General features: G+C 41.8%; 15 protein-coding genes and 2 long non-coding RNA genes across 26 annotated transcripts; 11 read left to right on the top strand and 6 right to left on the bottom strand.

The window, feature by feature from the left end:
• Window positions 1–8,140: 8,140 nt before the first annotated feature.
• On the bottom strand, window positions 8,141–31,768 carry LOC115047663 (SH3 and cysteine-rich domain-containing protein 2-like). The gene is made up of 11 exons (XM_029508748.1): window positions 31,188–31,768; window positions 23,195–23,543; window positions 21,564–21,658; window positions 19,301–19,385; window positions 16,031–16,146; window positions 15,381–15,450; window positions 15,074–15,159; window positions 14,871–14,959; window positions 12,258–12,309; window positions 11,075–11,212; window positions 8,141–10,435 (listed from the first exon to the last, which is right to left on the bottom strand). Exons 1-11 carry the CDS (start codon window positions 31,272–31,274, stop codon window positions 10,337–10,339), a joined length of 1,266 nt encoding a protein of 421 aa, XP_029364608.1. The 5' UTR covers window positions 31,275–31,768; the 3' UTR covers window positions 8,141–10,336.
• Window positions 31,769–36,558: 4,790 nt separating this feature from the next.
• fbxl20 (F-box and leucine-rich repeat protein 20) lies at window positions 36,559–46,549 on the bottom strand. Of its 2 annotated transcripts, XM_029509436.1 has the most exons (15): window positions 46,273–46,549; window positions 42,718–42,779; window positions 42,087–42,141; window positions 41,858–41,932; window positions 41,601–41,695; window positions 41,402–41,470; window positions 41,228–41,323; window positions 40,920–41,046; window positions 40,313–40,387; window positions 39,678–39,808; window positions 39,182–39,242; window positions 39,001–39,045; window positions 38,854–38,910; window positions 38,512–38,724; window positions 36,559–37,787 (listed from the first exon to the last, which is right to left on the bottom strand). In XM_029509436.1, exons 1-15 carry the CDS (start codon window positions 46,312–46,314, stop codon window positions 37,680–37,682), a joined length of 1,311 nt encoding a protein of 436 aa, XP_029365296.1. In that variant the 5' UTR covers window positions 46,315–46,549; the 3' UTR covers window positions 36,559–37,679. The 2 variants fall into 2 exon arrangements, with proteins under 2 accessions (XP_029365296.1, XP_029365297.1); XM_029509437.1 differs by lacking the exon at window positions 41,228–41,323.
• Window positions 46,550–48,651: 2,102 nt separating this feature from the next.
• On the top strand, window positions 48,652–61,546 carry cdk12 (cyclin dependent kinase 12). 2 transcript variants are annotated; one of them, XR_003841043.1, is made up of 15 exons: window positions 48,652–50,587; window positions 51,658–52,359; window positions 53,701–53,880; window positions 53,974–54,113; window positions 54,198–54,368; window positions 54,806–54,995; window positions 55,919–55,975; window positions 56,239–56,340; window positions 56,552–56,629; window positions 56,722–56,838; window positions 56,927–57,058; window positions 57,152–57,363; window positions 57,795–58,217; window positions 59,811–60,303; window positions 61,499–61,546. XR_003841043.1 is itself a non-coding variant. In XM_029509435.1 (14 exons), exons 1-14 carry the CDS (start codon window positions 49,407–49,409, stop codon window positions 60,212–60,214), a joined length of 4,089 nt encoding a protein of 1,362 aa, XP_029365295.1. In that variant the 5' UTR covers window positions 48,652–49,406; the 3' UTR covers window positions 60,215–60,765. The 2 variants fall into 2 exon arrangements, 1 of the variants encoding a protein (XP_029365295.1); XM_029509435.1 differs by lacking the exon at window positions 61,499–61,546 and having other exon boundaries at window positions 59,811–60,765.
• Window positions 61,547–74,664: 13,118 nt separating this feature from the next.
• Window positions 74,665–78,028, top strand: LOC115047772 (uncharacterized). Its single transcript, XR_003841025.1, has 3 exons — window positions 74,665–74,795; window positions 77,734–77,850; window positions 77,954–78,028. It is a non-coding gene; the product is annotated as an uncharacterized LOC115047772 (long non-coding RNA).
• A 7,999-nt stretch (window positions 78,029–86,027) lies between these two features.
• Window positions 86,028–99,284, top strand: LOC115047773 (uncharacterized). The gene is made up of 3 exons (XR_003841026.1): window positions 86,028–86,057; window positions 95,478–95,651; window positions 99,004–99,284. It is a non-coding gene; the product is annotated as an uncharacterized LOC115047773 (long non-coding RNA).
• Window positions 88,164–91,972, bottom strand: LOC115047771 (neurogenic differentiation factor 2-like). The gene is made up of 2 exons (XM_029508917.1): window positions 91,960–91,972; window positions 88,164–89,248 (listed from the first exon to the last, which is right to left on the bottom strand). The coding sequence occupies exon 2, from the start codon at window positions 89,232–89,234 to the stop codon at window positions 88,164–88,166; it is 1,071 nt and encodes a 356-aa protein (XP_029364777.1). The 5' UTR covers window positions 89,235–89,248; window positions 91,960–91,972.
• A 2,473-nt stretch (window positions 99,285–101,757) lies between the features above and the next one.
• On the top strand, window positions 101,758–118,204 carry ppp1r1b (protein phosphatase 1, regulatory (inhibitor) subunit 1B). 4 transcript variants are annotated; one of them, XM_029508471.1, is made up of 5 exons: window positions 101,758–102,180; window positions 112,425–112,514; window positions 113,192–113,267; window positions 114,500–114,619; window positions 115,856–118,204. In XM_029508471.1, the coding sequence occupies exons 1-5, from the start codon at window positions 102,067–102,069 to the stop codon at window positions 116,017–116,019; spliced, it is 564 nt and encodes a 187-aa protein (XP_029364331.1). In that variant the 5' UTR covers window positions 101,758–102,066; the 3' UTR covers window positions 116,020–118,204. The 4 variants fall into 4 exon arrangements, with proteins under 4 accessions (XP_029364331.1, XP_029364332.1, XP_029364333.1 ...); XM_029508472.1 differs by having other exon boundaries at window positions 112,425–112,508; XM_029508473.1 differs by lacking the exon at window positions 101,758–102,180 and adding an exon at window positions 102,554–102,932.
• Window positions 118,205–118,937: 733 nt separating this feature from the next.
• stard3 (StAR related lipid transfer domain containing 3) lies at window positions 118,938–127,344 on the top strand. Of its 2 annotated transcripts, none has more exons than XM_029508378.1 (15): window positions 118,938–119,014; window positions 120,424–120,721; window positions 120,827–120,904; window positions 121,195–121,272; window positions 121,369–121,422; window positions 121,722–121,839; window positions 122,275–122,376; window positions 122,499–122,554; window positions 122,666–122,758; window positions 123,312–123,374; window positions 124,563–124,658; window positions 124,763–124,842; window positions 124,955–125,059; window positions 125,198–125,291; window positions 125,515–127,344. In XM_029508378.1, the coding sequence occupies exons 2-15, from the start codon at window positions 120,509–120,511 to the stop codon at window positions 125,638–125,640; spliced, it is 1,356 nt and encodes a 451-aa protein (XP_029364238.1). In that variant the 5' UTR covers window positions 118,938–119,014; window positions 120,424–120,508; the 3' UTR covers window positions 125,641–127,344. The 2 variants fall into 2 exon arrangements, with proteins under 2 accessions (XP_029364238.1, XP_029364239.1); XM_029508379.1 differs by having other exon boundaries at window positions 118,949–119,014; window positions 120,483–120,721.
• Window positions 127,345–128,535: 1,191 nt separating this feature from the next.
• LOC115047217 (melanoregulin) lies at window positions 128,536–130,516 on the top strand. Its single transcript, XM_029508010.1, has 5 exons — window positions 128,536–128,636; window positions 128,792–128,954; window positions 129,274–129,364; window positions 129,467–129,630; window positions 130,310–130,516. Exons 1-5 carry the CDS (start codon window positions 128,536–128,538, stop codon window positions 130,514–130,516), a joined length of 726 nt encoding a protein of 241 aa, XP_029363870.1.
• Window positions 130,517–133,715: 3,199 nt separating this feature from the next.
• tcap (titin-cap (telethonin)) lies at window positions 133,716–135,570 on the top strand. The gene is made up of 2 exons (XM_029508957.1): window positions 133,716–134,020; window positions 134,167–135,570. Exons 1-2 carry the CDS (start codon window positions 133,872–133,874, stop codon window positions 134,555–134,557), a joined length of 540 nt encoding a protein of 179 aa, XP_029364817.1. The 5' UTR covers window positions 133,716–133,871; the 3' UTR covers window positions 134,558–135,570.
• Window positions 135,571–151,688: 16,118 nt separating this feature from the next.
• Window positions 151,689–152,024, bottom strand: rprml (reprimo-like). Its single transcript, XM_029509256.1, has one exon. It carries the CDS (start codon window positions 152,022–152,024, stop codon window positions 151,689–151,691), a length of 336 nt encoding a protein of 111 aa, XP_029365116.1.
• Window positions 152,025–158,162: 6,138 nt separating this feature from the next.
• On the top strand, window positions 158,163–169,019 carry LOC115047140 (integrin beta-3-like). The gene is made up of 15 exons (XM_029507884.1): window positions 158,163–158,311; window positions 159,424–159,509; window positions 159,772–159,973; window positions 160,121–160,373; window positions 160,486–160,648; window positions 160,747–160,908; window positions 160,995–161,090; window positions 161,175–161,264; window positions 161,379–161,513; window positions 161,588–162,017; window positions 165,060–165,282; window positions 166,254–166,354; window positions 166,512–166,631; window positions 166,995–167,161; window positions 167,295–169,019. Exons 1-15 carry the CDS (start codon window positions 158,245–158,247, stop codon window positions 167,358–167,360), a joined length of 2,361 nt encoding a protein of 786 aa, XP_029363744.1. The 5' UTR covers window positions 158,163–158,244; the 3' UTR covers window positions 167,361–169,019.
• Window positions 169,020–171,252: 2,233 nt separating this feature from the next.
• On the top strand, window positions 171,253–174,562 carry mettl2a (methyltransferase 2A, methylcytidine). Its single transcript, XM_029508520.1, has 9 exons — window positions 171,253–171,404; window positions 171,898–171,986; window positions 172,341–172,588; window positions 172,899–172,948; window positions 173,050–173,110; window positions 173,201–173,340; window positions 173,443–173,549; window positions 173,806–173,871; window positions 173,970–174,562. Exons 1-9 carry the CDS (start codon window positions 171,253–171,255, stop codon window positions 174,131–174,133), a joined length of 1,077 nt encoding a protein of 358 aa, XP_029364380.1. The 3' UTR covers window positions 174,134–174,562.
• Window positions 174,563–174,836: 274 nt separating this feature from the next.
• On the top strand, window positions 174,837–184,754 carry tlk2 (tousled-like kinase 2). 2 transcript variants are annotated; one of them, XM_029508625.1, is made up of 21 exons: window positions 174,837–175,504; window positions 176,526–176,608; window positions 178,051–178,128; window positions 178,222–178,291; window positions 178,377–178,420; window positions 178,612–178,710; window positions 179,348–179,449; window positions 179,635–179,727; window positions 179,920–180,030; window positions 180,173–180,309; window positions 180,504–180,656; window positions 180,758–180,824; window positions 180,929–181,026; window positions 181,150–181,231; window positions 181,525–181,616; window positions 181,756–181,845; window positions 181,999–182,168; window positions 182,681–182,819; window positions 183,511–183,622; window positions 183,921–184,028; window positions 184,169–184,754. In XM_029508625.1, exons 2-21 carry the CDS (start codon window positions 176,528–176,530, stop codon window positions 184,340–184,342), a joined length of 2,100 nt encoding a protein of 699 aa, XP_029364485.1. In that variant the 5' UTR covers window positions 174,837–175,504; window positions 176,526–176,527; the 3' UTR covers window positions 184,343–184,754. The 2 variants fall into 2 exon arrangements, with proteins under 2 accessions (XP_029364485.1, XP_029364486.1); XM_029508626.1 differs by lacking the exon at window positions 178,612–178,710.
• Window positions 184,755–187,099: 2,345 nt separating this feature from the next.
• On the bottom strand, window positions 187,100–190,637 carry LOC115047218 (cystine/glutamate transporter-like). The gene is made up of 12 exons (XM_029508011.1): window positions 190,418–190,637; window positions 189,548–189,674; window positions 189,362–189,477; window positions 189,138–189,263; window positions 188,952–189,051; window positions 188,706–188,750; window positions 188,498–188,621; window positions 188,303–188,406; window positions 188,126–188,222; window positions 187,602–187,751; window positions 187,329–187,506; window positions 187,100–187,164 (listed from the first exon to the last, which is right to left on the bottom strand). The coding sequence occupies exons 1-12, from the start codon at window positions 190,635–190,637 to the stop codon at window positions 187,100–187,102; spliced, it is 1,452 nt and encodes a 483-aa protein (XP_029363871.1).
• A 1,346-nt stretch (window positions 190,638–191,983) lies between these two features.
• Window positions 191,984–197,991, bottom strand: LOC115047806 (cell death-inducing p53-target protein 1 homolog). 2 transcript variants are annotated; one of them, XM_029508980.1, is made up of 5 exons: window positions 197,849–197,991; window positions 193,773–193,932; window positions 193,403–193,444; window positions 192,559–192,703; window positions 191,984–192,385 (listed from the first exon to the last, which is right to left on the bottom strand). In XM_029508980.1, exons 2-5 carry the CDS (start codon window positions 193,915–193,917, stop codon window positions 192,280–192,282), a joined length of 438 nt encoding a protein of 145 aa, XP_029364840.1. In that variant the 5' UTR covers window positions 193,918–193,932; window positions 197,849–197,991; the 3' UTR covers window positions 191,984–192,279. The 2 variants fall into 2 exon arrangements, with proteins under 2 accessions (XP_029364840.1, XP_029364839.1); XM_029508979.1 differs by lacking the exon at window positions 197,849–197,991 and adding an exon at window positions 195,124–195,288.
• On the top strand, window positions 197,767–202,636 carry LOC115047805 (myeloid-associated differentiation marker homolog). Of its 2 annotated transcripts, XM_029508978.1 has the most exons (4): window positions 197,767–198,368; window positions 198,732–198,905; window positions 201,205–201,385; window positions 201,716–202,636. In XM_029508978.1, exons 3-4 carry the CDS (start codon window positions 201,254–201,256, stop codon window positions 202,301–202,303), a joined length of 720 nt encoding a protein of 239 aa, XP_029364838.1. In that variant the 5' UTR covers window positions 197,767–198,368; window positions 198,732–198,905; window positions 201,205–201,253; the 3' UTR covers window positions 202,304–202,636. The 2 variants fall into 2 exon arrangements, with proteins under 2 accessions (XP_029364838.1, XP_029364837.1); XM_029508977.1 differs by lacking the exons at window positions 197,767–198,368; window positions 198,732–198,905 and having other exon boundaries at window positions 200,448–201,385.
• The last annotated feature ends 685 nt before the right edge of the window (window positions 202,637–203,321 follow it).

The raw sequence follows: 203,321 nt of genomic DNA on the forward strand, positions 1-203,321 counted from the left end.
CATAATATCGTCATGAAAGCAAAAAGAAGTTTCTGTGACATGACTTATCTTGACTATCAGCCATTTTGATCAGATTAGATGTGATTTTTTTAGCTGCTGATCTGTTTTGCTTGAAATTAGACTTGATTGCCAGAGACGACAATTTCAGGTTGATTACACTTCCTTTTGTTGACGTCCATATCATTGTCCTTGTTTCCTTACGTTTGCTGCCTCATCAATCAGAGCCTGGATTCCCATAAGCACCCTGTGTTCCTGTCAGAATCCACCAATAATTAAAAGTGTTGCAAAGGAGCAACAGCTAGCTTGTTTTACAACATCTTCATATGGCCGACCAAACGTTCTTCCCATTATAATAATTCATAAAAATGTGCAATTAGTGAGAAGCTGATTAAATGGCTCTCAACGTGGTCCTTATCTTTGTTATGGTTGGTTTAATATTTTATGTAATGAAGATTGTGTACTTGCGTTTTTTCCTGTGCAAAGACTCACTGATTGATTTTAACCTGCTGTTCAATCACTGTAAAGGAAAATGCATCCGGAGCCGCAGGTGAGCATACTGTTCAATTAACAGCCACGTAATGCAGAGTGATTAGTTTACATGAGCTCAGCATGAGCACAGAGGAGGAACGGGTTACGATGAAGTGAAGCAGCAGTCTGAGAGATGCCTGTTTTATATGCTGAAAGAAATGGGAAGATGGAGTAATTATAATAGCAAGAGTAATTCAGCAGGGATCAAATGAATTGGAAATCAAGTACAGAGCATGAAACACAACACAAAGACACAAAACACTGGGAAGTAACTCTTGGACTACAAAAACCCTATCTCAGAATCTGCCTTTGGGGCTGATGTGAAGTTCTCAGTACAGGAAGTTTCTCCATTGTTATGTTGAATGTCTGCTTCTGTGTTCAGAAAAATATCATATAATATATATTTATCTTCACATTGATAGGGTCTCGCAGGGTGCATGGCATAAAAAGGCCATAATGTGTGTATATGGAAGAAAGAAATCAAAAAATTTGTTCACAAGAAATTCAAGATCTGAAAAACTAAACAGCTCTTCTTCTTCACCAGGCTCTCACTGTTTCATTTCATCTGAGCAACCAAAAGGTCAGCCGCAACTTGACGTGAATTGTTTACTACAACGCATTCAGTGCACTGCAGTAGCTCCAGCTCAGAAACTGGCACTTCAACACGAGTCATGCCTCTGACTGCAAGCTCTTGGAGAGAGAGAGAAGAGCAGCAAGGAAGTGAGAAAGGACTGAATGGCGAGAAGGAAGCTCATGTTTCATTAATAGAGCATATCGTGCAGTGCTTGTGTGTGCATGGGGGGTATGCAGGGTCACGGTTGAGATTAATTAGAGGGAGTATGTGTTACAAAAATGTAGGGCAATCGCTGATTCAGAGGAGCACGGCATCCATGTTAGCCTCGCTGTAATCAGTGATGAGCAGGGGTGGAGCACACCGGGAAAGCTGACTGCTGCTGATGGCATGAGACACTGAGGAAGACTGATGAGTCAGTAGCCTGTTTGAAGCCCCAGTCATCATTAATGACTGCGTGCTGAATCACAGCCAGACCAGCATCTCACAGTATTATTCTCTGCAGAGGGGCCCCCCGCTTGTCTCCCTCTTTGCCTGTCAGTCACGTCCAATCATCATATCAGTGCTGATATGTCAGATACCTCTGACTTCTAACTGTCCCATCTACCTGCAGGATGTGACAGCACGGCTCAGCAACCAATTTTTTTTTTATCTCAATAGTGCATGGGGGCAGAAAATCACATATTATGCATTTAAGAGAACTTGCATCAAATTACAAATGATGAAATTCATTTGATCGTGCTCATGCGCTTTTTAAATATACTTTAAGCCATTAAGAATTTATCTTTACCTATCTAAGGACTATTCATTTCTAAGCAGCTGGTTATTGTCACATTTTGTATTTTTTTTTTTTTTCAGGTTTTTTTTTCTGAGATGGTGGCTTGTCATGATTTATACTCAACTGTGAGCAATTTGAACACCAGAGCAATCAATTTCACAATTTAACGGACACATGAGCAATGATGTTTATTCTATTGGACCTTTTTAAAAGCCAACCTGACCACTGGTCTATTCTCCTCCAAAACTTAATCCTTGATTAATGTACCCATGCAGCTGCAGAGTGAGAGCTATCATGTCTTCACTAAGCTTTGTTTTGAAGATGATCTTTGGTCTCTGGATTACTTTTAATTCTCCAAATTGGCTCTTTGTGGGCTGTGCACAGTTCAGTCTTAAGCTTGTCTTCCTATTGCCTGAGGTTTGTTTTTATTTAACAGAGATGAAATTTCTGTTTCTTCATCCGTTCAAGTTCAAAGGAAACAGCAGGAAACTCAACTGGGATAGTGAGGGGATGTAAAACAAGAGTGAGATGATAACTTCAACCCCGCCCCTGTGCCATCTGTAAACCACATGCATGTGACAGTGTTATAAATTGCTTTTTGTGTCTGTTTTACTCTGCCTGCCTTTACTGTATATTTATTTTTTGTGTGTGGTAGTTGGCTGTGGAGGATAGATTACTGGCCTGCATTAGCTGCTGTGTGGGTGCAGTAGAAAGGATAATAATATGTTGTGCTTGAAGCAGAAGATATACTTCTTTCTGCTTCTGTCAGCTGGTATCAGTGACAAGTCATTGAATGGCTTTGTGTGTCTGTGTGTTTGTGAGGGTGTGCTTTACCAACAAGTGATTACATGCTATTCTTAGAGTGACTTTTCATTTAATAAAATCTATTTTTGCTATTGGACTCCCCCTGACAGCAGCTTTGGTAATTAATGGTTTTGCTTCAATAATTACCGCTTCCTACGCTTGAAAGTGTGACGATTGCATATTTATAAAAAAACGAAGCACCGATTGGTAGAGAGACACTATATGTGTTGAATGTATTTTGAATTTAAGTGAGCTAACTGATTTATGTTTTTAATAGTTTTGCAAAGGAAGGATTAGATTTGGTTATCATTTAGGTTTTATTGCTTTTGTAAGTGATACCAGGAATTAAAGCAATTCTCATTTTAGCCTATTACGTTATGCGACTGAAAAATGCAGCTAAGCTTTTCAGAAAAATGCTTATTTTCACTTGATTAAAAAAAACTCTTTGCATGTCTTTTTGTGACTGCATATCCAATGTTAAAATGAAGAGTTTAGAACAATGCCAATGTGGAACTGACTGGAGTTAGCATCTAAGCTAACAATTCTGGTCCATCTAACTACTTTCTGAGAGTGAACCACTTTCATCTCTAATTTGCCCTGAAAAAGTCCTTCTAGTTCTGCTCTTTATTATGACTTCTTGTCCTATAAATGCAAAAATTACCAAAGCTCTTGTCAAAAGGCAAAATCAAAACCAGCCACTCTTGGCTGGAAACAAAGTTCAATAGCCTCTTTAAGACTGCCATGAACTCTTGTCTTAGATTGGAGGATTTTGTTGGAACGTTTCTGTAAAAAAAAAAAAAAAAAAAAAAAAAAATCAAAAACCAACAACATCCAGGGGTGAAAAGATTTCACAAGGTAACAATCTACCTGCTCTCTCTTTAAGAACATCCAGCAGTATCAATTTTCCACATTGTTTGAAATCAGGTCTGTAAGTGCAAGCAGAAGATTTTGTAGCCGCTTATAGTAAACATTATTATGACATGTACCTTGACAATAACCAAGCACTCCACGATCACCGGCCTGATCGGTGAGCCAAGGCCCATTAAGTTCCAGCTGAAAGGAGCAGTGGGAGAATCTCAGCGACTGAGTCAGTGTCCTGCCCTGTCTACTCTGAAATCCAACAAGTTAGCTACGACCGAACACATGACAGTTATTCACCTAGTCCCTTGCTCTCTTTTGAGATTACTTCTGTTTTTCAGTTGCACACGTCCTTCCCAAATGCCTGTACTGCAATATCAAACCTACTGTGATGAAAATGAAGAAACCTTCGGTCCAGAGTGCCACTAAAAATCCTGCCAACCGAACTACTGAGGATCATGAGCTGTACTGAGATCACTGTCAAGGGTTTGTTCTTAGCTTGTATTTGTGGTCCACAGGGGAAGCTGCTCCAAAACACAGGACACTTTGATGTTTCCTAAAACCAACCAGGTTGATGAGAGATAAAAGACGTGGAACACAATGTTCAGCACAGTAGCTGATGCTCTCTCTACGCTCCCCTCTTTTTCTCTGTCTCCTCTTCCTTTCTTTCGGTCGGCCCCGATTGATGTTCCAGCTCTCTGTTCACCTGAACCAGGACAGGAGGCGCAGAGGCTGTTAGTCCTGACACTTGCTTGGAGGCACCTCTAAAGGTCATGAAACGTAATAATAACAGCGGGGGATGTTCTGAATAATGATAGTGGACATTTATTATACAGGAGCAGCAGCAAACCCCTGCAGGGTGTGTGCAGGGTCAACTAGATATGATGCTGGGTCAGATTTCAGAAATAACCTCATTTACACCCCCCCCCCCCTGCAATTGAGCTACTACCTGCCAGAGTGGGTATTACAGCCAAGCAGAACCAGAGCAGCTAGGAGAAATGAAGCAACATAAATAGGCTATAGCCCCTGAAGCAGCTTCTCTACTTGCTCAGTTTTGCTTTATTTTTTTCCCCCATAACCCAGTCGGATGAGATCAACGCAGATTGAGCCGATTTACAATAACATAAATGCTAAATAACGTCAGAACAGCGGCTGGAGACAAGACAAAAGGAAATGCACAGCCAGCAATTCCCTGGTTTGCTTCCCTCGAGTTTGACTCAGAACCAAACTGATGCAAGAAAGACATTGGCATGAAGGCAGTGACAGGAGCTGATAAGAAGCAAGAGAGAGAAAGAGACACTAAAAGGATTAAGAGAGACAGCAGAGGACAGAGGAGAGGGTGAGGGTCTGTATCGATATCTGTAAAGTAATATAAGGAGGCGACAGGAGGAGACGGGGAGATTGATCCAGAGAGATGAAATGAGAGGATTAGAGGAAGGAGAGAATGATGGGACCTTCAGCACTGCTCTCCCACACTGGCAAAGTTTCATCAGCTTTAAAGGACTCGCTGTGCTCTGAGTCACAGCAAATGGGCAGCGATGTCAAAAGTTGAGGGACGTATGAAGCAGCCAGCACAGATAGCGACACTCAGCTGCTCCATCACTCACCAAAGATCCTGTACATCACCATACCGGCTGACCCTAACACGCTCGCTCACATATTTAAAGCTATGATGTGTGACTTTTATTCACTATCCAAAATATTTACAGCACTTTCCAGAAGAAGTCGAAATGGACTTTTGGTTGTCAGCATCTTTTTAAGATGCACTATTTAATTATCAACCTTTTTGAAGTGGACATCTGCACTGAAAATAATATTTAGTGGCGTAGTCACATTTATTAGGTTAACTGTCACAATATTTACTTTTTGACTGTAAGTATCAGTGAGAGCTGGAATTATTCAATTAAAACAAAATATGTTATTCATGTAATAAATAATCTGTGTGGGAAGAGTAAGTTTTACTGTGTATTTTCACATAACATTCAAACTTTCATAGTCTTTGCACATGAACGTAGAAATACTAAGTAAGTTTTAGTAGTTGCATAGAGCTTAAAAAATCTGTTTTATTTTTTTCCCATATATATTTTTTTTTATTGTTTTTTTTGGTTTTTCATTTTTGGGAATTAAATTTTTAGCATTTTATGCAAATTTAACCCTGAGACAGTGTTTTAAGTAATGAAATGTAGACAGTTTCTTCAGTTATAACTGAAAACTTTAACGCCTCCACACATTTAAGCAAAAACATAACAATAAAACAATGAAACATACGTCCCGCAACTTTGGTGGAAATATCAAATCCACTGTAAACTTTTTAATTTCTTCTCTTCCCCATGCGCAGTGAAGTACACGATAGTCAACCTCTGTGTTAAGATCAGTGAGTGACTCTAGTCTCAGACAGGTGCTCTGAGTGCTAAGTGCTAAGTCAAACGGTGGGGGGGGCATTATTAGTGACCCCTCCTTTTCCTGACGGATATGTTCCAGTCTAGTCTCTGGAGGGGTCCAGTGTCTGGTCTAGGCTCTAGTCTCTCTAGTCTGGTCTGGTCTGGTCTGGTCTTTCATGAACAGGGTCGGCCAGTTCGACCATGAATGTGCCTTGTGACGCGCATACAGGACGCATGCGCTTCGTTGTCCGCCAAAAGCACAAGAAGGCGACGACGGCAGTCAGGCGTATGGAGGCATGAGCAGCTAAATCATCTTGAAGGTAAGATATTTTGGGGCTTTCTGGCATAGAAGCAGAGAAGGGAGTCCGCTTCTGTCACCTCCTTCATGATGCTGCAGCTACAGAAACTTCAGCGTCTGGTTCGGCTATAGGCTAGAAAGCTAACGTTATAACAGCAAGATTCAGAGTCAATAAAACAGCGTATGGTCAGACAAAAAAAAAAAGTTAGCATCAAGCCCTGACTTACTGCTACAGTCTGCTGACAAGCGAGATGGATTTAATCTTGTTAACTGTTTGGCCAATATCAAATGTAGTTAGGCTTAATACATTTGCATGATCTGTAAATCTATATTCCCTAAATTTTGCGACGCGTGTGCCACAGACATCATTTAAATATAGTCCATAAATAAAAGTTAGGAAAAGTCTTTCCAAATGACCTTGAAAAGCCGTTGGCTTTAGCTGACATTTTTCAGTTTGATGCAGTCAAAGTAAAACGTGCAAAAAAGGAGAGCGTAAAATTCAATGACCGTATTAATAATCATCAGCAGATTACCTGAGGTTTTTGAGTAAAAGAAACTTATGCCTGCAAGTAAAATGTACTTGATTGCCCTCGCAGAATTTACTTACAATTTCTAACCGCAAACGCTTTCCTAAGTTTTCCCAGGTAAATAACACTCCAAATTGTTTTCAGTGTAGTGACATGAAAATGTATCAGGAAGAAAGGCCAAATTGAGTTAGACAGTCTCAGCTCCGCGATGATCAGGACATCATTTTTAGTGTGAAGCTGATTTATCTGGCTTTCAAACTGTTCTTGTCCCCTGGTCCAATTGTTATGGAGAGGGGGACTGTGCAATCAACTAAGATGCCAGTAAAAACCTCTTCTGAATCCTAATTTGTCAGTGAAACCGTTAAAATGAAGTTTAGTGGCAGTCTGAACATCCAGTGGCTGCAGTGCTGTGGTGGCGAAACAATGACCTTTAATATGTAACAACCATATAACCCTAACCCTCCGTTCACAATTACACCCAAAGGTCAAATATCACTGCTGTAACTTGGATGGAACCATTTTACAATGAAGCAGAAGTGTGTTCCAGCTGTGACTAACAATGTAAACCATTTGCAGTTTGCAGGGTTGAACTCATTAAAGGGCAAGAAATCTGCAGTTATCTATGAAGCTTTGGGTTAAAAAACACTTCACCCTTTGATTAGGAAGTTATGTGCAGAGAGAAAAATATGGAGTGAATTACCTGTAAAGGTAAAATATCTCAAATACTTGACCTTGTGATTAGCATGTGGGCAGATGAGCTTGAATATCAATAAGAGAATGAACGGGAGCATTCTCTCAACACATCTTGACTTTTGCTGACAGAATGAATTGTTCAACTTAATTTCTTGTAGAACATGACTCACACTTGGAAGCATTCGGCTTCTCAGTGATCAAGTGCTCTGCCTTAGTGCCACATGTTCATAAGAAATTCAAACCAGGAGTGAAGAAGGGCTAAATTTTCATTTTGGCTCAAATAAAAATTTAAACTAATAGGATTTCATTTGCGGAAGATGTCAACGCTATAGCTCTGGTTGATGTAGCTGTGTGATTTTAAAGAATAAAACAGAGACCTGAATTACTCTCCTTCCAGCACTGCCATGATGGGCTATTTATACTGGGGCTGTTTGGAGCATCAATTTGGCATTCGGTGCACAGCAGTGCATGGTTGTGGATGGAGGCTGGTGCATAATGCATGGACACTACTAAGACCTGCCATCAAAATGCTCCTATCAAGGCACTCCCTGCCATCTTTGGGGCAAATGGGCTGTGAATATGATTAAGGATGCAGAAAAACAACAAAATATGACCAACAACACATGCCTACATGATCAGTTGCTTTCACTCACATTTGCAGATAATGTTTCGTAAAGATCTTTTATTGAGGTATGTGGCCAATCAATGACTCTGGACTCAGGAAACATCCAAACACATACTTTACACGTTGAAATCTCAAAGGGGCGAGCATTTGATGCAACATGAAAGGAAGCAAGATAACAAAGACTTTATGTGGGTGAAATCATAAATCCAGTTCTGCTTAGTTATTTTTCCCCCTTCAACATCCCAAGTATGAGGACAAGTAATTAGTTCTTTAACTGAATACCTGAAGTGAAGTTACGTAGCAGGTAAAGTGTCAACAATTACAATGAAGGAGACAGCTCAACAGCAACAACAAAAAAAACAAACAACCTATTCAGGTGACAGAAAATAAAGTGCTGTTGTCCTTATTACTAGATGAGAGGCTTATTTGCCGTAATCCCTAAAAGCATTCACATATATTGAAATGTACACTAAGGAGTGATAATGTTAACCAGGTGTCTGCGCTCTGAAACATGATGTATGACTTCAATCGTTTCCTCATTTGCAGTCTATTGCTCTGCTGTCATATCCCGTGCTTCTATCCTACATTTTTCTGTTGAGTGTGCGCATCCTCTCTCTGGGAAATGAAATGAGAGCTATTGGATTATCACGAGTGATGAATTCGTGAATCAATAGAAGTCGAAACTATCAAAAAATACACAAGAAAAAAAAAATGACCTGACTAGTCTCATCAACAGCAAGAGGACATGAGAGGAGATGACAGGCTGACATTTGATCAATGATGACTCGGGCACCCATGGGTACAACACTACCTGCATGCACACACTGACTCATAACACTTGTGCTCCCGCAGCACCTCCTCCTCGTTTTCCTGCTTCGTCCTCGTAGCTGTTAGTACATCTTAAGGTTCCTCATCGTGGTCGGAAAGATCACAATTGTGGTGTGTTTTCATGGCAGGCTGTTCAGGATTTGTTTCCTGCTGTTTGAGCTCTTGGCGAACAAGTAAAAATGCTGCTCATGGCTTGCCAACACCCACTGAGGCTCTTCAGCGACTCTCTGCATAAAAACCAAAGCTTTTCATGCTTGATGAGGGTGAAAAGCTCCTGCCTCTTTTTTTTTCTCTTTAGCTCAATGCTTTCAACAACCATCCAAACAAAAGTTTTCAGTGAGAGACTCCCAGTGATTTATCTCCTGTTTTGTTAATTTCCCCTGCATCATTTTTGTTTAAAAGAGTAAGATGATGAAATGTGTACTCCAAAATATCACTGCTGTTTGTGATTTTCCACACAATACAATACAGTTAAATGTACTCCTATATGATTGCATTGGCCAAAGAGATTCCTGAAGTTTCAGTTCTTGTCTCCCTGGGAGTTGAAAAACCAGCAGGTCCGTGTTTTCCCAGAATTAATTAGAAAGTGCTGATGGATTTTTCCTGTACAATATTTTCATTGCACCTTTATACCAAAAAGATCAAGGAAAAGGTTCCAATGAAAAGATCCTCACACAAATATCCCAATGAAAAATCGTTTCATTTTTGGTAAGCACAGCTCTAACTCAGCCTGACGCTGCAGAGGAATTTTGGATTGTGCGTGTGCTCCTGTCATCTGATTCTCCTGTCTGTCTGAACGGCTAAAGCTTTCTCTGGCTGGCAGTGGTTGTCTTTGGCGAGCACCTCGTGCTGTGTACCAGTTTTGCATGAAGCTGAATTTAGTCCCCAGGCTAAAGATCCTGACATGAGCATGTAAGGAGGAGACACACGCAGTAGGTAGAGACAAGAGAAGGACACTGACAGAAGCACCCATGACAGTGTTCCCAAAAGAGGACACAGAATCCTCCCACGTCGGCAGACGTCTTTCTGACAAAGGAAAACGAAACCAGAGACGGCAGATCCAGGACATATATTTAGCATTTTTTGACTTGTGCATCCTGTGTGTGACTAAAAGCTGATTTTATACTTGAAAAGATAAACCTACAGCGACACTGCAGCTAAACAGTATTTTTTGAGAACATGACAATGGAGGTACACTTAATTAAAGACAAAGAGCAAACCGGTGGGGGGGTGGGGGGGGGGGTTGGCTGTGGTTCCAGAGCTTCGCAGAAATGTATGTTTTCTGTCCTGTTTGAGCTGATGTTGGGTTCATGTCTGACTTGCTGGGGGACAGGGGAGTGGCTGTGGTTTTGCTGAGGACAGGGTGGTGGGGACAGTTTGAAGACGGCGGCTTCCCTGGGGGGAGTACAGTGGTCGAAGAAGGATGGAGATGTGCACACAGACGCTCAGATTTCCTCTATTGATTCAGTCGGGACCAGCCCTCTCTTCTTCCCACTGCTCAGCTTCAGAAACATTTCGCCCTCTTCTCGCTTCCCCACACAAATCTGAAGGGGAGGGGGCAAGTATTAGAAATGTTGCCAACAGGCATATCAAATTTGGCAGAAATTGGTGTGACTAATCCTTCTTTTAAATGGGTATGTGAACATTTGCCAACAGAATGAATGAACACGTTGGCAGTTAAAGTCTTCATTTTCATTTTGTTAATTTGTAAGTATTATTTCAGAAATATTGAACCGAAAGAATGTTTTCAAAAACTAAATAATACCAAATCTGTTTTAACTTGAAACATAGCCATTTGAACGTTTTGGAGCGGAATCAGCAGCTAATTGCTTTTTTCCCTGAGTTTTGGGTGTTTCGGGTGTACGGGGGGAATAAAATGTTGCTATGAACTGAACGAAAAGAAATTCGATAAAAGGTGATCATTTCGATATAAATCCTTTGGTCACCCAGCGGGTGAAGGAACGGGCCCCTGTGAACACACTTGATAAAGTGGAAGGGCCAACAACAAATACAATCCTTTTTCACATGCTGAGGAAGAAGGAAGAAGACTAACGGTGTTCCGAAATGATAGTATGCTATAAATTATGGGGATTTATGAAGAAAAAATTAAATGCACATAAGAAAAAAAAAAGAAGAAGAATGAAACCAAACAGGTCGTAAACTTTATGGGGATAATCTTGTACCTGGGATTCCCTGACGGCCATGTGGCCTCTCTCTCGGTTGCCGGAAACGCCCTGAATTACTCGCCACACTCTCTCTCCAGGCCGGACCCTCTGCACAAAGTTGGCCGGAAAGAAGCCGACTTTGTCCCCACTTTTTCCCTGGAAAAGAAAGGATCAAGATTACATACTGCAATATTGACACAAAACCCAGTGGGTTTTGTTTTTTCTGATGTTGCCGGCACATATTTGTTTTGCGTTGCCACGGCTGGTCTGCACTAATAAGCAGACCTTCAAAGAGCTACCTTTGCTTTCATGGTCTGAATCCAGGATGCATTTTTCTTGCCAACCCAAGAATAACAGAAACAAACATTTTCCACCACAATGCATGCAGCCATAAATTGGCGTGGCTGTGGAGACGTGTAAGTACAACTTAATCAGGTAGAACACTACGCAAAGTTAATTCATCAAATTTAAGTCACCATTTTTTTAGAACTCAAACTAAGAATTGCTTCTGCTTAATGCCAATTGTTTTGCTTGCATTTACAGAAAAACTAGAGCAGCAGATTATGCCCCTTTTAGACCCTTTATGCTTGAACCTCATTATGCACCAGCATTCCAACGTTTATCATCCTCTGCCTCAGGTGTTGATGTGTTTATGGAAGTGATTCATGAACTATACATAATGAACAGATGATTCAGAAATTATACATAATTTAGAGGTTGCTTAGGACGGCACTGTTGTTAAATGACTGCTGCTCTCTGTAAATACTTGGTGCCTGTGAGAAGATACACAGACTCTGTGTTTTGGTCAAGTCTGGGTGCATCTTCCCTTTTTTCTGGGATGGAAACACGCACACACCAACACACATTTATATCCATTGGGAGTTAGTGAAGCTCATTAAAGACTCAATGAAGATGTGTTTGAGGCTGCAACACTTGTCAGGCTCATTATGTTAAACTCTTTTGGTAATTTGGAGAGGAAATTGTGTTCTATTTCTGTCTGTGGCTTCCTGTATGTTTATAACAGATAAAATTAGAGCAGGTGTGCATTAAAGGCTTTTTGTAGAGTCATTAATTAACAGGTGCACAATAAACATACACACATAAATATAAATTCAAATGTACATTGTGGAATCTAGAAAACATGTATGAACACACTAGCACGCACACTCAGAGAGATATTTGTGGATGATGTATTACCCACCTTCCACCACTCCTCGTTAGAGTCGTCAGTGACCTGCACCCGATCACCAGGACTAAAAGAGATAAGACAAGAGAGAAGATGAAAAAAAAAAAAAGATGGATGAGTGGGAGGTGAAGAGGAAAAGGGAGACGGGGAGATGAGCGAAGGATACATGATGGGGAGATGAATGGGGTGAGAGAGTGAGAAGAGTGAGCAAGTAAAAAGAAAAAGAGAGAGCTGCTCCTGCACACAGAAGATGACGTTATCAAACCGCCAGAGGAAGTGGCAGTAGCCAGGGGTACAAAGCTGAGGAGGTTAAAATGCTGATGAGCCGGCGTGTCGCTCTGCCGAGGTGACAGAGCAGCTGACACCAAAGTCATGAGGTCTACATGAAATATGACTGTGTGCCACAGACTGCAGTGCTGAAAGCTGGACCTGATCTGTGGCCAACCTGGCCTGAATGCTAATCATGCCACCAGCTTTTTATGAGACATTTCTACACACCCACAGACACACACAGCATATCCTCTGTCCTAGATACACCGGAAGAAACTACTGTCCCAGTTGCACTTCTGTACATTGCGCCTCCTGAGTGCTTGCTCTCACTACTGCCCTATATGATCATCACCCACAAACACAGACGGGGTTTGTACATAGATAGACTTAGCAATGAGGGTGAGGTGATACTGGGACAATTAGTTTTCTTTTTAGGTCTTGGCTGGCTTAGACAAACTCTGTGGCCTTTCTAAATTCTTGGATGCATTTGAAAGGTTTTTGGTGAATGTTGAACAGGAGTTCAACATTTGCAGACACCTTTGTAAAGGTAAATGTAAATGACAGATTTTAATCAGAGTTTATCAGTCACTCTTCTGTGAAACTGCAGCCCTGCCACCAAAAACAACCTCATTGTCTTTTCTTGTGTGCATTAATTAGAAAAAACAGACAAGAGTACTTAACCCCCAGAATCCCTGCTTGTGAAAGGAGATGAAATTTGAATTAATAGAATAAATCTGAGCTAATTTAATTTTACTTGCCCATCAAACTAAGCACAATTTAGAAGATAACACACAGATACGTTGACTTGTTACAGAAACAATATGGTGTATATACAACATGGGAAATGTATTTTTAATATGATAAACTCATATATTTCCTTTTCCTTCTATGACATAAGTATCTTTAGTGGGAAAATGGGTTTGTTGCACATTTACAGCAACTGAAAAAGCAGGTCTTACAGATTATTTTGAGAAATTCAACCTCTACAACATTATTGCTATTGTTGGTACAAAGGCTGTGTCTCCCTAATTCACAACTCAATATATAACAGACACTCATTAGATGATTCTGTTGTGAGCAATAAACTCACTGTTCATTATTTTCAGGTCGTTGCTGACAGTTTCAGTGTCCTCTGGCTGTAAATTTTTCCATCAAGGGACTTTTAACATAAAGAAGTGTGTGTGATGAATGCTACTGCGTAGTGTGTAAATTTCAAGAGTAAAATGTAAGAGCAGAATGTAAATGTCGTGTAGTGTAAAGCAAACAAAGCATGTTTTCAGACACAGCAGAGGAGTTTTGTTGCCCTCAATTATCCCCATGGCTCATTTTCATCCACCAGTGTAACTGAAAACACCTGTGTGGGTGAGCAGAGCTTTTAAATTCAAACAACTGGAGAGCTCACATTCTCTGTAAATCATGGGTTTGAAAATTTAACGCATCCAGAGTTTTACATAAAAAAACGAGGAAATAATGAATTTCACTTTTCCCCTTTAAAGATTCTGTTCTGTCTGTTTTTGAACTCGGGCCACAGGATTTTGCATTTTGCTCTGGTCGGACTATCAGAGCATGTTTAATGAGAAGAATATAGAGACCAAAGACACAATATACTTTGCTTAGTCCACGTATATCATACAGTCTCTCTTTCACACATACACACACACACACACACACACACACACACACACACACACACACACACACAAAACCACAGCACAGATGGCTTTAAACAGTCACATGGATTTACCTTTGTGAGAGCTGCTCCCTAATGGGCCCCACACGCACATGCATGCGAATGCATACACACACACACACACACACACACACACACACACACACACACACACACACACACACACACACACACAGAACCTTCATTTTGCTCTCTGTCCTTTCTGTCCTCTCTTCCCTTCATCATACAAAGCTTTTATTTCTATATTCACACTTTGCTTTCTCCACTCAGTCCCCTCACTGTCTCAGCCGGCGATAATCTTCACTTCTATGCCGTCTCTCCTCACGTCTGTCCGCCCTTTCATCTCTCAGTTGTCTCAGTGTCTTTATCCGCTTCCCCTGCTGGGAACACAGCTCAGTCGCTATTTCTATGTGGGGGCAGTTTTGGGCTCTGGGTTTATAATTAGTTGTCCTTCAGGGTGCCCTGGCACTGTCCTTCACAGATGGTGGGGACATTTTCATCCTACAGGATCAACAGCCGAGGCAAAAACACATGGTGGGGACTAAAGAAACCACAGACAAAGCAAACGCACTCGAGCACACAATGCTAAAAACACAACACGAGACAGACACTACATACACACTTATGAAAATGCTTGCACGTAGGCAGCCTGTCTGGATTTTACTCACTGTAGTTCCAGGTCATTAGGTTCCTGAGGCAGAAACTTGTAGAGTGCTACATAGGTGTGGATGGAGTGAACTTCAATGCGCCTGGGTGCCTGGACACGGGGTGATGCAGCCGAGAGGGGAGCCAGTTAGACAGAAATACACAGTTGAGGAAGAGGAAAAACAATGGGAGACAGCTGACATGGGCAGATTAAACAGAGCGGTACCTTAATGCTCTCCTCTGCAGGAGTCTGAACTTGGCTGCTGCTCTCTTCTTCCTCCTTCTCAATCTCTGTCTCAGGGACAAGAGTGTCTGGAGGTGGTGAAAAATGATTTTAGAATGTGCCGGGCAAGCTCTCACACGTATGAAATCAGGAATGCAATTTTTCTTTCCATGAGCAGACAAAGTAAAATCTCTCACACACAGACAAAAGTGCAAAAGCACGAAAGCATGTGCATGGACACACATTAGCGTCAACATAAAGCACATATGCATATCCACATCCATGGAGAGACAGACACAGCAGTGATTACCCCCTGTCTCCTGAGTTATCTCTTCCTCCATACTGCTCTGTCTCTGCTGCCTCTCCTCACTTCCCTCCCCCTTATCAAAGAAGGAAAAATAAAAAAAGAAATATTAGCAACAGGACGTCAAGAGCAAACGTAATAAAACTCTAACCTGCTCTACCTTCAAATCATGAGCGTATAAACTGTTGGCTAATGTCTGTGGGGCTCAGTTGGATTTGAACACTTGGTTCATCAACATGTTTAATGAGCAGAGTCCAGCAGCATCCATTAGGCTCCCAGTAGATGATACCCTGGTGCTTAATTATATCACTTCATCAAATGTACAGGATGGATTTAAATAGAGATGATTTCAGCAGGGATACTAGCATGACGTCAAAAGAGAGAAAACTTTAAAGTAGCTTTGAACAGCAATTTATAATCCTGCTAACCTGGCTCAACTTTTCATCTTGTTTCAGTGACGCGTTGGTTTATCATCAGGATGCTCTGCCATCACTGATGAGCTCGACGCACATCAACACTGAACCTGATCTATGAACTAGTGAAGATTTTGTCAGATTCAGACTGTCCATCGATATGTCAGCAGTAAAGTGGCCCAGCGTCTTGATAACACAGGGTCAGACTGTCGTACCCCCACCCACAGGGTGAAGATGTCATACCAGGCTGCGTGTTGGTGACTCTGACAAACTGCCAAAACTGGAGCGGCTCATCTGTGCCAAGGATGTCCCGTAGCGTAAGGCAGCATACACGGGGTCGACACGCATTCGTGGGGCCTCTGAAACCACACACACACACACACTCATAAGACTAAAGCGCACACATAAACAGACTTATATTCACTTTATTGACAAACACACATACACATATAAGTCATGTACACAAAGACACACTTTGAAAAACACTGAACAATTGAGCCCACACTTCATTATTATTTCGCCGTTGCAAATTTGGGAGAACCAGTTCTAAAAATAACTGTCGTACATAGAGTCAGTCCTGGACCAAAGTGACCCAGTTTAGATCTGGGTGAGGACTGCAGTCAAACGTTAAGTAGACATCAAGACATCCTAAAAAAGTCTACACACTTCTAATTATTTATGCATTCACTTATTGGCCATAGATAAATGTGTCTTCATCTGAAGCTGAGTAGAAACGGAATAATAGAAGAGACTTAAAATGTCTAAATGCTCAGAAAGCCCATGCTGCTGCTCCAACATGTTGGTGGAGTATTTCTGAAGCCAGGAATGCGATTTTCTGCTCCTTTCTTCATCCAGCACCCAGTACAGATGATTTCTCTGCAGGGCCAGATGTGCTGTGAGTGTGTTTTTGTCTGTGAGGATGATGCGATGATGATGTGCAGTTTCATTTTGAAGTCGATGTCTGTCTGCTCTTGCCAGATACATGAAATATTTAGCAGGAATTCTGCAGCAATGTCTCTTTGTTGTAACTAGTTCAAATTTCGCCTGGTAATGAAGGAAATGTATGCGTATATTGATTTTAGCAGCTTTGGGAAAGGAGGTATTCCTGCAAAAAGCCAATGCTTGCTGGGAAAGAGAGTGAGCCACAACTGAAATTTTACACTGGAATTAGCAGCACAGGCAGGTTTAAGGACCTGAATTAGCCCAGAGGCTAGTCAGACTGTTGGCTGGCCCAAACACAGCACAGACAGTTAAAATCAGCTCAGCGGGCATTAGTAAGGGCAGGATCCTTTGGAGATCAAGCAGAAGACTGGCATGAAGGTGGGTTCCCTCTCGAGGTTAAACTGCAGGCCGAGGTCAAAGTTGAGTTTCCTTAAAGGAAAAGCAGGAGGCTGCTCGCAAAGGAAGGTCCTGTCTGAAGGTCAGGAAAGAGGCCAGTGGTTGAGGCAAGGCTGAAGACCGAGGCAGGTCCCGTCTGGAGGTTGGGCAGGAGGCTAACGCTGAGGGTAAGTCCCTTCAGGTGGAAAAGCAGGAGGCCACAGGCAAAAACGAATTTCATTCCACAGGGATAGCTTGGTACTGGCATCCAGAGCTGAGAACCAGATGGACTGTAGGCTGGACCACTGGGCAGGAAGCCTGATAAACTGGCTGGTTGGCACTAGGAACAAGCCTGGTATGGCAGTAATGACCAACTGAAGAACGGGCTCAGGAACAGGCTTCATATCAGACAGGGATGGCAAAACATCTGCTGAGATCCTGAACAGACAGGACACTGGGGCAAACTACTGACTCAGGCTGGGCAACAGGGGCTCTGTGGCACTGGGCAGTTCAGTGTCCGCTCCGGCAGAGAGCGGCCCATGACACCTCTTGGAAATAGAAAGCTCCCAAGGAAAGCGGGTTGCTCAAGGTTTTCAGTGCCAAGGATCAGGCAGGAGGCAGGCTGGCTTGAGATCAGTAGCAGATAAATGTGGTGCAGGCTGGAGTCTAAACAGCTGTTAGACAGACTGGTGGCTCGAAGACAGGGAGATGGGAATCAGGAGTGTTAACATCTTTAATCCCTTCAGCTAAATAAAATCTGAAACACAGTTCAGACGAAACTTGACTCTAGGCCAAAGTCAAAGCCTCTTTGTGCCTCCAACTAAGAGACCTTTTCTGTCTGCCATAAAACCACACGGGTATAAAATAAATCACAAAGAGAGCAGAGAGGAGAACCCTGTAGATGATTTGGTTTTGATGGTTTTGTAGCTGTCATCGTAGACAGCATAACTTGTTAACCATCGCCTCTTGTGAGCTGAGCTACATTCGACATAGTAAGTATAAAAACCACAGTCTGATTTTTATACTGAATATCTAACTAGACTTTAATGGTTGTAATAATAAGGATGAATAATAATAACAACAACTTCATTTATATAGGACTTAAAGTAAATAAAGTTAGAAAGTTCTTTACAGGACAGAATAAATTCAATATCACAACAAGCTAAAAGGCAAAAAAGACCGACAGTAAGCCAAACTGTCTAAATCCATCACAAAATTTGTGACTTTTAGACTTAACAAGATTAATGCACGTAAACACAAGTTCTGTATTTAGCCAAGACTTTTGTTAGCATAGTTGTGAGGACACTTTGCAATGTGTGATTGTGAGTTTGGCAGGTTGCAGTCAGCCGGGGACTGGCAGCATACCAGGCATCATGGCGCTGAGCTTGGGGTGATGATGGAGCTGTAGGTTAATTGTACCCTGACTCATGAGGCGCTAACCCTGATTCAGCGAGGCATGCAGTATGTGCCATGAGAGACTGTATCACCTACACAGATGTTCATCCAAAGAAAAAACAAGCTACCTCTCAGAGGAAGAACAAATTCAGACACAGGAAGGCAAGTGGATCTTAAGACAGTGAACGTATCACATTGTTATAAGACGAAGACACAATAAAGTGACAAGAAAATGTCAGAATTAAGGTGTCTTGCTACCACAAATGTGCAGTATTAAGTTATTTAGAAGTCAGAATTATTAGTTTTTGACATTTTTTTTTTTTTTAAAGAAAGTCGGATGTCATGATACAGAGAGCTAGTTGTGTCTTAGACCGATCAGAAAATAGGCAGCAATTCAATGTTTATACAGCTTTAAACATGCAAGCTGCAGTGCCAGACAATAAATTAATAACCGCCATCCAGGGATATACAGTACAAATCCTAAACAAAGATATCAAAACATAAACATTAGAACTTATAAATATTATTCACATACTTTCAGGGTGCAGACCGTCCATCACCCTCCCAGAGAAGCTGAATTTGTTCTTCCTCTTTATCTTTTTCCACTTCAGGCTCCTCAGGTGTTGGGTGAGATGAAGACAGTTCTGGTGTTTTTTACAGTACACGCACAAGCACACAAAAAATCAATCAAAATAAACCAAACGGCGAGACGAGAGCAACAAGATGAAACAAAAGCACACGGACACAAACCAAGGCACGTGCACTCACTCACACACACAAATACACTTAAAATGTTCTCACCTTGGCTTGGTTGTACTTCCTTGACGACAGCCAGTTGGTCATTAACAAGCATTGGTGAGCTGAAGTTTCGCTTGAACGCTCCAGACTAATGGAAGAGTGAAACAAAGGAGAATGTTTTTTTTTTTGTTTTTTTTTTCTTTTTTCTATTCTTTCTCAGTTTCCATTGCTTCGTGGTTGTAGTCTGAGTTGATGGGAACTGGTATTTTGTTGTGATTTTAGAGCATTAAGAGAGCAAATTGCTCAATGAAAACCCCATTAAAACATACTCAGACAAACGTGTGATTGCACACAGAATGGTGTAACCAGAGTGCTTATTTCTGCTCTCAGCTCACATATGAACAAAATGTGTTAGCTCTTTTTGCTAATTATGAGCAATGAATTCACTCAGCCACACACGCGTGTGTGCACATGGCTTGCACACAGACGTGGACTTATGGTTGTGTTACGCATCACCCTTGTGTGCGTCCACACGGCTGAAATTTCACACTGAATTAAGCAGAGTAAGTGTTTTGGCTGAGATATAGGTTTATCTTTGCCTCCAGTTGCAAATGATCCTCTCACTTTAGAATATTATGGTGTAGAGACAAAGACTGCGGCTCAAAGGTAAAGGCAAAGTGATACCTTTGTTTCCATATAGATGTCCGTGTTCTGATCCGATGACATTTTACTAGTCACTGCCCTTCTCCCGCTCTCTCTCTGTGCTCTTCTATCTAACCACACTGGGCCATCTTGAACACAGTGCTCTTAGAATTTTCCAAGTGGCTCTCACCCCTTGCATACTAATGTTCTCTGCCCCTGCACCAGAGGATAGCATACACACACACAAAAAAAAAAACAAAATACAAAAACAGGGTCTGAAATCACTCCCAATTATCTGCCTTCTGCTCTCAGCTCACCTTCCACCGATGCCCTGAAACTATTCAGAATGTGCAAATTTGTCAAAAAAACAAAAAAAAAAACCCCCCAAAACATTTATTTAATAAATAAATAATTAATTTTTTTCTGTGTTCTTCTTGTTAGCATTACTCATAAGCAGATATAGGGTCTGTAAATTGAGCCTTCCTCAGTATACTGTAAACAACTTAAAAAAATATATATATTATTATTTTTTTATTATTATTATTTCACTCTGGGAATGGGAAACTTTCTAATTTCCTGGGTCCCAATAACGGTGAAAATCCTCATATCTCTGAATACACATCAGCTAACTATAGCATTATACCCTTCACCGATTTGTTTCTAATAAGTCAGTACTTTACCTTAAATTGCACAAACAGCTAAAACCCTGGTTAGGTGCACCTGAACTCAGGTCAGGAGCGGCTTAAAGCAGCCGGTGGATGTAGGCACTTATTTTATGTATTCATACAACTCTATGATGTGCTGATGCCTCAATTTTTATTTGACTTTTTTTATGGCTGCGTGGAACCGTTCCAGTTTGTTTCTGACCAACATGTATTTTTTTCCCAGTGAAACAGCCTTAAACACACCTTACAACACCTTAACAGTGTGTTCAAGGCCGAAAACACTGAAAGGAGGAAGTCGCATGCTAAAGGTCATTCTGAACTGAGGGGGAGAAACATGTTGTGGGATAAACACTGACACTAAGTACATCATTTACACGGTTTACTCTGTTGTCCGTCGCCTCCTCTTTGGTGATAACCCGCCATTGGTTGCGTGTTACGTTTCCCATTCACTTGACAAAATAGAAGTTATTGCTCATAGCTTTGAAATGCCTGAAAAAAAAACCTTGTCATCATAGCATATGTCTTAAAGGATTAGTTTGTGTTTTTGGGTTATTATTGTACTATTTTTTGGCTGGGTGCTGTTGCCTGGCAACCAAAGCAATCTCCAGAAAGTGACTGCCTCCAGCCAAGAAATATTTCAGCATATGTTGGCCCCTAAGGGTAAAAATATCTTCTTTTACACTTTGAGTTTTGTGTAGACTGAACAAATATAAAAGAACATGTGAATGCCAAGAAGTATGCAGATTTCAAAGCTAGGCTTACTCTTTCCTGCATCTTGCCAAGTTAACCACCTGTTAATGGTTGGACTAATCCTTTAATAGGAAATGTAACTGAAAATAAATATTTAAATGTGTCCAAAAAACATTATTGCCCACTCTGCAGTGCAAAACCACCAACACAGCAAAAAAAAAAAAAAAAGACAACCAATTCACAGGTGTACAATAAAAAGTTAATGACGGGTCTATGATGACAAAAACGAATGGGAAAGACCAAACATGATTTTCTGTGTGTGTTCGCACCTTCCCATGACATGGCTGCTGCGATAGTTCTGAGGTACACCACAGGTGAGCAGCCATCTTGCATGTTTTACACCTCAGGGCTTGTTTGGAGTTTCCTGCATAGAGGGAGGGAGATGAAACGATCAGAGCAATGGGTGCAGACATGAAGCCAGCCACAAAAAGAGAATTAGAGCAGGTCTGTAGCCGGCAGAAAGAAATAGCAAAACAAAGCAGCTTTGATATTGTATGAGCAGGATTCTCTCCTGTCAGGTAGACTCTGTATTCAAGCACTGTCCCAGTTTTAAAGCTCTGGCACTACTCAATAACACAGCTTCATAATCAACAGCTCCTCTTCCAAAACGGCCAGGAGAGATTGGAAACCAGCTGGAGATGCTTCCCTTATAATCAATTTGGCATTGAGTCATCCCTCATTTCTACTACTTGATTCATATTAACCTCAGTATCTGGGATATTTTAATCTTATTTGTCATGTAATTGAAAATCCCCGATTGATCAATGAGTGTTTTTAAAGATTAAAGGGTTGATTCAATTTTCTATAACAGGTTTCTGGATTTGTTGTGGGTGGGGAATTGAAATAACAAGTCTGTTGTGGAGCAAAAGCAACAATCAAACCAATGGCATGGCTGGCTGAAACACTGCTTTTACTTTGAAAAGGTGAAATCGATTTTACTTCATCAGATTAACAAGCAGACAGGCTGAACTGAGCTCTGGGACTGCAGAGGAGCACAGACACAGCGAGGTGATCTTTTACATAATTAAACCCACAATGCATACAAGAAAAATCACATTGGATTGGAGAAGACTGCAGGAGTCTGTAATCAATCACAATAACAGGAAGTGGATTTAGCAGAAAATTTTGGAGGAGCTTGCTGTTCATGCAAGCAGCAAATTAAGCATAAAAGGTCCGCAGCAGCCTTTATTAGAAATCTAAAGTTTCCAGCTGCTGCTTTAAATCCATACAGTCCAGTTCTGAACATCATTTTGAACAAGTGAGGTGACAATTTAGTTCTAAATGAGTAATTCTCTGTTCTCCGTGTTACACTAATTTGACAGAAAACAAACAATAAGGGGTTAGCTCGTTGGATTTAGTGATGCTGGAAGGTGTGTTACAATCTAGACTTAGCTGGTTGTCAGTCTTTGCAGAAGCTAATCGAGGTTCTCCACCACATGGCACCAGGTCAACACCCACATGCACATGAACAATGGAAGCTTTAGAATGAATAACAAAGAGAGAAAAGTCTGCATCTCCTCATTGACCCAGGCATGTTTTTGCAGCGTATTTATGACTTAGTCGCGAAGACGCTCCCTGCTCAGCAACCTGCAGGGATTTCAAATTAACACACTTTTGCCCAAAGGAAAAACGAAAAAGGGTGATTAGGCTGCTGCATGCGGTGTTGGGTTTGATGGATATTTATGAGAGTTTTGTTTTTAACTCAAGCTATATCAAGCTGAGGTCAGAAAACATTGTCACTACTTTGCATTTCAAGTGTCTTTAGCACAATAAGTGTTCTTTCCATTAACTTGTCTCCATCTTACACAAGATGAGAAACCATGTAAACAAAGACATGGTGGCCAGAAAGCTGGCTTGAAAACAAGCAAAGAGAGCCCATGAGGTAAACTGAGCACCTTACCAACGATCATGTGCTTGCAGTGCTGGCAGTTGGTTGGCTTGCGAAACACGTGGTCCTGAAAACAGTGGTTAATCTGAAGACGGGGCGGCTTGGTGGGCAGCGATGGGGAAAGGCTGAGGGAGGGGGAGTGGGAGGAGATGGAGGGGTTGGGGCTGAGAGACGGAGAAATAGATGGTGAGCATTCCCCAACAAGAGGAGAGCCAGGCAGCAGAGGTGGAGACGGAGGCGGTGGGTCAGTGATGAAATCCGGGGGCAGACGAGCGTCGCTGTAGGACCTTTGGAAGAAGTTCTCCACGCTCTTGCTGCGCATCATGGTCTTGAAGGACAGCGAGCGCTTTAGCCTCTGGAGCTGCACACATAAAATTGACAGGGAGAGAAAGAGGGTACACTAAGAATAAACACAGGATAAGCAAGAATGCGGCGCCACATTTAGGAGCAATAACAAATGTCCAATACACCCTGAGGACAGCACAGGCAATATCCCAGCATTCATAAACACAACACTCGGCTCAGATCTGTACACTATGGGGAAAGAGGGTGACTCATGAAATGCAATATCACCTCATAAGGAAAGAACACATTAACAGCTAAGCTACCTGTTTGCTCCAACAGATGGAGCATATCTTTTCCACAGTCATTGGTGTTCTGCCACTGCATTTGGCCTATGGTTAAACAAGATAAGACCTTTCTTTTGTAGGGCGCCTACAGCCAGACTACAGAGAATGGTGTGTGTAGATGGCATTTTTCTTGGAGATAGCAGTGGTATCAGGAGGGCCATTGAGATGAAATGAAACAAGACAGTTTACAAAGCCTTATCATGTATCAACAGCCTACCTTGGGCCCTTAATCTGATGGACATATTGATTGCGCTGCGTGCACAAAGGACAGAGGGCCAGTGGATCCCTCCTCACAGGGCTACAAACTGCTGTCATATCAAATTGCATGTAACCGCACTTCTGTATATTGACTCAACTATCTGTGCAGGGATCTTGCAAGCTCTATTGACCAGACAATCACAAGTGATTGATGGCGGCTGGATTTCAAAATCTCAACCATGAGAATGGCAAAAAGCGGCATCACATCTTTTGACTCTACTTTCTGCAGCCACTTAGCATTGATTGACTAGATAAATGCACGTTTCCTGACATTTCCCTCCAGCTCTGTGTACAGATGATGATGCTAGCTTCCCGGAAGATAGGTGGCCATTTGTTACTCTGACATGCACTGGCAGTGGGAGAGCATTTTGAGGGTGTAGTGGCGTTGCAGTGGGAGAATGGATCAACGCGGACAGATAATCAGTAGGCCACAGACACTCCATGTGCACACATTCTGTCTCTTTTCCTCTCTGTTCTTGTTCTACTTGGCACAGAACATAATCACTTTATAGGGACATGCTGTTTACAGCTCTGCGCGTCAGGGAATAAGACATGTAAACAGTTTGTCTATTAAAGTTTGTGTATGTGTGCTTGTGGAAGAGTAAGAAAAACAAACATGCATAACTGAGTTAAGGTTTGTAAACTCTGTATGCTTCCTGAAAATCTCTATTTGTGAAATTTCCCTCAATTACACAGATGAAGACAAGAAGGCAGAATGATACAGTGCGAGTTGTTGGGTGCACAGGATGGTGTGATTCTCTTTGTGTAGCACCTAGAATATATTGTTTGTCTAGCTTGTGTGCATAGCTGTTATTATCATTTATTTAGTTTCTGGAAGGAGGTTCATAAGTCCTCAGTGAAATTTAACCAACTCCCAGCTTTCGTTAATGCTAATTACATTAAACACGAAATGTTTTGTTACCTTCAGGGGATGTGCAGTATGCTTTGATGCTGCGAGAGTGTGGCACAAGATATGTGGATTGTTTAGTGTGTTGTGTGAACGTGCGTGTGTGTGGTATCAAAACATTTCCTGCAGTATTTATGATGGCTGAATTTGTTTGCTTTGTGTATTTATTAAACAGTTGTCTCAGGTTGGCCACCATGGTTGATAAAAAAAGCTCCAGAAAGTAGCAAACAGACAATGTGATGAGAATGGTTTGTGTGTTTGTGAACATTTAGTAACGCTTCACAAAGTAGTGATAAACCACCAATTAGCCTTCATGACTGACTCACTTGCTAATATTTGATAAAGACAATGCACCAAGATGCTGCTCAGGCAAATGGATTCGTAAAATTCCAGCAAATTAAATTATTGAATAGAGTAACACATGAATAAATGACCTTTTAGTCATTAAAATTCATAAAAGATGCCATTTAAGAAAGTGTGATGCATATTTTAGTCATCTTTAATAGGCAGCAAAAATATGCTTTGACATGTCTCCGGGTTTTCTGTACAGCATCACAGTCTTGAGATGAGCTCTCTTAATCAGAGCAGATGAGTGCTGGCATAACAGCTCTGGCCAGATAAAATTCTCAGTTACAGCTAATCTAATTGTCTGCCACTGTGTGGTCTCAAAAAGCATTCCTGTTAGCTTCCATTTAAGCATTAGCTGAGAGCGTCACACTGAGAGTCAAGGCCGGCTTGACACAATGGTCATTTTGGGTCATAAATCCACACAGGCTTTATTAATGTGCACCAGGCAGTGTGATTTCTTTTTGATCACAGGTATTAGTGAAGCTTAAGCACAGTGACGTTAGGTTTGCCACAGATAAAACAGTGGTTGGGATTACTAAACACTTTTAATTTTCTGACAATGCCTATCACCGGGTTTTTCTCCCAACAAAAAATCTGTGTGATATGCAAATGACTCACAGCACCACGCAAAAAACAAATAACGTTGCCCATGTTTATATAAACTCACTTATATAAACACATTTTAGCCAGTCATCCCTCTGAACTTATGCCATCCCGGATTCTGGTACCAACCCCCAGGCATTCTTAAATATGTCCAGCTTAAATGTTCACAATAATTGCTCCATAGAGGGAAAGTCATTATTCAATGGTAAAGCTTTTATTTCATGTAAATATGCGCTCTTCCCTCCTTTATGAGTATTTAATGGCTCAGGGGCCAGGCTGAGATCTATATATACTGCTCCAGGCAGTCCAGGGGTGAAGACTGAACAACAAAAAGGTCTGGTCCCACTGGGAATGTGACAATAAATAATATTCATTGGTGTTGACTGTTTTAAATGGTTCGCATCGTACAAACAGAAACCAGTAACTCAGGGTGTGTCTTATTAAAGAGGACCTAAAGGTCAAAATAAATAGTCTTTCTGTATTTCTGTTGAAAATGTTTTAGGTGATGGATTATCAGAACAAACTGTCAGGGAATCTGCAGGAGTGTTACAACTGAAACATTTTGTAATTTTTTTGCAAACTTTACACCTATTTTTTCTGCTCACTCTTGAACTGTGCTCGTCAGCTCAGGGTTATGAGCACCATAGGAGAGAGAGAGAGAGAAATTCAGCTTTAATTAGGAAAACTAACACACTCCACAGTCTGACCTTGGTCTAAGGGAGGATATTTAAGAAAGGATAAGTCTGGTGTCACTGTTCAGTGAATGGCACCATTTCCTCACTAAGTCTGATAGAGGAAATTATCATGTATATGAAGTCTTTAGGGATATAATTCTCAGCATCTTCACTGTGATGACTTCAACTGTTTTAGCCAGGTGATGGAAAGCTAAAATTCAGAGAGAAAACTGTTGAACTTGAGATAGAAGAAACAGGGATGTAAAAAAAACAAACAAACAAACAAACAAAACCCCACTTTTACTCTGACGGGACAAAACTGTGTGAATTGCACGATAAAAGAAGGATAAGAAACTATCTCATAAGTTTTTTGAGCAAAGTGTGCAAGCAGAAGCTTTATCATTAGAGGGAGGGTAAGTTAAACAGTTTCACATCCCAACATTAAGTTTGTCACTGTGTACAGCAGACTTGCAAAACCCTGCTTCGAATTTGAGATAAGAGATGCATCATCACAAGCTTTCATCGCTCTGTTCACACAAATATCACACACACAATGCATTTGCAGAGTGTGTGTTTGCTCCCTCACACACATATACATACACACAAAGACATGCACTTCCTTCCGCTCTCTCTTTAATAGGAGGAAAACGATGTTTGATTTAGCAGTTTGGATTGCAACCACTTTCCTCTCAGTGGTGCAACATTCAGCCATGCTGCTTTGCCATGGCAACCCATCCTCCACCCAATAACTGTCCACACACACCACCTCAAGCATAACACAGAGGATGTCAATCTCAGAGAGGGGAGTGAATGAGCAGCAGAGGTGACAAACAAATGTCCTTCTTTGTTTCCGTCCCCTCATCTCTGTATTGTGCAGCAAATTCAGACAGTTATTATTTTAGCTGCTTGTAGCCCTCTAGAGTCCAGTATCGCTCGCGCCTTTCCCTGAAGTGTCACATCAATAAACATCACAGCAGTGGAGGTGTTAGATTAATTATTCAAGACCTTGGCCCACATCAACTTCCCTCTTTGACTTACTCCCCCACTCATGTCACTCAAATCAGTGTGCCATGGCTCAGCTGAAGTAGCGGCAGTGTTTTTCTGTTAGCAGGTTGGTCAGACTGATAATATCTCAAAACTATTGGAAGGAATGCTGTGAAATTTTATAGCAATTAGTGGCCACCAGAGAATGAATGTTAATGAGAAACTTTGCGATTGTGCTGCCATTAATTTCACATTTGTGGTTTTGAGTGAAATGGGTAAACTGGTTTGGTTGCATAGCTGCAAATTTCAGAGAACACTAACTAACTTTGCTGATGTCTTTTCCTTCAGTGCCATCAGGCTGCTGATTTACACCGTTTGAGTACTAATTTGCACGTAGTAACATTCTGATATGCTAATCTATGATGGCTGGTTTTTTTTTTGTTTTTTTTTGCATACAGTAGCATTAAGCTTAAACCGCTGCTGTCCCAAAGTGTAGACTTGCAGAGCTGCTAACATGACTGCAAAATCACTTAGTCTCTCAGTTTTCTTGCATTTAGCCTTGACACACAGACCACAACCACCATTTTTTAACCATCAATTCAGTGTTGCTTGATATAACCAACATAGAATCTACAGCCGGGTTAAAATTTATGGTGAATGTTAGATTTTATTTAATTTTTTTACTTTTAGGCTAATATTGATATATGTCTGCTCTTATCTGTGTTTAATTTTTGCTTGTAATAATTTTCCAGTTTTCACTGACGGTGGTGGAGTGATGCAGTTTGGGCAGGTTATTTTTGGGCAGCTCCGGATCATGTACTACAAATCTGAAATTCATTCTCTGAACTCTGGCTCTCCCTCTCAAACAAATTATGAGCCACAAAAAAATAATGCACAAATAATTATACAAAATTATTGGCCCATGCTGTAATACCACATAATTGTGGCCTCAAGCAGTAGACCGCCCCCCATCCCCTCTATGTCTACTCATGGATATCTAATGAAACTTGCAGACAGACTGGAAACCACCAACACTAAAATAAATAAAGGCACTAGGCTAATATCTCTTCATACTGTGTGTTCGAGTGTTACCATGAACTGAAAGGCTAAAAGATCTCTTCCATAAAAAAAACTTAATGGGCATATACCGCAAGATTTAAGACTCCTCATTTAGATTTGGAGCTGTAAAAAGCTCCCATCTTCGGTGGGAAATGCCAGTCACCTTTTATCACTTAGCTGGCTGTGTATGAGATTACGCGCTCACACCAGGTGAAGTTTAGACAAAGAGATCTAAAAAGGGACACATCGATGAACTATTATGACCTCGCTGCTAAGTGGGAAAGCTGACAAATGGCCCAATCTCTCTGCAACATGTTGCAGATTTTTATTTTAAGCCTATTGCTTTCAGTTCAGAGAGTGTCCAGTGAGCTCCTCTTGGCGAAAAAAGGAGTTTACTTGTGCATTCCCAGCAAAGAGTTTGCTCCTGGAGCATCAACAGCCCCAAGAGGTCAAACAGTTCTCCACAAAAAGCAAAACTAGTGGCTGAGGATCATTTTTCAAGCATCTCATCTGTTCCACCACTCACGTGTCTACCAGCCTTGGCAGCACTGTTGTGAGTCGGGGAGAAAGCACATGCCTCCTTTCCTCATAATCCTCCTGCACTGCTTTCTTAAGTTCTTAATTTCTGATACCCATCTTTGTGGGAAATTTGCTGCTGCTGGTTTTTGGGGAGCATCTGTTATCAGAGGGAGTGACTCTTGTTCCTTCCCTGTCATCCTTATCTAATTAAAAACATCACAGTGCTGGATGCCTGATTAGATTCCTTCAGAAATGATAGCCTGTGGGTGATATATATTTTTATTTTGGGGATGGGCTTGAATAAGCGTTTAAAATAAAAAAAAGGTGGAATTTTAAGGCAGACTAATCTCACAGGACCAGACTTGTGCATTTCAGAGCATGTTACAGGTCCCATATTTTAGCCAATGCTGTGTTTACGGTGTTATATTTAAAATCCAACTCAGTGTAGCTTTACATCTCTTCATTCAGGCTTCTCTGTGGCACTCTGGAAACAGCCAGCCAGTCAGCCAATTAGAAGAGAGGATCTTACTGATTGGCTGCCTGATTTCTGAGTAATTGGATAAAAATATAGCAGATTTCAGGTAAACACTCAGCAAAATCAAATCCCCCAAAGTATCACACTTTGATACTTTCCCAGTATAGAACCTTAAACTGCTTCATAATCAAAATGACTTGGGAATCTCACCCCATGATAGGGGACCTTTAATTTAGGTAATCTCCTGCATAGACACCATAATCGACTGCTAAAGGCTTGCAAATTCCCACTGACCCTTTGGCAGCAGTGAGCGATTGAATTTTAAACACTTAGAGGGGGTTGCAAAGATTTTACAATTAACCTTCCACCTGACTAAACCTGATGAGCCATGCAGGAGTAGAGAGGGTGAAGGTTAAAGTGAAATCTATTTCACACGGAGCCCTGGAATTCCACCACCAGCGACCCCTCGATTGATTGGGAGAGCAGAGGCAGACAAGGAACAGGGCCTGTTAAACTCATCTGAATACCAATAAGATTAGTCCTGCTTGGTAAAGGGTGCGCCCAATTGACTTTGGCGAGCAGGTGCTGCCAAACCGAAGTTGGCTATGCTGGAGTAAGTGCTGATAAAATAGCTAGCAACGATGACAACCTCTGTGCTTCTCTGAGAAGGCACTGAACATTTAGATGTGGCACTGACAAACTCAGCTGGTGAAGCATGTGACCTTGTCCTTTCACTTTCAAGATGTCTTCGTGTGGGCGGAAACAGGAGCCATGAGACAAAGACTCTTCTCAAGGAAAGTTGCATGAAATGGGCTTAATGAATCAAATGTGTCCTCTATTAGAAAGCAGGCATTGAGAAAGCTTTCACAACTCGGGCTCTTTGGAGGCAAGCCTTTGAAATCTTTGTTGATATAATTAAGTCAATAATTTAAATGGCATCATAAGGACACTTGAAACTCTAGCAAGAGAGCACTGAAAAGTCTAGAAAACTAGCTCTACATATCTGACACAAATTGCCATTTGTGCTCATCCCAACATAAACCTGTATGCCTGCAGCATTATTGTTTGACTAGACATGGGTGCATCAATGTGCTGAGAAAGGAATGTGAGTTGGCATTTATCACCCAATTGTTTTATGCTAATAATTTTGGCCCAGTTCTACTTAAAATTCACATGATGACTCGAAACAAACATCTTCTCAGCGTGTGTCTGTGCGAGCAGGAAGTAGATTTGGAGCAAGAGTGGCAGAAAGGGGGGAGACGGTGACATCAGAGCTTACGTAGGTTACACCTGATGACGCAGTCGAGATGAATACAACCGCATTTTTGAGGTATGGGCATTAATATTACATAAACCTAGTGAATAATACAGGAAGATGAAGACAAAAAACACACAGTACAAAAACAAAATCCAGTTTCAGGCTTCAGATATTTCTCTGATGCGTAAACTGCCCTGCAAAGTTCACTGTAGAATCTGGGAGTGCAGGGCAGGTCATCAGAGGTGAGTGAGCTCAGCCTCCACAACAAAGCGCCAAAGTGGCGGTACTTGCCTTGGATGTCATCGGCTGGATGGACATGGTGCTTGGAGAGCGCTGGAGCTGCGAGTCGCTCTCCATCTCGTTGTTCTCGGTCATCATTGGAGCCGTGACAGGGGAGGGAGTCGGTAGAAACGCAAACAGCAACAACTTCACTTAACTCCACAAAGTATGCTCTGTCGGTAGAAAAGCTGCAGCTTCAGCCATATAAACGCGTGTGCCAAAGAGTGACGGATCCACATCAGTGGGGTTTGTGCGCGCTGCGAGAGGGACGCCTTATGGCCATTTGCTCCTCACACACACACCACATGCGAGCCTACCGGTGGATTTATCGATTCCTGAACATGCATAAACACCAGATGGTTAGATTTCACTCATGCCATGCGAGGACAAGCGTCCAGGAGAATACTGTCTCGCGTACGGGGCGCCCAGTCGCGTTGTCCTTTACGCGCGTCAGCAAGCTCCAATGTGGCACAATCCCGTCCGCCAAAGGCAAGAAAAAGGTTTAGCTCAGGAGAACGACGATGTGAAAAGATCACCCTGCCAAGAGCAAATGCAAATATGCATCAGTTTGTGCTGTGGAGGGCAGCGGCTTGGTGTAAATCCAAAGCTAACTGTGTCCTTCACCACTGCTCAGACTTAAATTTCAGCGCAATCCTGGGCACGCCTTCCGATGTGCGTCTGAAGCGCATGATTGGAACATTTTTTACAACTCTGCCAGGATTCAGTTAGAGCGTGTAAGGAGCCACGGCCGTGGGCGGGGGCTTGTTTGAAGCCAAATGTAAAACAAAAAAAAAAAAAGAAAAAAAGAAAAAGACAAGTTCACAGCCCGCAAATACAGAGCGGTTTTTATATTTTGAGTTCACAACAAAATCCCGATGATCTCCTGTGTTATACCGGAAAAAGTAACTACAGCTGTAGCCCCAATAGGACATAATATGACTCCATATTTTAATTTTTTTTAGGGTCAGGGGAAGTTACTTCACAAAAGTCTAGTTAAAATGTTATGGATCTCTCTTGGTCATCGGTGAAACCAAAGCTTTTATCATGGCACCAGAAACACAAAAATGCACAAAGACTTGGGAACAAAATTGTAAAAGGCCGAAATAGGAATCTTATTACTATCAACCAATTTCAGGGGAATATGAAAAAGAAGATGAAGTGGGTGGAAGATGTTGCAGAACTTTCTGCACTTTGCTTGGTGAAGCTGTGACTCAAGAGTCAGTCATCATCTCTTTCAAAAAAATAAAAAAAACAAAACATTGGCTGAGCTACATTACTTTCTCTCTGTCAAGAGTTTAGAAGAAAAAAAACTTATGCTTGCTTATGATTTACCATTTGCCTAGCTCTAACACAGAGTAGAAGCACTGCAGCTGGGGGGGGGTTAACACACAGAATGAAGCAACAAGATTGTGAAGACACTTTCTGGTTTCTGCATGCGTGAAGAAGAATGGGCAACGTTAAGGTGATAAATTCAAGCAAGTCAAGAAGAGATCATATGTGGACTGGTGTGTTTGTATGTTTTACCTCCACAGCAATATTTCACTTAAGCCTGACATCAAAGTTTACTCTAAGCTGTCAGTGGATTTGTGGGTGTGTTAGGGAAAGACGCAGAAGACAAAATGACAGAGTGTATTATAACATTCATTGCTTCACTCAGAACCAGGTCACATCAGATAGGAGACTGACTAGTGAATACTGTGAAACAAACACAAAAACAAAACCCCAGAACAGAAGCTATGAAGTTGTGTGTGTGTGTGCTCGGAAGGGGCTTTGCTCTCAAAAATAAGCAGAAATACAATGTTTCGTTAGGGTGGGGCTGTGAGCTCTTTTCTCTTTTAAAACCCAAAAAACATTAAGGCGCAGAGTTGCTGAAGCAAAGAAACACACTCTCTCCCTCTCCCACACACAAAAATTTCTCCCTCTGAGCTACCTACCTTTCATCCGTGCGATGCCCCAGGTGCCACAACACGGCTGCTAAAAATGAACATTAAATCAGGACTGGAAACACATTGATCTCTCAGAGATTTGAAGGCAGAGAGGTATTGGGGGGAAGCAAGAGGGAGAGATGAACAAAATGAGTCCCATGAGGTGGACATGAGGTGACAGTGGTCGTCATGGTACAGGGCCAGACTTGCTGCTCTTTCTACTGACAGAAATGGATAGCCTGCTGATTGTTCATCTGTACTTCACCTCATGCACACAAATACGTAGACTTGACTCTCCATGCAGCGTGTCATGCGCATCAAACCCCCAAAGAGTCTGATCCTCGGTCACTTAAACCGGTTTGACAGTAGCTGGGCTCTTACGATTTCTGTTGCTTCAGCATCTAAGCTGCAAGCAGGTTTGAGGGACAGGTTCACAAGTGTGTCAGCAAAATTCAAGTTTTAGAAAGCTTTGGAAAATGTTGACTTGAGCTGTATAACTAGTCTTCATTGCATGGAAACAGGCTGTTGATTTCACCTCCATCACTAACTGACAGTATCAGAAACTGATCTTTCATTGGTCCCTATTAACAAGAGGAATGATTAGAGCAAGGAAAACCTGAAAGGTTTCACAGCTTTAGAGTTATGAGATTATTTCACAAATTTTTCAAGGATTCAGAAACACCAGAATACGCCCCAGTCACTTCATCTGAATTCATGTAAATGAGGAAAGGAGTTTTTGATAGTGTACTCTCACTTGATAAGAAAAGAGGGTGGAATTATCCATCATTCAACATATAGTGTCTCGCAAAATGGTACTTCATTTAACTTGTACAAAAGGAATAATAATAAAAAATAATTAAATAAATGGCAGCAGTGATAAAATCGATCAGTAGCAGAAAACCATATTTATCGACCCCCTCCAAAAAATAAGCTTAGTTTAACTTGGTTCATAGGGTTGGTGAGGTTTACTGAAGGAAAATAACACACTCCAGTCAGATAGGTGGTGTTTTATCCCAATTTCAAGTCAAATAAAGCAAAACAAATTGATTAACGTAACTGCTGATATGGTCACGAGCAATGAGTAATCCTGCAAACAGGCCAGAGCTGAAATCAGAGCTGCAGAGGTGGGGATATCTGCACAACTGGCTCATTGCTGCCACCTGCTGTGGCGACAAAATTAGAACAAGTTCAGCAACAGAAAACTTGACAAGTCTTAATAATATAGGTTTATATTTATTCATACGTACATATTCCTTTATATTGGTTAATTGTAAAAAAAGAAAAAAAAAAAGAAAAAAAAAGAAAAAGGAAAATAAGATTTACAGTAATTATATGAACTACAGTCATTGTCAAAATTTGTTTTTGAAATTCCCCTGGTGTCAATCTGCCATGAAAACACACTGCAGAGTCATCTCTTGCCCTCTGTCCTAATCTTAAACCTTTCTCCAGTGTTTGGGACCAAACATGCATGAATAGGACTGATCGAAAGCGTAGTGGCTCGTCTTCCATGTAAACTGGTGGAAGGTGTGACAGAAGGACACAGAGGTGTTTGATATTTTAAGGAAAAATAAGCCTGCGGTTTAGCTTTACAGAGCCAGTAGCATGTTTTTGTTTTTTTTTTTTTTGTACCATGAAAAGGCCGATGACAGACTTTTTTCCCACAAATAAAACCATCAGGCGCGTATTGAGCACTGTTACCTGTAATCCTTTCTAAGTGGTTGTCTTGAAAGCACAGGTTATCAGCTGCACTGATGACTCAGCCTGCACCACATATGGTGCATGAAATTGGTAGGCAGGTGTTACATCCAAGCTCAAAGTCTAAACCCTGTGACTTTTTCCTTTTCCCCTCCAGTTAACTGCCTTAAAGCCTTAGAGTACGTTAGATACTGCCACTGTTTTGACTGTTGGTTGTTCCCTAATCCTTCCATAAAGCCCCGTCCAAACAAAAAAGATCAGGCTGGATTACAATGGATTCATCTCAACTTGTAACATCCTGTCCGTCAAATCAAACTTGAGAAAAATCATCAATCATTCAATCGCCCGTTCAGATGAATTTTAAACCAGAACAGGCATGTTTGAGATTGATCCACATTCAGGACTAGGTTTACCAATGCCTAGCTTGCTTGACATTTTTGCACAGCGTGCATTAAGGGGAGAGGGAGAAGTTCTGGAAAAAGTCACAAAAAGAGGAAAGCACACTTTCAGGAAAAAAACTGTTTCTGCTAAAGCGACACAACACGTGAACAGCCATCCTGAGGACTTCTCCTTGATAGAAACATTCAATAAGTACAAACTCTATAATCATGACCTCCTCGCCAACTCACAGAAAAAATATCCAACTCACATTTAACATTGATAACAATTGCACTGGTGCCAACACTTCCCTGGACAAAGCCTACAGTCTGGACATTTAGTAAGAATAAACTCTTAATAAAAACACAAACTCCCTCAGGTCCAAAATGAGGACTGGAAGAGGTCTCAAAACTCAACTTGGACACTGTACTCGTGACTTGAAAACACAAAGCAGGCGGAATTCAAACCACACCAAAACAGAAAGAGAACAAGATCCAGAGGAGATGAGAAGAAAAAGCACATTTATAAAATGAAATGGGAAAAATAGAGACATAGAATAAAGCAGGTGCAAGTGTAAGAGACGATATTCCATTAGAAAAGGCTTCAATACTTCATGGAGGGGGCTGAAGTCCATCATAGCCCTCTGCTGTGACAAAAAATAATTCCATCATATCTGTCAGCAGGCCAGAATTGTGCGCTCAAGATTCAGTCGACTTCCTCTTGCAGTGCCTCCACCAATCCGGTCTGGTTGTCACTGTGGTCCCAGACAGACGGGGTATAGAGGAGGTCACATGTGGCAGGGTACAACACGCTGTCACTCCGTCCCCCTGCAAGGCCTCATGGGAGTTGAGGAGTTGCCATCACCAGGCACGTCCTTTCACCGCTGAGTGCGGTTCACCAGTTCCTTGTCAACAGGAACCATCGCCGATGCGACAAACAAGAGCAATTAAATGAAACCAAAATGAATGGAAAATATACTTTGATTGATTTTAGTTGGCTTTTTCTTTCCATTGTCTCAGTGCGACAGCATGAGTTCATGTAGTGATGTCTTTTTTTTCTTTTTTTAATGTCAAGAGTGTCTATAACTTTTCTGTTGTTGACATGAGCGACTCACAGGTCGATATTAGTTCTTTTGTCAAATCTCCAGCTTTGAGTACTGTCTCCCTTTTAACTCTTCAAAGCTCCAGCTCATATCCTCACAAACGTCTGTGCTTCAACAAGCATGCGCGAGCTTCACCATAGTTCCCTCTGACAGACCCTCCGACAGCCATGTGAGGCCCGTCTCATACCGTGGTCTGTGGATCAGCTGGCTCTTACTCATTCACTCCCACAGTCCTCATGTATGTACAGTTAGATTTTAAAAAACTAGAGGTGTTACATGCAACATTTGGCATTTTCTCAAGTCCCCACTTATGAGTCTTAATTCGTGTCCATTTTTATAAAAATATGAAACTTTGTTGTTTTTTTTTCCCCTCATTACATTTACGCTGATTGTAACAGAGAGACAGAGAGAGGTGAGGGTACAAGAGTAGCAAGCTCAGTTTATGCATTTAAGTGAAGAGTGGTATGGGTGTGTGTTGTTAGTAAAACGCCAGTATTAAATTTGGAGATGGTTGTCTGTTTTTTTTTTTTTTGTTGTTGTTGGTTTTTTTTTTTTTAAGTGTTTCATCATTCCTATTACTGTAAGTGCAAATAGCTGCAAGTATGCTTTTTAATTTTTTTTTTTTTTAACCACAAAACAAGCTTCCAGTTGCTTCATGAGTATGTTTGTGTGTGTGTGCGTGTGCATTTTGGGGTGGTCACCAATCAACTAGCTGCACTGCGGTTACTGTCTGAAGTAAAAGCCTGCCAAAACAAAACTGACACAGGCCTTAACTCAAGTGCAGTTCCTGTCTAGAGTTAGTGATTAAGTGATTTTCAGCACAGAGGGAAGTGTGTGCTTGAGGTGAAGTGGGATCTCTCGGCTTATGTTAAAAAACATGTTGCTGTAATTTGTCAAGCAAATACAGGAGAGAAGGTTTCAGATATGGAGGTTCTGCCAAGTAATTATTTCAATGATTCTTTGGCACTTCACCTGATGATGAAGTGATAAAGAGTCGGATCCCTTGACAGTGATGATCACATTTGAGTTATATATCAACCTGTCTGTAATACTGGTTTGTCCACCGACAACTGCTTAGAAATGTTCTGACATTCTTCAGAGTTTATCTGTGTGTGTGTGTGTGTGTGTGTGTGTGTGTAAGCGAGCCTGGATATCAGTTTGTGTGTGTGTATGCGTATGTGTGGTGGGGAAGTCGGAGATGTTGTTTGAGAATGTTACCCAAAACCTGATGAGCGTTGTTTGGCTCTCTTCCTCTCTCTGCAGCTCCACAAAAAAGGAACACACCAGCGTGTACTCTGTGACAGGGGCCAGGGAGGGGGACAGCAGGTTGTGGGTCAAGTGACAGGCTGCGGGGAGCATGTACGAAGGACATGAGGACAGGGGAGAGGGGCTGTTGTCTTTACATCATAGCAGGATGCAGCAGCGGCAAAACCTCTGACGGCTGCCTCCAACGGAGGGGGGTGGAGTGACGGGAGCAAAGTACGCATGCACTTTGATGTTAGGCAGATGGGTCTGTGGGAAAACCAAAGGGAAAAAAAAAAAGAAAAGAAGCACAGATGGAAATGTGTTAATGGCTTGTACAAACACCTGAAAAAGCTGCGCTAGGTAGCTTAAGATCAGTGACAGGCAATTGTTCAACTTTCAAATTCATACTGCAAGAAATGCCTGGACTGTGATATCTGCAGTAACAGGCCTCAGGAACAATGTTTATGTTAATGCAGTGGGTGTGCTCCAGATACGAGTTTACAGCAGATACAAATCAGCTGATCATCCATGACAAGTGTCATTTTTCCTGTGAAGGTACACAGTGTACATGTGGGTATACGTACATTAAGGACATGACTTGACTTAAAAACACATATTTTAGTTAGCTTAAAGTTGAATGATGGTATATACATTTGTGGCACTTTTTAGAACTTCTCAAATGAGTCCCACAGCTGATACTTTTTGGTCTCTGCTGTATGAAGTAACACCAAAATATGACATGAAAACATGGTCAGAGAGCATGATCATTGTACAAACACAAACACAAACACACTCGCCATTTTTAAAAGGCATCACCATCATTCCCTTTTTTAAGGTGTTTCTCTTTTTACATTATTGTTTGTCTGTTACATGATGATGCCATAAAACCATTGTGAGGTGACCACAGTACAAGAAGAAGTGCCTGGAGTATGCAGCATACTGTAGAAGAGCAGTAATAGCTTACTCACTGCTGTTAGCCCACACAACTCACCCTTAGTCTCTTGATACCAGCACGGGTGATCTGCTGGCAGTCATAGAGCTCAATTCGATCCAGACTATGGCAGTTCTTCAGGTGCTCCAGTGAGGCATCTGTGATCAGGGGGCAGTTATCCAGCTCGATCACCTCCAGACAGTCGTGAGCGCAGGGACCGCTGCCAAGGTGTCGGATGCCATCATCAGTGATGAGCTCACAGTGTGACAGACTCTACAGGAATATGGCAATGTCATCACAGGAACTCTATTTACTCAAGTGTCTCTTAAGCAAACAGTGATTTGGCACTGGTGAATGCTACAGGAGTCAGGAATCTGTTTTAAGCGGCAGGAACACACTCACCAAGACTTGCAAACGCGGGCAGTGGATAGACAGCTGGATAAGTGTCCCATCTGTGATCTGATGTAAAGGTTAAAAAGAAAGACTGCTGTAATTGTTGATGAGACACAACGACAAATACCATATGCACAGCTCACACATTTTATTTACCTGCACACATTCTTCTAAATCCATCTTCTCAAGCTCATGACAATTCTACAGGAGTAAAAGTGGGAAATTAAAAAGAGTTAAACTGGTACGATGTACTGTGGCTTTGTTTTTTAATGGAATCTGGAATCAAACAGTCCGACCCCATGTGCGTATACAGCCAGGAGAGAAACATCAATCTCACCCTTGCTAATGTAGTGAACCCCACATCTGTAAGCTGAGAGCAGCGAGCCACTTCTAATATTCTGAAAGGAGAAAAAGAGGAGCAGAGAGTTAACCAATGGCTGCATCACTTACAGTCTTTCGCCTTCTGAGTTGTTGCACAGAGAAGTCCGATTGGACTGTAACTAGATATATCTGAGTAAAGCTTAAGATGATATCACCACAGAAAAGGTCATTTATTCATGGTTTCATTTGTAGTTTCAGCTGCAGGATTCAGCTTTAGATTAATCAGTAAGAGATGTTTAAGCATTGATTAATGAATAAACGTCTACATCTGTTACAGCCAGTTTACAGAAACAGTTCATATCAGTAAAATCATTTAAAATCCATGGTGAACAGAAATTCACCTGAGCTACAGATTAAGATAATGAGGCTACTATTCAAACTGCATGGCTTGGTTAATTATTTGCCACGTCTAGAAAGTTCAACAGCCAAAGTTTGGATGTGTCAAAGTTTACCTGAGGCGGGGGCAGTTCTGTCCCAGGGCATGGAGGATGGCGTCTGTGATGTTGGCACAGCCAGACACGCACAGAGACTGCAGACGGTGGCAACCTCTGCAAATTGTGATGAGGCCCTCATCTGTGATCTGCTGCTCACATAAAGAGAATGGATGTATTTGTATATTTTAAGTTTGAAGTATTACTGGAGGAAAAACCAGAGGGACCAAGGGGCAAAAGAAAAGAAGGAGGAACAACTCAAAAACAAGATGAGATTAGATCTTGAAATTGAAGATTTAAAAAAAAAAAAAAAAAGAGAGATGAAGAGGAGGAAAGCTTTTAGATGGTGATAAGGAAAGAGAATGTTAACGAGAATTGCAGTCAGTGAAAAATATCAGGACTGTCTGAGGACGTTTCCCAGATTTTTGGCAGTATGGGCTGGACAAGACCACCAGCTACTTGCAATGAGCTTTGAGCTGAAGAGCACAGTGTGTACTTGGCAATCAGTCCATTTACTGGAAACTACTAAACTGAGAATTGTATCGAAGGGTTTAATCCACTTTTTACTGATTAATTTGAACAAAATAAAATGTTCAATTTCCAGAACATTTTGTACCTAAATCAATTCAACGTCTTGCTGTGTGGCCATTACTTACTGAACATGTCTGTAAGTTGAGTGTGACCAGCTCTGGACAGTGACCCCCAATATGCCTCAGAGCCTCATCTTCTAGCTGTGAGGAACACCAAAGTAAAGACATCAATCATTTGAAGTCATCCCCGAATCTATTAAGGTTTGTTTAAAATAACACAATCCATCAGCAAAAAAATTACAGCTGTTAAAACAACCATTAATTTGAGTTAAACCATTTGGAAAGTGAGTGTGCAAAGTATGTTGTGATTGTAGGGTTCAATTCGGTTAATTATCTGTGACAGTACTGCATGAAAGCTTTCACATTTTCTGTCTACAGTGACTGCTATGCCTTTCCCCATCAACGTCCTCTGCTGCACAGAAAATTACACGCTTTATTATTTAGAAAATAATAGGAACTAAATTGTTAAATCATAACTGGTAGCAATAATGGTGAAACGGTAGAGCTGGAAGAACAGAGCACTGAAGAAGTTGGTGATGGAACCAAATAAGTTATCCAAATCAATTTGCCTACAAATTTGTCCAACTAAGTTTTATATTGAATGATATCATCTATGACTAATTGTGCAATAAGCATCAACATCATTTGTGCTGGGTTGCACCTCCAAGTGTACCTGTGTACAGCCCTTGAGGAAAAGGCCCTTGAGTCCAGGGCAGGAGCGCACCAGGGCCTGGATGCCATCCTTGGTCACCTGATCACACCAGGAGATGTTGAGCTGCTCCAGCAGGGGACAGCCCTCACTGAAAAGGGGAAAGTAGAACGTAAGAACAGGTGAGTAGCTAAAGCGAAAGCACATCTTGCCCCGCCCATGTATCAACAGAATTCAAGGCTCTAAGCCCCACATCTCTTTGTGTACTGCTGTGGTAATGATGGTGCAGAATACATTTCCTTTATGTACATCAGACTGTTGACCATACACACCTGAGAGCTTTGAGTGACAGGTTGGTGATTGAGGTACAGGAAGCAAGGTCCAGGTGCTTTAGCTTTGGGCAGAACTTACTGAGGCTGTTACATGTGCTACAGAGGAGAAGGACAATTATCATTTTTAAGGAGAACTGATATCTTGAATCATTAGCACATGAACTGTACTAATACCTGTCAGTGATCTTTGTGCAGCCATTCAGACTAAGCAGCTCAATGTTCCTGCAGTTCTGTGAGAAAGTCCTGCAGAAAAAGAAAAGCAAACATGAATGTGATTACAGGCAATGTTAAGCATGTCAGTCTTTTTCTCTTGTCAGGGTCTGAACAAGAACTAAGAGGCTTCTCAATCAGGTTAAGTCTTTGCCAAGCTCACCTCAGGGCACTGTCACCCACACCCAGGCAACCCCGCAGGCTCAACTTCCTTAGAAACCCTCCACATCGCTTGGAGATGTTCTCAACCACCCGACCCTGCAACAACAACAAAAAAAAACAAAACAAAACAAAACACGCTCAATCTGTATTTGCTTCTGTACCTCCATTTAAAGGGAAGTCAAAAGTGCACATAAAAGATTTAAACAAAGTTTTAGGTAAAGACAAAGGACAGTGGGTGATGACATGAGACTTGCTCACCTCAATGTCCCTCTGGAAGTCAAAGAGATCAATTCTCTGCCAGTTGCTTCCATCCAAGGCTAGAACGTTCCAGGACTGAGAGAAGGGAGAGGAAACGTGACATTTAGAGTAAATTTTTCTTTTCATGTTTCTCAAACTGTACTACAAACACACTCAGCTTGCACACTGAAAAACACAGACAAACACATACGTGCACTTTCATACACACACCTTGCAATTAGACACTCACCCGTGAGACCTGGGCACAGCGACAGAGTGTCACCACATCCAGAAAGGAGAAGATTCTGGAAGACAGAAAGGGACGGTTTAGAGATCCTGATCCCCGCTGCTTTCTCATTACACTCTATCCTCAACTCAGACCTGTGTCTGCTTCCATTTACAGAAAAGGGGTGTGAGTAAATCAGCTAATATTTTCTTCGACTTTCAGCAGGATAGATGAATCGGGTTCACTGGAGCTTGCCAGCCTCACAAATCAGGGTGCCGCACCTGGCAAAGCAGTATGGAGTCAGCAGCCACAGCACAGACAGCTTGGCTGACAATGCTGGAGAGGTCTTCATTTTCTGTTTGCTAAGGGATTCTTCTTTTTTTTTTTTTTGTCTGAAATCAATTTAAAATTAAATATTACTACAGCCTGAGCATTGAGGGCACAGGGTGAAGAAATTTGTAGCTTAGTAGTTTGAGATTTTTGCTGGTGAGCACAGTAAACGTGTGCTGGCTACACAGGGAGGGTGGGGGTAAAAGGCCAATTGTGTCTTTGTTTATAACGATCAAGAGTGAAATTAAGGGCATGAGTGTGATATTAATGTCATTTTAAAACCCCTGCAGGGAGCCTGATTAAAGTGTTTCAAAATGTCACTCACCGTAGCAACAGCTCTTTGGGCAGCTTCTTATTGATGACCGCCTCATCACTGTTTGTGAACATCTGAAAGGGTGCAGGGGATAATATTAGTGTTGTCAACTTGTTTTACCACGCTGGGGGCCCCGACCACCCACTCAACTTAATCAAAGATTGCCCCAACACATGAGCAAGGATAAATAACAGTAATCTCATCAGCTAAGACAGATTTGATGTCAAGGCTTGGAAGACACTGAGTGTGAGAGAAGATAAAGCAGCACCGCAGACAGAGATTTTGTGATTCCTAAGCAAAAAGGATGGGACTTTGCACTGTCGACTACAGAGCTGTAATGGCCCCTAGTTTCTTGCTATCTTTTCTGTACCTATATTCTGTGCTCTCTTCCTGTGGTGTTTACATTGTTGAATTTGCACCAGTGTCCACAGCATTATGTACTGACAATGTACACTGGAATCAGTTACAGGTTAGTCTTTGCAACTCTCAGACAAATTGCTCCTAATGGATGTTCACACAAATGACTGCATGCTGAGTGAGCACAAACACCAACCTAGAGTCCACAGAAAAGGCTACAGTACACAAAAGAGACAATAAATTAGAATTTATTGAGACCTAGCTATTTTGATATGCACACATCACTTACTGAGGGCTGCAGTGTTCCTATGATTTGGTGGGTGATGATGATAAATCATACCCTGTTAGATTGTAAAATGCAAGCTGTTGAAACAATGACATTTGGGAGCATCTACTCAGGGACATCTGGCCAAATCCTCCATTGATTTACAATGATAAATCTAAACCAGGGACTGGGTAATTGAGGGGTGGAGGCTTTTGCGTTTAAATAAAAAGTGCATGAAGGCATGTTAATCATAGGAGGCGAACATCTGTGACAAGCTCAACAAGGGATTTGCAAGGCTTCCCCTTATATGCACTTCCCTTCAGGTACAAATATGAAGTGCCCATGATCCATGAAAAATTAAAGGTTTGTTTGCGTTTAAACAAAAGTTGGAACAAAAATTGATGGGTCCTAACGGGGTATACTGCATGACATTTCGATTACAGGTGTCTAACTGGAAACCACATTCACAATAGCTCCAGATTTCGAGGAACATGTACACTTAAATCTATTCATCAGCCCGACATAAGCAGTTACACATCTGCTTGTTGAAATGAATGACTAGATTTCTATAAATCCAGTCAGCTCGGGTTTAACGTCTCCATGCCTCTCTAGTAAACACAAACTCCACACACACGCACAGCTGTCTCTGCAGGGGCTGCCTGCCAGCGCAGACATGTACAATTTTGTGGGAGTAAGAAGGGACAGATATTTCCCCATTTACTTTTGGGGTAAATTGACTGACAGTTCGCCTTCCACAGCGCTCGTCTCTGGCCAAATAATCCAGTGCCATTTCCAAAGAACCAGATGTACATGGTTAACAGGCATAGTCTGTCCTCTTTTGCAATCTAACATAAAATGACCTGATGCTGCATGAATGTAAGCATTATGTTTCCTCCACTGGGCAGCTACAGTCGTTGATGCCGGCCTGGCAGGAAGCAAGATAGCTGGCTGAGCAGTAAAATCCAGCAAGAGATTGTTGTATAGGAAAACAGTAACAGTATTTTTTGAAAAAATAATTAATTCATTGAATAAATGATTGTTTCCTGACTCCATCCTCATATTAAATTTAGATTAGTCTGACACTCATTACAGTACCTTAACATATAGTAATTGAAATACTGCCTGCATGTGTCACTGTAAATGTTTTCTTTATGACTGTGTTGCTGCTCTCCGTTTAAACTTCTTCAATAACTTTTAGATCACACACATTCAGTGGCAATGGGGTGAATCACTGTATATTTATTGTTGACTTGTTCCTTTAAAATAGGCAAATCACATGTCTAATGCTAATTGACTTTACAAACTACTGTAGTTTGTTCAGGGCAAATAAGTACCTGCCCTTGAGCAAGACAGAAGAGAAGGGAAAACAATCCAACTCTACCTTTCAAAGTAAAAGTCTAATGCATTCCTACATATGACCACTGTGTTTAATTGGTAACAAGCACCAACAGCTGCATATTTGGTATCAGGCTTCTTTAAATTAGCTTTTAATTAATCAATAAATAATGGTTAATTAAATATCACAATTTAAAACAAATCAGACTTGTGTCTTTATTTAACATTTCTACTATGCAAAATTACATGTATGGGTTGTGTCTGTTTTTATTCACAAACATCAACCAATCAATAACTGGCATCGTTACTGCCAAATCTCATGCCATTAGTAAAATAAAAATAAAAAGGTTTCAATATAAATACAACACAGGCTAACCCAAACTGCATCAAATTTATTGTGGAGCAAATTAGACTACTGTCATGAATGTATCATACAAATTATAAAATGGCTATTTAAGATCATTGTTAGATGCTGCTGGTTATTTTATAAATTGATACTAAATTTAGGCATTAGTAAAATTGTCTTTCCCATCACCAAAGTGGCTGATGCGTTTTCGGTTTTAATTTGAAGTCCACTTCCGGTATCGTCCTCTCCTCTGTCCGGTGGCTTTGCATACAGCGGCTCCTCCGCAGCTGTCGGGCCAGAAGGTAAACGGCCTGAATCTTCTGAGTCGTCAGCTGTTGCAGCGTTAAAAATAAATAAAACCACACGCAAATCCCACGATAGCTGGGGATTAAACAACACCGAGCACTCGGTCCAATGTCACCGGCCGCAAACATTTGCGTTCCGAGTTTTCACCAAAACATCTCCAGTTGCGCTTGCGTGGCTGCTACACGAAGTTAATGGCAAAAGCTCCTTCAAGACAACAACACCGCAACTTGTGAGCGTGTGTGTGTGTGTTTGTGGACAAGTGGCCCTTCTGCTGACTTGTGTGTGTTGTGCTGTGTGATACACTGAGGTAGCTGGGGCCTTGTGTTTTGATCCTTCGGTGCTAATACGGGGGTGCATGTTGCAGTCACTACCCGAGGCCCCCACATCCGCAGCGGCCACGGATGAGCACAACACTCCGGCTCATCCGACAGCCTCACAGAAGTCGTATTTAAAAAAATTAATCACGCCCTGGCAGGTATGAAGGCCATTATAAAGAGCATCTTAGTAAAGTGGAGTCAGTAAATTCACATTTTCTAATAAATATGACGATATGAGTCGGGGCTGTCCTCGGCGTGCTCCGTGTAGCCTCATTGTCTTTGTTTTGACGGCGCACGGGGAAACGGAGACAACATTTTATGGACTCTTTCAAATAAAAACACCGAATACCCTTAATTTAATTACGACTAACACGACAGGCTATGTGGGGGAAAATGCCCACTTGTGTGCGCTACGAAGTGACATGCCAGGCCTCGGCTATATGTTGTTGCAGAACAAAAACAACGGCGTTTGACCTAATCCCAAACATTGACTGCGGAAGCGGCATGAGCAGCCTTTAGCATAACAGCAGTTTTCCAACAAAAACAGCGACAGTCACCGCGTAGGCCCCATTCCCCAACTTTTATTACAGCTATCCGAGTGTGTGTCAGTGACTGTCAGTAAATATTCACGGCCAACTCACCTCAAACCGGCTCCGCGACACACCATTTACCTCCTTCCCCATGTCGGACACTGGTTACCGACTCGGTGTACTCGCAGTGAAATGCAGATATGGGCCCTCTTCCTGCCGTTTCCCCTCCACGACTATCATGCTACCGTCCTCTCGGTAGCTCCCGGAGTGCGGTGTCGTTGTTTTTCGGCCTGCAACGCAAACGGCGAGACTTGTAGTTTCTAATGAAATATGTGCTCTACAGGCAGCAGCCAACCAATGAGCCACTTCTCTTATCTCCTCGGCTCGTCCTCACCTCCTCCTCCTCCCTCCTGTGCGGCTTTCCATCCATCCACACAATAGCCCGACAGGGAGAGGGATCTGGCTGCCTAAAATGGAGCTTGTATAACGCCTACATCGCTTAAAAAATAATAAATATAATGAAGCTAAGACAAGCAGGCTGTTGTCCTAACGCACAAAGGACACTTCGTCACGTACTGGCTGGTCTTTTCACCAAAGTTTATGATGTGAACGCGGTGCAAGCTCATCTACGATAAATATACAAGCGAGGTTTCAACTTGTTGACACCCCATGTAGCAGGAATACGAATGTGAAAGGTAACAGGTTTCAGATGAGTCGTGAGGAGAGCGAAAAAATGTTTACTGGATTTTATGGTTTTATAATGATAGCCGGAGTATATAGAGGGAGTATACAAAGGGCCATTTTAATACTCCGCCCTTTATATCTCACTGGAAAATGATTCTTTCAACTCCAATGGGCCAATTCCCACATGAAAACTCAAATCATTGGAGGCCTAAACCGTCATGATCTCTGACATTGTAAACTTGGTGTAAATAAATTACCCTATAAATACCACGTTTTGTGTTTTATGACACATTAACCGTTTAAATATTTATTAACTCGATTTTGTCACGTTTATTTTGCTCAGGGAAGTTTGTTATGACTGTAGAAGACGCCACTTCCTGGTGTACGGATGGCCACGCCACAATTAGGCAGCGGATCCAATCAGCAAGCAGTCTGGCTCCTCGTCATGCTATGTCGTCACACCGGGAACACATGCTTGACAACGGTTAATTCCGCCCAGATTGTCACATTAATATACAGGTTATCTGAGGAGACTTTCTTTATTATTAACCTATTAACTTGACCCATGTTGGCCCCCCACCCCCACCCCATCTGTGCAAAATCAGATGGTCAGTACATCAAAATACTCTGCAGAGAACAATAGTGATTGTCTGATTATATGTTTGCTAAGATATATATTTAAAAAGGTTAAATGGCCAAATTAAATTTTCTTAATGACATTTATGATGCTTCCTTCATTAAAATGAATCCACCCTGGGTGAATATTTACATATTTGTAATTTCAAAAGTTTAAGTGGTGAATATAAGATGTCTCCATCACTCTACAGTCTAGACTGTTCTCCTGTAGGTGTGATGCAGGTCCTTAAATTTCCACTTCACACTGGTTTGTGCCCATTGGCTTCCAAACCAGTTCACACATCATCCTCACAGATATTTATTTCAAATTTAGATTTTAGATCAACTCGCTAATCTATGAATGTATATAATCTATGGTGAGGGGTAGATGACTTTGACTCCAGTTATTATTGTATTACCTTGAATTTTCTCTTCTAATTTTTTTGTCATATAAAAAGTATAGGTATTTCTTTATGCAATATCAGGCCACCATATATTACTTGATTAATCTACTGTTTGTGCCTCTGTGTAATGTATATAGTTATCCGGTCTTTAAGGTGAGAAAATTGCCTGGCCCACTTGGTTGATTAAAGGCATTATTTTATGACAACGTGATAAAATAATAAAAGTTAAAAAAGATAAAAGATATCTATAAAAGATAAAAGTTTATATGTATTAATCTGAACTGATACAAGGTGCTGAAAATTAGATCGAAACTTGTGAAGGCCCGTATCATATTATTTGATATTGTAAATTAATTTTCAAATTCTCAAGTTGATTTTCACATATAAATTAATTGAAACCAGATGAGAAACGGCTCGTTGGACGACCCAGTAGTTCTAGGACCTTCTGATAGTTGCCTGCTTTGCCTGTTTGTAATCAGGACCGCCTGCAGTTTTGAATGTCACCTTCTTTTGTTTCTGCTTCCTTATTAAAAATGAAATCGCCACTTGCCGTGAGAACAACGCTGTGTGTTTAAATGCAATTACTATTACTTGGTCGTGTAATTTTTATTTATTTATTTATTTATTTTTACTTGCTCGTTTTGATGCATTTTTGCGTCGCTGTCGCGACACTTCGGCTACAGTAGGCGGGCTCTCTGTCCTGATAGGCTGTCGCTATGATACGCCCAAGACTGACAGGGCTCCTGCTTCCGGTTTATTCAGCCGTGCGCAGAAGTTGCTAGTCACAGGAGCCACAATGGCGTTTGTAGTCTTCTTCAGATAGGGCTGTGGATGATACTAAATCCACTAGCATCGCCCTAAATATAGGCCAGGTTGATTCCCAGAGCCATTTATAATAAACTGGAACATCTACTGCACACGAAAATATTATGATTTCTATTCAATATTGAATTTATAGGGGATAAAACTTACATTAAAGGGAACATGTAAACAGTACCAACCAGGTCAAGTTTTCATTTTGTTCGAGCGTCTTTTAATGAAGGCTCTTGCTTGTTTCTGAAAGCAAAGACCGTAATTCTGTGGAATAAAAAACACCTTTACTTAACTTGGCACCGGACAAGGACAGCTTTCACAAAGGGACTTTTTTTTTCCTTTTTACGAGTCAGCTCGCTAGCTGCCGAGCATTAGCTAGCAGTGCTAGCTAAATTGAGACGGAGGCGACACTACAATGCTCCGATGTTTCCTTGGGATCTTTTTCGTTCACTGACTAATTCAGAGTACAAACTTTACAGAGCTGGAAAACAACGGTGGCATTTTTCTGCTTTGACGAACTATGGCGGCGATCTCAACGGAATGAACTGGCGTTGAGGAGGACTGGACGTGAGCGGCCTGGTGTGTTTATTTTGTGTGTTTTCTTTGCCCTGTTTCTGCTTGGTAACACTTTGCTTTCGGCATTTTGGAGTAGCCGTTGATTTCCTGTGAATGAATTGCCTGGACCACCGAGGCCCAGTCGTAGGAGAGGTACCGGTGTCGGCGTGAGGGATGCCTGGGTCGGACCGACACCATGGGACCAAGAGGAAGCCGGAATCGAGCATCAGCGGTGCGGCACACCAGACCCAGGCCCCGACCCATACCTCTGCGGGAGACATGACGAGCAAAGACGGCAAGGTGCAGTTAAAATCTTCGATGTCTTCTTCCTCTTCAAAACGCAAACGGCATAAATCAACCAAACATATTCGGGAACCCTCGGCGGCACCGCGACCCGAAAATTTTACCCTGGGCGATACGGCGCCTCCTGGTGTCAACACGGTGAAGCCTCTGGTGGAGTACGACGATATCAGCTCCGACTCGGACACTTTCTCGGACCCGCCGTCCTCCAGGCCTTCCGACAGGGGGTTAGGGGACCGACTGGAGCCCTCCCCAGACTACGATAGGGACGATATCGGAAGAGAAGGTGGCGGTAGAGAGAACAGGGGCCACAGACACTCCCGGAAAAAGTCAAAAGACCCAAATAAAATTTCAGAGTCTGGGAATGGGGAACGTGGATACAAGAAAAAGAGCAGCAAAGACCGCGAGAAAGGGAATTCCGGGAAGAGCAAGGAGAAGGCTGCCTCATCAGGCTCCTCATCCAAGCGCCAAGTCCAGCCAGAAGCGGACTCGAAACGCGGGGAGCTGATGCTCTCCTCCCAGGTACAGCCTGCCACCAGTGTAGGTAGCACTACTTCCTCCGCATCCTCATCCCGCAGCAAGGAGAGCAGCCGCTCAGGGAAGTCTCGGAAAGAAAGGCAGCAACGGAGAGAGGGCCGAGGGGAGGGCAGCCGCCCCTCTTCCCAGAGGAGCCGGGCAGACAGGAGCCACCGCAAATCCTCCAAGAGCCACAAGTCGAGCCCTAAGGGCAAGTCTTCAAGTAGGGGCAGCCCTCGCAGGAAGGCCACCAGCTCCGCTCTTTCGCCCAGCCCAAGAGGGGGCGCCGACAGCGAGAGTCCACCGGGTCCTGGGTATGGGCAGCAGGGGGATGACAGCTACCCCAGGAGGAGGGTAGCCCAGCAAAGCCCCAGCCCCTATGGGGAATTGTCTCACCGCAGCAGGCAGAGATCTGAGAGCCCCTACGGCAGCAGACACAGGTCTTCCAGCTATGAGAGAGACAGCAGCCCCTATTCAAGAAGACGCTCCATCAGCCCTTATGGTGCCCGCAGGTCCTCCAGCACCAGCCCCATGTCTCGGTGAGTACACTGTGCAGGGTGCTCAGTCCTTTGGATAATGTACTATGAGAAGTTGGTTATCTTACTCCAACACTCAGACACACACCAGGCAACAGGAAGTGTAGGATATGTGAGGCCTTGTTGAGTGTTTCAGAGAACAGAAATCAGAATTTACCTTGTAAACCAAATCTGTTTTTTCATTTTTACATTTTATGAACCTCTGTACAACTTATTGAGCTACTGAAGAGATATTAACAACCACTAGTGAGAGTTTATAGTCAGGCACACCTGTTGAACTTGCAGAGTCTGTCTTTTTCCATCAAACAGCCAGCTGTTTAAAAGAATTTGGCTGCAAGAGTCAGCATGTAGAAAACTGCAAGTTCTCCACAAGGACGTTTTTCTCAGCATATCCCAGACAAAATAGTGTGAAATGGTGAGAAAATGAAACAAAGGATGTAAGATCAAAACATACACGGTCAAGGCTGTTCTGCTTGTAGACCACACGCTCTGATGGTTGGAATTGTGCAACCATTTCTCCTTCATTTGCTCAATTTTTTTGTGTTGATTTCTCTCTAGTTTCACTACAGATGTAAGATATGTTTATACAATAATACAGATCATAAATTGTATAATAATTATTGTTAGAACTCAATGTTTATTTCTTCCCATTATACAACAGTTGTCATTATTGCTCCTTGCTATGTTTCACTATCTCCAAAATTGCATAATAAATCTTTTAGGTTTAACCTTGTATTATTCTCAGGAAAACAAGCATATATCTATGATCAGAACAGAAACTCAGCAAATGTAAATCAGGAAATTCAAAAATGAATAATCACTTCAGTGCACTGTTAAGTTTAGATACAATCTGTCTCTTTGGTTTGTCAGCAATAGTTTTTTCCACTGCCAGCTCATTTATAGCCATCATTTTTCCAAATTAAAAGTCTGACATGTACTGTACCATGTTTTAGAAGAGTTTGTCAGAGTTGACAGTTTCAGTGTCAATGGAAATGTTTTGTTGAATTATTTGATCCCAGGAAGATGCAGAAGAATCTTGTTTTTCATGACTTCTTAAAAATGTTTCTTTTTAGGCGCTCAGGCCGCTCGAGGAGTCGCTCCCCTCTACATTACTCCTCTTCCCGTCGTTCCTCGTCGCGTTCCCGTACTAAGAGGCACACTTCCTCTAGTGGAGCAGGGGCCAGCTCCCATGTCAGCCGGCCAGCTAGCCGCTCCCCTCCCTCCTCCCGCCTGCCACTTAACTCCAGCCTAGGAGCAGAACTGAGTCGTAAGAAGAAGGAACGCCAGGCAGCTGAGGCAGCTGCTCGTGCGAGTGGCGGAGGGTCCCCCCCTCCAACAGTGCGTAAAACTGCAGGCCCGTCCTCCTCACGGCCCTCTAAAGCTGAGGCTCAACAGCCAGAAAGAGACTCCACGGCAGCAGCAGAACCTCAGCCCCCACCACCTCCACCACCACCTGTGCAGTTACCTCAGGATGTTCTGAGTGGTGAAGATCAGGTCACTGCACCTCTCCCCCCTTCTTCCACCTCCTCTCCTGCTCCTCCTCCTCCTCCCCAGCCTTCTCCTCCAGTCCAACCTGGTTCAGCTGCTGAAATTCCACCACCACAGGCAGATTCAAGTATTCACCCTCCAACACCCTCAACTGTATCACAAGCCAAGTCACCAGCCCCACTTACAGTTCCCACACGTAGCCCCGCCCGCCAAACACCACTCCACAAGACGTCGACTCTGCCCCCCCTGCCCTTGCCACCTGTACTGCTGGGAAACACTCAGGACAGGTGAGAACCCCGAACAGTGCACATACACACACACACCCTACAGATGGAGGGAATCACATAAAATCAGGGCAGCAAATTGTAAAATGCATCCCTTATAAATCATTACTAAAGTCTTTGTGTACAATCAATCATTCATGTCAAGAATAAAATGAATATCTCACAGATCACAAGAAGCTATATTAACTTCTCATGAGTGAATGCTGTTATTTTTGGCATTTTAATAAAATTCTGATTGTTGTAGGCAAAACCTAACTTCTGGGTCAGTGATACACTTACATCATGTCATCTTGTTTGTGGTCACCCTGCTTGACTGTTTGACTATGGCACACAAGGTTATATTCACTTTGCACCAACTACCCGCTTTGTAACTACAGTGCAGAGCTGCCATATTTGAGAGTTAAAGTTGTTACACAAAAGGCAAATAACAAATATTGTTAGTTTACTGACATTGTATGATTGTTATAAATTTCCTTTTTGGCTTACTGCACCTGATCTCCTGTAAGAAAAATGCCTGTGGTCAACATTGCTAAAGAGAGTGTAAGACCCCTTTAACTCTGGTTGAATGATAATGTAAAATTGGAGTTTCGTTGGCAATGTGAAAGAGTCAAATCAGCATTCACTCCCAGGTGAAAATGCTGCAGTGGTGACATGTTAAACCAGAGACACTACAGCTACATTTCCAGGAGAGATGAAACAGTGAGGTGCTGCCTCAAGATAAGTCGCACAAACATATAATCACCAATCAAAGTGTCTCACACACAGACCTTAACACTTAAAGGAGAAAAAAATGTGGAGAGGAGATTCAACTGATCCACCAATCTACACTGCAGCTTGCATTTCTTCTTTTCTGCCCTGCATGTGTACATGAATGAGCTTGTGCGCGCTCTGTAACTGAGTGTGCTACTCACCGCAATTAAGTGTGTTTCTTATCAGTCCAGAAGGAAAGGTAAACGTGTTAAAGGAGACCAAAGTATGAAAAACCTGACCATACATGCAGGGTGTCAAAGATAAGACATCTGATAACTTTGGCTCCAGGTTCAAGAAAACTCATATATCAGCAATACAGCTGACTTGGGAAGCTTGTTGATTAAATTAATTGCAAATTATCACAAAGCTCAAAATTTAAGATCTGGTGGCCACAGTGTTAAGTGAAAACCTTGAAAATCTATACATTTGAATGGTTTTCACTTAACAGTTGTACCTAAAATGGTGAGTTGTAAGTGTAATGGGTGTAATGATGGGATATGTTCATTTAGGACAAACAAATCCAACAGCTTTTCCTCATCCTCCTTAAACAATTACACCTTTGTCTAATGCTGTTTTTGTATTTTGCATTGTCAGTCCAAAGAAGTCCACCCCTCCTCAGAGATTATCTCGAAAGGAGAAGGAGGTTCGCAGCAGACCATCGCTGATCGACCTTCCTTTACCACCAACCCTAGCCGGAGGTGAATCCTCACCCCCACAGTCTCCCATCCGTCAGGCCCCTCCACTACCCCAGGCAGTCCTTAAGAAGAGACCAAAGTCAGTTTCTCTTACTAATCATTAACTTTCAATTTTTTTTTTTTTTTAACTCCACATGATATCTAAGCTGTTGTTCTTGTTGATTGTTTCCAGGATTTGCAGCCCGCGATATGGTGAGCGCAAACACACCCAGAGTGACTGGGGCAAACGCTGTGTAGATAAATTCGATATCATTGGCATCATAGGGGAAGGCACCTATGGTCAAGTGTACAAGGCCAAGGACAAAGACACTGGTAAGGAATTATTGGTGATAAGTTGTGAGTGGAACACTTGAAAGATTTTTAAATAATTTATATGGGTCTTCACTGAATGCACAGGGGAGCTGGTGGCTCTGAAGAAAGTGCGTTTAGACAATGAAAAGGAGGGATTCCCAATCACAGCCATCAGAGAGATCAAGATTCTGCGGCAGCTCAAACACCGCAGTGTTGTCAACATGAAGGAGATTGTCACTGACAAGCAGGATGCACTTGACTTTAAAAAGGACAAAGGTAAGAGGGTCAGATGTGATCTGTCAGATGTGGTTTATATGGAAATATAATAGTAAGCAACACCAGCTGTGATAAAAGTGATTATGTTGGAGACATTTTTGAAAGAAAAGTCATCTGTTCTTTTCTGAGAAACGTAGCTAATGTCAATGTTTTGTACTCAGAAGATTTTTATGATGATCGTTATGGCACCCTTAGCTAAGAGACAGGCAGGAACGTTGTGAGGCTTCATATTCATCATCACTTACAGATGAAACAAATAGTTTTAAAGTGTAAACCAAGTACACTAATTATTCTGCTGTTTAATGCTGCACATAAAATCGCTGTGGATGCAGGACTGGTCACATCACAGCTGTGCACAACAGGCAACATAGTGTTGTGTGTGTGTGTGAGTGAGAGATCATGCTTCTGATTCCTCAATGTATGGTCCTTCGTTTTAGGTGCTTTTTACCTGGTGTTTGAGTACATGGACCATGACCTGATGGGCCTGCTGGAGTCAGGCCTGGTCCAGTTCTCCCATGAGCACATTCGCAGCTTCATGCGCCAGCTGATGGAGGGACTAGACTACTGCCATAAGAACAACTTCCTGCACAGAGACATCAAATGTTCCAACATACTGCTCAACAACAGGTAAGAGACACTGGAAACCAGTAGTAAGATGAAGTGTTGGACTTGGACATGGTGTGTTGTGGTGTTTACTCTGGTAAATATTGCTGTTGCGATGCTTGATACATCATTATAATCTACAGGTGGTTTAATTGACTTTGTGTTTACTTTTTTACCTTTAAATCTACTCAACAGCTTTGGATATTAAAACTTCTGTTGACAGTTTAAATGCATTTTCAGTCTGTAAATATGGTATAGTCAAGACTTAAAGCAGACGAATGCCGACTTTAATGATCAGGCTGCAATCGTTATGAGGTGCATCAGCAGCAAAGCTAATTACAGCACTACTAATTTAATTGAGCGCTTCAAATAACAATGAAGGAGTACAGCAGGGTCTCACAGATGGTTGCTTTGTACAATTGTGCATCCAATCTGCAGACAATACTGGTTGCATGAGTGACTGGAGCTGAATGAGCTGCAAAAGCTGAGATGTTAATAAATGCAAAAAAAACAAAATGTGAATTTTGTTATTTAATGGAGCATCTAGACCCACACTGATTGTTTGTTTGCAGTTACTGCCTCAGTATACCACTGCACTATACAGCCTACTGAAAATAGACACATGGAGTTTGGTCATTTGCACTATATAACTGCTGAGTTTGGTTTTTATGGTTTTGGCTGAGATAGTCCTGTATTAGACCCACAGTGGCCAAACGTGCAGTGTTTCAACAACAAAGTGAACAGTACAACTTATAAAGGAATCCCCATGGATATTAAAATATACAACATGCAGCTCATGTTCACTAATTAACTAATTAGGGTTTTCGACATTTCAGTCATAGCCAGTTTCATAACTCCGTCTCAAAAAGTCAAAAGTAAAGTTGTTGACACACCTTGTTGTCTCCTGCTTGGTGATGTTGGTCTGAATTATCTGTTTCTTTTTTCAGAGGTCAGATCAAACTGGCTGACTTCGGTTTGGCCCGACTTTACAATTCAGAGGAAAGGTAAGATCAGCATATGTGTTTGTAAGAATGTTTATAATTTTTGTACATCATTGTGGCCTCACAATATCAGGTTTGATGATAATTGAAGCAGGAATGATCATGACTTTGGATTAAAAAATATATATAGAATAAGGTGTCCACTAGGTGGTGCTGTATGTCTTTGAGACAGCTCCCAATTAGTCAAGAAGGAGATATTTATGGGGTATCAGTGCTCTGTGAAAATGTGCTGAGTCTCACTGGCTTCCTCTTTTCCTTGCACCCAGTCGGCCTTACACTAATAAAGTAATCACACTATGGTACCGCCCCCCTGAACTCCTGCTGGGAGAGGAGAGGTACTCTCCAGCCATTGACGTTTGGAGCTGTGGGTGAGTGACACTGTAGCAGCCGTGTATCCATTCAGATTTATTTGCATTCTATTCAAGAATGATGTCTCCAGTGCTCTCATGTACTGTTGGCTTTTTAGCCAACAATATATATTAATTTTATTTTAAAACATGTGGATGTGGACTGGTGTTTTGTATGTTGTGCACTTTTCAACATTTTTACTCTGTCTACCCATTATCTGTCCTTTACCAGGTGTATTTTGGGAGAGCTCTTTAAAAAGAAGCCCATCTTCCAGGCCAACCAGGAACTTCTCCAACTGGAGCTCATCAGGTAGGTTGTGTGTCACTGAACACGACACTAAAATTGTTGCTACATCCCTTTTTTCTTACCCTCTGACCTTACATCTCTGCCCATTCCTTTAGCCGTCTGTGTGGAAGTCCCTGTCCTGCAGTGTGGCCTGATGTCATCAAACTTCCCCTCTTCAACACCATGAAACCTAAGAAGCAGTACAGACGGCAACTACGGGAGGAGTTTGCCTTGTATGGTTTTACTGTTGTGCTCTTTTTCCCGGTGTACCTGTGACTGTCAGTTTCTGAATTTGAAAACATTTCCGCTCCCTCTTTACAGTTTACCTACTCCTGCTCTGGACCTGCTGGATCGAATGCTGACTCTTGACCCTGCGCGGCGCTGCACTTCAGAGCAGGCTCTTAACAGCGACTTCCTGTGTGACGTGGAGCCGAGCAAAATGCCACCACCAGAGTCAGTAGCTCATGGCTAATGTCCTTGAGTTATGAGTTTGGGAAAACTCTCCACTAGAGCACATAACATAACCTCTGCTCACTTTGTCCTCAGTCTTCCTCACCATCAGGACTGCCATGAGCTGTGGAGTAAGAAGAGAAGGCGTGCACGTCAGAGTGGCCTGCCCGAAGATGTGCCTGTGCCCAAAGTGCCCCGTAAAGATGCGACAGGGACATCAAGTGGAGAGAACAGTCGGCCCCAAACCAGCCCAGCTGGAGCCCCGCCACCTCCACCAGGAAAACCATCCTCCACAGCCAACTTAGAAAGTAAGTTGTCACACAAATCATATCTATCATAAGTACTTAACTAGGAATACATATGGATGTAAGATCTGCTTTCAATGAATGTTTTCTACACAAGGTAAATTTGGATTATTTTGCCGAACTGATCAGCCAAATCAGCCAAGTTCTATTCTTATGGGTGTTGGATACAGAGAGAGATGAGTAATAGTATTCAACAACTGGCTGGATTTGAACAGGGGATGTTGTAGCTCATGGTCAGCATCCTAATTAGAAAATCACGTGGGCACCTTATCATAGCAGCATGTTGGAAATTCAGTGTACTGATAAACAGTTGCGTTGACTCAGAGTGTGACTAAAATAATTTTGAATGTAAAAAAAAATGTTTGTGATGCTCTTTGCACAGTGCTGCATGTTCACAGTTTGAATCCTGGCCATGTGAATGTGTGTGTGTTTAGGCTTGGGAGCTGTTGCAGAGCAGCTGAACCAGACAGAGTTGGCAGTGCTACTAAACCTCCTCCAGGGACAGGCAGATCTCAGCCTGCCCCAGGTAGCCCAGCTCCTCAACCTCTCTAACGCAGAGACTCTCAGCCAGTCTTTGTCGGCCCTCTGCGGGGCCTCTGACCACCAGGGAGCCCCAGATGACCAGGCCCAGTCTGCTGCCAGGCCCCAGCCACCAGAGCCACCTCCTGAACCCCAGGAGCTCTCGCCTACATCTGGGGACCCGCCACTCAACCAGGAAGACCAGGCAAACCTGCTGGCTCTTATTTTAGGTCACATCATTAAACCTCAAACTGAGGAGCAAGGCGACGAGAGTAACGGCGTCCAATCAGAGGAGGCACTAACGCGCGGTTCGTCCGCCTCTACTACTGATCGCAAGGGCAAGTCTGGGTTTAGTCTTTAGTGGGTGGAGGGGAAGAAAAGGGGGGAAACCAGGGTCAAGTGGAAATCACTAGGGACTGCAAGAGTGACAGGGCAGAAAACAAACAAACTGAGGTATGGCACTCAAGATTCCTATATAGTATTTCAAATTAATTTCACATTAGACTTAAAGAAATCAGCAAAATGAAAAGTTCAGCCATTAATTGGGGTACAAATCTCCCTCCCCGCTTCCTTTGTTCGTTCTTCCTTCCTTTTTTCCCCCGACATTCCTTTAAAAAACAAAAAAACAAAAAAAAAAACGAATTCTCACCATTGTCCCTTTGACCACTTGATATATTCAAACAGGCAAGAGAAAATCCTGCGAAATGTCTTTGTGACTTCATGTGACCCTGGTAACCAGTGAGAGGTTTGGTGCACATGGGCGTCTTTTTGTCTACTCAATAAACCAGAGGAAGGTGTAGTTTTATTCTTTTGAGTGAAAAGTTTCACACTGTATTGTTCCCTTCCGCGCTCCTCTTCCTTGTTTCCTCCTCACAATCTTTATTTCTGTATCTGTCCCATTTCCACATGTTTTTTCCTTCCTTACTTCATTTTCATTATAAAGCAGGTGTCATGGATCCTTCACAATGAAAGATGTTGCTTTAAACGGTCTGTAATGTCAGCCTTTTTATGAAGAAAGTCTAATAAATTATCAAGTGAAAAATAAATGTTTTGAATCTTTTAGACTTCACCTGCATGCGTTTCCTTTGGTTTTTGTCACACATTTTTTTTTGTTTGTTTTCAACTGTTCACGCTGACTCCGATATTAGCTCAACAAATGTGATTAGCAAGTCGAATAAAACTGTTCACTCTGCTGCTGATGCTGGAATGGTAACGGTCCTGTTTTCTTCTTATTTATCCTGCCACAGCCTCTGAAATCCTTGAAGCTTTGTTACCCTTTTATAGTTTGGCAGGGAAAAAAATAGACCGAAAAGCTTGATCTTGTCCCTCCCTTCTTAATACTTACATTTCTTATACAAAAGTCACTTTCTGTTTATACAGCTGTACATGCTTTCTCCAATATTTTCCCACATCCCTTTTATTTTTTATAAACTTGAATATATTTAATAAATGCTCAGAATTAGTTAAAACATGATTTGTGTTATTACCACCAACAGCATTTGCTGAACATATTGGACAGGGTCATGCTCCTATATATTTCACAGGCCTGATGTAACTCTGCAGTACTAATATTTTCAAATTTATTGTGCAGCATCTACACATTAACTGGAAGTCCATAAAAGCCAACCGGTAGTGTCTATACTGATATTTTGTGTAAGATGTTAAATGTTACACTAAAATGTTACACTTCCTGCCCTCTGCTCTCCCTCTTGTGGTGAAGGAAAGAAATGTATAACCCCACAGTTCTTTCATCAGGCCCATTTGATAAATACCCATTCTTTATTTTTGTTAATTCTCTGTTATACGACAGAGGCCACAAATAAGTTTAACCATTAATGTAAAGATGGTACATGTATAGATATTAAACGTGATATGCCAATATATGATCTGTTGACTGACGTGTTGTCTTGTGTCCTGTTCGACTCCTTTAGATGGTGCAGTGTCCAAAAAGAAACGGTTTGGTTCGAACCAGGTGCCACCTTCCTCTGATCAGCGTCCACCCTCTCCACCCGGGCCACCTCCACCAGGTCTTCAGCAGGCCGGTCCAGAAACCCAACCAAGCCAGGACATCAGCCCCGCTGTGGCAGCTGCCTTGCTCCAGCTCATCTCTCAGCAGGACTCGGAAGCTGCAGCCTCTAAGAGCGGCAAAGAACCCTCTCCGGCTTTGGATGCCACAGCACGGGGACAGCCCCCCCCACCTTGGGTTGCAGACTCTCCACCTAAACCTTCTGCTGCAGCTGAGGATCCAGCAGGACTGGTGACTGCTGCTCCCACCACTGCAGCCCAGTTCCCTAAGGACCAGGATCTCCGTTTTTCCCACGGAGCTGCCCGCTGACCCTCTCTAGGCCCTATGAGACTGACCCAAGTATTATGGGATGACTGCAGCAACCCTGGCCTGAATGGAAAGGCATTTGGACTGAGCAGGTAGTAAAAGCTGAAATGAAGATTTTGAACATGAATGTCTGAAAGAAAGAAGAAGGGTCTTCCGGTTTGGTCCTGAACATCGCTGCCCTTAGAACAAGCTGTCATGTTGCTGTTTGGACCTGGGCTTGGTTCTGACCTGTTCAGGGCAGTCTTCACTTGCAGTCCCTTTCTCTTTCCACTGAAAGGTCTTGATTGAAGTTTAGCTTCCAAGTTCAGTGCCAGCCTGCTGACACTCAACTTTGAAAGCAGCTGTGGTCTGCTAACCCACCCCTTAAACAAATGATTGTCGTGCCCACTACAGTGCCCACTTTTAATACGGTTGTCAGTGTTTTGGGGAGTCAAGTCTTTGTCCTCTACTCTGTGATGGAGAGGTGTCTGGGACAGTGTCAGTGAATATAAGCTGAGTTGCTGTGTCTTGGTAGATTTGAGGCTGTGAGCAAACTTAAAAAAAAAAAAAAAAAACAACCCTGAAGGACCTTGAGTTTCTCACTGAACCTTACATACAAACTAGCTCCCCTGCTTTCAGCTTGTGCCTCCTTTCTGTGATGCCCCACCCATCCAGCAACCCCTTGAATGATCTCAGCCCAGTTGGGAAGTTTGGACTAAGTTTCTGCTATTTTTACTTTAATTTTACATAAAGGCTGTTCAACTATATGTTTCATCAGCCCAGCTGAAATGCAACAACCTAAGGATTTCCTATTTTCTTCACACAGCAAACCAACATGTTGTAACAAACCTAAACCTAATAGTGCTCATGTTAGTGTCTGAAATAAACCACTCCATTTTGATGGACTGCTCCATAATACACAAGCTATCCTGCTAGTTGACGTATAAAGCTATAAATATACACACGCTCAGAAGCTGATTTCTCAGACTTTTTCCTGGTGGGCTCTGAAAGCTTCATCTGCTCCTTGCTTCCCTGCCAACATGCGCAGCAAAAGTAGTTTTTCTTTTTTTTTTTTCTTTCTTTCTTTTCCTTTTTTTGGGTGCAGTTATTTTCTACATCAAGAAAATGATACACGCTTTAAAAAAGATGGTCCATTGTTCTGTTTCAATTTTTGCTTTTGAAGAGGAGAGAATATGTCTGTAAAAAGGAAAAAAAATATTTTGTAATATGTGTTTTCTTGGTTCAGTTTATTAAAGGAAGTAATGCGACCAGTTGAATCATTTCTCCTGGCCTTTGTGACTATTTCAGCAAAGCCACTAGATGGCAATGACATTCACTCACGCTGTGGCTCAAGCTGCATCAGGTCCACGCTCTGAGGTCTGCAAATGCCTGAGGGGAGTTGAGAACAGCAGTACAAATAGAGCTGCACATTAATTTCTCAAATTTCCTGTTGGTAGTAATCTCGTAACTCATGTTTGTTCTCTGTCATTTTTGCAGGTGACTCGTCTAGGAAAATTACAAGTATGGAAGATCATGATAAAGTTGCTCAGGTAAAAATGATTCAAACTGAACTGAGAGCTAGTAATTTATCAGAAGTTAAGAAAAAAAATGGGAAGGTCTATTCATATCCTGCCATTCACTGAGGTTTTTTTTTTTTTTTTTTTAAACCTCATTTGAGATTAAATTTCTGCATGTGGCCATCACATGTTGTCATTGTTGGTAACAAGCAATCTGTTGTGTGTCAGTTTTCTCCTTTAACAGACTCATAATTTGTCTGCTGTTGTGGTCTGAGGTGAACAGTTGCTACAAATCAAGTTTGGATGATGCCAGGCTGTATTTTAAAAGAAGCTAATTTAAGAACCCTCCTGGTGTGTGTGGCAGTTTAATGTTCACTGTGAAATCCAGTAGGTTTTATAACGAATTGTTTCCTTTTCGTGGCCTGATGTGTGGCGTATATGAGGTTGACCCAGTCAGACAGTAACATGAAGTGCTCTCTATGCATCAATCTTATTGATGTGTCGATTCCTTCGCCACTTGGGTTGATCTCTTTATGAAGATCCTGACAGGCAGACAAGGATCATAAACTGCAGATTGGCAACAACAGAAGCCTGCAAGGTTCATGCAGACTGGCTGTGTGTGTTTGCGTGCGTGCATGTGCATGCACTAGGATTGGCCTCATGCATACCCAGACCAGTTCCTCACTTGGCAGCCTTACAGAGCTGCTTACCCCTCTGGCCCACCAAGCAGCTGAGCCCTCTGGGTGAGAGATCCTTTCAGAGTGAAGGCAGTGGGAGGCTCACCTGCCCTCTAGCACAGGCCCAGTGTGAGTGAGATGAGACGGCACAGCGTGTGTGTGCGCATGTGTGCGTGTATGTTTCTGTCTGATGCTTTCACCCATCGGGACTCCAAATAATAGTGAATGTGCCCGCAGGGAGTTTCCACACGAGAAGAAGTGGGCAATGCCAGTGCCAAGTCACAGAGACTAGACGAATAAATCAGGACAGAGGAGTGAAGAGAGGGAGGTGCATGAGGCGGTGCCATCAATCAGAAAGGCACCTTATGGGGAATGCCCATAAATGTGCCATGCTGCCAGTCTGAAGCACACACTCGCCATGGCAGAGACTGGCGAAAGCGACAGCCTCCATTTTGGATGCCGTTGCTTCACTGTCAGCTGCAGTGATTTTTGGTGGACTTCCAAACAAATAGGGAATTGATTGACGGTGCATTTCAGTCAATTTATGCCAAATTTTTATTCATGAAAGTGTATTTTTGTGTTCCTGCTCAGTCCAATTATCTCAGTCCCTCAGTCAGTGCAAGCTGACTGCTAGAGTGCAAATCTGGAATCTACTGTGTACGACTGTGTAACTATAATCTCAGCAGTTGGATGCCCTTTCTCTACCATGTGAAATCTGGCAACCTTGAACAAATGGCAGCTCTGTCTAAAATGTGTGTAAATGATGAACCCAGTTCTCACATCACACATCTGCCAAGACCCCGACCGACTACAAAGAGCACTTAGGGTTGTATATCCTTCTGCTTAAACACACACCACCACTACACAAAATGCTGATGCATTTAGCGCAAAGGAAACATGTCGATGTCAGCTCATTGTTATCGCTCATTTTATTGGGGTCTGAGCTCAGGCTATGGAAAAGGGGGGCGGTGACCTTTGAGGTGCTGCTCTGAAGCTAAAACTTTCCAAGCCACTGTTTCTTCTCACTGAAGAGAGGCCAAGCTGAGATTAAGACTGATGAGCGAGGCGGGGAAACACCAAGTGTCCATGAGGGGACGGGGACAAAATTAGAGAAATAATGAAAGACTGAGGGATATTTTACTCATTCACACAGTGTTTAGACTCAAACTAGAGATTTATTAACTCAAGACCACGTTAACATTCAGATTTGACTGATGCAGACAAAACATTACTGTGGATTCTGCAGCTGAAGCGCTCCATAAATTCCATCATTCATTTTTATGACTTTTACCAGTTACTGTGATAAATTTCTATCTTCGGTGTGAATGTAGAAAACAGGATCAGCATGAGTCAAAGTCTGTTAGCTTTTTAAAATAGGTTGTATATCTATTGCTTTAAATGCCCAGGTATTTATTGTGTGTGTTTGTGTGCATGTGTGTGCTCCTTTGTGCAGTGTAAATCTGTGCTGTCTCTCTGAGCCATGCTATGGTTTGATGTTGAGTTTGATGACTGAGGCTGTTTGATCAGTGACTATGTGTAAACTCAGTTTGGGGAAACTGGGACACCCACAGTCCCACATGTAAGACACTCACACACACACACACACACACACACACAGCTAATGTGATCAGCTAATGTCAAGCACAAACTGAATACCTAAAAAAAAAAATATATATATATTATTATTTATTATAATTTCAAAAATGTATGTTTCTAGACTGATATTTACAATCTTTTACTCCTATCAATGTAGAAATAACCTACATGATTATAAATGCGTCTTGTGTAGCGCAGCAAAATTTTGCTGTCTTCATCAGATCTATTCTTTGTCTTCTATCAAACAAAATTTAATGTCAGTCATTTCGTTTATGGCTACATCTTTATTTATGAAATATTTGAAAGTTGATTGACTTCACTGCAGCAGTGATATATGCTTTACTGCTGCAACAGCACGGTTTATTGATGCCATAACACCATCTCCATTTCTCCTCAGTTTATAGTTTTGTGAGAAACTGCTGTCACATACACTCGTTATTTCTTCATGGCTCGACAGCAGTGAGACCCAAACCGGAGGCTGCGCTGGATTTGGCCAGATGATACAGATGTGCGTTGATGTGATGCGAAGTCACCGCTGTCAGGTCATGAAATCAGACCAGTTGCTCTCTTGATGCTTTGCCTTTCATCAGCTGCATCAATAATCAATAATTGTGGTGGTAGCGAGGGTGCTGAAAGTGAAGGAGCCACTGACTTTGGTCTGTCTGACCTTTCACAGCTTTCCAGCCAGGGACTCATCGCCATCCCTGCAAGATGCTGCACCTCTGCAAACCAAAAATCTTCTGCCAACTCTGAGCGTTTCATCACTGTCTGGATTCAAAGGGCTTCATGATAAAGGCAAGATCATTGTCTCTCCTCCACGCTCTGTGTGGTGACGCTGCCACTTTAAGGGCAGAAAAGGCTGCTGGGAAAGCAGTCAGTGAGGGTGGTGTTGGGGAAAGGGGTGTGGGTGAGGGTTGGTGGGGAAGGGGGAGTGTGGGGGTTTTGGGGAGGGAAAGGGGGGGTGGACGGGCCCTGCAGGACCATTTGTGCTGAAGCTCATTTGCGCAGCGACACTTAATTGGCTACAACAATTAATTAATGTGTTGGAAAGTTGGCACAAAAAGTTCATTTAAGAGGGTTTTAATAAGCAATTAGAGGAAAAGCAGCGAAGAGGGGGAATTACTGGAGAGGAAAGAGAAAAGCAGGGATAGAGCAAACGTCTGGCCACTAGGAGCGTCCTGCTGTAGCTTTGTCTCTATCCCTGAACCCCCCCACATATCCTTCTGAGGTGCTCACTGCTGTCCGTCCTGAAGTGGACATGAAACCCATCATGCCCTTTATATTGTACACATATCTACCGCGGTTGCCCCCTCCCACCAGCACCACCCCCTCTCCCTTCTCTACCTCTTGTCCCAGCGCCCAGTGTAAAATATCGCATGACTAATGAGTGGAGCAGGTTGGAATCCTGGGGAAGATGTCCTTGGAAGACGAATGCATTTTCAGCAGAATAATTAACTTAATTAACAAATTCACATGCATATTCATCAGCCTATTAATGTCTGCTCCGCGCTGCTTGATGAGCAATGCAATAATAACCGTTTCATTTGCATATTTGCGTTCACACTCACACCCTTCTCCAAATAATTAAAAAAAAAAAAAAAGACAGTGTAGGAAACTCAAAAGACAAGCAAGTCACTCGGCTTCATGCTGAGTCTTGCAGGCGCCTTCCACCTACAGCACACACACAAACACACACACAGTTGCAGAGATTTCTACGTTTGGAGCTTATTCCATCTTTGCAGTTGAGCCAGTTTAACTCAAACCAGGCTAGAAGTGTGTGTGACACACTCTTTCACCGCCTGCACCTCCAGCCTCTTTCCAAGGAAAAAAAAAAATCGTTGCATCTCCCTCTCTGCTTCCTCTCTTACTGTTGCACACAGTGCTTCCTGTCTCCCCCCCCCCCCCCCCCCCCCCAACACACACACACCCTTATGTTATTTATTCATCCCTATCAGACTCGTCCGTAATTAATTTATTTCTTTGCTTTTGAAGTTTGGCTCGTCTGCCTGTCAGCGTGTGTGTATGTTTTGCTGGGGAACTTGTATGCGTGCGGCTGGTTGTGTGACAGTGATGTTATTGTGCAGCTTCCAAACTGAAGGAGGAGCTAGTGGGAACTGAAATAAACAAATAAATGTGAAACGTTCATGTACTTTAGCTTCTTTGATTTCTATTTATGTTTTAAGGGCTCATAGTGTGTGTTTTCTTTCACACCGGATTTGTATTCTGGGTAGCAGCGATGCTGCCTCTCTGTCTCTCAGCTACTGTCAGTGATGAAATGTCTGTGTGCGTGTTTGAAGATGAGTGTGTGTTTCCTGGGAGGCCTTAAGCATCTCAGTCTTTCATTGCTGTGTGTGTATTTCTGTTTATCTCTTTGAATCCGACTTGTACTGTGTCACTGATGTCCCTTGTATGTGTTTGTGAGTTCCTTTCCAATATTTCAGATGACAGTGATGTGAAAAAGAGAAGTGTGTGTTGCGTTTAAACCGGATGAGTGGCGACTGTGTGGGTGTCTTTCATTGCCTATTGAGGAGAGGAGGAGGAGGAGGAGTTGGTGGTTGGATTGGGGGGGGGGGGGCACCACCGTTGCATTTGTGAAACCAAGAGTGTGTGTGAGTGTGTATGTGCTGCCAGCTTGTGCTCAGACAGCAGCAGTTTGCGGAGCGAGAATTAAAAGTAGGGAGAGATGCCAAGTGAGTCCCTGGAGACAGATACAAGGGACAGAGAGAGAAGAAAGAGGAAATAAAAAGGATTTCACGCACACACACACACACACACACACACACACACACACACACACAGAGGGAGTCACTTACACAAAGAAAGCTTGCCTGGTAGTAGCCCTTTACACAGCAACACATTCACACATGTTAAGGGAGGTTTGATGGAATAAAATCAGACATTGTCAGTTTTCTCATCTCCTGAGGTGAATTTTCATCACAGTGACATGATGCATTTCATAGACCAAAATCTCCCAGTGAAGAACACACAGACCAACACACCTGTACTCTCAAGGTCCAGAACTCAGGCAGACTGTGAACACGCACACAATCACATACAGATTTAGATTGATCTCTCACCTTTTCCTCTTGACTCCTTGTCAACTTCCTCCCTCCCTGTCTCTCACTCTCTCTCTCTCTCTCTCTCTCTCACTCTCTCTCTCTCTCTCTCTCTCTCTCAGCCTGGTGGGGAGACACCCAGTGTGTCCAGTGTGACACCGAGCTGTCACCGCCCACTCCCTGCATCACACCTCTGCCCCCTGCTGGGTCAAACCCGCCACGACACCCAGCCACCCCCCCCACCCCCCCTTCCTCCCTCTTCCTCCTCTCCTGGCATCCTGAAAATTGGCATCACTGAAATCTCTTAGCATTTTCTCACTTGATTGCTTCAACTCATCTATATCGTACTATTTCTGTAATTCTTTACTATTATTATAACATAAAAATGGCCACCTACAGGATTTTGGCTCATGCTGTAGATAAAACCCAGAAACGTGAAACTAGGTGAACTGAAGACAAGAACTTCCTTTGCTTATATCTTTGGCTTTTGACCACTTAAAAATAGAAACCAACCGAGAGCATGAATCGACCCTAATTAACTGAAAGATGATAGAAAGACACTCTTGTAGTATATTGTTTCCAGCATGGCTTAAACTCATTTGTCTTTGCACATACTCTGATGCAACCTGAGTTTGACAACTTTTTGGTTTCTTTATTTCAGCTTTGATATAAAAGCTTTTAATTATTCTAATTAAAATCTTTTTTTTTTTTTTTTTTAAAAAGCGAAACAAACTTCAGGGTTTTGTGGTTAATCTTTGCTATTATTATTTGCAATTAAACACCAACATCTTTCATCATAAGAGCACAAAAAAATTCTTTAAAGACAAAAAAAAAAAAAAATTAAATTGCTATCCACAACATGTACACATGTACAACATATTTGATGAGTCTCTCATCTAGGGATGATGGTTACAATCCAAAAAGATTTCCGCTTATTTCAGAAAGGGGAAAAAAAAAAAAAAAAAAATCAGTTTGCACTTGTGTGTGGCACGTCGTTTTACACACAGGGACATTTGCTCCGTTAAGCTGTCATGAAGCAACACACTTGACTCTTCAGGCATGGTTAGCTGTGTTGCAGACTGAGGAGAAGAACAATCCAGTCTGTGTGTGTGTGTCGAGGTGACAACAGATGAGCGTTCTCAATCCTTAACCAGCGTGTGCCAATTATACCTGTGTCTCTCTTCGCCCTCTGAGAAACTAGTGTGTGTGTGTGTGTGTGTGTCCGGTTAGTCAGGCCAGTGGCGAGCAGGGACGGAGCGATTGAGATATAGAGCATTAGTTGGTGTCAGGAGTAAATTAGAGGCCAGATCTGTTTTCTAATCAGAGCACAAGCACCGTGTTAGAGGAATTAGGGCGACAGCTGCTGGGAGCTTTTTATTCCTCTCTCTCTCAGCCAGAGACAGGCAGACCCCAGCTCAGGGACCACCTCTTTACCACAGCCACCTGTCAACACCGGTGTATGTGTGTATGCACGCGTGTGTGTGTGCGCACATGCATGTTTCCCACACAAGCCTCCCTTCAGTGACATGCACACTCACCTACATACATGTGAGCACACATCTCCTGCCATGCGAACCTGCAAACATGCTTGCACACAGACACACAAACACCGTCTGGCAACGCTGACCTCCCTCCATCTTTGAAATTAATGACAGTGCAGGTTCGGCGTGCGTGCAAACCATACGTGGTGTGTTTATGTCTTCCGGCAAGTGTGAAAGGCCCTTATGAGATATCAAATTTAGATAAGGTGGAGCAGTGGGCGGCCCTGCATATGTCTGTTTACTATGAATCCCAGTGAGGGCCTTAACGCAGCATCAACCCATCTGATCCGCACACAGCTTTGTTAGTCCGCAGACTATTTTAACACTTTAACAGAGGCATTGGTGGAAGACAGAATGGATGAAAACTGCACTTATTTGTTCTTAATGTGTAAAAGATCCAAACATTCTCACTCTTTTTGAGTTTCCTATTAAATAATAAAAAATATGTCTGATTCTTTGGACGATCTATGATTTCAGGGATGTATAAATGGATGTGGTGGTGGTTTTTACCCGACAGACATCTCTTTGTGGGCCGGATAGTAGGAGGGTGAGAGATGTGGGAGGTGGCAGTGATATTCGCACTGTGTCACACACTTGCTTCAAAAATTCCCTGTCTCTGTTCTTTCTCTTCTTTTTTCCTGTGGATTCTGGCATGTGCCTCCAGGTGATGTGGGATTTTGGATTTAGGGGAAATAGTTGCTGACATCTGGAGGCATGTGTCAACATGGTGCGTCCTCATTATTGTTTCTTTGTTAAAATAAGAAACATTTTCCACTTCTGGATGTTTTTTTTAGTGAGGCGATGCTGTCAGATGAAACAGGACAAATGTGTTGATAATGTAGGTACTGGATTTTTTTTTTTTTTTTTTGGGGGGGGGGTATTTTTTTTAAATCATCCTAAATAAATTCATTCATTCATTCATTCATTTTCAACCGCTTATCCATTTCCGGGTCACAGAGCCAAGATAAAAAATATTGTAATTGTATTCATCATTTCCCTCTGAAAAAAATAAACCCAAACAAACAAAACCCATTGACACCTATGTCATTTGAATATGAGAATAGAAGATTTTAAGGTTTGCCCACACTATGGGGGAACACAATGATGTTCTCTTCATCTTACTTCAAGAAAATTTTATATTTTCCTTGGAGTGTGAAGAAAGTCTCTCTCAACGCACTTTACACATCATTTTTTTTATTTTACTATTCCTTTAACTAAAATTCTAACCTTAAGGCCTCCACTACAACTTGTAATTTTTTCTCTTTATATCCTTTTTCATTAGTTTTTTTTCCTTGTTATTAACTAACCACTTGGACCTCCCTGTGAATTTAATTTTGTTGTAACAAAATAATAGAAGCTTCGTTCTTCTTTTTTTTTTTTTTTTTTTGTGTGTTTCTGCTGTTTTCATATCTCTTTTTAATTCCAGGAACATCTTTAAAATTGTAGCCAACAATCATTTTACTTTTTCTGCCAGGTTGAGGGGGAGTGCACAGATAAGAGTATAGTTTGTATTGTATTTGAATGCACCACAACCATGACGTCATTGTCAAAAGAACATTTGGATTTAGTTTTAAAGTAATAAATAATTTTCAGCAAAAAACAAAAACGGCATAATATCTGATCCTATTAGATCACACTGAATATAACATGCAAGTCCAGTTAACCGTAACACAGTATTTTTCACTGAGATTGGATAATATCCAAGGGTCCCACTGACCGCACTGACACAGAATCAGGCTTCATAACGCACGTCTCTCTTTCTAACTTCAATTTAGGTGACAGTCTTATGGCTTTGGAGGCTAATTTGCTATTGGCTGTAGTCTAATATGGAAACACATGCACATCCTCACCCACGAACACACACACACACACACACACACACACACACACATGCACTCACTCTCCTCCTCTCACTCTTGCACATCCCACACATGTGCGCCGCCACACAGTGTCATAAATAGACAGACAGTGCCAATCTGAGGCCTGGATGGGAGCCAGCTCTGCAGCAGCTCAGTAGTTAAATTATTAACACCAACTGGGGGAGAGAGAGAGACAAAGAGAGGAGGCAGCCCGGCGGTGAGGAGATCTGGAGAGGAGAAAAGAGGAGGTGAATCGAGACGGGCTAGACATCCGAAGGGTTCGGGGAGTTGGGTTGTTTCGGTGGTGAAGGTGTGCAAAGATGAAGCGAGAGATTAGAGAAACTCAACAGCCATGCAAAATATAAAAATATCTCTTTGATTTGAGAGTGGGAGATTTTGTGATGAATACAGAAAACAACCGGATCGTGCGTGTTTGTGTGTGTGTGTGTGTGTGCGCGCACGCACGCGTGCGTGCTGGAAAGGTAGAGAGGTGGATGTTTAGGGTTTTTCACGGATGGCAGTGGAATACTAATAGTGCAAGTGTGTGTGAGCATGTTGGTGTGTATGTATTTAGCTGAGTGAGGGGAGGGGGAGAGAGATGGAGAGAGATCTGGGGATGTTGGTTCTGATCCAGAGAGTTAATGTTGCGCTCATTGATGGATAGAATGCCAGCCATGAGGCTCCATACCCACACAAGATGGATGGAGCAGTGCTCTCTCTCTCTCTCTCGCTCTTCCTCCCTTGTTCCTGCTTTAGTTTGATGTCCCTCGTCTTATTTCTCTATCTTCTTCAAAGCTAAGTTGTGATCAGAGAACTCGGGCCACAAAGACACAGTCAGATCCCAAACAGCAGCGTGTTTGCATTTATAGACATATTTGAATATTCATTGTCATCTCAGCTGCCCCTTCAGCAAAAATATGGTGACACAATGTATATGTATAAATAATTTATTTATAAAATATCTGTGAATGATATCCAAAAAAGACAGTTTGACCCTTTAAATTGGGCATGGATTTCAGCAAAAAAAGGAAAAAAGAGTCAGATGTGAATGTGCATCAACCACAAGCTTAAGGTTAAAACGTGTGTTTTGCTTCATTTGTGCGTGTGTGTGAAGGGAGGGAAAGAGGAAGAGTTAGAACCAAACTTCTGAATGCAAATTCAGCAAGAAAACGAATGAAGTTGCAGCACCATGTGTTTTTCGTGTATGTGCATGTGCACATGTATATTGTGTGTGTTGTTTTTATTTATACACAGAACTAAGAGCTTGACTACTTTGTCTGTAAGGCCCCCGCCGCCTCCACCATGCACACACCAACACATAAACACGCACACAACCATGAAAACACACACTTTCCCTAGCTTCCTCCTTTCTGGCGGGGGCATCAGGGGGTGAAGTGATCTGTGCGAAAGCCTCCTGTTCTATGTGCTGCGCGGCTGAGGCAGAGGGGGATTGTGGGTAGCTGCTGTCTGCAGGGGTGGGGGTAGAGTTAGCAAGGGGGGGTGGGGGGGTAGTGGATGGGTTGCCGGGGCGGGCGGCAGCAGATGGCATGCCACACTGTGAGGGCCGTCGGCTGGCATCCAGAGGAGGAGGGAGGGGGGAGCATGGGAGGGAGGAAGGGGTAGGGTGCAGCGAGGTGGGGTGGGGTAGAGTTGGAGTTTGAGGGGGGGGCACAGGGATTGGAGGGGCACCGCTCCCAAAGTGCCAGCAGGCATCAGGAGAGAGAGACAGAGGTGAGGGGCTGGTAGACAGGCAGACTGGAGGGAACCCACAGACTCTGAGATTAGAGCTTAAGCAGGCTCTGGAGCAGGATTTCACTGCTAATTGCATCCACTGAAGAAGAACCAAATCGACAGATTTGCCTTTGAACCCTAATTCGCCAGCGACTTTTGACCTTTTCCACTTCCCATACAGTGTCGCCCGGTGCCCGACGTCGTGGGGATTTGCACGCCAGGCCAAGCAGAGGTCCTCAGTTGGCATATTGTTGTCTGAGGATTGCCACCGATGTAGCATGAGGTTGGCATGTGGAGGGCATCGGGTTGGCATATGTACTGTGAGGAGTTGACACAGGGTCTGCTCTGATGTGACATAAGTTTGGCAGGCTTAGCATCAAGGTGGCATAAGACTGGCACCGGGTTAGTGAGGGGTGCTGAGTGGATGGTGTCTGGGAAAGAGGTCGTGTGTGTGTGTGGGGGTCTGTCGGTCTGTCTGCAGTTTATGAAAGTCTTTACATCCTTTACTGAAATGAACTTCCACCGGCTCATGTAAAAAGTTTCACTACTCCTGAAAGTTTTACGTATTTACATAAATCCCGTTTGAAAAATCATAATTTTGTTGCAGTGTGAGCTACATTATCATTTTATCTCATTTGTGCACTGTTTCTGCATTTTATCCATCACACTACGTTTTAAACTTGATCCTATGTGTGATGAAAATCTTTATCTGCAAAGTATTGTATGCCCACAATGTCAGTTTCCCTCCATAAAGTAGAGCAGTGTGAAGTAGAAAATGCAAAAGCACAATATAAGCACCCAAAACATGTAACTACAGTAAGTGAGTGGAACACTGTCTCCGCTGCAGCATGCAGGTCCCAGAGTGGTGTCTGTTTGTGCTTAGAAAACTGTTGTAGCTCTCGCTCAAGAGGTGGCACACAGGACTTAAATATTTCATCTAGAAAAAAACTGCCGTTCCACATTAATTCGTTTGCACATGGCATGCTAATGCTAACCCACATCTCTCACAGTGATTCCTTCGACTGCAAATCTGTGCTAAATGCACTCAGGCGTGCTCACGGACTCTTGGGCCACTCAAGGTTGACCTAGTTGGTGCATGTGCTGAGGCTACAATGCACCCCTTAATTTTGTTGCATCTCCCACGCTGACCTGTAACATTCGTTATGGTTTTGATCAGAGGTATTGGACTCTAGATGTAATTTGGGTCACCGTGCTGGGGGCAGATCAGCCGTCACAGCTTTTAGGGAACCTGAGTGGGGGCCCTCTCTCTTTGTATTCACTCTGAGCTCGTCACATTACCTGCAAGTATTGTTGAAAATGAGTCTCTGTCTCCTTCTAATTAAGGTGCGGGTAACAACCAGCACCTTCAGCAGAGCATGCACGTGTGCAGGGAAACACAAACACACAACGCACACACACACACACACACACACGCACACACACACACGTGTATGCACTTGTACACAATAATATATTTACACATAAACATGCATGCACACACACACACACACACACACACACACACACACACACATCACAACCCACTGCTGCTGCTGCTTCTACAGAGAAGGGGTGAACAGATGTTGAGGAATTTAAGATGCAAAAGGGAACTGGGACTCCCCCCCCCCCCCCCCCCCCCCCCACCTTCACCCAACAGACACACACACACACACACACACCACCCCTCTGTGCCCCACCTCTCTCACATGTACATCACCACAACCAGTTTCGCACTATAACACACAGGAATCTACATATATTATACCTGACACTTAAAGATGCACCTCTCTTACCTCTGCCCCTTTAGATACAATATATATATGGATAAGCTTGTCTATATATAGATATATGTACGCACGCACAAAACCAGGCACAAGCACACACGTGTATATGCATTGTGGCCCACATCCCCCTCCAGGCTGGCCCTGCTCATAAGGGGCACCATGTGGCACTCTATTCCCTCTGGCACAAGGCACCAACTCTGCCAGCTCTGCATTGTCCTCTGCCCGCTGGAGAGCACGCGCCCGAACCACAGCCCCTCTCTTCCTCTGTCTTTATCCCTGTCTCTCTCTCCCCCTCTTTCTCCTTTCTCTTGTTTACCGTACATGAACTGAGATGGATGTCGTTTGCCTGCGTTTGGTCTCCGAAGTGCCCCGAAACTTAAGATGAATGAGTGTGTGTTTGTGATGGAACACTGTTGGGAAATCTTGTTCCCGCACCTCATTGTCTGCCTTTGTTTCCCGCCAACTTTCCAACCTTCATCCAATTGAAGTAGCAAATATTGTTGTAAAGCGCTGGCAAAGATGGTTGATGGCTTGGATCGCACTCAAAATAAAAAAACTAAAACGATACCTCAACCAGGATCTCAACTTCTATGATGGCTAAATGCAGATTAGATGCCTCATTGATTGATTCATTCCTTTTTTTTTTTCTTTTAATATCAATTGTGATTGATTCATTCCTGAGTTCTGTGTGGCCTCTTACAGGATCTGCCTCTAATGTCCAGGGAATATAAACTGAGTGAAAGGGCCGACCCCATCCATCACCAAGACCAGATAGATGCTGCTTTGCCTTGCCTGTATTTGGCTCTTTCTGCAAAACAACCATCAGCAAAGAAGAAGAAAACAGGTAGAAATAACAAGAACACTACACTTGTCTTGCACTGTCATTATAAAAAGGGGCAGAGGGACATTTCATTCTCTAACTGACAGCCAGTCAATTTATGGATGGTTTACACAGACACTGTGGTACTGACCAAATTAAGAAGAGGCCATAACCTCTTCATGATGATGACGTTTACAGATGATGCTGCAGGAACCCTGTTGTGTTTAGCCAGTCAGCATGAACTCCTACAAACACTTGATGGCTCCTAATTACAGTCACTGTACAACATTAATGGTCACAGGTGGCATTTGGCGAGGACAATTCAAGTGTCGACTTCTCTGCAAGCTTTTGCAGTGATTGCATCAAGCTGGAAACCTTTGCTGTTTGTCATCTCGTCTGTCAGATTGTCTTCTTCTGTAAAGTACAATAAAGATATTTACAATACACAAAACACACCATTAAAAACCAAAAATATGTTTAATCGAGAAAATGAACAGGTGGCAGCAGATGCTTTAAATAAATACCAGAAAGCAAATCCTATAAAATAGCAAATGAAGGAATATGTTTGCTTGATATTGCCATTTTGTATTTAATCCCTATAAAGTGTAGGAACTAAAGAATTTATTGCTGATGCTCCAGTTCGCCATAGAGCCCTGAATTGACGACCAGATGGAGGCAGTTCAAACTCAGACTATCACAACTTCCTGTGTACAACAATATCAAATATATCACAGTGTTGTTTTGTGACTTCCCCTCAATGGTACCAATTTAGGTCTTCACACTCAAGTTGCATTCTTGGGTTGTTGTGTTAAATGATAAGATGCTTTTAACTACACACCTGTGTGCCATTTCACCTAAACTCCTCCACTTACTGATTAAGAAACTACAACAAATCCGTTTTCTTAAAAACCAATTAGCAACCCCAACCCTTCCGTGAAAATACGTTGTAATAGTTATCAGAGGCTCCCTAAATCAAATACATAAAGAACAGATAGGGGCAAAAATCACCAAAGCATTATTTACTAAACACTATTTATGATGAAATGGAATTATCCTAAATATACAAAGTCTTAAAATTTAAACCCCTGAAAGAAAGATGAAATGGTCCAAAAACCTCTATCCCATCAGTCCAGACATTAATTCAATACAAGATACATAATCAGCAGCAGATGGTAGATATAAATAATAGGACACTAGTGCGACAAGTTCTGAAGACCAAAGCCTCTCAGGGTTTCTGGTTCCATCATGTTTTGCTTGTGTGCTGTTTTGAGTTTGCTTTAAAAAGGTGGAGGCATTTTTTTTTTATCAAGTCCATTCTGCATCTGTGGAGCTTTACTTTTTAGTTGAGTTTTAGATTTTAGTTTTCCTTCTTAGCCTAGTTAAGCTTTTTTGTCTATTTTTTTTTTTATGTATTTGATGGGAAGGTTGTTTGGAATAAGGCCACATAGACTGATTTAGCTGGAATACGACATCTCACGCAGTGTCAACAATGTGGAACATCCAATAAGCTCAAAAACTCACTGACATGGCTTCTAAAGTTCAATATTTCAGCAATGTGGATCAACAAGAGGCAGACTTCCTTATCATTTAGTTCATTATGATCATATTCAACATTATTCTTGCTTCCATTATTGAAAATAAAAATGTTAGATATAAAAAAATGAAATGAGCTCAACACTGAGAGAAATTAGGGAGAAAAAAGTTTGTATTTGAAGATTGTGGTTTGCAGAAGTTTGTGTGAACTATTAGCGGTCTGTGCTAATTAACAAAAAGTCATCAGTGCCACAGAGAGAAAGCCATATGAGTAATGCTTTGATTTTTATCTGCTTTTCCTCTGGTTCCTCAGAGGGAAGCTGTACCATCCCTCCCTCCACCACACAGCTGCTCTGAGGAGAGAGGGGCTCTGCGGGGCTCTGGGTAGCCTGAGCTCTCTGTGCTTGGGTGAGAATTAGCCAGCTTTAGTGCTCGCCTTGCCTGCTAATCCCTTAATCTGGCGAGGCTGAAGAGGAAGGCTTTGGAGGAGAGATGGTGTGTCAATCCGTGTCTTCACATCTCTCTTGGCACACGGAGGCACTCAGAAAACGTGGAAAAGTTTGCTGTAGAGAGTTGTGCCATGCCTCGATGAATTAGGCACATTATTCTGTATGAGGGGTTTCATCCGCATTTTTAATCATCAGCTGAATGACGCCAAGTCTAATATGACACCTTGGTTCAGCTAAAGAAAAGAAAAAAAACCAAAACAGGCAATGATTTAGAAGATTTGTGGCCTGAATTTCACACCATGGCACTGGTTGAATTTCTCAAATTCAATAAACCCTGTTGCCTCCTGCCAAACAAGGTGTCACTTCTTAAACCCATAATAACTGATTATTTTTGCTATTGCAGTGGAAACACAACATGGTGAACACAACATTTCACCTTAATTAAGCTGAAATTTGTTCATAAAAAATAGCTTATTTACACATCCAGCAGCTAAGAAGTCATGTTTCTGGATTTAGCTGGACCACCCAAGCCCAAGGGAAAGGCCTGTTCTGAAGCCATCCCAGTGCTGTCTTAGCCCTGACCTTTGGGTCATTGTCACTAACAACCATTGTTCCAGTTTCAGGTTGTATTAGTCTGCTCTTGGTGCTGGGAAGTTGGGTTAGGGTCATGATAGTTATCAGGTGCCTGATCTTCACTGAACCAAGTACTTGTTCCTCACAAAAGTTTTAAAAAAATAATAATAATAATAAATTTTTTCTACCTTTTTTTTTGTGCTCTGACAAATTAATAGAAGTCTGTTAGATGTGTTTTACTCAGAGTGGCTTCTGTTTTGATGTTATTCACCCTCTGGGTCACTTTGTTTTGGATATTTGATTCTTTAGCCGCTAAATGCTTCACAGAAGCTGTGTCTGTCTGCTGTTTTATGGTGAACAATAGTTGTTTTTGTTTGTTTGTTTGTTTGTTTTTTTTTTTGCTGCAGCATCCTGCACTTGAAAATAAAGCCCTCGGAGTGATGAGTAAATGGTGAGGACGTCGGCTGACATCTAAACTATGAGATGAAATTTGCACGAGCTGCAGATTCAGATGATAATTCTCTGTAGGTTCATTATCATTACCAGTGTCACGTTTGTTCCCATATCTTTGCCATGACAAAATGATTGATTATATGCTTTTTGGTGGTTTTTGTTTTCCCCCCTCAGTTGCACTGGAGAGGACAACATGAGCGCACATGCATTGTAGAGGAAAGCTGAGTGAGAACAGACATCTACAGCGCTGTGAGTCTTTACACATTAATTTTTCTCTTAAATTTACACAAATTTTTTCTTTGGCTTGCTGTGATTTTCATTGGCAATGGCGCCTTGTTCCATTCCAGCGTTCATGTATATAATGACAAATATTTGCTCAAACAAGTCTTAAACCATATTACATACACAGATTTTTTTCCCATCTGGCTGTAATGTTACATTTCTGTGAAATTTCTTATCGAAGAAAAATAACTTCATGTCCTGGTGCAGCCTGATCGAGGTGAACCCTGTAACCCCCAGACCCAAAAATACCCTGAAAAATGTGTGTTCAGATACGTTTCACACATGTTTGGCATCACAGAGCAATCCCGTGGCTTTCTGACATGTTGGTGGACAGATTTCAGGGCAGTGTAGAGGCCCGCTCTAGCTCACAAGGTTGTCTTGCTGTGATTGTGGGGTTTTTTTTATGTTGTTGTTTTTTTAGCAGTTGAAAATGGTCATTTTTTTATGATTACGCTCGACTGGAAAAATCTCACAGAAACAGTATAAATCAAAATTTTATTTATTGATTTATTGGAAATTTAGAAATAAGACACTCGACAATATCCCAATGATTTGTCATAGTTGAATTATATTCCAGCTAATAGACTATGAATAACAAAGCACCCCAACATGTTAACATTGTCATGAAAGCAATAACACAGAGGCAGTCTGGTACTGATTGTGCAACCACACGGTAATGAATGGCTAATGTGCTGGTGCAGAGGAGACATTAATGCCATCCTAATTCCCTTTCACTCAGAGTGAGGCACTGCGTCCTGAGCCTGTTAATCTGAACCCTTTAAAACCTTTAATCTAGGAATCTGTCACACGCGCGCACACACACACACACACACACACACACAAAGATCGGGACGCAGACAACCTGTCACTGCCTTGTAAAAGCACTGCACCATACCTGCCACACCTCTCTTCTCTCTCTATCTCTCTCCCTCGCTCTCTGAGACACATGCGACATATTGAGCGCCTGCAGCGAGATTCTTCCCCATGAGCGGCATTCCAGAGCAGGCCGTCCCAAGGGAGCATGGGAGTGGGGTCCGGACAGTGGTGGGTCTGCAGGCAGTTGAAGGGGGGTGGAGGGCTGGGTTGAGTGCAGGCGGCTTGTTGATGTGAAGGTCTGGTTTGTTAGAATGATTGAAACCCTGTCACCCTGCAAGAGCAATAGATGCTACATGTTACATGTACCACTGCAGAAAAACAAAAACCAACAGGTCCCAACGAGTCACATAAAAACAAATTCATTCCCCAACTAATTCCCAGACAATACTATAAATGAACAATTGCAAGTGATGCTACTAAGAAATTAAGAATGAAATGAAAACAGTTGCACAAATTAAAAAAAAATAAAAAAAAAATACCCATGTATTAAAAATAAGGACCTTTTATGCTCAAGCCACTTTGAAAATGACCAAACAAGCAGTGACCTTCAGAGAGGAGCATGGTTTCTTTCTTTCTTGTATTATCTGTTGCTCTCCAGCTCAATCAGATAATTCTCTACTTCCAGCTTGCATTAAAGTGTTGCACATTGCACAGTAGGTGAGCGCTCTTATTGCAGGTTTGAAGAGGATGAGAAACACATCCATCACCTGTTCTGGGCCATTTTCACACCTATATTGGCTCTGACAGCGGCTCATATAGAGCACAGTTCTCCGGGCCTATCCTCTGTGAATTGATGGTTGTGTCTCTCTCTCCTTAATTGGATCAGAATAGGGAGTTTGTGTGCATGAGTGAAGACTGTGTGTGCGCATTTTTGTCACATATTATCTTATCATTTTCCTTTCGCTCCCTTTGTCCTCACTCTTCTCCTCATTCTTTCTGTCTGCCAGTTAATATTTCATTTACTTTGCCGTCGTAGCGGGCTGGTACATTAACCAGCGGTGCCAGTCGAGCTCTCTGCTTGTGGCTGGCTGTATAAAAATAAACACACTCTAGTTGTAATGAACAGATGTCACAGAATTTAAACATGCACAACCACCACCCCCTCCTCATCCTCCACACATACACACACACTTCACCCTCCTCTCCTCCTCCTCGTTCTTGCTCATGCATAAAGGTGCACATGCATGCACGCACGCACAGTATACTGTTCGACTCCTGCATTCACACGTATCCAGAAATACTGAAATCAAAGGGGCTGCAGGATCAAAACACTTGTCCACATAAGTGTATATTGAACATACACACAAACTGCTATACATGTATTCCCATGAGAGAGTTCCCTGGCAGGGGGGCAGCCAGGCCTGGCAGACATTGTGCTGCTCTGCCAAGCTCTTCCTTTCTCTCTCCCTCTCTCTCTGTCTGTCTGTCTGCTAGTCTGACAGCAGGCTAACACTGTGGTCATTTTACAGACTATTTTCATGAGGTCCTCCCATCCACTTTGCAGAACCAGCCTGTCATCCCACAATTCCCAGCGGCATCATCAGAACCCATTTTGGTACTGTGAGTAAAGTATGGGCACAAGTGTACATCAGTGTGTGAGTGTGTTTGTGCGTGTGTGTGTGCGCGCATGTCCACCCCCCTTGTCACTCCCGCTCTTTTACCACTGAGCGCGTGCCAGCTCTCTGTGTTTGCTGGCTGACAGGACCGAAGGAGAGACGATTGTTCTCCACGTACCCAGAGACCCTCCCCTGCCAAGTCTGGGATGAAATCCTTTCTATAGCACTAACTCCTCGCAGTCAGGCATCTCGCAGCAAAACACACACCATTACTGCTCCGGGTAGGAGGGTGATACCACGCTAAAAGTCAGTCAGATACACAGAGGTCTCTTTTACACCGTAACACTGCAAAAAAAAAAAAAACAGAAAGAAAGAAAAAACACATGAGGCTTTCCTTCTTCTGCTAGCCCTGTTGCAGGTTTTCCTTTAAATAAGTGGCTCATTGAAGGCATTGGAACTTCTCTGTAATGAACTGACACTTTGTTGATGCTCTGGGATGATCTGTCTATTCTGAGATATCTGTTGAATATAGTTCAGGCCCATCATCATTTTTTATTTTTCCTCTTTATGAATTGTACAAATGTAACCAGGTTTTTTTGCCTATACATTGGTATTTTTTAAACAGTCCTTTGTTTAGTTTTTTTGTCTTTTTACTCAAGATGATCTTATGACTTTGTTTCACCAAATGTAAATGACTTAAGCCGCCCAGATCTCTTTTTTGTCCTTTTTGAAGTCTCAATTTTTAGCAGCAAAAAATGTCCATTGCTCCCTACAAGTCTCAATTAACACATCATCAGGACGTGTTAGGAAGAGCTTGTTTCAAGGACTTTTGACTATAAATACATTATAGTTCAAGGTTCAGCTAGTTTATCAAAAAAAGAAAGAAAGAAAGAAAAGGATTTGAGTATTCTCATTCTTTACCAAACACCTTATTCTGGAAGACATGGAGCTGATGAGTGAGGCTCCCGCTCTAAGGCCTTTGCTTTAAGTGCGGAGGAGCTGTGGGAAGTAGATGGACAGAGCAGGTCATCCAGGTGATGGTAGAGGAGACGGGCAAGGGGAGATTAAAGGTGAAGGAGAGAAGGCGAGATGAAGGGCTGAAGAAGAGGGGAGAGAGGTGCGGAGGTCGTCCGGGGGGTGATCAGTGAGGTGGATGCAATGCCATCTGACAGGTCCAGCTGGGAGACTGCCCGCCCCCCAGCACTGCAAACTGGTCAATATGGAGGCCAATTACTGCTGCCCATGTGACCAGGGCATCATCCAACCCTATCATAACACACGCGCACGCACACACGCACGCGCCCATGCCATCTGTGCAGACCAGCAACGAACGACCCCCCTCCTCTCCAATCTCCATCCCCATCCTCACCACCCCCACATCTGATCCAGTTGTGTCCCAGTGCGTGCTCCTACTTAACCTCCTTAACAGGGGCCAGCCCCACCCCACCGGACCCTCCAGAGTCCAGAGCACAGCTCAGCACAGGGTGAGGGAGAGCTGTCGGACAGGTCAGCGAGACTTTCTGCTCACACTGTGTTGTCAGAACAACCCCCCTCAACCCCCACCAACATCTGGCACCACCCAAACTCAGGCAAAAGCCTATCTGGCCACCTGCCAAAGGCCTGAAACCTACCTGGCGCTGAACCTGATCTCCACCTCTGCCCCCCCCCACACTACCAACACCACCCACTCCCAGCCTCTTTCAGCCCCCAGCTCCCCACTTCCTCCTCCTCCTGGAGCCCTCATTTCTCCCTTGGCAGGACCTCCAGCAGTATAGCACACTCTCAGTTTAGCTTCTGCCTCGTCTTCTGCCCCACTGCCCCTGCCCCATTGTGTGATAACAAACAGATGTTGTGGAATTTCCTCTGAATGGACTTGCCAGTGACAGGCCCGCTTCCCTTGTCTGGCAGTGGAGGGGTAGAGGGGGTGAGGGGGGGGGGGCGCACTGGCAATACAGTGTCTGGCAAAGAGGTTGGCCGAAGTCTGTGCGATTGTTTCCTCTGCGCACATGTGGAACATTTTGGTGCAAGTGCCAGATAACTTCACAATGCACCGAGTGTTGTGTTTATGTCCTTTAGACAGATTATTCAGATGCAGGTGTGATCAGAATGTGTGTGTCTCTGTGTTGTTATATATATATATATTTTTTTTTTTATTTATTTTTTTTTTTGCGCATGCTTTTGTTTTTAATCACTGACAGAATTAATACTCCCCCCGACCTTCTTTGCATTGAATCTTTAATGCTTTTACTTCGCACATATCTTATATCCATATCATCATCTCACATGCATTTTGAAGAAAAAAAAATCGTATTATTTGAGCTAGACGTTAATTGGAGTTCACACCAGAGTACTTGTGACATTTTGATAATCGCACTATTGACTGTTATGTCGGACAAACACTCCTGATTTTTTTTTTTCCTTACCAAGTTGAGTGAGAAAAAGAGTGGGCATGAACATGATAATTTAAACAGCGAGATTCATTCACTCACTTGAGTGCAGCACAAAGTGTCATTGGAAGTTTTCTTTCCTTTTTTTTCTGGCCATAACGAATAGTAAACGCCACTTAATTAATTTTATGCAAAATTAGTGCAAAGTAAATGATTAATTTACTAATAAACTCAGTTAAGTAAAAGTTTCAAAGAAATTAGTAAAATCGTCTTTGTCGTGATTAAGAAAACACCTGTGAATAGATTTTGAGCGATGTGTAATCTCTAACATTAGCATCAAATAGTTACGTCATTTTGGGTGACTTCAATTATTGTCTTGTTTGTGTTTGAATAAGCAGAGATGTGAAACCGCGTTAAAATCAAATTACTGGTTAATTGTAAAGGCATGCCACACACACACACACACACACACTAATCTGTTATGTTTCACTTTGTGATAACAATTCAAACAGTGGTAACTGGATTTGTTCAATTAACCAATTAGTTTTTTATTCCATTAAAACTATTAACTACTATAAAAACTAATTAACAAGTGGATTTTATTTAAACTTCTTTTCTTGTATGTGCTAATTTTGTGTGTGTGTATCTGTGTGAACGCTATTAATTTGTAATGTTACAAGGTTAGCACATCTAAGGACTGTTAACAACCACATGTTTAATTCTGAGGCTGCAGCACAACCTTCTTCCAATGCATGAGCTCATGTACAACATAACGTCAGGGGGAAATATGCATATTCATTGGCCAACTCTTCCCAAAAACGCCTTACTGCTGTATACGTGTGTTTGTGTGTGTGTTTGTGTGTGTGTGTGTGTGTGTGTGTGGGTGTGTGTGTTGCGAAGGGTTACTCAGGATGAGCGCTCTCGTTTTTAAACGTCCTGGATAATGAACAGATGCTGCAAAAATTAGGAAAGAAACATCGACTCCTCCCAGCAGTGCCACTTTGGCCCGGTGAACTGGCACACTGGCGCACACACTGGGTTGTCCTCTCCGGAGCTCCTGGTGCTGCTGCTGGGGAACATTAAGGGACTTGGCACGGCTCTCCTCCGCCAGCCTGCCAGCCTCCCTCTCTTTTGCTCTCTCCGGACTGTGGAGGAAGAGGAGGAGGAGGAGGAGGAGGTGGTGGTGGTGGTGGTGGTGGAAGTGTGAGGGGATCGGGGAGTATTTTGATAGATGCCCTCTCCCATTGCTGGCTGGCTTTACTTTTGGATTGGCTCTTCCAGAAATGCATGCAACTCCCCCCCCCTTTTTTTTTTTTTGCTGATGAGGCCAGAAAGAACGTAGAGGCCTAAAAAAATTTAACACAAAAGTGTAACGTAACACAACACAACAGCAGAGTGGGCCTCGGGGTTTCTTTGGTGGTTTGAAGCCTACAACTTCAGCCAACACTGCAGGGCTGCAGGTTGGACTTTCACCAGGAACTCAGACTAAATGAATGCACTCGCAGGTAGAAGCACCGGCCAAATGGAACATGTTGTATAAAGTGGTGGTTTTAGATTGAACCTGAAGGATTGGACCCCAAAATAAAACAAACACCACAGAAAGAATCACTTCTAATAAACCTGATCAAGAATTACAAAAAAAAAAAAAAAAAAAAGAAATCCACACAGTATCTCTATTTCCTAAATCTATCTAAAATTAAGTTATCCATATATAAATATATATACAATATTTTTACATTACAATCTATTGGTTAACTGTGCAGAACAAAAACGGATGCAGCTGAAGTTTTATACTCTTCAAATTATGCATTTTGTCATTAAAATTAGTTTTCTTTTTCATTCATGTACTAAGTATATATTTATTGTTTTGTGAGATAATTGACAATTTATAACTTTTTTCGTTCCAATAAATTACTTTCATGTTAGATTTTATGTAATTAAATATTCTTTAATAAATTAATTACCGTTTAATAGGTTATTGATCTGTTGGGTAAAATTTGCCTGTTACTTACTTTGACGCTGTGTTGAAAAAAAAAAATTATGACATATATAGATAGGAAATAGATTCTTTCTTTATCATCCAAACTTTCTAAAGGATTTACCTCTTTCAGACAAGATGACGAAATTATTAATGAGTGACAGGAGATTTTTGGCAAATAGTTTGACCGGTTGATCCAGGAATGAAATGGATGTCACTCTTGTGGGTTTTTAATTCCATTCCTGTATCTTTTTTTAATCATTATTTAATTAATAGCCTCAAAAGATCAATATTAAACCTTCCAGAGCCGAAAACCTCAGCTGATGCCCACGCAGTTTTAATTTTAAATTAGATGGAAAATAATCTGAATACAGCTATTTCAGGTAATGATATTGATATTATGGCCCAAATAATGTCGGTCACCCTCACTCGCCACCCAAAGCGCGCGCGCGTGTGTCCGTGCAGCAGCAGAGAGCACCCAGGACATTTTAGGGAACATATGGGTCCCGGGGCATCGCTCCAAACCCAGCCCGGGTGGCAACGGCTGCCCCTTGCTCTGTGTGTGTGTGTCTATATATACATATATATGTGTGTGTGTGTGTGTGCGCGCACAAACTATTTTTAAAAGGTTAATATTTGATATTCCATTATTAAAGAAATATTTTTTTTCCTGTGTGGTGAGCTAATGTTCTTGTGATGTAATAAAATAGATTCACAAAAAGAGATAGTTGAACAGATTTGAGCAGATCTATTAATTTTATAATCCATGAACATGAATCCATTTTCAAATGTGTTAATATGAAATGTGTGTTGAAAGTTACAAGAAGGGAAACTATGAAAATGGGCACGCGATGTCCACTTTATAATTTACGAAGTTTAATGTGTTATGGGCTCATGTAAAGTAATTTAAAGACTTTTTTTAAGCAAATATTTGAATATTGCCCAGGCGGAAAAAAATAGGTGAGTCTAGCGTTACGGGGCATTTTTCAACAAGTTAGCATATCACTGAATGAATAATCACATCACGAACATATAAAAAAAAACTCCGATAAAACTCTGAAGGTGTGTCACTCTTTTATTATTTTGTCTGTCTTATTGTGTTGTTCCGTTCTGTTTTTTAGGCTCGGCCGTTTCTCTTGGTCTGAATTTGGCGTGAAACCAGCAGAGCTGCAGGACGCGTGTCTATTGGAATAAAACCTGTAAGTAACTCCTGAAATGTGTTGTCCAACTCCTGACGCTTTGTGGTGAGAGTGACACTGTGTGTCCACCGTGTGTTGCAGTTGTGTTACAGTGTCAACAGTGTAATCGGATTATTTATTTTTTGCTGATTTTGGAGTCGGGTTGAGCAGCAGCTGCCGGAGCTCTCCGCGGTGCTGAAACCGAACGTCGTGTCTTAAAGGTAGAAAATCTGAAGCAGGCCTTCGTAAATACCCGGATGACCTTGGAAGCAATCCTTGGCGTGGTTACATGCGCTGTCTATTATTTGTATGTGTTCACCAGGATGTACTGACTCTTCTCAGTCTGCCGTGGAAGCCTTTGCACCCAATCTGTTTTCGTTCTGAGGTCTGCAGTTAAAAATGTTGCATCCATTTTTAAAAGGCTTGTTTTGTAACTTTGAGTTGGATGCCAAGCAAAAAATGACGCGTTGGCACCGTTTCACTGTATCGAGAGGAATGGCAGCACTGTCCTCTCCCCGCTGCCCCATTTTATGAGATAAAGGCCCCGAGGCTCTGTGAGGGACTCCTGCAGGTTGTGGCACCAGGCCTGGTCAGCCTCATATCATCCAGTAACACAGTGGTGCAGACTAATGTTCACCTCAGAGCTTTTAAGATGCACCTTATTATATAAGTATACAATCTGAGACATATTAACACTAACTTCAACAAAAAGAGGTGTTATCGAAATTTCACCGAGTGTGAAGGGACACAGATTTTGGAAAGTGAATTAATTAATAATACTCACAGGTTTAGTGGCTCTTCAATCAGTGTAAAAAAAAATCAAGTTGCACAGTCTCATTTATTGTCATTTTATTTTACCACACAGTTGGTTGAATACAAAGTTGAAAGACTTGAATTTTATGGAAAAAAAGATCAGCATCACATGGGACTCCTTCATTTCCATGGACTATTAACATTAATTACAAAAACAACACAATAAATACGTGCAATAATAATAATAATAATAATGATAATAATAATAATAATAATAATAATAATAAATTATTCAACAGTAAATTGCAAAACAAAATCAAAGTATTGAATCCAAATTTACTTTGAAATGAAAATACAGTCCAATGGCTCAAATAGAAGAAAACAATCTTAATATGAATAAATAAGAATAAAAAAAATGAAGATGAGCATTTTTTAAATTTCATTGTATTTAGATTTTTTTTTTTTTTTTAACAAGAAGAAGTTCAAACATTTTGGCCAGCCCAGCCATTGTCAAATTTGTTGAGTGTTAATTCATGTTGAAGTGTGTGTGTGCGTGTGCGTGTGTGCGCGCGTGCGCACCCATGCGTGGAACAACAGTGCTGATGAAACATACAGTGTCATCCTGGGCCTCGCTGCCTCGCTCTGTGGTCTCGTTGGGTTTTGCATAGATGCGAAACGATTGGATTGATTTGCTGGAGAGCTGATTCTTCTTGAAACTACCCAACAATGAGCACATCTCTGTCGGCTCAGCATTCACCCCTGCTCCGAACTTCCTCTTTCGATTTCACCATTTCCCAAAGAGAAAAAAAAAACAAAAAAAAAAAAACACCCATAATATCTGGCACGTACAGGCGAGTAAATGTGATTTGCATTAGCTTGTTCATCGATTTATTTCTAATGATTTGACATTAGAAAATCACCGCCAATGTCAGGGTGTGTAGCTGTAGCCAGTGATGTAGTGGGACATAAATAAGTTGGTAAACTTTGACTTCCAGTCATCAAAATGCAACCAAGCACCAATACGAACACAAATCACGTTTCAAAAGCATTACATAATTTGAAATTCCCTTATCCTCTGTTCTTGATATGACTTGTTTAATATCAAATTTTTTCTTAGAGATTTATATCAGCCTAGAAAAAAAGGAGCTAGTAAAATTCTATTGCGCAAAATATGATTGTGGGTTAGGTGGATCTCCCTCCACTACATCCCTGACTATAGCAAATTCAATACAGAATCAATTAAAGGAAAAACACCAGTGACAACGAGTGAACATCTCTCCAGAATGCCTAAATCCTGGCGGGTAAGCTTGTCATAAAAAGTGTGCCGTGGATAGATTGTTGATTGCAAGGGGACGCACAACAGGCTTTTTCTCTTTAATTGTGAAAAAACGCGTTCAATTCGTCATACACGGGGGCCCGTTCGTGGTGTAAGTGCATGTCGTGGTAAGGCAGGACGTTTTCAGAGTGAATGCCGCTCCGGGCCCCTGAAGAACCAAACACCAGGTTGTGGGCCCCGCTGGATCTGGAGCCAGGCAGGCCGGAGTAATGCATAGAGTAGTGGTACCCCTTCTCGTTGTCGGGGGACGCGGAGCCTTGGTGCTTCAGGGAAAAGTTGCCATTGATGCACAGGGGCGGGCTGAGGGGCCCCTCATACTCGGGGCTGTTGTACTCCGGGGATCCGCTCCCACCGTACAGAGAGTCGTAAGCCGAGCAGTAGCCGTGCGTCCTCAGCGGATGCGAGTTCGAGCCCGGCTGGCAGTGGGGGCTGGATAGACGTGCGCACTGGTAGGGGTATGAGTGCATGGAGAAAGAGCCGGATCCGTACCTGCCCCCGTCCTGACACTGCTGCTCAGTCAGGAAGTTCCGGGAGTTCAGCTGCAGGCACCCCGCCACTAGGTTGGTCGTGGGCTGGGAGAGTCCTTTGCAGAGGGTCTGGACGTAGGACACAAGGTCGGGCCTTTTCCCAGAGCGCAATATCTCCGACAGGGCCCAGATATAGTTTTTGGCCAAACGCAGCGTCTCGATTTTGGACAGTTTTTGCGTTTTGGAGTAGCAGGGCACCACTTTCCGCAGATTGTCCAGCGCAGAGTTCAGGTCGTGCATGCGGGTCCGCTCTCTGGCGTTTGCCTTTATCCGTCGCATTTTGGAGCGCTCGATCCGGGCCTGTGTCATCTTGCGCTTCTTGGGGCCCCTTTTCTTGGGTCTGTCCCCCTCGGTGTCCTCTCCGTCGTCCTCTTCCTCCACCTCGTCGTCCTCATCGTCTTCCCCGGCATGTTCCGAATGCGTCCGGCTGCCTCCTCTCAGCTCGGAGGCGTCCATGTCGTCCTGGGTGTCGTGATCCTCCTCTTTGATCTTGCTGTCGTCGCTGTCGCTGTCCTCGGCCCAGCCGGAGTATTTCTGCACGTCGGGAAGCAGCGAGGGGTCACTGAAAAGCCTCGTCAACATTGTGGCTCTGGAAGGAGGAGGGGAGAAAAAAAAAACCCACATAAATCGAAAATCAGGCCTCACAAGCTCAGAGACGAAAATAAAACGACGATTTTTTTTTTTTTTTATTATAACGAGTTCACAGCAGAAAAAAAAACGTTGGAGGTTGAACTGGCTTTTACTCAGGTCATCATGAAGATAACTATTTAGCTTCACCGAACACGTTTCATCCTTATTAAAGTCATTCACTAGCATTATTACCACAATCATTTTAAATATACGTTTCACTCATCATTTTTGGTTTAAAGAACAGAACGAGTAAAATTGTTGGAAATTATAATAAAGATAAAGATTTAAGGAAAAAAAAAAACCAGAGCAGAGAGAAATGATCCCCTAAAGCTTCACGCTGGGTTACAGCCAGACGGATCCCCATTTAATTCCCTGCTGTCAACCGTGTGCCCTGTCGCGTCCTCTCGCAGCGGGTCCCAGCGGCAGGGGCCACATTACAGGTCCCATGGGGGCCCCCACTTTCACTCCTCCTGATGCCCATATAAGACTCCTGGCTGCATTCCAGCACTATTCATCCACACCGTACACCTCTCTCCTCAGAGGAGACAAAAAGGGATTTTTATTTAATTGATAGGCTGTAGACCCGTTTAAAGTCAGACTAATGATTAAATTAAGGCTTATAGACTCAGCCCAACTCCAGCTGTAAAAGGACTTTCATGGCGATTCTGATATCATGGCCTCTCAGCACCAAGAGGAAATTAAGCATCAGAATTATAATTTACACCTTCAAAAAAATGTCGATTTATATATATATATATATATTTGGAAGAATATTTCAATTATAATATTAATCTGTTTTAAGGTTAAAATAGTTGTAAAATATTTATAAAAAAAAAAACTCCAAAATATCACCGTGAGTTCAGTTATAATGGCCCACAGAGAATCTACTATTAGCCAGTTACCAATCAACAGTTAACCAGTACACAAATATGCTAATTGTTACATCTGAAAAATTGGTCAGCCTACCAATTAATCAGTCAATGCAGAGAGGGAAGGGGAGGCTACAGAGAGACGAGGTGATCTCTGGCAACTTCAATAAGCCTCCACTGGCCTCCTCCGTAGCATCCACTGTTACACTTGCAGCCATGGTTAAGGTAAAGGCTGTGATGGTTGGTTAATTATCTCGGGGGCTGTGCCAGGGGCAAAATCTAGTTTTGAAATCTCAGGCTCAGGAGGTTTGCTCAATTAGTAGAGAGAGATGGGGGGAAAAAAACAACAACGTTTAATTAACAGAGCGTGTAGACTACACAAAACAGATTTCACACGTAATTCAGTATGCACGACTGCATGATTTCTAAGAACCATTTTTTTCTCTTAAGTGAGCAATAATTCCTTACAGATGGAAATCGCTTGTATCCCTCTAGCCCCTCGTTAAATAAAAACCAAAACACACACACACACACACAAAATAAAAACACACACAACTCAAATCTTGCAAATCACCGCATCTACTCCGCTGTCACAGCAAAAGACTGCGCTCTCAACAGTATTAGTGTGGAGGCAGAGAGCTGGAGATGAAACTGGACAAACAGAGATAAATCATTGCTGCACACCGCCTGTCACAGTCAATGGCGTTGTCCCACCCTTTCATTTGCTCCGAGATTGAACATGCAAATCATTCGACAAAATCATCAATAAATCTCCCATTAAGACCGAGGACGTCCTTCGCTGAGGCGACGGTGCCCGGGCGAAAATCTTCAACATAAAATCTTATCTTGCACATTCATCGTCTTTTGTCTCTCTGATTCAAGGTCCAGACGCAGGAATCTCTAAATCAAATTAGTGTCCGATATGATCTATTTACAGCCCGCGCTGCTGCCGCTGCTCCTCCAGTCTTCAGGACTTGCTTCCCGTGAATGTTTCCCGCACAGGAGTGAGATCTGGGGCCGGAGACGCTTGTCTTTTAACTCGAGCCTAGTATTTGATCTTAGCTTTTATAATCCAGGTAGATTTGGATGTCAAAAGTTGAAGGGCAAGCAGAAAGAGAGAAACGGAGAGAGAGAGAGAGAGAGAAGATGATGATGATGAGGGGGAGAGAGAGAGAGAGAGTGAGTGAGGGGGACCGATGAGCTATTTGTCCAAGCGCGCCCATACAGAAATCCCATAAACTGACAATGGCTGGAAACGCTGTTATATCCATTTATGGCTTCATAACGTGCCGTCAGTTGAACAGAAGCTGTGGAGACTCTACGTTGATGATCGATACGAGCGTACCAAAACATTATCATCAGCATATCTATACACTCCACATCGATCCCTATTAATAATAAAAGTATTTGAATTCAGCACACCGTCTCAATAAAGTACATCAGAACCACACAAAGCATGTTGTATTCATATAAATCTGTCCATCTTTATTAAATAATCTTCTCCATTTTGCATAAAATTTGTATTTCTCTTTTCTCCAAAGGAAGTGTTGTTTATGTTCCAACTTACCTCAGCTCGAGCTCTTCACAGGGGGACAGGAAGAGAGAGGGGACAAAAAAAAAAAAAAACCGTGCGTGAGTTTCAGACCATCTTCAAAGGAGACCGCACGAGCGAAGCGACGCTCCTGAACAGCGCACAGGTGTGGGCAGCGCGCGGCTCGTTTCGCGGGTGCTACTCGTCCGGCGCGCGCACACTCGAATAAACGGAGCTGGAGAGAGCGAACGTACGTCTCGGCTTGTCGGTGTGTATGTGTGTGAGGGAGTTAAGTGAGCGTGTGTATGCATGTGTGTGTACATGTATGTGTGAGTGAGTGAGTGAGTGCGCGTGTGGCAACCGTGAGCTACCGGGGACGGGGTTACATACCAGCTAAGGCTGTGATGCCAGCGCCCATATGGCTGGCACGTCACCGGCAAGAGCCATCACATGAGAGCCCGGTGATTGACATGCGCCCGCATTCGGAGAGATTTGGCCTCCCGGGGGGGAAGAGAGACAGAGAGAGAGAGAGAGAGAGAGAGAGAGAGGAGGAGGAGGAGGAGGAGGGCCCCGCCATCTGTCACCGCGCTAGCGTTCGCACAGCCAGAAAAAAAAGGGAGGAAAAACAGAAGAGAGAGGGAGAAAATAAAATGGTGGAACAACAAAACTCATCATCGTTGACCTGAGCTGCTGCCTCAAGACGTGCAGACACATTTTGGTTTTGATTTATTATATATATATATATATATATATATATATATATATATTATCGTCAGACCTGTGACTTCTCTTCATCACCTGCCAAACTCACCAATCGGTGTTTAAAGCCATTTACAGGGCAGCTGTGCAGATATGCCAGCACTCACCGTTATAGTGGCACCATAGGAGGCAAACACGCGATGGAGTGCGGTGAGGTCGACGTATGACTTAGTCAGTCTGACTCTTAGCGCCAACGTTGTGGTGATCACACCTCCGAGTCAGGCTAAGCTGTAAAACACTGTCGTTTTATTAAGTGATACATTCGATAAACTATGACCTTCAGCTACACAAGGGCTGCAAGAAAAGAAAAAAAAAAAACGCATCTACTTTAGCAAGCCATCAATTATCTTCTGTCAAAGACTCAATTCTCATATACACGTTATCACCTCAAGAAGATAATATAATAATATTAAATAAAACCTATTAGGAAATTGCATTAATTAACTTTCTGGCAAATGAAAGGCGGGTAAACTGGTTTTTGTTGTGAGGTTTACCCTCCATCCTGTTTCTGGTTCAGAAGCAGCATGGGGGTAGGGGGATGGGGACGCATTATAAGTGCATTAAGGCCATGGAACAGAAGGCATATTGTTTATTTATTTACCTAATTGGATCAAATTATGCTTCCATGTATTCAGAGCAACGACAAGCAAAACCAATTGTGATCTGTTCTGACTCTTGTGGGCACCACATCGGGTGTAGATGACCCCCTTGCCAACACCACAAATGAGTCACATTATAAGATATAATATTGCACAGCCTTTGCTGCATGCTTGGTGTGTGTGTGTGTGTGTGTTGTTTGTGCATCAAAGCAATGTGGTTAAGTGTGAAGATCAAATGTTTACTGGTTGCTGTGTCTCAACGTGTGAGAAATGCCGAAGCTGATGCTGGTTTCTGCACCGTGCAGTGCTGAGTGAGGGGCGCCTGCTGGTTAAGAGAGAGAGGGTGAGAGGGGGAAAGAGACATACAGAGACACAGAAAATGAGAGAGAGCGAGAGAGAGAGAGAGCAAGTGAGACCCAGGTGTGCAGGCCCACTAGGGATGTATGAAAAATGAGGAGGAAGGAGGGGTATGACTTTAGATGACAGGGAATTGGTGCTGGTACGAGCTGGCAGAGCTGCCTAAGATGCAGGAGAACGCATGTTGACACATCAGTGGCATATATGCAAGAATTCCTTACCACCAGCCGTCTCGCTCACACCCCGTTTCACTGCATTGTGTCCATCCCAGCTCAGAGATCTCTCTATTTAGCAGACATTAGTGGAGTTAATGTGGGAGAAATGAGCTCGATGACCACCAGATCCAACTTGGCACAAAGACATCCATCGGGCTGAGGGAACAGGGACCTGAGAGCTGAGAAATAGCTGATAGAAGCTCATCATGTCCTTGGACGTGAATCACCCCTACGTCTCCTCTGTAGCCACGACTGAGGGAGCTTTTCGGGGGTGGCGGGGTCATCCCTGGGGTCAACAGTAGTGTGGCAGCTGTGGCCAGGGAGCCGTGAGGCTGCACATTCACTAATGTGTCCCATCCCTTATGGGAGGAGGGGATGGTAACCTGGCACTACCCCAAACCGTAGTGAGGTGATTGTAGCGGTGTTTGTTTATGTGCCTGTGCGTGTGTGTTTGTGTGTGTCTGTGTGTGTGTATTTGTGTGGAGGGACAGTAGAGGGGCATTAAGCCTCACTGCTAGCCAAATCAGTGCCCTATCCTACCTCAGCTGCACTGAGAAGGGGGGTGGGGATGTGAGGACTATGGCCATGGGGGGTTGATGCTTCTCAACAAGTCCCAAACAACCTTCAGGTCACCTTGCCAAAACAAATGCTAAATGTCAACAGTATGGCTTTAGCCAGCACTGGGCTCAAGGCAGCTCCAATGAGGGAGGCTTACATCTGATATTGAAGCGCCGAAGGAGAGCTTGTTTGGAATTATGATATTTCAGAATGACTTTACATCCTGTTTGTATGTGGATTAGCCTTAAGTAACGGCCACCTGCTGGGCTTTATCGAAGGCTAAATTCATGTAATCAAAATGCTAAATTGAATCCCTTCCCCTTTAAGATATCAAAATTTTCATCATTCTTTTTCTCTATGGTAAAATGACACCCAATAGCCTTTCAAAGTCATCTAGCCACACCCCCACACCTTTGTCATCTTCCCCCTCCCTTTCTCCTTTCCTCACTGTCAGACATGTGAGGTGATGACCTGCACTATACTTGTCTTTCTGGAAGAAGTGCAAACTTCTGCTGGCACACATATGAAATACAGCGCGCACACACACACACACACACACACACACACACGCACAGACCCACCCACCCCCACCAGACTGCCGGACCCCATCTGCACTCTCCTCTCTCCAGCCCCCTAATTGCATATGCACAAATGCAAATGCCTATTAATTAATTACTTGACTAATTAGTGCAGTGGTATTTTAGAGCGATAAATCAAGTGGAGATGGGGCAGAGGATGGTGGGGCAGGAGGAGGGCTGCATGGAGCATCTACAATGAACCCACACCAGAGGGAGTCCTCCTACTGTACTGAGTCCTGAATGTGACTGGGAGAGTATGTGCTGTGCAGGAGCCCGCACACACTGGAGCCTCTGAAGTAAAGCACCATTTAAAAACACTGAAGGGTCCCAAAGAGGTGACTGACTAAGGTGAGCGCTTTAAATCTGAAGGAGGAAATGAGAAAAGAATACTGAGAGGAGAAAAATGAGGTTGCAGATGAGACATGACCTCTGGTCCACCAGTCGTGTTGTTCCCTGGCATGTGGCGAACCATGGATACTCATTGCACCAATTTTCATAAAAGAGAAACTGAGCTTCCACACATGTCGTACTATGACTGTGCCTGCTGATGCATATTTATACTGATATTGTAAACCTTGTATAATAGTTCAATGAGCATAACAGTTGGCATCGTTTACGCAGTGATACTGATGTGATAATTGTGGCATCTGTGATTGGGAGGTGAATAATTCTGGCAGCCATGATAAACTGTGTATCTTTCTGTGTGTGTGTGTGTGTGTGTGTGTGTAGGTGTGCCAGGCCCCCACCATAGGTACCCATGGAGATCTCCGGACTGAAATATTCATTCTTGTTTGTTCGCCCAGACAGCGAGGTCCTAATTGCAGCATCAGAAAGCTCCACCTCTCCCTCTCGTCTGGCTTGGCTGCAGTGGAGACGAGCCTCATCTGGGAGCAGGATGCCTGCGTAAGTATGTGTGTGTGTGTGTGTGTGCGCGCGCATGCATGCATGTGTACACGTGTGTGCATGTGCACTTGTACACCCATCTTCCTTTTCTGGGGGTCGGTTTACTGGTGTTTGCTTCGTTCTCTTCCCTCACTTTCTCACTCATTCATAAACACGGCACGTGAAAGCATATTTTCAAGAAGCGGTTCTTGTCATCAGTCTGTCAAATTGCCTGCATGTCACATTCTCCCTCCATTATGGCTTGCCTTCATGCCTCATTCGCTCGGCTTGTGTTGGAGTTGGGTTGACTATTGATCTCTCTGTCAACGTGTCTGTCTGTCTGTCTGCCTGTCGATCTGTCAGCCCACAGAGTATGTTTGATGCTCCGGAGTTTTTCATCAGTTCCTGTGCCAACCCAACCCGTGCCTGGCCAAGCTGAACCATCTTGTGGGATTTTTGGCTTTTAATTATAGTGAGAGAGGATTAATTATGGCAGTGGAAACAAGGGGGCATGCATTATTGATGCTATGAGTGAAGGGCTGGAGGGGGTAGAGGGTGCTAATTAAATCACTGCCCTACTGCCACGTCCTCTGTCTCTGCCTCCACCATGTCTTCCACCTGCTACATCTTCAACACCCCACCCCGCATTACTTCTGTCACCCACACGTATATACAGTCACTCAAAGAAACACTCACCCCCTGTTGTCACCCCTGTCTACCTCTTCTTTCTCATCTCCAAATTTCATTTTAAGAATGTCTTTCACTCCATTACATTACCTGGAGTCTCACCTGACTTCAACTTTTCACTCTGTCCTTATGCTATATAAGTTTGCATGCTGCCTTTCTGTTAATAGTAATTTATCTATCTATTCAATGTCACTCAGCAGTGACAGGTTTTAAATTTGCCTTCATCCTAAATGAGCAGCTAAGTCTTCATTTCAACCCCATTAGGTAGGCTCTCACCAGTGGTCATGGGATGAGCCTTTTTTTTTTTTTAAAGAGCCAAATGTAACAAAAGGCTGCCATCTACTGGATTTTATGTAGAACTGTAATGTTTATCACTCACTATAATTCTGGTGAAAATTGTTGTCCAAAATGCTCAAAGAAGAAAAACAGAAACTATATGGCGTTGGCATCCATTTCATATCAGTTTCTCACCAGAGTACTCACAGAAAGACTATATGGCCACAAAAGACTAGAAAAAGATTTGCTTTACACAGAAGTTTCCAGATAGCCTATGTTCACAAGACCACAGTAGCCCATTCATACCTGACAGATTTATTTCAGTCCCACATCTGTGATAGCTTTAGAACAGTTAAATGCACAGTATTCACACTGACTCCAAATGCACAAACTTTTTGTTGAATACTTGGTTTCTTTTGCGACATTTCTTCTCTTGCTTTTTTCTCTCTGTAATTTCTGGGGGATGATCCCATCATCCATGGTGTTGTCCTAACACATTCCAGATGGATATTGGTTCCTGGGTGTGTGATTCTGCAATAATAACGCTACAGCTGTGGAGCAAATCCGCTTTCTGTTCGCCTGTTCTGCTCAGTGCCCCGTTTTGGGGCACGTTGCTTTCCTGTGTGTAACTGTGTAGCAAAGACTAGAGTATTGGTTGAAGAAACCTTCCTCGAGCAATAAGCAGGATCTTACTTAAATAAGCCTAGTTTTAAAAAATATATATAATCAAAATAAAATTACATTCCAAAAACAAATTTTATCCATCAAGTGCATCCATCATATAAAAGAAAATATCAAACACTAGGGATCTATAAAATGCTTCACAACAGAGGTTATCTCAATACACTTTCCAAATAGAGCATGAGACCATCTTTAGAAAAAGTTATTTACAGGGAACCAATCATTTTCCATCAAGAGCAAGCACTTGGCGACAGTAGCAAGAAAAAAGTTTACTTTAGGACACACAAATCTCACACAGCACCAGGCTCAGGATATATCTGGTGTCTGGTCGGAGGAGAAGGGATCAAACGAATCAGTAACGTATCACAATGATTTACAGGGTAGAGCATCTTAAGCTGTAGTGTCAGTAACAGGACAGTAGATGGAGCGGTCGCATCCCTCATCACCGTCACAAAGCAACATAACTGAGGATATATTGACCTGCCAAGCAGTGCGGCATTCTCAGGTGTAGGCTCTATAGCTTTTCATGCGAGCACTATGTCCTAATGGTGTGATGGTATATTACGGAGGGGGGGACAGGGACAGTGAGTGAGGGGTCAAATGCGGTGGTGACTGGTAGGATACCTGCTCTTGATCAATGGAATATTTCACCTTTTACAGTGTTGCTTGTCCCTGAAATCCCCTCTGAAGGTATCAGCTTATTACCGGCAGAGTGCCTGGTAGGTGAAAAGAATTGGGAATATTTATGAGATCAGATGCTTCACTTTGCTTTTTTTTTTTTTTTTTTTTTTTTAAATGTATTGATTTATTTTTCATCCCCTATATTTTTTTCTTTTTCATTTTGCTTTTAAGAGTGCACGCCCCAAATCAGGGGGCCTCTCAGGTTTTGTCAGCTCTTGTTTCATTGTCATGTGAAGATGCTCTGATTGGTGTGTTGATAAGGTTACACACTCTTTTTAATCTGTCTTTGGAGCTGGTTTGAAGAGGCTCCCATGTGTGCGTGCATGTGAGTATGTGTGAGTTTGTACTGTATAACATGTCCCCAACTTGCTCTTGGTGTTCTTGGGCTGCAAGTGTGATCTATCTACAGCAAGTTTTTCCTCTGTGTCTGCCGACACAGTAATTTGATGACAAGGTTGTAAAAAACAAAACAAATATAAACAGCAAAGTCCAATAAAAATAGATGCAGACCTACATGTAGAGGGGCTCAACTAATATCTACAAACAGGCCAACAGAGAGCAGCATCACAAGCAGAGCAAGTGACACATCAGGCTTAATTAGAGGTACAAACAAACAGACATCCCCAGGGATATTCAAACACACAAACACATTGTAGGGAGGCTATTACATAACAACTTACAAATAACAGATCAAATATTAAGCAGTGAATTAAAGTGACGCATCACAGGACATAAAAATGTTGTTTGTAAATACATTTATGTATGAATGGGTCCATGTAGTGAAAATTGTCCGTTTGGTTTCTAATGTGAGCAATTTGTTGGGCTTGTCAGTGTATCAACATTGTGGAGTAATTTTGTTAATATGACAGATGGCCAAGTGATTTTACAATACTTAGCTGTTCTGACACTTCTGTGTTTCTATATTTGAAAGTTTACCTGACAAGTTTTCTCTCTGGCAATCAGGTAGAGGAGGAGGGATGTTTGCAGTTTTGTTTGTTTCACAGTGGTTTTGTTGTTGTTTTTTCTTGTCCCTATTTCTTTCTTTCAGTCTTTGCTGAAAATGTCTTTCGGGTCCGTTATCTTCACACACTGACTCAAACTTGGAAAGGCCAATGCCATTACTGTGCTCCCACATCAGGGTCTGCATCCTTTGGAGGACAGGCAGTACAAAGAGGGTTCCCCTCATAGCCATGTTGACCACAACCACTTCAAGAGGTCCATGAGAGGTTGGATTCCTTTTTTTTTTTTAAATCCACGTTTATCTTTATATTCATGGACAATTACTCTGCTTTCTAAAGCCTTACACCAAGCATGAAAGAGACACTGGATTTTGCCAGAAAGTTGTGATTATTTTTGGAGATTAAATGCTCATCTTACACTGGCTTCTCAGATCACAGCTGATCATCTAGTTTATGTTTACCATGCCAGCCTAGCATTTGCTTGTTCAGCCTGTCTTTGACAAGTCCCATGTTCTCTCCAGTTTTAGCTTGGCTCATCCTTCCAGATTTGTTCATTGGGGTTGTGGACCAAACTCTTTTGATTAATTTCTACAAACAAAGTTGAATGGAATAAAGCAAAAACTTTATTGGACAAATTGGAAATTTAAACAGATAGTACTCATAAGCTGCATATATGCAGGAAATAGCTAAAAATACATGCAAGAAGAATTTTGCAAGAAATGGGCAGATTTATTTAAAGAGAAATGTAACACATGACAGAAAAATAAATATTTAACTCCCCAAAATGCAGCTGCTGTACTGTACAGGCAAACTCCAGGACAATGTGGCATCACTGTTAGGTGTGGTCAGAAATAGAGCTTTAATGAGAGAAAGTGGGGTTGTGAGGATATTCAGGACATTTGCCGCCTCAGAGGAATGGGTGTGAGGGGGGGCAGGTTTGATTTGTCTAGTTTTAGCCTCATACATTATTGTAGAGTGCGATTTTCATTGCTATGTTTCCAACTAACAAAGTAACCGTAGACTGCTGGATGCCGCTAAATCTTTGAAATCTTTTTGCCTGTCCTTGGTGAGTGCAGGTAGAATAAGAGGGAGCTCATCTGACTGATACTAGACCCTTTGTCTTGCTGGTATTAATGACTGTGTGAATCTCAGTTCTGACCAGACACCAGCTCACTTTCATCACAATAATATCTCACCAATTTATGCAGACAACCAACAAACAACGCAATTTAACCACAGAGATCAGGTAGAGTCCTGGTTTAAATGCTTACATGGATAACAAAGGAACTAAAGGGGCATCTGTCTTTATATCTCATTTAGACATTGTACCTTCAAGGCTCTACAAAGTCTCCTTTCTACAGAAGAAAAAAAAAAAGAAAGAGCCATTGAAATGAACAAATATTCTTCTGTTTTCCCATCACTCAGTGACTGGTTTCATTAAATGATGGAATTGGGCAGCTTGCAGTGAGCCGGCCTCTTAGACAGAGCCTATTACACATTCCTAATGAAATATTGCACAACTCCTACCGAACACCACTAAGTTATGCAACCAACCTGGAGCCAAGTCAAATGGCAACAAGTGACTGAAAAGCTTTAATTTCTTCAGAAACATTCAGCAACTCAGTCAGTCTGCATTTTGTTTTGCACGTCATAAACCTATAACCAAAACCTTCATATGTGCGATGAGAAGCAATAATGAGTTTCCACCTGCAGACGTGCGAAGGTGCTGCTTTCCTTTGGACAGAGGTGTCTTTGTAGCAATGCCAGACAAACCCCCACCTCCCCCTGTCCACCCCTGCCTGGAAACGGTGAAAATAAATTACGTGCTGGCGTGTGTGGCTCAGTCTGACTGGCGGGATAAACAATCAGTTGACTCTTTAACGTCTTTTTGATTCTGTAGGCAGCAGTTTGCGCTCCTAGTGTGCCATATACGACCTCAACTTTTCTGTTTTGCCCACCAAGCCCCTCCAGCCACCTGTATACCTCCTCCTCCTCCCCCCACCACTACAGATATCTCCTTCATTCCAGCCTATGCCAAAGCTCAACTCTGCCCCGAGGCCAAATCCACAGCCCTCCACTGTCCAAATCCCTCTGCCATGTGAGTGAAAGAACACTAAGGCCCTGAAAATAGAGCAATGTAGCTGCACTTCTCTTTTACTCCCTTTTATGTTGCTATTATGTATCTTCCTCTTCGGTAGAGAGAGCGTCCCACGTCCCCCTATTTCAACCATTCTCTCTCTGTGTTTTTCATTTAAAGATCTCCATCTTTCAACCCTGTGTTTCCAGTTGCTTTAGCACTTATGTGATTCATTCAAGCTGTATTCAGGTTAAAAAAGTTTTAGTGGGGTTCATCTCTGTTATTGAGGATCTTTGCATGGTGGTAGACAAAGGGACACCTCCAGCATTTCACTGTAACTCTGGAAATCAATAGCCACAGCATCACATATTTAACACAGCCGAGCCTAATAAATCTAGGGATGTCAGCAGCATGGGTTTAGTGGCAGGATGCCCATGTATGTTCCCCCCGCATACTCTACATCTCTTCTTGTTTATCTCTCCTTGCACCCCCTGAAACCTTCCTCTCGCCGCATAAATCTCTCATTCAGAAATGGAGGCCAAAAGAGGCTCAGCTGATGTGATGAGATTATTATTTTTTTCTGATTACAAATCAACCTCAGCTTAGATAGACAGAGAAACACAGCCACCCTGCCAATCGCCTCCACCCCTATTTGCTCTGGCTCCTCCCCTCTGTCCCAATATCTCCACCTTCTTTTAGCTCTCAGTCCCTCCTCTACATCCCCTCCCCACCCACTTCTCTCCCTCACAGCCTGATCTAAGGTCGGATGTGCCTCATTCAACTCACAGGTTTGTGAGGCAGGGAGAGAAGAGAGAGAGACAGAGGGAGACCAGGGGCATATCGTCATATGCCAGGGAGGGATAGAGGACAGGTGGTGACAGAGAGAGTCTGTTCACGTTGGTGTTTTTCTACAAGAAGAAGGAGTCAGAGAGTGAAGGAGTGAGGCAGAAGAGAGAAAACAAGTTCTCAGGTGTGGGACTACATAGCAGTGGGCGGTTCCTCCAACGAAGGTACAGTGATCTTCAGCAGAAATCCCTCCACTTCACTGGGACTCAGAGCCCCAGGATCCAGAGCCATGGAGCCCTCCATGTCGACTGAGGTCGATGGGGAGTCCAAGGAGAGGAAGAAGATCCAGTTCGCCGTGCCAGCATCTGCTCCCACCAACCTGGACCCTCGGCAAGTGGAGATGGTGAGCAGGCAGTGGATAAGTTAGTGTTTGTCCCATGTGGAAACATCAGTTTTGTGTCTCTTAGGATTTAGTTTTAACTTTTCACTCTGGCTCCTTTTCTGTGTGAAATACGAAGGATTTACATCTGAATCTCCTATTGATCAGTTTCCTTCTGACTGACTGCCATTCTGTCACTCTGGGCAAGTGACCCTGTTGTTGTATGAGACTGGCCGGGTTTCTTCACTTGAGAGCACCTTCCTGTATTACCTTCTCTCTGTTTTTTTTTTTTTTTTTTTTTTTTTTCATTTTTGAGTTTCTTATGCACGGCTGCTCCACAGTTGAGAAATTATGATGACATTTCCCTCCCTCCTCCCTCTCATGAGATTACTAACTTACTGTCTCACCCTTGGCCAATTTTTTTATTACATTGACATGAAAATCACAGACGTAACAACAAACTGTTGTTTTTGGACATTTTCTTTGTCATGTAATCATGTAATAGTCACCATAAATAATTACTCTTTTTTGCCTTTTTTGGCTGGTTGTCATTGAGAGACCTTTGTCTTCAGTCCTATCTGATAACCAAACCAATATTGCTCTTATCATTCTCTTGTCTTCTCTGCTCATTTTTGATAGGGCACTTCTCATCTTCCTTTTTGGCTCTAACGCAAATGCCTCTTATTTTAGCACACAGGAAAAAGTGGGCCAAAGTAGGAACTGTTTGGTGCCGAGGTAGATCGAGGCCATTGGCTCATCTCTCCAGAGAACTTGAGGTGAGGTGCAGCAAGGAAGCAAGAGAGAGATGTGGTATATGAAAGAAAGCCAGGAGAGTTAAGATGCACAACCTGATCTCTGGCTTCACGTGTCCGGGGTTAGCTCCCTTAGTGAATGTCCTTGTTTCTCAGCTTTCAAAAAAGGTTTTTAATGATCTCTTACTCCCTGCAATCATGCTCAATCTCACACTTACCTAATCATCTGCTAAATTTCATTGTTTCCTTGGAGATTGCATGGAGAAAATTGTTCCTGCATGAAAAAAGTGGGATAACTGTTGTTTTTTTTTCTTTATCCAAAACAAATCTTCTTGAATTAAGTGTGATTTTTGTTGCATTATTCCTTCAAGTAAAAAAAAAATGTCAGCAAACAAGTTGTCTTATTTCACGGCATCACTTCAGTTTCACCTATTGACTAAATCGCTTGCTAAATTGAAAACATTTTGCAAACCTAAACCAAATTTCCACTCCACATTTCTACATGAATACTTGCTTTCCTCCTCCCCCTCTTATTCTCTCTATCGCTCATGTCCTGTCCACATGCTCCGATCTCTATCTCTCTTCCAAGAAACTACAGGATATCATCTACCATATGTGAGCTTCCCCCTCAACTCAAAAAAAAAAAAAAAAAAAAAATCTCTCACTTCCGTCTGGTTCGGGGACGACCTTATTGCATCATCCCCTTATGGTCATGCAGGGCTCAGCTGGCTCCCATACTGCAAACCTTTGCCTTCATATAGGATGTCTGTGCTTCTGTCGGGATCCATGCGATGAAGATGTTTCAGTGGCATAAAAAGTGTAAAGTTGTTGATTATATTCAACTGTGAGGAGTTCAGCCTTGCAGCAAAGGATTCTGGGTTCGATTCCTGGGCCTAAGGCCCTCCTGTGTGTGAGTTTGCATGTTCATCCTTGCTGCTGCATTTGAGTGTGGGCGGTTGTTTGTAACTTTGTGTCTCTATATGTCGGACCTGTGGTGGACTGGCCACATGTCCTGGATGTATCCTGGCCCAATGTCAGCTGGGATTGGCTCCAACGCTCCCACAACCCTGATGGATGAGCGATGTAGATAATGGATATGCAAGCACGTGTACATGCAGATGAACGCTGGACAGGGGAGTATGGGAAACTGATGTGTTTAAAAAGGAGATAACATCTACCCAAAGCATACTGAAGCCTCAAGGGGACTTGAGAATGGGCAGGGATCATTTTTAAAGGCAGCCATTTCACTCCCTTCCCCTCCCACATCAATTATGGTTGACAGCACGTCTATCTCTGCTAATGAGTTGCTAATGACTATGCTATTCTTCTCAACTTGTTACACAACTGGTAACTCCTTCGTTACTGTCATTTCCGATGGCATTTAAACCCCAAAAACCGCAATCAACTAAACTGCTGGGACCTTGTTACTATGGAGACGAGCTCCACAACTATGCAATGCAAAGCTCCCCCACTGTTGGCATTGAAAAGGTCAACTTTAATGGCCAGCTCTGTCTTACTGGGTAGTTGTTTGTGTTAGTGCTGTTGCATGTTGTAGACATATATATGTGTGTGTGTGTGTGTGTGGACATTCTTCTGGTGTTAATGTAAGAGACATGCCCATACCTCCCACACATTGACATATTATTATCTGTGCGAGAAAAATGCTACAATTTGTGCGTCTTTCGAATATGTTAAACGCTTTTGTTGGATAGGCTTTACCTGTTTGTGAACATTTACTCTGAAGTGATATGTTCTCTTTCAAGTCTGCAGTGTTTTCAGTTTAAATAAGAAAATATCCTTACTTATCCTTATTTATTTTTCCTTGTATATTCTCATTCATCCAGGTCATTCCCTGTAATGTCTTACAGACATTTGTTTTTGTCATTCATGATGATAGGATGAAAATGCCATTTTGACAATTCAAAAGTAACCTCTCTTTCATTAAATAATAATCAATTGATCTCACTGTGGTCCCTGTATTATTCAGGCCAACCAGCAGGTCAATTTTGAAAAAAAAAAAAAAACAAGAAAAGTACATTTTTTCACACTTCAGATTTGAGAGCCTTGCTGTTGCAGACATACTCCCGTTCCAATTAGACAGATTCTCTCTAGACCCAAAGTGCCTTCAATGGGATCATTTACGCTGTGAAAACTCATTTGTCATCTTCTTTTTTTTTTTCACCTCTGGCTTTCAGCTGGCATCTTGAATATCAGTCACGGGAATGATCTTTTTCAAATCTTCTCCTTGAGTAGTCTTCTCATTGAAAGGTCAAGAACAGTGCTTTAGTTCTCTCCAACAATGCAGAGCAAGCACATGGTCATGTTTACCAGCCCAACCCCCCACTCCATACACTCACCAATCCTCCATCCTTTGCAAGTGACGTACGGTAATGTGCATAATGGACGGAGATTAGGGTCGTGGGGCGGGATGCTGCATTTATGATTCCCTCAAAGTATGCCTCCCCGTGGACTCACCAAGCAGACATCACTCTGTGTTGGCTTGAACCTATCAGGGTCATGGAGGGCATCGTTTTGACTTCCCTGCCCCCCATCATCCTCTATCTTTTACACTCCCGCCCACAACCCACTTTTCCCCAACTCCAACCTCCCATGTCGTCCTCCTCCCCAGTCCAGTCTTTGGGTTAAACATCAAACAGCAACCTTTGATACGGCATGTGTTTGTGGATAAACATTAGTGCTCTGAGGGACCGTCAACATGCACTCCCAGAAAAGGACATCTTGTTAGATGGCACAAAGCATGCTGGGACTTGGCAAGAGGGTGCAGTGATCTTTCTTTGCATGTGGACTGATAGGAATGTCACCGTGATGTCCTGACTCCGTTTTTCCCAGCATTGTGACCTGTCAGGTTTCATGAAAATTACTTTTTGGATACCTTTCAAAGTTGCTTGCCAAAGGCAGGTTGTTGGCATTTTTACAAAAAAAAAAAAATAAATAAAAAAAAATCGTAGTGTTTGGAAGGACACTATATCAAAATGATGGCTTGCCTTGCGAGAACTCATAGATGTATTTGCAGTTTGGACACAGTCAATGGGTCTCTGTCTTCTGCAGGTTTGCCAGTGTGTTTGCTCCTCCCTGTTTTTTGACAGTCCTGGCATTTTGGGAAGTTAATGACTCTGGAGCAACATGTTCATGGCCTGTATCTGTCAACAAAGGTTTCGTTCAAAGTTTCTGTTCTGTTCTGTTGTCTTTTAGTCTAAAATCATTTGTCTTGTAATGGTTATATTCACTGAAAACACAACCATCCACTCTTGGCTTGTGTGTGATGTATAAACAGCACAAAAACGCAAATATTGAGCACGGGTAGAATGATTTGTCTCCTGATGACACTGTACACAGTGAGTTGAAAATATGTCATAATGTCCCCTGCACCTCAGGCGTTACCCAAGCAAACATCAAAACTTGACAGGGGCCTGTGATGCAGCAACACGCCCCCTTAGCCTTTAAAGTTATGGTCAATAAATCTTCTGCAGCCGGCTGGTGTCATTAGTCACTGTCATTATTAATCAAACCAATATGGTATGAGGAGTTGCATCAGCCTAATATACATTAATTCACGTATATTAACATTTTTTTCTAAACTTACACCGAGGCACAGCAGTTAATCCTCAACATGTTTCAGAGGGAACAGCTCAAAGAAGATACAAAGTTATGTAAAGCATAGCCGCACAGCCACTTAATAGAAATTGCAATCAAATCATAAATGTAGGTGTTTTTAGGTGATTTTTTTACAGGCCATTGGCTACAAACTGCATAGCAACAATCAACAGTTGCTTTCTTTCTATTTGTCACCTGTTGGTACGTATGATGTTGCAAATGAGTAACGATAGTAACTCTATACTTTGTTTGTACCTGCCTGTTGACCTCTGGAACTGGTTTTTGTCAACAGTACAATGAGGCTACTGGATTCAAGTGCATGAACAAGTAAAGTAAAAAAAAAAAAGAATTATCTCAGTGTTTGCAGGCTGTTAGCTGTGTCTCTGATAAAGCTTTGACTGGCACCTCTCCTGTTGTCACCTTGCCCTGTTTACAGTTCCAGTGTGTGCTGTGGCCTGGCAGGCGGCCTCCTGTCACTCATCATCCACTGGCATTATCACAGTGTGTTGTTATGGTAAAGCTTTCTTCCAACAGTCTCTGGAACAACGGGCCAAACAGCAACCAGCAGCTAATTACATAAATGCTGGGGGCGAGGTGAGGCTGGGTGTTGGGTGGGGGGTGGGGGGGGGTGGGGGGGGCTGTCTGAGTATGATATCATTCTGCCAGTGGGTGCAGCATAATTACATTTCCTATTTGGGGGTCATTGGAGAGCCCCTCCAGATGCTTTCTCCAACCATCTGTTTATTCAGTTAGCCAGTGGTGGGGCCAAAGGTCACCACTAAAGTGTTACATGAATGTTGAAAAGCAGCACGCAGCAGCACGCAGCAGCACGCAACAGCACCTCACACTTATGGGGATATAGCAAAGCTGGCCATTTGAATAGAAATGAGCGACCTTGGACCTCATTGAGCTGCAGTTGGGATTGTAATTTCCAGAGCCACGTCCTTGACCCGCTTTGAAAACAGCTGGAAAATCACAAAAGCGTGTGTTACTCAGTAAGGCCCTGCAGAAGACACCTGGCAGCCATGTCTGTGAGTCACGGCTGAGTATAGTCTGTGTCTGACCGAGCGACTTGTCACGTGATCCAGCCAATCACGGGCCCTTGGCTGTTTGTTTGTCATGCTTATGGAAACATTTTTCCTGGCAGCTTTGTCATGACTGGGCACCTTGGCCTGGTATTTGGGTTTAATCCTGATGACAGACAATTGTGTGCCCAATTTGGGCAAAACACAAAACATAAATTCCTAAAATTGCAGTGTGAATATACTTATGAACAAAATGCTAAGCATATATGGAGAGCTCCATCAACACATATGGTTTGTTAAAATTTAAACCAATAATAAAACTGACTGCGACACAGTGTGACAAAACTTTTATTTTGAAATTGTGCAGTTGCACACCTGTATTTCAAACAAGAAGACATGAATGTGTTAGAGTTGAAATAGAGGTTGAAAATGGTTAAACCTGTTATGTATTCTACCGACAGCATAATACAAAGCAGTAACACTCTTTACAACTGAGCTCACGACAGGAAACATTGGATGCATTGTATGTGATTGCACAAGGAATACATTAACTGAGAAAATATCATTCATCTCATGTTAAGAGGGATCATTTTTCACCTGATTGTGTTATTGAACTCATTGTTAGATTGCACTTAAGGCACCACAAGGATGCCACTTCAGGCAGGAAAAGGAGGAAGGGGTGGGCGGCTTGGTAGACTGAGATTCATAGAAATCACAAATTCACAAATTCACAGAGAGATGAGGAATAAAACTACTGTTTTTAACTGACATTTTAACAAATGTCTTCTAATGTCTTCCAGTTTTTACACTCAGCCCATTTTCATATCATCTTATTTGTATTTGGGGTTGCTGTTACTGTTGGCTGCTTTGTTATCATTAGCACTTTATCTCTTCCATGTGCTGCTCCTCAGTTATTGTTTGTTCCCACCAGTGTACTGCACCGCATGTTCTCTGCACATACACACATGTGCAGCGGTATGTGCCAGTGGGCAGATGCCGCAACAACTGCAGATCAATCTTGTGCAAATCCATATCTATCCATCAAGAGCTGGGTTACAGCTGGTCAATGAGAGAGAGGGAGTGGGTGGGCTTCATATGGGCCGTGATGATGCTCTCACCTCTATCACACAGTTGGCACCCCCTGCTCGATGGGATGGCCTTGTGCCATAGAGTAATATTGTACACCAGGGATGGCAGCTGACAGGGGAGGGAAATCTACCGTGTGTTTCTTTGCTTCAAGGCCACCTGACTCCCCCTGGAGATGCTCAACTGTTAGCCTTGGTGCACGATAGCGTTTTAGAGCCTTTCTCCCTCATCCCCCATCAGAGACTCCTCCGATCTAGTTTATGCTGTCCTACTGCTGCTGCTTTTTATAGACCCCGCCACAGCAGCACCAGCTTAGAGCAGGGGCCTCGGGGGAACAGGCCCATATCAGCCAATCTGCACCCAAGTTGGGCCATGACTGTGATGAGCCAACACACATTCCCGTGCCTGCACACACACACACACACACACACGCACGCACGCAAACAGGTGCAAAGTCAACATTTATCAGTGACCCACATGCAGCACAGAGTGAGGTCTCACACTGAAGTCATTTGTGCCAACTTAACCTCTTTGCCTCCAATTAAATTTGACAGTTATGAAAGTACAATTATTTGCATGATATTAATTTTTATCCGTAATCCTCAAACACACTTTATCCACCTTTTGTCATGAACCCTGTTCTATGTTACAACCCACAAGCCTTTTATTGATACCAAAGCTCTGTGTGGAAGCTAATGAGGTGCTGCAGCCTTTCAGGGAGGCCTGCAGGCGTACACCTGTGGAGCCGCTGAAAGGCCACCTCAGCAACCTGTCTGCTGAGGTGGTCCACAGCGGCGCCACTGATCTTGGCACAAAAACACTGGCTGCCAGCAGAGGAGAAGGTTTTGGAGATTGGGGAGCAGGGAGGGTATAGTCTGTGTGGGTGGTGCAGGGGTTGGTGACACAGCTTAGGAGCAGTAATCTCACACATTCTGATCTAGTGTTAGCGTAAATGAGGAAGTCACACACAATATTATGTAACATAGACAGAATGGGGTGGTTTAAATGCCGGAAAATGACTAGAGTCACTGTGCATGTTTATGTCATTTGGTCTTGCTGATGTCATGCAGCAGTGCACCTCACAACTGCCACCACATCGCCTTCTGTTTCTAAATGTTGATGAGTGACATAAAGAGATACCAGTCTCAGCTGCATGCATTGCATTTAATGTTTTAATGTGCTTTGGTGTAGTTTGCAACCAGTTTTACGGTCTGTTTATCCTTTTCCTGTTCTAGGAAGTCACGTCTTCATATAACCACCATAATGATAATCCAGATTGTGTTGGGATGACAGAAACCTACTGCACACACACACAGACGGTGCTTCTCTGACCTCAATTATCTAGTTATTTTACCTCCCAGTTGTTTCATCACCTCTCGGTTTTTAATCTCCATCTCAGGAAATTAACCATGACTCTGCTCATCAGAGTCTCTCACAGTGCAGCCATCTCTTTCACTGATGCTTCATTGGGGGTGTCTCGGACCACTTTTGGGGCTCGTGAAAACACAGTTAAATAATTAGAAACTTTGTTTGCCCTACTTTTGTTAATAATTTTCACCTCCATAAAAAAAGAAAATAGTCGATAGCGTCACAGACGAAAAGACAGAGGGGGGCATGTAAAACGTGGAAGTGACACACTGCAAGTTACCAGAAAAAAATAATACTGACATTTATAACCACTCATTAATTATGATTGCAATCTATTTTGTCACCTCACCTACTGACTATTACTTAATCATAATCGATTATTTGATTTGATAATCCAAATATAATATGATCTGACCAATGGTCCAAAACAGAATATATTCACTGTTTAGATTCTAAAATTATTTTGTCATACTTGCTTGATAAACAAATTTAAAAATTTTTGCTATCAAATAACTAATTATTCATCTGATAGTCAAAGAATTGAGGTTGAAAAACCATTCAGTGTTATGCTGATACCCTCCAACTGGCCCTTCCATCTCTCACTTTAACTTTATAAATTTCCATGACATGTGAGAGTAGATTACCAATCCAGTGTTTTTTCTCTGTTTGAGGTTTGTCATGCAACAGGACTATGACATAGGTTTAGTCATGGCCACATCTGGTTCCTGCTTGCGCTCGTGGGTCTGCATGAGCCACTTCAGCCTGCCCTGCAACGCTGTTAGCAGGTGGCAGGCCAAGGCAGCAGGGTTCACAGCAGCACAGAGCCCCAGGCCTCCACACCTCGTCAGGGGAGAGAAATAAAGACGACAGAAGGGGAGGGGGAACAGAAGATGCCCTGGGGATGTCCCTTGCTGATAAAGAGACGAGGAGAGATCAATTGATGAGAGGAGAGGACTGATATGTCAGCCTGATTTCTCTTCTGACGCATTCCATGGATGGGAAGGTTGGAGAAAGGGAAGTGGATGGAGGGTAATCCAAGGATGGGCATGGAAGTAAACAGGATTGAGGAAGCAGAGGATCGAGTGAGATGGAAATGAGAGCGACAAATAGTGTGAGAAATCCGGGGGAGGGAGAAGAGCTGGCGATCGCCTGCCAAGATTAAAATGTGTGCCTGGTATCATAAATAAGGGAGAAACCTACACTCAATCAGTCCTGTTGCTGTGTTTGATTGCCACAATGAGGACCAGCAAGCCTCTGCTTTGGCAACACGCACCTCGCTCTGATGACGCACACCTTGCTTCACAAGATGGAGGGGAACTGCACACAAACACCAAAGCTCCATGTGGAGCCACTTTATGCAAAGTACGGTCAGGCTGCTTAGCTCACCTCCTGTGATGTTATGTGGCACAATAAACAGCAGCTTCAAGGTTCATGTCAAGGTCGGCTTCCTCCACAGAGGACACTCTCAATACGCTGTTTGTCTGACCTGCCGGGGTCAACTTAGATGGACACTCTTTTTTTCTTCTGTGTGCTTTTTGTTTTTATCAAACATTTACCCAAGAGGAGATGCCGGCTATTAATCCTTGAGAGTCGCTGGGAAGTCAGTCAAAACACCAAGCTCTGCGTGTAAACCTTTCTTTATGAAGCAAAGGCACCAAACATTCTGCTCAGGGCTTTTCTTCAATCTGATTATTAAAGTGAGTCTCCACCCCTAAAATAATCTACTGCATTTTGCATTTGGTCTGCAATTTGCAATTTTCTTTAGGGTACATTTTCACCCGCAGGGTATTATACAGGTCACAGGGTGTATGAGCACAGCTGGGCATTTATTCCTTAAAGGACAGAGACTTCACTGTGCACACTGACTTATGGAGACCTGCAGTCTGCCGGCCCCGGACTTACCTCTAAGGCCACCAGTCACCTGGCTTTGGCCTCCAGGGAACAGTGCATAGACTGGACCATGGAGGGGAGCGTGTGCGGCCGAATGTCGGCACTCTCTTTCCTTTAAATCTTATTTCCTCTGCCGCTCTGTTTCTACAGGGTGCACATGGTGCTCTCATGGTATCAGACACAATTTATACATTTCACGTTATTTGAAGAAGCCAGTAATTTAAAATCTATCCAGTATCTTAATATCGGACAGGTTAATGGACAAAGGTAGATCAGCTGACTTTAACATCAGAAACTAGCATATTAAGTGTTTCCTGCTGACCTGACCACTACTGAGCGCTGGAGGTAACTCTTGGCTGTTTACCCATCAGCCAACGGGGCAGCAACACTGAGGAAGTCAGCAGTCCTACCATGCCGTTCCGCAGCATGAACTGTCAATACTTTCTATGTGATTGACATGATTTTGAGCTGATCATTATTGATCATACAGATTTGAATGGTTTAATTATTCATCTATACTGATTCTTCCTAGATCCGTCGCAGGAGGCCCACACCCGCCACGCTCTTCAGAGTCGCCGACCAATCATCTCCTGACGATGATCAGTCCAGTCATCAGGTAAAGGTGAAGTCAAAACAATTTTTTATGATAAGCGTCATCTTCATCGTGCATCCTTCTGCCTCCAGCCACCCAAATATTCACCAACAGAACACAGCTGTAATCTTTTTATGTGTCGACTGTCTGCTGGTGTCTTCTCTGTAACATTCACCATTTTCAACCCTCCATCACACACTCATGTTGTGTGAACCCATGTTCAAACTCCCCATAAAATAATCTCTGTCGTCTTGAGCCAGGCTACCTTCACAGAATGATTTTATTTGATGTTAAGGTGCAGCCATGAAGAAATATCACATCTTGAGTTTGAATATATCTCTTCATGTCATAAACTGCATCATCATTTTTTATATTATTTAAGTGTTTAATTTGCCATTGTGTGTGAAATGTGCTGTTTAATTTATTTGTGGTGCAGTGGCTGGCTGTGTATTTAAGGTTGTGTGTCTTTGTTTGTCTGTCTTTAAAATTAGATTTTGATATGTTTTAAATGCATTTTAATTTACACTTTGGGTTGCTTTGTGTCTATATGGTGCTATTTTAATGAATTTTCCTTGTATTATATAGAATTAAGAAAATTTTATGTGAAAATGTCATGTAACACCAGACACAAATACTTCCAGGCATTAACATGTGTTTTTAAGGAGAATTTAAAGTGAATTTGCTGTTTTCCTCTTTTCTATTTGCAGTGGGTCGTCGGAGAGAATGGAGTGCTCAAACCCAAGCGTGTAAATCCAAACGTGTATCAGCCTCCATCACTCAAAGGTCGGTACGAGCCTCTTTGACACTCCAGGAAGCAGCCGTGTGTGTTGTGATTCAACCTTGTGTTTGGGTCCTCTTTGTTTTACCGAGCTTCGCTGCAGTCGAGTGTCCTCCTCGCTTTCCGCGCTAAGAGCAGACACAGAAAGCAGTGCATGTGACAGATGGGTTAGATATGCATTAAAAGCCTTTGTTTCTTTTTTATTCTCTGCATGTGCATGTGTGATGTGCGCAGACGTAGATCTGGTCTTTTTGTGTGCCCAACAGCAGGATCTGTATATTTGTGTGTGACAGGAAGGGAGAAAGAGGGAGATTATCGTGTGACAGCTGTGAGACACTGAGTGTGAGTCTAGGAAAGTCTGGATCATCCAGGATTACAGTCGGTTGTGTATACAGCTGTGGCACACACACACACAAACAAGCATGAACGAAAAAGATTGGCTTGCATGTGTACATGCATGTGGGCAGTCGCTTGTTGCATGTGCTTGTTAAATAGGCAAAAATATTTCCCATCAGAGCTTCATTCACTGGGGGTGTCTGGGTATGCTTTGCGTTTGGAGTGATGATATAATGACACAGAAAGCCTTGTTCCTGCAGCAGCAGAAATCTGTCTTTCATAAACTAATATGAGCGGGAAACAGCAATCATTTCTAATTGCATAACCTACCTTGAGCTAGAAAGAGTGGCCTGCCTCAGTGCGGCACCGTGTATCTGAGAGTGTGAAAGAGGCCAAGGTGACCCAGAGGAAGGGAGAGGGGGAGTTGAGGTAATGTCACAAAAGAGAGGAGAGCGTATCAGGAGGGAGAGGGAGAGTGGTGTGAGTCAGCACTGCCAGGCGAGCGTGCTGAGGAGGGCGGGCAATCGAGGAAAGATGAGGGTACAAACAAACAGATGGAAGAACAGGGTGAGAGAAGGGACAGAAAACAACAGCGAAAGCTCTGCTGTACAAATCAGTGTGGGATACCAAAAGCACTATGCAGTTGCCTGCCTGCCTGCCTGTCTGTCTGTCTGTCTGTCTGTCTGTCTGTCTGTCTGTCAGTGCATGTGTTTAATTGGCGTCCTGCCTGCCTGGCATGTATTCAAAAAAATCCCGTGAGGCTTGATTAAAAACTGACAGTGTTGAAGCGTGGTAAAACCAGAACAACATATCCCTCTATCCTTGTATCCTTGTGTCTGTGTCCATGTGTTTGTGTGGCCGTCTCCCTGTGTGTGTCTGTGGTGTGTTTACTTGTGTGTAGCTGTGCAGAAGATGGCTGAAGCACATATGCAGAACCTAGGTGTCTACGCTCCTTTGGAAGACCCTTGTGAAGGGGATGAGGATGAGGAGGGAGAGGACCCATCTCCCACCAAAGCTGCTGGTGAGAGGGCGGCTCTCTGTGGGCCGGCTGGGACCACCACACACCACTGTTGGTTTTACTATTTCAGGAAAAAAAATACACCCCTAGTGAAAACAGAGCCACTGGCACTGTGTCCTGATTTTCCAGAGGCGGTTCAGTTGTGGAGTGGTGGAGTTAAATGATGATAAGACGTATTCATTTTATTAATGCAGTCCGACCCCATTAAACAAATGCAGGGAAAAACAAAAATCTTGAAAATCAAAGCAAATATTTAAAACTATCTTAAGGTGTAGGGGCGGAAGTTGCCCCTTTTCCTTCTATTCTAAGCATGACAAAAGCTTGAAAAGGCTTGAAATAATACTATATTAACTATAACAAAATCTTAACATTTACGTCCGATTGATATTTCATGATATCAATGTGGCTTTTGTCTCAGCAGACACTTACAGGACTAAGAAACACAGTTAAAGTTCAAGCTTTGTTAAATATTTTTTGATGCAGCAGATTTCAAACTCTGAAAACAATTTGTCATGAAAAATGAAAAACAAATTAGTGGCGAGAAAAATATATAAAATGTGGCTGAAAGACACAGAACACGCATAACAAAATGTGAGGCTGCCGTTCTCGGAGGAAAGGACCTGTCCCCTTTGCACGGTAACATTAGCTCCTCCATGCAGGGACCAGCAGCACTCTAATGTGCTGAGAGACGGCCCCAGCATCGTATTATCTCCTTCCCCAAATCTGTTGGAGGGTGAACTGCGCTGCACTGACCGCAGGGCCCGACACCAACACCTGTAACAGTCAGATAGAGGCCAGGCAGGATTAATAACCAAAGCTGTGATCCTCTTCAAAATGCTGCTCTGTTCTCTTCTACCTCTAGCACAGAAAATAAAACCTTTGGACAATGATTTAAAAAAAAAAAAAGAAAAAGTAAAAAATCTGAACCGCTCTGCCCATAAACTTCATACATTTTGTTTGACGCTGCAAAATTGTATGTCTTTAATCTCCTTGATGTTACATGAGAAACGGCAGCATTTCATTCACCTATTGCTCTGTCGACCCAGATGACAGGCTCTGTCAATAAATCCTTCAGTGAAAGCGGGCTGAAACACAGAGGTCCTTCTGATTGCAGTTCATCTCTGTCTTTTAGTCTCTCTGAACACATTACATATGATCCCTTTGGTGCACTGCCAAAAGCCAGAGATGTTGTCACAACTGCACGGCGGCCTCCTCTGACCTCAGTCTTTGTGCCCTCAGATCAGACAGCAACCACTCAGCAGTCAGACAAGTTTTCCAGCGTGAGAGAGACGGCCAAGCAGATCCAAGCAGCACAAGAGGAAGAGGAGGAGGAGGAAGATGACGACAGGGAGGGAGACAAATCCAAGCCGACAGCAAAGGAAAACAGTCAAGGGAACAACTGAGAGAGAGAGAGAGACAAACGTTTTTGGGGAGAGTGAATGTGTAGTCATCATCAAATGGTTAAAATAGGAAGAACTCAGAAAAACAAATGAAGAAATTGACAGGGTTTTTTTTGTGGACGTGTGAATATGTGGAGTCGGGTGAGGATGAGTGAGGTGTCTGACTGACGAGATGATGGATACTCAAGCATGTGAAGATTTCTATAGTGCTTCTCCCCTGAGGGGCTCAGGTGGCTTAAAGAGAGGACAGAGAGGGAGTTTGTATGAAAGCAGTCGGCCCATATGAGCAGGTGAAGAGTGATCTACTGACAGAGCAGACTACAGATGCCACTTAGGCCCCAATGTCCCTTTGTTTATAATGAGAGTAATGGAGCGGGCCAAAGTCAATGAGACTAAATATCCCTGAAAACCAGTCCTCTCTCTTCCTTAACGTTCCTTTAAAGAGGGAAATAACTACCACGATGTCTTTAACAAAGACCGTCTCTTATAGGGCCCTTTCTAAACTACTTGAAGGTCTTTAAATGACTGTGGGACATATGCCACCTTCATTTCATTCATTGTTTTCCCCTTTGATTAATGTGTGTATACTTCCATCTTGTGGTAGAAAATAGTGATGCTCCAGCCAAGTCCCCCAGCTCAACAAAACAGGTGTACATTTTGATTCTATTTTCTTCTAATTATTGCCCGTTTTTTGATGCTATTACCGGTCTGCATTCAATATGTTCAATCTTAATAACATTATCTGTCTGGGGGAAACCGTGCAGAGCCTAATCCATCTGCACTGTTTTTAAATTCAGACTTACAGGTATCATCCTCACTGTTGACTGCACATGATCCTGTCATCAGCAGCAGAGCTGTGTTAAATTACCACTGGGATTATAAATTTAATCCCCTGAAATGTGGTGCAGGTTGCCGTTTTATTCAAAGAAAACAGCAGCTCCATTTGAATAGAGATATTGACGCTAAAAGAATTTAATTCTCATTATTTCTGCATTATAAGCTGCTTCATTTTGGTCATTTGAAAAAGAAATATACAAAAAAATGTCTGGGGTTGTGAATCATTTTTAAATCTACCAAAAAATGGCCAACAAAATGTTTGTCTATATTTGTGAGCGAGTGTGTGTCGTCATTTCATACCATACTTTTAATTTTTGAGCATTCTTAATTAAATTACAGCTACCTCTAATTTGTTCAAAATAAGGTTCCCTGCTATTTCCTCCCTGCTTCATGTGTGTAAACTCGATTCATGTTGTGAACTGATGTACTCTGTTAAGGAATCAAAAGAATTAATTTGTAATTTGAAATCTCCTTTTTTCCCCCCCACTAGTGTCAAAACAGACTTCTCAGTGCTCACAGATTTCCTTTTGTATGTTAACACTTTTCTATTGTCATCTTTCTAATCGTTTGCTCATGATTTTTATGTCACGGATCTGTTGTTGTTAGAGCTATTTTTCTAATCTAATGCTCGGTGTGTGAGTAGCTCAGCTCTGTCCTGTTCCTACTGACAGTATCCAAATACTCAGAAGACTTTGTGTGTGTGTGTGTGTGTGTGTGTGTGTGTGTGTGTGTGTGTGTGTGTGTGTGTGTGTGTGTGTGTGTGTGTGTGTGTGTGTGTGTGTGTGTGTGTGTGTGTGTGTGTGTGTGTGTGTGTGTGTGTGTGTGTGTGTGGTATGCAGAGCCTAAAGCCAGGCACTGATTTAAAACAGTCGCTGACTTCCTCCACTCTTTTTACCATAAATTCACTTGGTCTCTCTCTTTTCAAGGAGTCAGCAGCAGTTTTAAATGTTTTTCTTCAACATCAATCTAATTTCATTTTCAATTTCTCTTAAGAAGCAGGCTCTGATGATAAAACATTTCCTTTTGTGCCACATGATGAATAGGTTTTACTCTTTGTATGTAAGAAAAAACTGTATGGAACTTTTTTTTTTTTTTTTTTTTTTTTTAACCTCTGACCTCCCTAAACATCTGGCTGGTCAGCTGATGCTGCCCCCCCCTTAGTCCTGCAGCCCCTCCCCTCCTGGGTCAGAAGAAAGAGATCATCGAAAGACATATGAACTCTGAAAGCTTATTCTGTCTTTATTTTCTTTTTCTTTTTTCCCCTTTCTATTGTTTCATGATGTGATGTGGTTGTTTTAAAGTGAGCAACAATATGATATCAGAATAAACAGATTTTCCTTTTCTCCGTCAACCTGATCTGGTTTTATAGTGTGTGTGTGTGTGTGTGTGTGATCTGAGTGAATCAACTGATTGATATTGTCTCACTGTACAGCAGAAGTTTGTGTGGTGTCCAAAAGTTAATAGTTAATAATTTTAAGTTTTTTCATACATCATATTCAATATTAAATATAAAACTGAATGATTGACTTTTTATTCATTCAGAATTTTTTTTTTTTTTTTTCAAAAATGTGCATATTTTAGTTTTAAGGCCATCTCTGCTGACGTGTTTAGGTTTCTGGAGGCATAAATAAAAAAGGACCTCAATAAATGTAGACATATGGAAAAAAAATACAAAAATGTTTTGAAATGCACAAGTAAATGAAAATATTAATAAAAAAGAATTCATTGTTGAAATGCATCGGAAAACAATCAACACCAGACTGGGAGGAAACCCACGCAGGCATTGGGCAGAGAAAGGCCCCAGGCCAGGGAACCGAACCTGTGACCTCCTTGTTGTGGGGCAACAGCGCTAACCACTGTTTTATCAAAATAAAAAAAATATAAATAAACCAATTAAAATGAAGAAAGAGGAAATATTTTAATACATAAAATGATGTTAAACTTGAAATGGCCAGGGATGTAGTTACAGAGAAAGGCCACTGGATGGCAATAGTCACGTAGTTTTCATCGTGTTTGAAGAGAGGCGGGGAATTATCTTGCCACGATGTGTCATCTTGGATTGGTCCGAACCGGAAGACAGTGCGGCGACGATGAGGACGAAGAGGGTGATGATGATGATGATGATGATGATGGTGATAATAAGGAGGATGCGGTAAATCAAGTGAGTTTCATGCTTTTATTATTTATTGGACAATTCATTGAGTGTGTTTTGTTGTCTCTTAGCTCCACTTCCTGTGATTGTTCCTTTGAAACGTGACGTCGCTGTCACAGCCAGAAAACTAACTTACATGGAGACGGAGCTGAGTTAGCCGGCGGAAGCTAAACGGGGTCGCTGAAAAATAAATAGTTCGTTTGCTCCTTCGTGTCATTCGTGTTTGTGTGTTCTGGTGTTGGCCCCGACAGAGGAGCAGCTTTTGTGCTGGTTGTTTCCTGTCTGTGTTGTGTGTTTTTCTTGTGGACAGCGGTTAGTTAGTTAGGAAGTTAGTTAGTTAGCCTGCTAGCAGAGGAACAACCTCCACAGAGTTGTTGTTGTTTCTTAGCAGGACTGAAAACGTCTGCGGTTTGAAACTATTAAAACCAAAATCTACATGAACTCTCGTCATTTAGTTGATCCCCATCTGCAGCCCATCAGGAATCTAGTGTATTTTTTTTGGGGGGGGGGGGTGAATATATAAATCTGAGATGACTCATGATGCGTATTGACATGAAGTGATTCAAGAAGAAATCGAAACTCACTGATTGTCACTGTGTTATCTTCAGTCTTCTTAAGCAGAAGATATTATCGTATGTTTGAAAACATCCAGGAAATCCTCCACCATAAAATAGATTTTACTCAGAGGAGCCATTCCTGTATCATAGGCCAACTTCCTGCAGCCTTTCAGCATATATTTGTTTATTTACACAGAATACAAACTTGAAGGTCCACTTTTGGATTTGGCTGCTTTAGAATAACATTTTAGTTGAGAAATATTTCCACCACTTTATATTTGGCACATTCAAAAACAATGAATGTTGACCACTGAGGTTTTATAGAGCACTAGCACCATGAGATTATTGGACTGATGAAACAAGAAGTCAGAGAATTTAAGGGTATGAGAGGTATGAAAACAAATGCCTAAAGAATGGAGTGACTGATCATTGAAATGCTAAAGACAAAAGCTGAGTGTTTCATCACTCTTTAAGCAGCCAATGGAGGGGAATTTTTAGTGTAACATTGCTGATGTCTGGATGATGTGGCGGTCAGTGAAGATAACGTGCTTAACTCTAAAGTTACCCAAAAATATAACAAAGGGACCATGTTTTGTTTCGGATCCCAATTTTGAGGCCTGTGTGAAGTCATGAGACTGCATGCAGATCAGATGGAGAGGAGTGAAGAATATTTACAAGCCGCTGTATTTTTGTAGCTCTTATCATTGCCTAACTTTGAAAACATTCACCCAAAGAGCAACACTCAGACCAGTGTGAACTTTAGGAGGCCAAAAACATTTTGTATTTTGTGTCTTAAACTAAATTTAATGCCAATGTTTAATTCTTTTGTTTGCATTTTCTGCTCATGTCTGTTTATTGCAGAACAACAGCGAAACAAAATGAAACCATCCTAGACCACAAACCTTGTCCTCTTGCTGCAGGGACAGTCTCCTGTGTCACCGCAGGAATGCCGGGTGGAGACTATGGGGAGATCGGGGGAAGTCTCCCAGCCATTGCCTCTTTAAATGCGTCCTACTCTACATCGCTGTCACTCCCCTCCCCATACCTGTTTGTACCCCCTGCAGAGCGTAGGGCCATTTCCGACGTACGCCGCACCTTCTGTCTCTTCGTGACCTTTGACCTGCTCTTCATATCGCTTCTCTGGATTATTGAGTTGAACGTGAGTCTTGACCTTTTTATTTATTTATTTATTTTATTTTGAGGCTACAGCATTGATAGCTGAGACTCATTTTGACTCTGATGTGCACTCTCTATCCTCCTGTAGATCTCCAGCACAATCTGGAACAGTTTGGAGAATGAGGTGGTCCATTATAAGTTCAGCTCTTCCTTCTTTGACATCTTTGTAAGTTGGTCAATCCTATAATGTAGATTTTGTTTTTTTCCCCCAAAATTAGAGTAATGATGTTAATTCACTCATTTGTTATAATGAACAGGCACTTGTATTGTGCATAGTCAGGTTTATGGTTGCTGAATTAGCTGTTGGTCACATGTCTACATTTATTGGCTCAAGAGGAGGAAGTGTTGACAAAACCAATAAACCTGCAGCATGTGATAAAATTAAATGGCTGAGCTTTTTTTTTTTTTTTAAAAAAAAAAAACAAACTCTTTTTTTCCCCCTCATTCCTGTCTCAGCTCCTTGCCATGTTTCGTTTCTTGTGTCTGCAAGTGGGTTATGCAGCTTTTCGGTTGAGGCATTGGTGGGTCATTGCAGTAAGTGATCTCAGTATTACAAACTCATGAAAGGTAACTATAAAATTTTGTATTTTTAGTGCTTGAAATGATTCAAATTGAAACTTTCCTCCACAGATTACCACTCTAGTGACCAGCGTCTTCCTGGTTGTGAAGGTTATTGTGTCTGATGTGAGTGTGACACTTTTTGTGTGTTTCAGAGAAACCACTTCAGCTTTTTCACTTCTGCTTTATGCCACTATTGTACTATCTGGCAATAAGGGTGTTAATAACTTTTTGCAAACCACAGAGATGTTGTCATCTGGATTTTCCCCAAAGTTCAGTGTCAAGATGTTTCTGTGCAACAAATATACAGCAGCAAACCACCATAAAATGCTGCTGTCACATGCTTTGTGGTTGTTTGGATGATTGTGCCTTATCTTTTTCATGGCTACAGTCTGGAGATGACATAAGTTTCTGTCTCAACACAGCTCCTGTCCCAGAATGCCTTTGGCTACGTTTTGCCTATTGCCTCCTTTGTTGTGGCCTGGTTGGAAACCTGGTTTCTTGACTTCAAAGTGCTAACACAGGAGGCAGACGATGAAAGAGGTGAGAGAAAGACTTTAAATCTGCACCACAGACACTTAATGAAAGTGGACATTGATTTGCTAGATCTGAAAAGGAGCTACTGGTTAAGTCCTTGTTGTACTGACGTCTATGTGAAAATGGTTTGATTTATTACCTTGTTAAAATGAGTTCACTGTCAGTCTCTAATTTCAGGCCTTCTTCAATTTAACATAATGGGTTTTGTTTTGTTTTTTATAATGGTCACATTTAAAGGAAAAGAGAAGATAAAGCACACAGATACAAAGTGGCCTGCCTGACAATCAGGATAGAGTACAGAGCTGTTCAGATTCAAAAAAACCAAGATGGCTAACGGTCAAATTACAGACGGGAACGTTTAAAACAGCAGTTCACAGAACAATGGGTGACATCATGGTTGGCTGACCGCAGCTTGACCAAGTGTCACCTTATTTTCCTCAGCCTACCTAGCAGTGGTGAACGCAGCCTGTGAACGTGCCCCCATGATCTACCCTCGTGCAGTTTCAGATGGACAGTTCTACTCCCCACCTGAATCCGTCGCAGGTGATGTGTGATTGTATTTGAATAAATGTTAAGTCAGCTTTAAGTTGCATTGTTATTTAGCTGGTTCATACTTTCCTCTGGGTTTGAATGTTTGAATTGTGACCCCGATCTTGTATCTGTAGGCTCCGAAGAGGACCTGGATGAGGAGGGTCTTGGACGCAGAGCTGTCACTGCTCAGGTATCTGCATCACTTTCATTATGCTCAGCTGTTAGACCAGCTTTTCTTCACCCGACGATGACGATTATGATGATGGTTGTGAGACTTTGTGGTCTTCTCCCATCATCCCAGGAGAAGGAGTATGTCCGACAGGGACGGGAGGCGCTCTCTGTGGTGGAACAGATCTTAACCCAGGAGGAGAACTGGAAATTTGAAAAGAACAATGTAAGTTTGCGTCTTTGTTTCATATCCCCTCTCCTGCTCTGGTTGATATACAGGTTCAAAGACAGTTCACTGGGTCAACATGAGTCCCATTTACACGTCATATTAATAGGTGATTTGTGTCTGAATAATGACATCTGACCCACAAATATATTCTGATCCCAATATATGCCATCACACATATACAGTATGTGTGTATTTTCACAAAGTTTTGCTGATTTAAAAAAAAAAAAAAAAAAACAGACAGAAATTCCAGATGTGTTGATAATCTGCAACTACTGGAAACGGTTACAGTCTCACTTTATGAGTAGTTCATCTTCAGGTTCTTCTTCTGAAAACCTTATGAGATCAAAAAGCTGGATTTATTTCATGGTCATTATCTGATGGTTTGTCATATCTGAACTTTGAAGCACATTGATTCTTCGCCTCTTGTATTAAAATAAACTACATACCAAAGAGGTCACTGAGTATGTTAAGGAGGTGAAGTATCTTTTATGTTTCCCCTGTAATGAGAGCAAAAGGATTGTGACAATAAAAGTCTTTTATTTCACATCAGGACATAGGAGACTCTGTCTACACCCTGGAGATTCCCTTCCATGGAAAGACTTTCATTCTCAAGGTACAACAGCTCTTTGTGCATTCATTGATTGTTTTCTCCACTCGATGTTTTGGTAGAAAAGACAGAAAGGAGAGATGTTTCAACTTATAACACCAAGCGTACACTATTCATAATTTCTAGACACATCGGTAGGAGTATTTTTATGTGTTCAGACGTCATGACAATTGAACTGTCAGTCTGATTTTGCTTCTTATTGTGCCGCATTGATGAACAGATCAGATTGTGCATTAGTGCAACCCAACTACATTAAATACCATTGTGTGTGTGCTGTATCTGAATGAGCTCTAGAGGGCATAGTGGCTAAATAATTGGGAGTAACAGCTTTTAAATCAGGTACCAAAAATTATTTTGTGGGCTGTCACACCAGCTTTAGAAAAAATAGAGTCACACTACAAAGGAGATCCTTTTAACATCTGTTAATCATTGCCTGTAATATACAGGCTGTTTCATAACTGAAGGCCGTTTGAAGAGCTCTGCTTTCCAAGAGTCAGATCCATCACTTTGTGGAGTTATTACTGCGAATAATAAATAAGGTTACAGTCAGAGCCAGAGAGAAACATCTGCGGTGTTTCAACAGGCCTGTGTATTGATCATTTATTGATCAACATGACCTAAAGCTTTACTTTGCCAATTGTTTACATGTCTTCTAGGGTATCTAGATCTTGATCTACATGATTAAATGCAGCTCTTTGTTCTTTTTCAATAAAGATTAGGATAACCCAACTGCCATGTAGCGCTGACATGGCTTGTCTCTGTGCAAATGACTGGCCTCAAGATTATCTGTATAATCAGTTTTGAGTGAGCCTTGTCTGGTTTTGTTTTGGAACACGGGACTCCTTCATGAGATGTGGCAGAACAAAACCTATTATGAGGCATTTCTCCACCAAGACAATGATCCTAAACAAACTTAAGAAATGGTTTTGAAATGAATAAAATTGGGTGACTGAAATCCATAGTACTGACGTCTGCCACGAGGGGACATGTGAACAACAAAGAAAAGGCATGGCCAAATACCAGGAGCTGTGGACAGGGTTAATTCAGTAAAAAAAAAAAGAAACAAATAAACGATGATGATTGCTTTTGTCATGTTTCCCCTGGTTTCCACACCAGGCAACAGTCTGGTTCCACCTCTGAAATGATGCCGAACAGCTGTTAATAAACTTGGGTTTGATGTGTGTTTTTATTCAGGCCTTTATGCAGTGTCCTGCTGAGCTGGTCTATCAGGAGGTCATTCTGCAACCAGAGAAGATGGTCCAGTGGAACAAAACGGTTTCTGCCTGCCAGGTGATAACTTGAACTTATTTGATTCATCTATTTTTTTTTTTTTTTTTTTTTTTTTTTTTTAGCACTATTTATTTAACTCTTTATCTCTCCTATCTCCTCATCAGATCCTCCAGAGGGTTGACGACAATACTCTAGTATCATATGACGTCTCTGCTGGAGCAGCAGGGGGAGTTGTGTCTGCAAGGTAGATCAGCAGGCTTCAATTTGTGACTTTTATTTCATATCCATCAGACCTTCCTATGTACCTTCTTTCTACTGCATCCATTCATTGATGATGTCTTTGTTTCTTCCTTTAGGGATTTTGTCAATGTTCGACGGGTGGAGCGCAAACGAGACTGCTACCTGTCTGCTGGCATGGCAACCGAACACGAAGCCAAACCTCCAAGCGGTCGCTACGTCAGGTCAGAACAAGCCTCTAGACAGCTCCTTGTCATTTATCTCAGTAATTCTGAAGATTTAGGTTAGATTTAGGCATTTAAGTAAAAGTTAAGTTGTGTTGTTTGATCTCTTACATTTTTCTTCTGTTTCTGTCTCCTTAGGGGAGAAAACGGTCCAGGAGGATTTGTGGTCCTTAAGTCCAGCAGCAACCCGTCCGTCTGCACCTTCATCTGGGTCCTTAACACAGACTTGAAGGTGAAAACATGCATTCTGCAAATTATATGGTTTTCTCTGCTTGAGCCTGTTTAAAATGACTACTTTTCGAAGTATTTGCTTTATAAAAGTCACAAATAGTGACAAGAAACAGAAAAACAGAACGAGGATAAGAATTTTATTTTCAGAAATGTTTAGATAACAATACTGACTCAAAGAATAGAAAATATTATACATTAACGCATGGCTCTCATTGCCTTATCAGGGCCGCCTGCCCCGCTACCTCATCCACCAGAGTCTGGCTGCCACCATGTTTGAATTCATGTCACATTTACGCCAACGTATCGCTGACCTGCGACCCTCTCTCCGCTCCCATCACCACCACACCTGAAACTGGAGAAACATCAAAATGTGCCACAGCTGGTCAGCAGGCATCACTACTGTTCTTGTTTAAGTTATTATTGAACACATTGGTCACCTTGTGATGCATCCAAGCTGAGGGGATGTTCCACAGTCAGACTTCTAGGCCTTGGAGATGTTTGACATATAGGAGGAGTAACGGCCTTGTCAAAGACAACCTTCCTTCTTAAATTCTTTTTTTTTTTTTTTTTTTTTTTTGTGATCACAGGAAAGTGTGATCACAAACATATTTTTGATGTGGAGCTGTAATTATCTTGCCACTTTTTCTGAAGGCACCACATGGAATGGTGGACTTTGCTTAAACAAGTAGACTCAGATGAAGATGAAAGTGATCCTCAGCATGCAGGCATCTGTCTTACTTCTTACAAAAGAACTGATGCAATGGCGAGACTGAGCCTTATCTTACTGTACATGTTGGCAGCCATTGAGTTGATGCTTTCTTTTTTTGTGTGTGTATGTGTTCTTTTTTTTTCACTGAAATAGTACACCAGCCCTAAAACAAGCCTACACTTCACTGTCATATCCACAACATATGTAATCTTACTGGGTTGAGGCTTTTTTCTACACATTTTTATTTTCCTTAACTACACTGTGATCAATCGGTGAAAGAAGCCACTGGCTGTCACTAGAGGGAGATACCACTGATCCTTCCAGTGAAAGCATTTCAGTTTGATCTCATCTGCTGTTTCATGGTGCAAAAATCTGTTAACTTAGTTTACATAACCAGTTTGCAATTATTATTAATTGGACAGAATTCAAACCAGGTGTTAAATCAGGAGTTGCGCTTAGTTTGTGTTCAAAATTGGTTAGCAGAAAAAATAATGAATCTTCTCATAAATTAGGATGCTGTGCACTTACTAAAGTTATCCTTTATGCCAATAACCTCAAGTGTCCTTGTGGTTCAAAAATAAAAAAGTAATCAATTATTGTTAATTTACTGATATGACATTTGTTCTGGACTCCCTTCAGGCTTCAAATGTGGTGCTGAGTGAAGGTTTTCTATCATGTCTTACATATGAAGCATTACGTCTTGTTTAATCATTCAATATTATCATGTCCAGCTTATTACTGTTTTTGTTTTATTTCAAAATGTCCACCTTATCGTTAGAGTGAAACCTCAAAAAGAAAAAAGAAGTCTAAAAGTTTGGTTCAAATTATGTGGAGTTGAACCAAAGAGAGCAAATTACCGTGCTTTTCAATCTTGAGAAATGTTGTGCAGATTTCTCTGGAGCCTATCCATGTCTGTAAACGTGAAGTGGTAAAAGTCCACATCACATTCACAACATGGCTGCAGAGTTCAGGCCTTTTACTCTGTCACTCTGCCGGCTTTACTTTGTGGAAGCTGAGACAAATTGTCCTCATGAAGTCCAGACACATACTTTTTTTTTTTTTTAAAAACTGTACTCTTTCAGGATCATTAATTTTATTTTGTCTGCAAACTATACAAAGGGAATGTCAAAAGAAAAGAATTAACAATATCTGCGATCTGGTGCCTTTGTCACAGTACTCTTAAGTCAATTCTTTGTACCCTCAAAGGTTTACTGTATTCACACAAACCCTATTTATACACAGTGAATTAGTATTTTCCTTTATAATAGTTTTTGAATGTATTTGTCTAAAGATGATCAAACTTAATTTAAAACCATTGCATCTGACCAACAGTTTTTTTTGTTTTGTTTTTTTTTTTTTTATTGCGTCTTAACCAGTGTCTTATATCTAATAAAATATATGAAACCTGCCCCTTTAACTTACGACCTGTTTGTTAGAAAAAGCTCTAGCAGCTGAATAATCATGAAATTTATTTGGCTCCTCATTGTAATTAGATGAGAAAACTTCACAGCAGTTTTTACCCACATTCTTTTCTAACATTGCATTTTGCGTTGGGATGGGGGCGACGTTATTTAATGTCATAAACATTATTACTCTCTGACAAGAGGCTGTTACAGCTATGAAGTACCAATAGCTGCATTCTAGATTAGGGCTGGCCCCTGGAGGTCGAGTCATGCTCCACATCATGGTGGGCATTAACCCAGAACATTGCAATATTCTTACTCCTTCACTACAAATTGTATTTTTCCTCCTAACAGACCTCTGAAAATTAAAATAAGCTGCGGCTGTTGCAGACGATAGACAAATCGAAATCCAAACACTTTTACATAAACGGATGGACTTAGTCAAAACCACATACTTTGAATTTAAATAATCCTAAAATCAACACATGCATGGTGGGAATGCAGAGTAAATAATTGCAGCTACTGTTAGAGAGGAGATGCCCTTGGGGCAAAACACAATGCTGAGGACAAGAGATGGAACAGCTCACATGATTGTGCTGTGACTGTCTTCTGAGGCTGTGTGGGTGTATGATTGTCTGTTTTCAACTCGCTCACAGAGTCAGTGTCCTTAATGTAAGACTGATGAGAAGCACTAGTCCTTTGGCTGCCATATGCCTGAGCTTTTCCAACCACATGGGCCCTGGGAAGTGAGGACAAGCCTGTACCGGATGAGGATTCCTGGAAAATGGGAAGCTGAAAACTACGTTGGGCGATCAGTGACCTTTGTAACATTTTGTTTTTGAAGCTGTTCTTTGCTATATTTTTTACCAGAAGTAAAGGCCGCTTTTTTACATTGCCATTGTTTGAATATAAACTGTGAAGAAGGTCCACTCAAGAATCTTCAGATTATCTTTCAGGACAACAGTATTCTGGAGTTCAAGAAGCCCAGTGGAGATCAGGCCAGATTCAGCACTGGCATCCCCTTCTCAATTTTTTGAAGTTGTTTCTGCGCATTCTAAAAAGTGAAACACAACTTCTCTCTGGATTATTTGACGCTGTGAACATCTGCAGCACGGAAACTCTGTTGGTAATAAATGGGTTCAGCCTTCACGAAGTTCTGCATGCAGTTCTGCTGCTGCTGCTGCTGTACCACCCATGACGAAGAGGATGAGGATGAGAAGCAGCCACTAGTACCGTAAGAGACATTTGACAGAGAAGTTCAGTGTTACTTGAATATGAGTATTGCAATGATTATTATTGGTGTCAAAGTATAATGCTTCCTCGTGTGTGTTGTATCTTTGTATGAATGTGTAATAATTGAGTTTTTGTGTGTGTTCGTTGGCCACACAGTCATGATCCATTGGAGTATTTCAACCGTGAAGTCCAGAAGCGACGTGATGAGGAGACCAACCTGTGGAGTACGCCGGGCGACCCCAGTCACTCTGAGAGAGATGATGACCGGGCCCTTTACACCTTGCTGCAGGCCAGGCAGAAGACCCGCATGGGGTCCACAGTACGTGGAGGAGGCTGAAGCTTTCTTCAGTGATGGATACCGGAGGATTAAAAATAGGACCAAATGACTACACAGTGGTGCAGCAGGAAAAAGCTCTAACCTATGCTAAGGACCGAATTTATACTGTGAACGTGCAAATGATATAAAACATCAATAATAAGTTGTCATGAGTGATATAAAATTATTATGATCAGTGATTTAAATCAGCTTAGTCAGGGACTGTGCTGAAGTATTAGTTAGTTGGTGCAGACAGGAAATGATTATGCAAGCCAAAGAAAAGCAGTTCTTTAAAATTCTGTCCTTTTGATCTCTTGATAAGGGCTATCGCCGCCTGAGTGTTGACATTGAGGCCATGAGAGACACCCGCCGAGAAGTCCGAGATAAGTGGAAGACGATTCTGGAGAACCTGGGTAAGGTTGGACAAATGAGATGAGGTACGAGTGTATAGTATCACTGTGTGCGTGGAGATTACCAGAGAGGGGTTTTTGCTTTTTTTTTTTTTCCTCCTCCAGGTTTCATGGCAGAGGCAGATTCACTGCTAACCGTATCCGCTGGTGCCTCACATGACCGCATGCGTAATGCTCCAGCAGCACGTGCGCTGCTTCAGACACTCCACTCTGAAACCTCCATCTTCAGCTCCAGGGAGCCGCCACCAGAGAGATATCTGTTCATCCTGGTGAGGGCAGAAAAACTTAAATCTGAACACATTGCTCAACAGAGGAGTGTCCTCATTGTGACCTGGAGCTCACATGAACCAATAAGGCCAGATTTGTCCATCCCTCTGCTCCAGGCCTCAGCAAGGACCACTTACCTCCTCTGAAGAATAAACCTCACTGTGCCGGGATCACTTGTGAAATACATTTAAGAAGCCAAATACATCAGAACATGTTAGCAAGGCTGATCCACTCTGACACATTACACTATAATGTCACACAAAGAGGAATCCGTTTAAGAGGCGGCACAGATCCTTCTTTTCCTTTTCAGAAAAAAATTTATATAAGAGGCACATTGATTTTTTACTTAAGTATAAATACTATATAAAAATACCATTTTGATTAAAATGTCTACAACTAAAATATTTCCATGACCATTGCTATTTTTCAGTAGCTACATATACACACACTCATATCCTAAGTGCATTTAATAAGGGTATGTAGAACAGAAGGTTTGATTTAAAATGCACCACAACGTTAAGACACATCCATGAACTTTTTTTAATGATAAAAAAAAAATAAAATAATAAGAATTCTTCCCAGGAGGATGTAGGTTGATATGTGTAGTTGCAGTAGGAAACAATGTTTGTTTTAAAGTCCTGACAATTCACAGTTCCTTTCTCTCTCCCTTCCTCCTCACAGGATCGTCTCATATATCTAGACATAGCTGAAGATTTTCTAGGAAAGGCAAAACGCTTCTATCCACCGAGGGATGACTCTGATGAAGATATGTCAGGTCTCAACATCAACCTGCCACTTCTTTTGGCCAGGGTGGAGGCCATGAATGGAAGAGGTGATGATGAGGAGGAGAGCGACAGGGACGATGGAAACCTCAGTGACAGATCCTGAAGGTCTACTGGCTGTAACGATAATAGATACAAGGCAGGGGGCAGCAGTCATCAACCCTGGAGACCTGGATAACTCCCATGGCTCCTCCATGACAGTGACTGCTCAAGCTTCCTGGAAGTTGTAGCTGAAGAATCCCACCCCACCCACACCTGCACAGCCTCATTCTCATTGTGTGTCCTCTGGTCAAAATCTAAAGCGGTTTAGCAGATTTTCAGGTAAACATTACAGAGGTGTAAACTGTGGTATGTGTTTTATCCCTGTGATCAAGTTCCTCGCCTGTTTATTGTTCAGTGTGAACCTTCAGGGTAGCAATGTTCCTTGGAGCAGACCCTCTTTCTATTTTGTCCTATGATTATCAGCACTCATTTCATTCAATCACATGATTAGAAAAAAAAAAAGCCCCGTATTAGTCATCCTTTTAACTAAAGAAAGTCTGCAGTGCTGGCTTCAAGCATTTTGGAAAATGGCAGATGGAAATGCATTGTAGTAAGTGCTCCATATAGAACTTTTAAAGTAATTGTGCGTTTGTTTGCGTGCATGCATGCGTCCGTGCACGCGTGTGTGTGTGGGGGTCTTCCAGGTGATGTGAGGGTATTCTTTTTTCCTCCTCCAGCAATTAGCTGAAAATGTGAAAGATTTCTAAAGTTGTGGCGGTTTTGTTGTATGTGTTATGGTATGCAGTTCATGATTAAATAAAGTTGGAGCCTAAGGCCTGTTGTGTGTCACAAGTTGGTATGATGTCTTCCTCTCAGCTGCCTTGTGTTATGGAATATTTGTTTCCACAACGACAAAGAAAGGGAGAGGGATTTGAAAGTCTTTTGGCAGTCAAGAACAAATTTATACAGTTAAAATAAACTTAAAAATAGAATTTGCTGCATCTAAGTCACGTGAGTAGGAGGCAGTGACTCTTTGGAAACAGTGGCAAGAACATTCCTGTGAAGTGGAATACAAGTGTCTTCTTCAGTCAGATCACCAGCCCTCACGTGGCCTGCCGCCTGTGTACCCAGGGCTGGCTTACAATCTGATCCACAGACATAACACAAATCCTGGCCTGGTGCAGGCTGTCCGGCATCTGACCATCCCCGGTGGGACCAGGCCAGACGCTGGGTTGAAAGATGCATGGGGGATTATGCATGGTGGTCAGGTGGATGTTGTTGTTGTTGTTGTTGTTATGTAAGAAAATCTCTGGTGGGGTACATGTCTGACAACGGCACCAGAGGCGTTGCCGGTGGTGCAAGGGTGAAACACAAAAGTCAAGCTGAGGATTTTGTGTCAGTGTCCAAAGATGAATTAACTAAAAGTGAAATCCTTTGGCCTCCTCTTGCTGCTGAGGAAGCACTTTGTGTCAGATTGGCCTGCCCAGGCAGCTCCTCTCTGTCTTCCCAAATTAACTAGGACGTCACAAAAAAAAGAAAAAAAAAAAAAAAGAACCATCTTAAATCCAAACTTGCACTCACATTATTTTTGCTTTGTTTACCATCTTTTGACAGGCCTGGGCTTTATCATGCAGTTGTCCGCCAATCCTATCCTCCCTCAAAACGTCCCTCCCACTCCACAGCTCTTTCTTGGTGACAGCTCATTTAAATGTCACTTCCCGGCAGCTGCAGCAGTTTTGTTATATAACACAAAGTTCATTATGGCCAGCTCTGGCCCAGCAGTGAGGCATGAAGACAAAACCGGGCATGCAGTGGAGGGGAATGGAGGTTGATCACAGTGACAGGATTCACCTCATAACTGGTCACCTTTACAAACCCTCCACATCCCTGGCTTCATTAGCATAGTATGACTCACCCCAAATCAGCTGAGAGGTGAAGTGCATCTGAAGTCCTCTTGCTGTAGGTGAACACCAAAATTATAATGAGAACAGATGAAAACTATCAGCCTGTTTAGTTAAAAGCCCGATTGCTCTGTATCAAATTGATTCTAAAAAGATGTCAGTGGGGAAAGATTTTACATAGTGAATAACTGGGTTTCTGAATCGGCATTTCATGGTTGTTACGGTTTCAAACATGGCTGAACGCATGACCCCAGGGATGTCTATTGTGCTCTTACTCCCTTTCCTCTCTCTAACACAGAGCAATATTTTACACATGCAATGTCGTCCTAGTGTGAAACTGCACACAGGAAATTTCTGTCTATATTCACTTTGTTTTTATACCCTCTATGTTGTTTTCCTTTGATCATTTCCAGACCAGTGATGAGCAGCAAAAACAAAATTGTGATTTAATATCATCATTTGTGAACAACTTAGCAGCCCTGGATTTACTCATGTGCATTACTCCGTGTGCCACTTATGTAAAACAGATTTAAAGAAAGTGTGAGCAATGAGCTTCCTGTCACTGTGGATGTGACACTTGTGATTCTGATCCATCTGACTTAGGCTATCCGATGATACTGGTACCTGATGTGGACGAGTGAGTCAGAGACATCAACTGGTTGTAACATCATACCAGAGGACAACTGTCAGGGGTGAATGTTTGGGTACTACTCTGTGTGTGTGTGTGTACTTCACGGTCTGTAACCTGAGCTGATTAATGCTTGCATAGAGCTTTGTCGCTGTGATAATGAATCACCAGGGATGGAGCTCTTGCTGCTGGGAGGCAGTGCACTGTAATGGCATCTAATGAAGGGGTTGAGATGTTGTCACAAAGCATAGCTGTTGTATAAACTCCGTCTATTGTATCTTGTATTGTGAGCAAAAGGTCAGCAAGAAGTGATGAAACAACGCTATGATGTTTCCACCTGTTACCTCAGATGTCTTATTCCTGATCCACACGCTGGCCTGAAATATCTCCTGTGGATGAAGAACACTTGCAACACTGTTATCTTTCCACATTACTGAGGTGTCACTTGGTGCCTCATGTACATCAAGACCAGAACCTTGTTAAGATTCCTCTCTGTTAAGACTGTCTCCATGACATGCTCCCTCTAAGACACTACGATCACAGCTGAAGTGGAAACTGTTATGCTGAGTGATTACAGAGGTGACAGTGTGTACAATTTGAAAATCAGAGGATTTTCAGCCCAATTACCCCTAACCCCTCCTAACAGCGACTTCCAGTACGCAGGGAGTGAGACATGAAATACTTGGTATTGGATGTCAGTGCACACTGATTGTAGAGTGACAACATGGGTCAGAAATAGAAACAGGTCCACTATAAAGCACACGGACAGACTTGAGCCTGGACATAGACAGTGGAGAGAGAAGGAGAGAGAGACACAGTGGAAGCCAGGTGATACAGCTAGCTGAAGCATCACTGCTGCCTTGAACAATCTTCTCAGACACAACACCAGACCTTGGGACCGACCAAAAGGGAACGATAAATCTGTGACAGATCTTCCCACAGCAGACAAGATGCCAATCTGTTCCATCCTTGAGAAGTGTAATGGTGTGGTGGTGGGAGCAGAGCTCACCTGCAGTGTACGGGAGGAGAACAAGTCCCAGAGGGAGAGCTACAGCGCCGACTGGCAAAGTGTCAGACTCAAAACTCAGCCTCAGGACAGGTGAGAGCTCACAGACAAACCAGACGTCCCTTAAAAAGACTATGTTTGTATCTAGTCTTACTTGGGAAGTTCTTGATAAACCCATTTTCTCATAATGAAGGCGGTTGAACAGTTAAAATAAAGTGACTCTTCTCTGTTTTCTGCAGACAGACGTTGAACATGAATGACAGCTCACGAAGGGAGACTCTTTCACGGCAGTGGCAGGCCCGTTCTCTGATACAGAACTGCCCCTCTGGTGTCTTTAGGGTGGGCACGGTGGAAAGAGGGGTAAGAGAACACCAACTGCTGCCAAAGAGAAAGACCCTCCCCTTGCCCATCTTCACCCCTGCAGAGTTGGGTGTCAGGCTGGGACGTGGAGCCCCGCACACCGAGGAAGACCTGCAGCCCCTGCCTATTCCAGATGGGGCCTGTCCCAGCAAGAGGACTGTGGACGAGATCACAAGAGATCTTCCTCCAGTCAAGCCAACCCTCATGGAGTTCGCCAAAGCACCCAAAGCCCTGGGTCGCTCCATGTCCTTGGAGGCTCAGAGAGGGTGAAAAGCACAAGGACAAAAAGAGAAAGGGTGGATGTTAGGGAGAGACGAGAAGGCTAACAGATGGAGAAGGAGGGTCATTGGGCAGAGGATGTCAGGAGCATGACAAGTTGTACATAGATTTATCTCTAGTGACATTCGTCATAAATCCTACATTTTGTAGATTTTTAGCACTGTCTGTGTGTCTTGGTGAACACAGCAGCAGGTAAATGTCACACTTTGCCATTGTTGGCATTTGGTGGTCAGGGGTATTAGAAATGGTTATGTGAAGGTGTCCAAATTGTGATGGGAGAGTCACTGTGTGTGTTCCCAGCTGTGCCACAGGCCAATCTCTGACTATGCAGGCCGACCGAGTTCATCACATCTCAGAATCTCTTGACCCAATTTTTGCACGCAAGGGTGCACCGTAGCCAGGTTGCATGTATTTCCTTTTAATTTTCTTTCGTATTGACTTGTGCCAGTATCCTCATAAGGGAAATGAAAGTGTTCTTGTGGTCGTCATGGATTACACCTCTAACAGGGAGTGGAAGCATGCAGTGTTGCAGAAAGTGATTGAAAATGACGTGGCAAAGCCAGAGGCAGGTAGCAGACTGTAAAAAAGGGATAGAAAAAGAAAGGGGAAGTCAGGGGGGAGGGGGAGAGGAGGGATCAGGGCTGAGGGAACATGCTTTGGTCAGCATCCAGGCCTCCAGAAGCCCTTGACAGTCCGTGATCTCTGTGAAGAGAACAGAATGCTCTGGGGTAATCACACACCGCGATTCTACGTGTGTGTTTATGCCTGCTGAGACCTCTGAACAAGAGGACTTAGGAAAACTGATCAGCTGTCTTTTATTGTGTATTCACCCATCTACCGTGATAGTTGTGTGGCAGCTCATATTGATATATGGTAGAGGAAGAGACACTGAAGTAGCCAATAACACCACAAGGTGTAAATTAATGGAATGTGTGCAATGATGTTGAAATATTTTTAGATATTTATTATTATTTTTACAAATAAATAAAAGATGTTGCTCATCACTTGTTTGCCTTCATGTTTTCTGAGTGAGATACAGCATGAACAAACTTTGAATATACTAAAGGGGAAGCTTTTTTTTTTATTTTTATTTTTTTTTCACTGAAAGGTTCAGGTCAACACTGAGACACATACCTCATCCTGAGAATAATGGTTGGTGGACAGATGTTAAAAGGATAAATATCCGTACAGCAAACTGGAGTTACAACATAAATAATGGCAGATAGTGATATGATCATAAATCGAAATATGTAAAGTCGAAGGATTTGAACTTATTGAGGAAATATATCAATGTGAAAAATGATGCCTTTTATGAGGGGCCATGCCAACAAGAATCTGCCAGACAAGCTGATATAAATAGCTGGGTATCTGTCTCCAATAATTTAGTTACCTACATTCTGTCACACCCTGAACAAACCCCACATTAGCACTCTACATCCCTCATTTATCTTTCATGTTCCGCCCTCTGTGTTTGTTCTCAACACAGAATGTACTGTTCCCCATTGCTGTAATAGATGCATTGTATCACCGCCTTTTCTTCCACTTGCTAAATCCACAGCTTACTCACTCTAGCTTATCAATTATTGCCTCTACCATTAACTACCCCGCTCCAATGAGGACTCATCCTCTTCAGAGTATTGTGTGTCTTTAACCCCCTTCTGACCTACTGTGCCTCTCTCACTTGTCTCCCAGTGATAGTCAGAGTGTGGTGGGTTGGTATTAATAGCACTGTAAACAATGGCGCTGCCCAGGAGACAACAGGGAGACAGTTGTATCGGCACGTTCCTCTCATTTGAATCTCAGCATTTTAGCAGAGATTTCTTTAAAATTCCCCTCCCGCATCTGCAGCTGAGATCTTGTTTGCCCCACTCTGCAGCGTCATGGTAAATCCATTTCTTAAACTCTAAAATGAACCACCAAACTCTGAAACTATGTTCTGTGGATGCCAAGGAATGTCACACTTGAAATGATGTGTGTGGTAACATATAAATCTACTAAATTGACACTGAAATTCTTTCCTATGGCTCAGCTGTTCCAGCTGTACCCGGCTCACTGCGTTATCCCGTTTGGCAGCCCACCTGTTATTGCAAGCAATTTAATACAAACTTAAAGAACTGGGTCACAAACTGTACATCAATTCAACACCTTTCTTTTTATTTGAGTCTGAAACTGTGACAAAAACTAAAGTATCTCCCATGCTGTTCCCACTTAGGCACATCCAAATTTTTCTATTGAACTATTGAATTGCTCTGTTTTCATAAACTTTTTCTTGCTTTTGTGGTCCTCACTTGTAGAAATTGAGTAGTATGTTGCATCTCCCCCTTTTAAGTGCTCATCACAGTGTATTTAAAGAAAAGGCCACAGCGTACAAAAATAGACTATGTGGTTTCCCACAATGGAATATCATAGTGTGATCGGCATTACAGCACACAGAATCACTGTCAATGTAGCCAGTCATCTATTTGCCAATTAATATCTATTGCTACCCCCTACTGGAAAATTTGGGTAATGTATGTATTTAACACAGCAGAATTTATACTTGGACATGAAATGAAAGGGCATGTAATATTACTGTCTGCTGTGGTGATTTTAAATAGTGTAATTTTTTTTTCTCTTTACTGTAGAAAAATGTAAAGTGATCTAATGATCCACAGGGGTCAACTACACTGGTTGCTAAATGATTGTAGAGAAGTCCCAGAAGCTCAGATCTGCCCTTAACCTCCAGATATGATTCTTTCTTGTTGAAAAAGCCAAAATTGGCAAGAGCCAAACTACAAAACTCAAAGCTTCAAAACAAAGAGACCAATGAATGATGAGATTGTGACTTGCCACTTGCAGTCTTCCTTTTGCATGATTACAATGACTGACAAAATAACCCATGAATTCTCTAAAAGTAAAGGCCTGGCAGACTTGCAGCAATTAGGGCCTGTTATTGTTATCAAAGCAAGAGTAAAGCTATGTAAAAGTGAATTTCATAGAAGAATACACTGGCTGTATCTGAATCCCATGAATGGCAGCTGGATGCATAAAAACATCCTTTCCCTTTTAATTGTATTCCCGTGAAGTTGTACTGTCTGAAAGTGTCTCAGCCTGTCAGCAGGTGATGGTTCTGGCCCTTAGATAAATCAGATTTGTTTTCAGGGTAATCCATTCTGTTTCAGAATGTGCCGTTGGCTTTTTATTCACTCTGACAGTTCATTCTTTGCCTCAGTAGGAGCGAGTTACCTTGTGATATGTAATGGAGAATGCAGGAGCTCTGATCACCTGTCTCTAGGTGGTGAAGCAGCAATGGGTTTATTGGGGTCTTCTTGGTACACCAGAGGGCCCCTGAGGCAGGAACCGTGAAGGACAGGACAGGTATGGGACAGATGGGTAATCGCAGTGGTGTATCTCTGGGTCAGCTTCATTCTCCTGAATTATAACCAGATCGCTGGGAGCCTGACACAAGGAGAAAAACATTTCAGCTGCATTGCTCAGTGAAAGACCAAGGTGATTACAAAGATTTCATTGGGGTCTTATGACACTAAAAAAACAAGGTGGATTCATGAAAATCTTAGAAAGGTCTGAACTGGGCACTCTGGATCATCATCAGCTCTATAAGATCTGCATATTCAGGATATCAAGCAGACACTGGTTCAACACTATTAGGGGGTCCTCTTCTTACCTTATCAGTCTCAGCAGCTTCTCTTGGGGTGACAAGGTGATTAGACCGCACTGAATCAAACTGAGGGGTTGAATGTGAGGCACCAAGTTTAATTTTCTCACCTCCTTGTCACTCAGCATTTGTTTTTGTGATTTGGCAGTGACTCGCCTCACAATATAAATATGCTTTCTGACTAGGATTTAAGAAAGTCTATTCAAATAACTATAATTCCACTGTCATTTAAAGGCATCCTTATGTGGCAGGCTACATTTTGAAGCAGTATTTGTCACCCTGATTAATTATTAAATGTTTTCCAGGCAATATGAGTGACATCTCTGGGAATTGGTTGTTTGTCAGCTCAGTGATGCAACATTCAGAAACTAGACAAACTTTGTGATATTTCACCATCTTGACAGGAATTCATAAATAATATAGCAATAATGTCAGCTAATGTAATACTGTGAACTATTCATGTAACAGGCATGTGACTCAGTGAATTATGTGGTGGCTTGTTGTGCTTGATTAGTATAATTCAATCTGATGGGCAACAAGTCTTTCATATAACAATTGGCTATTGTATCATCTCTGGTGGTACGGTTGTGGGAGGTAGTCGCTGTCAATAGTTGTATGCATATTCTTGAAAAAAATGCAACATTTGTTTATTTGTTTTCTTCACAAAAGTGTAATTGATTGTGTTGTTGATATTCCAGTTGACAGCTCCACATTCCCATATATGCATCAAGCTAAAATTTGAACACAACAAACTAAAATGAAATAAACATAATCACATGTGTCATGGTGGCAGCTGATGGTTTAGGAAATCTGGCAGATAGTTAATGTAAAAGGTTTACAGCCATCAAAGAAATACAGCTGTTTTCAGCTCTCAAAAGTAAACAGACCTGGATAAACCTTTTCTGGACCCTGGAGGGACCGGTGTGGGGGGAAAAAAAGTTTCTTGATATGCCAATAAAACGCTACATTTAATTAGTTTAAGTTAGCTTGCATTTTCAACGTATGTCAACTAGCCGTAAACAGAATTTCATTCACACACATACAGTATATTGCAATAATATATAATTCAGTAATCTGAATTGCTTCCGTTTTGGTTTCCGGTCTCGGAGCTCGTTCGTGTAAGCGCGTGAACATTAATTAGAAATGGCGCCAGGTGACTTTAGGAAGAAGAAAGAAAAAAGAGAGAGGGATTTGGCCAGAACACACGATAGCCGGTCATCGCAGCCTTTTCAAAAATCTACATTTTTTTAAGTTTTTAATATTTCGACGGGGTGAAGTCAGAGTCCAAATTTCTTTCCAGGTCCGACCGTGGAGCTAACACGGGTCCGGTTGTACGCCAGGTAGAGAAACGTCAGCGCCCCCAAACAGCTGCAGCCTGACTCCGAGCAGCCTCTCCTTCTCCTCCTCCATGTGTCAGTAAGTGGATACGACACAACGTCCAAAGTCTGTTTTAGTGACGGCCACATTAGCATGCGTTTGTGTTAGGCTAACGTTAGCTAACTCGATGTTACCAATATAATGAATGTGTTGTCATGGCGACCTAGCTAACTGTTAGCGCTGCTGTGGAGGTGATGCTAATGCTGTACGGTAGTTTTTTTGTTTGTTTGTTTTTTTGTTTTGGTTTTAGTGTTCACAGGGTATGTTAAATATTGTTTGTAAAGTTACTTCCCTTGGCCCCAACCGAAGGCGATTGGACCTCAGCAGAGCTTGATGATGACCGGATCATTTAAATCAGGTGTGTTGGAGCAGAAAGCACAGTAGCTCTCCGTGAAACATCTAGTGGTGTTGATGATTGCCCTTTCTGGGCTCAGCCAGCCATTATAATTATAAATCTATATGCATGGTGGCCCTGCAGTCCACCGGTGACTTTTCCAGGGTGTTCCCCCAATGTCAGCTGGGATTGCCCCCCGTGACCTGAAAACGGATAAGTGGTAGAAGATGAATGAATGAATGATCATAGTGACATAGGAAGTATGTGTGGGGTTTTGTTTGTGTACGTATTATGTGGCTAAGCATATGTTCTTTTGCTGGAAACCGACTGTAACAGAATTTTAGGCTAATTTTCAACACACTCTCACACACCAACATTTTATGCAAATGTCCGAGCTCAAGCTGCCTGTTTTGTGACAGACAGGCAAGAACAGGTGTGAGTGTGGTTTGGTTTGTGTGCGGTGGCAGTCTGCTATACCTTTCTTGACGTGACCGGCTGTCCTAATGGAAGGAGTCAAGCCGGGAGGCATCATGGTTGCTTGGAAGCTGTTGCAGGATAACAGTGGGCTGGTGAGGAGCCTGGGGAGGAAAGATAGCTATGTAACCAGACTCTCTGCCTGTATGCATAGTGCATGAGAATAAAATGCTGTATCCACCTGCTCACATGTAAACATTCTTCAAAACATTACTCCTTCTAGTACTAGAAATTACAGTGTTATGATGTAAGACTAATGCAAAGTGATATTTTTTGTGTTTAAAATAAACAAAGCAAAGCAGTTTAATTATTGCTTGGATATAGAGCTTTAGCTGGGAGTCAAATAATCCACCACAGATGAGACTGAATTAACATGGCCTGTTGCACACTTCAAAGAAATATTTGGAAAACATTTGGATTGTACAGCCCAAAGTCAAGATAAATATCTTCTGTCCACACCATAAATGGGAGGTTGCAGCTGATGTAATTCACAAGATGCTCCGTATGCAATTCTAACTAATTCTAATTTAGAGGCACGCAGTAGCAGGTTGCCAAGGTGCGAAAAACATGCACAACACAAGCAAAAGCACACATGCTTAGCCACATAATACATACACACACATATATACAAACCCCACACGTACTCCTTCTGTCAATAATCACTACATTGCTCTATAGTGTGCTGTACAGGCTGTTGGAATAGCCTCAATAAACTCACTTTTTTGAAAGCACAGCATCTTGCTACTCAGAACTAAAAGTAATAATGCCGTGCCTATAAAAAGTAACCACCAACTTTGTACTTTTTTATGCATTACTGTTATTCTGCAGTGGCACACTAGATGAAATTAGTTTTGTATGACACTGATCAAAGAAAAAAAAATCCTAAATGTCAATGCAATACCACAGTGTAATTTCATTTCAAACCTCAGTATTATTGGTGGTGTTGATATTAGTCTGACATGAGGCAAGACTTACTAAAATGCATGAGTCAACAGTTAATGAACAACTAATTAAAAAGTATTGGTCATAGTTGTGCTGTTGAAATGTTTATTCAGAGTTACACGTAATAAGATCGCTTTCACTTAATGTGGAGAATAAATCATCTTGGACATACACTTCCTGATGTATTGATATATGATATACACAAAATGTAGTATGTTCTCACTCAAGTAAAACAAAGTAGTTTTTCATGAGAAATGATAAAAAGGAGGACAGAGCTTACTAAACTGTAATTTTTAATCTCTCCAATAGAAGCCTATTGAAGCTGATGCATTACAATAAACTGTTAGATCATATGCATTCTGGTACTTTTGAATATGGGTCAGTGACATATAATTTTGTCCTCCTGTGTGCATTTGACATAATTAAACATTAAGCTAACCCTTTTATAAGCTGAAACTGAAGTTTAAATGGATAAGAAATACTTTATCTTTGTTTCTGAGTATGTGCACAGAGATGGTGTGTTCTGGTTAGTGCATGTTGCTTGATATATTTTTGTGCTGCCTAATGGCTCAAAACAGGCCATATCATTAATCAGTAGCCAAGAAATAAAACACACACACACACACGTTTAAACTAAACAAAGTGTTCACACAAGTGTTAATAAGGGGAAAATGTTATTTCATTTTGAAAAGTCACTGATATTTCGACTTTTTAAACTACCTAAAATCCTCTTGACTGTAGTTCTGCATTTCTTATTTTGTGTTGTGTTACAGTTACTCACTTTGTAAGGTACAAAGATGCTTTTATTGACAATTGGAATCCCACAGTGTGGTATTTTGCAAAGTTTATGAATTGTTCATACTGCTTTCTTCATAAGAGAAAATGTTATTCTAAATAATTAATATCTCAATCTATAACATTTTGTAAAATTTTCATGAGCAGAGAGAGAAAACTCATTTTGTTTTGTTGTATTATTATTATTCTTTGACTGAAGGACCTGAGTGTGATACAGTGTGCCTGTTTTAAATGGCTCCTGGTCTCCCTACAGGTGATTTCTGTGTAATGTAAAATGTGATGTGGCCACAGGTGTGCATGTAAGGAGTGCTCAGAATGCAACACCGACAACAATTCCTGTATAATAGACGGCTGCATCTTGGGAGCTGCACTATGGCAGACGGCACTAATTAGCACACAGTTTACATTCACTGTACCACTTTTCATTCCATACCTCCCTCCTTCCACAGCCCCCCACTCCCTGTCAGTGGAAGGGGCCTCTACACCCCCATTGCATCCCTTGCTCTGTAATTAAAACGCTTGAATCTGGGTGGATCATCTCTATTTTTAAAAGCCCCCTGTCATTGTGTGGGCAATGTGACACAAAAGGAAGCATCAAGCAGTGAAAGAGGAGGAGGAGGATGAGAAGGAGGAAGCAGAGAAATAGGAACAACAGCAGCAGCAGGTGATGACCAACTCTATGAGGGATGAGGAAACTAATAGACTGTATTTAATTGGCAAAGTGGTGTTCTTTTTAGAATAACAGATTTTTATATAATCGAAAAGAAACTAGTCTTTGCCTCACAGTTGCAAGCCTCGAGCAAGAAGGCTGAAGGCTTTTTAATATCCAAGAACTTTTAAATTCCAATTTACTTTATTGTATATAAGCTGTACTAGTATTCACTGAGAGAAACAAAAAAAATATTTTATTTGCTCACATACCTATAAAGCTATATCAACTTTTTCACAGAATACTTCCTTATCAAAGTTAGTCAAAGTCAACAACAAGACTATAAAGTATGAATTTGATATTAATAATTACTGTTTCATTTTAATAATATTAGGATGTCATAAAGTTTTCAAACTGTTACAGAATAGGTCTCATGTAAAACAGGAACACAATTACATTTAATTTGACCTTTTGACTGCATTAGCATGGACTGTGTAAATGTATCTATTTGAACAGTTGGATTTAAAAACGAACTCTTGACAATAATATGGATTTCAGCTATATAGTCCCACTCTGACATAAAGCTGAACGAGCTCACACAAAGTCATGACGCAAAGTATCTAAAGGATATTATTAGAACATTTCAGAAGGCACACATGCACAGCTGATTATATGTATGTCAAATATGAATGTGACCCTGGCATTTCTTTACACTTAAGTAGCACTCTATAGGGACTGAGCTGCTGGGGTATGATTAAATTATTTGCACTTCTCAGTAATATTTAATCACATCGTTAAACACAGAAATGGTCATCAATGTTGGATAGGGTTAGCTCATTGCATTAGGGATCATTTATTCATACCCCAGTGGGGTGGTGAGGGAAGGCTAGGCATCAAGACACCCAGCAGCTTTCTCTGCATCAATACTAAAAGCATTAAGCACATTAGTTGGATGCATTAAAGGCACATGGCATGGTAGCAGTGTTGCCTTAAACTTATCGCATTTCTTTTGTTGCTATCCTAACAATGCACTGGTGATCTCTGGAGTTGTTGTCTGTGAATTGGGGCATTTGGGTGGCAAATATGAAGTTGAAGCACTTATCATTAGTTCATAAGCCTGACTCACTTTCATCTCCCCAACTTTAACCCCTCACACATTACCATTGGCCATTACCTCTCCCCGTTCCTATGGCAACACCAACCTGCAGTCATGTGGTGGAACAGTGTGTGTATGTGTGTCCACATGTGCCGATATGTCTGGGTATGCATGGTGTGCTGGTTTGTTCAGATAATGCCAGTGACAAGTGTAATCATTTTTTTTATAATTTAATAATTTTTCTTTTTTTTTTAAGGTTTAAGATTGTTGTCTTCCTCTGGCTGTGTGTCACTGATAAATGTGAATCGCTCTGAGCCTTAAAAGAGCCACAGTTCAACATCAGATATTTTCTGTCTCAGGAAGCAAGTGTTACAGCCCATTGTCAGTTTCTGGCTGTGTTCTAATTCTTTCTGAATGAACCCCTGCAGCAGGTGATTAGTACATCTCTGATAAGGACAACTGGACAGTGAGAGAGGCTCTGTGCTTCCTCATCAGAGGCCATCAGGTGTCCCTTTGATCCCCTCGGGGAAGCACGAGTCTTGTCCCAGCAATATAGACATGAAAAGAGATGAAATCTCAAGACAGCAAGAGCACCACAACAGAGCAAAAATAGTGAAGGACAGGGCAAAGAGGGTGGGCCACTATCCACTCTAGGTATGAAGGAGAAAGACGGCCAGACAAGCAATGCGAGATAAGACATTGAATATATGCCCCCTCAGTCTCTTTTTCTCCTCTCCCGGATGAGAAAGGCTCTGACTGGCAGGTACTCCTCACCATCACCACCTCCTTCCCTAGGTGTGGGCAAAGCTCTGAAAAGTGCCTGTTAACCTCTGAAGCCAACTACCCGGTTTCGACATACACCCCGAGTCTATAAATACATAATAAACTAGTTAGCTTTAGAGTCCAATTATCTTGCATTTGCCATTTGACTAAATAACTTAGTGGTTGGGGGAGGTGTGTTGAAGGCAAGGGGGAGGGTTTGTAATGATGCTTCAGAACATCAGTTTATAGTCAATACAAGTGATTTTCAGAGGAAATCAATGCAATGAGACACTGACCACCCCCTTGAAAGTGCCATTAAAGAAAAAGCATATTAATAGCATTTGCCTTAGGAAGAATGCGCTCCCATTCTGTTGAATGTTTGCCTTTTGTTTATTGTGGGCTTGATTAGTCCCATGGTGACCATCTCCATCTGAGGTAGCCAAGCTGGTGTCATTGTGTCTCAACTCCCAGTCTCCTGTGCTTTTGCCTCTCAGTGCTGACTTAATCAGACACAACCTGTGCCAAACTGCCCCTCACCCTTCTGTTCGGATACGATCCCCGGTGTCGAGCTGTCTCCTCGCACTGACTGAATCTCTGTGTGTATCCAGATGCAAGAATTGACCCAGATGTAATCCTCAATTGAACACAGAAAAAGAGATGAACGATAGTTCGCTGCAAATATGACTCGCCATCTTTCATGGGAATGAGATTTAACCTTACGGACGAAGGGCTGCAAAAAAAGCCTTTACTACGCTCCATCTGAAATGTTACTAAAGTTTGGCAGCTCATCAGATAATTTAATTTAGAATAATTTATGATTTCTTCAATGAGAGATTGGGTACTGAGTATGTCATTCTCAGTAAGAGTGATTCAAAGACTGATGTGCCTGCCTATTTTTCTCTTGATGCACAGAGGCCATAGTAAGGATTCTAATTGCGGCGCCACCTGGTCTGTTAAAGATCACACTTTTCTCTTTTTGTCTCATTTGCAGACATCTGTTCCTGCTGAATATGATGACACTCGCGGCACTGAATAGCGAACTCCATACAGAAAGGCCCCAGGCCCAGGAATCGAACCCACAACCATCTTATTGTGGGGCGACTGCACTAACCACTTTTCACCCATTTTCTTTATTGATAAATTCCTGAGCATTCCTGTTGTACTAAATTGTAAACCACCCATTCATAATAAAAAAGACAAAAGCATTTGTTTCTGCGAATTTGTTGGCATTGCAGGTCCAAGGTGTCTCAAAAAGAGAAACTACTTTGAATGTTCAGAGGGACAAAAAGCAGGAGGAGAGAACTGGACACAACTGCTGGAATAAAAACAGGCTGACTTACTGACAGGTAAGGTTCAGGACTGGGCAGGTAAAGAAGCACAGTGACACATCATATCACCCAAAACTGGAAAACGGTGTGAGGTTATAGCTGGTGACACAGCATTGTTATGAAACCAACAGCAGTCACATTGGCAAATCATGCTCACGTTCATGCTGAGAATATGTGCGGCACACAGACACATTTGTGAGTGTGAAATGATGTAGGTGTATCATTTTGTGGATGGTTTGAAATGTGTTAATTGAGTTAAGTGTTCCTGTTTCTGTTTGTATGTCTGATAAACAATTTGTATACATGTGCGTAATTGTCAGCTTTTCATCTTCATGGTGTTGTGGATAATGACAAGAATGAGGCAATTTTGTCGTTTGTTGTTCATTTGCTTGCGCATAATAGATTTATTTAAATATTTCATGATTCTGAATGCCAGGACTATTGGTTCCCTGATGAACTGGATGTGCTGCAATTTGCCTGGGGTGATGGGGAATAAAGGTGTGTGTGTGGGTGTGTGCACTTGGTGCATTGATGTCTGGTAGTTTTCATCTGGTTTGACTTTACCAAAATCATCTTGAAGCAAAGCTATAAAGATTTTAAGAGATTTGGGTTAAGACTATAATTTCTGAAAATGTGAAACAACACAGTGAAATGAAAGCAAAATATGCTTTCAAGTAATGTCATCTGTTGTGTGTCTGTATGTGCATGTGAAAGAAAGGGGGGGGGGGGGGGATTGTATATCCACTCAGCCGTGCAAGACGTGAGATACAGCTTCCATTCCTCAGCTTCACTGCATGCATTGTCATTGCTTCCTCTGAATAAAACACATCCCATTAGAAACAGATTGAAATGGACTGGGAAAGGCCATTCCGTCCTTTTGAGACCTGTCAGCATTTTGTGTGTCTAATCGAGAACACTGACGGAGCAACAAGCTCTCTACGGTGTTGTCCGAGCTGACAAATCTGTGACAAAGTTTAGCAAGAGCCTGCCAGTGTGATGTGTTGGGTGTGCTTCACTGGAAGACGAGCTTCATAGGAGAGCTACCTTACTCACTGAATGCTGCTGCTGGTTTAATCACCATTAGTTCTGTCATGATTTCAGGGGCAGTGCAAGGTTCATTATTTTCTGCAAGGTTTCTGTTGTTAAAGGTCAGTAGTGATACTTCTTGACAACCAAATGTACTGTAGCTCTTAGGAGGGAGCGCTTGAAATGCACGCAGCCTGCACTGCAACTGCTCACATGTTGACTGGGGTGAGAAGTTAACATGCTAATGCATTGCTCCTGCCCTCCCTCTGAAACATATGCCTAGGGATGTCTTCCTCATCATATCGATGACTCCTTGTTGGGTGAATCCACTTCAGTTCTATGATATATCCTCCTACTCCAAGAAACATATGATTATTGATGATTATTCAGTCTGTGAAGAGAAGCACCACCACGTTGTAAGTGTCCACAGCAGATTGTGGACACATGGATGACGCGCCATGCTAACTATTTGGCATATGTTCAGTGGAAGTGGGCGACTTTTAGCGAGAAAACTGCAACTTTAAGATTAACTTTAAGCAAGATGGTGAATAATTTAACGGGAAGTGAGCCATGTAATGAGAAGATACTTCAGTGATTTAAAACAAACACGTGTACAGAAAAAAGAGGTGAGAGGACTTGCACATAAGAGAACAGAACAATAATGGATTTTGATTTCCTTCCTAATTGAATGAGCTCATAAAGAAACAGAGCTTTTTGTGCCTTGATTTTGTGCCACAGTGCTAAATGTTCAGTTACAATATTCAGTGCCAATACTAATAATAGCTGTTTTGGTGCAGTAGGAAGAAATTGTGTGATGGTTTTGCTTTTCCGCATTTCACTCCAGCAGCAGAGTGTCTGTCACAAACTTGGTGAATGCAAAATAGTTGTATATGAGCACACTCTGTAAGTTGGTTGTTTTTTATGTTGACTGCACACGGCTAATTTATTATATTGTCCTAGTGATTTATTGGGTTGTGTGAACAGATGACTGTACAAGCCATATTGAACTAGTTCATATCGCCAAAAGTAGCAAGTAACATTTTGCACCTTGAATGTTGCAGACAAACACTGATTTGAGAGAGACGGAGGTTTTAGTCTCGGACTACTCAGAAGAATCTGCCTAACCGCTTTTAAATTATAAATATTTGGTCACTGTCTATGCTAACAGTGGATGGTAGCTTCTCTGTTTCTATGACTGCACTCTCAGTGACTATCAATAAGTGATCATCAATCATTGGTAGCAGCTGCTGCCAGTGATACATTCGTCAGGTTAATTGCTGACATTTTAGGTTTGTTATGTCTGTAAGTCAACGTCCATGCTTGTTACCATTTTTCTGGGCATTGTCTGCTGCTGTCTGTCCGGCTCTGGCTCAGCAAGATGACATTTTCATTTTTGTATTCTGACATCCCTGCCTTCAAACCTCTAATAGGAAAAACAGTCAGCGAAAAAAAACAAAACAAACAAACAAACAAAACACAAATTAACTGAAGATCTGCACAATGTGCTAATAGCTTCTAGTAATTTTAATAAGGCATTGGTTCAATGCACCAGAGATTAGCACCTGATGGAGCTCTCCATCAGATTAATACACTTAGTTTGATGTCTGATCCGCTGTACTCTCACTAAGTTTCAGAGCAACAAGTGAAGAACAGAACAATTAAGTTCCTTCACTCTCTCAAAATAACTTTCATAATCATTTCCAACAAGTATTTAGTGCTGCATGGGAACAATACCAGAAAGCCCCCACCCCAGAGGATTACGTCACATGCTTTGGAAGAAAAGAAACACTTGACAAAGAAATGTAATCAGTTATTTCAATAGCAGTTCTTTCCAACAGAATAGCTTCATTCTGCAAGGCAGCTTAAGCTTAACCATTTGATCTCTCTCCATAAGTTTCGAAGTGTTGGTCATATGTACAGTAAAGAAACAAATTTCCCTGTACAATGACATTCTTTCCTGCTTTCCACAATGAATGTGCACATATATAGAAATAGATAAATAGAATGAGAATTTTAAAAAATGTTTAAGAAGATAGAATAATAGAATAAAAACAGGTCAATCTCAAGCGGCAATAGAAATATACAATAACAGTCAGCTCTGATATGGTTTATAATTATGCATGTGAAGTCAATGGTCTACTGTTACATTGCAATCTCTGTGAGAGTGAATAATCATATGTGATTTCATATTTGTTGGTTTTTGCCGTCCTTTTAAAAATGGAGCCCCTTGTATTGGTTGCCATGTGAACCAACGTATTCAAATGTCTCATGATTTACACTTTCATTGCATTTTATTTGAAGCGTTGATATCCATATGAAAAATAGTTTTTAGAACCAGAAAGCATCTCAGTGTAGTTTTTCTTCTATCTTTTCTCGTTTCTCTGCAGCTAGAACAGGTTGGTGAGCCAATAAGTTGAACATAGTGTTTATACTTCTCCTTTTATGATGGCTGACTGTTTTCTAAATGATTGAATGAAGATGACAGATAAACACGTACATAAACATGATTCTTCAATTTTGTGTGACGGGTCTTCGTTTTCTGAGTTGAGAGCGTGGTTGAGGGTTGTGAGTGCTTTGTTGTGACATCTCAAAGTAACAAGACCAGAAGTCCTGATGGCTTTTTAAAAGACTAAGTTTATGAACAGAGGCTGCATGCAATTCTCTGGACTGCCTATTTTTGATTGTTTCGCCTTATTGCTATAGAGCCAAGACCTGCTTTATAATCAAAAGACATGGACCATTATACAACATGTAAACTTTAATCCACAGTAAATCTGTCAGCACACTTTACATGGGTTGTGTCTAAAGCAGACATTAGAGTTGTTCTCAGCCGTTAAGTCTATTCATCTAAGGAGTTTTATTTATTCAAGTTGTTTTTGTCAGATGCTTTTGGTTGATGGTCTGTTGATCACCAGTGTCCTATGTGTGCATGATGAATGGATACGCGTGATGCATGGCTGTGTTTGTAAGGACACATCTACCCCATCTCTCCTAGCAAGTCCTGAAATACTAATGAGAACATTGGTTGCTTCTGAGTGGTGTATATACAGTAGGAGAGCGGGATTGCGGATAGGATTAGCTTAAGGAAAAAATGAAGCAAAATTCTGAGCTGGATACAATTTGAATCTAAAATCTGATGCCTAGAATGAAACTTTATGTGGGATTTGTGTCTGTTCTGAATATAAGGGGGTGTTTTCTTTTCTGGAGAAAGGGAATTATGTGTTTGCAATTTAGATCATGCTGGAAGAGTGATGATACAAAGTGTGAAGACAGTTTATGAATGTCCCTATGTGTTCTCTTTGTGTGAAATCCCTCAGAAGCTGTAGTCAGGTATTAAAGATTCTGTCACTTCACGTCTGCACTCTTTCCGACACACATTCTCATGGAGGTAAAAAAAGAAGAATGTGGACTTCTGAATTCTCATCTGTAAACTCATTGGGTGCAGTCGGAGCTGTTGGGAAGCACAGTGGGGCAGGCTGTGCTTCAATGTGTCTTGATTGCAGTAGCCGCTCCCCAGAGAGATCAGATCAAATGCTGTGAGGCCAAAACGACCCCAACCCGGTGTTCTTGATACGGATAACCAGGCCCGGAACCTCATCTGCTCTCAAAGCTGCCCTCACATAGTCTTCATCTATTCCGTGTGCCTGTGTGTCCCACTGTATCCGTGTAATGTCTGAAAATGATCCAGTCATTCCTAAAAGTGCAGGGATTCGCCTGTTGCTTTCATCTTGTGCTTGAGCACATCAGAGGTGATCTGAAGTGAAAGCTCAGAGATAGTGTGTAATTTGATTTCCAAAAAAGAAAAACGGAAAAATATGTGTTTCAAAATAACTATTAATTATCTTAATCACAAAGTTGGAAGAAGGATATCTTTTTAGTCACGAAAATCTAAAACTTAATTTATCCCAAAAAAAAAAAAGATTAAAATACAACGTCGAAATTATAATTATAATGTTAATGAACGAAAGACTAATATGGTTTCACGGTTTTAATTACATGCTGCAGTTTTCAGGTTCAAAATTTTCTTGGTACAAAATATTTCATGCAGCATCAGTGTCTTTAAAAAGTGGAAAACGGGTTCAAAAATCACTTTACAGATCAGTTAGCGAGCATGCCAAACAGGACCAGAACTACTCCATAAAGCCGGGACGGATATTTAAGATTGTTTTTACCAAACGAGACCAAGAAAAATATATATATTTTTTTTTATGGAAAGAGAATAGAGAATACCCACATATCCATAAAGTCCACAGAGTACACTGGCACACCCAAAATCATGCGTTTGATGGTTTTAAAAACATTCATAAACATTATTTCAAGATTACAAAAAAGGAAAATAACTACACAAAAATTAGGCAACAGCTTGTAAACATTTTAACTTGGTTCAAGTTGGCAACATTGAATTCATTCAGAAGACTCAAAGGTTCGGCCCACGTGTGAGCTATTTCCTCGCTTACGCACAAACTTTACGCACAAACGTTGGTCGCTGGACTTGTTTCCAGTGGTCACCTTCGGAAGGAAATGGAAAGTTCTTGCATATCTTTCCTCACTTGGACACAGACGGAGTGTTTTTGAAGTCTACATGCAGACGAAGGTCTTCACATTGGTTTGGAAATGCGCACCAGATCTTCATTCCGGATCGCTGCTCCACTTGCAATTCTCCGCTGTACCCGCGCCTCAAGTTCTAACTGAGCCCGATCATGACCGTCTCCACGTCTTTGGAGGGTCTCCGGTCCTTCACCAGGAAGTTAATCATGCTCTCCGATTTGATCATCAGGTTGCACCCGAGGAAGAATATGCCGAACATGACGGTGAGCGACAGCACGCACAGCACAGCGATCTGCACCACACGCATCACAAACAGTTTGCGCTCTTCTTGCAGCAGCACCAGAGACCCTCCGCCGTCGCCGGTCACCACGTTGTCGGTGGCATTGCCGAAGTACGTTGCCAGAGTCCCGGCGAGAGTCTGGCTCCCGTTAAACAAAGCGCCCTGAGTCACATCAAAGAAGGAGACGTTCATGGTTCCCGGTGGACTCTCTGCAGAAAGACACAAGAGTCCACTTGGCAGGCGCACAATCTCACCACAAAGCCCAGACTCCGAGCGAAAGTTTGCGTCATGTGACAGCTCAGGCAAAAATAAGAGGAAAAAGATAAATGAAGCACAGCAGCCTGTTCTTAAAGTCCCACAGACACGGCCGCTGTGCGTAATGACCGCATCCAGCTCACCGGGCTGTCTCCTGCAATCACAGAAGGTCGCATCAGGTGCAACCAAAAGTTAGTTTCTACTAACTACTAAAATTCCCGACTTTCAGCTCGTCCGATGAGACGCTGAGCGATCCGAAAAACGCGTTTCCCCCTGGTGTAACAAGAGAAAATCGCGGTTTTCGCCTGTGAGCGCTCCTTTTGTGCCAAGTCCGTGGTGCGTTTTAAAGCGATGATGAGCTCCCCGTGGACGACACCACCACTCATCACCAGGGGAGGAAGTCATGTGGCCACAGAGACTCTGCTGCTCCTCAGGTGGCCAAATCTTAATCTGAAGTCTGTGCTATTTGGTCATTATATTATTTTCTTTCCTGTTTGGTGATTAATGGCCACTGGAGATTAATGAGATCTGTTTCTAAAATAAGAGTTTAGGATTAGATTCACATTTTACTTCCCTTTCTTTTATTTAACTTGTCTGGGATAGTGTAGCAGTTCTGTCCGTGTGTTATCACCTAGGAAACTAAATATTTCCTAAAAACCCTTCCATGAGTTAAAGCATTTCCAACAAGTCCTACTTTCAAGCCGGTCAATTTATTCAAGCATACAAGAAGGAGAGAGGCTGAGTGAGTCATAAACAAAGGTGACTTAGAAGTGTGTTCTTAAGTCCACTTTACACACATCAATAGCTCCTGAGGGCCTTCACAGAATTGATTAAAATTTACTTTTCAAGGCTTTTCTGTCTATGAAAATCACTTAAAAAACAAAATAATCCAGTTCAGTGACAATCAACATAATAAGCGCATCATTAATTGCATGGGAGGAAAAACGTTTATTTTGAGAGGTATTTATAGAGCTACGTGGCGGTTGCTGGGAAAACTGTGATTGTCATTGTGACTTCGGAGCCTTGAGAGATGGGCCAATATAGGCACAGCATGATAGCTTAGAAATGAAGACATGAATTAATAAACTATCTTTCAACCATGGCAAATATTTATTGGAAATATTGGCTGTGCTGCTTCGACTGCTCCTGCTGTTTCCCTGACCTGTGTGCAGCAGGTGAAATTAACCCCCTATCAGTTTATCTGTTTGTCTTTCGAGTGCTATGTGTTAGTATCACTCCTGATAAGAACTAAAAGATCAGCTCCCAGAGAAGAGTTACTTCGACACAACCCAAGAATTTATTCTACGGTCCCACATGTATGACTCAGAAAACCCCAGATTTTTACTTGGCTGCCTGATGTATGAAGAAATAATAATAAAATATTCATTGCAAATACACCATTTTAATGAATGAATTTACGGTACATGTTTCAAATCTAGTAATAATCTTCAGTATAAAAGACACTGCAATTGCTCCCCTCATGATTCCCCATAAGAGAGAGAAGTTTTAGGCTGAGTGGAAAAGCAGCCAGATAGAGATTATTAGAGTTTTCCAACGATCCTTGTAATTTAAAAGAAAACAAATAAGTTCATTAATTTACTTCTAAATAGTCAAGTTTATTTCCTGAGTCAATTTAAAAAGCTGTCGCATTTACTTGTGCTTCTATCTGTTTCACATGACGAGACAGTTAGAAATTGCCCCACTGGGCTTGAAAGCTGCCAAAGAGACCATTTTGTTTTTGCATGACAGTGATACAACGGATGTTATTTTTAGTGATTTGAGATATCAAACATTTCAGATTTATTAAACAATCCGTGAAGGTTGTGAATGCTGCGCAGGGAAAACGAACGAAAATGTCTGATGGAGGTAGACAAGGCAGCAATTTGCTATTTAATATCTTATCAATTAATCAAATAATCTCATCTGGTAAAATATAATTAGATTTTAATCACATAGAAACGCACAGGATGTCCCTTCCGTCTTTATACTTATACCTCACTTGCCACAGATGAAATTTAACATTGAAGGTGATGAACTTTGACAAGATAATGATGAAAAAGCTTTTTGAAACAATTCCCCATGATTTGTCAGTGGAGCCTGCCAGAGTAATTTACTGTTTGTCTAAAAACAAAGGATGTGGAATTCAATCTGGGATGCTGCTGGTGAGTGGGTAAGCAGCTTTCAGCCTCCAACTGACAAGCATGTGCAAACAATGATTAGCTCCTTCCTTAAACAGCTTTCATATGCCTGGAGGTATACTTTACTTTAAGATAATTTATTAATCGTCTGCTAAGAGGAAAAAAGGAGTCTATGTGGGTGTGTGTACATAATATCAAATAATCTCATTAGCCTTTGGATTTGTTTGTTGCAAATTAATTGTCAGCATGTGAATCAATGCTCAGTGATTTGATTTTGCTCCGTTATTCATTGCAGTGTGAATATGGAAAACATTTTGTGCTTGCACTTTATCTTTTGTGTCAATACGTAAATCATCTTCTAATGTTAAAACCTAAAAATGACCCCAAATCTGCAATGAATTTAGTCTAGGAGGAGGCCACCTCCACCTACATGTTCCTCTTTAGAACTAATAATGGAAATGACATTGAATATCTTCGAAGAAGTTTTTGCCCTTTGACAAGCGGCCAAAAAAAGGAAAACCTGTTGCTAATTTATAACTCGGAAGTCTTTTGAGCATCACATTGGGGAAATGTGGTGAATGCTCCATGTTTCATTGATGTGGCGCTCACTGGCAGAGGCCGATTTCAAACTTGTGGTTCGTGTTGATATGATTGTATATGAAGATTTACAGTATTCATAAGCGGATGCATATAGACTTGAACGTGAGTGTCTGACTTGTTCCTAAGCAACAGTGGACCTGTGAGCCTAGTGACAGATGGTTGGTGAAGTTATTTTGGTTTGGAGGAGAACGAGAGGGAGGGAGCGATGAGGTGCCTGGACCGGGGGGGTAAGTTTCCACTTAACATGAGGGAATTGGCAGCCTAGCAACACAAATTAAGTGAAGACATCCCTAGCAACAAGGAGGTGGTGTTTGACCCTGTTCTTACCTCCCCTCGGCTCCTTACCCCGACACCAGCTTCTTGTTTGTGGACCTGGCGTGCCTTTCACACACCGTTTTACCCCAGAGTGAACATGTGTCCCTCACAACTCCCATCTTTCCAATTAAACCGATTCCCCCCTAAAATGCTCTGTCATTAACTAATTAAAGGCGACATGGGACAGAGAGGAAGTCAGTGTGTCTGTCTGTCTGTCTCTGTGTGTGGCTGAAAGTCAGGAAACATCACAGTGTGTGTGCGTATTTGAAAACAAGTGTGAAACTAACTAATCAAATACTGAAGTGTGCTGAAGTGATAGAAGTCATGCTGTGATTTTCGGGGTTTGCCGCCTTTGGGAATGCCTCACCGCACTAATATAAATTCAGTGGTTAATTATACACAGATACAGATTGCAGGAATGTGATAACATAGTTGAGTGATCACCCCACACAGCCAAAACCATCAGTATTTTAAGGAAGTATTGGATTTATTTCTTATTTTCTTTGCAGGAGGATTTTAGACTCCCAGTGCGCTGTGCTTACCGTAGCCTGATGTCTGAATGATTTGTGAAAACCTGTTTGTTCGAGGCACAGATTACAGATATCATGAATCTAATTGATAAAAAAAAAAAAAAAATCATTGCTTGGTCTCTGCTGAGGGGAAATGTCACATACTGAGTTGCTGCCCATTAACCTTGTTTCCATTTAAACACATCTCCACAGTGCCCTAACACAGGCATTGCCGGATCTGTCTCGTCTTTGTTGTTCCTTTATTTGTAGCATTCATCCAGGTTGTTGTCTTTATTCCCTCAGTTTCTTTCTACCTTTCTTTTTCTCATCTGATCAGCGGGCTACATCAGACGTCAGAGCTGAAGTCTGTATTTTCTTCCATTTGCACTCCTATTTGTCCATCCATCCCCAGTGTGTTCTCAGGTGTGGGTCTATTTGTCTATTTTCTTGCTCTCTCCTCATATGAGATATCGCCCTCCCAAAGGGAGTTTAAACTGTAGATCCAGAGGGGCTTTAGGAGGCTATCAAAGCATCACAACACAAATACACATTGTCCAACAGCAGTGACTCTGGGCTCCATTTAATAAGCTGACCAACCCCTTTCACCTGTGGTAATACTCATCTCCCTAGTTGACCCCAGTCCCGCCCCTCCTGCCTGTTAAACCCAGCAAAGCAGAAGAGAATAAGCTGGGCGTCGTTAACCAAACACTGATTTTTGTCTGAGAGCGATAACGTTTGGATATTGGCTTCCTTTGCAGACCTGTTCTCAGACTCAACAAAAGCTTAAAGGGCTCTGGTTAGACCTGTAAGGCAGGTCAGGACCCCTCCATCCCCCCTTCTCCCTCCCCCTCTGTCCCCCTCCAGCCCCCTCCTTCTTCCCGCTACTTGTTCAGCCCTAATTGGCTGCCATCTGACCCAATCTCTGGCTTTTTACAGAAGACATTTGCAACAATGCTTTACCCAGAATGCTATTCATCTGTGGGGGTGGTCGTCACAGAGGGCTTTCAGAACCAATAGGTCCAAATCAGTCCATACAGGGGTGACGGTTTGATTGCCCGCTGTGTATTACCTGCGCTGTCCACCCACACTGAGAGCCTAAGGCCAGCAGAACAGTTGATTATTATAGCGTTTGTACTTATTTCTTTATTTCTGTCATTTCATCCAGCTTCTTGGACTTGGGTGGCCGTTACTTAGCAACCAACCGCAGAATAAGAGCAGGGTAAAGAGATAAAGATTCAATAAATGGGCAAATGCAGATATAAGAAGTATTGTTCTACAAGCCCCACCACCACGCACTTCCAAAAGTTAATTTCTGTTGGAGAAACGTGATTTTATCCCATTTTCAGGCTCTTTTTATTTTTTATTCCTTTTGTTTTCCCCCCTCCTCGCTTAAGAAGCTGGCAAGTTTCCATTATTCAGTGAAATGGGAAGTTGTCATGGGCAGACACAAACAGACTTGGTGAGGCACACAGATAGCTGTTTTTATGGAAGGCGTATTATGTAGTGACAAAGTGGGTCATTTCAGACAGAATAGTTACTGACTGACTTCTTCGTGGTTTCACATATATGGGAAGAGCCCCATTGTTGAGTATATCCCCTCATATATTCATCTTTCCCCACCATTTTGTCACAGCCTTTCATAATCAAAGCAGTTGCTCAATCCGAACACAGACATGTAAAGAAGGCTTTCAAGTAACAACTCATTCGAAACATCTTGTGCAGTTGATGAACTGTTAAGTTTTTCTCCTTTCAGTCCAGCAGAGGGCAACATGCTAAACACTTCATGTCTGATAGAGTGTAAGTCATTTTTTTTTTAATGGGACATTTGGAGACTCTGGTTTTCATGAACTGTATCTGTAAAATGGATGACATGTGAAGCAACACAGCAGCAGGCATTTCATACCACATGAGGTTGAATATTCACCCCACCACTATTTCCACAGCTATTTCCACACTAATCCTGACCAGGTCTGTAGGTTTACACTCACAGATGACAAAAGAATGCTGATGAATAGATCTGTTAATATTAATGCTGATGGTCGGCTCACAGCTGAGAGACAGTTGTCCCATCTGGTGACAGTGCAAAAGAAAGGAATGTAATAAATGTGCTAAATCTGTTGAAAAAGTAAAGTGAAACAGGAGTTGTGTTGAATTTGAGAAACAGAAAAAGAAACAAAAAAAAATTTAGTCGATATGGACTGCTCTGGATTATTCACACTCTACGCAGTGTATAGTTATAATAACAGTTTGATTGTGTAGTTTTATTTCAAAGACAAACAAAAACTACCAGACGGTCATTTGTAGATATCTAAGGTGTGTCCGGAGCGGAAGTCTCAGGACCACACTGGTTAAAGTCTATTTGCTCTCCCGCTCCATTTTTTTTTCCAGTTGTGTTTCTCATAACGGGTTATGAGCTCATTAAGAAACGAGTCCCAGCATGCCCCCCCCCCCCCCCCCCCCCCCCCCCCCCCCCACACCCCGGCAGGCTGAGAGGAGGGAGGCTCACACTGGGTGACCCAACAGGCGCTCAGTCAAGTCAAGAATGAGGAAAAGCGGGTAAGTGTTGAAGCAGTCCGGACCAGGTTGGGACCAGACATGGGGCCGTTTCCAAGCCGTCTGATCATCCTGTTTTCATTCCTCCTGTCCACAGCAGAGGTCTTCGGTAAGATGTGTTTTCTTCTTTTTGTTCTAATTGTTGTTATTTATTTATTTATTTATTTCATCTTTGGCAGCTTTGAAAACTTTCACCTGTTCAGGCAGGAGAGAAGGTGGTGGGAGGGTGTTTCCATGTGAGGCATCGCTGTCGGGAGTCTATTTTTATTTTCGATACATGAGCTGAAGTTTTTAGATATAATAATCGCCATTAATAATAATTGGCCGTTGGTTGACGTGAATGCGGAGGCGTTGTGCTGCTCGTAATTGAGGCAACTCCGGAGCTTTTCGCCTCCTTTCCTTATAAGGGAGTGGAGACTGTTTCTTAGTCCGACACGGGCTGGGCCCCCCCCCCCCGGCGGGCCCCCGGAGCCTCACAGTCACATCCATCACTATCAGCACATCACCAACAACAAATTTCATTTATTCATATCACTTTATGGTTCCGTAGTTATAATAACAACTTCGTTTATTTGTATATAAATAAATAAAAGAAATAGAGCTTATCTTCATGCCTGTAGCTTCCCATTGGGCTGCTGAAGGTGAAGAGTCATTGTGTGGTGTTTTCAAGTCTTTCCAAATCCTAATCCATCAGGTTTGTGTGTTTACTTTCAGTGGGGATTTGAAGATAGTTGATCTGAGTGCTTCTGTGGTCTGTAGCCTGTTTTCATGTCCATTCTTATACACAGATTGCTGATTATTGCTCATATTACTCAAATTAACTGAGGAACAGCAGTTTGCTTAGAGCTCCTGTGCTTAACATAAGTGAACCACACCCATAGACCACATTTGATCACATAATATAGGAAGTTTGATTTTTTTTTTTTTATTGATATGTCAACTTCCAGAGGTTTGGTGCAGTTTGCCAACATTGTATAATGATGAAAAGGAAGCATAATGAGGACCAGCAATATCTTTGTAATGGAGACTTCTTCAAATGGTTACAACTTTAAAACTGTTTGAACAGCAATGTTTTGAAAGATTGAACCTGACAGCAATGGCATCATGGTTCATGATGATTGTGTTGTGTTGATCAATTTCTTAATAAATGCAGTCAGCAGTTTTGTGTGTAACACTTCAGAGGAACCAAAAAAAAAAAAAAGGAAATGCACGTGTTGACAGGTTCAAACATCTGCACATCGCGAGGAGTTACCACTTGTCAGCAGTGCTTGGCTGTTCACCCCAGCTGTGCCTGGTGCTCTCAGGAGGTAAAAATACAACACACATATACAAAATGTCTTTCTAGACCCTTCTAACCATTTATCGCTCTGCACAGCAAGTTGTAACACAAACCAAATTTTCGCAACCACATTTTCTTGTTGCTGCTTGTTCATGTTCTGAGCAGACCTCTTGCACATCGAAGTGATACCCAAGTGAAGAAACAGGAAAAGCTCTTGCCATTTATTTTCTGTAATGTAATGGTGCTTAAGTATCTTAAATGATTAATAGATTGGATGTGGTTGTTAAAAGGAGTTGGGGAAGGGGGGATCCAGTGTGTCCCGCTGCGACCTGAAGCAGAACCTGCTGGATGGCGGTTGTAGCACGACATCTTTGGAGTTTCCCTCCAGCATGTTGACTATTCAGGAGGATGCCCCACTTAGCGACAAGGCCTCGGGCACAGCTGATGTCACCCAGATAAAGCCTCAGAAACTTCACATGGTACTACGACCAGGTACTGTTGGACTATCAGACGTTGTTGAACTAATGGCTAGATGAGGTGGTTTAAAACAAATGTTTACAGTGTATTAATAATCAGCATTTTATTTTTTCTACGAAAAGGTCATGGAGCACTTATTCCTCTGCAATGCCTCCCACTCAGGTGATTCCAAACGTTTCACCGTGTCAGTGAAACAGGTGGAAGATTACCCAGTGGACCTCTACTATCTGATGGATCTGTCCTTTTCAATGAAGGATGACTTGGCTCAACTTCGCACTCTTGGCCACGAACTCGCCACGACCATGGGCCGCGCCACAAGCAAGCTCCGCATGGGCTTCGGAGCTTTTGTGGACAAGACCACATCCCCTTACAAGTACACCTATCCTCCAGAGGCAGTCAAGAACCCTTGCTATGGGTAAGCGTGGACGTTTTGCTTGATGATATGCCTGAGGAGGAAAAGGAGCTGAGATGGAGGTTTTCTAATCTGTCCTGCCATTAACTCCTTGACGTTTCATCCACCTTTGCAGAATAGATCAACAATGCCTGGCTCAGTTTGGGTTCAAACACGTGCTAGCCCTGACAGACAAGGTAGCACGCTTCACTGAGGAGGTGGGGAAGCAGCAGGTGTCTAGAAATAGAGATGCTCCAGAGGGTGGATTTGATGCTATCATGCAAGCTGTGGTGTGCCAGGTAGAAATTGCATTTACATTGAGATACATGTGTCTGAACATCCAGGCTGTTCTCTCCTTCATTTACTTGAACTTTTTGTCCTCATCTATCATCATTAGGATAAAATTGGCTGGCGTCCAGATGCTTCCCACCTACTGGTGTTCACCACTGATGCCAAAACTCACATTGCGCTGGATGGACGTATAGCAGGCATTGTGCAGCCCAATGATGGAAAGTGTCACCTTGATGACGACAACATTTACAACCAATCCACTGTGCTGGTAAAGGCAGAAATGTATGCAATTTAGCTGTGGTTTTCAATAGATATTCAAACTGCGGGTCCAACTCCACTTGCTGTTTCTTTCAGGACTATCCCTCCTTGGCACTCATCACTGAGAAAATGTCTGAAAACAACATCAACTTAATTTTTGCTGTGACGAATTACGTGGTGCCACTTTACAAGGTGAATAAGCTGTGTTGCTCGTTCATTTTAGATATCAATGTGCAAAATTTCAAAAACTCATCCTGCTTGTCTGCATCTTCTCAGGAGTACAGTAAACTCATCCCAGGAACAACAGTGGGCACACTGTCTTCCGACTCTGGGAATGTCATTCAGCTCATTGAAGAGGCTTATGCGGTAAAGATTTTCAGTTTTCAAGACAAAACAGGAAAACATACAAATTTAAGTTATTCATTCCGTCTGTGTAATACAGCTAACTGTAAGTTTGATTGATAACTTTATGTTGAGCAGAAAATTCGTTCAAAAGTAGAGCTGGAGTTGCTGGGAGTCCCGGAGGAGCTTAATCTATCCTTTAATGCAACTTGCCTGAAAGGAGAAGTCATCCAGGGACTCAAGTCCTGTTCTGGCCTCAAGATCGGAGATACGGTATGTGATGCCGATGATTTCCCACATCTACACCACATACACAGATTATCACTGAGACATGCCCTCCGCTTCAGGTGTCATTCAGCGTGGAGGCTCAGTTACGTGGCTGCCCTAAAGAGAAGAACCGTACTTTCACCATCAAACCTCTTGGCTTCAAGGATTCCCTGAAGGTTACAGTGGACTTTGCCTGCAGTTGCAACTGTGAGACAATGGCAGAACCCAACAGCCCCCTTTGTAGCAACGGCAACGGGACCTATGAGTGTGGCGTGTGCCAGTGTCACCAGGGTCGTCTAGGTCCTCGATGTGAGTGCTCAGTGGAGGACTACAGCCCATCTGATGACGCAAACTGCATCCCAAAGTCAGATGGCCTGATCTGCAATGGGAGAGGCGACTGTTTGTGTGGACAGTGCTCCTGTCATGCAAACGAGTTTGGTCAGGTGTGGGGAAAGTACTGTGAGTGTGATGACTTTAACTGCCTGCGCTTCAGAGGGGCACTGTGCTCCGGTAAGTAGATGCCTTTCTTTTTGTTATAATTTTTGTTTGTTTGTTTGTTTTTTTTCCATCATTCCGACTCTGGGAATGTCATTCAGCTCATTGAAGAGGCTTATGCGGTAAAGATTTTCAGTTTTCAAGACTGAAGGCGTGGCATAAGACAGGTCATTTTAATCCACTGGTAGGCAATTGTGTCTACTCAAAAAATTTAAAGCACACTCCCTCATCATTGTAAAAAAAAAAAAAAGCAGGGCATGCACTAATCAGGAGGTCAGTGTTTCCATCCATGACTGCTCCAGTTTTAGTTTTGAAGTGTTCTTTAGCAAAATGCTGAACCACCTCTGATCGCTGCTACGTCAGTGTGTAGGTGTAACATTCAATGGTGTGCGAGGTTGGTATTGTTAAGTGCCTTTTCTGTAAAAGGATAGTTTAGTCTTCCTTTGGGTCATAGCATTTCCTTTATTTTAGTCCTATGTTGGCAGGGAAGTTTAAGTCACCCGTCCCCTCCTTTTTCCTTTTTCTAAATGGAAAAGATTCTCTTCGTTATCACTCACTCTCAGTCTCTAAACACACCTTAATTAGTTTACAGAGTTTCCTGTTACTTAACTTGACAGGAACCAATAGCTTTTTCATAATGCTTTCATAAAGCTTTCATAATGCTCAACTATTATGAGTTGTCTTTGCTTGTTTGTAAAAGTCATGTAAATAACGGCACACTTAAACTGCTGAGCATCAACAGTAAAGCTTACATGTGACCAGATCTCAGTGGGAGAACACACCCAATTAGTGCTGTCTGAGTGTCCTTATCACTCACAGCAGTGGGGCACGATGCTCTGTCACTCCCCATTACAAGTCTGCACAGCTCTGTGCAGTTACTCAATCACAGTGATGAAACTTTAATAAGCTCTGTCACCGGGTAATTTAATGTAAAAGCAGTTTGGGTCTGTTGTTATAAGGGGGGGTTAACAGAATAGGAAAATGGTAGTTTTATCTTTACGTTAAGCGGACTTAGCCAACTCCAGCTGTGGACATTAATTTTCATTTAAATGCAGTAATGATTCTCATTTTAAGCTAATGTGACTTGCTTTGTCTGAGACATAATCATGAGCATATCTCCACATCCAAATCTCCAGTGCATTGAATTCACATGCAAGGACAAACAGCCACTCACACTCACATAAACGCCTTTGTGTCTGCCAACATGCAAAGAATGATACTGAATAATACACAATATTTAGTAAAAGTACAATACAATGCAAATATTTCCAATTACCCATATCAAAGAACAACATTTAGTTTATGGTTGTAATTTGACATGAAAGACTATAAACTGTTTATTCTCATTAAAGCCTATTTGAAAGCCCCCTGTGGGTGTACCATGATTTAGGGAGAGCATGGAGCCGTAATGTTTATGCTGGAAAGCTGAAATGTTGCTGGCTTGTATCAGTGAGGAAGGGTTGGGAGTCTTCCTAAGGGGAGGTTGTTCTTCTAAGAGACCGGTACGGAGACAGTCAGTGATGACACCAAGGACTCGGTGGAAACACTTACACACACACTAAAACAGACAAAGTCATATCTACTGTAATAGCTGAAATTTGGGACCTCTAAGTTGCTGCATTTCAATGCAGCCATGACGGTTTTGTCTTTAAGGAACAAGCGTCCCCCAGTCCCAGCTCAATTTGAGCTATGGGAAGCTTCTTCTCTGCGATATTCCCTGTGGTTGTGTATTTCTGCTTCTGCTGAGGGGCTATGGGACTGGGGCAGGGCCAGGGAGCCGCAGTCAGCCAGCATAGCCCCAGGGTCCATAAATATAAAGAACAGAGAGGACAGGAAAGTTTACATTCCTCTTCTGGCAATTTGCCCAACCTCTTCTCTCTCCAATATGTCATTACCTCCGCTGTTTGCTATCTTCATCCAGCTGTGTCCTGTTAAGTTTTACTGCGCTGTCTTCATCCCAGTTTTTATGCTTTAATCATGGACCCACGTTGGCCCCCTCTGAAGCCCAAGCATGTGATTAATGGGAAGGATTACTGTACTGTGTCGTACCAAGAATAGGCTGATGTCAGGTAAAAACACTAAATTTTGTGTGTGTGAATCAGTTTAGTGAATTCAAAATGAGAGGAACAACATTACTGCTAATTCACTCTTTTATCACTCTTGTGAAGATAAAGTGCTCAATGAATCTTTCTTGATTCAGATTTTTAACCAAACACATCAATGCAATTTTCATGTTTCCAAATGTCTTAGCTGCTGTTTTGTTAACAGTGAGCAGGGTTACTCTTTGCAAATCCTTGTACCTGAGAGTGTTAACCATTAACCGGTGACTCCACCACCAGTAACCACGTCTGATCCTGTCACTGCTATAAATGTACCGACTACCTGGGGTATTGTTTGCTCCATTTTAAGGCACTGGATGGTTTGTTTTGAGCCTTGGAATCAGGGAGCCTTGAACCTTCAGTGATATTTCATGACCAGTCACTCCCCCCAGTCTAATCCAGCTGGGCTTTGACTCACCCCTCTTTGCTCTTAGTCATCCTTAGAAATCCTGTTTGGTTTTTTGTGAACAGTGATGCAGTCTTGGGGATCTGTCCTTGTTTCTGTGGTAGCTTAATGTGCTGATGTGAGGTGGCTCTCAGTAATGTGGGGAGAACAGCTCACCTCCAGACTGGCTGTTTCATCGCTCCTACAATGAGCTGGCTTTTGTAAAAAATTAAGTGCAGATAAGTACATAAGCAACACTTTAGTCACACTTTGTACTGAACTTGTAATTATATGGTTGCAGAATCCCAATCCACAGGTTTGCTTTCCTAATCATACAATATGTTCATGGCAACAACAAACTATGGACCTGAAAAAATACAACACACAGTCTGTGATTCATTATCTAATTGCATAATTTTTATTTCATAGTTCTGTTTGCACAGCCCTGCCCATGTGATTACAGACATTGAGATACATGTTTAAAGAAAACATGTGTTCGGACCTGGACTGTACAGTTTGAATTTGAGGTGAAAGGATATATATTTTAAAAGACCCATTTTTGTTTTTCTGTAGATCATGGGAAGTGTAGCTGTGGCTTCTGCCAGTGTGATGCCGGCTGGAAAGGAGAAAACTGTAACTGCACAACGCGCACAGATACCTGCATGTCCAGCGTTGGCCTGCTGTGCAACGGCCGCGGTACTTGCGAGTGTGGGGTCTGTCAGTGTACTCAGCCCGGTGCTTATGGATCTACCTGTGAGAAATGCCCCACCTGCCCTGATTCCTGCACCATTAAAAAGTGAGTTTGGTTGATGGTACACTGTCGCTTTATATCTAACAGAGTCCAACCTCAAAATATTGTGATGTTTTAGGCAGAACATCTAAAGCATTTTAATGCCTAAGCAATCATAAAAGTTTTTTCTTGAGGTTGGCAGTAGAGGAAATGCCTCAGAGCTTGTTTCCCAGGGTGTACTTAACAAATTCCATGCAATGTACCGTGACATTAGCTTATGAGACCAAATTATGACATTTTGACCTCAGAGTAGTTCAAAATGGGAACATAATTATGGACAGTAAACCTCCCTTCAATAGTGTTTTTGTGTTTTACAAACTGTAAAATTTGAAAATGGCCCTGCGACAGACTGAGGACCTGTCCAGGGTGTACCCCACCCTCACCTAATGTGAGCTGGGATTGGCTCCAGCATTCCCCGTTACCCAGAAACGGATAAGTGGTGGAAGATGAATGAATGAAAATTTGAAAATGTGAGACTTTCTGTGAGAAGTTTGCATTTTAGCTTCCTCCCACAGTCAAAAGGATGCCTCTCCATGTCAGCCATGTGGTAGACTGTCCAGGGTGTACCTGCTCTCTTCAAATGTTAGCTGGGAGCTCACACATGATCCTAGAAAATTAAATGAAAATATGAATATCCATTAAAGATCCCATGTTATTAGCTGTTTTCAGGCCCTGCAATTCACTGGAAACAGGCATTAGAGCAGAGAAATGGAAAGATTGTGATGTTTTAACATTTCAGGATGAAGCAACTACTCCCACACATTAAACAAATTCAAATGCAGTTCCATTTACAGCAGCAAAAAGGTCAGCCTTCTCCCATGGCCTTGACAGCCAGCAGATACTAACACAGGTTCATCTTGACATATCTATACTCTTTGTGTTTCTAATCTGTCATCCACCGGGAGACAAGACACACGTTGCTACTGAGAGTAAACTTGAAATTGTATAAAGGTTGCAGATTTGGACTCTGTTTGCAGGAAATGTGTTGAGTGTCAGCACTTCAAGAGAGGGCAGTACATCGAAGACAACAGCTGCAGCCGAATCTGCAAAAATGAAATCGTAGTTGTGGATGAAATTGGTGAGAAATCTTCCATCTTTTATTCCTTTACTAATCCCGAGCTGCTGTGCAGCTGTACCATTTTTTATGTGTTGATATATATATGTTGTTTTACATTACCTTTAATAATTTCAATAACTATGTCTCATCCCATATTCTTATTTCATCTTTATCCCAGTTTTTCATGACCGAAATGCAGTGAATTGCTCATACAAAGATGAAAACGACTGCGTGGTGCACTTCCAGTACTACGAGGATGAAAGTGGCAAATCCATTCTGTTTGTGTTGAAAGAGCCAGGTACTGTAAACGTTTCTGCATCATCATGTTTTTGGTGCACTATTAGGGCAGAAAAATTTGTTATCTATGCCGCATCTCAGCATTTTTAAGTTGGACTCTGGTAAAAGGTAAGTTGTGTCTTTAAATTTACGGAACTCATTTAATCATTACATGAAGACTGTTTTTCAAGAGAATGCAGTCTCAAAAAAAAAAAAAAAACACATACCACAGAAACCAAAATACATTAGTGTCCTAAAATGTTGTGCAGTGGAGTGTCTGACTCTGAAGCGAGTGTGCTCCACTGCTCAACAACCATCAAAGTGAAACTATGATTGGGAATTAATTAACTTTTTGAATTAACCCTCTCTGTCTCCCATCTACCAGAGTGCCCTGAGGGTCCAGACATTTTGGTTGTGCTCCTGGCGGTGGCTGGGGCCATTCTGCTTCTAGGCCTTGTTGGCTTGCTCATCTGGAAGCTGCTAGTCACCATCCACGATCGCAGAGAGTTTGCCAAATTTGAGGAGGAGAGAGCCAAAGCCAAATGGGATACAGTGAGTGTATATAATTTACATAAAAAAAATCCTGCAAAAGGATTTAACAAATCCATCAGACACAAACAAAGGAGCAGGAATGAAGTACCATCTCTAGGACAGCGACTAACTGACCTGTCTTTTTTTCCTAAAGGCCAACAATCCCTTGTATAAAGGAGCCACTTCCACCTTCACCAACATAGCATACCGAGGCAATTAACTGCTAAATGGGATCAGACAAACTCAGGGTTCAACGACAAAGATGGAATGTAGAAGCACTGATGCGGGAAGAAGCTCACATTTTCATGTGACAAACTACTGTAGCTGAAGAGTAGTTATCACTGTCAACAATGTGATGTAATGATTGTACATATTGTAAAACAAAAATAAATAGAAATGTTAATATAAGTCACAGGTGGTTGAATGACCTTTGGTTTCCTGTTATGGCTCAATCAGATTGAAGTTCAAACAATTCCACTGTCAGGTTACATGACTGCAATATTTGTTGTTTGGGATTTTCGGGTATTAATTTTTTTTTTTCATTTTTGAAATTGTTCATATTTCTAATTCCTTTTCCAGATGGATAGGATTCTTACATTGACTGTTATGCTAAATTGGCACTGTCGATGTAGACTGCATTATTTAAACATGATCAAAGGGCTCTCGTGTACATTCAGTTTTCCTTTTTTCCTAATACAGAATTGTTTATCCTCATGGCTTTTATATGACTGTAGCACTGTGTGGAGTAGTTAAATGATAAATCTGGGATTCTTAACGTAAGGTTTATTTTCTCATGTCTCTGAGGGTAAATTACTGACGACAGAAAGCTTTGCAGTCTGTCAACCGTTGAGCAAGAATTATACACACAACTGCTAACCAGCTGCTCCAGTGTAATGAACGGGGCATCTGATGCAACAAAGTGTCCATTTTAAATTCCTGGTTTTGTCACCAACAGGATCAGATTGCTATTATAAGTATCTGAATATGTTATAGATAGGATTCCCAGTGACATGGACTTTCTTATTAAAGTAAATAATAAGATTGTGTTTAACTTTTTCTCTCTATTTAATGCCAACAGACTCCATCAACAAAAACTATCATTTTACTGTTTGCTGGTCTTCCTTGATCTGTTTACATTGCAACAATTGTATAACATTCTTGGTTAACATTGGACTGATTATAAAGGTTTTTGTCCAGATTAATTATAATGCCTTTAAAATCCCGCCATTATCCTTTGACTGCAGCCTTTACGCTGACCTGGTTTACATTACTGTGGTCCATATTGTTTTTAAAATTGATCAAATATCAACTGTATAAATGCTGTTAGATGTTTGTTTTTGTTTTTTTAATTGTTGCATCATCACCAGTTTTTTGTGTTTGTTGGAAAAGTTTTACTGCTCATTTTATTTGTAAATCTGCTTAGGGAAATTGGAGCTATATATTTTTTTTATTTTGGTTGATTTTTCTACCGACCAACACAGTTATACAAAAATACCATTGTGTTTATTTGTGTAAATGGGTAGATTATATGAACAACAACATAATGCCATGTTTTGAACTTGTTCCTTTGCAAGTTCATTGTGAGGGGTATTTTTGCTGGACAGCTCTGGCCCTCTCTCAGGACAGCCTGAGAGCTCATTGCATCCTTGTTTGCTTGTTTACCTTTTGCACATTTTTTTTATTGTAGTTTGGCTCTTATTCTCTATACAGAGGGGATGCATAAAGACTCTTGAGTGTATCTGACTTTACCATTTTTTTCATGTGATTCTTGCCATTTGAGTTCCTCTCAGCTGATTTACAAAAGCGTAAAAGAGAAGTTATTTGAGAGTCATTCTTGACATCAAGACAATAAGTGCTAAAAATAAATAGAGAAATGCCATCCTTCTGTACTTACTCTGGGAGATGTTCCTGTCCTTGAGTGTGCCTTTTGGGTAATATAATAACTCTGTGCTGTCTAGAGGTGCTAAAGAGTATGTGGTGACACAAATACAAAGATGCCCAGCAATTTGTTTTATAAGTCTCTTTATAGCCAGCTCAAAAATGGTGGTTAACTTGCACCTCAATAAGACACCTCTATGGTTATGTGCACATTCAATTTTAGTTATCAACTGCAAATCCACATATGTCAGAGATGAACACAATAATTAACACTTAAGCTCTTCAAAACTGTAGATTGAAATATCTCTCTGCTAATAACTCCCATCATAATTACAGCTACTAAGCTACAATATCAACCTGTAGGGCTGTGTAAAAAAAAAAGCTTTTTTCTTTTTTTTTTGTTGGGGGGGGTTAGGTGCAACCTCTCTCTTTCTACTTGCTCATAGAAGCAGGCCTTCCTCAAAAGCCATTCAAAAAGCCCAGACCCAGTCTGCTTGTTAGAGCACAAAGGTAGAACTTATAATGTTGGAAAGAATCCACAAACAACAGGAAAAGGAAATGGAAGCTGAGATGACAAAACCACAAGACCACACAAAGCTGCAGAGAGCGAGAGGGAAAAGGAGCTTAAGGAGGCCAAACCAGTAAACGGCCTTTTACGGACGAAAAGCACCCACACATGTACTTCTCCTAACGTGACAGCATTTTCACATTCTTCATATCTAATTGGTGCTGTGAGTAGAGTTGCTATTTTATCTGCATCCTGTTTCATTCTAAACAGCAGCTAGATCATTAGACCGGCGTACCAGCTTCATAGGATCAAGGCTGGCTTTGCTCTTGGATGTCGCCTTGACCCAGTGGAGGGAGGGGGAAACAGGAGAATGATGGCAAAACTATCTTCCCTGTGGGAGAACATCTCCCACACCAGGCAGTACTAGCTAGCAGATCTGTGCAGTCTCATCAGCAACAGACTGGCACGCCTGTGGTTAGTTAAGGAGAGACAACATGTCCTTCCTTCCTGATGCTGTCAGTAGATCCCTCCCCACACACACACTCTCTCTCTCTCTTGTCTTCAAGCTGATGCTTTATACGCAAAAAAAAAAAAAGATCAGCAGGTCAGGATTTGTGTCACCACACCTTGTTCATAGCAGCTTGATGAAGTAGTGCTGTATCAGTACACCATGTATTTCCATATTAATCAACTTGAGGTTAAAATACAGCTACAACAAATATGTAGTCTGTTAAAATTTTACTGACACCTTAAATATGTTATGGCTTTGTATTTTCTAAATGAATTACTTGCTAGTGACACTTAGAAATCAGAATGTGGGGAAATAGTAACTCCACTTAGCTTTCATAGTCTAATCTATTTTCTCAGTGGTATACTGTTGCATCTCTCCTGTCTTCTGCTGAACATCACAGTTCACTGTTGTTCTAAATGTTAAATTTCTATCTGTTCTACTGGGGGTCTTTGTAAATGTTGATCAGTCCAGATGACTTTAAAGTCAGTACAACAAACAGGTGAAGGTTGTTGCAGGTCTAGTCAATGACATGTTCTACGAAGATAAATATAAAATCTTTGCCATCGCGCATTCTGAAAACCACACTTGACACATGACTGCTCTCTGTAAAAATTATTTATCAGGAAATAACTATATTGAGGTCAAAATATACGTGTATGTGATGGTTTCTGTGGCAAGACCAGAGTGCAGGAGAATGGTTTGTATCCAGGTGTTAAACCTAAATATGGTTACAGAAAGCAATTCAATAATACGTGTGAGAAAGCTCTTAATTTCTATACCAGTAACAAGTAAGCACAGTTGTTTCCTATTTTATATGAGGTCTTTCAATCAAACAGGCTCACCAGTGAAGGTAATCCTGGTGTGTGTCTCCCTCTGCTGTGTGAACACTGAGCTGCTCACCTACAGCCCACCTGTAGATGTGAAGCGTTTAAGTTCGTTTGGTTGAGTAAAAAAACAACAAAGAAAAAAAGTTACATTAGTTTGTTCATTTGACAAACAATCTGTCGTGACTACAATAATGCGTAGACACGGTGTTGGGGCGAATAGACGCATGAAAAGATACGTGGGGGAAACCTTCCGATGTGCCTGTCCATATTTACACCCAATTAAACGTATTTCAGTTTAACCTCTGGCGAAAGTTAATATTTCCCAGGGTTAGTGAACGCAGCACAGTTCAACGTACGCCGTTCTTCCTTCCTGTGCGTCAGTTCCAACATGGCGGCGCCCCACGCCGCGGCCGCAGTGGAGCCCGGCAGCGGTGAGACCGGGCTGATCCTGCCGGATCCCTCCACCGGAGACCCGAAGAGACCTCAGTTCGGGACCCGGTTCCTTACAGACCCGCGGCAGGTGTTTCAGCACAACGCGTGGTCAGTGACTTTTCCGAGGAGTCTCACATAGAAAAGCTGTCATTTGGGAGCGATCAGTGATTGTTATTTCTGTTTATTGTTTTGACTAGATGAATTTATATTATGTTGTGACATTTGGACGTACAAAAGGCTAAAGACGTAAAATGCTAAAATAATAAAAGTAAATTAATCAGCGGATCGTTTATTTCAAAATGATTTGGCTTGATAAAATGAAATGAAAAGAAAAGTGAGAACCATTATCTGTCTGAACTTGAAGTGAATTCCTGAAATATCTTGTTAGGTATGTTTCATTAATAGATGAATTCATTCACTGCTTTCCATCTCCAAGTGTTATCTAAAAGTGTTCCTGTCAAACATAACTGTATGAAGTGATCTGAATAAGATCTATCCTCCAACATCTGAATGGAAATTAAAATACTTTTTAAATATAATAAGACTGAGATTGCAAACGTCGCTTCACCCACACTGGATAATAGTTTTCTATTGTCAACAGGGACAATGTGGAGTGGACTGAGGACCAAGAAGCAGCTGCTAAAAAGAAAGTCCAGGAAAACAGTCAGCCTCTACCTCCAGAAAAACAAGGTTGGGATGTTTTTGTCAAGAGTCATGACTCTAAAAGAGGACAGTGTCCCCCAATGTGATATACACATTAATTTTCTGTGTGCTAACCGATACAGATATTGACCTTCACTTTATAACTTAATCTTTTTATTTGTATTATATAACACATGTTATATTAAATACTTATTGATCATTGAAAAAACAAAACTAGATCCGCTGCCTTTAATTAACAACAATTAATGCTCACCTTTGCTTATGCAGTGTATTTGTCCTACCAGGCCATTTTGATCTTCTTTGTGATGATTTGTAAACCTGGTAAAATGCACTAGATTATGATTTTAACATTGGCTTTTGATGCTTTACTTTATCTTGCAGATGAATATGACAGCCGCGCCAACGAGTACTGGAATGATTTTTACACAATCCATGAGAACCGTTTCTTCAAAGACCGTCACTGGCTCTTCACAGAGTTCCCAGAGTTGGCCCCTCAGTGCAGCCAGAATCATGAATCCCACCCTGCAGACACCGGTGATGGTCAGCAAGACAACCTTAATCGAGAACAAAGCAGAGAAGTTGCAGATGGGGACTTTCCTGGCTCCTCTGCCACTTATCGCATTCTGGAGGTGAGAGGTTCATTTGCAAAAGGGTACTTAATCTTGCCCCAAACACATTTAATGACAAAGAAGAGCTTACTGCACTGCAATTGGAGGAGGATTGGTAACTTGGTAACTCTGTAAAAATTAACATTTTTGTGAATTGTGTCTTTTAGATCAGATGCTGGAAAATAAACAGGTTGCATTGAATTTTAAGGATGTATAGGTTTTCTATTAACTGCAGCAATCTGTATTTCGTGAGGGGGTGCTTTATATGTAACTATTTGTCAGTGAGTGCAAACTTAAGTGGAGTCAAAATCACTTATGAATTGATGTACAGGTTGGCTGCGGTGTGGGGAACACAGTTTTTCCAATTCTGAAGACCAACAAGTAAGTACAGATGAGCCCCAGACGTTTTAAGGTTATGGGCCATATTTTAACATTTAAGAGTCACTGGAAGATCCACTAAACTGCAGCTCTGCTTTTCATAGTGACCATGGACTTTTTGTTTACTGCTGCGATTTCTCCAGCACTGCTGTGGAACTGGTCAAGGTGAGATGATTGGGCTCATTTAATGATAATGTAGCACTTACCTCAGGTTGTGGGCTAACTAATGAATGAAAATTACCTCCTTGTTACCAGACTAATCCTGAGTTTGACCCTGAGCGCTGCTTCGCCTTTGTTCACGACTTGAGTGATGTGGAAGCCAATTACCCCGTCCCTGAAGGAACTCTTGATGTTATAGTGCTAATCTTTGTGCTATCAGCACTGCATCCTAACAAGTACAAACTTCTTTCCCTCCAAGTTTCCTTCTTCACTTCTTTTCTTGTTCTCACACAGTGTGATAATTAAATATTGCTGTGAACATCTCATCCCTCTCCTAGAATGCAGTCGTCCATCAGTAGATTAGCTCGACTCCTTAAACCCGGGGGAGTGATGCTGCTCAGGGACTATGGGCGCTACGATATGGCGCAGCTTCGCTTTAAGAAAGGTTGCTTTTTTGGTTTCAGAACTGATTTCTGCATTAGGCCACACTCCAGCAACTTTTTGCATTTTTATTGTATTTGTGCTCATAAATTTGTAAAGGAATATTGAAAACCACATTTGCAACAATTAGTCTTTGGACGTATTCTCAGTGTTTCTAATGGCACTCTTGAAAATAATGTAGCAGTATATTGTGTAAGTGCATTCAAAGCTTCCAGTTTAATGTAGAATCCACAGACACATCATGTCCTTACTTCTTTTAGGAAGGTGCTTGTCTGAAAACTTCTACGTTCGAGGTGATGGAACAAGGGTGTATTTTTTTACACAAGGTAATGGGGGACAATGTATTATTATCATTTTGCAGATTTTATGCTTTGATTTACAGAATAATGCATATGAAAATATTTCTTTGCTCTTTGTATTTCAGATGAACTTCATGAGCTGTTCACAGAGGCAGGGCTTGAGAAAGTGCAGAACCTCGTAGACAGAAGGCTGCAGGTGAACAGGGGCAAACAGCTCACCATGTACAGGGTGTGGATCCAGTGCAAGTATCGCAAGGCTCCACTTGAGCTACCTGAGACACAGGACTGAGGCAGAGGGGAGGAACCCTGCCCGGCTCGACCTTCAGCCCCAACTGAAAATAGGCCTGAGATCAAGGCGGTGCTGGCTTTTCTCAGAGGATGTGTGGGAATTCAGGTGCTGTATTTTGATTTTGCTAAATAGAATGCAACCGTTACGTACCACAAAACTCTACCATCTCAGTTGCATTGGCAAGTGTGTTGATAGACTATTTTATGACCAGTGTTCCCAGTGGTGCTGCAATCACTGCTACAAGACTGAGGATTTCTCATTGTCTGCTGATAAGTTCAGTAAATGGAGAAAAGGGCTTGTTACCCCCTAAATAAGTCTCTTTACTGCCAGAGGCTGTTTTTAATAAACTGGTGTTTTGATAAAAAATAAATTGCATGTTTTTAACACTTAATGGCCTTTTTGTACATGGAAGATGAATAAAAATCGAAACTGTAACTCTTGATTTGGCATTTCTTTGATTATTGCTTCTTATGCCACCTTATCTGCCAACACTATCTTGAATGCCTCAATCTTTGTTTTTGCTTAAATGGGTTCTTGTAATTTATTGATGTTACGCAAGTACAGCATGTGGGTGTGAGTGTGATGGTGATGGTAACTTTGTGGTGAGTGATCATTTTACTTTAGTTTGGTGATGTGGGTGGGCGCTGTTAAACTGTGTGGCGCACACCGGGATTTGCCATTGGTCCAGACCAGAGAGTTGGGGCAGGCCTGGTCTGAGCGAAGGTGAACATTCTTGATCAATCTCACGAGAAAATATGAGATTTTACTGATTATTGTTTACATTGCAAGAACATGAGAACCGAACCGAATCGATCCGGATTCAGCTAAAAACGGCTTACGACAGCACAACTGCCGAAACAGATTGGGTTTGTCCCCCGCAGCGCCCAAGGAAGGCAACTGGAGGCGAACTTTGTTTTGATCGACCTGAGAGAAGGACCCGAAATCCATCGCACCACCGGGAGAGTAGAGGATAGGGGGGGGGGGGCAACTAACGCTGGCTTAAAGACATCATTTATACCTGGTGAAAAGCGAAGAATCTCGAGGGTCGCCATTGTCTGCAAGGACGGTATCCAACCTAGGCACGGTATGGTCCTCGGGGACAGGGATGTGATGGGGATCCCCGCCTAAGGAGTGCAGAAACGCGGGTTTGGGATACCCGGAGTTGTCGAGGCCTCCAAGGGGATCCTCCGTCGTCTGCCTTGAGCCGAACCGCGCGGTCCCGTGTCACGACCGTTAACAATCAGCACGCGAGGATCGAGGCTGTGAATGCGGCCTAGCCTGGGAGGGTCTGCTGAGCACCGGGGAAACAACGGGGACGGTTTTAGGGTTAACATCAGGCCCTTCGGAGGACCGATAAAATATTAAAGTACAGTAAGTATCTCGTTAGGGTGTCGAACAAAATCATATATCGACATATATGTCTCGTTAGGGCAAGTCCTGGCGTCGTGGTCCGAGCACCTGACAACAGAGCTGGGATGCTGCTTTTTGACAGACGGGTTAACTTTAGCATGCTAGCCATCTAACGTTAGCTACCTTCTGTGAGTTAGTCATATGTAGCCTGGATGATATACTTTCATTTCTTGGTCGGTTTCTACTCAGACTGAAACTAGTCGTTTATAAATCAACATTGGCCTAATTTGGATACGTTTCCTCTCCTGAATATGATATAGTGTTACTAGCTAACGTTAACTGTTAGCTCCCAGGATGCTATGCTAAGTGATGGCCAACATCGATACGCTCGTTAGCTCATGTACTCAGTGCTAGCTAGCTACTTCGCTTATTATTCACTGATGCTTCATGTTTTATATTGTATCAGGGGCCAGTATGTTGTTTACCCGACCAGAAAAGCTTCGTCGTCAGAAGTTATCCAACAAAAAGGAGTAAAAGGACCCCCTAAATGGACAGGAATGCCGCAGGATTTTTCTCTTAACGTATGCGAGCCACAGACAGAACAGTCAGTGTTGGGTGTGTAACTTAAACGTTAACCTTTGCACAAGCTAGCAAGCCGGGCACTTATTGTCCATTGTGGCCTTTTCCATTGCTGTTGAGTACACTTGGCAGTCCCTCCATTAGTGACCTTTCAAAACTCCAGCGCCATGTAACTCAGGCCTATAATGCCAGGGCGTTATCACATGATGCTATAATTTTCCAAGCAGTTACTTTTTGCTGTTTTCATAGAGTACCTGAATTGTATGGCTGCTTCTTGGTTAACACACATGATAGTGGAAAACATTGTCAAGTTTATTGGTGACTCCAAACAGGAATTTTCCACATCCATTCAGCTAAAAACTGCCAGTGACTCATCACATCTTTGAAACTGTGACCCGTCACTCCCATTTGAATATTTCAGACCTCAAAATGCCTTCCTTAATCTCTGGTCTTGTCTCTGCAGCCATGATGGAAGAACTGCATAGCCTGGACCCCCGACGGCAGGAGCTTTTGGAGGCTCGCTTCACCGGGGTTGGAGTGGCTAAGGTTTGTGTTACAACAGATGCCGCAGAGATGGAGCACAGGAACGCTCTCCTGTCAAAGTTCTTATAATCCCAGATTTTCTTAATTTATACATTTTTGTGAATCCCTTCCTTTCTTTGTCTCACTCTGCCTCCATATCATTGCGCTGTTTTGCCTGGACGGGCTTGGCCCCACTCCTTTTCTTTGTCTGTCTCTGGAGAAGGTTGAGCTGTGTCTGTGTTTTTTGGCTGGTGTGATATGGCATCTCTCCCTGGCTCATGATGTAGTGGCTGTATACCCAAGTGGCAACGCCTGCCAAAAAGGCCACAGACGGGACAGGGGTGGTAGGGGGTGAAGGAGTGGAGGCCAAGGAGGAATGCAGAAGTATTTCTTGACCAGGTGTGAGTGGAGGCAGCATTTAGGCCTACAGTTTCTTTGCTCACTACATGGTGGAAACTGTCTTTTGGAAGGTGATCTTGGAACAGTTAGGGAGTGAGAGTCAGTGCCAGGAGTGGGCCCTGTGCCAGCCATAGGCAGAGCTGAGCCCAGAGCATGGCATGGCTGCCGCCGCAGAGAAAATGGCGGTTCTTGCTAAGGCATCATGCCATAGCATCCCTGTATGACAAGAGATGAGATGTTTGTGGGGGTGGAGTGAGTGAGAAGTGTGTCAACAAATGGCTTTGAAGACATATGGGCTGATTGTCTAAAAGCCCTTTGGTGTCATGGAGTCGCTTGGAGTTTTTATTTTTTATTTTCTTGACCTTGAGCAGCCATGCACTCAAAAGCACTGCTGCTCACTTGAGTTGGTATAAAAAAGAGAATTGTTATTCTCTGTGGACCAACAGCCAACACACCTATAGGTAATAGAACAGAGAGGGCCTACTAATATTATGGTAAAGTGCATTTCCTTTTGAACAAGTTTGATAAAGATTTTTGGGAGAAAGGAGGAATGGAAGGTGTCAAAATAAGCTGTCTTCCTTAGATCAAGCAAAGCATCTTTTGTTGGCTTTCTCCACTGAAAGAAGAAAAGGATCAAGACAGCGGTGAACATTATCTAAAGGTGACGCAGAGGAAGAAATACATCCCCAGCAGTATGCCTAATGTTCAGCCATTTTAGGAGGGTTCAGTGAGAGAGTCTAGTGTGCCCTGAATCACTAAGTATCTCTTTCTGATTGGACAGTGCCTGCAGAATTCTGATGTGATTCAATTGACTGACAGGCATCACCAAGGGAACCGACAATAGGATTGATGCAAGTCTAGATTCAGTGAGGACCAAATCCTCCACATCCCTTCCCTCAGTTTGTCATCGCTTTTACCCCTCTTTTTGACCCCTGTGTGTGCACTCTCTAACAAGTGTACGTTTATCAGACAACTGCGCATGCAATCAATCCTGAGGATGCATGCGTCACGTATCTTTGTATTTTTTTGCCAATCATTTTTAAGTATTTTTTACTTGATCTTAACAGGGTTCAGGTCAGAATCAAAATGAGTCATCTAATCAGAGTCTATGCAGTGTGGGCTCGCTCAGTGATAAAGAGCTAGAGGTGAGTGTGACATATCAACAGGATTTCTGCTGACTATCTCGTTTTTACTTCACCATACATCTGGTTGGTTCATACTCACTGCTTCTCTGACAGACGCCTGAGAAAAAAGCAAATGACCAGAGAGTGAGAAAACGGAAAGCAGACCACTTTGACAGCAGTCAAGGTATGTTTGTCACTCTGCTATGATAGTCTCATTATCTATCCCAAATAACTACCCTCACTTTGAATTCCCTTCCTCTCTCTTCCAGGCAAAGCAGGAACAAGGGGACATAAAATTAGTGATTATTTTGAGGTAAGTGGGGGAGAGTTGCTTGGTTTTTTTATGCACTGAATGTGTGTGTATAGCAAAGCTCATGTCTTCTAAAATGCCCTAAGTATTGGTTGCATAACTTTTCATACTTATCTTTCTAACGTCTCTTTTACGGCATCTTGGCCTTTCCACTGAACTGCTTTCCTATTCGTCTCTCTTTATGTATCTGTTAGTTTGCGGGAGGTAGCGGTCCTGGTACCAGCCCTGCCAGGGGAATTCCACCAGTGGTCCGCTCTTCCCCACAACACTCCCTCTCCAACCCCCCTGTCACGGTGAGCATGTTTGTGCTATAGTCTGTCTCGTGCTGCTTCTTCTTTTTTTTTTTTTTTTGTAATCTCTTAACACACTTTCCTGCCATTGTCTTCTCTGCTTCTTAACACCTATTACAGGTGGTAGGAATCTGATACGGCATGTGTAGAAATGTTGATTAAGTGTGTGTGTGTCTGTCTTCAGTTCCTTCAACAGCTAACACCAAATAAAGCAATCATGTAATGCATTACAGAAATAGCATTTCCTAATATAAATTCAAATATACACACTGATAATTAAATCATAAGAGTTTGGATGAACCTGATGCACACAAATGTCTTAACTTTTCCCTTTAACTGAAGACTTGACACCTTTTTAGCAATAATAAAACCAGCCCAAAAGTATTGAAATAGTTTTACTTTCTTTGTCTGTCTCTCTCAGTGAGAATTCAAGTTTCATATGCCTGTGTTAGCCAATTTTGCATGCCTGCAGTTTCTGGTCATTATTTTTATGCAGCTTTCTTGTGCCAGATAGGGGCTTATGTTTAATGATGACTGGCAGCTCCAGTTCTGGAGGAGTTCTTGTTTGTGAGGAATTCACACATTAAGGCATGCTCTTTATGTGTGAGTTTTTCACTGGATCAATGTGTGTGCCTTCCAGGTGCAGCAGGGAAGCCCCTCCTCTGTGAGCTCAGCCAACACAGAGCATTCGTCATGTTCGCTGAAGCCTGCTTCTCTTCACATGCTCCATAAAGCCACACAGGTACTTGAAACAATATCAGGGTTGCTTTCGTTGATAATTAGATTTAACTACTACAATTCAAAAGGCAGTGGTTAAATGGTTGTCATGTTACTAGAAATATTATTAACTGGAAGATACTGTGCACTGCTTTGTCACTGATACATAATGATGCACCATTAATGTTTTGTCCTCACTGTACCTTGTAGTCTGAACTTACTATAGAGAAACTAACAGCAATGGAGAACAACAAGAACTCTGACCTGGAGAAGAAGGAGGGCCGAATAGACGATTTGCTCCGGGTACTAATCTCATTACATTTCATCCCTGTCACTCTGCTTGAGATTTTCAATGGTTTTGAAAATATCATGTTCTCTGTTTGACTAGTCGCTCAAAGAATATCAGAGTTTATGCATTCCCTTTCTCTGTCAATTATGCTAACCCCGAAATTGTGTTTATTGTTTTTCTACGCTTATTTGCGGTTTGTCATTTAGGCAAATTGTGATCTGAGGAGGCAGATTGATGAACAGCAGAGGATGCTGGAACGATACAAGGAACGCTTAAATAAATGTGTGACCATGTCTAAGAAGTTGCTGATTGAAAAAGTATGTCTGCTGAGTAGCAGTGTGATTATTTTTTTTATTGCAGATTATTAGTTATTACAGTGGTTCAGTCATTTTGGAGTTCTGACATGGGTTAGTTTTTGGGGGCCCTAATTTTACCTGCGTTTCTCTGCTCTACCCTCAGTCAAAACAAGAGAAGATGGCATGTCGGGACAAAAGCATGCAGGACAGGCTTCGACTAGGCCACTTCACCACAGTTAGACATGGTGCATCCTTCACTGAGCAGTGGACGGATGGATATGCCTTCCAAAACCTCATCAAGTGAGGCTCATTATATTTGTTATTTTTAAAATAACTACATTAGCTAAGTAGTAAAATCATACCATAAAGAACAACATTCTTTTCTACACAAGGACATAGTATCTTCAAATTAAAAAAAAAGGTAAATTATGCACAGATAATCCTAGAAGACTAATTAGGTCTGTATTTAACACTTAAGTTCCATCTATTTTCAGACAACAAGAAAGGATCAATTCTCAACGAGAGGATATTGAAAGGCAGAGGAAGCTTCTGGCCAAACGCAAGCCGCCCTCTATGGTCCAGACACCACCTCCAAGCCTGGAGCAAAACAAACGTAAAAGCAAGGCTAATGGAACAGAGAGTGAAGCGTACGTTGCTTTTGATTATTATCTTCTCTTTTTTATAGCAGCTTTTCCCCTCCTGCATTTGTGTTTGAAGTTGCACTTACGTTACGTCTGTATTTTTGCAGATTATCACAGGCAGAGTACCACGAGCAAGAAGAAATCTTCAAGCTAAGGCTAGGCCATCTTAAGAAGGTAATGCTGGATATATTTGGTTCGACATAGAGTATTAAATATGGTCTTGTTTAGCAGTTTGTTAATGGAACAACTTTTGATATTTATACTCTTGTTCTTTTCAGGAGGAAGCTGAGATCCAGGCGGAGCTGGAGAGGTTGGAGCGAGTGCGGAACCTACACATTCGTGAACTGAAAAGGATCCACAATGAGGATAATTCCCAGTATGATTTCTTCCTTTATGTTCTTTTCCATGGTGGTTTGCATTGCAGTGGCCCTTTGCACTATCGAATTCCTGAACTTATGTTGTTGTGTTTTGTTTTGTTTCTTTTCCCCACTCTTTGCAGATTTAAAGATCACCCTACGTTAAATGACCGATACTTGCTGCTCCATTTACTTGGACGGGGAGGTTTCAGTGAAGTTTACAAAGTAAGATATCAAGAAAGCCAGGTTGTTTTGAACCTAATTTTTCTTTAATTAAATGTTGACCTTTGCCAAATTAGAATTAGGCATGTCAGTAACTTCAGAGACTGAGCAATACATACTTTAGAAAATAGCAAGAGATGCATGTTTCATAACTCAAAGTTGATATCATCAAAATCTGTTGTCACCTGTGTACAAATTTTGTATGAGCAAAATGGATTAATAGGAAACAGCAGATATCACTGCACCTAATTTGTGCCAAATGCAGCTCATAGCTGATGGGAAAAAATTGTTCGCAGGCTTTTGACTTAACAGAGCAAAGGTATGTTGCAGTCAAAATCCATCAGTTGAACAAGAACTGGAGAGATGAAAAGAAGGAAAATTATCACAAGTAAGTAATTGGCTCTTACAGCAACACAATGGTGTATTTACTCTTGGAAAGATTCAGAATGTTACATTTTTAAAAGAAATGAATCATTTAAATGTTCCAAATACATAGTTTTTCCCTTTTTTATTTATTTTCTTTTAAGACATGCATGCAGAGAATATAGAATCCATAAAGAGCTGGACCATCCACGAATAGTTAAACTCTATGACTACTTTTCGCTTGATACTGACTCGTAAGTAGTAACTTTTATTATTATTTAATACATACAAATGCCCATTGCTTAACATTGATATGTAAAACCTTTAACTTTACTTTAACTTAATATCCCAAACTTTGCTGACATGGCAATGTACTGGGATGCTCACCTTTCCTTGCTTTCGGCCAGGTTCTGCACAGTCCTGGAGTACTGCGAGGGCAATGACTTGGACTTCTACCTGAAGCAGCACAAGCTAATGTCAGAGAAAGAGGGCCGCTCCATCATCATGCAGATTGTTAATGCCCTCAAGTACCTCAACGAGATCAGACCTCCCATTATCCACTATGACCTTAAACCTGGTGCGTCTAAATACCACAGTGACTGTTGCGCTCTAAGCGCTTGCATGAGCTTGTTTTAGTATTGTTGCCACAACGTTTCGACAAATTAAATTAGCAGTGATACTGTTGAATTAACCTCTTGGATATACGGCTGCGGTTACCTTAGTGTTGAGTTTTTATTCTGGATCACATGTAGCTAAATAGATGGATGCACAGCATTGATTGAGCTGATAGTTTTGATTAACTCACCTTGCCTGATTGGACCAAGGTCTAAATATGGTCCAGCTTCAAGTGACACTGTAGGATGAAATCATACAATGTGAATAATTTGAAATGGTTTTGATTCTAATGTGGTTGTGGCGGTTATTCAATTAAGATTGGCTACAACATGCAAAATTTTGAGTTTAGCAGACAATCACTGTTCTTTTATGGATCTTATTCATCTATGGTATAATTAGAATTTTTGACTCAAACTGTGTATATGGATCTGATGGTACTTTCATGCATGCATATCCTTCCCTCACCTTGCTTAGGCAACATCCTCCTGGTGAACGGCACTGCTTGTGGGGAGATCAAGATCACAGACTTTGGCCTGTCAAAGATCATGGATGATGACAGCTACAACTCGGTGGATGGGATGGAGTTGACATCACAGGGAGCAGGGACATACTGGTAAGATTGGAGGGATGCCACCCGCTGCGATGCAGTAAAATCCTTTTTATCTCTACCACTGAGCCTCCTTCTCATGGGTCAAATTTATCCTACGTAATGGGGCTGACATATTTCTTTATGCTTGAGTGCATTCTCATATCGCAGTCTGTTAGGAAGTCATTTCGCTTTATGGAGCAATTTTTCCTTAGAATTGCATGGGCTTTCAACAATTTTCTAGTCTTTCATCTTGGCTACACACTGCCAAACAAACATTTAATCTCTGAAATTACAGTCCTTTATCTGTACAAGCAAGTGAGTGAATTACCTTCCAAGTATGTGGAAAGCGCAACAGGGAGCTTAGACGCTCTGCATGTTGAGTAATGTGGTCACTAGTTTTGCAGAAATGTGTGGTTTTAATTCTGGTACAATTAAAGAATGATCACTTTCCCACAAAAAGAGAACTGTGCCACTTCACACGTTAATGCAAAAAAATGCAAATGGAAATGTGATTGTAGTCGGTATCTGCAGATCAATTGGAAAGGTGCCATGAAACCACAATTACAGCACAGGAAAAAACTCTGCATTCTAGAAATAGTTGAATTGTTTCACTGGATGAAAGCTGGTAATATGTTCAGTGTTGTTGAATATAATTGGAGGATTACACTAATACAAACTATCATTCTGTAAACATGGCCTCTCCCTTCCTCCCCAGGTACCTGCCCCCTGAGTGTTTTGTTGTTGGAAAGGAGCCACCCAAAATCTCCAACAAGGTGGACGTGTGGTCTGTCGGGGTTATTTTCTACCAGTGTTTGTACGGTCGAAAGGTACGAGACAAAGCTGAAGAAAAAGTGCCGGAATATTTGTAGATATATTTTAGTTACTGGTCAGATCCAAATGTATCTTTTTTTTTTAATGGAAATAGAATGCAATGAGAAATAATTGTCCTGGTTGCATACATTTGAATTTAATTGTCTGTAGCTAATTTCTGTAGGTGTTTTTATATGTAGTCTCCTTAGTTAGTTGTTGTTGTTGTTGTTGTTGTTGTTGTTTTTTTTTTTTTTTTTTTTTTTATGTTTTTTCCACATAGGTTTTTAAGTAATGTTTATGCCTCCTTCTCTGCAGCCCTTTGGCCATAACCAGTCCCAACAGGATATTCTGCAGGAGAACACCATACTGAAGGCAACAGATGTGCAGTTTCCTCCTAAGCCAGTAGTCACACCTGAAGCTAAGGTTGCTGGGCTTTTCTCACCTTACTGCATTTGTTTGGGCCATCTGCCTCTATTGCTTTTTTAGTTGTATGTATTTAGAAACAAGTTTTTATATAAAATCAGTGCTTGTTGATTCACTCGTTCTATTCTTCCTCCATCCAGGCCTTTATAAGGCGCTGTCTAGTCTACCGGAAGGAGGACCGTATTGATGTGCACCAACTGGCCAGTGACCCCTTCCTCATGCCCCATATTCGCAAGTCAGTGGCGTCCTCGGGCAGTTTGGGCATGGCTGTCGCCTCCACATCCAGCTCCTCCAACAGCAGCGCCTCTAATTGAGCCCATGCCCCTTAATGAGTGACTGAACCATTTGAAAGAGCCAAGGTGGGTGGGGGGGGTGCCATACAGTGTGCACTGCTCCCAACAGCATCCCGCCTAGTCCAAGCCACGCTGGTGGGACAACAGCAAGGGGTGCGTGAGAAGTTATGGATGGGTTGGAAGGTTTATTCCCAAGTCACCCCTTCATCTCTCTCATGTCCACCCACCTCCCCCTAACTGTCCTTCCTTCTCAATAGAGTGGCATTGCTCTGGGGGTCAAAGCCCTGGACGACTCACACAGCAAGGGGCGAGGTTTGGCACTGTGTAGGTTAAAATTGGGGTTCAGTGTTTGGGATTTTTCTTTTTCTGCTTAAAAAAAAAAGAGAATTAAAAAGAAGTATAGAACTGCTTCAGCTTGGCCAAATGAAAAGGACTGCAGAAGGCCTCATACCCATATGCACCCTCTCGCATACACCCCTGCATGAGCCATGCTGGTCTGAGATAGTCTGAACTCTGCAAGTTCAAACATTTCATTTGTTCTCATCTTCCTGAATCTAACTGAGAGAACCAGTCCGACCAGTTATTGTATTGAACCCCCAAATATCTATGGCACTACGTCATCCAAGTTGCTGTTCTGGGATCCTCCACACCCCACTTAAATTCCAGACCCAGATATTTTTTTGACGAGGAGGGACAGAAACATCTCCCTTCTACACCCTCCCTCTCATCTCCTCGTCAAATTCCTGTGACCAAAGCTTATAACTTCCAGCTGGTGGCAGTGTTCCACCTCAGTTTTTATAATGAATGGTTTTAGAGTTGTCGTTACATAATATGGAGTGGAAGCTATTGAGGAACGACCCCTTTTACATTTTTTTTAAACACTTTTCAATTTAACAAGTTCTAGGAGAAAATTGTTTTTTCAAGTTGCCTTTAATTAGAACTGTTATGGTTTTGATTGACACCCCCCCCCCCTTTACCATAAACACATATTTATTTAGTTATGTTTTGAATTTACTTTTGGCCAATAAAATGCAAGAAACTGGTTTACCTTATAGTACTGTGGGGGAGATTGGGCCTTAGCAGACAGTTGCATAAACCATTAAATACTATTGGTTAAAGTGTGTTTGTTGTTGTGGGCCTCTCTCTCACCAGGTTTACTTCTATCACTTCTTTCTGTGAAGGATTAACTTGAACCCAATCAACAGTGTTTTTATGAGCGTTGTATCCATGTTTAGTTTCTTCTCTTTTTTTTTTTTTTTTTTTCCTCAAAATAAAACCTGTTTAATGGTCTATAAGTCAAAACCATATTCAGGAGAACACTTGCATTCAGCCTGGATAGGTTTATTTGTCTGTATTCAGAATCCCGTTTAGATCCAGATTGAAAAATCACACTGATTGTAACCTTCTCCAGAACAGATGCATAAAAAATTAACTTTTGATTGGTAGAATATTTGTCCAATTAGTCAAGCCACTAAAATCTGTTGCAAGGCGACGGACAACATCAGTAGACAAACAGATTCTAAAGTTTCTCAGTTGTCCTCTGTAGTGACATGTTGAATAGTATGTGACAAAGAGGCATTAGAGCACACACAAGTGTAAAACTAACTGACCAAAACAGTTACAAGGATGTGTTGGTAGCAGACATTAAAAGTTGACTTTTCACCACACTAACTTGTTGCGTTGGGTTGTGGCTACAGGATAATATCGAAGGACTAGATCAGTGAACATTTGAAATCTTTTTTTCCTACATTATGCAAACTGCTATAAAGAGCAATGGATATTTTTATGGATCGGCAGAATCTCACTGCTGGTCCAGTTCTGTGTGTTTACTGTGAATTTAAAACAGATGGAAGAATAGTTTATGGCAGTAAATATAGGCTATAATGGTGAATACAGCTGTTTTTCATTTGAGTAAAAAACATTCTTAAATTCCGTCCAGGATTTTTAACGGTCTGTGTCTCTCCTGCCATGATTGCAGCTCAGAATAATACTTAGTGAATGGCATTTAGAAAAGAAAGATTTACATATGTGTCTTTAATTTGGTGGGATTGAAAAATGTATTATGTATTCAAACTTGAAAATGTTATTTTACTTGCATTTTTCCTTGTCCCACTCATTTATACTTGCATGTGAAAATGCTTCTTTACTTTTTGGCTGTATTCAACTTGGAAATCCTATTTATACAAGTCACACAGTGAAAGTTCAAGTTTCCTAAAATTTCCCAATAGACATCACACAGACAAACAGAAGAGAAGCGTCTGCTCTGAGGAGGTCTAAAGTTTTAGGGAATAAAGGGAATATTGTTAAAATGACAGGCCAGAGTTCAAAGGGTGTGTCTCACCATAATCCCTGTTTCAACCAGGTGCACCTGAGCACCTGCCAGCACTATATAACTATAAAACCATTAACTACAGCATGCTCTACCAGCACAGACCCCCTGATCCACAGATTACCCACATGATAAGTGATGATTGGCTAAGGTAGGGTAAAACTTTGTGGTAAACTCAGAGTAGGCCCGTTTGACCTGGGACTCTGCTGGTGTTGGATTTGTCTCTTTGTTTGGCAATTATCTTAACTATACTCAAGTCATTGTCAAAACAAAAAGGTTGTTTTTTATATATATATATATATATATGTGGAGTGCGTAGATAATATTCAGGAAAAGTCTTTATTGATTGCCTTTAAAACATCCCCTCAAAACGCTTTTAAAATCACAGCAGGTCACATTTCCAGCAACTGCACCATTTTGTTGACTCGTTTAGATGCTTCAGGACGTCCTCAGTATGTCCGGGCCTCCTGCTGAATCACCTCCAGGAGGATCTGCAGCTGCTTGCTGCAGTAGTCTGGACACATGGAGCAGAGACATGCAGAGCTCATGAGGCCTTTCTGCTCGATGTAACCCCTCGGCTCTACAGTCTGCAGCTCATTGTGTAGTCTGCGCTGTTCATGGAGTTGGAGCACATTGCAAAATGTGTTCCCTAGACAGTTCGCAGTTCCTGCTACTTACTGAATATGCGTCTCCAGCTGCGGGGTAAACGAAAGCGGTGGACGGTCAGATAGTAGACAGGGACTCCCGTCAGGGTGAGAGCGCAGCTTCGGCCCGTGTTCCAGGGGTCCGAATACAGAGACAGGCCGACGATGAAGAAACAGACCACCGTGAAGGTGACAGCGAGGACCAGCGGCACCTGTGGCTCATCGAAAAGAGCAAACATGGCAGCAGCTGCTCAGGTTAAAGGTTAAACAAGTTCCAGTCCAGCACAACAACTGCAGACACTCCAACCTTGAAAGGTCTCGGGTGGAGAGGGAAGCGATACCGATGGATGAGCAGCCCCAGCGTTACCAAGGCGACGAAGAGCCAGCGAGAGAAGGAGGCAAAGTTGATGAGCTGGTATATTTCTCCACTGATTAACATCAGCACAATCAAGGGGTACTGGAGACAGACAAAACGGTGAATATACAGTCATTTATCTATCTGTCTCACCCAGTGTCTGCTGGGATTGGCTTTCCAGCCCCGCAATGGATGGATAGATAGGCAGTATAGCTAATGAACAGTTAGGTGGATGAAATATTAAAAAAAAAAACAGTTTCTTTGTAAAATGAGAAAGGAAAAACAGAAAGTAATCTTACTCAACTAATTAAATAAAACGGAAAATGAAATAAGCATTACAATGAAGGCGGTTGCTGAAGGTTTAGATAAAAAGGCATTTAGCCTGAGGATTATTTTCCCATTGATATAATTGGCCATACATTTAGGAATTGGCAGTTTGCTTACTAGTGCTGATTCAGTGTGTTGGATGTAATTACCAGTAGCAGCAAAGCAGGCAAAGGTGTGTGTCTGCGAATGTGAATCATGGAAAAGATGGCTGGCCAGAGGCCGTCCCTGGCTCCCACAAAAAGCACCCTGCAGCAAAGTGAACAAGGAGGGTTTAGTCACAGTTCGGGGCCTTGTTCACACATAAAACTGATCCGCACCCACATTACCTGGGTGACCCAAAGATGCTTCCGTTTAGAGCTCCAAGGCAGGACAGGGCCACAAGCACTGGAATCACAGAGGCTAACCCCTGGGCGATGCGGCCAGCAAACGTCTACAGACACACACACACACACAGGATCAGACCTGCTCTGTTTCCTCTATCTCTGTCCTTTGGTTTCAGGGAACCTTAGCGCAGCACTGACCAGAGCCACAGCGTCAGACAGCAGGAGCTCGGCGGGGGTCAACACGGTGTAGTAGGCCACGTTAATAAGCACATAAAGAGTTATCACTGTGACCATAGAGCAGATTATTGCCAGGGGGATGTTTCTGACAAGACAGGATGTACAAGGAAAGAAATGATTGGCCTTCTTAAGCAATATGGTTCATAAGCTGGCAACAAAGGACATTTACCTTTTCGGGTTAATGACCTCTTCTGTGACAAAATTCAGATAAAACCTGAAGGAGGAATAAGAAGGCTGGATATGGAGGGCTACAGATCCAACTTAACTTGTACTTATCAGCAAATGATCAGCTCTTAATGAATGTTTCTAAGCAAGACGTTATGATTGCTTTATCATTATTTGTTAATATATAAATCTTTTTAAACAGAGTAAGGCCTATTAAATTTGTGCCCATGCAGTAATAGGTTTGTTTTACCATCCACCGTAGGAATAGAGGCCATTATAAAAAGCCAGTGGCAGCTTATCCAGTGTTAATAAGTCAACCTCAAAACCATTTTGAAAGTTTTCCGTCTTTCCTGGAAAGAATGAGACAGAGAAAGGTTATTATCAACAACTGAACAGTGTGCGACCTAACAAATCAATGCTATCTGTATCCTCTCACCTTTGGCCAGAGCAATGATACCAGGGATGATGATGATGACCAGAGCAAGCGTCTTAATCAAAGTCAAGATGACCTGAGTACGGGAGGCCAAGGTCACACTCCAACAGTTGACAGCTACCACAAATGCTGACACACAGAGACAAAGAAAGAAAGGTTTATCTCTACTTGGATATAAACATTTTTTGATTGAAAGGCCTTGTGGGTAGAAATTAGTAACCACTCACTTACTCCGAGGATGCTGACAAGTTTGATCAGTTCTGTAGGAGCAGCACAAGGCGCAAAGAACGGCTCAACCATGTAGCGGCCAAAAGCCAGAGACAGGTACGAAGTCACCGTTGGCCTGGAGATGAGAGATGTTTGATTTAACTGGATATTAGCTTTCCTTTTTTAAAGACCAAAACCAGACCAACCTGATAAGAAAGAATTCCACCCAGAGTTGTAAGAAGGCTGGCAGGGGCCCTAGTGTCTCCAGCTGGTATGTGTAGTGGCCCCCAGATTTAGTAAAAGTGGTGCCCAGTTCAGCATAACACAAAGCCCCTGAACAGAAATGCAAGCGTTTTGAAAAACAGTTCTATATTTGTGCATGAAGGCACTGCTTGTTTTTTATTCTTTAATCTTAAATAGTTTTTTAGATATATCTAACTATATAATTCCGCCACGCCCCCCATGTAAAAACTGAAGAGTTAGTTTAGCAGTATGTGTGCACATCACTTTAAACAAACATTACATTATATTTGATTCATTAATTAGTCTTCTACCACTACAGGCAACTTTGAGTCACCAGTTAACGTAAACATGTATCTTTGGATGGTGGGAGGAAACCCATGCAGACATGGGGAGAACATGCAAATTCCATGCAATGGAGCAAAAAAGGCTGACCACTATATGGTGAATATGGTTGAGAAAAAAAGTGTGTGTCATCAACATTGTATTCCTTACAAACCATTGTAATGTGCTCATTTTCTGTGCTATTTAAAACCACGGACATACACATATACCTATCCAAACACAGACTGACCGACAGTATAGTAAGTAAAAACTATTTAATTCATACGATTAGATGATCGAAAAAGCTATTTGTGTTTGAAAGTGATCACCAAATGTGATGAATAATATTTTTTTATTTTATTACTGTCTAAAAATAGTAGATAAATGAAATGATGAATGATTTTTAGAGTTAGAAAAATACACTTTTCTTGTTATACCGCATATCCACGCTTCATCTAAATGTGATGTGCAGCTTCTTGTTTTTGCTGACAAAAAATAAATAAGGCTCTTACCAAACAATGAGAGGACTCCACTCAGTGCCCACACCAGCAGAGAGAGACCCACACTCCCACTGTTCATCAAGACTCCTTTAGGTGCAATAAAAATGCCACTTCCCACAACCGACCCTATGATGAAGGACACAGCAGGCAGCAGGCCTATCTTTCTGTGGAGGTGCACCTCTTCTTTTTCTTTGAGGTCATCTTCCTCTTTCTTAATCTGTGCCCTGTCCATTACTGATTTTGAGAAAGTTGGTTTACGTTGCTCAGCAGCACGTCAACTGATGCTTTTTCCCAAAACACCTTTTTTTATACTTCCTGCCAACTCTTTTGGACATGACATCAGAGCAGTTACGTGTTTATCTGCTGCATGTCATTTGTTCAAACAAAGCCCGCCCACCCTGAGCAGAGACTGAAGTCCTCCAGGCAAATTAATTGAGATGAGATGCGTTCCTGAATGGAGCATGAAGGTACATTGCCTTCTGTGCATTCTCAGTAGTCAGCGATGGAGAAACAAAATACTGAATTCTCTCAGAGCAGAAGTGTCCAGCTCTTGTTTCAAGAATCCCTTAAAGACTCATCTCATCCAACCTCAGCTTCTCCTCGTAACACACCTAACTAGTACTTACTTGCACATGTGGTGCACTTCTTTGTCATGCATTTATTTAATTATTGTTGTACTCATTAGTGATGTCTCTAATGTGTAGCCTTCCTTTAAATAACTGCCAGAGGGGATAATTGAAAAATGTCAGTTATTACAACAGATCCACATCAGAAACAGCCCCAGTGTCAGTGCGTGAGGTCAGGGCAGAGCTTCAGTTTCTCCTCAGGTCAACAGCCTCTCCTAAACTTGTTATGTTGTTCCTACAGCAGTCTGGGACAAGACACAAAGAACTTATATTGATGTTATTGCTTGCTTCTGTACTATATTTCTCATGCTAATATTGTCAGGGCTACATCTTACAACATTCTCTTCACGGAGGTCAGAAAATTACCATCATGGGCAGGCAGATTTCAGTCTACCGCTTAATTTCTATGGTAAACAACAGAAAAGGGCTCTTAGGTCCTTAAAATGTTATGTGAAGATAACCTGTATAACTGATCTGGAACAGCAGATGGGGTCCTCTTTGGTCTATACATTTAAAACTGGCCAAAGTCTTCAATTTGAACGTATTCAATGTCAACATAAAACAACTTAAATTAAATTTTAACATCTTAGAGCTATTTAACTGTAAGAAAAATGGAAGCAGTGTGTCTTCAAAAGTAGAACATGTTTGTGTCGTGTCCTCATCCTGTCTTGGACCTGTAGATGAAGCTCTTTCACTGACTTCATGGTTCCCGGCTCAAATGTCAACACTTTGGTTTCCTTCCAGAAGATGGAAGTCTCAACTCACACTTTACACACTAAGCACACAAAACTAGTCATGTGAGGCCAAACAAAGCTTCTGAACCAAATGAAGAGGTTAAAGTAACTGAATGACATTTCCATCTGATTTAACTATACTTTGTTTTTAATGCTAAATAACTAACGTTAGCATGCAAGAAGAAAATGTCAGGCATAATGACACGGAGGACACTGGGCGTGTTTCTTTGTTTTTATTGGCATATTTGTGGTTTATAGTAAATTTTCCACTCTAATAAAAAAAAAAAAAAGTGCTCACAATATGACATTTCCTGACATACATATGAAGTAGGAAAGAGTTGAAGCTGCAGTCAGTCTGTTTGGAGCAAGTGCATTTTGTATTATTCAGTTATGCAAATATTGAAACAATGCCACAAAGAAGGGAAATCTATTAATATAACATATATGGAAATCTATTTATATAATCTATTAATATAAGATGATTTCCTTCCCAGCGTTCACAGTCAGGATAGTATTACATTCGCTTGTATATGTAGACAACTTTGTGGCAGGATGGACAGCGATGCTCCACATCTTGACATGAATCAATGCAGAATGGGATACAGCAGCAGAGAAAGCACCTGTTGGAGTAACACAAAGCTAATTATAACGCGCAAATTTTATTCCTGAAGTGAAAATGATTTAAATTGTTATTAAAACAACCTCTGTGCTTTTTCCTCTCATCATTTTACATTACCCCTGTTCACATTTTCAGATAGATGCTGCGAGTTTCTTTCCAAAAGTTTCTTTTTACCCAAAGAGAGCGAGGCCACCACAGATGGCCCAAGTCATCAGGCCTGCTGTGTGCTCTGTCTTGGTGACCACATTCTGCTGGCAGTGGGGACACACAGTTTGTCCCGGGACATCCTGTAGTGCAGGCCTTACAATCATATGAGTGACTGAGGAGGAGAAACACACAACAGAAAAATCACTGCTAAGTGCTTATGTGGAATTAGTATCCCTATTCATATACATACAGTCACATCCTGTAGAATATAGGCCTAACCATTTCTCGTAAGTGGTGTAACTAATGTAGTTTTGTAATTTAGTAAAGCATGTAACTCAGATATTTTTATTACCATTGACTAAATGAAATGCAGTTACCCACTGAGACCATCACAGTCAGCACAGACAGTGTAATTTGATAAGTGCATGCTCATCTGGTTTCTTAACAGTTACTCTGTTTGTTCAAACATCATTCCATACTGCTACTTCCAAGCCATTCAGGATGCATTATGCGGTGGCTCAGTTAGATTTCACATGTAGGGATCATGTGAATCAATATGAGGAAGGGATCCTCACTCATCTGTTACAAGTCACACTCGATTTGATTCAGAACAACACACTGAACAATTGCTTTTTGTTAAGCATTGGATCAACAGATAGGCCATTCTTCAGATTCACTGTGGCTGGAAGCCGAAGACTTCTCCCACTGACGAAGGCCTCACTGGTCTGTTTGGAGACGTGGTGTCTATGTAAAAAGTTGTCTGTTCACAGATCTGTCTTCGTAGATGTGTGCCAATAAGTCCACTAACACATATTCACTTCTGTTATGTTTTACGTGGAACCGTGATCTTGGATAAAATCCATCTCCTTACCTGTTGTGACAGGTGTTGCCTGGCCTGGAGCCAAAGGAGCACCTGACAGATTAAGAAAAAGGTTTACCAAATCAGGAAGAGTTGGTTCAGAACTCATGAGTCCTTGAGTCACTTATCAAAAGTTAACAGCTGTCACCTAAAATAAATCAATAACATTCACAATAACGAGAGCACAATATTTTTTTATGTGGCTGTTGAAAGGATTAGTACATTTTAACAGTCTAAGTTCACTTGGTCATTTGAGAGCAACGTATTATTTTTGTATTTGTTTGAGGCTTCAGGTGAAACAAATAAATAAACACAGTACATTTTACAAAGATGTCTAAATAATCACACTATCATTTTCATTAAGGTGACCTGAGGCACAGACCTCCATGATATCCAGCAGGTGGAGCTGCTGGAGGTATGAAGCCTGGGTGGGGATGCATTTCAGGCTGGAACCCTGGAGCCCCATAGTTCATAGGCGGTCCAGGATACGGGGGTGCAGATTCTTGTGGTGGGTATCCTTTTTCCATCTTCAAAAATGCAGACTAGAGAAAAGAAAATTGGATTTTTGAGATGATCGACTAACTTTCATGTTAATAAGTATGAACTACTCAACAATGTATGTTTCAGACAGTCAAATGTGGGTTTTAAGCTTATTGCCTTAAACTTCCCCATGAAAGCAGACAGCTGTCTTCATCAAGGATTGGTTTGTTAGCTTTACATTATGTATATATGAATAGAAATGTTTCCTAAATCAAATCAGATTTATTTGTATAGCGCCAAATCATAACAAAGTTACATCAAGACACTTTACATATAGAGCAGGTCTAGACCAAAGACCCAACAGATGCTCTACCTGTTTAAAATTGTGTATTACTGCCGGATCAAACTGTATGTAAACTTTTCACATTGTCGAGCAATGGTCCCTCTGAGGATTATATATATTTCATTTGTAAATAATCGGATTTTAACATAAAATTTTAGTAGTACTTTGATTGACAATAGCTATACATTTTACATGATAAAGAGTAAAATTTATGTTAACTCAAGTAAAACAAAAAGGACAGAAGTCCAGTAACCTAAAGGAGACATGTTTAAATTAGTACAGTGTACAGTGCCTCTCTCTACAAGGCGGCTATATGTCAACAGTGAAAAGAGCAACTTTATTAGCAGATTATTTACTTAGTGAGAGCAACAGAGGTTCTGTTTTAAGCACTGTGCTCAGATATTGTTTCCTGTTACCCAACTAGATTCAATTTTCTCATACATTAGTCCAACCATTAGTGAATTCGTGGTTTATTGGTCTATTTTTTGATAATAGAGAATAGTGTAGTGCCACAATGCATGCTGGTCAGTCTGTAGATTACAGCGAACAGAACCACTTAGTGCCTGCTAGCCTTGCTGCTTCTCCTCATAAATCCATCTTGAATCAATTAGAGCCGCACATACCAAAAAAGGCACTTTTACTTGCCATTCTTTTGAGGTTGTGCCTCACCCTTGTTTGGACAGAGTGGACTGATAAGACTTATAATCGCATTAATACAGAATGAAAATGATTAAAAGATATAAAAAAAAGACCCAACCCTAACCTTCTGCCCCACAGCAGTGGAATATATCAGCTACGTTAGGCATATCAATATTCAAACCTGCCCTAAACACAAAATGTACACATTGGCAACACAACACAAGAAATAATCATTATATAACCACAACCGTGCAAAACAAGATAGACATACCTTTGAGTTCCCATCAAAAGAAAGCTATTTCTGTGAGCTGCCTGGTCATGAGTGAGACAGGAAGAGTCAGTAAACCCACAAAGGAACTGTGAAAAGGAAGTGGATAGAAAATTCCTACAAGTGCTTCTGATTGTGCTGCTAATCGAGGATGATGTGCTGTTTTCTAACCAAGCCTTGCAATTTTATCATTGCCCTGCCTCTCTCCCCTCCCATTTTCACTGGATGGGCCAGAAAAAAAAAAGACATTGTAGTGTCTCTGTGTTTGTTTAAATGTTGTTCAAATAGTGACAAATAATGGCTGTAAGACCTAACATGCAGACGCTAACCAAGGCAAACGAGAGGTGTGTGTTAACTCAGAACAAAGTGTTCTTTGTTGACTTAGCGCGACACTGATCCAGCACATTTTCAGTCAGCGACTCTAGGAAAAGATAATAATGAAAGAACAAATACATTCATGAAGTAAAAAAGTATTTCTGAACAAGAAACTAAGAATTCATCCCCAGATAACAGAATCCTTTCACTGGCCACATCTGTTTATGCTTTGCTTGGTAGTCCACACCCATGGCTGTGATTTCCTGTTTAATCCACCCCTCTTTGTTTCACTTTTCGAGAAAAGCCTCTAGTCTTGTATAACTAACGCCATTACAATCCAGCTGTTTCGAAAAACTGTTACAACACCTCAAGTTCACATTTTGTCAGTGTTTGCTCATGGTTCTTGTATTATTGAAGCACTTAATCACTTTGTTCAACACATTTACAGTATTTCCAAATCACCTAACTCTTAAGCAATAGTCAGAAAATAAGCTTGTGTTTGCAATCTCTGAACAAGCCAAGTCATACTCTTTTGTCTTATTAAGTGAGTGCAAAGTGAGTGTCTAAACATAACTTGTGAAGAGCTGGTGACTGCCAGGAAGGGGCTGAGGATGGTGAGAGGTCACAGGACTATCACAAGAAGATATACACTTCCCTTCTGGAATGCAATCACAATTTCAGCCACTCTGATTATCACAGCCAAACATGAGATTGTGCTGTTCTGACCTCACATCTTAAGAATGTATATAGCTTCTTTTTAAAATATGGCCAGCAGAGGTCAGACTCATTCTAGCCTTGTAATGTTTGAGGGTTTAGTCCTTTAGTCCTCTCTGCACGGGGACCAGAGATGCAGGGCCACTTACTGTGGGGAGTGCATGAACAGAGACAGGCTGTCTTGTAGTAAGCTTTTTGGAGATCAGAAAATTAATCATGCATGTATTTTCTCTTGTCCCTCTCACTTTGCTCTCTTATTAATACTGGAAATCATTTGTCTACCATACCCCAGGGACGTCTCATATGGACTCATATGCACTCATCATGAATCTAATGTTTGTACATTAGAATGCCTTTACTGTCACTGCATTACAAATAGAGTGAGAGCACTGCTGCAGATTGGTTTTTCATGTAAAGCACATCAAGTGGCATGAGTAAAGAAAACGCAGGTAGTTTGCAGACAACGTCAGTGTGGTGAAGTGTTCAAACGGCCATTTCCACAATGACCCATTTACGAATGTAGGAAGTTTGTAAAAACACATTTGTTGTTTGTTGTAAACTGTTGCACTTTGAGGTTTAGTCAAAGTGCCCTCCAATTATTTATTTCAATAGAACTTATTTCAGGCTTCACATCCCCTTTTTCAACATATGAACTATTGACTCACTTTGTAGCTGCCAGGCAGATGATATGCTTATTACAAGATGGCGGTCTCCTCTCAAAGATCTGTTCAGAATACACCCAGGAGGCCCATCACATAGCTAATTTTGTCTGACAAAGCACCAGTCTTAATTATAATTTTTTTTCCGAGGACTCAACATGCTTCAACTTGTTTTTTTGTTTGTTGGTTTGTTTGTTTGTTTGTTTTTTTACTATTTCGGCTTACAAAATTGTGGGCCATTTTATTTATTTGGAGCGATTTATGGGTGCTAGTGGGAGGACAACGCGTTAAATTTCACTTTTTTCATATATATAAATAATATATATTTATAAAAATATAAATGTATATATATTACTCTTACTCAACTACAGTAATGATGAAAAAAAATATTTCTACTTTGCTGTCGTTATTTGCATGAGTCTAATTTATTTGGATATTTTTTTAAATTTGAAAGTGACGCCCCCCCCCCCCCCCCCCTCCTGTAGGAGGAGGAGGGCTGAGCTGTGTGGCGAACTTAGCGACTTTCTCACTAAATTTATTTCTAAATTAACTTTGCAGATAAGCTTAGCTACTTAAATTGACAAAGAGACTAGCGATAAATCGAGTGACTTTTCCCTGCTGGTTTGGAGACTTCATATTAAAGTGCGTAGCTCGGTCCGTCCGTCGCCTTGAAGGAGCAGCGGGGGCTGCCGGGAGCGTCCCCCAGATTGTCTGAGCCCTCAGCCGGTCAGTCTGACCGCGGAGCGCCGCAGCAGTCCACCCGGACAAAAAGCCCGGATGAAGGGGAGCGAGCTGGCCGTAATAACCCATATGACTCAGTCAAAAAGAAAGAAACAAACAAACAAACAAAAAAACTAAACTAAACTAAACAACAAAAATAAAAACAAAGCTGAAAAGTTTCAACAGCAAAATTCAAAGCAGTTGTTCGTTAAATTCTGCTTTCTGTCCCTGTTTTTGTTTTTTTTTTTTTTTCATTCAACAAAAGTTTCAAGAATCAACAGTTCATTTACAGCTCTAAGCAGATTTTGTGTGTATTTTACCAGTTTTTTGTCTCCCGCGCCGTTAGTCCTTCTTTCAAGAGCTTCCTTTAGAACTATATGCTAATTGTGTGGTATTCAAATTAGCCAATGACGCAATCTTCCGGCGACGTTTAGGACCCCTACTCTCTCAGTGAGGTGGTGGCAGCAGTGTGGCCGAAGAGCAAACATCAGAGGGAGCGCTTACATCCTCTGCTCAGCATCTAGATCCTGTTTGCTGTTAAATTTATCAAGGAAGACCAGTCCTATTATTCGCTGTCTCCCCGAAACGATGGAGTGCCACAATACCACAGCAAATCAAAGAAAGCATGTGATGGTAAATAATTAGCCGGGTTGGCTAACGATTGCTCCGCTAGTTAGCTAAGATAACTCCTAACAGACATATAGACAGAGACGTCAACGTTGCCACCATATTGGAAGGGGCAAACATCTGAGCAGAGAAGATGCCTCATTCCTGTGCTGTGTGGAATTGTTGCAGACGTTGGATGCCCCAAACCACATCAGACCGAATTACCTTTCAAAGGTAAGACTTAGTATTTGGCCTTTTTAACATGGTTTTGAGAGCATAATTTGCCAATGTTGTGGAAAACACTAAGCATTTCCACGCTTTCTTTTCATTCATTTATTCTGATCTATTCTGCTCATGGTAGTATACATATTCTTCAAAACATATACAGTTAATAATTTAACACCTCAGTTTACACATCCATAGCGGGAAAGGAACAGGAGGGAGAACAATCTTGTATGTTACCCCTACAATGAATTAACGCGGTCAAACTCGCCTTCAAACGATGAAGTCTTGATTCTTATTTTATTGTTTTGCCCCAAACATTTTTGTAAGATTGTTTGTTTTGTTTTGTTGTTTTTTTTTTTTCATACTGCACAGGTTTCCCAAAGATAGCAACAGGAGGAGACAGTGGGGAGCTCTCCAGAGGGATGGCTTCAATGCAAGCTTGTCCTCCATGCTCTGCAGTGAACATTTAAAGCTGGAAAGCAGACAGTCAGGATGAGAGATGGAGTGATCCCTTCTGTCTTCAGTTTCCCAGCTCACCTCCAAAGGGTATGTATATCACTATAGGCAGTAAGGATTAAATGAATGAATGCCATACTATGTTGTTGTTGTTTTTTTTTTTTCTTTTATGGGTGTGAATTTTATAATTAGGTATTTTGTGTGTGTTTGTGTGTGAAAATTTACTATAATTTGTTAACTGAAAAATTGATAAGAGACCTGAAAGATTATAACATATTGCAATTTGCTGTCTGAAAAATGGCAAAAATATGTAATTCTGTTGACTGGAAAAATGACTAAAATGTGTTCTCTTGTCTGCAAAAGGGCTGAAATGTGTTATCCTGTTGCCTGAAAAATAGGCCAAAAATAAATAAATAAGATGTTTTTCTTTATTTTTAAGACACAGTCGATTCCAATTACAATATATAGCCTATAGAGGTGTGTAATCAATAAAGTTCTTCTTTTAGTCATCTGAGAAGATTAAATACATTATTTTTGGTCCCTAACTGTTTGTCAAGTATTACATGAATTCATAAATGTGAGGAAGTAAATTTATTTATAGGAAGGCGCTTTATGAAATTGTCCCTTGTATTAGTTTTAGTTTATCCAATATGGCGGTGACGCTGACGTATCGCAGCAGTGGTCTAACCCGCTCCATGCAGCGTCTACGTGTATGTCTGTGGCCCCAAACATCGAGTTAAGGACTGTGGTTTGAGATAAAAGCCAGAATTATGATGAAATGAGATTGAGGTAATAATAAATATGAGCCAAAAAGTAATGATCAGATATTATGAATATTAATTTGATTAAAAACAAGTTGTAGTTACTATTATAAGGTTAAAATTATAAAGATTTTCAGTATTTTATTTTCTGTTCATTTGTTAAATGGCAAAATGCTCCTTGATCCCTTTTGCTACAAATGCACTTTTCAAAAAGAGAAATAGATATAAATAAATAGGTGTACGTCGTTTTTTTTTTTTTTTTTTCCTTTTTTTTGTTTTTTTTTCCCCCTACTTTCAATACAGTTGTCATTTCACAGTGTACCTTACACGTTAGTGTTGGTACACTTGGTGCTGTGCTGAGAGGAAAAGATAAACTGGTAGTAAAGGACGGACAAAAGTATATGAGGCAGGGAAATGGCTAGATCATTAATCAAAAGTTTAAAGTCCAAATACAGTTCACAAAAATTTTTTATGTATAAATCACTGTATACATATCTTAATATTTGAAAAAGAAGAAATGTTTCTCTTCAGTTGCATTTTAAGGGCCATGCCTAGAAAGCCATTATCAGTATACTAAAACATTATCTTAAATAAAGTGTTTGCTATGTTTCTAATTTATACATTTGAAGACTAGCTTTATAAACTGTTTGCTTATATTCATTCATTCCTGGAAAGGATAGCTGTAGTAATCAGTATTATGTTTGCTTTTAACAAGAAACAAGGAACAAGGAAATAAAAGAAGTTGGGAAAAAAAAGGTACTTGGCTTGATTCTAGAATATCTCTGTTTATATAATCCAGTTATTTTGTCGGAGAACCCACCCACTGTTACGTTAATACAAATTAACGTGGTTCAATAGGCCATTTTGTACTGAATGAAATCAACAGTTTGGGAGCAGCACTTGGCAGCAGACCTTTTTCAGTTTGGATCAATGGGTGAATTGAAACCCATCTTAGTATGCCTCTTAGTTTTATAGTCAAAATAAAATTTTAAAAAAATCCTGTATTTAGTTTCCTTTTCAGCGTCTCATACCTGCATGTTTGAATCCGGTGAAAGGACTGGTTTATGCTTCACTATTCCTTTCATGATACAGTATATTACTCATCTTTTTACTGCAGCAGTAAAGCCTTACTTCTCTTTCATTTCTTAACATTCATCTGTTGAAGTGACTAAAGGATGGGTTAGCCAGTGTGGAATCCAACATGTTGAATTAACAAAGGGTAAGGGGACTTCTGCACCATGAGGTGTGGTTCTCTTTTACACAACTGTAGTAACATGACGAATGGTCTATTTACAATTGATAAGCTCATAGAAGTCAACAGCAGCTTCCCTCCTTTGCAAACAGACCGTCAAACTCTGTCACACAATTGTGCATGAAGCATTTGTTTCCTGGCCATTTGAGCTATCTGCAAGGGAGTGGCCACAGGTTTCTTATTCGCCTACCTTTCTGCTTTCCTATCAGCAGCACTAATGCCATGACAGCTTAGGAAGGAATTAGTTTTTATAGGCAAAATTTTTGCAGCAGTAAAAGACTTTGAGTGCCATGGTTAAGCTGGACGTCAGCACACTAACGGTGCCTGTTGGCATTGTGCGGATGCTGGAGGTGATTTTTACCTGTATCTCCTTCAGTTTAGTGGCATCGGTGGGCCACCGCACTGATTCCTTCTGGACATGGTGTATGTTCACCTGGTGCTTCTGCTTCTGTGTCACCCTCCTTATACTGGTGATTGAATTCTTCAGTGTCAGCTCAAAGCTGCCCATCTCCTGGGATGACTTCACAGCTGCTTTCTCCATGTTGGCTACTCTGATGGTGGGTGTCTTTTTTACTATTGTTTTTTGTCTTGGTCTGCAGATATTGACATGATATTCTGACTGATACCTCTGACTACTGTCACTTTGTGTGTAAAAGTGTGTAAAGTGTAGACCAGAAAATATACTGAGGAATAAGTAAATGAGATCATGCTATTGTGAGCTTCAAAATACAGCACGCAAAAGTGTATCACCTAGTTCAATGACGCAGTCGGTAACAAACTGTCAATTTATGGTTCTTGGATGACGTTCAAATTTTAATACTGTAGAAGAAAAGGGTAAAGTCAACTTTAAGAGAGGATTCATTTCAGACTTTCTATTTGTCACACAGGTACTGGCAGCATCTATCATCTATCCCATCCACTTCACTTGTTCTACCTGTGGTAGAGAGATTGGTGCCACTGTTACTTCTTTTCTGGCCTTCATCCTGTATGCCTCTGAAGTTGGGCTGAGCCGGGCCAAACCTGGTGATATCAGTGGATTTCTGGCCACAGTCCCAGGCCTCCTCAAGGTGCTGGAGGCCTTTGTTGCCTGCATCATCTTCATCTGCTTGGACTTGGCCAAATTCTCAGTTCATCCAGGACTGCAGTGGTGTGTCGCTGTCTACTCTATCTGCTTCATTTTTGCTGTCATTGTAATTATTTTTACCATCTGTCGCCTTCTCGCTCTCTTCCCGGTACCATTTGACAAAATTTTGATAGTCTGCAATGTGTTGGCTGTGTTGATGTACTGCACAGCTGTCGTCATCTGGCCATTGTACAGCTTCAGGAACAACCCCAGACCCCAAAACTGCACATATTTGAGGATTTGTTCATGGAATAATTTGGTGGTGATCTCCTTCATGACCTGTGTCAACTTCATTGCTTACATTGTTGATACAGTTTATTCTTTCAGGCTGGTCTTCTTCATTAGCGTATAAGCTGCAAATACTACCTGTTTCAGTAACTGAATACTTTGATCTGAAATATTTCACACATTCAATTTGAGCATTTTTAGAACAAATGTTATTTCAACTTTATTTTCATAACAGCATGAGTATGGTTAACTTCATTTCATATTTTTGATGGCTGTGTCAGGGTTTTGCCTCCTTCCCTGATGACCGATTAGGCTGTTCTTTTAACGCAGCAATGGCATGATAGAGTGAGACTCAGTTAGAGCTTTTTGTGTTTGTTTTTATCAATTTCAAACATGTGAGGTTATTGTGTTTTGAATGTCAGTATCAAATAACAATAAATGAATATGTGTAAAGGAAAAGAAACGCTTTAGTTGATATTTAAATAGGTACCGCAGGACCCACCCACAGACCCTCTCAATGGATGCCTTAAAGTGAGCCATAGTGTGTACATGCCATGATAGATAGTGTGGCTATATTCAGCCTCCACTCCCATTTTTGTCTAATGGGTAACAAGAGAAATTAAAAGAAAGAGACAAAAATGGAGGGAAACTATTATGTCACATCAAATGCAGCTGCACATGCTCAGAAAGCATGTGAATGATGTAGACCTACAATTAATGCAGTCATCAAGAAATGGTTAGAATAAATATATTCCTAAAAATGAACAGCAACTAATTTGATAATGATTTTTTTTAAGCTAAAAAGATTTGGTATTATTCTTGTTTACTATAAATGCTGGATGTATTAGGATTTTGGACTCACGATGGAGTAAAAACCTCCTCTGGAGATTTGTGATAAACACTTCATACACTCTACAGTTACACAGTTTGTATGTCCAGTCTACTTCTAATAATGTATTAAGAGAGATGAAGAAACTGGAAAGTGAAGAACAAATTCACAAATTGTGCATGTATTTTTTTTCATTATTCAAAACATTGCTCACTGTACCAAAGGTTTCATCATACATACCTTTTGCTTTTTATTATGTGCAGTGCAATAATGCAAATCAAATGCTCTGCTTTCTGTTTAAGCAGATAGTAAA

Source organism: Echeneis naucrates, chromosome 8, assembly GCF_900963305.1.
Source record: "Echeneis naucrates chromosome 8, fEcheNa1.1, whole genome shotgun sequence".
In the NCBI taxonomy this organism is placed as follows: domain Eukaryota; kingdom Metazoa; phylum Chordata; class Actinopteri; order Carangiformes; family Echeneidae; genus Echeneis; species Echeneis naucrates.

What these genes read in the sequence shown, in the direction of transcription:
- LOC115047218 (XM_029508011.1), bottom strand. Translation starts at nt 190,637, where the DNA reads ATGGACAGGGCACAGATTAAGAAAGAGGAAGATGACCTCAAAGAAAAA. An exon ending in TGGAGTCCTCTCATTGTTTG is followed by an intron (nt 189,675 to 190,417) that starts GTAAGAGCCTTA and finishes ATTTCTGTTCAG; the next exon opens with GGGCTTTGTGTTATGCTGAA. An exon ending in TCCACCCGAGACCTTTCAAG is followed by an intron (nt 187,507 to 187,601) that starts GTTGGAGTGTCT and finishes GATGAGCCACAG; the next exon opens with GTGCCGCTGGTCCTCGCTGT.
- fbxl20 (XM_029509436.1), bottom strand. Translation starts at nt 46,314, where the DNA reads ATGGGGAAGGAGGTAAATGGTGTGTCGCGGAGCCGGTTTGAG. An exon ending in TCCTCAAGGGCTGTACACAG is followed by an intron (nt 40,388 to 40,919) that starts GTACACTTGGAG and finishes TGTTCCTCACAG; the next exon opens with CTAGAAGATGAGGCTCTGAG. An exon ending in ATTTAGAAGAATGTGTGCAG is followed by an intron (nt 38,911 to 39,000) that starts GTAAATAAAATG and finishes CCTTTACATCAG; the next exon opens with ATCACAGATGGGACACTTAT.
- LOC115047663 (XM_029508748.1), bottom strand. Translation starts at nt 31,274, where the DNA reads ATGATGACCGAGAACAACGAGATGGAGAGCGACTCGCAGCTCCAGCGC. An exon ending in GGAAGTACAACCAAGCCAAG is followed by an intron (nt 16,147 to 19,300) that starts GTGAGAACATTT and finishes GTGTGGTTTCAG; the next exon opens with AGGCCCCACGAATGCGTGTC. An exon ending in CTAACGAGGAGTGGTGGAAG is followed by an intron (nt 11,213 to 12,257) that starts GTGGGTAATACA and finishes TTTCTTTTCCAG; the next exon opens with GGAAAAAGTGGGGACAAAGT.
- ppp1r1b (XM_029508471.1), top strand. Translation starts at nt 102,067, where the DNA reads ATGGAGCCCTCCATGTCGACTGAGGTCGATGGGGAGTCCAAGGAGAGG. An exon ending in ACCCTCGGCAAGTGGAGATG is followed by an intron (nt 102,181 to 112,424) that starts GTGAGCAGGCAG and finishes GATTCTTCCTAG; the next exon opens with ATCCGTCGCAGGAGGCCCAC. An exon ending in AGTCCAGTCATCAGGTAAAG is followed by an intron (nt 112,515 to 113,191) that starts GTGAAGTCAAAA and finishes TTCTATTTGCAG; the next exon opens with TGGGTCGTCGGAGAGAATGG.
- mettl2a (XM_029508520.1), top strand. Translation starts at nt 171,253, where the DNA reads ATGGCGGCGCCCCACGCCGCGGCCGCAGTGGAGCCCGGCAGCGGTGAG. An exon ending in CCACTTATCGCATTCTGGAG is followed by an intron (nt 172,589 to 172,898) that starts GTGAGAGGTTCA and finishes ATTGATGTACAG; the next exon opens with GTTGGCTGCGGTGTGGGGAA. An exon ending in CCAATTCTGAAGACCAACAA is followed by an intron (nt 172,949 to 173,049) that starts GTAAGTACAGAT and finishes TGCTTTTCATAG; the next exon opens with TGACCATGGACTTTTTGTTT.
- LOC115047140 (XM_029507884.1), top strand. Translation starts at nt 158,245, where the DNA reads ATGGGGCCGTTTCCAAGCCGTCTGATCATCCTGTTTTCATTCCTCCTG. An exon ending in GCCTCAAGATCGGAGATACG is followed by an intron (nt 161,514 to 161,587) that starts GTATGTGATGCC and finishes CCTCCGCTTCAG; the next exon opens with GTGTCATTCAGCGTGGAGGC. An exon ending in CGTAGTTGTGGATGAAATTG is followed by an intron (nt 166,355 to 166,511) that starts GTGAGAAATCTT and finishes TCTTTATCCCAG; the next exon opens with TTTTTCATGACCGAAATGCA.
- rprml (XM_029509256.1), bottom strand. Translation starts at nt 152,024, where the DNA reads ATGAACGTCTCCTTCTTTGATGTGACTCAGGGCGCTTTGTTTAACGGG.
- tlk2 (XM_029508625.1), top strand. Translation starts at nt 176,528, where the DNA reads ATGATGGAAGAACTGCATAGCCTGGACCCCCGACGGCAGGAGCTTTTG. An exon ending in AAGAAGGAAAATTATCACAA is followed by an intron (nt 181,617 to 181,755) that starts GTAAGTAATTGG and finishes TTTTCTTTTAAG; the next exon opens with ACATGCATGCAGAGAATATA. An exon ending in CAGGGAGCAGGGACATACTG is followed by an intron (nt 182,820 to 183,510) that starts GTAAGATTGGAG and finishes CTTCCTCCCCAG; the next exon opens with GTACCTGCCCCCTGAGTGTT.
- tcap (XM_029508957.1), top strand. Translation starts at nt 133,872, where the DNA reads ATGCCAATCTGTTCCATCCTTGAGAAGTGTAATGGTGTGGTGGTGGGA. An exon ending in AAAACTCAGCCTCAGGACAG is followed by an intron (nt 134,021 to 134,166) that starts GTGAGAGCTCAC and finishes TGTTTTCTGCAG; the next exon opens with ACAGACGTTGAACATGAATG.
- LOC115047771 (XM_029508917.1), bottom strand. Translation starts at nt 89,234, where the DNA reads ATGTTGACGAGGCTTTTCAGTGACCCCTCGCTGCTTCCCGACGTGCAG.
- stard3 (XM_029508378.1), top strand. Translation starts at nt 120,509, where the DNA reads ATGCCGGGTGGAGACTATGGGGAGATCGGGGGAAGTCTCCCAGCCATT. An exon ending in TGAAGGTTATTGTGTCTGAT is followed by an intron (nt 121,423 to 121,721) that starts GTGAGTGTGACA and finishes GTCTCAACACAG; the next exon opens with CTCCTGTCCCAGAATGCCTT. An exon ending in GAAAGACTTTCATTCTCAAG is followed by an intron (nt 123,375 to 124,562) that starts GTACAACAGCTC and finishes GTTTTTATTCAG; the next exon opens with GCCTTTATGCAGTGTCCTGC.
- LOC115047217 (XM_029508010.1), top strand. Translation starts at nt 128,536, where the DNA reads ATGGGTTCAGCCTTCACGAAGTTCTGCATGCAGTTCTGCTGCTGCTGC. An exon ending in GACGATTCTGGAGAACCTGG is followed by an intron (nt 129,365 to 129,466) that starts GTAAGGTTGGAC and finishes TTCCTCCTCCAG; the next exon opens with GTTTCATGGCAGAGGCAGAT. An exon ending in AGAGATATCTGTTCATCCTG is followed by an intron (nt 129,631 to 130,309) that starts GTGAGGGCAGAA and finishes TCCTCCTCACAG; the next exon opens with GATCGTCTCATATATCTAGA.
- LOC115047806 (XM_029508980.1), bottom strand. Translation starts at nt 193,917, where the DNA reads ATGGAAAAAGGATACCCACCACAAGAATCTGCACCCCCGTATCCTGGA. An exon ending in GGCAACACCTGTCACAACAG is followed by an intron (nt 192,704 to 193,402) that starts GTAAGGAGATGG and finishes TCTCCTCCTCAG; the next exon opens with TCACTCATATGATTGTAAGG. An exon ending in GGTGGCCTCGCTCTCTTTGG is followed by an intron (nt 192,386 to 192,558) that starts GTAAAAAGAAAC and finishes TTACTCCAACAG; the next exon opens with GTGCTTTCTCTGCTGCTGTA.
- cdk12 (XM_029509435.1), top strand. Translation starts at nt 49,407, where the DNA reads ATGCCTGGGTCGGACCGACACCATGGGACCAAGAGGAAGCCGGAATCG. An exon ending in AACATACTGCTCAACAACAG is followed by an intron (nt 54,996 to 55,918) that starts GTAAGAGACACT and finishes TTCTTTTTTCAG; the next exon opens with AGGTCAGATCAAACTGGCTG. An exon ending in ATTGACGTTTGGAGCTGTGG is followed by an intron (nt 56,341 to 56,551) that starts GTGAGTGACACT and finishes GTCCTTTACCAG; the next exon opens with GTGTATTTTGGGAGAGCTCT.
- LOC115047805 (XM_029508977.1), top strand. Translation starts at nt 201,119, where the DNA reads ATGGTTAAGCTGGACGTCAGCACACTAACGGTGCCTGTTGGCATTGTG. An exon ending in CCATGTTGGCTACTCTGATG is followed by an intron (nt 201,386 to 201,715) that starts GTGGGTGTCTTT and finishes TTTGTCACACAG; the next exon opens with GTACTGGCAGCATCTATCAT.